The sequence below is a fragment of the Heterocephalus glaber genome, unplaced genomic scaffold, assembly GCF_053883595.1.
Source record: "Heterocephalus glaber isolate CG9 unplaced genomic scaffold, H.glaber_assembly_v1.0 deba00001472, whole genome shotgun sequence".
Classification (NCBI taxonomy): domain Eukaryota; kingdom Metazoa; phylum Chordata; class Mammalia; order Rodentia; family Bathyergidae; genus Heterocephalus; species Heterocephalus glaber.
This window is the reverse complement of record NW_028258315.1, coordinates 6,659,519-6,947,876: the sequence shown is the minus strand read 5'-3', so window position 1 is coordinate 6,947,876 and position 288,358 is coordinate 6,659,519. Positions and strand designations below refer to the sequence as shown.

The window sequence follows — 288,358 nt, the reverse complement described above, 5'->3', positions numbered from 1 at the left end:
TTGTCCCATCCCCCTGGTGCACAAAGGGTATTACAGCCTCAAGTACATTTATTTTGCTAATGAAGGCAAGAGTTCCTACAAGTGGGCAGAATTCACCCATATCCCAGGCGCTGTCTAGGAGCCTCCTCACCGTATTTCATTTAATCCTCCAGCAACCCCGAGTGTTAGGTGCCATGTTTTCTCAGTTGTAGGCTTTAATCCAAAGCTCCAAAGTCATCCAAGTCACACAAGTAGAAAGTGGAACGAACAGGAGTGATGTCATTTGCCAGTCTTGTGCTTTCTGTGCTACTTCAGGCTGTCTCAAGCCAAAGCACAGATTCCTCCTGGTCTGGATTGCTGACGGCCTTTTGCAAAGCTGTGAACAGAGGCTGGGGTGCAGAGAACACCTGCCGGAAGTGCACACTCTGCGTAGACAGATGTCTAACTCCCAGAGAGAAGTATAACCTAGATGTGTCTGTTTTCCAGTGAATTAAAAAATATTGTCATTTTAATAACTCCACTTTATTCATTGAATTAAATGAAATTAATTTCATTTAAATTTAATGGCTGGAAAGAAAGCAAAACAGGAAAATGTGCCAAAAACCATGAATAATATTCTATCATTAAAAAAATTAGTCCAGACTGTAATCCCAGCACACGGGAGGCTGAGACAGAAAGATTGTGAGTTTGAGGCCAGCCTGGCCTTCAGAGTAAGGCCCTGTCTCAATAAGACAAGACAAAACAAAACAAAACGAAACAAAACAGAATTGGGGCATGTATGATGGTTTAAAAAATCAATCTGTTTTAAACATTTAAACATTCTTCAGGCTGAAATTTATTTTAGTCTTATAATTGAATTTATCTTTATTATCAACTCCTTTTTCTTAAAGAAAATTCTATTTTTTATTCCTTTCTGTCTCTGAATTTTTCTCTAGTACCAGGTTACATCCATTTATTTAAAACTATTTCATGTTAATGTGAAATAGGAAGAGAAGGTCTAAAAGGGAAGGGGAAGTGGGAGGGGTAGGGGAAAGGAAAGAAGGGAATGGAATTCATATGAGAAAATGAAAAAATGGAAACAAAGTCTTTGTAAATAGGGAGGGATGGAGAGGTTGAAGGGAGGGCAGGGGAAAGGGGAAAAAATAAGAACCAAGATACATCATGTAACGGTACAAATTCCCAATGATGAATGTCATCATATTGTACACCTAAAATGTACCAAGAAACTTAATGAATTAAAAAAAATTTTTAAAAACTATTTCATGTGCTTTCTCACATGTGAAGATACATAGGACTTAAAAATAATTTGAGTAGTTAAAAAAAAAAACCTGAGGGTAAATTAGAATACTCAAAATAATTTTATTGTTCTAGTAATGATTAAAATATAAGCATGATGTTGGTTAATCCAAAATAGTTCTAAATGAATTATTTAGACATTTCACCATACTGACTGGAATGGACTTTACTCACTGAAGACTACTCAGGCAGTAAGCAAAACCCATGAGGGCTGGGTGAGGCGGTACACACCTGGAATCTTCCCCTCTCCTCTCTTCTCTATCTTAAAACTATATTTTTCTCCTAATGTTGGCACCCTGCACTCCTCTGGCTTTTCTTCTAAGTCATTAGTCATTTCTTTTCTTCTTCCCCCCTGAGCCTTGTGTCTAACTCTGTCTTGGGAGTCTTTCCTGTCTGTGGACTCTAGATTATTCTGTTCAGTTCCTCACTTTGAATGCCATTGCTTCAGTTTCAATGTGTCCCCCAAAGTGTTGGAAATGAATCCTTAGGGCACATGTTGAGAGGTGGAATCTTTAAGAGGTGATCAGCTCACGAGGGCTTTGCTCTGATGAGTGGATTAGGGTTGTTACCATGGGAGTGGATTTGGTGTCAAAGCAAATTTGGCCCACCCTTGCTGCCTTGCCTGTCTCTCCCTTCACCGTCTGCCTTGGTATGATGTAACAAGGAGTCCCTCATTGCCAGGGGTGGTCCCTTGCTCTTGGCCTTCCTGGCCTCCAGAACTGTAAGTAATAAATCTCTGTCTTGGGTATTCTGTTACAGCAGCACAGAACACACTAAGACAACTATCAGCATACAAATCACTCCTGAGATATTTCTGGCCTTGACTTTTCCCTGAGGTTGACTCCGGAACTACTTACTAGATCTCCTCATTGGGATAAGAATGGATGTTTCAAAGGTAAAACGGCCAAAATACAGCTCCCAGTTTTCCTCCCTAGCCATCCTCAGCTTGATAAGAGGAATCACAAAAAATTTAACTGTCCAGACCCCAAATCCTACTGTAACATGAAATTCTTTTTTCAGTATTGCCCCACCCCACTAACTCCAAATCTGGTTAGGTAGCATTTCGTGCCAATTCTACCTTCATGCTATGTCCTTGGCCACATTGACCTCTTTCATCGCTGTGACTGACTGGCACCCTGGCTCCTATCCTACCTCTCACACCTGAGCTCTGTGGGAACTGCTGATTGCTCTCTTCCTTCCCATGAGCATCCTGTCTCTCTAAATTCAATTTCTGCTACTCTCTCCCTTGCTCTGTGACCATGCCAAGCCACACCCATCTGGTGACTTTGTCATTGGTTAGGCTTGCTGTGAAGCCTCCCGCATGACCCAATCTAAAGGAGACCCTCTGGTCCCTGCACCCCCCAACCACTTGCTAACTTTCTTAGGAGCATCACTAAGCACACATTTTGTTCACTGACTTCTCTCCTTGTCTTTTGTCCTCATTCAGGATGCAAACTCCATGGAAACAAGGATTATCACATGTCCCCAGCATCCTGGCCTCTAGCACGGCCCTTGTTCCTGGTCAATACTCCAAATATTGTTTTATTTTTAGTTTTAAGACCATCACACATTTTCTTTTATTGTGGTGCTGGGAATCAAACCCAGGACCTCACAATGCTAGGCAAGGGCTCTTATCATTGAGCTACATCCTCAGTGCAAATTTTTTCCCATATATTTGTTCATATGAATAGTTTTGCATATTACCTTTCCCACTGAACATAAGAAGGTATTTTATGTGTTATTTAACCATATTCATAAACATCCTTTTAATGATTGCATAATACTACATTCCATGACTATTTACTTTGGTTCATTTCACAGTAATTTGACATTTAGGTCACTTCTAATTTTTCACAGTTATGAACAGTGTGTTTGTTCATTCTTGTGTGTGTGTGTGTGTGTGTATGTGTGCGTGTGTGTGTGTGTGCATGTTGCCCTGCGTTGTCTGTGTCACTGGAAGTGAGGCAAAGAGCCCCATGATCCCGCAGCATCCATTTGGAGAGCTGCACACCTGGTCTGGCTTGAGTGGGAGAATAAGCCAGAGCCTGCAGTGCAATTAGCATTTGAATTAGTGACATGAGGATAAACAGGTGATTATCGCATTTAACAGCTGGTGAATGGTGTTAAATGGACACTGTCTGACAGCTTGAGCTTCAGATGCAGGGTTTATTAACAAATGATTAAGGGAGAGAGAGAGAAGGAGAATACTGGTTTTTGAAAATATAAAGGAAAAGCAGATTTCTGAAATGAAGTCCTTTCAAAGTGCTTTAGACAGACCAAACTAGATTGATTCCAACTTCTAAATCTGGTTGCTTGTTTAGAAAGTGAATGGCACAGACAATCTCATTTCATACTTCCTGCCTTTGGTCTGAGCAGCTCCTCATGATTTATAGATGCTCACAGGGCTCCTTCAGTTCACAAGGGGCACTCACAGCACCAAGTCAGGGGCTGCATTGCTCCCACGGGGAAACTGAGTCATAGGACTAACTGCACAGACTTTCAAGGGGCCACATTCAGAAGCAGGAGGAGGGACAAATTAGAACTCATATCCCAAACTTTAGCATTAGCTTCTAAATAACCTCTCTCCTCTCTCTCTCTCTCTCTGGGTGAAAACCATATTGACCTGTTTAAGGTATCAGGTGAGAACATTTTTATTGTACCTGATGTTATCTTGACAGTTTTCCTTTAATGCTTTGGATTACAGCTGTGGGAACCCTTGCCTGCCATGTGAGCTGGCAGGGGCCTGACAGAATGTATTATTGCTGCCTTTTCTTTTGTTTTCACTGAGGTTTGGGCTTCTTACCCCCTCCCCGACCTCTGTGCTGGGGGATTGAACCCAGGGCCTCAGGTGCCCACTAAGCCACTGAGCTACACCCCAATCCCCTTCCTGATTTCTTCATCTGTCTTAAGTTTTGGGTTTGTGGATTCAGGGTCAAGATGGACATAAAGCTATCATAGTTTACTGCATTATAACCGGTGGCGTAGGTTCTCTAGCAGTTCTACAAAACACAGTAAAACTTTCACTGATCCAGCCTTCTTGGTGAAGAAGGAGCCAATCTTTCTTAGCACAAGACATTGCCAGGAAGAATGCTACTTTGATAAATGCAAATGTCATTTTCTCTTGGTCTATGAGTGTGTGTATTTGGATACCAGGCACACAAAGAACCAAGAGGGCATAGAGACGTAGACCGTCTGCTGGCCCCATTGGGCTTTCCCAAGCTAATGCTCAGAAACAAATGCTATTCACTTCTTACACACACACACACACACTTTTTCCTGACCCCCCCCCAAAAAAGAAAATCATTATCCTTTAGAAAGTGAATTTCAAGGCTAGGGATTTAGCTCAGTGGCACTGCACCTTCCTTGCAAGCACAAGGTCCTGAGTTTGATCCCTGGTACCAGAAAAAAAAAAGTGAATTTTGTTTGGATCTGAAGAAAGATTAGTGCACTCACCTGTATGTGGCTAGGCTGACTTGATTCTGCTTTATGATCACCTCCTTTCATTTTGTTCATGATCAGTAGGACGATGCAAAGGTTACACCATCCTGAATGAGCATTTGATGCTTTATTTTCTTGTAAGAGAGGAGCACATGTTGTACTTTTGCGGGGCCACAATGACCATGAGGAGGAAGGTTAGGACAGATTTGGAGTAAGTTAGATAGACTTAGTGTACATAAGTCCCAAATAGCGCATAGGACATATACTGATGTAAATTTATTCATTGTGTGAAATTGATAGGGTTGGTCTGACTCTGTTTCCACACCTGAGTGATAAAATTGGACCCAAAATGCCCTCCACATATGGTAAACTAAAACCTACCTTGATTTGCAACCAAGTTGTAACCTAATTTAAGAGTTTGCTAAATAACTGAGTCTCCCCCGATCATAGCAGCTGGACTTCCCGCCAACCAGAGGCTGAAAGCTGCCGAAACATGGTCATGAAGACAAATACTGAGTACAGCCAATCATTTTGTTTCTGGATGTCACTTCCTTTTCTCTGGCTAGAAATACAGCCTGCACATGTGGTGGGGTGAAGGAACATTTGGAAGCAACTTCCCTCCAGAGTGCTGCCTGTTTCTGGAAACTTTTCTTGTCCAAATAAATTTGTCAAATGGAACTCATCCAAGAGTCATATTTAACAATCGTTTCTCTGAAAATCAAATTCAATTGGGCATCTATAGTTTATATTTGTTAAGTCAGGGTAGCTAGGCTGTGTAGTCCTGGAAATTCTTTACTGATTGGGCATCCTAGGAGTTTTCTCAGCATGCTCAGCAGAAGGAGAGGGGTTCTGGTAGGTTTGGCTGGACCTTGAAATTAGTTTGCTGCGCCACTATCCCCATGAGAAAGATGGGGCCATAATGTTCATAAAGATCTCTCTGGTTCTCAATACCCCTATTAATGAAAGCAGTATCTTGCTTGGATGAACCCTAGTAGTCATCCTTGTTATTTTTATGAACAAATACCTCTAGGCCATTAAGACAGGCACAGGGGCAGAGGAGAGAGGAAAATACAGTTGGAAGACCATCTCTCTCCTATCAGCTGTTCTGGAATGGCCCTTTCAGAAAGGACAAACTGTGGCCTCCTGAGTGAAGTCTTAGGCCCCAAATGATGCTTACGCTCATAGGAAGCTTTACAGTGTGTTTCTTCCATTGGTAGCTGGGCTTTTAATTTCTGCTGTACTTTGTGTAAGAGCTAGTGTTAACTTCCCAGAAGGACTTCCTTGGCTTCTATAAACTGACCCCTGGTGGTTCCTATAGCAACTGCAAAGCCAGAATAATGAGCTGTGTAAACAAGCTGGATTCCCAATGCCGGGGCAAAGCAGGCCTGCAGAAAGGGAGGTTATGATGTGCCAGAGAAGGGGCTCCTGGAATGAGCTGGGGACGTCCCAGAGCACCCACTGCCCCCTGCCTTCCTCTCTCCCGTGCTCTGCACTCCTGTCCTCCCCTCCACCCCCTCCTCTCCTCTCTGCTCCTCTCTTCTCCTCTCACCTCTGGAATTCCCACAAGCCCAGAGGAGGAGACCAAGGGTGTAGAATGGCAGCATGCAGGAACCTGCCTTTGATGCACAGGAACTGAGCGCCAGACAACTGGAAATGAAATAGATGCATTTACCCCCAGCCCTAGCCTAGAAATGTGTCAATCTGACCCTGAAAAACAAACAACCCATGTCATTGCCACACCTGCTCCTGCAGATGCCATGGGTGCCGAAGGATGGATTGCGAGCCCTCGGCTGCTCCTTGGGCACAGCAGGAGGAAGGAGCTTGAGCATTTCTGAGACCTGTGCAGCTTGCGTTAGGACCACTTCCTTTTTTGGAAGGAAAGATGAATGGAGAAAGGTCATCCTAAAATACACAACCCCTAAGAGTTTTGTAAGTATGCAGACACACACACACACACACACACACACACACACACACACGCACACACAGACTTTTTTTCCTCTCCAGGAACTTGGCTGCAGGAGGCTTTCTCACATAATAACAAAGCTTGCAATATTATTTTCAGTGTTCTTTGATTAACTCTCTCCCACCCTCATTCAAACTGCTTTCAAGAAATGTCTTTGTACATGAAATAAACTGTGTGATGCACCATCATGCAGCTTCTCCATGAGCCTCCTGAAGAGAAAACCCAAGTAAGCCGGCGGGGGGTGGGGGGCACTGGTGGAAAGCCTGGATTCTGTCTGTCTTCAACCTTGCCGTTACAGGCTCTTTTTTCTTTCTATACAAACCAATATTTTCTCAGTTACTCTAATAGGAAATCTAGTATAATAAATAATGCTTACAGTTAGTCTTCTGCATCTGTGGGTTCTGCATTTGCCAGTTCAACTAACCATGAATCAAAAAAAAATTTTAATTCTATCTGTGCTAAAAATATGTTTTTCCTTGTCTTTATTTCCTAAACAATAGAGCATAGCAACTATTTACACAGCATTTACACTGTATTAGCTGTTTTATGTAAACTAGAGATGATCTATAACAGAGGATTATGTTATATGCATATACTATGTTCTTTTATATAGAGGACTTCAGCATCTGCAGATCTGGGTTATGTGGGGGGGTCCTGGATCAGTCCTCTAGGTAGCGATGACTGTATTTCCATAACAACCTTTTTAGTGACATTCTTAACTTTCGGAAGTTGTGCACCAATCTCTTACTTTATTAGAACTTTACAACAATTCCCAGAATCATAGAGGGAAAATTCCATCTTCTGATCAATTCTTCAGATGAGGAAACTAACGTAAGCGAGATGAGATGACTCTATTACAGTGAAATTATGGGTTTAAAACATTGGGTTAAAAAAAGGATTACCGGGCCGGGGATTTAGCTCAGTGGTTCCAGCACCTGCCTGGCAAGTGCAAGGTCCCGAGTTTGATCCCTGGTACCAAAAAAAAAAAAAAAAACAATAACCAAGATACACATTGCTCTTATTTCTGAGATGTTGTATGCCCTGTGTTTATATTATTCTAGAGAGCAACGAACACTTGTTTTACCCATAAAGTCTTCATGTCTTATATTTTACAGAGCATTTCCCTCCAAATACATTAAATGTCTTCTACTTAGTATTGTTCTTTACATCCTCTTTTCGTAATAGACAATCAGGGTCTATTTTTAACATTTTTTTCCCTCATCCTTACACCATCTCCATTATGCTCTCTTTTCAAGCCCTATCAATAGCTATTGCCTGTGGCTGGTATGCGCTAAGTTTGCTGTTCTTAATCAGGAAAGAGATGAGAAGCCCTACCACAGTTCTTGTTTTTTTCCAAAGAATTTCTCCTCTTCTTCCTTCTCCTGCTCTCCTCCCTGCTTTTCTTTTTAAATTAGAGGTCACTGTGGGGCCGGGGATGTGACTCAGTGGTAGAGTCCTGCCTGGATTGTGCAAGGGAAGGCCACAGTCTGAGTTCTAAGGCCACAAAAAATAAATAAAATAAAATGACATAAAATTAGATTAAATTGCAGGCCATGGAATTTGCAGGATTCCTGTAATTTCAAACCTCAGCTCTTCCCTGGTGAGCAGCTATGGTGTTTGAGGTCTTTACTAAGGTGACAGGAAGACAGTCTGGACCAAGGATGCTCTCTCCTCAGGGAAAACAGGGAAATTTATGAAAAGCAACAATTCTTTGGAGCCACCCCCCCCCCATACAACTGCTTAATGCAAAAAAAAAGATGACAACGTAGCATGCTTCTGTGACCAGATATGTGGGATTTCCCCACATTCATCAGTTCTCTGACACCGGGCCATCGTACAGTTCAATTCCGACACCACCTACCTGGAGATAGTGTCAGACCCTGCAGGTGAAGAGCTCAGCTTCACAAAACTGCCTCATACACCAGCTACTGCTGCATGTTTCCGGTTTACTCACGACTTCAGTTCAGCTGGGGTACAAATCCAAGGCCCCCACAGTCCCCTTCTTGTTTGATCACAGAGGTCACAGAAACTCTCCTTCCTTTACCCACTTCTTACTAATGGGTACAGCCCAGGAACAGCCACCTGGGAGGAGGCATAGGGCTGACAGAGGAGAAAGGGGTACAGCGATCCCGAGTCCTCTCCGGAGTGCCATCCTCCCTGCACCCATGTTTGTTCCTATTCACCAGTACGGAAGCTCCCTGAACCCCACAGTTCAGGGACTTTTCTAGAGGCTTCAGCGTGTTAGGGTGACCGGTGATGAACTCACCCCCCGGCTCTCTCCCTTACCAGAGGATGCCTTGTGGGGCTGAGAGTTCCAAGGTTCTCTCTTGGCGTAGTCTTTCCAGTGACCGGGCCCCATCCAAGACCTGCTCATTAGAACAAAAGAGGGTCTTATTGCCCAGGAAATCCTATGCAATTCTGGAGCTCTGTGTCAGCTGTCAGGTACTGGGTCAAAAACCAAATGTTAAGACCAAAGATACTGCCATATTGATCAGGGAATGCCAAGGGTTTGGGGAGCTCGGTGCCAGGAATCGGGCACCAAGACCAAAAGACCTGCTTCTCATTAGAAATCACAGTGATCGATCATAGCATCACACAGCCCGGGTGGTGTCTGCAGCGAGGTGGGCCTGCCTGCTTTCCGGCTAGGAGAGATGCAGGTCCTTCCTCACCAGTGGCAGTGATGGCCAGTGTCGGCCTGGACTTAGAAGCTCCTGAGCAGCAGACATAGCTCCGTAGCTAACGTAAGACACAGAACACGCCTTGTACAGTCTTCTGGTGGCTGAGCAAAGGAAGTGGAGTCCGTAAGAATTGGCAACATGGAAACAAAAGGATTGGACTTGAGGATGGCAAAGACCCAGGTAAGGTGGCATCCTTATTGTTTAAAAAAACAAGACTGGCTCCTTGGGTAGCTTAATTATTGACAAATTTCCTTCCCTTTCCTTCCATCCCTCCCTCCTTCCTGTGCACGTCCATGGCCTTTCTGTGGGGTCTGCTCTCTCTTTTGAAGCCTAACTGGAGCTGCTTCCCTCCCTTCTCCAGCCCTGGTGCCTGCAAGTCAGCCTGTGTGTGAGGTGGGCAGGAACCTGGTGGCTGTCCCCCCTAGCAAACTCCATCAGGGCAGCGCTGGGCCGCGGAGGGGAGCAGGCAGATTTCTGGAACAGTGCTTGCCTGGAATGCTCTGTGTCCTCCCAGACCCCTGTTGCTCTGCTGGCGATGCAGAGTCTGTGCTGCAGTCTAATCGCTGCTGAGAATCCTGGTACTTCCAGAAATTCCTCTCTGGCCCGTGTTGGGCTTCATCTTGTACACAGAGGGGAGCGGAGGGAAGGAAGATGGAGTGCTGCTCTGTGGCCTGCCTGGGAAGACCTCCGTTTTGTACGGCTTTCGCTCTCAGGGTGATAAGCTCTTCACCGAGCGCAGTGAATTTGCTCCTGCCAGGTGTGCGGAGCAGAGAGCATCAGGGGTCAGCAGGGGTCAGGCCCTCCCTCCTGCGCTCTGGTAAACAGTCAGGGTGTGGGGTACAGTGAGAAAGGGTGTCATTTCAGTTCCTATTACGGTTTTACAGCCTCTGGGCCAGCTTCATCCTCCGGAAAATCAAGGCAGCAAGTCCTCTGGAGGAGCCGCGGCCCTGTTTTCTAGGCGGGCAGACGACTCTGCAGACAAGGCGAGGACGCGCGGCTGCGACTCACCTCGGCCGCAGACGGGGCTCCGAGGAGCTGCAGGCCTCCGGGCCTTAGGCTGCCCTCACCCTCCGCTGAGGGATGAGGAGGGTGCGGGCTGCTACTGTCATCACTGGAAACCCCCACAGTCCGGTAAACTCAGGGACCAGGGATCTTCAGGTGCACCGTGGCCTGGGCCCGGCAGCGCAAAGTCCCCTCTCAGGCCCGCTCTGCACACACAGGGCCTCTGCGGCCCGCCAGGCCCCTCTCTTCCCCCGCAGGGCCCGGGGTCTGGGGCAGGGGCTGTCTTCCTTCTGCCCACCCCACCCCACCCAGCCTCACCCAGCTCCTTCTGCACGCTCAGTGCGGATAACAGTGCAGGGCACTGCTCTATGCCCCTCTGAGTCGCTCCTGTGAATAAACGCTTGGGGTGTGGAATCGGAGCCCTGTGGCAGCCTGGAACCAGGGACTCAGGTAGGTGGAGGCTCAGGGGCTGGTGCCTGAGGGGTTGAAGCTGCCACAGTGTGCAGTGGGGAGGCAGCTGGTGAGCAGGCCGGAGTCCCAGGTAACAGCTGGGCTCCACATGCAGCAGAAGGGGCTCCTTGGGGAAGCAGGGCCCAGCAGAGAACCTGCCTGGGCTACAGGTGGTTGCTTTTGGGTCCTAGGGAGCCGATGCTTGGCTGACTGATCGCATTTCTCTCTCCTTCCTCCCTCTGTCTCTCTCTCTCTCTCTCTCTCTCTCTCGATCTGAAGTAAGCATGGCAACATGCTAATGCTGATTTGTGCTTACCTAGGCCTTTATCCATTATTTCTGCACTTTTCTGCATATTTAAATTATCTTATAATTGAGAAAAAAATATTGCAAAGAAGGATCTGGATGACCTGTATTTTACCCAGCAGGTGCTGTCTGGGAAGTCTGTCTTACCCACATCTTACTATGACCTTGTTGGTTCTCCTTTCTCAATTGTGAAATTTCAGGCAGGGCCAGGAATTTGGATTCGTGGAGGTGGAGGAGCTGAGCCCCTCCCTCTTCCCCCTGCACCTGGTGGGCTGCAGAGCTTGGCGGGGGCAGCAGGGGATCCTGGGCAGGTCTCCCTGCATCCCTCCAGCTAGTTCTGAGACTGGCAGCAGAAGAGGGAGGCACTGGGCCTCCTCGAGTCTCCGCTGTAAACAGCAGCATGAATCATCTGGAAATCAACAGTCGTCTGTCCCGGTTCTGCAAAGACTGAGGAACTGCAGCAGCGTTGAGGGTGACTGGCCTGAAACTGCAGGGAAAGATAAATAACTTGGAGGAAAAACTCCAGCTGAGAGGCCCCAGCTGGGCATTCAAGGCCCGGCTCAGGGGGCTGGGGGTGGTTCCTTCCATTCTGAGGAGGGCGGGGGTGACACAGGAATCTCTGGGTAGGCCTGAGCCCTCCGTGGCTTCCTGGGGCAGTGTGACCTCCCTCTAGCCAGGACTGCAAGGTTGCACCCTAGCACCTCACTTGGTGACTCCCTGCAGTCCCCCCAGGGAAAGAGGCCCATAATGTGGACATTCAGAGGTGGCTGAGGCACAGGAACCGGAAAGACTGGTTTCCAGGGCTGGCAGCTGCCAGGAGATGCCAGGAGGCCAGGGGTAGGAAGGAGCAGCATTGGGGTGAGCAGCAGGCAGGCACTGGAAGCACTTCTGGAATCTCCAACTCTATTTCTGGCTGTCTTCCCTGGATGTTTTGCATCTAGGGTATGAGCTTGTAACTTGGCAACCCCTTTGCTGACTTGTTTGGGAATAAACTGTGCTGGGAGTGAGATCTAAATGCTGGGAGTTCACTCACACAGTTCTCATGGGTCCGGTTTTATTCTGAACACTTTCGATTACCCAGGAAAAGGTGAGGACCCAAAACATTTTCAAGCTAGTGAGTGTGGCTGGGATTGTTTTTTAAGTGTCATCTTTTACAGAGAAAGTGTACTTTTGTTTTTGAGTTATGTATCTTTTAAGTCAAGACTTGATGCATAGAGACATCATTATAGAGTCACGTGACACAGTCCCTGGAAACCAGCGTCATTCTTCTGAGAGTCATGGTGGTTAACAGCTCCGTGTTGCGTCAGGGTGTGTGAGGACTGATTCTATGCACTGCTCAAAAATAAAATTTACTTTTCAATTTTAAAAATATTTATTTGATTATTTAGATGGTCCTGGAGATTGAACTCAGGGTCTTCACACTGAGCCAATTGTAAGCCCTGTCAATTAATTTAATTTTTGAGACAGGGTCTTACAAAGTCACTAAGTTGTCCAAGCTGCGTTCAGACTGGCCATCCTTCTGTCTCAGCCTCCCAGAGTGCTGGGATCATAGCTGTGCACCACTACTACAACGGTCCTCTGATTTTTGAAGTGAGATAAGGACTAGTTGGTCTGCTCTACTTATCGGTGGTTTATGAAGATGGGGAAATGTTTATTTCATGAGCACATTTGTCCACCTTAATTTGCAAGGGATTCAAGAAAAAATAGCTGCCACGAAACACCGTTTGGTTCTTGTGAACCATGGTAATGTTTGGGACAATTTCTTCTACATCCAAACACCTTCAAAGTCATTGTCCTGTGGTCTGATCTGTGAATGTGTCTCCATCTATTGTTTTTCAGAGCCATCCGTGGGGGAGCCAATGCAGACGCTGGCTCTCCGGGGACACCACACTGTGCATTTCCTTCCTTTGGGAAGGACCTGGTGCCTGGTGGGGCATTGTTCTCTCCTTCCTTGACCAGAGGAAAGTTTTCCACTCTTTGGTAATCTATTATTCTGACCTTGAGAGCCAGAGAGAGGAGGCTTTGGCCGGGTGTGCTTCATGCAATGCCAGCGCTGCTCGTCTCTGTCCTGGGTGCCCCGCACCATGGCTGCCCCCTGCCCCCTGCATCCTCTTGTGGCTGGCACCTGCGTCCACACCTGCAGGACTCTGTGTGTGAGTGTATGAGTGTGTGTGTGAGAGTGTGAGTGTGCGTTGCAGAAAGGCAGAGAAGCAGAAACAGACAGAGACCAAGAGCATCAAGTTGTTTTTCTAGGATTCCACCTGGTACGTGGGATTCTCACCAGCATCACTAGCAAACCTGTACACTCAGCGCAAAAAAGTTCATTCTTAAATGAAGACATCAACACCGAGGGAGGGGCAGCGGGATGCAGGAGGAAGCTGCAGCCTGGCAGAGAGGAGGGGAGGCGTGGAAAGGCAACAGGGATGGGGGGAAGCCACTCTGGCTGCCGCCTTGGGAGCCAGGGCAGGCGCAGGGCCTCTGCCTTGCCCTTTGCTCCCTGCGGCTCTCTGCAGCCTCCTTCTGCCCCGCCTCTTTGTCTGACTTGGCGCAGGCAGATGCTGCTGCCAAAGCTGTCTTCATCAGATGAAGCCAAGGGGAAATCTGATTTGCCGCTAATTGGGCTCAGGCAGTTAGGGTTAAGCTGGCATGAGGGGACCATCGGACACCAGAATTTTCAGTGTTTTTCATCACAATCCCAGGAAGGGCTTCCAGAATTCAAGTGGTGGCAATCAGGATAGCCACTCACAGTATTGACATTTTAAATCTGTTTAGATCAGAATATTGGCCACCTGAAAATAGCCAGTGCATGCACTGTCATTTTCTCTCTATGCCATACACATTTACATACATGAACATTTATATACTAGATACATGTTGGGTATCAGATATACACCACATTCTAGATGCACACTTAAATATTATATGCCCTTGTTTACCTGGAGATGTTCTCTCTCTCTCAGACTGGGCTCCATATAATATATATATATATATATATATATATATATACATACACCATCTATATGCACTATATACTATACTATATCCATATAGTATATATATACACCATATATATATATGACCTATACTATGTACATACTGTACATAAAGTCTGCCCCCCAAACGTATACATACTTCAGCAGTTCACCATACTAGTAAATGTCTTAAAGCTCATGGCCACTACTTTGAGCACTTTTTGTGATTGTAGAGGCCAAAGGTAAATTGTATTAATCTTATGATATCTTACTAAATTTAGTATTAGAACATTTATGCAAGTTTTTCCTTTCCTGATGTATGTATTTTTCGTGTATAGATCATGCAGAGTATATGCATATATACGTATAACAAACATGCTGTATCTATACACACATACATGCCTGCAAGGTCATTTAGCAATAAGTGTGCGGAACGTTTCCCTTTTTATTTTCTACATCTCTTAGTCTTTAATAATGTCCATCTGCAATCAACCTTCCATGACCCGTCGGGAATTCCTATTTGCAAGCCGTCAGATGACGAGGCTGGAAGCAATTTCTCTTGGGCCTCTGGTTCCTTCTGAGCAAGCAAGGATTCTCTGTCTGCATTGGGCTCCTAGTGTCTGAGGCCTGTTCCTCTTGAGCACTTCCGTGGTGCTTCTGGGGGGCCACTTCCCGAATCTCAGACCAGACCCTAGATGCACAGGCGCCAGTTTCCTTATCGTCAGCCCCTCCTTCCGGCTTCCCTCCTCGTTCAGTACACACATGTTGATAGCTCGCTAGTGAGACAGCACTGTGGATGCTACAAAAGAGGGGGTGTGGAGTGTGCGTGGCTGCTCCTGGCTCTCTGTAGTGTTATCTGTGTGTTTGTGTGTGTGTGTGTGTGTGTGTGTGTGTGTGTGTGACACCCAGGAGCTACAGCTCCTGAGCTCTCACATCGATACTCCCAGGTGACACAGATACACCTCACACAGCATTTACCTTCTGTGCAGTTCTCAGGCCACATAAATAATCTCTCACCCCTGCGGCCCCAGGTCAGAGCCAGCCACCTGCTTGCATGACAGCAACTGCCCTTTATGTTTCCATTTCTGGAGCCCAGTGACCTCGGAGAGAGCTGCTGATCCAGATGCACCGTCCTTGTCAGTCTGCAGCCTCTACAGAGCCACCACGAGGGGCTGTCCTCGGGCAGTGGCACAAAACAAGGAGTGTGGTGATGGCCAGAAAGCTTCTCCAGACGCAACACTGCCCCACCTTTTCCTCTGACAAGTGCAGTTTCCTCTGCTGTCTGCTAGTGGCACTTTCTGATTTAGAGCAGAAGGCCATGTTCTCTGGCAAAGCATTTCCTGGGTCCAGTGCTGCAACCATGACTCTTGTGTCTGAGATCTGCTATTCTGCATGGTCAGGCCTGGGGCTTATTTGTGAGCTGGGTCCTTTCATCACTGCAGCTCCCAGCAGGCCGGCTGACTACTGTGATCTCGGGGTGTGCAGAGGCCCTGGAGCTGGGCCATGGGCCATCTGAGAGACACGGGGGCCATGGCAGGGTGGAGCATCCCCAGCCCTCTCCAGCTCTGACCACATGACTCAGAGCCACCAGGTGGTCTTGGGGAACCCTGTCCTGCCTTGGGCAGGACACAGCTTGGGCACACAGGGCCTGTCCTCAAGGGTCCTGCAGCCCACAGGAGGGGTGACTCTTGGCCCTACAATCTCCTTTCCTCCGGTCCCCAAGGAGTGGGCTGTCCAGGGTTCTGTCTGTGCTCGTGGAGCTGGGACTAGGGGCAGCAGGACAGGAGACAAGTGACTCTCGGAGGCTTTCTGGCTGTTGGCTTCTCTAGATCTGCTGTGGTTTGTACTGTTGTTGTCTGTGTGCGAAGACATCTCTCTTAGTTCATTTAGTGCTATTATCATAGGCTGGGTAATTTATGAAGAAAAGACATTCCTGACAGTTCTTCAGGCTGGGCAGTCCAAGGTCGAGGGACTCACATCTGGTGAGGGCTTTCTTGCTGCATCACTTCATGGCAGAAGGTGGAAAGCAACAGAAGGAGAGAGCCAAGAGCAGGAGGGGACAGGCTTTCATAACAAGCCCACTCCCATAGTAACAGCATCAGTTCCTTCCCCGGGGAGGCCTGAAGACCTCGAATTAGGCTCCGCCTTTCAACACTGTTGCATCAGGGGTGAAGTCCCCAACACACACACTTTGGGGACACATGCAACCCATAGCGACATCAATCCTACTCTTCCTCCCAGCCTTCAATTTGGGTCTTAGAGACTCACCCTCAGGAGTCTTTCTTGGTCTTTTGTTTTCTGCTTGCATTGTGGCTCTGCCACACCTTTCCCACTGATAAAATCTAAACCTTCTGCTGCCCACGTTCCCCCTGCAGTCATTCACATGCCAAGGCCTAGTTTATGGGTGTGGAGCAACATCACTATTCATTTTTGCCAGATTTTAAATGCAAAGGTGTCCCCAGGTATCCACAAAGGATGGGCTCCTGGTGGCTACTGAAGTCTGCAAGTGCTCCAAGGCTCTTCTGTAAAATGGTGTACTATTTGCTTAGAACCTGTGCACCTCTTCCTGTATAGTCTACATCTTCTCTAGATGACTTATAATACTCGACACAATATAAATAATTGTATCATTTAGCGAATAATGATAAGGAAAATGTCTGTACAAGTTCAGTTATACACACATTTATTCTTTTTTTTTACTTTGTTTTTTATTTTATTGGTACACTTTAGGTATACAATATAATGACATTCATCATTGGAAATTTGCACCTTTACGTAATCTCTCTTGGTTCTTATTTTTTCCCCCTTCCCCTGCCCTCCCTTCAACCTCTCCATCCCTCCCTATTTATAAAGACTTTGTTTCCATTTTTTAATTTTCTCATATGAATTCCATTCCCCTCTTTCCTTTCCCCTACCTCTCCCACTTTCCCTTCCCCTTTTCTTCCTATTTCACATTATCTATTATACCTTTTAGTCCTTATTTACACTTTCAGTTTCTCACACTAGAGAAACTATTCAATATTTACACATGTGTGTCCTATTTATTTCACTTAAGAGTATCGCCTCAATGTGCATCCATTTAGCTATAAATGTCTCTAATTTCTCACTTTTTATGGCTGAGTACTACTCCATTTTATATAAAAACCACATTTTCTTGATCCAGTCTCCAGTTGATGGGTATTTGGGCTGTTTCCAAGCTTTAGCTATTACAAACTGTGCTGCTATGAATATGGGTGCACATATATCACTGTGGTATGATTCTTTTAATTCTTTGGGGAAGATACCCAGAAGGGGAATAGCTGGGTCAAATGGGACTTCCAGTCCTAGTTCTTTGAGGTATCTCCATACTGATTTCCACACTGGTTGCACCAGTCTACACTCCCACCAGTAGCGGAGCAGAGTTCCTTTTTCCCTACAGCCCTGCCAGCATTTGTTATTTGTTGATTTCTTGATAGCAGCCATTCTTTCTGGGTAAGGTGGAATCTCAGCATTGTTTTCATTTGCATCTCTTGAATGACTAGTGATGTTGAACATTTTTTCATGTGTTTATTTGCCATTTCTACTTCTTTGTCTGAGAAATGTCTGTTCATTTCAGATGCCCATTTTTGGATTGGGTCTTTAAATTTGGGAGGTCTGATTTTTTAAAGTTCTTTGTAGAGTCTAGATAGTAGAACTTTGTTTGATGAACAGCAGGTGAAAATTTTTTCCCACATTGTGGGTTGTCTCTTCACACTGTTGGTGGTTTCTCTTGCTGTGCAGAAGCTTTTTAATAAGAAGAAATCCCACTTGTTGATAGTTTGTGCTAGTTCATGGGCAACTGAGGTTTTGTTCATAAAGTCTTTTCCTACACCAATGTCTTCAAGAGTTCTACCTAACCTCTGTTCCAGCCGATTCAGCATTTCTATTTTAATATTTAGATCTTTAATCCATTTAGATTTTAGTTTAGTGCATGATGAGATATATAGATCTAGTTTTAATCTTTAACAAGTTGAAACCCAAGTTTTCCAGCACCATTTATTAAAGAGGCTATCTTTCCTCCAGTGAGGGTGTTTGGCTCCTTTATCGAAGATGAGGTGGCTGAGTGTGTCTGGTGTTGTTTCTGCATCTTCTAATCTGTTCCAACTGGTCCTCAGGTCTGTTTCTTTGCCAGTATCATGCTGTTTTTTTTTGTTTTTTTGTTTTTTTTATCACAGTAGCTTTGTAGTATAGTTTCAAGTTGGGGATTGTGATATCCCCTGTCATGTCTCTCTTACCTAGAATTACTTTTGCTACTCTGGGTCTCTTCTTGTTCCAAATGAATTTTTGGATTGTTTTCTCAAGGTCTATGAAGTATGCTGCTGGGATTTCAATTGGGATTGCATTGAATCTATACAGTAGTTTTGGAAGTATGGCCATTTTCACTGTGTTGATCCTTCCTACCCAGGATCAGGGGATGTTTTTCCATTTTCTGATATCATCTTCAATCTCTCTTTTCAGAGTGCTATAGTTTTCGGAGAAGAGGTCTTTGATTTCTTTTGTTAGATTGATTCCTAAGTATTTCATTTTTTTGGATGCTATTGTGAAAGGAATTGTTTGCCCTATTTCTGTCTCAGTGAGTCTGTTGTTTGTGTAGAGGAAAGCTATTGATTTTTGTGTGGTGACCTTGTATCCAGCTACTCTACTGAATCTGGTTATTAAGTCTAGAAGACTTTAGGTGGCATTCTTGGGGTCTTCTATATAGAGTATCATGTCATCTGCAAATAATGACAATTTGACTTCTTCATTTCCTATCTTTATTCCTTTTATTTCTTTCTCTTGTCTAATTGCCATGGCTAATACTTCCAGAACTATATTGAACAGGAGTGGTGATACTGGACAACCTTGTCTTGTTCCTGATTTTAGTGTGAAGGATTTCAGTTTTTGACCATTTAGTATGATATTGGCTGTTGGTTTTTCATAGATAGCTTTTATCAGATTGAGATAGAGTCCAATCTATTCCAATTTTTTTGTAGGGTTTTAATCATAAATGCATGTTGGATTTTGTCAAATGCTTTTTCTGCATCTATGGAGATAGTCATATGGTTTTTGTCCTTGGCTTTATTGATATAGTGTATTACATTGATTGATTTGCATATGTGGAACCATCCCTGCATCCCTGGGATGAATACCACTTGGTCAGGATGTATGATTTTCTTAATGATCTTCTGCATATTATTTGCTAGTATCTTATTAAGGATTTTTGCATCTATGTTCATTAGTGAGATTGGCCTATAGTTCTCTTTTTCGGTTGGGTCTTTCTCTGCTTTCGGGATCAAGGTGATGCTTGCTTCCAGGAATGAATTCAGGAGTATTGCTTCCCTTTCAATTTCATTGAAGAGTTTAAACAGTAGTGGCAGTAGTTCCTCTTTAAAAGTTTTGTAGAATTCATCAGTGAAGCCATCAGTACCTGCGCTTTTCTTAGTTGGTAAGTTTTTAATTATGTTTTCAATTTCATTGATTGATATTGGGTTGTTTAGAATTTTTAGGTCTTCTTCGTTCAAGTTTGGTAATTCATATGTATCTAGGAATCTGTCCATTTCTTCTGTGTTGTCCATCTTATTGGCGTATAGGTTCTGGAAGTAGGTACTGATGATTCTCTGGATTTCTGCTGGGTCTGTTGTAATTTCACCCTTTTCATTCCTAATTGCATGGATTTGGGCCTTTTCTTTCCTTTTTCTGATAAGGTTGGCTAAGGGTTTGTCAATTTTGTTTATTTTTTCAAAGAATCAACTCTTGGCTTCATTAATTTTTTGTATCATTCTCTTGGTTTCCATTGCATTGATTTCTGCTCTGATCTTCATAACTTCCTCCCTTGTATGAGCTTTGGGTTTGTCCTGCTCTTCTTTTTCTAGAAGCTTGAGGTTCAGCATCAGGTTGTTTAATTGGGCTCACTCTGCTTTCTTAATATGAGTATTCACTGTTATGAATTTCCCTCGTAAAACTGCTTACATTGTGTCCCACAGATTCCGATATGTTGTATTGTCATTGTCATTTAATTGAAGGAACTGTCTGATTTCTTCTTTAATTTCCTCTGTGACCCATTGGTTATTCAGAAGTATGATGTTCAATTTCCATGTGTTTATGAAATTCTTGTGGTTTATTTTGCTATTGATCTGCAATTTCATCGTACTATGGTCTGATAATATACAAGGGATAAGTTCAATTCCTTTGCACTTACTTAGACATGTTCTATGAGCAAGCATGTGGTCTATTTTGAAGAATGACCCATGTGCAGCTGAGAAGAATGTGTATTCTGATTTTGTGGGGTGGAACACTCTGTAAACATCTGTTAAGTTCATTTGTTAAAGAGTTCGATTTCATTACTACGATTTCATTACTTATTTTTTGTCTAGTTGATCTATTTGTGACAGTGGGGTATTGAGGTCCCCCATTACTATTGTATTAGTGCATATATGACTTTTCATGTCCGTTAGTTTTTGTTTTATATAGTTGGGCTCACTAGTGTTTGGTGCACAGATATTTATGATTGTCATCTTTTCCTCTTGGATTGTTCCCTTTTCAAGGATGTAGTGTCCTTCTTTGTCTCTCTTAATCAGTATTGGTTTGAAATCCACTTGATCTGCAAAGAGGATAGCTACTTCTGCTATTTTTGGGTTCTCATTGCATGGAATATTGTTTTCCACCCTTTAACTTTCAGTCTATGAGTTTCATTTTGAATTAAGTGTGTTTCTTGTATACAGCATATTGTTGGATTTTGCTTCTCAACCCATTCTGCCAGTCTATTTCTTTTGATTGGTGAATTGAGACCATTAACATTGATGGTTATAACTGATACATATTGACTTATCATTGTCATGACTTTTTCTTTTTGTTCCATTCTCCCTCTTTAGATTTAATTTCTTGTCGCACCTGATGGATTCATTCTACTGTGCTTCCTGGGCTTGTGATCCTCATTGTCTTTTCCTAGGATATTGTCTAAAAATTTTTGCAGTGCTGGTTTGGTATTCATGAAGTTCCTAAGGTGCTCTTTGTCATGAAATTATCTTATTTCTCCATCAATTTTGAAAGATAGTTTTGTAGGGTACATCAATCTGGGCTGGAGGCTGTTTTCCTTTAGGGTTTGGAATATGTCACTCCAAGCTCTTCTTGCCTTGATGGTTTGCGTTGAGAAGTCTGCTGTGATTCTGATAGGCTTTCCTTTGTATGTGATTTGTTTCTTTTCTCTAACTGCTTGTAGAACTTTGTTCTTCTGTTGGGTTTCTGGAATCTTAACTATTATATGCCTATGTGTAGATTTTTTTTGATCAAGGCTATGTGGTGTCCTATATGCCTCACTTATCTGTATGTCAAGCTCTTTTCCCCTGCTTGGGAAGTTTTCTGCCATCACTTCTGTGAACAGATTTTTTTATGTCATCTGCACTCTCTCCTCTTTCTTGTTTGACTCTCATTTTGTCTTCTCATTTTGATGGGGCGGGGGGTGCTGTTGGCACCCCATGGCTCACCTCCTCTGTGCTGGGAGCAGTGGAACAGCAGCCTGGAAACCCCTTCCTCTGGTCTGGGAATGGTGGAATGGTGGCTGGGAGGCCTCTTCCTCTGAGTGGTGGAACCTACAAACAATTATTCTTTAAAATATTTGCAATGTGCATTTGGTTGAATCTATAGATGTGAACCCCATAGATATGGAGGGCTGTGTGTGTGTGTGTGTGTGTGTGTGTGTGTGTGTGTATTTTAACCCAGTATTAGCCAACCTAACTCGGAATGGAACACAGAGTTGATATTGTGTGAGGAAAGGGAGTCATGCTTTATAAACCTTCCTATCTATACCTGATACTCTGCTCAGCCATCTAGGTACTTACAATGTATTTCCCTAGATGGATGGATGTGATTTGAAAAAAAAGACCAGAATGGAGGGATAAAGGCATACAGGTCCAGTGTATCAGGGTTGCTAGTTGGCTGATTTCGATCTCCTAATAAGTTTTATTGTCTTATCTTAGAGATAGCCAAGCCAGTCACCACTGGTTAATTCCCTTCTTTTTGCTGTGCCCTGACCATCTCCATAATCTTCCAGGATTCCCAGTGTTAGAAGAGCATATCCCAAAAAGTGAGCCATTATTCAATCTATTCTAGCAATTCACTGTCAGTATCTATGCTTCCTTCAAATGTTTTCTCCAACTATCTATGCTCCATCACTCCATTTCCTTGATGCTAAGATACACAGTGTTTCTTCTTTTTACATTTCTGAACTTGGAATCCATGTGAAATCAGGGGGTGGATCACAATGTGATAGCCTGGTTTCTTCTAGTGGCCCACCAAACATGAGCTATCAGTAGTGTTTTATGTTTGTTCCACCACTGATTGTGGGAGCCCCGAGAACCCTAAAGCAGGAATAGCAGCTATAATCACTCCCTTGGTAACCAGGGTGGGGCAGAGGCTCCTTTTCTATCACTTGACAGATCTTCCAGGCTCTGAATTCTCTCTAACTGCCCTCGGCTCTGTCTCGGTGGCTGTGGCACAGTCCTTTTGCTTCCTTCCTGTGTTGTTTTCCTTATCTGGGCTTTTGTTGGACTCCAACAAGGCTGCCTGTTCCTGAGTCCTGGCTTTGCCTCCATCCTGTGCTACCTCTTGGCTTGGTGCTATGTGAACTCTGCCATGCATGTGCGCACAGATACCAGTGAGTCTCCTGGACTGTGTGACCCAGGGACTCAGCGGCCATGTGCCACAGAGAGGCTTTCTGAGCGGGGACACGAACTCCCCTTTTGATTTTTGTAACATCATCACTTTGCCCAGTCACTATGATGTAGTATGGGCTCTATAACTGTTTAGACAGTCAAATAATTCAATTTTTTAATTCACATGCAACATATAGGTGCAGAACATTAAGTCTTGCTTACTTTTTCTTTTCTTCATGACAAGGAGGAGTTATAAGACACCGCTATTATTTGCAGGGCCGAGTATCCAGGCTGCAGGGCTCTCTGAGGCATTCATTTTTCCCCCAGAAGTTTCTGTCTTGTTTTCTGCCCCTCTGCCTGGGAGGGGAAGTGTTGGCATTGTCGGGTATGTGTGGGGTGGGCTGCACCATACATGACTTATCTCTCTTTCTGCATAGCTTTGTACCTGGCCATGTACCTGGGACAGGGCCGGGTTTATGGCTGAGCTTTGAGTCAGAGCCAGGTTGGGCTCCACAAGCTTTGGCCTTGCAGCCCAATCTATACCCTTGGGTTCTGCTACCTTATCTGGGTTAAGTTCACTCCTGGCTTTGCTCCAACACTTTTGTATAGGTTGTGGCTCTTAATGTTCTTAACTTCCTGGGTGAGGGCAGCTCTCCACCCATTAGGATAATTGCACTTTCCTGTGAATGGAACACTTTCTTACTCCACTTTCTTACTCGCTGGAGGCAAAGGAGCCTAAGGGAGCAGAGTCCTGTTCCCCCACTTCCCATAGCAGGCAGGACAGGCGGTGGAGTTAATACCCTTCTCACATAATGACCTAATTTGTTCACAATGACTATGGATTATTTTTCATGAATGTTCACTCTTACCCAGATTTTGGTGTACTAGTTCAGATCTCTCCTAGAAAAAAAAAAGAAAAAGAAAAAGCCAGCCATTATTTATAGAGGGGGTGCTAGTCTTCATTTGCTATAGTTAGGGGCTGTGCTGGGAGCCAGATTATAACATCCTAAAATGGGGACAGTAAGGAAGTGCTTTTCAGTAGTGAGTTTAGCTGGCTTGTGGGGGTTTTTGTTTGTATTTTGCAGTGCTAGGGATTGAACCCAGGGCCTGGCACATGCTAGGCGAATGCTGAACCACTGAGCTATAGTCCAGTCCCTATGAATTGATTCTGAAATGTTTAGAAATTTTGCTAGCCACCTGGCCATGGTATTTACATAGGGAAACTGTTGAATACTATATCTGGGTCTCTCTTTCTCTGTCTCTGAGTCTCTGTCTCTGTCTCTGTCTCTCTCTCTGTCTCTCTTTCCCCCTACCTTCCTCTCTATCTCCAAGAGAAGCCTAGAATTAGATGCCGTTTGTGCGTGCGTCACCAGAATCAAGAACGAACATCACGTTCAGGTGTGAAGATTCCGGCCTGCTGCCAGGAATGATCGGCTAACACAGACTTACTTGTCCCTGGTGGAAGGAGGCCGCCTGGCCTAAAGAGGGGACTCCACCCTCTTCCCCTTCCTACCCCAGGGCACCGAAGCCACCCTCTGGGGTCAAAGTAAAATTCCTGTGTTTCAGTCCTCAGCTGTTGGTGTTTGCACCCTCAGCATTTTTCACATTGCACTAATTTAAGCCAAGCAGGCAAATACTTGAGAATAAAATAAGCCATCATAGTGAAACCAGGGCATTTTAGATTTTTTTCCCGTGTGATACAAGCCCTGTAAGTATGCATGGCAGATAAAGAGTGGAAGGAAAAAGGGGTCTTTACTACCTCGCGCCCATCACCCATGCCCCGTGGACAATGTCGCCACGGGAAGAAAGGGTGGTTCCTACTTTCTAGGTGGCCACCATCAGGGATTCTGTGCCCAGCTCAAATTCCCCGGGCAGCCTGTCTTGCACAGGAGTGAGGGGGTTGGGAATAAGGCTAAGGAGGGAACACCTAAGCAAAGACTGCATGGCTGGGGTCCTGCAAAAACTGGAAGGCAGAGAGGACAGGAGGTTCCGCAGGAGTAAAAGGAAATGGGGTGAGGAGCCAGGGCAGGGGAGGGGGCCTTGCGCCACCTGGGCAGCAGCAGCTCCACGGCCCTGGGATTTTCTTTAAGACTCTCACCTCAGCAAGACAATCGCCAATCTGTGACCTTCCTGGGGACCCTCCAGGCACCCCCACTCACAGATGCTTTTATTTTATAAGAGGTCTCATCCACAAATGAATGGATAAAGATGTGGTGGATATGCACAGTGGATATCGCTCAGCCCTAGCAAGGATGAAATCCTATCACCTGTGGCAGTGTGACTGGAACCAGAGGGCACCATACCAAGGGACACGAGCCAGGCATAGAAAGACACACACACTGCACGGCATGACTCGCAGATGTGACCTAACAAAGTTGACTTCAAAGAAGTAGAGAGTAGAGTGGTGTTAGCAGAGGTCAGGAAGGGAGGATAAAAAGTATAACAGGTACTGAAGCAGTGGATGAAGGAGTAAGTCCTAACGTCCTACAGCACAGCAGACTGGCTGTAGTTCACAACTTATGTGGTCTCCAAAGAACTAGAAGAAATGAATTCAAAGAATAAGTGTTTAATGCAAGAGAAGTGCTAATTACCTGCTTTGATCAATATACATTGTATACGGTCTCGAATCATTACACTGAATCCCATCAATATGGATAATTATCACACGTCAATTTAAGAAGAATAAATGCATAAATACACAGCCATTGCAAAGTGTTTTTAAAAAGTGATCTCCAGGTCATGGGCTTAGTAATGTCCCAGCTACATCCTTGTGGTTAAAGTCACCATGCGAAGTGTCTCTCAGAGCCACACCTCTCACACTGACTCTGAACCTGAATTCTCAGTGTCCCAAGTTCCCATCAGTTTCAGATGGCACCCGGGTGTCGGGTCCAGAGTTGCTCTTTGGTTCAGTCTGTGATTGCTATTGAAGTCAGCCTTTGACAGTTTTTTTGGTTTATTTTATCCCCTTGCAACCAAATTGTTTCTGGGATGCCTCCCATGAGCTCGGGACTGTTCTCAAGCTGGGGAGACATACACTGAGGACAGTCTTTCTAGGTCTGGAGTTGTGGATGGATGGTCCACATCAGTGAGCATGTTAATAAAGTCATGAAGGACTTGCAGGTGTGTGATCCAGTGGTCAAGACGGACCTCAGAGAGAGGCTGTCAGATAGAAAGGGGATCCTGGCGGCTGGAGGGAAGAGATCGCAGGTGAGCTCTTGAGAGGGGAGGCCAGAGGCCATTGGCTGAAGGGCCTTAGAGGAGGATTTAGTGGGTTTCGCTGCTGGTCTGGAGGTGACGGAGCCCTAAGAGGATTTCGAGTAGGGAATGACACAGTCACATCACACATTTAAGAAACATCCCAGCTGTGATAAGTGCAGAAGGGATAAGGGTTTGGTCATTGTCCATGCACAATGAATGACTTCAAAGCACAGTGGTTTAAATAACAGCATGTCTTTTGGGCAGGAGGAGTCTGGATTTCTAGAGCCACAGAGCTGGGAGGCTTCTGCTGAGGGTCTCTCGGGGCTCCTGGGAGGACGCTAGCTCACTCTTTCATGTCTGGGTGGGTCACTGTCTTAGCTGCCAAGTGGTGCTAAGTTGATGGATCACTAGTTCTCTACAGGAACCTTGCCATTGGCTGTGTTAGCCATGTGGTACGTAATTTTTGGGGCAGCTGCCTCTGCTTGTGGGGGAGAGGAGAAGCAGCTTCCAATGGATTGATTCATTGATTCATATCAGGATTTGAAGCCAGGGCCTTCACACTGAGCTACATTCACAGTTCTTTCTTATTTTTTATTTTGAGACAGGTCTTGCTAAATTGCCCAAGTGGGACTTGAACGTGTGTTTCTCCTGTCTTGGCCACCCAAAGTGCTGCATCTTTAAATGACCTTCAAAGTGTTTGTTTGCTTGAGAAGGCCCTCCAGAGAAATATGCAAGGAACCTGCTAAAACTCAGCCAGTCACTCTGGCACACTCTTTTATGTGAACTAAAGTCAACTTCACTCATTATCAAACCAAATTCTCCACCCAGAAGGATTCCTGCCCTGCACGTTTTTCAATGTTTTGAACCATTTTTCTCCATCAGTTTTTGGAGCACATGATGTAGGACCTTGAACTGAGCCTGCTTAGGCATGTGAATGTGCCCGCTCTGCATGTGACGACAGTCTTTCCTGGACGAGTCTGTGGGGATCCCCCATGGAAGCCCTGCTCTTCTCTGTCCAGGGAGACACTTCAGTGACAGTCACCCCCATGCTGCAAGTGAGACTCCTTTCTTCACTCCTATATCTTGGTTCTGTTGCTTGGCTTTGCCCTCATCTGTGGGGAAACTCACTGCGTTTGGTTACAGCTGCTCGAATGTCCTCACATATGGCAACTGGCTATCCCCAGGATGAACCATCCCTGAGAGAGGTGGCAATGTATTTCGTGACCTGACCTCAGAAATCCTGTACAGTCACCTCAGCCATGTTGTCTCGCTGCAGAAGAGCCCTTAAGTCTGGCTCCCATTCAAGGTAAAGGACTCAGACTTCATGTTTTGAAGGCAGGCAGGTCAAAGCATTAGTGGATGTCGTTTAGAGATCTCTTTGTATAAGTTTGAAAAGCAGAGGTCATCTTGTGATTTAGGTGAGGAAGAAAAGGGCCTGCAACCTAACTCAAAAACAGTGGGAACAGGCACAGAATTGGGAGCCATTAAAGTGCTGGAATCCATGGGGTTTGCAAACCATTTGCAATCAGTCTGAACTGAGGGAAACCTGGAGAGGTGGAGGGAGAGTACAGTCAGGACTCACTAAAGGCAAGACGTTTCCGGGCAGCGAAATGGGCATTTCACAGAGGCAGGTGTAGATGCGGTGTGTGTGTGGGTGGATGGGTGGGGTTGTAAGCAGGAAATCTATGAGTGCAAATGAGATGACCTTTCTAAAGGGAGTGGCGGAGAGTGGCCCCCAGATTCCACTTGCTAACGCTGCCGGGCAATGTGGAGGGTCTTTAGGGGTAGGTGGTCGTGCATTTGACTGTCTGCCTGGCTACATGGCTATGTGGCTACCTCCAACAGAGCTACCTACCTAGTTACAGGTTTGATGACAGGAGGCAGTGTGAAGACCTTCACTTCTATGCCTCAGTTTCGCTATCCAGACATGGGGCATATTAGGACCTACCACATGGATCGATGTAGGATTAAACGAGAGAGTGGGTACACATGCTTTATACAGCTCATGGGATTCAGTAAATGCTCAGTAAAAGGTCATTATCAGCAAATAACACTCTAGTGGGTGGGGCAGTGGTGAGAGAGGGTCATAAATACAAACTTGTAGAGAAGAGCTTATTTTAACAATTAATTAATTAATTAATTAATTAAAGGTGAAGCCTAGGGACGCTCCCTCACTGAGCTATGCCTCAGTTTATTTAATTTGTTTTATTTTTTGTTTTGAGATAGAGTCTCACTAAATTGCCCGGATAGGACTTCCACTGTCTTATCCTCCTGCCTCAGCCTCCTGGGTGCTGGGATTACAGGCATGCACCACTATACCCGGCTGGTAGAGCTTATTGAATTGGCTGTGAGGCCTTCTGAGGTGTTTTGAGATGGAAAGGCTTAGAGTCTGGGTCTTAGGTCCCTGCGGGAAGGCTGCTTGGAGGCCTGAGTGTGAGCAGATCTGACTGCCCGGCTGTCCCCATGACTACCGTGCAATGCTGCGTGAACTTTGTTTTGCCCCCTTTCTTTCTGGGCACTTCGAAGCCACTGCACAGTCTGGGGAGCAGATGGTGAAGGGTTACTGTCCCCTCCTGGGTCTGAGCAGAGCTTGGGGAGGCAGGGATGAGGGACAGCGAGAGCAAGGCTCTGGCCACTGCAGGTGCCACTGTGCCGAGCACCCTGTCTCTTACTGTCCCGTCGTCCCTGCCGGGTACTGGGGGGACAGCCGAGGAGGGACTCGGTTTTCTGAACTGGCTCCAGTGTGGCGTTCTTGCTCAGATGAAAAGAAAACCCCTCGTTGTGAAGCACGCCAGACTGGGACAGACACGCGATGGGCCCTTTTTGTCCTTGGCTGGAGTCAAGCAGGGACGGAAGTGTTCACACGCACTTTCCTTATGGGACCCAGAGCCGCCATGATGCTCCTGACTGTCGTGAGTGCTGTGCAGACTACTGGGATGTGTGGTGAGAAGTCCAGGGGTCCTGTCCTCGGCTCTAGTCGACCATCTTGCTCAGAGACTACAAGTCCCAGCATCCTTTGCAGACGAGCCCGGCAGCCTCAGCCTGCCTTGAAGGAGAGACCCTGAGGTGACCCCCCAGTCCTGGCCACAAGAAAATGCTCTCTATCAAAAGACAGTAGAGACCTTTTCACTCCCAGTGGCTTCCTCACACCGCAAGGAGACAGAAACTCAAGACCTCCTCCCTGCTCATTCATTGAGCCAAGGACCAGAACTTTGGCAAGCTCGCAGGCTTTGTCAGATGGGAGCCATGGCAGTGAATAAAAAAAGTGAAACCAGATGTGCTTCCCTCCACTTGCTCCATATCCAAGCAGGGACGGAGGGAGGAGGCCGTAAAAATGTCACAGCCCTTGATTTCCGAGGCCCAGATTACGCGCCGGGTAACCTCGCACCGTAAATCCACGCTTCCGAAGGGGCAGGCCCAGCTGCGTGTGGACGCGAGGAGGCGGCCCTGCCGAGCCAGTGAGCCTGAGCCGGAGGGGCCGGGCGGGAACGTGTGGGCAGGGAGTCTGGCGGGAGTGAAGATTGCTTTTCAAGAACTTTAAAGTGGGCAAGTGATTTTACAAGTTTGGCTCTGACATTGGGCTTCGTAGGAGATAAGCCAAACTCTTACATTTTAGCTGGAAAGAACTTGATTTCTGTTTGCAAAGCATTGTCAGATGCAAGAGCGCTCCTTGGGAATGGACCTACATATGCTGTTTTCTCTGCAGGCTCAAGCCGGAAGGAGGATGAGAAGACAGCTAGGACCAGACAGACTTCAGGAGCCCACAGAGGCCGGAACTTATCCTGGTGCCGCTGGGAGCCATCAGACTGCCGATTTCCAAAGCTTATTTTGAGTTGGGCATGTTGAGGCATTCATCTACAAGCCCAGCACTCTGGGAAGCGGAGGCAGGGGGATCAAAAGTTCAAGCCCAGCCTGTTTCAAAATAAAAAATAGCAAAGGGGTGGTACTTAATGAGACCCTGTTTCAAAGTAAAAAATACAAAGAGCCGGAATGAGGCTCAGTGAGAAGGCCCTGCGTTCAGTCCCCAGTACCACAGGCATACACACGCACACACACACACACACACACACACACCCCGAGTTATTTTGCTGGCCATGGAAAGAACAGATTATGCAGCTATGGGTGAGAATGTTAGAGAGGAGACAACTTCAGAGGCCATGACAGACTTCCAAGCTCAAGATGGTGGCTTAGACGAGATGGATGCCAGGAAGCAGAGAAGGGTGCACAAGCTCAGAGGTCGGGGCCAAAGGCAGTGGAAGAACACTGGGACTCCCGTGTGAGCAGCGAGGGCAGCTGAGACAAGGATCCAGTTTCCTGAAAAGAGAAAGAGTTTGTTTTGGACGATTTAAGTTAGAAACCCTATTGACATCCCGGTGGATGTTTCAGATAATTGGATATATGGGTTTAGAGATAGGTCAGGACTGGGGTCAGGGCTGGGGTGTACATTTGTGAATCAAGTCACAGAAGATGTTTAACAAGGAATTATGGCATGGATAAATCAATAGGAACAGAGTTGCTTGCCCTGGCTGCTCCTGCTGTTGACATTGCTGCTACAGCCACCTTCTGCCTCTGTGTGGCCACCCGACTAGAGCCAGAGGATCTGAGGTTGTGGCTGCATGTGCTCACGTGGCTGTTGCTTCTTGCTTTGCCAAGGATGCCAGCTGTCATTGGTGGGTCTGCGTAGCTGAGCCCAGAGGTGCCACTTCTGCTGTTAAACATGGCACCATGGCAACAGAGCTCCTCACCATCTTGACCCAGCCCAGCAGGACTCCTCTCCAGTTCTCCATTTCTTTCTTCATGCATCATCTGGCTCAGATTTTCCACTCTCCTAACATTCTCTCAGCTTGTTGACATTTTTACAGTGGGTATAACCTTATTATTTGGTTTTTAGTCACTTAATATCAGCAATTGGCTTTTTGTTTCATCCATGTTGCATGAAGTGTGGCACTGGTTTCTAGTCTGTCCTAATGGCTAAGTCCTGACAGCTGACTTTGCCCTGGGCTCCTAGGTGTCTGACCAGCTGATGGCCGGAGCATCACTGATCACTGTGGGATTGGTCAGGATCACACTCGTCTGCGATGCCTGTTGACAAGAACACAGGTCCTGGTCTCCCATTCTGTCCATGATTATTGTATTTCATGCAATTTCCATTTTACACAGCAACCATGTTTTGTATTTGTTCCAATTTAAATAGTAGCAAATGTTCAGTTCAGTGGGTTCTTCATATGAAATGGCTCAACAGCCTCCTCCCTCCTCCAAGTAAGTCTGAAAACAGATGTGAGCTCATATTGTAGAGCTAAACACTGCACTTGTGTGACTGAAGCCGGCTCAGATGCTCCGGGACAGCTGAGCATCGTGGTGGGAATTATTGTGCTCTAGTGTGCAGCCCTGGCCCTACTTATTTAATCCTGGGATGGACCCTGTTTCTCTACACCTGTGAGCCTCCATCCCCTGAGGAATCCTTGAAGCTCTTAGAAGTCTCTGAAAGAAACAAATGGAGCCCACAGTGTAGGGCAGGGTATTTGCTTGGCTTTTGGTGATATCTGAATCACTCCCTAGACTGGGTATGTGATGCTGTCCCACTTGGGAGCCTTGGTACTGAGAACTGGGGTGACAATGGATGTGTGCAGTGTATGAAAGGGGTGGACCCTTAGATCACCCAGAGCAAGGATGTGGAGTAAGACTGAGAACCAGGGAGAGGCCCCAGGGGCAGCACCCACAGGTCAAGGCGGCTAGCAGGAAGCCAACTCCTGAAGGGTGACAGGGGAAGATTGTTGGGTGGGAAGTAGGTGTGGGTGGGAAAGCAGGGAATGGCATCATGGAGGCTGGGGGAGAAGTTCAGTCCAGTTCTGGAAGGAAGAATGGTGAGTCAGCCCACTGCAGAGACACCAGATGAGAATGCAAGTCAGCAGCACCTGGTGGCTTTAACAACAGTTGGTCAGTGGAGAAATGTTGCATCAGGAAGTTAGAAAATGAGCCACAAAAACACTGGGTGAAGCTATGCAGAGAGAATCTGGCAAACAGATTCAGGGCAGGGGCCAGAAGACAGGCGCAGTGTTGAGGTTGGGATCTGATCTGCTTGGTTTTGTGCACTCAGCTTTGCTTGGAGGTTTGGGTGGGGGTTTAATGGGATTTATTTCAAAGAGAACACACATGTGGAAGAAGGCTATGAGTGCCAGAAAAAGGCAGAGAGAGTAACAGACTGAGAGAGCCATTCACTTTTCAAAATCAACTACTCAGTCCACACCTTCACAGCTCAAGCTCACCTCTCCCAGGCCCAATAAAAGTGTCACAGCCCTGTCCCTGAAGCTGTTTGGGGCAACTCTGCTATTGCTGGGAGACACCATAGTTCCTTCTTATTCAAGGTTTTGCTTCTTGGTGTTTAAGTTACCAGTGTTCAACTGTGGTCCAAAAATATTAAATGGAAAATTCCAGAAGTAAGCAATTCACCAGTTTTAAGCTGTATATCCTTCTGCACGGCATGATGAAATCTCATGCAGTTTCATGTCATCCCACCTGGGATACAAATGATCCCCTTGTCCAGCGTATCCACACTGTATATGCTACCCGCTTTGTAGTCACTTAGTAGATAGCCTGATTATCAAATTGATTGTTGAAATATTATAGTGCTTATGTTAAATAACCTTTATTTTGCTTTTAACAATAGCTCCAAAGTGCAAGAGTGGTGATACTAGCATCTTTATTATAATATATTGTTATAATAGTTCTATTTTATTATTAGTCGTTAATCTCTTCCTGCACCTAATTAATAAATGAAACCTTATCACAAGTGTGTGTGTATAGAAATATAGCGTATGTAGGATTTAATACTACAGTTTCTGGCTTCCACTGAGGGTCTTGGAACATACTTCTATCGAGAAGGGGATAACAGTGTTTTTGTTGTCTTTATCATAGTTGTGGTTTTCATGGAGAGAATCTTGGTGATGCAATGAAGGGGACACATGGAGAGGTGGATGAGAAAAGATGGAAGAGAGAAAGGAGGAGGGCAGAGAGGGGCAGCACAAAGCACAGGGGACAAGAGGCAAGGGCAAGGTGGACGTGAGTCAGGGAGCTCAGGCTCCCCCCGTCCAGCTCTGCTTTCCCTGCGTAGTCAGAGGCAAGGCCGCCTGCTGAGTGGGACCACGGAGGTGTGACGGGACTTGATGGAGGCCCCTGAGGCAGAGCTCCTGTGAGGACTGAGCAGGGGCTGGGAGAGGACTGCCGATCCCCGCACACCTGGCTGCCCCAGTGGTGCTCCTGATGCCCTGCTGTAGGTGGTCTGGTCATGATGGCGGAAGGAAGAGGGTGTGTGGGAATTAGGGGAGGACACAAAGGTCAAGACAGGTGAGACAATCAGTCAAAGGGAGCAAAGGGAGCAGCATGGGCCACAGCAATCCATTTTCTTCTTCTTCCACCCACTCCCAGGTGCCTTACGGAAGAACATACGTATTTGCTTCCTGTTTTTATCCTGAGAGAAGTGTCTGCGGTAAGTCACACACTGAGGAAGAGCCAGGAGAGAATGTGGGCAGTGGTGGCTGGCGCTGGGAAGGGGAGGAGCAGAGCTCTGGTGATAGACCGGACTGCCAGAGTGCTGTGTTCCCTAGTAGGTTTTATTTTTAGGACTCTTTCGGGGCCATAGCCAAATGGAACAGAAACCACAGTGTTCCTATGGACCCCAGTCTTCTCACCAAACCAAAGGGGTCTGTTTGCTACAACCAAGGAGCCTACACTGGCACTTCACTGTCTCCTGAAGTCCAGAGTTCACATTAGCATTCCCTCTCCGTGTTGCACATTGTATGGGTTGTGACCACGTATCCACCATTACAGTATCAATATCAAATGGAACAGGTTTCACTGCCCCACCTGTTCATTCCTCCTTCCCGTGAGCCCTGACAGCCACTGATCTTTTCCTGTCCCCAGGGCTTTACCTTCCCAGAATGTCGTGTCGGTGGAATCACACAGGATACAGACCTTACGCATTGTCTTCTTTGACTTAGCCACATGCATTTAAGGTCCCTGCATGAGCTTGACGCCCACATCTTTTTCACACCGAGTAATATTCCAACGATCTGGACGTACCACAGCTTATGTATCCATCCATCTACCAAAAGACAACTTCAGAGCTCAAAAGTTTGGCAATTATGGATAAAGCCTCTAATTTCTTTTTTTTTTTTTTGTACCAGGAATCAAACTTGGGACCTTGTGCTTGCAAGGCAGGTGTGAGTACCACTGAGCTAAATCCCTGGCCCTGGATAAAGCTTCTATAAATATGTGTGTACAAGGTTTTGTGTGGCCATAAATTTTTAACCCATTTGAGTAAATACCAAGGGGAATGACTGCTGGGTCATATGGTAAAAAACTGTTTACTTTGTAAGAATCTGCCACACTGTCTATAAAACGGTCCATATTATTATTATTTTTTTTTTTGTTACCGGGGATCGAACTTGGGCCCTTGCGCTTGCACAGCAGGTGGTGAAACCACTGAGCTAAATCCCCGGCCAGGATCCATATTATTTTGACTTCCCACCAACAATGAGTGGGAGTTCCCGTGGCCCCACGTCTTCCCCGCATTTGATGTTGTCAGGGTTTTGCATTTGAGTCCTTCTAGCAGATGGACAGTGGTATCTTCTTTTAATTTGCAATTCCCTAATGACAAATGATGCCCAGCATCTTCTCATATGCACGTATGTCATTGTATATCTTCTTGGGTGAGGTGTTTGTTCTGGTTTTTGCCCATTTTTAATTGGCTTTTTTGTTTTCTTATTCTTGAATTTAAAGATTTCTTTGTATCTTTTGGGTAACTGTCCTTTATCAGATGTGTCTTTTGCATATTTTCTCCCAATCTATAGCTTGTTTTCTCATTCTTGTTGCAGGATCTTTTGCAGAGAAAGTCTTAATTTTAATGATGTCACCTTATCAATTACTTCTTTCATTGATAGTGGCTTTGGTGTCATGTCTAAAAGTCATCACTATACCCAAGATCATCTAGATTAGTGATGGCAAAACTTTTAGAGACCTAGTGCCAAACTACAACCAAAACCCACTTATTTATCATAAAGTGCCAACACTGCAATTAAACCTGAGATTTTAGTTTAGAAAAACCAACTCTATATCAACATCTTTTGCCTTAAACGAAAAACACAATAACACGTTTGCCACCACTGATCTAGATGCGTTCCGAAGTTACCTTTTCAGTGTGCTATAGTTTATATTTCACACTGAAGTCTATGACCCATTTTGAGTTAGTTTTTGTGAAGGGTGTAAGTTCAATGTCTAGACTGGTTTCTTTGCATGTGGATGTCTAGTTGTTCCAGCACTGTTTGTTGAAAGACTACCCTTGCTGGGCATGGTGGCCAATGCCTATAATGCCAGCTACTTGGGAAGCTGAGCAGGAGGATCACAAGTTCAAGGCTAGCCTGGGCAACACAGTGATAACCTGTCTGAGAATAAAAGTAAGCCTCTTCTCTTTGTCAAGGACTAGCTGATTATAATGGTGTGGGTCTATTTCTTGGCTCTCCACTCAGTTTCACTGATCTACTGTTTTTATTTTGTTCTTTATTTTTTTCTCCAGTACTGGGACTGAACCCATGGGCTTGCACATGCTAGGCAAGTGCTCTACCACTGGGCTTCATCTCCAATTCTTTTTTTTTTTTTTTTTTAAGAGGTGGAGTCTTGCCATGCTGCCCAGCCTCCTGCTTCAGCCTCTCAAGTAGAGGCTCAATTTTTCTTCTGGTTTTCACTTTGTCACGAGATTTGCTCTACCACCTACTCTGGCAAGTCTAGTCATTTCCCTGCATCCTTCCACCTCGTGACTGTCCTGGTTATTCTCAGCCCTGCCACATAGTGGCCATCATCTTTCCCACCTTGTTGACTCCACTCTGGTTCCCAGATGCTATATCCTTCCTTTTCTTTCTTTTCCTGAAACCCATCAACTATTAGTTCCTAGGAAAAGGTGCATGGAAGATGCATTTTCATAGTCCTTGCATGTCTGAAAATTCTTTTATCTGCCTTCATTCTTGATCAATAGTTTGGTTGAGGGTAGAATTTAAGGTTATTTATTTATGTATCTATTTGGCAGTGCTAGGGCTTGAACCCAGGGCCCTGTGTGTGCTAGGCAAGTGGTTCACCACTGAGCTAGCTGCACCCCCGGCTCCTTAACTCAATTCTTTTAAAACTTAGAAGGCACTGATTATTTTCTTCTAGCATCCAATGTTGTTCTTGAAGTCAATTTCATGTTCATTCTTGTTCTTCTAGTTTCCATCCTCTTTGGAAGTTCTAGGTTTCCCAATTTGTCCCTTGTGACCCTTTATGATGATGTGCCTTTTTGTATCAGTCAAGGTATTTGCTAAAATAAAAAAAGTCAACTAAAATGGACCATACTGTAAGTACTTTCTTTTGGTACTGGGGTTTGAACTTGGGACCTTGCGCTTGCGAGGCAGACGACGGAACCACTGAGCTAAATCCCTGGCCCCTACTGTAAGTGCTTTTTAAAAAATGTTACACAGTAAGAGGTCCAGAGATGTGGACTGAATTTCACTTTCAGGGATGTAGGGCTTGACTACAGCTTCCTCCTAACTAACAGGGATGATATCTGTCTTGGAGGAGTTTTGCTTGCTATAGTGAATACACAGGCTAGGTGATTGATAAAGACTAGAGGTGGATGTAGCTCACCACTTTGGAGGCTGAGAAGTACAATATCAGAGTGCTAACATTTGCGAGACCCTTCCTGCTGCGTCATAGCATGGCTGCGGGCCTTGCCTGGTGGGGCAGAGCATGCTCGCTAGCTGGGGTCTGTCTTCCTCTAATGATAAAGGTATCAATGCTGCTGGGTCCCACCTTCATGACCTTCTCTAATCCTGACTATCTCCAAATACCTCCAAACACATAGACTTTTAGGGCACACATTCCAGCACAGCAGCCGGTTCACAGAACTCCCAGAGCTGTGCTTCTAGGAGCCTTCTGTCCATTCCCTGAACATCTGTCCAAAGGCTGCATTCCCCAAATATTAAGAGAGCTTTGACGAGAAGAAATGATAGCCTTCTGCTGAGTTAAAGCCTGGAGCTTCAAAATGTAGTAGGATCGTGGTTTGTTTTCAAGGCTTATTTTAGATCCAGCTGGCCCTGGGAAGGCAGGTGTAGTCAGCAAACCCTGGTGTATATATTTCCTAGGCCTATGGGTTTTCAGGAAGTGAAAACATCCTTCTGTGAGTGAACATTTTTAGAATCAAAATTTGTCTGGGTTGGGAAGCTCTTCCCTCTGTCTGAGTGAGGTCACTGTCACTTGGTCTGGTGACACGCACGCAACCCGAGAACTGAGCACTTCTGGGCACAGCAGTGGCCCAGGGCTTCTCAGTCTGACGGTCCCGCCCTAGGCCCTGATGCCATGGTGTCTTGTCCTGACTGGTTTTCATCTTGCCATCCTTGGTATACCTTTTCCTGCCATCCATTTAAAAAATTCTTACCACAATCCAGATCTACTTCCTCTAACATTTTTTTCCTTCCTCTCTTTTTAACTTATTAAAGTATTTGTTTTGTTTTTTCCTTCCTGTTGTCCCTGTTTTGCTCTTTTTTTTTTTTTTTTTTTGTCCCTCTTCCCTCTCTGTTCTAGTCCCCGCCCCCAAGGGTACTTCCTCCTCCTTCCCCAGAGGCTTCCACTTCCTCCTGGCCACTGACTGCCAAGGCCTAGACCAGGCAATAATTCTTCAGATGCAGTGGGCAGGGGGGTGAGGCAGCCTGGGGAGGAAGCTGACGGGAGGGGTCTGATTATCAGAGCTGGGCCCCCGGGAGGGAGGGTTCCCCGGTCATGTCTGTTCTGACACCTTCATCAACATGTCACCCACATGAGGTCATAAAGGTCACCCTTTACCCAATCTGTTGGTTACTCAATGTTGAGACACTAGCACACATTTAGTGTGCTAGAAATAAGATCTAAAACCATCTTGGAAGACAAGGAAAGGGGCTGAGTTTAATAAGGAAATATGTATGTTTAATAAGGAAATAAATACATTTAATAAGGAAAACTTTCTTCACTTGGGTGGAAAAAATGATTTGCACAAATCCAGGATGGGCCCCTGGAGCTAAGAGTGAGACTCAAAAGGGTTTTAGCTAAAAGGAGGGTAAGAAGGAGCCACTAGCTGCTCTGACACCCCCTGCCCCAGCTCGTTTGAGGCTGGGCTCACTAGAGAAACAGGTCCGGAATGAGCCGGGCTGATCAGGCACCACACCCAACAGGGAAACAGCCACCATCCACATTCGTCACTTGTCAAGAGCAACCAGGACAGGTGGAAAGATGGCCAGGGAGCTGCGAAAAAGGATGTGATGATTCTATTCAAATTTTGAGGAAGTCAGAACCCTGGCTCCAAGGAAGAGGACCGAGTTCCTGGAGCTGGACTTCATTTTCAGCACCAGGATGCACTTTGCTGCAGGAAAAGCTGGCCCAAGATGGACCGGGCTGCTTCATGGGAAATCACTGTCCCTCTTGTTGGAAGAGTTCGAATGCTTGGTAGTATTCCAGCGTTGGATATGTGGTTGAACCAGATGCCTGTCATAACCTCTTCAGGTCAATACTAATAGCAATCAATGGCAATAACTAACCCTAACCAGGCACTTACTAGCGGCTGGGGACAAGGTAGTCAATATCTTGTCTGCATTGTCCTTATTTAATGCCCACAATAACACCAGGAAGTAGGTACTCTGCTATTGCTATCATCTTAGAGGTGAGGAAATGGGCTCAGGGATGTGGAAAATGTGTCCAAAACAGCAGCAGTGAAGAATTAATCCTCTTGTGTGAATGGGACTAAAAACCTAACAGGTCAAGAGACTGCAGTGCGTGTTTAACATGGACAATGAGGGTTGGAGGGGAGTTGGGCAGCTTCTGCTCTGGCCCGGGGTGGGGCAGGGGATGTCTGGTCTCTGCAGTGGAAGCACACAATGAGGCAGGAAAGAGGAGGCCCAGAGGAGAACAGAGCCGTCTTCTCTCCAGGAGGAGGAATTAGTCTACCCCCAAATCGTACACATATTTAGACAGCATAATTTTTGTCCCACTTAATGGTTTTATTTACAATTTTAAGGAGAATTTTGTGTAAACTGTGTCAACTTGATTTTTGAATCACAGGCCAGTAAGTCAGTTTCCAATGGCAAGATGGTTGGGATGATTCAGTCCTTCACGAGTTCCTGTACCAGCGGCCAATATCACTTCTCAGTATTTAACAATTAAATGGAAAAATTTGGAATCCATTTATATTTGCTCCAGCTTTTCAACTGCTGTCCTTGGGAAGTTTGGTCTGCACAACTAGCCCAAGGCAGGTGGAAATTAGAGCCACCCCCAAAAGGCGATGTTCCCCATCTATGAGCCCCTCTGTCCTAGACTGGGAGTGCCATGTCTGTAATTAGCTTGACCCCAATTATAATACTTCATAATTCCTTTTCAGCTGAAACCACTGAATTGAAGGTGGAGGGAGGAAGACTCCCGTGGTCAGGAGGGAGGGCACAGAGTTGGGGCACTCGGGCCTGGAGTGCCCTGGGGAGGGGCGTTGCAGATGCAATATTTGTGACTGATGCTCAACAAACAACAACGACCTCCTAAAGAAAGGTCAGCTGTGGCCACAGCTGAAGGCCAGTGTTGTTCAGGGACTAAGGAAGTCCGAGCTTCCTCTGCCCTATCCTGGGGCCCAGGCGGGCCTCATCAAAAGAGCAGAGGGTATAAAACGAGCCTTGCGGGCAGGGAGAAAGACATGGAACCCCATCCAGCTCCAAACCTGAGCTTGGGAGTGTGCGGTGAGACCCCAGTGCTGGGGTTTGGTCACCTGTCGCCTTCAGCCTGACATTTTCATCTGCGGGGCCTCGCGGGGGTGGGGGTGGGGGCCAGAGCTTGTCATGCTAAGGTCTTCCAATCAGAAGGTGCGGTGCATCAGGGCTGTCGAGGAGCTCGAGAGAAGCGCACAGACCTGGGTGGCCCACCCACCCGAGGCGGGCCCATCCAGAGCCCCGGGCCGCGGTCCACGCCCCGAGCCCTCTCCTTTGGGTGGAAGCCCTGGTACATCACAGAGATGCCCGGCTCCTAGGACCGGCAGAGGCCAATCCCCGCTGCCCCAGGGGCCGGGAGAGAGCGTGGAGCTGCCCGGGCGGGGAAGGAAGCCTCTTTCTTACCTACACGAGCGTCCTGAGCCAAGCGCTGGTCTCAGAACTGGGTCACCTCAAAGGTGGGCGCCGCCGATCTGTCCCGATTGCTGGGATCGGGTTTCGTCCTTCCCTGTGAAGCCCGAGTGCCCCGGCCGCGGACAGCACCAGCGCGCGCCTTGTCCCCGCTTTCCTCGAGGCCCGCAGCTCGGTGGCCCGGGGCGTGGCGCGTGGGCTCCCAGCCCCGCGCACCCCCCGGGTCCTGGCCCAGGTGCGGGTTCCGGGGAGAGGAGGCGGGGGCTGCGAGCCTGGGCTTCCCGAGAGCAGCGTTTCCACCGGAGGGGTGCCTCGCCTCCACCTCCCTGGGTCTCTCCAACTTGTTTTTCTCCTGACGCGGGAGCCCCGAGCTTTGGCAGTTAGCGACAGCCTGTAATCGAGGGGCGGCCGGGGCCGGCGGGCCGTGAGAAGGGCGCGTGCTGCCCTCTAACGGCGCCTCCTCGCCGGTGCCACGCGCGCAGGGCGCAGACTCCAGGCCTTCCTGCAGGGAGGGTCTGCGGGGGCCAGGTTTCCTTCCCCTACGGCTGCTCACAGAAGCAGCCGCTTTTCTGGTAGAGAAAAGATGCCCAAAGCCAGGCAGTTCCGGTGAGGCTGCCTGGGAGCGCACACCCTCCCAAAGCTCCGACAGGAGTTTCTGGGCTCCTCGCAGCTTTGGAAGGCAGGGCCGTCCCTTCTTCTGCAGAGGCTGGGCTGTCAGCACTTGGACACAAAGGGCTTCCTTTTCCTGCCCGCCGGGGACAGAGGACTGTGGGGGTGGCGCGAACTCTGGGATCCACCCTCGGACTTCCCCTTGGAGCCCGGAGAACCAACTCGAAAGCCAAACACGAACCCCTTGCAAAAACATCTGCCGGGTGAATGTTTGAGGAACCTGCAGACAGCAGCTGGACACGGTCCAGTTCTGTTTAGAGGGGAACCTAGGACTTCATCAAGGAGCGAAGTCCAGAGGTGTGGGCCCAGGCCCGGGCCGGGACGCGCTTCTGTTTGGGCACTGGGAAGCTAGCGTCCAGAAGTGAGGGAAGACGCGGAAGAGGCAGCGGGTTCCTCCCACAAGCCCAGCTCTGCTCCAGGGCTGGGCAGAAAACAGCCCAGCAGTTAGCGAGGCTTCTGAGGAGAAGACTCAGAGCAGCAGCGCGCAGTGGAGCTTCAGCTTCTCCTAGGTGCAGGCTCCAGGGCCACAGAGGTCAGGGAGGCGATTCCCCAGGGAAGAGCACGCCTCCCCAGGGCCAGCCCACCGGAAGTGGGGAAGGTTGGATGGGAATTTGAACAAGCATCGTTTGCACTGCAGGGTTTTCCCCCCTTTTTTCGCTTGTAGAAATGGAAAAGAAGACCCCCCTATTTTTTAGTGTTATTTGGATGTTCAGTTGCAAAAGCATGTCATTGGGAAATGAGTCTTTCTTTTACCCCTTGCCCCACTCATCTTTGAAGGATGAAGTGATTTTTTTCTCTTCTCTTTTCTGATTATTCCAAACAAATTGTGAAAAGAAAATTTAACAAACGTATTTTCTTTTTTGACGGATTTGGCCTGAAATTGTCTTTGGTTATGTGAAGGTGGTTATTTGGCCTCAGAGTAGTATAAGGGGAGCAGCTTTCTAAAGTAAAAAGGAAAAAAAGATAAAGAAATAGGAGCCAGGGGTTGTGGTGCACACCTGCAGTCCCAGCTCTCAGGAGGCTGAGGCAGGATTGCAGTGAGTGCGAGATCAACTCGAACAACATTGAGGGACCCTGTGACAAACGGTAATAGGAGCTCTTGTGTATGGCAAGCCACGCTTAGTAGGTTCCTGGTCCTGCTCCTGAGCTGTATGACGGGCCCAGGGGAAAGCAGGCTCTCAGTCCTGGCTTTCTCAAGGGGACAGAGCTGGGTCTGAAATAATACATATGCTTTCTACCTTAATGTTTGGGTGTTTTATGACTGCCCCTCACCCGCTGTCTGAAAGATGGCCTGATGTCTTTTTAGGACATGTTCTTCCGGTTCATTCTGCCTGAAGCCCCTCTTCTCCACCCTGGCATTTCACACAAAGCAGTTCCAGCCCTGGAAACACAAATGTTCCCCAAAGCTGGGGCGTGCCGAGCTGCACACATCTGCTCCCTGGTTTTATTTAGGTAAATAAATAAAAGAGGGCCTTGGGCTTATATGTGATGTTTAAAATGAAAAGTTGTAACTAGAAGGAGTCTAGAGATTTCTTTATTTTTACTATTATTTTTTACATTGCTGGAGTTGAACCCAGAGCCTTGCACGTGCTAGGCCAGTGCTCCATCTCTGACCCACATTCCCAGCCCTAACCGTTCGTTATATCCCTCACATTTCATGATGACATGCTAAGGTTCTCCCAGCTGTGATTAGAGGAAGCCAGAAGACCAGATGCTATGACACCCTCTGGGGGAAAGTGTCACTCAGCAGGCAAACTTCACCCCACAGAATGTTCACAAGAATGTCCGAGAGGTAGCTCACTCCATGCAGGTGAGTCTTGCATCTTGACTCTGCCACTTGTATCGGCTCAAGGGCAAGTTACTACTTCTGTGAGCCTCAGTTTCTTCTCCAGTGAAATGAGGATGTAAGCACTAGATGGCATGGATTCAGGTCTCAGTAGAATATAAGAAGTCAATGGGGCTTTTAGAAAATATAATTGTGTGCGTGTGCTCGTGTGTGTGTGTGTGTGTGTGTGTGGGGGGATGGAACCTGGGGCCATGGTTTGGGGCTTGTTGGTCAGGTGAGGAGAGGAATTTGGGATCAAAGTAGAAAGAACATTTTTGGAAGAAAGATGAGGAAGCAGAGAGCAAGGAGCCCTGGGACCTCTGGTGGAGAAACCAGCTCAGCTCACAAGCTGGGTCACATGAAAAGCAGTTGGGGGAAATGGAAGAAAACCCCAAGACACCAGCCTGCATGGGGAATCCAACCAGGAATAGACTCTGACAGCACCAGGCTTAGGGAGCAAAAACCTGCAGAGAGAAGTGTTGGCTATCAGCAGAAAAGGGGAGACAGGTGTGGGCCCCAACCGGGAACCCTTCCAAAGCCACCAGTCTGTCAGGCTGAGAGGGGAACTGGAGCAACAGGCAGTCAGTACCCGATTAATGAATAAGCTGCTGGCTGGCTCAGGTAAGCGTGCACCTGTGATTTACCTGATCCCTACCAGGCTGCACCCTGGCACCTCCACGTACTCCACAAACTGCCACAGCAAGCCTGGGCTGGGCAAAGCAGCCCTGGGGGAAGGGACTTCCAGGAGAAAGGTTCAAAAAAAAATTTTTTTTTTGGTATTGGGGATCAAACTCGGGTCTTTGTGCTCAAAAAAATTTTTGACTTTTAGGGAAGTGGTTGTTCTTGCCCATGTGCAATAATGGCTGTGAAAACAAAAATTAAAGTGGATTTATCAACCTGGGAGCTCCAGAAACTATTAGAGGCAAAGGCGGACATAAGTTCGTTGTCTATTGTTGTAGACTTAAGATTATCTTTCAGCATTTTCAACCTTTTTTTGTATATTAGGTTTTGCATTTTGTTCACATAATTTTTCAAACTTTTAAAGTATAACCTGCATTCCAGAAAAATGCCCAATCCAAAATGTATAGTTTGATAAAGGTTTGCAAATTGAAAACACTCAGGCAAGCAGCATGTAAGTAAGAAACAAAACCCAGGAAGGAGCCCACCTCCTGGCCCGCCTCCAACATCGGTCCTCATCCCTCAGCGTAGTTCAGTTTGCCTATAGTTCCCTCCCTTTAAAAAAAGATATGTTTTTTTGCAGTGCTGAGAATCGCGCCCAGGGCCTGGCACATGTTAGGCAACTGCTCTACTACTGAGCTACACCTTTGATTGTGGTATCATATGCACAACATATAATTTACCATTTTACCTAATTTTAAGTGTGCAGTTTAGTGGCATAAGTACATTTGGATAATTGTGTGACCATTACCACCTCCCATCTCCAAGCACTTTTTAATCTTCCAAAACCCACCCTGTACTGGTTAAATGCTATCTCCCATTCCCCCAGCTCCCAGCCCTCGGCGATCACTCTACTTTCTGTCTCCGTAAGTTTGGCTGCTCTAAGGACTTCAGAGAAGCAGAATCATACTGTATTTATCCTTCTGTCACTGGCTTATACCATCTAGCATAATGGCCTCAAGTTTCTTCCCTTCCAGGGATGAAAATGGACCACAGTTTGTCCATCTATTCATGTACTGATAAACCTCAAGTAGCTTCTGTCTTTGGTTATTGTGAATAATGCTGCTGTGATGAACAAGGGTGTGTAAGTATCTGTTAGTAACCCTGATTCCTGTTGCATGTATATCTGGGAATGGAATGAATTGCTAGATCATGTGACAGTTTTGTTTTTAAGTTTTTGAAAAACTGCCATGCTGGTTTTTCAAAACTAGTTTTGCTTATTTTTAAGCTTTATATTCATGGAATCATTCAGTATGTATTATTGTGTCTGACTTTTTTGCTTTCAACTTCCCTTCAACTCAACTTTCTTTCAACTTGACTTTATGAAATTCAATTTTTGTATAAGTGCGCCCGTGTGTGTGTGTGTGTGTGTGTGTGTGTGTGTGTGTGTGTGAGATGTGTGTGGTGTGTGTGGTTCTGGAGACAGTTCCCGGGGCTTCACACATGCTAAGCAAGCTCTCTACCACTGAGCTACTCTCCCATCCCTTTAATGAAAATTTTAACATGCATCTAGAGTTGTAAGACATTACAATTCACTGGAATTTTCGTGTGTTTCATAATCTTTCTTACTGAGTTATATGTTTTAATAGGGTAGATCCTTAGATGAGCAGCATTTTGTAAGATTATTGAGTAGAGTAGTGCATTCTTCCTTACAGCTCAACAGAAACCTTTGCTGAGAAGCTTTGTTGACATTGGCCCAGGGTGGGGGCTGTCGACCACTATCCTGCTTCTGTGCTTAGTGAACTTCACACTGTCGTGACAGTGTCTGAGGTTCACACTGTCGTGACAGTGTCTGAGGTTCACACTGTAGTGACAGGTATCTAAGCAAAGATCACCGCACAGACTCAGAGTTGGGCCTGATCTATGGCATCTTTTCCAGTTTTAAGACTCCTATAATTTCACAAGAGCACTTTGATCAGCCATTCAGTTATATTGCTGATAAGAACTCTACCTGATGATAACCCTGAGTTTCCACACCTCCTCTAAACTGGCATTCCTAGTGAACCCCTACATCCACAATCACTCAAATGAAAAATCTCAAATGCGGTTAGAATCAGTCAGTCAGGGAACCCTTAAGCCCCTATGGATAATACTGAATACTTTTAAAAAACAAAACAAAATACCATGTCTGCAGGTTGCTGAGAAAGAAACACATTGTGTAAGTCAGATGACCTAGTTTAGGCATGAGTTAACCTCCAGTTCTCACAGGTCTTGCGGAAGTGTTCCAGGGAGTCACAGCTCTGCTCAGGGGAGTGGGAAGCGTCCCTAACTTGGGCTGTTGCAGGTGCTGACCAGTGGAAGGAGTGTCTAGGAACAGAAAGGAAGGCCTGGTTGCCTCACTGTCTCTCTGGATGCCACCAGCCTGTGAGGTTGCAGAGAAGGCAGATCCCTCTCCATGCTCTCTGGAGTCTTGGGACAGAGTATGGAATAGGGAGAGCAATGCATGATTTATTTAGGGGGAGACTGGAGTCCTGCACTGGAGTCTCTCCTCTGATTCTTACCAGAAATGTGATTCTGAGCACACTACACCACCGAGCCTGTTGGCCCATTGGTGGCAACACTATAATCTATAAAGATCTTCAATTATATTTTGTCTGCTGTCTTTTTTATGTATCCATGCCTGGGAGCTGCCCCTGTCACTGGGAGGTTTCTGGTGCAGGACTGGAAGCAGACTTCGCCCAAATCCAAACCTGCTCTTGTGGATTTTGTTTTAAAAGCTTAAAGTCACTTGGGAGACCGTGATGTATTCCTCCCAAGGATAGGGTGTGTGTTTGGGGGAGGCAGATGAGGCTGGTACTTTGGTTTGGTTTGGTTTCCGGTGAGGGCAGTGTGCTGCCCAGCAGAGGTTGAGATTCCTTTCCTGCGGTGAGGAGAGAGTGGGTAGTTGCTGAATCTAACAGCTGTCTGTTGTCATAATCTGAGGGGAAAGTTTCATCTGGGTCACGGATTTAGGAGTTCAGTTCATGGTTATTTGGCCCTATTGCCTTCGGGGCTGTAATGAGTGAGCACATCATGGCAGGGAGTTTGTGGTGGAGGAAGCTGCTGACCTTTCAGTGACTGGGAAGCAAAAGAGAGACAGGAAGGCGCCAGGGTCCCGATACCCCATTCAATGTGTGCCCACAGTGATCTAAATTCTTCCCACTGGGCCCTACCTCCTAAAGGTTCTGTGCCCCCTCCATGTGCCACAGGTTGGGGACCAAGCTGGGGATACTTATCCAAACGATAATAGTTGGGCATTCTAAAGGGAGCCCAGGAATCCCAGAAGGTGGCCAGACCTCAGAAGAGAATGTTTACTTGGTGGCTTCTGTGAGTGGCATTCGGACCTCCTTAAGGTAGCTGCATATCAGAGATGATCGGATCAGCAGGCCAGAAAACCAGAGGCCACCGTGAATGCGTGAATGTTCTCCTTTGCTTATGACTCTGGGACTTTGCAAACACTGCAGGGGCTGAGGTGAGACGTGATAATGGCAAAAAGGGCTGAGTTGCATTTCTGAGGGCGCCAGTGGCATTTGGGACAACTTACACCATGAGTTTCTGAGGCAAAACCCCTGGGGGCTGCATATAAAACAGAGATCTTTGTGTGCAGTTGTCAGGACTGTTGTGGACATGCAGGTCACGTTTGTAAAAAGCGCAGAGCAGTTGTGATGCACCCAGAGTGACTGGGGCCCAGCGCTCCTGGTTCCAGAGGTAGGGAGGAAACAGTGTGCCGAGGCTGGCTTCCCCAGGCTCCCTCGTGGGCTGCTGGGGCTGTGGTATCCATCAGCGCCAGAGCAGGATGTTGACGGTTGGGGCTGCTTCCTTTGTGGGATGGGCAGGGCGTTGCCTCTAAATGCTGACATACAGTTTTGCTTAGTTTATCAAAGGGGAGAAAGAGTCTCAAATGCTCTCCAAGGAGAGCTTTGAAAATATTCTGACAGGATTCTGGGTCCTCACTCTGTTATGCTTCAGCTGTCAGCATAGAGGGTTAGAAAAACAGTTTCTTTGCTCTTGCAGGGAATGTGAGTTATCTGACCAGGGAGGCCCTTACCCTGCCACCAGTTCCTTGCTGGCCAATGGAAACCTAAGGTCACCACAGTGGGTGCCACATGCATTATTTCAATTTTTTTAGTAGCCACATGATAAAAAGCAAAACAAAGAAAGAGGTGAAATGAATTCTTGTAATATTCCATTTTACCTAATATATTAAAATGAGTATCATTGCAACATGTAATTATATAAAGTGTAAGACATATAAAATATCCATGAGGTAGTTCACTTGCTTTTTGATTCTTTTTCTTTTAAATGTTTGACATGCAGGGCACATTGTGTACTTAGAGAACAGTTCAATGGGACAGCCACATGCTCAGTGGCCACCCACGGGTTCTGGATTGGACAGTGCAGTTCTGTACAGTCTCTCATGCCCAGGAGACATGTGGCTTGTCTGCTGGGACTTTTAATTGTCATAACTGGAGGAGGTCCACCTACAGTAGAGGCTGCAGATGTTACCCAGAGCCCTACAATGCACAGGACAGGTTCTACCACAAAGAATCATCAATCCCGAGACTGATGGGGACAAGTTTGAGAAACTCTGGCTTAGACCAAGCTCTGCCTGACGCCTTGGTTTGGGTAAGTGTTCTCAAAAGGGTCACGTGGAAAGGCCTGGCCCCCAGTGGCTGGTGCTACTGGGGGGTGGCAGAACCTTTAAAAGGCAAGACCTAGCTGTTGTGAGTGGGGTAGAACTCACTACGGGGACTGTAGGGCGCCAGTCCCCTCCTTTGCTTCCTGGCCACCTTGGGGTGAACAGCTTGGTCCACCACACGCTCTTGGCCATCATGTGACACTTCATTATAGGCCCAGAGCAGTGGAGTCAGCCAATCATAGCCCAAAGCATCCAAAACTGTGAGCCAAAATAACCCAGTATCTTGGGTGTTTGTTACAGTGACAGCTGACTATCCCGCCTGCCCTTCTCTTTTTCGCTCCTCCCCCCTTTCCTCCTTCCTTCCTTCTCATGCCTCGCCCCTCTTCCTGTCCTTCTCCCTCTCTACCTTTTACAGTAGTGGAAATGGGTCACCATGAGCCAGTTGGAGCAGGGCAGGTGTGGGCACCCAGGTCCCCGAGCGGAGCCCCAGGGCATCCTCACTGTTGTCCCCACCTCCTCTTGCCACGGGGAGGTGTTCCCATCCTTTGTCCAGCACAACTCAGTAGAGGAATATAAATGGAGGACACAGGCCACAAGCATGAAACCATGCCCCTCAATGAAGTTACATGGCACAAAATTTCCTTTTGTGTTTCATGAAAATTTAGGGAAAATTCATGCACTTGTCAGAACCTGAAGTCTGGTCCAAGAGACAAAGGAAATGCTGAACTCAGCAAGCCTGATGCAGCTGACACTCAGCCAGCTCTGGGCGAGGCCTTCAAAGCATGAATGTCAGAGGGGAGCATCTTGCAATGAGCTCAGGTTTCTTATTCAGCGAAAGAGGACCTGGGACAGTTTTCTCAAAGTCCTGTTGAACGATGATTCTCATCAGTCAATGAAAAGTGCTTTGCGGTAAGTAGAAGCCATGGCTTTAAAATACACAAACCAGCCGTTTGTCTTGGTCTCCATATCCCCAGTAGATGTGGAACTTGAAGTTTTTACAGAATTGACAGGGGTATGAGTGACTGAATGAATTGCACAGAACATTTTAAGTTCTAAACTAGCCTTTGTTCTTGGTTTCATTGTTTTGATGTACAACTGGGGATTAAGCCTGGCAATGACAAAGACATCCCTAGCCCTTTTTAAAGTTTTACTTTGACTCATGGTCTTGTTGAGTCGCTAAGTTGCCCAGGCTGGCCTTGAACTTTTGATCCTCTGGCCTGTGCCTCCTCAGTAGCTGGGATGACAGACATGCACCACCATGCATTTTATTGTTGAATCGCCCAGTCATTTCATAGTTGCCCTTTACTAGTCCTTGCCCTCCTTGGTTGGTGTCCGTACTTCTCTTCTTCGTGATTCACATTCTATATTTCTGCATTTATTCCTGGAACCACTTTGGGAATATTGTGCCATCTTAGTTCTTTGGAAGCCCAAGACTGGGGACTGCTTTGGAAAACCTTCCTTTCCCTGTGTCCCATGCTCCTGGGGAATTTTAGACCTCACTTCCTGGACTTGTGAACTCTGGGACCTCTTGGAGCCTGGTCCTGCTCCACAGGGAGAAGGAGCCCGTTTTGCGCGTTTCTGACCAAGAGCCCTTGGCCCACGCTGAGGCCAACCCTACACCCCTGGATGTCCTTGTTGGAAACCCTTGATTGATGTGGTTTGTGATTCATTTGGAGACTATAGCTTGTTTTTTTTATTTTTGGTACCAGGATCGAACTTGGGACCTTGCACTTTCGAGGCAGACAGAGGAGCCACTGAGCTAAATCCCCAGCCCTGTAGCTTGTTTTTGTCCACTTAATGAGTTTACAGGCTTGTTAACCCAGGGGATGAGTAAGCAGAGATAAACTGGCTCCGTTTGTTTGGTCACTGGCATGTGGTAAGGGCAGAGTTGGAAAGGAGGTGGAAGCAGTGGGGCAATGAGACTGAAGGAAAGGCCCGGTGGCTCTCCTGCCTGGCTCGGACCCCAGCCCTTTCTGGGTAATTATGGGCTGACAGCCAGAGCTCTGGCCCTTGAAGATGCACAGATGTCATGGGATGCGTTGCACTTGGGAATTCCCAGCACTTTGACTCCAAGGACCCGAGTTTTCTCACACTGTCAGCAGAGTTCTCTTACTTCCATGAACATCAGCTCCACTGAGCTCCCAACATCAGACTCGGCCTTTGGAAGTAGAAAATATGGTACCTTACAGCCAAGAACTAGCGAAAGGCCCTGGAGAAGAGGACGAGTGCCCTGTATCTTCCTGGGGTCTGGGTTGATCTCCCCAGTGTCCTCTAGCTTTGAGCACAAATCCTTGATCATGCTTGGGGCTTGAGGTGAGGCCACAGGACAGCAGAGCCCCTGGGTCCCCAGACAGCTGCCCAGGTGCTCCTGGAGTTGTGTGTCCTCAGAGAGGGCGGGGCCTAGCGTGAGACTGTTCTGTTCACTCAGCAACTGCGGACTCAGCCCTTTGTGGCTGCAAAGAGCTCCTCTCCCCGGGGAAGTAAGGGATGGCTTTTTACAACTTTCCTCTATTCTGCACACAATGTTCTTCTTAAGTCAGATGAAGCTCTGAAGATCTGTTCTAAGGCCCTGCAGATCTCTCCAGTTCATTCCTGGGAGCTCTGCTTAGTCCTCCAGTCTCCTGGCTCTGCTGGGACCCCGGCCCTCTGCACGGTGGGTGCAGCCAGTTAGGCCGGGCATAGCAGGGTTGAGACGTCGGGAGCAGATGAGGCCTCCCCGCTGCTGTGCAGCTGTTTGCTGACTGCCTCCTGTGCAGGCCACTCCCGAAGCTGGACCTGGGTGCCTGCTGCTGCGAAACTGGCCTATGCGGCAGACAGATGCCAGGACCATGCCACCCTGTGAGGCAAGCAGTGTGAGTGATAGTGGAGAGTCCCCTGTGCGTCCAGATCCCTATTTTGTAGTCATATTTGCTGAGCCAGCGCATGGCATTCGCTGACTCTTAATGAAACAGTTCTGGAACTGGAATGAGCACTGTGGATGCTTTCATGAAACAAGTTCAGAACACAGCTGACCTGGGTTCCCAGTGGGTGTAGGGTGGCCCTGTACTCCTGGAAGGGATGCCTGCGCCGTTAACTTCAACAGCGTATCACATCTCCCTCTTTCTGCTGCCTCTGCTGCTGTTGTTTTGAATCTAAGAGACAATGCCGTGTGTTGGTGGGGAGTGCATGCCTGGGAGTGTCATTTTTAGCGAGCATAAACAAAACCTGATGGTCTAGCCGCATTTATTTTTTCTGGACTTCTTTGTATTGTGGCTTTAAAGAGCTGGGAGTGCGGAAACCCTTGGGAATACAGGCCGGGTGTTTAACAGCACACAATGGATCTTAAAACCATCCCTTTCCCCGCTTGCCTGTGTTTTAGGACTGCGAAGCCAGCAGAGCTGTAAAACCGGTTCTGTGCAGTCTCTGCCCGCCGCCAGCTCCCCTCCCGAATCCTGGCGCTGGCTGCTGAGGTCCCTGCAGGACATCACGGCTCACTCTTGCATGCCTCACAGCATCTCCGGAAAAGAAAACACCCTGGGCCTCGGCAGCCACGCTGGCCCCTCTCTCCTTCTCTGGCAGTTTCCAACTTCAGCGTTGGATGGCTCCCTCCTCCTCCGCCTCCTCCTCCTCCTCCTCCTCCTCCTCCCTGCATCCCTCCTGGGCTGGCATGGGCAGCAGCGGGGACTGGGCGACGATAGGGAGGCTGAGTGGCTGGGTCTCCTTGGGCACAAATCTCTCTTCCACATCAGAATGAATTCCGGCCCTGCTGGGGGTGGCGCAGGGCAGGTGCTAATGAGCCTGGGGGGCCCAGGACAAGCGGGCTCCCCTTGTGGGCCTCCCTGCCAGCCCCGGGAAGGCCTCCTCCTTTTCCCTCACTCGGTCCAAGAACTCACCCAGAGGCCGGCCTCTCTCTCCTCTCTCTCTTTCCTCTCTCCTCTCTCTCCTTCTCTCTCTCCTTCTCTCTCTCTCTCTCTCCTTCTCTCTCTCCTTCTCTCTCTCTCTCTCTCCTTCTCTCTCTCTCTCTCCTTCTCTCTCTCTCTCTCTCTCTCTCTCTCTCGTCAGCTTCTGCCTACACTGAGAAGGGAGCCTGTTTGCCTTTCTCTTTCAACACTCGCACATCCATCACAAACCCAGGAGAGTTCAGAGGACCAGGCAACTGCCCCCGATGAGGACATGTAAGAAAGGGGCGATTATGACTCCAGGGTCCCCAGAGGGGTACAAGTTGAAAATATAATCAGATGCAATGAGCTCTAGATAGATTTGTACGTGACTACTTTCTAAAGATGTTCAGAGGGATCCAGGACTCAGGCTGTGTGCACAGGGACATTGGGATGAAGCCCTGAGGGTCCCATGCTCCGAGGTCACAGTCCCGGGGGAGGCAGCCATCTGCCCCTGTGCTGGAGGCCGAGACCTTCATCTGGGATGAAGAAGCCTTCGTGCTCACCCTGACTGCAGACCTTTTTTAGCAAGGTCTGAACACACAGGAGCATCAATCGGACTCTGGACTTCTTAAACTGCAGTAGACACAGACACGTTCACTGAACAAAGGCTCCAGAGCCATGAAGGGCGGAGCTTGGATGGGATAGGGATCAACAGGGTGGAGATTCCTGAGGGAAAAACATCCCCTACTCCTCCATTGCTCCATTTCCCTGCCTTCTGGCAACTGCTCAAATCTCTTCACTCCAGGTGGAGCTTTCCCACTTCCCACCCCAGTCAGCCTCAGGCCACATGGCTCTCCTCTCCAGCCCGTGGATGCTTTCTTCACCTTCCTTTTCCATAGCTCTATTTAGCCTCTCTTGGTTTCCTCACAAGTCCTTTCCCCATGGCCAGGGAGGGCTGCTATGGAGCCAAGGGACATCCTCCTGGCCATGTGTGAAGAGCAATGGCATTTTATGTCGGAATCCTCCCACCTGTAAGTATTCCAGGAACTGATTTACATCAAAGAACCATCTTTCCCCATGTGACTTAGAAAAGACCCTCTGTCACAGGTTGAATTATGTCCCCTGAAATGGTTAAGTTGAAGGCCTAATCCCAGTACCTCAGAACATGACTGGATTTGAAGTTAGGGCCTATACGGAAGTGATTGAGTTAAAATAAGGGCATTGGGGTGAACCTTAATCCAATATGACTGATGTCCTTAGAAAACAAGGAGCTCAGGACACAGATTCAGACAGAGGGAAGAAAGTGGCTGTCTATAGACCTCAAGAGAGAGCCCTCAGGAGAAAGGCCTCAGGCCTGCCCAGGCCTCGTTCTTACACCTCAGCCTCCAGAGCTGTAAGGAAAGACATGACTCATCTGTGGCATTTGTTAGCCAGAGCAGACTAATAGTAACATCCACTCTCAAATGCCATCCACGTCTTGTTGTGATTCCCATAGGATTCCGGGATGACCCTTGTTTGCTTGTGACAAGCAGGCACAGATATCCAAATCACTGTTACATGTTTCCTCAGTGATTAGCCAACTGTTTGGCCTCCAAAGCAGCTGGGCACGGAGATGGACGTTTTTTGCTTAGCTGGCTGACAGACCCCCCCGCCGCCCCCCGCCATTACAAACATCTCACAGGTAACCCCACCTGTGACTTGTGACCTCCCTACTCCCAGGGGGGAGTGCAGACCAGAGCACCTGCCAGAATGCTGTCTTCTGTGAATCTGGGTGCTCTGCCATAGCCTGAGGAAAAGCTGTTTCCTCACCTCCTCCTTTTTGTCATCGACAGTTTGGGGCTGTGACTTGCATGGGACGAGGAGCCCACCTGGACCTGTTTTTCCACCCAGGTACTGAGCCTACTTCAGCCACTGGTGCCCCTTTCTGCCTGGTGACCACAGATCCCACAGGAGACGGTCCATCATCTGATCCCTGTGCCTGACACTTGTCCATGGCAGCATAGTGAGGATGTGAATTGGACTCTGTTTGAGTGAGCATTTGGCTTTGTTTTGTGGCTGCTTCTGTTTAAACTTCTTAATCTACTTGTTAACCCGCTTCCAAGACCCCCTTAGACAATGTTTCCCCCTCTGACACGTTGGTTAATTGCCTCCAATGATAGCAGGGTTTCACTGAGGACAACTTAGGATTCCAGTGGCCCTAATGGGATACCTGGAGTCCATCCACAGGGTCCTTCATAGCTGGGAATCTAAGACCTCGCCAACGGCCAGCTGATTTGGCTTGGTACAAGGGGGATGAAAAATGGGAAAATGTTTCTGGTCTGTCTCAAAGCCTGCAGTCCTTTAAGAACTGCCTCTTGCTATCAGCCTCTCCTCTACTTCCTCTTTCACTTTCAACAAAACCTTAAAACCCTCTCCTCCCCCAGAAGCCTCCTTGGGCTGAACTCTGGTGCCTCGCCATCCTTTACTCCTCCATGGTCGGTAGAGTTCCCCTTTCTCCTTCACCCCTTCCTCTGCCTCTCACCTTCCCTGCCTCCCTTAGCCTTCCTGGCTCCCTCTCCCAGATCCTACTCTGTGTGTTGGTGGGACAAAAGGCCGTGACCTGCATGCCCACCTGAACAAGAACTCACCTAGATCTTCGTGCAATTGTTAAAGATTTTCCTCCGGACTGTAAGAATGGGGATCGATTCAGTCTGGTCCTCTGGGCATGTTCTCTTGGATTCTCTGATTTATATCAACTTTTTCAGCTCTCAGGGGCACCAGGCATACCATTTTATTATAGCATGGCAATTAAAGGTAGGAAAAGGGGACCACAGAGAGAGGGGAGTGAGGGGAAGACAAAAGAGAATAGAGAGAAGGTGGTAGGTATGGAAATGTCACAGCAAAACCCATTAATTTGTACAATTAATATGTTTTAATTATTTTTTAAATGGAAATTAAATTGCATTGAGGTTTGGAGGTATCATTCAAACCATAGAGGTGACTAATTTTGTTAATGACTCATGACTGGAAATTAGATATGATCTAAAAACATACTGTAAACAGGTAGAGTGCTCCTCTCTCTGGAGATGTACATTAGCACAACAACATGAATACAGCATTGCAGAAAAGGCCAAATCAACAAACACTGTGCAAATTGATGGCTTGTAAAACATAACTAAGTACAGGAAAGCAAACCAGGACAATTTGCTCCCTCCAGAGCTCCTTGTAATTAGAGACACTTGCAGATTTGTAAATAAAAAGAACTCTGAACTTACAATGCCTGGCCTTAAAACACAAATGAGAAGAGTCCAAAAGTCCATCTCTGTAATGACTGTCAGAGAGACCCTGCTCTTGTGTCCACACTAATGTGGAAGGGGAGAAAATCATCTCCATCCATGAGCATCCTACTCCCTTCCCCCCGGCCCAAGGCAGCACATCCTGCCATTATCACTTCTTACCTATGGCTATTGTCCCTAGTAGTGCACAAGCCATCCTGGTGGTGGGACTTGATTATTACTCACATGGCTCTCTTTACTGGAACCTGTTTTTGTCTCCCTAGGAGTCTTTGCTTCCCAGACTCTTTCTCCTTAGTTCCACTACCCAGTAATCCTTACGGAAAAACAGTGGTTTCCAATGGCCTATCTGTATTCTTTGTGTCCTTGGAGACCTGGCTCCCTGCCTTGTGTCTTTGCCCTTTTGTGGCTCTTTTTGGCCATCCAAATGTTCTTGCTCATGTCAAAAATCTTTGATCCCCCTTTAAGCACTCAAGTGTGATCTATGTTAACAATAATGCCTCTCTGAGCTGCTAACTCTGCTGACACAGGCCATATCTGGGAGGCTGAATCTCTCAAAAAAGAAATAGAACCTCTCATGCCCCTCCCAACATTACCAGATGTTATGGCTTAGATCTAGATGCCCCAAAGGCCTCCTGTGTTCATAGGCAGGAAGGTGATTGATTGAATATAGGCGACTTGCTGTTAGGAGGTCAGGTCTGGTGGGAAGAGGCAGTCACTGGAGTGTGACTCGGAAGGGTTTATCTGCCTCGGCTCCTCGCTTCTCTGCTTCTGGATCACATAACTTGACGTGAACAGCTGTACTCTGCTCTGCCTCTCTGCTATGCTGTTCTGCCTTGGACCTGGCTGACTGTGTACTAAACCATGTGCCCAAATAAACTCCGCCTTTAAGTTGTGGGTGTTGCTTGTTGTTTTTGTTTTTTTGTTACCGGGGATCGGGGATTGAACTCGGGACCTTGTGCTTGCGAGGCACGCGATGGAACCCCTGAGCTAAATCCCCGGCCCTAAGGGTGTTGGGTATTTTGTCTCAGCAGTGGGAAAAGTGACTAAGACCCCATCATATCCTCTAAAGCAAGAATCCTCCCAAACGTTCAAACTATAATTCCAGGTCTCCTTGACCAGGTACGCTTCACTCTCACATCTTGTTCCTGTGATGTTTCCATCCTCGGGGCAGAGAAGCCAAGTGGAGCCCAGCTAGTCCGAGGCTTGTGATCAATAAACAAAATAGTCAATCCTCCATTTCTTCCACCTCCTAAGGTCCCTGGTGCGGTTCTGGCCTCGCTCTACCCGACACTATGCAGCTTGCCGTCATCACATTGTGTTGTGCTTTTGTTTCTGAGTATCCTTTTCACCCTCTTCTCACAACAGCTTTTGCTTTCACATGGAAAGGCAACAATACACATGGTCCAACATAGCTCAGGGGTTTACTGAGGTCCCGTCTCATCTCTCTGGGTCCCAAAATGCAGACCTGGGACATTTTATCATCACCTGCAGCTCTGTCCTTATCCAGCATATGGCTGACACTTTTCTCTGCACACCTGAATAGGCAGCTTATTTATTACCATCCATTGCTCACTCCCTCCGTCACGCACAAGGGACGTAAGGTCTCTAAAAGCAAAATGTAATGATGCAGCCCTCAAGTGTGCTAGCTCCTCCAAAAGGAAGAGTTTTTCCCTAGAGAATTAACACCTTTAACTCATGAAAGAATTGACATCATTAGTTTTCCTCTTCCTGAGACCAAAAGAGACTTTAGTGTTTTAAGGATTAGTTGGCTATTGCCGAGATTGGATCCCGAGCCTCTTCCCTGTAGTTTCTCTCTTATACTCGTTGGCCAGGAGAACATCTCCAAATTTCCAAGTTGGGACTCCCATTCCATCTTTGAGTTTCAAAGTCTCACACCTTCTCTACCCTTTTCTCCTACCCTTGGAGTATCTATTCAGACTCATTATCCATTTTCTTCTTTATAAACAGAAGGGAAAAACATTTCAGGGGCTCTTGCCCCAAAATATAAGGGAAGCCAAAGGCCGTTTTGAAGTACCTTAGATCTAGCATCTCAAGCATTTCGCTCTTGCTCACACACTGCTGCCCAATCAGCCCACAGCCCTGCTAACTTGGCCGTGAGCCATTCACTCCAGTTCCACATATTCCATGCAGTTCGGAGCCTTCTACTCACTGACAGCATCTAACATTCATGCACGTTCATACTTGTCTCCTACAAAACTCTACTACTACTGCCCCTTGAATTGCTATCCTCTGCTCTCAAAACCTTAGTCCAGCTTCCTTCCTTCCTTCCTCCTCCTCTGACGGACCACCTCACAACTGCATCCTCACCATCACCACCATCATCATCATCATCATCATCACCATCATCATCACCATCATCACCATCATCATCATCATCACCATCATCATCATCACCACCATCATCATCATCATCACCATCATCATCATCATCATCCCCTAGCCCTTCCTCACCCTGACATTGCTGAAACTCCTCTTCAAGACCCTCATGTTGGATTCAGGAGATGATTTATTATTACTTTTTTTTTTTTACTTCAGCCTACAGATGGGAAATTTCAATGATCAGACTTTCTACATGCCATGGAGTTCAGATTTTAATTTGGCCCAAGTGGTTAAACATAACAATTCCCACCTGAGCTTTCATGCTGATGTAAGATAAGAGTGCTAATGTTAACACAGATAGCCAGTACACTCTTGGAGTTGTCAATAATGTTTGCGGGAATGGAAAGAGAGAGGGTTCAGCCATCAAAAGTGGAACCCTAATTGCTGATTTATGAAAGACTTTCCTACTATGCAAGAATTTAGCTATTCTCAAAATTGATATGACATCAGTAGTTGGACCCTTAAAGCTAAAGAAAGCTCCTTATCTGAAAATTATTCTAAGATAGCTACTTCCCAACTCTGCTTAAAAGGTGTAAGCACAATAACTTAACATCTAAGTCTGGAAAAACTACCTGGAAAGAAGCTGGACATTTCATGCACCCAGATAAGCTTTGGAGACCAGAAAACAGGCAGTCTGTCCAACATCCCTCACCTGAAATTCATCCAGACCTTCTGGAAGGCTACACATTGTGGCTAATGAAATCCTACAGGCCTTGGAGCACTTGATTTTGTTTGTCACCTTGACTGGATTCTTTGCACCCAGATATTTGGCTAAGCATCATGTCTGCATGCTTTTCTGGGGTCTGGCCACTGTGGTGGCTCAGATACCGGTAAGTGTTAACTCAATGGTTTGACTCTCAGGTTTCCGTATTGTTTGGCTATGAAGCCTTACTGTGAACTCTTTTTCCCCTGATGTGTTTTCTGGTGACAACCAAATAATCCAGTTTCCTGGAGATCAGCAACTCTTAACCAAGGATAATCTTACAATGCCCAGAGGCACTTGGAGATGCCACCAGCATGTAGACGTTGGAGGCCAGGGATGCTGCCACATGTCCTACAATGCACAGGATCCCCCCAGCTAAGAATGATCCTGCTCAGTGTCAGGAGTTCTAGTTTGAGAACCTCTGGTCTAGACAACAGTGTCATTTCCATGCCACTCTCCAATCTTATTTAAGAAACAAAAAAACCTCACCCAATCTGCTTAATTGATGAAGATTGATTCTTATAATCATGTCTGCCCTTGCATTTTATGAGCTTCTGTGTGGATATAGATACAGAATAATGTCTTATTTTTTTTCTGGACAAAAATAGGTCTTGACAACACCACAAAGGAAAACTCTGGGAAAATAGGTGTTTTTGAAAAAGAACAGTTCCAAGTGCTGCCAGCCTGGTGCTCCAAGTCCTGGCTCTCCTGCCAACTTGCTGGGTGCTTTGGGGGTGTCACTGTCCTCTAGGGGTGGAAGGATGGCATCTCCATAGCTCTGCAGGCTCTAACAGAGTTTATTCCAGGGCAAGTCCCTGCATGAGTCAGTTTGGAGAGTTACTAAAGCACGAGGTAGAAAGGAATAAGGAAGAAGCAACCACCAGGGCTCTGCCCTTCCACCTCAGTTGTGGGGCACATCTACCCCCAGCATGTGCTTCCATGTGACCCACTTCCCCTCTTTGCGTAAAGTGAAGAGCCAGCTTTGAGAAAGGAGGAGGTCTGGCAAGCAGGAGGCCAGCCAGGGGTGAGGCAGTGGTTATGTGAGACAGCTGGGCAGAGGGAGCGCTCAGCATCTGCTTTCAAAACAAGGCTGGGGGTGAGCTGTAGCTTGTGTGCCATTGGCCTCTATATCTGCAGGTTCTGCCTGCACAGATTCAACCAACTGCAGAGCGAACACATTCAGAAAAAGATTGCATCTCTACTGAGTATGTACAGTCTGTTCTTGTCATGCTTGTCTAAACAACACAGTATACAGCGATGTACAGAGTATTTCCAGTGTATTAAATGCCATCTAGAGAAGGTTTAATTTCTGCAGGAGGTGTGTGCAGTTTCTACACCAATACTGTGTCATTTTTATGGTGGAGATTGGAGCACCTGCAGATCTTGGTATCCTGGTGGGGATGGAGAGGGTCCTGAAACTAATTCCTCTTGAGGACGTGAGGGACTGAATTCTCAAGAAGGATCTAGCAACAGGTCTCAGATATTTTTATATCACTCTTTGAAAAGATTTATACTCTCTCCAGGATGAATTCTAACTCATTTATGATATATTTCATTAGCACAATTTCAGAACCTCAATTGTCATTAGCATGAAAGAGTTTTTTTTCTTAAATTCTCTTTTATTTTCAGAAATAGGTAGAGTAGGTGATTTTTTAAAATATATGTATGAAATCCTGGCATAGATCACATAGGTAATCTGTGCACATGGAAAGCAATTTAAATACTAAAAAAGGGCATACAGGGAAACAAATAAGTCTTCCTTCCAGCTCAGGGGTGGATCATCCTTATTTTCTTATCAAAAATGGTCTTGGGGGGATGGAAGATGTTGGAGAATGGATTAGGGGAACAAACATCAAACTGAGGAGGGGCAGCTCTGTGACAGCTTTGGAAAGAACCCAGAGTCACCAGTCAGAGGCTGGATGGGACAGCTTCCTGCAAGATAGTATTCTGTTCTAGAGAGGCATTTACAGGGCAGTATGTGAATGCACATGACTTAGGTCGTTCCCCTGCTGTTTTGATGATAAAAAAAGAGGAGGAAAAAAACCAAGGGGCAGGAAGAAGGCAAGAAGCAGAGACTTTTGGATGGACTGGTTGGAATTACACTGGGTTTCTTTTGGAGTAGTTCACCAAAGGCATGCAGGTCAATGACTTGCATCTCTCCTCCTAAGCCATCGTTTCCCTGTGTTGGCCAATATAGGGAAGGAGCCTGAGTTAGGAAAGAAAGGATGGGTTTCCATAATCTTTTGTGCATTCTCAGGACTGTACTGTCATTCTGTGTTTGAGCAAGTTCTGGCTAGAATGGGATGCATAGCCCCTTGGGTATCCAGTGCTCCCATTTATTCAGTCATGGATTTCCCATGCTCATGCTGTGTTGCTTTGAGTGTAACGGGGTTCCAAGTGCCACAGTTAAGACAAGACTGTTGCACTCCCAGAGCAGGTACACTCCCAACACAGTGACACCATTATCACTACACATAGAACCAATCAGAAAAGTGCTATTTTGGACCAATCAGAAGATGCCAATTTCAAGGGCGCACAGGTAATGGGGAAAAAAATAAGAACCAAGATCCATCATGTACAGGTACAGGCACCCAATGATAAATGCAAAAGTATTGTATACCTAAAATGTACCAATAAAAGAATTTAAGGGAAAAAAAAAGAGAAGACGCCATTTTCAATCCTTCATTTGCATGTGGGCACAACCAATCAGAGACACTGTCCCGATCCTTCATTTACATGTAAGAGGAAGCCAAACGTGGTTTTTGATAGGACAGTTTATACATGGGCTGATGCCAGGTAAGTGATAGAATAACTGTTCCAATGTCTTATTTACATAAAAGAGAGATGACCTGGGAGTTTTGGGTACAATAGACCCCCGTGCTTTAACCTTAGGGCCGCTGTGAGTCTTTTCACCAGCCTGCTCTCACCCTGCAGAGTGTTTCTTTTCTGTCTTCAGTAAATGTACACATTTGCTGTCTCTCCTGGCATCTTGTCCACGCGTTTGTTTGAGACACCAAGAACCTGGGAAGAGCCCTACAGGACTCTCCATCTCATAGCAATGGGCTGGGCCAGCAGCAAAGGGTGGACACACATAGTATGCAGATCTGCTGTGTTCACACAGTGCTCCTCTATCCGTAGGACTTCTCTTCTAAAGCATACATTCAAAAATAAAATTATTAAAATTTTCAAGACAAGGGCAGCAGAACCTTACACTAAGTACAGGGTCCTTCTGGGCCAAGGCCCTGTTCCCCTCCCAGGTTGATCCCCCGAGAGGCAGGGCCAGCTGGTCTGGATGTGAAACAGAACTACTGAAGGATCTTGAGACCAAGAGATAAGCAGGCTGAGGCTGAAGCCAGTGCCCGCAGGATGGGAGAACCATGCCCCAGAAGAACTTGGCTTCCTGATGACCGTGCTGGTCCTCAGGTTTAATCTCCTTGGAGCTTGCTGGAGTTCTTATCTTCAGAGATAAAAATACCCTTGTTTCTAAAGCAGGTTTGAGCTGAGTGTTTTGTTACCTGCAGATGAAAGCTTTCTAATATATACAGGAGGACAGTTTGTCTAAAATAAGTGAGTGCCATACTGGTATATTTCCTTTTTCCTTACCTGTCTGCACATCTTCCTGCCGTGCAGGGAAGGGGCTTAGTCTTGATAAGACTTTGAAATTTAAAACCTACAGAAGACTAAGACAATCAAGCTGGAAATCAGGCCCTGTAATCAGATTCCAGGTGGAATGCTATTTCAAAGGAATACCTACCCCAAGTCATTTTCCCTCCCTAACGATGCTAAGTTTGAGGTGGATGTTGTGGTGCATGCCTGTAACCCCAGAATTTTGAGAAGCTGAGGCAGGAGGATTCAAGTTTGAGCCTATCCTGGGCAACTTAACGACTTAACGAGACTTGTATCAAGACAAAAATGAACAGGAGACTGAGGATATAGCTCAGTGCAAAGACCCTGGGTTCAATTCTCAGTAAAACTAAAAAAAGAAAGAAAGAAAGAAAGAATGAAAGAATGAAAGAAAGAAGGAAAGAAAGAAAGAAAAGAAAGAAAGAAAAGAAAGAATGAAAAAGAGACACTGTGTTTGCATGCACTATCACTTTGGGTAAATGGATTGCCTTGTAAGAGTCACCTGTGACCTAAAAAGCGTTTATCCAATCACACCCAGGGTTAAGTTAACCCTTGCACTCCCACTGCTTCATGCATGGGTCATTTTGTTTAGAAGGTAAAAAATAATAGTAAAAATAATAACAACTGAGGATCTTTGAATGTGACCTCAGAAACCTTCAGCTAAGTAGCCAGCCAATCCTTGCAGACAGTTCTACCAACTTGCAAATATTTACTCATTTCTCCTGGGCTTGGAAAGTGTTCCCTGGGGCCAAGGTTGCTTTAATCACAGCACCAGGGCCTCTGGGAGACCTTGCTCAGATTGACCTTAGACTCAAGCCATCCCTGGGGAGCAGTCAGGGCAGTGCCCTGCTGATGGCCTCAGATGGTTCCTAAGCCATGGCTGAGGAATATTTAAGGGTAATGAATATAAGTAACTGGAAAATGGGAATACTGACAGTTTGACACCATTGTTACCAACAGTTTTAAGGGCCTGCGAATCTTAGAATCACAGAAGTTTATGGCTGGAAACGCTCCAGAGGTTTTCTAGTCCAGCTCTATCTTGGAGGTAACCAAGACACAGGTGTGACTCCTCAAGGTCATGTGGGCGATGCCAACCCAATATTAAGTGTCCTGATTCCTTACCCAGTGCCCTTTCTCCCTATTGTTCATGCTAATTTATTGCAGGCCCTATTGCTACAATCGCCTCTGATTGGTTTATGCTCACAAGACACTCTCTGGAGGATAAGATTACACTTTTTTTTCTTTCATATTATTTCCCACTCCTCCCCAAGGCCCCAGTGCTGTACCGACACAGCTGCTGAGACACTGGCTGGAGCCAAGCAGAGAGGACTTCCTACCAAGTGACTTTTGCCCAGGTCTCAGGATCTGGGGACAGAGGAGTCTTAGTTGTAATCACCCTTGGGCTAATTTGGTCAGGCTCAGAAATATGCCCCTTACTCCACATGCTGCCAGGATCACGCAATGCCAGGCCCAGAAGGAGAGACAGAGAGAGTCTGCTCCTGTGGTTTTCCAACTGCTCCCAGGAGCTCTCTGGAACTACTGGGTACCTTCTATTTGACCTCTGAGAAGGCTGAGCAGGCCCAGGCTTGGGCCCCTCCTCTGAGTCCTTTTATTGAACTGGGATGGGGGGTTGATGCTAGAAAATGATAGCATCAGATCTAGTCCAGCACTCATGTTTTCAAGAGGAGCAGACAGAGCTCAGGGGGAGGGGGAGGGAAGGGGGCTGTGAGGATTCTGTGTGTAGGTGCAGAGCTGGAGAGTGTGGGAAGCCCGGCTGGAAATCCTATCTGCAAATGCCCCCTTGCTGCCTTGCAGGATGGCCTGGCACCTCTAAGGTCACCTACTTGGGCTGGCCTGAGAGGTGAGCTTCAGAAATGAACTCTGTGTTGGCAGCTAGCTCAACTAGGGAGGGAAGGGCCAATAGCACCATGTATTGAGTGACTACTGTATAAAGGCCGTGGAAAACATCCCTAAGCAGATTCCCTGAGCTACCTTCTGTAACAGATCCGGGCCCTGCCTGTCTGCATTCTTTCACATAAGGCCCCAGGAGCCTGCAGGAGCTGTGATCCTACTGGGTAACAGAGCTCCTAGGTAGCAGAGCCACATCTGAACTGACACTCTTTGGACTCCGGATTGGCTTATACTGTGCCATATCACATCCTAAAATGCTCTCAATCTTTTGCTTTTTCTTTTTGTAAGGCTCAGGAAGTCAACGGCTGCCAGTTGCATTCGAGCCATGCAAAAGAGTTTAAACTCAATTAAAAACAAAACAAAACTCAAGCTTCCCTGTATCCTGTTTGGAAAGTGACAGGGGCCCTAGTGTGCCCATCCTCCTGGGTACAGACTCTGTTAAGTGAGTGCCCTTCAGTCCTAATCTTGCTGCTATTCAGGCTTTTATGATTCACCCAAATGCAACTTCAGCACTGTCTGCTGCTCACAGTGGAAAATACTGCTCATCTTGCCGCTCAGCTGCAGGGTGGGTCTTGGAGCAGCTGTCCCTCCGGGACATGGGTGAGGCTCAGTGCTGTGCTGTGGATGCCAGAGATGGAGAGATAACAACTGTGCCCTGTGGGGAGGAATCCTTCCCTTGCACGAGGGTGCCAGCCTGTGGTGGTGCGAGACATTTCAAACTGCCCACATCTTTCAAAAGATGCCTGGTCTCCATACAGTGTTAGCGACTTCTGAAGGCATTTCAGATCTTGTTTAGTCCCGGCTTCTGGTCATTTAAACTGTCTTCGTGAAGGCCAGGAGTCACATTGAATAAACTGGACTGGTGGAGGTGCTACGAGGGAAAAGGGTGATACGAGGCAGATGCAAAGGGAGTATGGGACTTGGCCATTCCTTGCCACGGCCTTGAGACAGGGTTGCTTCAGACCTGTTTTTGTTGTTGTTGTTGTTGTTGTTGTTTTTGATAACGGGGATGGAACTCAGGATCTTGCACTTGTGGGGCAGGTGTCGGAACCACTGAGCTAAATTCCTGGCCCTCAGACCTTTTTTCAATTGGTATATTTCCTACTAGGAAGTATGATGGTTGTTCTTTCAGATATTTGCTCTTTCAGTCTTGGTACCCAGAATCTTTCCCCCGTGCTCTTAGGGCTTATTGTTAGAAGTTAGTAGTTGTGATGGTGGCATGGGCCTGGCCATGTGGTCTGAATACTAAGACTAATTCTGGGTACTTTCTTGGCAGCTTTAGAGGTAAGCATATTGTTCTTCAATTTTAAAATTAAACCATAACTTGGTTTTTGTTTTTTTGTTTTTTCTCATACTGGGGATTGAACCCAGGGCTTTCAAACTGAGCTACATCCACAGGTCCTTTTATTTTGAGACAGAGTCTTTCTAAAGTCACTCATTAAATCGTCCAGGCTGGATTTGAATGTGCAATCCCCTTTCCTCAGCCTCCAGAGTGCTGGGATTATGGGTGCGTACCTCCGTGCTGGGCTAAACAACAGTCCTTTTTGAAAACACTTGAATTTAAATAGTAAGCCAAATAAACAATTCCAGTTTGCCAAAAAAAAAAAAAAAAAAAAAAGGATAAATTAAAAGCCCAGCACCATTTAGCAGCCTGTCATTAATTCAGAAGTTGTTAACTTAGGCTCATGCTCTTCCCCACTAGAGAGAGGTAATTTCTGTATTAGTTTAATGGAGAATGCAACAGCAAATATCTCTGGGCAGGAGGCCAATGCCAAACATGAGAATTGGGAAGGAACCCAGGGGCTGTGGACATCAGGTGGTGGTTGTTACTGCAGTGGTTTTGCCTACAGAAATGGCCTCTCTCTGCCCTGGCCAATCCCTTCTTGTGTGGGAGAATTGCTGTGTTTCCACCTCCTTGTCCCCCAGGTAAACTAGAGGACAGGGTGGGTACAACCCTGGGGCGGGGCCTGAAGTCTCTCTTGCCTGTGTGCAGCAATGGAGGGGTAGAGGAAGTGCTTCGAAGCAGCTGACTGCACTGATGGCCCACAGTGTAACCTGCAGAGAGCTGTGTGCATTTTCCACTGGCGGGCTGCAAGTGGAATCCCAGAGGACAGAGATGGTTGCCCACCCAAGGGGCAGACGTCAGTTGGCAGCGTTGATATGCATGGAAGATTCCTCCTGTTACTCTCTCGTGTTTTATAATTGTAGTGAAGTCAAGCATTGGGCCAAAGTGATTGTCCTGGGACACACTGTGCATTTGTGATGTGCTATACACGGGAAGGGTTTTCTTTGGTTGCTTTTAAAGAGATTACATCTCTATTCCCTGGCATTGTACATCTTGGCTCCCTCTGCCTTTGATTTCTTTCTCTCTGGGAAAACCATTTTAGTTCACAGGACAGGGACTGTTGAAAAAGACACCCAAGAGCTTGGTGAATGGGCTGGCCTGGAACTCTCGGGGCAATGCTCCTCACGAATTCTAAGAGTTTAGTTTTAGAACTGGGGGCAACTGGTAAAGTGTTCAATGTTTGGTAAACATCCAGCATCCGGAGCTGTGGGAAGAGCCTTATTTAGCTCTTTGTTTGAATTTTGGGTAATAGGTTCCCAAGAAGTTGGTGCAGGGGAGAGAAATTAACAATCACCACTCGTTCACAGCTGGGCAGCCAGAGGGACCAGTCTGAAAGGCAGCAGAGAAAGCGGCCAGGCAGTCCCAGACCAACCTTTAGAGGAGAAGTTTCTTTTTCCCAACTGCTCTGCATCTGCCTGGAGGTCAGCCAGAGATCTATGAACACCACGGTGTTGGTATGCTTTGGGTGAGGCTCGTGGCCATAGCAACGGGATGGGAGAGACCGGGTCCCTGGGAATGAGAACAGCGGCCAAGATACAATCAGGCAGGCGAGGGGCAGGGAGGGGAGGTCAAGGTTGGACTTGCCTGGAGAATGGAGCCCTTTTATTGAAGGAAGCAGAATAGCTACAGTCAGGGGCTGCTTGGCGTCCTTCTCAAGCTCCTTCCCCCTCTCCAGTTGTGCGGCTCCAGCCCAGACTCTGTCAGACTCAGGACCTATGATCAACCCATAGACTGGTTCCCATCAGACACAGCAAATTAGCCACTGAGGCACAGACCATGGACCTCTAACTTACTGTGGGCTGGCACTTGTTGAACTGTTTATGTGAAAGGCCGTGGTGTCCCCAGGAGTGGATGCCTCACCTCCCTTGACTCATCCTCAGTCAAGGAAAAAAGCGGAAACCAGCCCCATCGACAGAGATGTTCTCCAATGGGAAGCCTGCAGCTGGAGCCCTGGGCTCAGGATCCAGGCACGAGTTCTAACCCCAGCAGGCCACTACCCACCCCCTATTCCACCTCTTTGTGCTTCTGTTTCCTGATTTGTAAAGTCAGGGCGGTGGTTTAGTCATCTACAAGATTCCTCCAGTTCTGACCTCTGTGTCTGTGCACTGCATAAAGATGATGAGGCACTTTTATTGGCTGAGTCTTTTTCATGTTCTGTTTCCATTTCCTTGAAGTCAGCAGCTACAGTTGAGAACAAGAAGAATGACTGGGTTTCTTTTTTTTCTCTCTCTCTCTCTCCTTTGACTTTAAAAGAAAGGATTCCATATTTTTTAGAGCAATTTTAGATTCCCAGCCAAACTGAAGGGAAGCTGTGGAGACATCCCACGCACCGTCTCTCTGCACGTCAGCACGCTTCCCCACATCACCGACGGCCCGCCGAGGGGTACAGTGGTTACAGCTGGCGAACCTATACGGCTGCATCGTAACCCTGCAAAACCCACTGTCTGCACTGGGGTCCCCCTGGGTGTGGCACATTCTAGGAGTTCAGGGAAAAATTAAGATAGGAATCTGGCCTCGAAGTAGCACACAGAAAAATCCTCTGTGCCCCATGGATTCATCCTGCTTTCCTCCGCCAACTCCAGCCCCTGGCAGCCGCTCATCTTTCTCCTGGCCCTGGACTTTTGCCTTCTCCAGAACTTCGTGCAGTCAGACTCATGCAGTATGCAGCCGTTTCAGATTGGCTTCAGATATGATTCTTTTCCCTCCCTCCCTTCTTCCGTCTTTTCCTCCCTCGTCGGTCTCATCTGCTGTTTCCCAGAGTGGCCCCGAACTCCTGAAGGTCCAGACCCTCTGGCTCACTTTTCTGTCCACAGCTGGCCACGAATCAGAGGTCCGAGCTGCTGAACCCCACACCTTGACCCGGTGACCTTCACTACAGCCTCCGGTGCAGTGTTTCCAAGTTCTCGCCTGAGGCTGTCATTTTCAAAACTCCCTGGCCCCACTGTGCAACAGAGTCAGATTGGTGGAAAGAGAGTTAGTTTCATGCTTGGAGGTTCAGGTCTTGGATGACTTAGGGATTGGTACTCTTTTGGTTCCTAAGTGATGCTAATGTGGAGTCACTTTGGAAGCCACTGTTATGGGGGACCGGCCCTGTTACTGCACGTGTGACATTCCTACTATGTGACTGTCGAGGTGATTCCAGGCGGTCTGATCAACTGCCCTGAACATGGTCCCCAGTGATCCCAGATTCCTGGTATTTGGGGCCTTGTGTGATCCCCTTCCCTTAGACCTGGTCGAACCTAGTGCCTTGAACCAGTAGCATATGAGGTGCCACTTCCAAGATTTGGTACAGAGAATCTGGGACTTGCTGTCTCGCTCACTCTGCAAGTCTGTCTGGGCCCATGTCCCTGCTGCGGGGGAAAGGGATGAAGTGTGAGTAGCCTTCTGCCAAGGAACTGACAGCTCACATGGTAGCGAGCACCTGAGATGTGCTTACTCCTGGGTGAGTGAGCTAGAGCACGAACCATCCTTGAAATGAAGCCTGTGACAATTGCAGCCCCAGGTAACACTGACTGCAGTCTGTATCAGAGTTAGCCTGTCAGGGCTGCTCAGGTTTCTGACTCACAGCAATCTTAAGCTAATAAAAATTCCTTGCTTTAAGCCATTCAGTTTGGGAGTCATTTGTTACACAGCAAAGATAACAAATACATTTCCAGAGAGAAGAGATGGGGCCTTCTGACAGAAGCACATTACAGGGAGGGTCAGAGTCTATGCTCTCTGTGAGAAGGGGCAGGTCTAAGAGTTTGTTCCTGGGGTGTCTGTAAATGGACACAGCCAGGTTTTGGGAGAAGGCAGGTGACCAGAGAGCAGCTCCTTGCTGGCTGGACTGGTTCATCCCAGAGTAGATCAGCACATGGAGTGTGTGGGCATCCTTGTGGAGGTGCTGCTCCTGGTCAGTAGGTCTAGGTGTACAGGGCAGAGGCCCCAAAAGCTCTCAGTGGTGCTGACCTGCTGGGCACATTTGGGTTTGCCGTACCATTTGGGTTTGTGGTTCCCTTTATAGGCACTTCCTTTTTGTTGGGGGGGGGAGAGTTTAAAAAATTTTTTAATTTTAGTTTATTAGTACATGTGTATAGTACATGATGTTTACATTCCTTGTGTGGAGTTGGTGTGTGTACATAGCATCCTAATTCCTTTTTCTCATCCCTTATCCCTTCCTTACCTCCCCTTCCCTTTATCTCTTCATCCCCTCCCACCTTGACAAAGATCTATCTCCCACTTCCTATTGGCTTTTATTTTGCTCTTTATTTTTACTCTGGCTTTCTCATACAAAAGGAACCATGTAATATTTAAGCTTGTGTGTCTGATTTATTTCACTAAATATTGTGGTCTCAAGGTGCATCCATTTTCTTACAAATGACTCAAGTTTATTTTTCTTTATGATTAAGTAGGGCTCCATTGTGTGTAAATACCACATTTTTTATATCCATTCATCTGTTGATGAACATGTTAGCCGCTTCCAAGATTTAGTTATTATGAATTGTGCTGCTATAAACATGGGTATGCATGAATCACTGTAATACGTCTTTAACTCTTTTGGGAGATACCTAGAAGGGAAATTGCTGGGTCAAATGGAATTTCTTGTTTAAGTTTTTTGAGACATCTCTACACTGATTTCCAGAGTGGTTGTACTAGTTTACATTCCCACCAACACTGTGGAAGGGTACTTCCTGCAGAAACAGTCTTTTTGTTCCAACTCTGACTTAAGGTTGCTTTGGGAAGCTAGGAGGATGCCCTTTGCCCTTGAAGACTTTAGAAGGAGGAGCAGCGCCTCCTGGAGGCCACGTGGTGCAGGCGCTGGTGAGGATGAGTGATTTTGTCCAATCGCAGGAAATAGCTGTTTATTTAAATCAATATTGGCTCCAACTGCAAGGGATCAACATCTGGCTACCTAGCCTTTTTTTCCAGCAACTGTTTTTATTTGTGTTTTTTTTCTAAAGGAGGTGATTCCCCATCAGTTCTTTTCAAACTCTTCCTCTCAAATTTGCTCTCACCACAGAGGGGCAGGAATCCTGGGAAAGAGCCAGGAGAAAAGCCTTGGAAATCTCTTCTTAAAAATCGCCCCTATTCCGTGAGAACCGAAAGAATGCGTTTATTAAAATATAAATATAATTTCCTCCCCCAAAATATGTAAAAGTGCTGCCCCAGCAAGAGATACTTGGAAGCTGCCTCCACTCCAGCTCCCCCAGGTCCGCCTCCAAGCTTTCCTGTCCTCCCCGGGCTCCCCCACCTCGGCCTCCCTCCCGCTCCCTCCATCCGGCCGGGCTCCACCCTCCCAGGCCAGCAGGACTTGAGTCCTGCCAAGTGTAGGTCCCAGGTCAAGCATTTTGAGTGTGTTTGCCGTCACCGCCATGCCCCAGACCTCCCACCCTACCACTCTGGAGAGACCCCCATCCTCCTGGATCGACCTGGCCTCCTCGATAGATCCCCCTTCGTGGAGAGACCCTTGTCCTTCTGGGCAGACCCTCTCACACCTCTACAACCCCACCGCCAGGATTCTCCCCCAGAGCTTCCGGACAGCAGTGTCGCTGTGCAAAGGACACTGAATTACTCCCCTCAGTGTCACTTTTTCCAGCCTCTTGTGGGCTCTCCTTGCGGCCCAACAGTTCTTTCACTTGTGATTTCTCTAGACTCTGACTGATGACAAGTATCTTTTAGTTTACTCTGAGGCTGTCTGATCCCAGTCTTGAGGGAGGGGTCTGGGAATCTGCTCTTCTACACTCCCTGTGGCGGAAGCTTGGGACACCCCCTCGGGAGCCTGTGGGCCTTGGGGACCTCTCCAGCCCTGTCTCCCATCACACCCCAGCCAGATCCGTTGCCTCCTTTCTCACTTAGGAGATTAAAGCCATCTGCTCTGCACTCCCCGTTCCCTACCCCACTCTGAAAACCTCTCCCCATTTCCCCTCTGCCTTCTTTTAGAAAATAAACATCTTCCCACGCTGCCTTCTCCCCTGGGCTTCTTCCCCTCCCTGCCCTCTTCCCTGGTTCTTTGCCCTTCTCGACCCTCCCTCTTTGCACATTGTCTTTCTCTCACCAGTGGATATTTTTCTACATTAGACTTTAGTCTTCTCCTTCAAAAGCAGAGCATCTCAGTGACCCGGCTTCTCCCTCCAGAAGTCAGCTCATCTCATCTCCCTCTTGCTCACATCTCTCTGCCTTTGTGTCTCATCTTTCTCTTTTCCTCCAAGATCTTACTTGGTGCCATGCCATGGACTGCTCTGCAAGGCCTTTGCAGTGAGCTGAGGATGGAGGCAAAGTAGGGTCTATTATGAGGAAGAGGTCAAGGTTAGAAAGCTGAGGACTAGGGGCTGGGGTGTTGCAAGGTGGCAGAGTGCTTGCCTAGCACAAGTGAGACTCTGGGTCTCACCCTCAGCATTGAAAACAGAAAAAGCTGAGGACCAGACTCTGGGCTTGTGTTGGAATGCACAGCCACGTAGACTTTGTTGTTATTCTTCCTGACACTGCTTCTCTGACTCAAGGGTATTGTGCTTGGTGCCTCCCTATAAATATACAGGGCCTTTCTTTATGTGCACATTAGTCAGTTTGCTGTTACTGTAACAAAATACCACAGAACAGTAATTTAGAAGGAGGAAAGGTTTATTTTGGCTCATGGTTTCTGAGGTTGCAGTCCATGGTCACTTGACCCTGTTGCCCTTGACCTGTGATGGGAACACACCATGGAGCAAAGCCACTCATCTCATGGAGACTAGGAAGCAAAAAGAGAAAGGGGAGATAGACCGGGGTCTGACTGTCCCCTTCAAGGACATATCACCAGTGACCTAGAGATAGCCCACTAAGCCCCACCTCATCAAGTTTCCATTTGCCTCCCAATAACATCATGAGCTGGGGACCCAGCCCTTCACACAAGAGCCTCTGGAGGACACAGCAGGTCTAAATCATCGCAGTGTGAGTAACAAGAGAGCCCAAAGAGAAAGAGAAAAATGGCAGCTCTGTATGGGTATAGAGGACAGACTCTTCTGAGGCCTAAAGTGGATTTCTTTGCACAGACTTCAGGGTAGGTCCCCGGAAAAGTCCACCAAGAGCTATGGACATGGGGACAAATTCCTTCCAGACTGGGACCTGGAACCTGGGACCTGGAGCTGACTGTTTTTTCTCCCACCCACATCCACATCCACCAGCCTGCAGGCCCTTCCTTCCTTCCTTCCTTCCTTCCTTCCTTCCTTTCTCTTTCTTTCTTTCTTTCTTTCTTTCTTTCTTTCTTTCTTTCTTTCTTTCTTTCTTTCTTTCTCTCTCTCTCTCGCTTGCTTTCTCACTTGCTTTTTTTTTGATACATCCCCAGCCCTTTTATACTTTGAGACAGGCTCTCTCTCCGTCGTTAAGTTGCTAAGGCTGGGCTTGAACTTGTAATCCTCCTTCCTCATCTCTCAAAGTGCTGGGAATACAAGCCTGTGCTACCCTGTCCCTATGTCTTGACAGGCAATTCTTGAAGGAAAGATGAGCTCTCAACATTGCTCACCAGGCACAGAGCTCAGTTTTTCCCACATTTTGCCTGATGATGAGACTCTTTGGGGCTGTCATCTCAGGATGACAGATGGGCTGGTTAAACCCATGTTAGTGAAGACCCCTAGGTGTCCTTGGTCAGAACCAAAGACCAAAGCCGGAAAACCCAGTGCTGCTGTCTTTCCCCTCCATGTTGTCTTCTGAAGGCCCTAGGTTTGCAGCAGATCTTTCACTGTGATCTATGGAGTGTGCTTGGGAGAATCCTTTATGAAGAACTTTTTAGTGAACTCAGACTCTGAAACTAGCATAGGCACAACAGAATGCTGGCTGGCTGCTCCACTACTCCCTCCTGCTCATTGTGATGACTTCAGAGCAGGCTTGTGGGGAAGACAGATCCAGGCATCTCTTGCATCTTTCCATAGGCATCTTATAGAATCTTTGTTCCATGGAGAGCAGATCAAAGAGAAGTCTAATAAGGGAAAAAGAAACTGGAACTTGGAAGATGGCTGAAAAGTCTGATTAAACAAGGCCCTTAGGGAAGTTGTTGTCCTTGATTGGCCTTGTGAAGACTCCCAATATGATGATCAGCACAGAACCACTGGTCTATGCTGACTTTATCTACCCTTTCTGTGACCTTGCCCCTAGAACACCTTTTACACCACTGTAGACACTGCAAAAGGTCTAGACAGCGACTGGCATTTAGTGTATCTTGTGCATTGTTTTTTGTGTCTATGGTGTCCAGCACCATCCTTGCTCACATTAGAACACAGTAATTGTCATTGATAAATCCAGGGCAGATATTTCTTATTTATGTTTGCGGATCCTTTGTCTAACATCAACAATTTGATTTGAAACTTTATGGCAAAATTCATGGCCTGTGTGAGGCCCAGTGACTTATTGAGTGATTTAGAATTACGGGTAGACAAGATGACCTTATGCACATGTCTAACGTCTTTTCAGTGTGAAGATTTTTCACGGTCAGGCACACCTCTTTTTGCTTGGGTCTGGAACCATCTCTTCCTGTTCCTTATTGTCAATCATGCTGGGTAATCATATATCTCTGTCAATCACAGTGTCATGATTTGTGTTAAGTGACCTAGACAGATAGTCCTGCCTCTGCAGCTCCCTAATGCCATGAATTCCGTTGTGGCTGCCCTGCCAATCAGGAGGCTGCCTCATGCAGCATGTGTTGGTGTATGCTGCCTCCTTCGACTCTCTCAAAGGTGCTACTGTGCTTCCTTAGTAATTCTACAATAGGGGTAGAAGAGGAGGTGATCTGTTTCCTGGCCATCTGAAAGAGTCACAGCTGACACCCTTATAACAAACAGAAGTTAAGAAACAGCATAACAAATTCATCTGATCATAGTGTTACATGGTACCACAACATGGGAGCTTTCATATCGAAGGCTCAAAGACCCAGGGTGAGTCATCCATATTTTTGTTTTTTGGTGGTACTGAGGATTAAACCCAGGGACCCTGCACTAAGTTGCATCCCCAGTCGAGTCCTTATTATTTTTTATTATGTATGTCTTGTTAAGTCACTCAGTTGCCCCAGCTGGGCTCAAACTTGTTGTCCTTATGCCTCAGCCTTCCAGAGTTCTAGGATTAAACTATGTTTATGGTTAGGTTCAGTAAAGCATGAACAACTGTAGAGAAATATGATTGGACCCTAAAAGGTATGATCTGATAGTACGGACATATGGGAGTAAACCCAGCGAGCCTTCCTTCTTCCTGATTATGGGGCAGGATCCCTTCTCGAATGGAGGTCTTATGACCTATAATCTAACAAGGTGGGTCAGAAATTCCTTTATGGCCAGCTCTTATACAGAAATGGGGGGAAATAGATAATATTTTTAGGTTTTTATGGCTGGATTTGGTGAGAAGGGGTTCTGGTTTCTGTGACCTGCCTCGGGGAGAAATCCTAGTTTTGATGGCTTGCCTCAGGCAGCATGAAGGATGGGAGACTGGAGGGCAGGAGAAGGTCAGAAAGAAATTTTGTTTCCAAGTCTTTCCTGAGGCCTTTACTTTATGATACAGTTTTTGGAGTCCTAATAACACAAATGCAAGTTTTACCCAGAGCACGCAGGAAAATGTGGGGACAAATTCATCCACGGGTCCTGCAATGCCCTTTCTGAGTTTTGTGGAGGAAAAGTAGGAAAACACATCTTTCAACCATGCCTTCTCTTGGCTCTTTAGACTCCTGCATTCCCGGGGTGCTCTCTGTTCATATGGACTCCAGCAGAGAGCACAGGCCCAGGGGTGGGTGGGTGTTTCGGTCGGAGAGGTCACCTCAGCAAGGGATGTCCATCCCTCTCCACCCATCAGAATCAAGGGTGGACCTGGGCTGAAGGTTTTCATGGCAACTTGGAGTGACGGCTCCAGGCCCTCAGGGGACTGTCTGATGGGAGGCGCCAGATCTGCAGAGCGGGTAAGAGTGCCATCCATGTTTGGGGGTTCACAGGGTAAAGGACAGTTGTCTCTCCTCTATCCTTGGGTTCTGCAGACTGGGGTCGGAACCCAGAGGAGGACCACAGGCGCTGCTGAAGGCCAGGGTCGGGCTTTGATCATCACTAGCACAGAGCACTGAACACATCCTGTGTCTGATGGGAGTGAGTCACCCCAAGCTGGTATGCAGCACCCCAATATGACCACAAGTATGAGTGCAGCAATGATGGGGGACACAGGAGTCGGGGCTGCCAGCCATGGGTCTGAGTCATGCCTTCTGGTCCTGCCAGGGTTGGATTTTGCATGTACATTCTCCATCCTGGAATGAGTCTCGTTCCATCACCAACACCTCCAACCTCAGGGCTCCACCAGAACCCACCGCTCCAGCGGCAGGCAGATCTGTTTGCGTTTCTGTTAGGGTCAGGCTTCACTCATGGCTGGCACCCTTCTGTGTAACGGGTGTGTGGGCCGGAGCAGTATTCCTCAGTGTGGAATCGGGGTCAAAGGGGTACCCTAAGGACTGGCTTCCTGCTTTGTAGGAAGGCATGTGAGACTTTGGCAGGAATACTCAGAAATGTCCTTGCTGTTGGACCCTTGGGAACTTTATTAAAATGTGGGTCTCTTAATCTTCATAGGGTTTATTTCCCACCTTCACTAGTGCACCCATTTTTATCAAAGTCTCCAGGTAAATAGCCACCTATCATTTGTTCTGTCCCGTCACCAAGATGTCATGATGTTCTGTGGGAAGTTCTGGCAGTCTGCCTATCTTCAGGCTATTTTATGACAGAAAGCACTAGAGTTCACATCGCCCCAAGGTGAAGCTCTAACTGAACTTTGTTTTCCATCCCACATGAAAGCAAACAGCTTCCGGCTGACTTTCTTGGTCAGAATGGAAAAGACAGTATCTCCAAAGTCCATGGCTGCATCCCATGTGCCCAAGGCCTTAGAAAGCTGATTGGGCACAGATATCAAGCATGCCACCTGCAATCAAGGGATATAGTCATTCTAGTCACTCTCCTTATTAGTATCTAGTGTCTTCGGGGGCTGGACTAGTGGGCATGTGATCAGTGTTCCCGCCTTGTACCCGAGGTCTTTCATGGTGGTACAAATATCTGCCATCCTCCTCGCACTGAAATATTGCTATTTATTCTACTTTGATGGATGAGGAAGTGTTTTTGGAAGTTTCTATTTGGTATTTTCCACAGGCCAGGGACCCAGTGTTGAAGCTGATCAGCTACCAGGATGGCAATTCCTGCTGTGTGCTCAGGACCACTGGACCCATCAGGAACACGGTAGTTGGACATGAGCCAACACTACGCTTAGTGCCTGGCCCTGGGGATCCCTGCCCTAACAGGGAGCAACAATGTCACGAAGGGTATCCATGTGTCAGTGTCAGCTCAGACTCTGTCCAATAATCTTTGACCTGCCTGGGTCTTTCCTTTCTCTCAGCAATTAGTCATCAAACTTCCAAAGGTCTTTGGGTCAGGACTATTGTTGAAGGTTGAATTTCGTCACTCACAAGATGATCTGCTGAGGTCCCAACACCTTGTACCTGAGAATGGGGATTTATGTGGAAATAGAGCCTGCAGATTTAATCAAATTAAGATGAGCTCCTCCGGGTGGCTCTCACTCCAAGAGGATTGGACTCCTTATAAAGTGGTGAAATGTGGACCGACATTTCCTGTGCCTTCATGGGTGTGGGAGACCGCCCTGTTGGTTATACCCAAAGCAGGCTGTAAGCAGTGTAGGCTGTAAGGAGTTATCGAGGACCCCTGCTGGAGTTCCCCATATGTGGGTGCTCCAGTGAGGGTGGCATGTGTGCCACACCCTACTCCAGGCCAAAGCATAAAGTCACAGTAGCATTTTCTGCCCTGAAACATGCTCAGTCCAGTACAGAAAGTCGTTTCTGAAATGAGATCTTATGATCAAGCGGAACCCACGTACCAGCACCACCTTTGGTTTACAGAAAATTCTTTGTCGGGATTTTCAGGGCTTGCTAACTGGCAGCTATGTTTATTAAGTATATCCCATAACTTCCAGGTATTCTGTCAGGACACAATTATCCAAACAGTGCATAGCAAAACTTAGGCTCATTGAGAAGACATGCATTTCCTTGGGCACTTTGCCAGCTTTTGATTTAGGGAAGTAAAAGGGTGGGGTCTCTGGTAACCATGGTGAAGAGAAGAGGGAGTGGAGCATGTGTGTAGACAGAGGGAGTGCTAGGGGTGGGTGTGATGGAACTGTTGCTGTGTGGGGCAAAGGGAAAGGAGCGTGTGTCTCTGAGTCCTCACAGGGCCACGGGTGAGTCTCAGCCGAGTGAAGGTCAGCAAACACTCTCAGGGCTCTCAACCTCACACTTCGGATTTTAGGAGGAGAGTGAAGAGGAAGGGAAAGCAAAAGATTTCTGTCTGCTTCTTTCTCTTTTACTCTCCCCATTTATCAGATTTGTCTTGGTTGGCTCTGTGGAGAATGGACTTAGATTCTTCTCAGAGGATCTGCTGAGACATTTGTTTGCACAAACATGTAACAACACACAGGAACATCTATGCACACAGATACACACATATGCACACACCAGTGTTTTTGGTAGTGTTGGCAAGAGTCTGGATAGAGGTGTTTCCATGGGCGGTGGTAATCCACGGAAGGACCATTCAGAGGTGTTTGCCTGGCCACCCACCCGAGGAGCAGGAGTCCAGGAAGGAGGCGACACTGCCCCCGGGCCAGGAGGGCGGGGTCTGGGAGGGGCGGAGCCAGGGAGGGCGGCAGGAAGGTCAGGAGCAGGAAGTGATTGCCTGGGTGAGGACCAACTCCGAGACACAGAGCTGAAAGTGCCCTCCAGTGCCTGGGAGGAAATGAGGAAATGTCCAGTCTCACACTCACTGCCAGTGTGAGAGTGAGATCAGGAGAAAGATTGGACTGAAGATGTCTCTTACCGGTGAAGGTTAGGACGGTAAGAGGAGATAAGACCCTTATGAGGTCATGATTAAACGAAAAAATGAGGACATTGTCTTTTGTAGGCTGCATCTGTATATGGATCATATAAATATATGAACCTATACCTGTGTAGCATATGTGTCTATCATAGATCATTGTGGATTGAATGGTATCTCCTGAAGCCCTCACTTTCCCCTGCTTCACAGTATAACTGCATCTGCAGTTAGTCTTTAAAGAGATGGTTAAGGTCAACTGAGATCTTTAGGGTGGCCCCGAATGCAAGTCTGACTGGTGTCCCTAAAGGAAGAGAGGATCAGGACACAGACACCCACAGAGGGAACCCAGGGGAGGGTGTGGGGAGGAGGACCCCCGGGAGGTGTCCGAGAGGCAAGGCCTGCTGCTGCTGCCATCTTGGACTTCAGCCTCCAGATCTATGGGGACAGAACCCATTGTTTAAACCACCCTGGCTGTGCTGCTTCATTGTGGCAGTGCTAGGAAACTGATGCCTGTATCCCTGCCTGTACAGAGCTATATGTACAGTGGACCTTTGTCGTATGAACTCAGTTTGTTCCTGAGCGCTGGTTGTGACTCAAGTTGGTCAACTGAAGGCTCAGGCTCCTCTACACAGCCTTCAGAGTCTCTCTCCTGTACACAGGCAGATCTCAGGGTCCTTAGAGAGACATTGGCCCAGGATTTCTCAGTTAACCCTACACGGGAAAGGATGCTGTCATGTTCCTTCCAGAGCCCTTTAAGGGTTAAATCTGTATCTGAGACCATCTGGAAGCACAAGCAGCCATTAGTCAGGTTGTAACTCAAGACTTTGGTAGTAAGTTAAAATTCTAGTCATAACCCAAATTGTTCCTATGTCAGGTTGGTCATAGCTCGAGGGTCCATTGAACACATGTAGCCATTGTAGCCACATGTGTGTGCACGCTTTTACCTAAACAAAGTGAACAATCTCTAACGGTACAGTTAGAGGGGCGGCTAGTAAGGCGAGCCAGCACAGAGCCGTGCCCCTGGGTGCAGTGGTCCAGCAAACACAGGTCTTATTAGCAGTGGTGATTTTCTGGATAGAAGGTGATGGGGATGACTCATACAGTCTTCATGCTCAAGGGGTTTTCCAAGGTCTGATGTACATCCTGGGCAACAGCTCACTGGCCCGAGATGTGCCTTGGTGGGATCAGGTAAGCAGGGAAAGACGCGGATGGAGAGCATCTCCTGACGCTCGCAGGCGCCTGCATCTCATGAGTCCACGAAGAACCAGCGCTGTTGCAAAGATCAGCCACCCTCCTGTGTGGCCCTCAGCTCTGTGGGGTGAAGCTGACGCCTCACATCCTCCCTGCCCATCTCAGGGACTGGTGGGGGGAGGGGAAAGATGGGAGCAGCTCTGCCCCCAGGTTTGCCTACCTGGTACCCAGACATGTGCAGACACTGAGCTCACAGGTGACGACTCCTGTGTCCCTGAAGGTGCAGCCGGTCTGCCAGTGTTTGGTGAGTGGAAAAGTCTTATAATTATGAGTGGCACAGTGGGGATTTTCCTTCTAACCCTGCAGTGTTACAGTCTGTGCTTTGCGTGGTTCTGGGGGAGAGTAGCAAAAGCCAGGCTGTGAGAGACAATTCATAAAGCAACAGGGAGAACTATGTGACTTTCATGAAAGATAAAATAAAAATTAGGATGACTTTCAAAATTTTTTATCAAAACATTAACAACTGTGTTCTCTTTGGCAGCACATATACTCATTAAAAACTCTTACTGGTGATTATAAATGTATAAGGAATTAAAAAAATAGCAAAACTGATGTTTATTGGTTCACTGTAATTTAAAACATTAGAGACACTGAGAAATAGCCTTCCATTTAATTAACTTTTTTCAAGATTTAAAGGTCAACTTCTTTTGACCTTAATATATTAGAAAACCTAGCCTAATTGTGAGGACATAAGCAAGACCCCTAATATGCCTCTGGAATCCTGGCTCCTAGATGGTGTGCCTGAGAGAATGCTTGGAAATGTCACACGAAATGCCACCAAAGTGCTGCCTTCCTCACCTTCCTCATCTGGGGAGGCAGAGAGGATTGGTCTCCAGATCTAGAATGCAAAATGTGAACATAGAATCTAGGATGTATAATGTTGATCCATAACCTAGAACATATAGCTGGGTTCTGGCCATGTATCCTGGCCTCCAGATGTAGAATGCAAAATGTAAACATAGAATCTAGAATGTATAATGTTGATCTAGAATCTAGAACAAATACTGTCAACCCAGAATCTGGAATGTATGCTGTTGATCTCAAATCTAGAAGGTGCAGTGTTGACTTGGAATCTAGAATGTATAACTGGGGTCTGGCCACACATCGTCAAACATGAAACAGATCTGACAAGAACTCCTATCCTCATATAGGCAGACACAACGCAGAGAAAGAAATGAACTGAAACATCTATGCTTTGTTCTTTCCCCTGCTAAATTCTCCAAACAGGTAAGTCATCCTGTTAATGAAAATTTGTAATTCTATTTGAATAATTTTATTCCAGTTTTGATTGACATGTATTTGTTGTACTTATTAATGGGGCATGGCGTGATGTTTCCACACACGCATGAGGCATAGTTAGCATAATTAGCATTGCCTTCTTGTCATTTCTTCAGGTTTGGAGTCTTTGAGGTCCTCTTTTCTTGATCTTGTTACTTTATTGTTGAAGATTTTTTTTTTGGTACCAGGGATCAAACTCTGGACCTTGCGCTTTTGAGACAGGTGGCGGAACCACTGAGCTAAATTCCCAGCCCGATCTTGTTACTTTATAACTCTGATGGTGAACCTTTCAGAGACTGAGGGCCCAAACTGCAACCCAAACCCACTTATTTATCGCAAAGTGCCAACACTACAATTAAACCTGAATACTGAGGTTTTAGTTTAGAAAAAACAATCTTTTGTCCTAAAAGGAAAACATAATAACAGAGCTTTCAATGATACAAACAGCCCACGGTGGCATGTGTGCCGTAGGTTCACCACTATTCTCTATAAATTAGGTTATTGTGAACCTTTGTCAATCCACTATGCCTCAGAACACCAGAACTTATTCTGCTATGTAGCTACATTTCAGTATTGTTTTACTTCTTTGTAAAAAACAGATATTAAGAGGAAATAGAACAGTGCCTGTGTTCTCATAAAATGTACAGTCTGGACTAAGCCTCTTTTCTACAGTTTGGGGGATTGTCACATTTTTTCCTAAATCTAGGTCTCTTCTAACATTTTATCCTTTGCACTTTCGATGCCTTGAAATATCTCCAAGTTTCCTGTAACATAAAGTTTTTTCTTTCCTAGCATCTTTACCCTAAGTAGTCTGGCTATACACCTAGAATCTTTCAAAAGACAGAAGCATCGACAGTCCCACGGCCAACTACTTCTCCAACCTCATTTATATCTGATCCAACTTGCATTTCCAACATTGTCACTTTTTGTGTATTTTGCTACACTTTTATCTTTGTTGACAAAGCTCCTCTTTTGGGCAGCTATTTACATAAAATGTCTTGTGGCCTTATCACTGGGAGCCAGGCAGGTAGTACAACTATACCCTTGGCTGTCTGTGTCTTTACTTATACCAGAGGTGCTGTGGCCAGGCACTGATGAACTTTGAATGAAGTGATGTGGTTGGTCAACGGTCATGATGCACTTCTCTTATTTATACAATGATTTGTAGCATGAATATCAAGCAACAGAGTTTGCAATTTATGTAGTTGCTCACGATTAACCTACCTTAGTAACTGAAATTGGAACTATTTTGGGGAGGGGAGTGGGACTGTTATTTAACTTCAGTTACCACAGGGTAATGGAAATTCATGCATTTGGAAAATATGCAAGGTAAGGACCTCTGAATATTTCATATTGAGATGTGTGCCTGATAGACAGGGCATACATTATTAATTACTGAGGTTTTTCATTGTTTGTGACCTTGAATTATAGTTCTTGTTTATTTGAAGTTGTTCATGTGTGAATGGTTTTACTTCATTAAGAAATAGCATTCTCATCCTTCACTTTGAGTTCCTTATTCAGAAATACATGCATGCGGGAGATTTTCTGAGCTGACGCTTCCTATAGATGCTTTTCTGCAGCATCTGTGTTTCTAGATGGTGATTAGCTGTGAGGATCGAGCATTTGAGTTGAAGAAGTTGCTGGCCTCTTACGAGAACTGATGTGTTAATGTGCAGTATGAGTCTTCCTGAGGTAGATCATGTTCCCTGGATTCTGCATTACTCTCATTTTAAAAGTGTCTGTGTTAGTTAGTGTTTCATCACTATGTCAAAATAACTGAGGTAACCAGCCTATAAAGAGAAAAGGTTAATGATGGTTCACAGTTTTGGGAAGTTTCAACCTCTGGTCAGCTGGCTTCTTTGCTTTTGGGTCTGTGGCAAGGTAGTACATTGCAGTGGGAGCACATGGCAGAGAGAGCCACTCATCTCTTGATGTCCTAGAAGCAAAAGGAGAGAGAGGAAGTGACCAGGGTCCCACCATCCTGCCAAGGGCACAGACTCCACTGCCACCAGGCCCCGCCTCTTAAAAGCTCCACCGCCCTGATAGCACCATGGGCTGGGGACTAAGTCTCCCACACTTAGGCCTCTGGGGACACTTGTCCAGATCATGGCGATGTCACAAGGTTAATAATAATTTTGTTGGGAGTCCCTTAGCTGGCTAGGGCTGCCATCATGAACACTATGGAATGTGTAGTTTGAAATCACAGACATTATTGTCTCCCAGCTCTGGAGAGTAGAGGTCGAGGATCCAGGTGGGCAGGGCTGGTTTCTCCCAAAGCTTCTCTCCCAGCTTGCAGGTGGCACCTTTTGGGTGGGTTCCCACATGGGTTTCCTCTGTGTGTGGGCACCCTCCTCAGTGTCTCTCTTTGACTGAATTTCCTCTTCTTAGAAAATCTCTACTCAGCTTGAATTAGAGTCACCTGCATCACCTTGTTTAATTTAATTTAAACTCAGCCTCCAAATGCAGTCATGTTCGGATGTTCTGAGGATTACATCCCAAACACATAAATTTTGAGGGGGGGGACACAATCAGCCCATAACAGGCAGTAAGAAAACATGACACATTAATTTTAAGATGAATTCTGTTTTTAGAAATGTTGAAGAAAATCCAGGCATGGTGGTGCACACCTGTCATTCCAGCACTCTGGGAAGGCTGAAGAGGGAGGATCACAACTTTGAGCCTAGCCTGAGTAACTTATCAACTTTGTGAGACTCTATCTCCAGACAAAAAGAATCAAACAAAGAGCTGAGGATGTAGCTCAGAGCAAAGGCATTGAGTTCAATCTCCAGTACCGGGAAAAAAAAAAAAAAAAGAAAGAAAGAAAAAAGAAAAATTAAAGGAAAAGTAAGGCATTTGTTAAAAGAAAAAAAGAAAAATTAAAGGAAAAGTAAGGCACTGTATTTATTAAATTTACCTAACTCTGCCTCTTTTTTCATACATCATCTCACTGAAGTGGCTGGGATTATTCTACGGATCATATTTAATACAAAACATTGAAGTGGGTGGTAGAGAGTAGGGAATAGCTCCAACATTTTTGTAAAATATAGATAAATATATATTATGGATTGTGTCTAGATGTACCCCCCAAAACCTCATCCAGTCCTATGTGGGGCTTTTTCAGAGGTGGCTAAATCTAGAGGGAGGTGATGTACTTAGAGTGTGTGACTGATTCATGGTGCAATGCTAGGATTAAGGGTGGGTGATTACTAAATCAGTCCACTGACTGGTTTGGCATTGCCCTAAGCCCAGAAGCCTGGATACAATATAAGGGACAAGAAGAGGTGCATCTTGTCCCTTGCTTACTTTGCTACCTTCTGCCCACCACAAACTATCCACCATGCCACTTTGCCTTGGAGCTAGATGATTATGACTGAAACTCTACAAACTGTGAGCAAAATAAATCTTTCCTCCCTTACCTTATGGCTGCTGGGTATTTTCTCACAGTAATAAGAAAATCAACTAAGACAATATATATACAAAAATAAGATTTTGTTTGGGGTTTCTAAGGTGTCTAAATATGTTTACTGAGCTTGAACCACAACAGTCAGAAGTTGGAACTCTTGGTGCTCAAATGTATGTTTAACAAGGGCTCCTTTGTTACTTGCAAAACAGTCCTCCCAGTGTGGGGAATGGGTCTGTCTTTCCCTGCTGTCCTTATTCCACAGTGCTCCTTGGTGGCTCCATCTACAACCACCAGTTAGGATCTTTAGTACCCACATGACCTAGTGTGTTAATCATCCTTCTGTCACTATAACAAAGTACCTGAGACAAACAATTCATAAGAAAAAAAGGGTTTTTTTGGCTTACAATTTCAGAGGTTTCAGTCCATGGTCACTTGACCACATCACTTTTGGGCCCACAGTGAGGCAGAACATCCTGGTGGGAGGGTGTAGTGGGGAGGCTGCTCATCTGATTTTGTTGGAGGCAAGGAGAGAGACAGGAAGGGGCCTGCACTCTGGTATCTCCTTCAAACACACCCCAATGACTTCACTTCCTTCCAATGGGCTCCACCTCCCAAAGGTTCCACCACCTCCCAATAGCTCCAGCAGCTGGTGCCTGAGCCCTTTGGTTCCAAGCTGTATGCACACTCTAGCTCTTGTCCTGTTTCCTGGGACTTAGCTCATCTCAGCACTGGCCTCAGCTCACTTTGCTCTGAGAGTGCCTCACCTCAACTTGAGCTGCCCTTGGTTTCCTATCGCAATCCTCCTAAACCCAGGAAGGGAGTGGAAGACCCCACTTGACATTCCTATATCCTGGATGGAGATGCCAAGGTGTCAGGGGTTGGGGCAGCAGCCAAGGGAATAAAGGCTTCTGCTGCATCTGTCAGGCAGGTGATTCTCAGGTGTATCCCAGAGGTTGCTCTGGGATCCCCGGATGATCGTTCTGTAGACATGGCTTGGTGGCCAGTGTGATCACAGTCACACCCTGTTTTCCTTCTTCTCTCCGTCTCGCTCCATGTTCTGCCTTCCCAAATAAACCACCTGCTCTGCTGTTGGCAAGTGGGGTCTCCTAATGAGCCATGTCTGAGTCCTGGGTCTTTGGCTACAGTACCTGGAAAGGAGACAGATGGGATGGGGTATTGTGGGGAAAGTAGAGAAAGTAAAGGACAAGTCTCGAGGAAAAGGGGCACCACTGCCCCAGGAGAGGGGAAGAATCCCGTGTGGAGCAAGATATGGGCATGGGAGGTGGTGAGATAATTTTCCACTATTCTTTAAAAGGGCTTGGGTAACAGTGGACACCAGACTCCCAGGAATTTGGTTTATGAAAGGGTGAGGCAGGAAATTTACCCACCATTTCCCCTGCTGGTACTGACTCATCCCTCCCTGTTCCATTCATCAGCACATACAAAGCAGCCACCTTTCCCACGTTCTTCATTCTTGTCTCACACTTCTACAGGAGGTCGCCACGATCTATCCTGGAGATGGGAAACCAAGGCTAAGGGATGAGCTGATCTGCCGGTGCCCTAACAGAGTCTCAAAGAGTTCGGGAGCATACTTTGGGCTCCCTGCCCACTGTGACTGGGCCCCACCTTTTACGGGAACCACTTAGGGAAGGTGGTTCGCTAGGTTCCTGGAAGGCAGAGGTTTGCTTCTGCATGCCTGGTGCTGGGGTGTTCCTAGGAGTGCAGGGGAAGGTTGCAGCAGGCGGATCTAAGAAGTGGAGGGGAGAGGGGCCTTGCAGCAGAGGCTTAGATCATGTTGCATCACTGCCACCATCTTCCCGTGATGGGACTTGTCCCCTGCAGTAGAAGAGCCTTCGACTCCATCTTCAAGCACCACAGGGCAGGACTGCGGTCATTTCTCTAGAGACACGAGTCAGGCTCATGCCCTGCTCCTCAAAGGAACACTGTTTGTAGTCAAATGCAAACAAAACAAAACAAAACAAACCCCAATGTTGACCTGTTGTTTGTTGTGCAAAAATAGGATTCTCAAGAGAATCTGTACCCACCTAGGAGTTCCAGTGAAACACAGACAAGAGTACATCTCCACTTAGTGTTTTTGTTTTTCTCTTAGGTTGGTTCTGGCTGACTTAGAGGCTGCCCGGCTGTCTACTGAGTGTAGGGGAGGTGATGTACTTAGCATTTGTTAATGGCACCTGCATACCTGACTTAGACCTGTGACAACCCTGTGAGGCCTGTACCTCAGTCACCCACTTTACCCATGAGTGAGCTGGTGCCTCGTAGTGCAGGGTGACCTGAGCATTGCTGGGCCAGGTGAACATGAAAACCAAACCAAGTAATCTGGGTCCAGTGGCATCAAGGGTCAAAGCCTGTGCTGTCTCCAGGGCACTGAGCCTCCCAGGCTGCTGAATGGGACGTAGGCCGGCTTCCTGTACAGTGGAGTCACCCTGCCACATTCACAGCCCCCAGCCTCAGGGACCCCAAATCAGGGCTTGCCATCGTTTACATGTATTTTTCTTATTTTTTTTTATTATAGATGTCAGGTTCTCCCCCTTTTGCTACAAGTTTCCTTGGATAACCTTAATTACCTGGAGGTGGTGGAACATGGAAGAGCTGAATCTTTCATTGATTCTCCAAGGCACGCTTTCTCAGGTTCTTACCACTCTGAGATCTCCATGCCCTGAACTCTGTCAGCCAGGCAGGTGTGTGCTAGCTGTCACTGACTTTGTGGGAATGTCAGAGAGTGGGTGTCACAGATTTGGAGGACAATCCCGAAGACAACTGTGGATGGAATACTTTTAAAAGAAACATGCTCCCCCCACCAACTTTCCCCAAATCTCTTGAGGGCTTCTAGGACAACAGTGTCCGGAAAGACCCAGATATAAAGATCCAGAGCCTAAGAGCAGGTCCACGGAGTCAGATGCTGAATGTGAAGTTTAGGGACCCCTTAACCCATGTATCTGTCTCTATTTCCCTTTCTGTGCAGGCTGAAGAGAAACGATTAAGCCTTTCATGGGAGGTCCAAACAAGCTCTTTGAATATGTTTAAAAGAAAAATTCTAAGAGATGAGGAAGCCTCATGATGTGTATATGTCCACATTTCTGCTTTCTTGTTCTTTCACTAAATAACAGCTGGTCTCACACAGTTAGAGCTTGAGAGTCCATGCAGTACAGTACGGCAGCCTTCCTGTCTGATGTCTCCACAGCCATCAATATGTTTCTCATGTATTTGTGGAAAAATATGCGAACCATCTTGCCATTAAACTATTTTTGAAATCTTGTGGAAGCCTGCCAGTATTTTTCCAAGTCAGCTACAACACTCTTGCCTGTGAGAGAAGTTCCCCTACTGTAAGACTATGTATTTGGATATAGTTTTTGTTGAAAACTTTTTTGTTAATCCTGGCCATTGATCTAGAGCAAAACTCAGTAAATAAAAAATGCATAAAATTCCAATGCTTGCTATATAAAATATGTAATCTGGGGAACAGAAAGTTATTGGTGCCTAGCTGGTTTGGCTATTTTGTTGTTGTTGATGGTTTTTGTGGAACTGGGGATTGAGTCTGGGGGTATTAAGCTATTTCCTTGGCCCTTTTTATGATTATTATTTTTTAAAACTTTGAGACAGGGCTTTGGTAAGTTTCCCAGGGTGGTTTTAAATTTGCAATCCTCCTGCCTCAGCCTCCTGAGTATCTGGGATTACAAGAGTGAACCACTGTGACTGGCTGGTTTGGCATTAATAAACACATTTTGCTTGCTTCTGTAGTGACTGACTTATGATTAGAATCCTGTGCGTCCCTTAGTTCTCTTGGTTTGTCCCATGGCTTTAACAATGAATATGTAGTATTCGAATATACAATACGTCTTTAACTTTATCATCGGTGCTGCAGGTGTATTTATTTATTCTATCTTTGCTTTTAGAAAAACACTATTATACCATAAAAATCTTTCAGCCTTAAATTCTTTCCCACAGGCTTTCATCCTCTGGCAGCTCATATCTGGGAATAAAGAGAAATCAATATCTTCTGGCCCAAAGGGCTGTGGACTTTGGAGTTTGTCACTTTTGCAGATAACAAATGGCCCGCATAAAAGAAGTCATCAGCTGCGGGGTGTGGGTGGGGAGCAGGGCCCGGATGCAGGGAGTTGGATCTCAAGAAAGCAGAATGCAGAGGCCCCTAATTTAGGAGCAACTGTGTTAAACCAAGCTCCCACCCAAGAGCTCCCTGATCTGGGATTTGGTGCCCCGTTGAGCAGTCAACCCCTCTCCCACTGCCCGTGCCCCCATCCCCCAAGGCAGAAGCCACGAGCTCCAGGCCCCTCCATGCCATCGCCGGGGTGGCCCAGGTTTCCTTCCACTTCCGCGCCCCTCCCTGTGTCCCGCAGCCCCCTGTCGGGAGCCGTAACCCTGGCTACTGCTGTTGGCTGTCGGGTTCTTTGGGCGGAGAAAGACATCCGTCTTTTGGGTTAGGTGGCTCCTTTACTTTATTTTTATTTTTTATTTATTTTTGGTTTCTTTCTTCGAGATGGGATCTCACAGTGTAGCCCTGGCTGGGCCTGAGCTCCCGGTGAGTGTCCCGAGTGCTGGGATTACAGGTGTAACCTGTGAATGGCACCCCATTATCCACAGCACAAGGTCCAAACTCCTAAAGCGGCTTCTCCAACCCTTTATCATCAGACTGGGCGTCTGAGGATCCTGTCTCCTCTCTTCCCTGGTCCGTTCTCCTTGTCGCTTCCCAGGCCACTGGATGTGGCTCATTTTCCCCAGTTGATGCCGGCTCTGCCAGCTCTGCCAGCTCTGCGCAGGGACTAGTGTGGGTCGCAGAAGAGTCGGTCCACGCCAGGTCAGAGCAGGTACGCCGCCCGGGCCGCACCGCAGTGGGCGGCAGCTGCCTGTCCTGCGGGAAGAGCAGGAACGTGGAAGCTTCGGAACAGACGGCCGGGCTGTCCGAGCCCGCCCGGGGCTGTGAGGTCATCTGGAACAGGTCTGGGTGGATGTCCACGAACCCGACTTGGTTTCTGAAAATAACACAGGATCCCACGAGACTGCAGGGCATAGTAAGGTCATCGCGGGGCAGGACTGGTAAGGACACACCTGGTCCACTCGCGCAGACACGGGGCCGTGTGAGCTCACGCGAGCGCATTGTCAGGGTTAACAGGTGTGAAATCGGGATTATTCGCAAGGCTTCTCGTCGTGTGGCTTGGCCGAGTTCGCTCCCGCCTCCTTCGCTCGCAGGTGCCTCCTTCTCAGCAGGTCCAACACGGGCCCCACCTGTTTGGCTTCTTGGCTTCGGAGGCCCCGGAAGCCACCAGTTCCGAGCCGAGCAGATCGGAATCAGCAGGTGGCTTTCCGGGTCACTGTGGAAGCAGAGGCCTGGGCAGCCCTGGCCTGGGCGGCAGAGTCAGGGCCATCGGCCGGCGCTAGGCGCGGACGCACAGGGCCTCCGGGACATGTTGCCGAAGCCGAGACGGCTGCGCAGGGCTGGTGCGGGTGCTGGGTGGGACGAGGGATCCCAGGCCGGAGGATGCCCGGTCCCTCCTGGTGCGCGTGTGCGTGCGTGTGTGCGTGTACTGCGTGCGCGCGCGCTGCCTGAGGGAAGCCTCATGGTCGCTCAGCACGCGCGGTTGTTTGCTCCGCCTTCTGCGGGTTTCCGCTCACAGCTCCACCGTAAGCTCCGCTGCCCACGGCGCTCACCTGAGCCGGGCCCTCTGATACCATCTCATTGCACCGCAGTGCCCTGCGACGAGGCAGCTCAGGCGCTGTCTGCCCCATTCCTCTCCCCGGGGTCGGGGACATCAGTTGCTTCCCTGAGTAGCAGAGGAAGGAGACTGAGAGCAATTTAGAGACCTTTCCTTGGCACTGTGCAAGATACAGCCTCAGAAATTCTGGAAAGCTGGCTTCAGCCTGAGCAGTGCAGCCCTGCCTTGTTATTTCCTGCAGAATTCTTCTCCAGCTCAGCCCTCCCCGAGATGGAGTCCGTCTAGTAAGAGCTTGGCTAAGCGCGCACCCCTCCTTTATCCACCTGCCTGTTGCGGGGGGTGGGGTGGGGGTTCTGATACGGAGGCGGAGGGGCTGTGCCCAGCTGCTTTTCACTGCAGGGAGAGTATTTATTGAAGTCCTGGGGACAGCTGGGAGAATCTGACAAGAAGTAAGGCACAAACATTCTTTATCTGCAGGATAGATTAGCTTCTGTTTGGGCCTGCAGTTTTTTGAAAGAAGGAAATCATTTTCATAAGCGTCAGATTAGATCTAGGAAGTACGCAGGTCAATGTGTTTGTTGACAAAAAGCTCAGCATTAGGATTTTGTCATTGGTTGTTTCTGCCACCTGCTGGAGAAATTTGTGAATTACACTGCATGGGTAAACTATTAAATGTAACAAGTTTTCTGGGATGCAAGAGGGAAAAACCGATTTCTTATTTTAGAGTATTTATTGCTGTATTTCATATTAATCACGATAAGAGAAGAGGCAGAAGAATGAGCAACGAAACCACAGCGGGCTTTTCTCCTCTGGGGCACTCAGGAGAGGAATTTGTCAGGACAGTGCATTATACTCTGAGAGTTGGTTTTCTCCGAAGTAACCCTTGCGTGGAGTTTGAGTTTCCAAGACCCACTCTGCAAATTTATGCAAAACCTACCAATTCCTTTGAACAAATGTAGTGCAAAAGAAATTAAAAAGTGAAAATTGCAATATTAAATGATAGCGTCTAAGGCATATCTTCAATTTAGGCAGTGAAACTGTCAGGTTTGGGGTCCACGAAGCTTGTTAGCTTCACATCTAAGCCCTGGTCCTCTAGAAATGTGAGTTCTGTGTTAAGTAAGGGGTTTTTGCAGCCTACATCCATTCCACTCACCTTGGTAGACATAAAATAGGCTTTTTTAGTAATTTAATACTAAAAGTACTGAGGTCCGTAAGAGGATGATTTTGGCCCAGATAGAGGACACTGATAAAGATTCCCACAATGATTTCTCCTCTTCTTCCTTTTACAGAAACCCCAGATTCCAGGGGGCTCCAGAGCCATGGTCCGCCTGAGCCCCTGACGTTACCAAGGGCTTGAACATGCGGGGAGCTTATTACTAGAGAAAAGCTGCCTGGCCAGTGTGGGGACGAGACTGCAGGTACAGAAAGGAAGGGAGGAGAGAAGGAAAGGAAAGGAAGGAGGGGAGGAAGGAGCAGGCAGGCAGGCTGGAGGCTTTTTGGACTGCAGAGCAGTTCTAAGGGAAGCTTGGCCAGGCCGCCTGGGATCCCTGTGACAGGCAGATTCCAGGATGACCTGCAGTGACCTCTGCTTCCGCATAGCCATGCCTGTAAGTGGCAGGCTTCAAATGGGTGGCGTGTGGCGGAAGTGATGTGTGTCCCTTCCACTAGTCACCTTCTGGCTCTCTCTTGCCAACGTTGCCCATCAGAGAAGTTTTGTGAATCCCAGAGACAAGCTTGGCTCGGTGACCCTAGAGAGCTTGGTCATTAGCTGGGAGCAGCCCATGGAAAGTGTGGCCTCACTGCAGATGTGCAAATATATATATATATATATATATGGAGTCTTGCGCTGCCACCCGGCTGGAGCACAGTGGCTGTTCACAGGCGTGATCCTACCGCTGATCAGCACATGCAATCCAGTGGTCTCTACTCCTAGGAGGTCCCCATACTGATGACAACACTTAGTGCAGACACCACATCAGCATAGTGCATGATGGCCCCAAACTCCTGGGCTCAAGTCCTCCTCCTGCTTCAGCTCCATGGGAGCTGGGACTACAGGCATGTGCACCTGTGATGGATTTCAGAGCATCAGTGGGGCTCTTGGGTAATTATACCCTGCAGTCAGAGATCCAAGGGACAGAATCTCAGGACCTCCCCAGAGCCCAGAGCAGAGGTCACATTTTCCATGCCTCCTGGAGGCTTGATGCTCTCTTGTTGGAACTTGTTTCTATGGAGCAGGCGTCATGTTGGGAAGTTCCATGTGACAAGTGACCTCCAGGCAACAGCCAGGAAGACTTGAGGCCATCAGATGTCTGAGGTGGCTTTCTGCACAATGTGGTACATGTGTAAGCCATATGTACTGCTCCAGGAAGGGTTCCTAAAAGAAGGGGGTTATTGCTTTGTTTTAGTCAGTTTTCTGTTCCTGTGACAAAATATCTGAGGAATACAATCTATAGGTTTCTCATCACTGGGACTCCATAAACCACAACAGAGAGGAAGAGAGGTCTATTTCGGCTCACAGTTTTAGTCCATGGATGGCCAGCTCCAAGGCAGGAAGGCATGGTGGAAGGGCCTGGGTGGAGCAAAGCTCACATTATGGCGGTCAGGAAGCAGAGAGTGAAAGAGGAAGTGGGGGAGGGAGATAAAACCTTCCAGGCCACATCCCCAGTGACACCCCCCTTCCCACCAGGCCCTGCCTCCCAACAGCACATTTAGCTCTAATGCCCCCCTCAACCCATTCAGTCAGCTTTCAAAGGTCCTGCCTTTGAGAGTGTGAGCCTTCTGGGGAACACATAGTGATGAAATGTCACATTTTGGATCACAGCTTCAGAGGTTTCAGTCCATGGTCTGTGGCTCCATTGCATGTGGCCTGTGGTGAGGCAAAACACCATGGCAGGAGCACTTGGTGCAGCTGAGCTGCTCGACTCTTGGTGGCCGGGGGCAGAAGCAGAAAAGGACAGGGAGAGGCACTATGCCCTTCAAGGGCCTGGCCCAAGGACCTGCTTCCTCCAGTGAGGCCCCACCTCCCAAGTTTCCATCACCTTCCAATAGCTCATTAAATTTTGAATCTATCAGTGGATTAATCTGTGGATGAAGTTATCATCCTCATGATGGGATCATCTTTGAAAGGCTCCACATCTGGATATTGCCACCTTGGGGCTAAGCCTAAATGAATGCGCTTTTAGGGGACATTTCAGATCCAAACCATGACACATTTCCTTGCCTTTTCGCCTCTCTTATTGTTGGGGTTGTGAAGAGATAACTGAATCTGGAGCAGTCATTTTGGACCATGAAACAAATGTGTGGGAAACAATGGAAACCCCCAAATAAAAGAAACCAAAGCTCTGCTGATCATGATGCCACCATGAGCTGTCTAGGTTCATGGGAGAGAAATAAATGTTTAACTTGAAGAAATCAATAAAGCCTACCTGGAAAAAAATCAACATGTTACATGTAAAGTCTGAAGGTTAAAGGAGTAACTATTTCTCAGAGGGCAAATCATGACAGAGAAAAGTTTAATTACTTGGAACTGCCACAGGGAGACAATACCCTTGCACATGGGGAAGGTGACCGGGGATACCTTCCTGCTGCTAGGAGGATGTCCCTCTTAGTTAGCAAGGACAAGAGCAAGAGAACAGTGATGTTCGTCATGGAGAAGTCTTTGAAAACTACCTATGAGAAAGCAACTTGAATCCCACCATCAGGCTGAGATCACTGGTCCAGGAGGCAAAGAGAGTTTGTTGAATGAAGGAGCCCATGAGGAAACCAGTTGATTTTAACTGTCTGTCAAATCCGTTGAAAACTCATCTTCTCTAAATGGATCTGTTTTGAAGTGTTGAAAGCTTGAGAACGTAATAAACATTACCCTTGCTGGGCTTGTCATTCATTCAACCTGGACTGTCCTTTGGTTATGACACAGGGAGTATTTTCTGGAAGTACATGGTTATCCTCTGTGATAACTTTCAAAACATAAATTTGCCCTTCCAAACTTTTTGGCAAGGCTGGGTTGTAGGTAGTGGTGGAGGGCTTGCCTAGCATAGGTGAAACTCCGGGTTCTATCCCCACCACCACCAAACAAAAACAACAGCAATCCAGAAGCAACAACCAAACCTCATCAACCACAACAACAAAACAAAATTTGGCTATCTTATCCATCACATTTTTAGCCAGTGGTATCTATTTTCAGCGTGTCAACTTAGAGTTAGCAAATTCTGTAAGTTTACTAATTGTTCTTTGGGTTAGGAGGCCAGGTGGGGTGTGGCCAATGCCTGAGCTTGGAGGCTACCTCTAGTTTTGCCTCTGCCACTCAACTGCTCCTGTTACCATGGGCAGGAACTTAATCAGGGAGACTGTTTTCTCTTTTACAAGGTGGGGTTAATAACAGTCCCTAGTTTATGGGATTTCTAGGAAGATTAAGTTTGATGATGCATGCCAAGTCTTAGGGACTTAGCAGACAGCTGGGAGTGCTGTCAGTACACAAGAAGCACTAGCTAATATCATCGTCATCATCATCATCATCATCATCATCACCACCACCATCAACTAGTCTCTGGTCATTTGTTATCCAATATGGTATCCAGTGGCCACTAAACACTAGAAATGAGGCTAGTCCCAATTGAGATGGGCTATAAATATAAAATACAGACTGAATTTTGAAGTCTTATCTCACTAATAATTTAAAACATACTGATTACATATAGAAATGATTATACTTGGCATAATTGAACTCAATAAAATATCTTTGTAGTACATATTTAAGCATTTTATGTGATGTAATTGTACATATTGTGGGGTTCAGTGTGATATTTCAGTACAGGTATACAAGGTGTGATGATCAGATGGGGTCACTGGCACATTCATGACTTCAGGCATTTATCAGTGCTTTGTGTTAGAAACATTCAAAATCCTTCCTGCTAGCTACTTCGAAATACACATTTAATTGTTGTCAACCATAATTACCCTACTGTGCTATACCATTTTATTATTAAAATTAATTTCAGCTCTTTATTTTCTTAGTGTGGCTACTAGAATAGTTATGTGAGTCTGAAGAGAGGCTGAAAGCCTGGTGATTCAGACGGTGGTGTTTAGAGAGGTGCAAGGGGCACTTACCCAGATGCAAGGTAGTCCTAAGATCCAGAGTGGGACACACTGCTGGCACGGAGTTATCAAGGACCTGGACAAAGTGGCAGAGATATAGTGTAGGAACCCACTTCCATGAGGCATTGTTGCTACTCAAGTTCAACTCCACAGATGTTGGTAGAAGACTCTGAGGGAAGACAAACTTCATTCTCAAAGGGAGGAGCTGTGCTCCCAAGAGGGTGGGCTGATTCTTTGTTCACTTGTAAAAATTCTTTGTTCCATTGCTTGACACAAGATATGGGCTCAGATGCAGCAAATACATGGCAGAATGAGATAAATACAGCCCCAGCTTTCTGGCTGGAGACTGAAAAGGGAAGGTCCATGGAGTCAGAAAGTACTAGGGAGAAGGAAAGAGGAGGAACTCAGGGAAACAACCTCACAAAGCTGTTTTTGAACTCCCAGGCTCACCCCTCTGTTGCCCAGGCATAGATCTGACCCCAAGCAGAACATTTGAGAACTGAACTATGGGAAAGACCACAGCACAGTGCCCAGTCTCACCATGGGACACACATGGGACCTACCTGAATAGCACTGAAAAGGCTGTGGAAGTGGCACTGACACTGAAATCACACCAACTAATAAGCTAGAACTTGCAGGCTAAAACAATGGAGTCTGCTAAACAAAGCAATTTGTCCACCTAAGTGGAAATATCAACATTTCCCTTAAGGTTTAGATAAGACCTAGAGTCTTATAACATCCACAATATAAAAAAAACCATCCAAAATTAACACACAAAGAAGCAGGAAAAGTTCAACTTGCATAGGGAAATGCTAAAGCAACAAATACTAAAATAAGAATGTTCCAGATGGTAGAATTATCTGACAAAGATTTTAGAGTAGTGATTACAAAAATGTTCCAAGCAGTAAGGGTAAACACTCTTGAAATGAATGGAAAGATATAAAGTCTCAGTGATGAAATACAAGATACTGTACTAACTAGAAAAAAAGAATCAAATGAAATTTTAGAAGTGAAAAATACATTAAGCAAAAATTTAGAAACTAACTGAATGGGGTCCTTGGAAATGACAGCATAAGTGAGGTTGGAGTTAGATAAATTGAAGTGTTCCAATATGAATAACAGAGACTATATCCAGGTTTTGACATTGAAAATTGGTTGGAAAAAAAAAGAAAATTGGTTGGACAACCTGAAAATAGGAATTAGGAAAACATTTAAAAAATATTTTAGCTCCTATTTATCATCTCAAGAACCAAACCTGGGGGAAGAGCTGGTGGTCAGCTCTTAGGACTCATACCTAAGTGTAGGGAAGAGGAGGCCTGTATTTGCTATGCAGCTTGCTGCTGTGGGTAGAACAAAGAGAGGAAACACATCCCTTCTCATCCTGGGAGATAATGAGAGAAAAATTAGGGAGAAAGAGGCAGGAGAGGTAGCTGGTTTTCTGTCTTTTATGCTGGCGAAGATCGATAATGTCAGATAGTAGTGTATGGGAGCTGTGGCAGCTCTTGAGAGCTGATTATTGAAACTTCCAAAATTTTGCAAATGGATTGTTAAGTAGAAACATCTTGAATTGGACACAGTGGGAATATTTACACTATGGTAATTGGCAGACATATCAAATCCCTACACAACCTGCTGTTAAACTGCCAGGATAGCGCTGGGGAACACAGGACTGAGTAGAGGATGACACATGCTTTCTCTGCTCACCATTTGGAACGCTAGAGAAAGTGCTCATCAGGGACTTAGCCAGTGTGGAGCATTGCAACGTGGTGGTGCACTGTGGTCGGACAGAGTCTTCAAAACATGCTCGACCTTACCTTGTTTCTCACATGGCATAAATACCAAGTGGTAAGGTAGTGCTCCTTCCATGGGGCTCATTGTGGTAAGGTGAGGGTTTCCACCATGGGGCCAGAGTCTCAGACTCAGTGGTCTACTCACCACTGAGAGCTAAGAGAAGGTTGAGTTGATGGGATGGAATGGCCATTCACTGGCAGACTGACAGATCCAACAGACAAGATCAAGTCCACTCTACCTTGGTGCCGTATTGGCCAAGACAAGCAAAGGGCTGGGGATTGTTAGTCCTTGGGTTCCTACATTTTTTCATTTTAACACCATGAAGTTATGAGAGGCCCCCTTCCCCTATACACGAAATATCATCTTGGAAGATGGGCCTGGAAAAGAGGGAACTGATATAGAAAATACCAAAAACGAGTGCTGAAGGGAGTGATGAAGTTAATACATCTAAGACTGGAAATCAGTCATGCCCTAGTTATCCTTTCTCTGCCACCTGATGGGGAAGCTCAGGAGGAAGACCAGACCAGTTACAGATAGACCCAAACTAAAGGGACTACATTTTCTCTTCCTGTCTGCCTGGAAGTGTAAATTTGCATTCCAGTGACACTTGTAAAATAAATGAGTAGCATAACTTTTATTTACTCAAATGTATAATTCATGAAGTTTTTTTTAACACTCAATCATTCTTTGCAAACTGAAGTTTGACCTCATTTTTATTTTGCAGATCCAAAAGGATGGAGCCTTGCATTTGAGGAACTTGAAGAGAGAAGGACTAACTCTCAGGTGCCTCCCCAAGAGGTGGGGCTTTGCTTTCAGGCTGAAACATTCAGAAGTTAAAATTTTATCATTTTCCCAGACTCAGAGGAAGTAGACTAGCTAAATCAAACTCAGGAGAGGAAAGTTGATAAAAGGTGAATTCTGAGTTCATTTAGTCACTGTGAAAAATGTAACTGCTGATGGAGTGGAGTGCTCCAAGTTATTTATGGAATATTCGAGGAGAAGTTTGATCGAAGTTAGTCCAAGAATCTGAGACCCAGGGAAATAGAAACACACGCTCGAAGACAGGCCCCTTGTCCAGGGCAGAGTGGGAATACAAGCCTTGGCCCCTCCCCATTTCATACAAGAATGATGGGGTTCAGCCCTATCGCACCCCCTCACAGGAGAGTCTCTCACGAACCACGTCACAGCTGGAGCCATGTGTGACAACCATGGATTAGAACAAGACTTTCATCCCATTTGCTGAGCAGGAAGGAATTCTTCTGTGGAGTCTTTTTTTTTGTACCAGGGATTGAACTCGGGACCTTGCACTTGCAAGGCAGGCAGTGGAACCACTGAGCTAAATCCCTGGCCCTGGACTCATTTTTTAGAGACACAAATTTTGACTCCTCTTCTTTTTCTAAATTCCATGAAGAAAGGCCACTGAGTCTGTAGTAGGCTCAGAAAAATGTTGATTTAAGGTATGTTATTTCTGAGTTAACGCCCAATTGCATGGTTGGGGTATGGCTTGAGGGTTTTAGGACCTGTAAGAGGTGGAGCCCAGTAGATTCCTGGTTAGTTCTTTTCTTTTGCTTTTTTTTTTTTTTTGGTACCAGGCATTGAACTCAGGACCTCATGCTTGCCAGGCAGACGCTGTGCCTCTGAGCTACAACCTCAGACCCCTGGTTAGATCTTGAGACAAGGCGTTTTCAGAGCCATCACTTCCTGGCTTCTGTCTCCCCATGTGATCCATCTCACTCTCATCATTGTGAGACTATTGGCCATGCGGGTCTTCCTAGAGCTGGGAAAAAATGTGTTTTTGAACATTCAGAACAGTGAGCTAAATAAACCTTTTTTCTTTATAAGCACCCAGCCTCACATATTGTGCTATAGCAACAGAAAGTGAAAACATCAGTATATATTCTTGATTAGATTTAAATATGCCCAAGTCAATGATTAATAACAGCATGATTATTATCATGATAATTGCCCCTGTTGTTGAGCTTTTGGTATACATGTTGTGTCAAGTGTGTTGAGCTATTACAGGCTCTGTGGTTTTATTCTCAGACTTATAAACTGGCTTTTGGGGTGTAGCAGTTTTTGGTCTCAGAAACTGGTCTTTCACCTTTAGCCTCAGACCCTCTATGTATCTGTGCAACTGTCTGGCCACCACTGGGGACCCCACGTGCCTGTGCCTTTGGAGGCCTCGGAGGGCCTGGGGCACTCTGGGGGTGGTACCCAGCTCTGTCAAGGTGCTCCTGCTTCCTTGCAGGGATGTGAATCCCTCTGTTGGCTTGTGAGCAAACCTGGTAAGTTGCTTTAGTGAGACTCTAGTCCTTGTTTTCAACAAGGAGCAGGACAGGATAGAGGCACTGACTGAAAATTGGAAATGTTTCAGGGAAATTTAATCTTCTGGGGTTGCATGTGTAACACAGAGAACTGCAGATAAGTCATCTGGATTTATGGGGTGAACTTTGGGATTGGGGTTCTGTGGGTCCCTGCATAAGAGCAAATGGCAGGCACGTCACCTTGCATACCCAGGTGCAGTGAGGGGGTGGATTGATGGTGTGGAAAACTACAGCAAAAGATGAAGGGGGGCCGCTGAGCTCTCATAGAGCTACCGGGAAGCTGACTGCAGGTGGAGATCTACAAGGGGAAAGTGCCCCCAGCATAGAGGAAGAACACTTGCTTGGATGTCAAGGCAGAGGAAGGCTCGCGGAGGACAGGCTGACCTTTTTCTGTGACCTCCATCTCATCTGGCCATTTTGATCAATGTAGATTTTAGGAATAGAAGAGAGACACAAACCAAGACTTCACTAAAAGAATCTTTACCTCATCAAAGTGTCTCTTTTAGGTATTTCTGTTTTATTACTTAATCCATGATTGAATAAGAAAAAATGCACAAGGAAGTTTTAAATTGTGGTGAAATAGGCACACCCTAAAACTTGCCATCTAAACTATGTTGAAGCGTCTCTTCAGTGGCATTGAACATGACCACGTCATTGTGCGACCAGCAGCAGCATCCATCTCTGTAACTCTTTGATCTCGCAAATCTGAAACTCTATATCCATTGAATAACTCCCCCTTTCCCTCTTTCCCAGCCCCTGTTATCCATCATTCTGCATCTTATTTCTGTGAATTCGACTGCTGTAGGTACCTTATAAGAGAAATCTGCAGTATCTATCCTTTGGTGACTGGTCTATTTTACTGAGCATGATGTCTTCATGGTTCATCTATGTTGTAGCATGTGTCAGAATTTCCTTTCTTTTAAAGGCTGAATGATAGTCCATTGGATAGATCCCATTTTATCTATTTATTCATCTTTGGTGGATAATTTGGATGGTTCCACCTTCTGGCTGTTGTGAACATGTTTGCAGAAATGTCTGTTCATGTCCCTAGTTTTACTTTTTCTTGTATATACCTGGAAGGGGGATTTCTAGATTCTATGTTAATTCTATGTTTAATTTTCTGAGAAATTGCCATTCCATGCCCAAAGATTTTTATGCTTACTTTGCAAGCCGACACAAATCCATTACTTCTCTATACTGAAGATGCAGAATTCAAGATTATTAAGGATTTGCTGTTACTTGGTAGCGCTGGGCTTGAATAGTTTAACAAGGGACTTGTTTAATTTTTTAAAAGCTGGGAAGGGCTTCAGTTGAGTCTAGCCCTTCCCAGCCTTGTGTCAGCTAATCTAGATTGGCAAGGAGAACAGAATACAGTGGTGCCTCAGTTCACAAACTTGATGTGTTCCACAAATCTGGGGGAAGTGGCCATGTTCATGTTTGTGCAAAAAACAAAAAACATGGCCATGGTCATGTTTATTACCTGATTCAGAGTTCATAGACAGAAAAAAAAATTTCCCAAACACTTCTGTTTGTGAACCAAATTGCAAACAAAAGTGTTCATGAACCAAGGCACCACTGTAATGACCCCAAAAGATATGTACACATGTAGCCCTGGAAACAGTCACCTTACCCAACAGAGTCTTTGCAGATATGACCAAGTTAAAGATCTTCAGATGTGAAGAGGAGCCTACATTGTCTGAGCGGGACCAATGTCATCACTTAGAGGTGGATAAGGAAGGCACAAGAGACTCAGAGAAAGATGTGACTATGGAAGAAAGGCAAGGAGAGATGCAACATTTAGAGATGGAGAAAGGGACCATGAGCAAAGGAAAGTGGTGGCCTCTTGAAGCTGGAAAAGGCAAGGAAACACTTTCTCTCCCAAAGCCCCCAGAAGCAGCATAGTCCCCCTTACACCTTGATTTCATCCAATAAGCCCCATTCCAGACCCATCTAATAAGACCCATTCCTTCTGACCTCCAGAACTGAAGAAGAGACATTTGTATTGTGTAAGCCAGTGAGTCTGTGGTACTTTATGGCAGCAATGGTGGATAACTAATACATCTGGGCACCATAATGCTATGGTTTAAATATGACTTGTTCTAGCCCGAACTCAGATTGAGACTTGGCCTCCAAGGTAATGGTGTTGAGAGGTGGTGGGGCTTTTAAGATGCATTTGAGGTTATAAGGTTCCACCCTCATGAGTAGATTAATGCCTTTCTCATGAGAGTGGGTTCTCCATCATGGGGCTTTAGCCTTTTACTTTCTTTGCATGTGCCCACTGCCCTTCAACCATGAGTCCCCTATAAGAAGCTGAGCAGATGCTGGCACCATGTTCTTTGGCTTCTAGAAATATGAGCTGAAGAAATATCTTTTCTCTGTATATTTCCCAGTCTCAAATGTTCTGTTATTGCAACAGAAAATAGACTAAGACATGCAGTGTCCTTGTTTATATTTTGTTCTTTGTTATTTCCTGTCAAATTAGGAGGTCCCCAAGAGCAGACATGGCTCAAGTTGTATCATTGGCCTTGATCACACTGTACCCCTGGACTCCCTCCCAGGGCTTCTTGCACAAAGCTAATGGACACTCAGCAAGAAATCCCTAGTGAATGGGTTCCTTCCTGAAGCACAGAAGGAACAATGGGTGGACCAGCCTAGGCATGGGTACTGTGCTTTCCTCCAAATACACATACACCTCGGGCACTGGAACAGCAGCTGTAGAATGGGGAGAGGGATGAATGCTTCACATACACACACCTGGTCCCATGCTTTGTCAAAAACATGGTGCTATTAGGAGCACATCTACTTCAAGGACTCTGACTAGATACTGATTTCAATAGTGGTAAATGGGCAATTTAACTTTTTTCAACCTCATTTAAAAATAAAAGCTTTTAAATGGAGACGGTATTTCTTTACAGGGTAGTAAAGACTTTTAAATTACCTAGTTTATGAGAAAATACCTATCACAGTGCCTTAAAAGAAGGCTTGTAATAAACATTTAAGGATGGAATAAATGGAATAAGCCACTTCAGGTGAACTCAGGGTCAATGTATACAAGGCTGTGGATTCTCACAGAGTGTTTTATTATCCCATTTCCAGTCCTTCTGGGGTATTTGTTTGAACCAATTTATTTCCTAGCACTCAGTAAGAGTCTATCTGAGTCAGCTTTCCTGTTGTTGGGCACAGTATTCAACACTCACAGCTTAAAGGAGGAGAGAGTTAACTTCGCTCACAATTCAAGGGTATTCAGTCTTGGTGGACTGGCTTCAAGGCCAAAACATCATGGCGGAAGGGTGTGGTGGAACAAAGCTGCTTAGTTCTTGATGGCCAGGAAGGAGAGTAGGGGAGCAGTGTCAAAAGAGGGGAGGGGAGGAGACCCCAAGGCCATGCCTTCGTGACACACTCAGTGTCCTCCACCAATCCCCTGAGCAGATCCCTAAGCAAAGCAGGTAGACACTCTACCCGGACAGCCTCAGGCTCCCTCTTCCTTCCTGAGAGCAGGAGTAGCAACATTGTCATATTTTACTCTTCTGAACCAAAGGATCCAGGACCTTCCCTCTGTATTTCTCCTATAAGAGATAGTTTTCTGTTTCATCGAGAGGGTTGTGTCTCTTCCTATGGGGTAAAAGGTACTGTTACCCTTACAAAGACAAGACACTTTGAGAAAATCTAAAGAATGCCTTTGAACAAGTTTGTATTATAGTGTCATTGTCTGCCAACATTTTAGGATCAAAGAAATTGGAGTAGACCTATACAATAGTGAATGCTTTGTTTAAACAAACCGTAGCAAGTATGAAACATTCATGAATCCATTTTCTTTTTTTTGCCCACTAAGAATAAACTCATTCCTATTTTTTTCAATTCAATTCAATTTAAATATATTAATTTTAAGTATTTTACGTGTTTATATAGACCATATATACAGACCATACATTTTTTCCTCTTAACTGTTTTAAAGTTCTCTCTTGGACTATTAACACATTTACAGTGTTGAATAACCATCATCACTATGTCCAGAACTTTTCATCTTTTTAAACTTAGCTTTCTAGCTTTTAGGACATGAGTTGTATCAGTAAATTTGGAGCCCACATTTTCTTCTTGCCTATATTAAAAATTGTTCTAGAGCGAGTCCCAGCACCCGGAAGGAAGCTCCCCCACCGCCATCCCAGGCTCCTAGGGCAGAGAAGCTGAGCCAGTCCCAGCACCCGGGAGGAAGCTCCCAGCCTCCATCCCAGGCTCCTAGGGCAGAAAAGCTCAGCTGGTCCCATCACCTGCAAGGAAGCTCCCCGCCTCCATCCCAGGCTCCTAGGGCAGAAAAGCTCAGCTGGTCCCATCACCTGCAAGGAAGCTCCCCGCCTCCATCCCAGGCTCCTAGGGCAGAGAAGGTGAGCCAGTCCCAGCACCCGGAAGGAAGCTCCCCCACCGCCATCGCAAGCTCCTAGGGCAGAGAAGCTGAGCCGGTCCCAGAACCCAGAAGGAAGCTCCCCCGCTGCCATCCCAAGCTCCTAGGGCAGAGAAGGTGAGCCACGTGGGCGCCAGAAGCACCTCCCCTCTGGTGGAAATGAGAAAACACATAAACAAGCCTCAAAAACAGAGTTCCAGATCACCTACAGCAACCCCAAAGGGAAACGAGGTGGAACAATCTGATACTCAACCACCTGGACTCTCTGAACTGGCAACAAAAGAGGATCTGGGAAAAATGAAATCAGAAATAATTACTCAGATAACAGCAAAGATTTTGCTCATGGTGAAAGACATGATTAATCTAGAGAGGACACAGATAAAAAAATAGAAGATCTGAGGAACATGATGGAATCCCAACATAGGAATCAAATGGAATCCATAAAACAGATACAAACAGATTTCCAAGAGATTAAAAACTCCATTGAAAGTCTGTGCAGCAGAATGAACCAGTGTGAGGATAGAATTTCACATATAGAAGATAAGATTGCAATTAGTGAGGAGAAAAATTGGGTTGAGGTTAATTTTTTATATCCAGATATCAGGTGTTCTAGTGCCATTTGCTGAAAACACTATCTCTTCCTCAGCTCTTGAATTGAGTTTATAGTCTATAAAATGCTAATGTTAAATAATCTTTCAAAACTCAGTGGACCATATATGTGTGGTTCTATTTCTAGATTCTCTGTTTTATTCCAATGATCTATATGTCTTTCCTTACACCAACACTGCCTTGATTACTGTAGCTTTAGAAGAAGTCTTAAAATTAGGTACTAAACATCTTCCAACACTGTTTTTGTTTTTGTTTTTGTTTTTAACTTTTCTAGGTCCTTTGTACTCCTGCATAACTTTTAAATTTCACTATCCAATTCTTCATTTATAGCAAGTATACACAGACCTGAATTTTTATGTATACCTTGTGTTTTCTAATCCTACTAAATTCAAGTACAAGTTCTAGGGGCTCCTAGAGATGTCTTAGTATTTTCTCTGTAGATGATCATTTCATCTACATATAAAGATTTTGCTTCTGCCATGCCAATCCTATGCTAGCTGTGTCATTTTATTGCCAGACTATTTTGGTGGGGACTAGGTTTCAAAGTTTAATGGACAGATAAAGAGTAAGCATATCTGTCCTTGTTCCTTACCTTAAGGAGAAAGCATTGTATCTTCTCCATTTATATAAGGCGTTCTCACTGGAAGTATGGAGTACATGTCTTTAATCTGTTGAGAAGTTTCTGCTCTACTTCTAGTCTCCTGATAGCTTTTACCATGAACAGCTGTAGAATTTAGTCCAATACTTTTTCTCCAACTAGTGACAGGATCATATGGCTTTTTCCTTTCCTCTGTTAAAATGATGACTTTTGGGGGTGGATCTTCCAGTGCTGAACCAACACTGCCATCCCTATAACAAAACCACTTTCTACATCCTGCCAGATCTGACTTCTGATAGTTTGTCAAATTTCTATCGATGTTCATACTTTTTCTTCTATTATCTTTATCCAGTTTTAGGATTAGCACAATGTTGAGTTCCTAAAATGAGGGGAGAAGTGTTCCTTCTTTTTTCTGCTTTAATTGTTTGATATAATTTATCAGTTAAAATGTTTATGAGCCTGCTGTTGTCATATAGGTAGGTTTTCAAGCTAGGAATATACTTTCTTTAATAGGTGCTATTCAAATTTTATATTTCCTCCAGAGTTTTATTAATTTGTCTTCCAAGGTACTTCTTAGAAGTTGTCAAATTTATTTCAAAAAAGATTTTTGTAATATGCTTTCTATATCCTTTTAATCTCTGCAAAATCTGTGGTAATGTCTCCTAGATCTTAATATTGTAATTAAAAAATGTATAACTGATATTGTGTAACAGGAAGAAAAGGTCTAAAAGAGCAGGGGAATTGGGAGGGTTAGGGCAAGGTAAAAAAGGGAAAGGAAAAAATATGAGAAGAGGAAAAAAAATGGAACCAAGGTCTTTGCAAATAGGGAAGGGTGGAGGGGGTGAAGGGAAGGCAAGGGAAAGGGAAAAAAAATAAGAACCAAGATGCTCATGTAATGGTACAAGATCCCAATGGTGAATGTAACTGTATTTTATACCGAAAATGTACCAGTAAACTCAATGGGGGAAAAAGAATTGTTCCAATGTTTTATATGAATATCATGTGCTGGTTTTAAGGTATGTGATTAAAATAACTCCAAGGTTAAAAGGAAAGGAAGGGAAAATACTATTTATTCTTTCTGCTAAGTCCTTTGTGGTACACATTTCATATAGCACTCTGTGAGGCAGACATTGTTGGCCTGTTTTACAGATCAGCAAGCTGAGGCAGAGAATTAAGTAGCCAGCATGTGGTGGAGCTGAGACTCAACCTCTGCTTGTTGCTCAATGGTAACCATGTTCCAAATTTTAAAAAAGTATTTATTTCAGTTTTAATTTTTTGTGAGTACATATGTGCATCACACGATGGTCATGTTCCCTGCGTGGACGGCCCGTGCACCTAGCACACCCAAATTCTTTTTCATCCCTTTTCCCTCCTTCCCTCCACTCCTTCTCCATCTCTTGGTCCTCTTCTCATTTGGAAAAGGTCCAGCTCTCTACTTCCTATTTCCTACCTTTTATGTTGCTCTTTATTTATGTTTTGGGTTTCTCATATGAGAGCAACCACATGATATTTAAGACTATGTCTTCCACTTCACATTATGGTCTCAAGGTGTATCCATTTTCCTACAAATGGCTCATGTTTAACCTTCCTTTTAGCAGAGGAATACTCCATTGCATGTAAATACCACATTTTAATTATCCATTCATCTGTTGATAAGCATATAGGCTGCTTCCAAGGTTTAGCTATTATGAGTTGTACTGCTATAAACATAGTTATGTACGTATCACTGTAATATGATATCTTGAACTCTTTTGGGAAGATACCTAGAGGGGGAATAGCTGGGTCAAATGGAATTTCTAGTTTTAGTTTTTTGAGGTCTCGCCATACTGATTTCCATAGTGGTTGCACTAGCTTTCTTGGCAACCATGTTCCCAAGTTGTGATGACCAGAAGCAAAAAGAAAGAAAGTGGGAAAGGAAGGAGAGATGGAAAGGAAGAGAGAAAGGAATTGAGAACAAAAGAAACACATGGGTTAGATGTGAACTTTAGGACTGTAAGGCTGCAAGTTACCGAAAGATGTTTCCAAAGACAGCGGAGGGTTTAGTCTCTTGGGGATTTCGTGAACTCAATTCTCAGTTACTCCCCTGCTTAGGATGTTCCTGACCTGAAAGGCTTTCCATAGCATTTCTGTGATTTGTGGTCACATTAACCTAGCCTCATTGTCACCTGCCTTTGTGAAACAGTGACAGCGGGACAGTGTGAGGAAGGGACAGAGTAGTGAGCTGTCAGTGTAGTGCTCCAGCAGAGGGCCAGAGACCTGGCTGGGCAGCTGCTCCTGGGCGCTCTGCTCAGAATGTCCCTCCTGAGCAACAGGGCCTGGAGTGCAAGGCCGGAAGGCGGCAGATGGCTTCTTCCAAGCCACAAGGACAGTGGCTTTGTAGGGCTCACGCTCCACAGACAGCAAGCACAGACTCATGCCTCATTTCCACCAAATTCTGGGGCTTGTTCTCGGCTGCTCCTTGGGAAGACCTAATGGAGTGATAGCGTGATGACACCAGCTGACTGGCAATCTGTGTGCTATGCATTATGCAGTAATTATTTTACTTGGAGCCCATCCCAAATGACAAGCAGGCCCAGGTTTTGTTGCTACCTCTTCTGATAGCCAAGGAAGCAGAGGTAATGTACCCCTCGGTCGTCTGTACCCAAGTCCATGCTTGTCCCCACCATGGTGCGGTGGTTGTCTAGTGATGGAGGCCCATACCCGTGAGCATCAAACACAGTTTCTTCATCACCACCTGTAATAGCTCATAGTTGTGGTCTCTTAATGTTACAACAAGTGGGAATGAAACTACCTGCTTCATGGGTTAATATGTAGGTTTGGTAAAATTACCTGCCTGAAAATGTTGGGCAGATCGCAGGTACATATTATGGGTGGCATTGTGTTCTCCTGCTGGCTCCCAGGTTCCTTCTGTCCTAGTAGAGGAGACAGATAAGTCAGCAGGTTAGTACAGTAGAAAGTGATGCATGTTATGCTGTGGTCAAAGCAAGGGCAGGAGCTTTGCGAGTTCCAAGAAGGGCTTTTAACCCAGACTGGACATCAGAGAAGGGCAGCTTCCTGGAAGAAGTAATACTCCCAAAATCATAGAATAGTATGTTTTTTGTGGGAAAGCAAAGATGTTATGGACCAGGGGAATTTAAGACATTTTAAAAATAATGGAACAAGTCTATTCCAAGTAAATATGAAAACTGACAGGGGAACCTGCAAGATTAGAAGGGAAGCTGATGTGTTTCACTCAACAGTTTTGCCTCCAGAATAACTTTTAGCTGGAAAGTTTTCTTAGTAAATTTGGGGGTGGTTGGGGTAAGTTGGGGCTGGGACAGGGTGGGGTGATAATGAGATCAAGGGACATCAATCTACAGGAAGACATATCTTCTTAGGGTAGAAATTACGTTTACTTAGCTCTCTTTCTTCAACATGTGCCATGTGGCAGGAGATTTTGAAGCTTGGCCTGGGCTGCTGGGTGAGCTTTTACAGGGCGGGACTGCTTTGGAACCCTCGGCCCGGGGGAGAGTGGGAATGAACTCCAGCACGTGCCGTTTGCCCCAGCTGTGTGTTGTGATATATCTCTTTTCTTTGCTCAAGATGCCATCTGCTTGCCAAATTATAGGCCACCAGCTCCTGTTATAATACACACAAAGATGCCATCTATGTCGGTGGGGATTCTGAGCACGGTCTTTGAGTCTGGCTGAGTGAAAAGCATTGTTTCATGGAAATAAAGGCTGTGATACAGGTTGGAAGGCTGCCCAGGGCTTCCTGTTATACAGTGAGAGCCTGCTGTAGAGCACCTCTAATGCCTCTCCCATCCCATTTGCTAAATCACTACCTCCTAGCTTACTTGCTTACTTAAACCTTATATGGCTTTTGGCTCATGTACCTAAGGTCAAGGCCATATTTGTTTTTGTTTTTGTTTATGGAAACTAGAAAGTCAGGGACACAATAAAGCTCTGAGTGATTGACTAATCAGTGTTAGTTGTAAATATATCTGTGTTGCTAGGATAATGTTCTCTAATTTCATTCTTGTCATATCCTTGAATGTCTAATGCTTTGTACATTACCCAGGCTTTGGAGTCTTGTCTTCTCTAGATTTCCCTACAAATTTGCTTTGGTGGTGAGGTAGATGAACCGGCCATATGGGGCAGGGGTTGAGTTTCAGCCCCAAATGTGCTCAGACCATAGTCCCAGGGCTCATAGTCAGGAGGAGAGGGAAGAACAATTCTATTTGTAATGAGAACAATGCTTCCTGTCTGTGAGCAGAAGGAAAATAACACTTTAGGGACATTGCGGGTACCACAGGGAGGTCTAGGTGGATGTCCAGATGGTGATGGTGGTGGGGTACAGAAGGAGCTGGGGTGGAGTGCTCGAGAAGAAAATGGGATCCTCATTCGGGCATGGCTCCAAGAGAGGGAGAGAAGTCTTGTTTGGCAGGGAAAATTGGATTTCTGATGTGCTAGTAGTGGGTTCATGTGAAGACTCTTGAGCAATAACAACATAAACACCTGGACTTATAACCTCATGGGCATGTAACTGAATCCCTTCAGCTCTCTTTACTTCCTACCTTGGTTATTTCTGGAAGCCTTGTGCCAGCTGGAGTCCCCAAGATTTTGAAGGCAGAACCTCACTGGCACTGTGTGTGTTGGAGCAGCATGGTGCCCATGCCTAGGCCCATCTTACCTTCCCTTCCCTTTGTGCTGTGTTCCCCCTAGTTTCATGGAATAAGCTTTCTCTGTCCTACCTCTGGGCCTTGTGTCACCTTGCCACTGGGGCCCGTCCCAGTGCTGCAGGTGCCCTAGTGTCTCTCCAGATCCCTTGTGAAATCAGCTCTGGCTTTAGCTTGTCTCTCCTCGTGGTTGTGTCACAAATCCCAGGGGATGGGAACTGGGACCCCAGGCTGCCCATTCTGCCTCTGCTCAGAAGCTTACCCACAGTAGGATGCTCACATCATCACTTCCATGCTGAAAATATTTAGAGAGGACAGTACAGTGCCTTTTGCTAAAGTTTATGAGATGGGAGATTAGGGCATGGCAAAATGGCTGGGGAAGTGAGCCTGACCTGTCAAACACAGAGTTTCAGGAATGCATTTGCAGAACAGTTCCCAGAGTCCTGCATCTGGAACCAATCACAGAGTGCTATCTTCAGCTCTTCTTGAGAACCTGAGAAAAGTTTTGATTGGACACCCTAGACCTGACGTCAGCCTTAGGCGTGAGGGATATATAAAAGACAGTGGCCATTTTCCTCACAGCCACTGTACTTTGTCACTCAAAGTGGTCTGTTCTCATCCTGCAGAGTATACTTCTGGCCCACACTTGCTCTGCAGAGCATGTTTTTTTCCCTACCTTTAATAAATGTAGAACCTCATTGTCTTTTGTATTTGTTTGTTTATTTCTTTGTTCAGGATAAGAACCTAGACACAGAGCCCAGCAACAGACTCAATTTTTTTCAAAAGTTGTCCTTAATTTAATAACATTTTTTTTTTTTTAAAGATTCTTCCCTAGGCTTGAAGGGTTATCTGGGAACCCTTCTGGCCTCTCTGAGACCAAGAAAGCTGTGGCTGAACTCTCATGGTGGCTTGCTCCTAATTCCAAGATTCTGGAAGCCAGAACACAGCTGTGGAATACTGACATCCAAATACACACAGCATTAAATACTAAATCCAGGGCCAGAAAAAAACAAAAACTGAACAACTTCAGACAGACACCCCTGAAAAATTATAGCCAGGGGAGAAGGCAAGAGTGGTAACTGCCTTTCTCTTAGAAATGACTCTGCCATGATATTTGGCACCCAGGGTGGAGAGTCCTTACTCAGAGCTGCAGAGGTTGCCCGGGTTGAACTTGATGCTGAATAGCCAAGTAGGGAGTTTTGGAATTAACCTGCCTCTGGATTCCTTACATTTAATCCCCAAAAGTGAAGTGGGAAGAGGAAGAAATAGGAGAGAGGAAGTCAAGTTACAAAGACCATTGTTCTGGCTCCTATAAAAGTTGTGGCTCATGGAGATTATATTTTACTTGGTACCACAGCAGCCTCTGAAAGGTGAATGTGAGACAAAAGCACAAGAGTACAGAGGGTTAGATGGCCACACCCTGGCTTTCCTGGCCCCACATGGAAGCCTCTGTGCGCGCCATGTCTACCATCCATTTCTCAGCCTGTCTGCTTATCACCTTCAAAATGGCTGGTTCTGGCTCTTGTGTCCCTAATGCTCCGGTCTCTGCTCCCTCCATACAGCTTTTGTTCTGGGTTTTGATGCTGCCTCCATGTTCTGACACCCTTCCTAAGAAAATCTCAAGATGTCTCCTCCCTTCATCCATCCCATCCTCAGGGAATCCTCCATGGAACCCTCACCCACTGGATCAGCCCCGCACTGTCCACACTCTTCTGTGGATTCAGACTTCATGAGTCAAACAGGAGGAGCTGTGGGCTAAGTCTGTGAGAGGAGTGCCTTGGACCAGGGAGGGGCACGATAGCAGTGGCTCAGGCAGGTAAAAACCGGGCCCTTGGCAGGGGCCGAGCCTTAGAGTGACTGTAGGAGACATTGGGCCCTTGCAGGTCTCAATAAATGCTTGTGGCTTCATTTAGTATCACGAGTCACAGCTAAGTGTGAATAGAAAGTCTACACTTGGGGGAATCTCCCTTTATTATACACTCTGGCCCAAATTAAGTTTCCCTGCCTGGTGGTGGCAGAAATGCAGCATGCTCCTGTTCTTGGTAATGAAATACCAACTCTGATGGCCCGGGAGCCACGGCTGGGACTGGGGCCTCCGATGTCCCATTGTTCAATGTCCAGCTCCCTCTCCCCCATGACCCAAACCGCACACGGTTCCTGCTTCGAAGCCAAGCTGCTTAGTTCTCCTCTTTTGTGCCTTACCATGCCCCTCCATCATAAGAGATTTTTCTTCCCTTCTTTGCCTAAAAGATAAGCTGAATTTGAACAGCAATTATGTTATATATTAGCATTTTAGTATTCTGTGTATTATACTTACTATAGTGCTCAGCAAGAAGTAGGTACTGAATAAATAGTTTTGGATGGGACAATGGAAAAAGCTAGATTTTCTGGACCATCTATCCAAGTGGGGTTAAAAGTGAGCAAGTAAGCACAGGTTTTTGTTGAACAGCATAGCGGAGTTCCTCCAAGAAACCTAGTAATTCAGTACCATTCCTTAAACGTCATAATCTTTTTCTTCCTTTTCAACTCTCATCAATAAATTAATACAAGCTTTTGTTAACCTACTTTTGTTCTTAGCTGGTTTGCTGCTTAACTTAACAAATTCTGCAACCTCACAACTAAAGTCACAATGTATTCTTTTATGACAGCATCACTAACCAAACAGCTGGGACAATGTCAGATAGAAAGAGTGGATTTGGAGTCAGACAGATTTCAGTGGCCTGAGTATTTTCTGTCTTTCTATCCCTTGGTTGGGTTTCAGAGGAATCCAGACAAATACCAGCTGGAAGAATAAATTATTGTTTTCAGCTAAAGGAATATTGATGTTGGATCCTCCCTCAGAGATACTGGACGAAAGAATATGTTTTCACACACATCTGTTATGTCATTCAACTTTCAATTGTTTTAATAAAATACCTGAGATAATCAGCTTAAAAGTAGAAAGGGTGTAGTTTGGCTCACGATTCTGGAGGGTCTGGTCCAGGATGGATGGATTCCAAGATGGGGAAGCACATTATGGTGGGAGCAGGTCTGGGGGAGCAAAACCATTTCTCTCCTCATTCTGGAAACAAAAGAGAAAGAAGAAGGGGCCTGGGCCCCACAATCAATGTGGAGGACACAGCCCTCAGGGAACAAGTTCCCATTGAGACTATTAAGCCCCACCTCGTATAGTTTCTGTTGCATCCCATTCGTAGCACCTGGGTGACCAAACCTTTAACTCAGGCCTCTTTGGGGAACAGTTATCACAACCATAGTATATGTTAAAGAAAAGCTGGGTCAGAGGGGAAGAAAAAAGTTAAGCCTGTATCTGAAAGGAACTGAGGGCTTCAGTTTGAAACTGCGCAGTGAGGCAAAATACAAAGTAGAGGTGAAACAACTCTCTCAACTCCTCTAGCTAGGATCCATGTTTCCCTGATAAAGTGATTGGGATATTAGGCCTAGGTGCTCATTTTACTGACTGAGAAAAATCCAACCAATTCAATCTAAAATCCATCTGCTGAGACAATCAGCTCTTCCTCCCTAACAAGTCCGGGTTGGAATCAGGATGTGGCCTTTCCATTTTCTCACTAGCTATTTTTTTTTTTCCTGAAGGCAGAGGTAATCATTAAATTTGTAGACGTTACTTTTAGTTCTTCACATCTTGTAAGCTTGTCTGTATTTGCAAGAAACAGATTTAATTTAAAAAATACGCACATTTTTCTTTCAAGGGACCTTTTGTTCTGATTATAACATTTCTGTTTGAGGGAAAAATGTTTACCTTCAATATTTTTCAGAGTTTATGGTCAAGGAACTATAACTATAACTCAAGGAACATGCCTCCATCCTAAGGCTAATAAAATCAGCTATACTATACTTAGAAGAAATCAAAGAGCCAAGGAACCATGTCAAACCTCCCCAAAATGTGGATTTGTGGGTGAGGGGTGGAATCTAGAACTGCTGGGCACGATGATGCACAATGAGTAAAGATCTGGCCCTAGTCAGGCACAGTGGGAGACGGTGCATCCTTTGGGAGGTGGGGCCTCATGGGGGGAAGTTAGGTTATGGGTAACCTTGAAGGGGATTGTGGGACTCTGGTCTTTGTGTGTCCCTCATTTTTGCTTCCCAGCCCCCATGAGGTGAACAGCCTCCTCCACCATGTTTTGTCAAAAGCCAAAGCAAAGAGACCAATGACCCTAGGATGGAACCTCTGAACCAAATGAAATAAAATAAACCTATTCCTTTGTTAAATTGATTGTCTCAGGTATATTGTTACAGTGACAGAAAGCTAACACAACAGGTGAGCTTTCATTAATTCTCAGAGCATCGGTACAAGACAGGTATTATTATAGTTAAACTTAAAAGTGAGAAAATTGAGGCTTAGGTAATATACATTAATTGCTCAGGGAGCAGTGAGCGCCTGAGGGAAAATCATAACTTAAAGGCCAGGCTGAATTTAGCATCTTTTTCCTTCTTCCCTGCTCATCCTTTTCTAACTCTCCCAGTTTCCACTTAGGGATGTGTGTGGGTCCACTGGGGCTAACTCTGATCCATTTGCAGGGGTAGGACATGTGACTTGGGTTAAGTCAATTGGGGCAGGGCCAAAGTGATTGGTCAACAGTAGTCATGTGACCCAAGCCATTCCAGTCAAAATGAATGGCAAGACTTTGAGATAAAAGCGTCTCAAGTTTGATCCCTGGTACCAAAAAAAAAGTGTGCCTTTTAAGTAGCTGGTATACTCATCAGAAGATGACTGGGTAAAGAAAATGTGGTATCTACACATAATGAAATACTATTCAGCTATAAAGAGAGATAAATTTGAGACATTTGTAGGAAAGTGATGCATCTGGAAAATGTTGAATGAACCCAGTCACACAAGTTTAAATACCATATGGTATCTCTCATTTGAGTGAGACAAGGTTCAAAAAAGAGAATAATAAAGGATGGCTAGAAGAAGACAAGGGATAGATCTCCTGAAAATGAGAAGGGGTCCAGGAGACTGAGGAGGAAGGGAGAGGGTGAGGGGAAGGGGAAACAAGCAGAATTAAACGCCATGCACAGGAATTAATAACCTCAATTAATGGAAATACTGTATATCAGAAACATGAGCTAAGAATAATAACAGCAACAAGAATGAAAATGGAGGAAGATCGAGGGGTGGAGGGAGGGGTTAGTGGGAAAGGGACTAAACAGGGAAACAGGCTGTGTTATGGACATGCACCCACTCCCCAAGATGAAGGTGGACACCATGGACTGCAAACCTGGACTAAGGAAAGAACTTGGAGAAAGTGTATATTTTCCTCTGTGTCTTGGACAGTGTGAGTGTGAGGGCTCCCACTGCCGAGGTGATTCACTGTTCTGGGAAAGGCTGTTGAGGGTGAAGCACATATTCAGGGAGGCCCAGGCTGGAAGAACTGCAGAGAAACGAGGGGAACCCTAGCTGATACCTGAGCTGCCTTGTGGCTCAGCAGTCACGTGGCCACCCACATCCCAGTACATCCAGGCTGGCCTGAGGTGACGTCTCTGTCACTGTAAGGGGTGCGGCCGCTCTATCCCAGAGGGCTCTTCGTCATTCTGCTCCGACCCTTGCCAACCAGTTTCCCGTGGGTGCCAGAACATCCTTCAGAAACACAGGGGAAAGGATCTACACAGGGAGGCTGGCATTCCCTCAAAACGCAGAGAAACCCTGGCAGGCAACGAGCTGATTGGAACCGGGTGATCACTCTTCAGAGTGTTCTTAGGTTCTGGGGCACAGAATCATCCTCAACCGCACTGGCTTTTCTGGTTTTCCTTCCTGAAAGTCTGCTGTGTACAGGTTTTCGCAGTGTCTAATGGTGATTTTTGAAACAGTAGCGAACTCTGTTTATAAGAAGACAAATAAATCTGGGTTCTTTGATGGACTGGCGGGGCCCTCTCCATTCCTGTACCTCTACTCACCCCAGACGAGGCTTAGGATGTCTGCTCCCCTTTATGCCCCGACTCGGCACTGCCAAATCCATGCCAGGCCTGACTGTGTCCGTCAGGGTGTTAAACGCTGATAATGACTGGCCTTTTCTGCTGCCAGGGCTGATCGTGTTTTAACAGAAGACTCCTACACGCTGAAAAACGTTCTCAGCTTGCAGGAGTGAGACACATGGCGAAGATAAAAGCCCCAGACAGGACGTTAAGAAAAAATATCTTTGGGAACAGAGAAAGTATTTTTCTTTTTCTCTTACATCGCGTCCTTAGTGAAACTCTTTTGTATGCGTGTATTCTTTTGGCCATGCCAAGGGCCAGAATCAGATATGGAAATTCTGTGTTTTTTTGGGAAATTCTGATTTCACCTGAACTTTTAGTATCGGCATCTCCCCCTCCCCACACACTCAAGTTCAGGTTTAAGAGAAGGGCAGGGGGAAGGGAACAGTTGAGTTCCAAGCGCTGGGAAGGCCGGAGCAGCTGTGGTGAGGGGCTGGGGTGTGTGACCCTGTGACACACACAGTCTCCTCAAGGCCTCTCCTAGGTGCAGGAGAAGGAGCGGGCAAGTCTTGAGCTGGAGGGCATGGCGAAGGGTTGGATACTTGCTCTTCATGCACCTAATGGTGCCATCCCCGATGTGCTCCCGGATCTGGCAGGGCCATAGGTACCTTTGCTCCCAAGGGCTGTGGGCCTCGGTGGGGACATGGCTATCATTTTGTTTTTCTATGACCCAGAAAACCTCCGATGCTGGTTCTGAGGTGGCAGGCCTTTGTGCCCAGCTATTCCAGGGGTTTAACGGTACCCAGGCAGGAATCGTCAGCAGCTAATGTTTCTGAACTGTCTTTCCTCCTGTGGTCTTTCATGTAGCAGCACTTTTCTGGATATAACAATGGCAGAGCCTGAAGTTGACCCACTCACTGCTCTGCAGGCCCTCTACACGTGCAGGAGGGCCAGGGACACTGGAAAGACAGGGGCAGGGCCGAGGCTGGGGAGGGACGCAGAGCCCTCCGTGCCATCTCCAGTGGGTGGAGAGGCAGAGAGGACTCCTGAGGTGAGGGCCCGGGCCACAGGATGGCACTTGGTCCCTTACAGAGGCACTGAAGAAGGTGTTTCTGCATGGGAGTGAATGTGTGCACTGCGGACTGTGGCTGCTTAGTATCTCAAGGCCTTGCAGCTCCATGGAGGCAGGGGCGGTGTCTGCTGCATCCTAAGAGGACAGTTCCGGGCCTGTTCAGTGTTCCTTCACAGTTCCTCAACTGAACACAGGAACGTGGGCTGTCAGGTGCTAAAGTCAGGCTCGGGGGATGCTACGGTTTGGACACTGGATGTCCCCTGAGTGCCATGTGCTAAGGGCTGGCACTTTTGGGAAGTGATGAGACCTTTAAGAAGTGGGGCCCGGGGGAGGTCTTCAGGGGCTGGGGGACCCGGGCCGCTGCTCTCCAAGCTCCTCACTCCTGGCTTTGCTCACCACACCCAGCCGTGCTGAGCTGCCTCACCCCCAGCTAAAGCAATGGGACTGACTGACCAAGCATGGAGTCTCCAAAACCGAGAGCCCAGATGAATCTTTTCTCTTTATAAATCCATCATTTCGGGTGTGTGTGTGTGTGTGTGTGTGTGTGTGTTACAGTGACGTAAAAGTGCATAGCTTGGAAGATGAGGTGGGTGAGGGTTTGCACAGCGAGATGATGAGGGCATGTTGGCCTGCTGCTCCAAGGGCACAGTGTGTGGAGCTTCGCAGCACTGAGTCCAGACCGCGTCACCCTCCTGGCTTTCCTAGACCTGCTTATGCCGCTCCAGAGGCCAGAGCTCACGTCTGGAGCACTGTTTGTTTGTTTGTTTCAGTACTGAGGATTGAACTCAGGACCTTGCTTGCAAGGCAGGAGAGGCACCACCCAGCTAAACCCCTGGCCCTCTGGAGCACTGTTGGTGGGAGTGCAGACTGGTGCCATCACTGAGGAAATCAGTGTGGAGATTTCTCAAAAAACTAAAACTAGAGGTTCCATTTGACCCAGCTATTCCCCTTCTTGGTATCTTCCCAAATGAAAGAATAAAAGAATCATACCACAGCGATATATGTGCACCCATGTTTACAGCAGCACAGTTTGTGATAGCTAAAGCTTGGGAACAGCCCAAGTGCCCATCAACTGATGAGCAGATAAAGAAGATGTGGTTTTTTATACAATGGAGTACTACTCTGCCATAAGAAGGGCAAGCTGCAGATATTTATAGCCAAACAGATGGACCTGGAGACCATACTCATAAGTGAAATAAATCGGTCATACATGTTTCAATACCACATTGTTTCTCTAGTGTGAGAAACTGAAAGTGGAAATAAGGACTGAAATATATAGTGGATGTTGGAAAATGGGAAGAAAATGTTCAAATGGGAAGGAGAACAGGGAGGAGGGAGGGAGAAAGGAAGGAGGGGACAAGAAAAAAGTGAAAATAGAAGAAAAAATGGAAACAAAGCTTTTGTACATAGGAAGGGGAGGGGACTTGAGGGGAGAATGGGATAGAATAAAATAAAATTTATTAGAAAAAGGAGATGACTTTTAATTACAATGTTATATTGAGATTCTTTGAGAAAGCCATGAAGCCAGTGTGGGCTGCATTCTTTATTTTGGGGGCCTGAGGGGAAACACTCCTAAGGACCTGAAGAAGAGAAAGCCGAGGAGGGGCGGCTCCTTAGGGAAGGAGGGCGACTCTTCAGTGAAGCAGGGACACCTGAGGCTGCTCAGGGATGACTGAGGGGCTCCTGAGAGGCAGATGACTTTGGGGGCTTCGAGCCGTCCACAGCGTCTGGCACCTCTGACCTGGAGTTGAAATTCGCAGCTGGACTTGTTGGGAGGCCTCTTCGCAGAGCTCCTCGCTGTCACCAGCTGGCTCTTCTTCCAAAGTAGGCTGCACCTGTGGACTCTGGCATGCCCATGAGTCTGAGCTTGCTGCACTTCTGCTGCAGCCCAAGGTCAGGAGCAAATGACAGTGGCATTGGCACAAGCCACAGTGGCACGTTTTTCATTATACAGTTCCAGCAAAATCTGGTATTCTCCCTGCAAAAGACACAGGTGGAGTGTTGGCATGAGACCCACAGTGCAGTCAAGCATTGGACAAATACAGCCAGCCTGGCATACCTGAGGGCTTAACATCCACAGAGGCAGCCAACCTCAGATCAAAAATCTCCCCAAAGTGCACCTGTCCTAAACATGTATAGACTCTTTCTTGTTGTCATTGCCTAACCAATGTGGTATCACAAGGATTGACATAGCACCTACTCATATTAGGTATTAGATGTCATCTAAAGAAGATTTAAAGTATACAGGAGGTACTGGCCATTAGAGAAATGCAAATTAAAACAACACTGAAATTCCATCTTACCCCAGAAAGAATGGCCATCATCAAAAAATCAAATAATAACAAATGCTGGAGAAGCTGTAGGGGAAAAGGAACCTTCTATGTCATCATTGGGAATACAAACTAATACCACCACTATGGAAATTAGTATGGAGAATCCTCCAAAAACTAAATTAGAAATTCCATTTGACCCAGCTATTCCTCCTCTAGGTATCTTCCCTAAAGAGTTAAAGACATCATATTACAGTGATATGTGCATAACCATGTTTATAGCTGCATAACTCATAATAACCAAATATTGAAAGCAGCCTATATGCCCATCAACAGATGAATGGGTAAAGGAAATGTGTTATTTACACACAGTGGAGTACTACTGTACTGTAAAGAAAGATAAAGTTGAGTCCTTTGTGGGACAATGGATGCACCTTGAGACCATAAAGTTAAGTGAAATAAACCAGACACACATGCTTAAATATCACATGGTTTCTCTTATATAAGAAACTCAAAGTATAAATTAGAGCAAAATCAAAGGTAGATGATAGGAAATAGGGAGATGGATGTTTTCAAATGGGAAGAGGACTAAGAAATGGAGGGAGAAGGGAGAGAAAGGAGATGAAAAAAGAATTGAAATGTGTTATGTACACGTATCAACTCCCCATAAGAAATGTAAACATTATGTACCACAAATGTACTAATGAAAAACAACGTGTACAAAAGGATGTGTACAGATTCCATACTGCACCATTTTATATAAGGGACATGGGCATCAGTGGAATTTAGTGTTTGAAAGGCCCTGGAACAAATTCCCTGTGTATACTGAGGTCTGCTGTGTTTATTGAGCATCACTGGGGATGAAGTAGAGCATCCAACGCCTAGCCTGCGAGGCTTGGAGAGATGCAAAATCCACGAGATAAACTATGTGGTTGAGGTGTGCACGGGACCATTGCTGGTTGCAGTTTTAAGTAAGGTTGTCAAGGAGACCTGCTCGGAAGATGACATTTAGACAAACAGCTGAAGGAGGTGCAGGTGGGCACCACACTGCCATGGGCCTGATGTCAATCTGGAGGCTACCAGGGCTGCAGGGAAAGGAGGAGGGAGGGGAAGGCAGTCTGGATGTCCACAGGAGGCTGACTTCTAGGGTTTCCTATGACTTTTGAGGCCGAAGATTCCAGCCTGAAAGGGACTGGAGAGGCATTTCCCCAGAGGAGGGTCTGATCTTTTTTTTTTTTTTTTTTGGTACCGGGGATTGAACTCGGGTCCTTGCACTTGCGCAGCAGGTGGCGAAACCACTGAGCTAAATCCCCGGCCCAGTCTTTAATAGGATCTCGCTGGCTGCCATGCTGGAAAGAGGTCATGGGCAGAGAGGATACAGCTGCAAGCCCAGGGAGGAGGTGATCGATCAGTCATCCAGGTGAGAGTTGGACGACTTGGTGGAGACAGGAGAAAGGCTTGGGTTCTGGATAGACTTTGAAAGAAGAGCCTCTGGGATTTGGTGAGGGTCCCCACATGGATGATAGAAGGGAAGAGATGGAGTAAAGGCAGCTCAAGTACCCGGCTTGTGCAACTGGAAGGATGAAGTGTCATTTGCTGGGATGGAGAAGACCCCTGGAGGAACGAAACCCAACAGCATAGAGCCAAAATGCTCTATCGGAAAAAGTAGCGCCACCTTTCAGGCTCCTATCTGGCAACAGCACCCCGGAGAGGGCCCCCTTACATCTGCACTTGGCATATAGTCACTGAGAGGACACCACGCCAGCCACGCCTGGTGAGGAATTGGAAAATTCTGCCTTGCTCTCTGCCGAAGCAAGCTTCCCCAACCCTGCCATGCACAGGCGGTTGTGTCTGTGGACTCGTTGGTCTCAAGAAGAAAAGGCTCAGGGTGGTGCAGGGTGGTGCTCAGGGGCAGTGGAAAACAGAGCAGAGGGACTGAGATAGAAGTATGCACAAGAAATGCCTGGCACATCTTTGAACTGCCTGTCACCCGGAGGAGGAAGGGAATTTAATCTGTACAAAGCCAGAGGGAAGGAATAAATCAGGCCACTGGATAGGAGTTGTAGCAGAAGCTGTTCTCACTAGCAGAGAACAACTTTCTAACAATTGACAAAGGCTCAGAAGGGAGCTGATGCCCCAGCACTGGAAACTGCATCCCACAGAGGCAGGCTGGGCTCTGGACAGTGCCGTGGGTGTGAGGATTGACTAGAGCAGTGATGGCGAACCTTTTAGAGATTGAGAACCCAAACTGCGACCCCAAACCCACTTATTTATCAAAAATGCCAACACTGCAATTAAGCCTGAATACTGAGAACTTAGAAAAAACAAATCCAGTGCTCAGCTGCTGGGGCGACTTGGCTCGTATGCTGACAGAGAGGGCTCCGCCTAACCGCCGTGGCACATGTGGCAGAGGTTCACCACCACTTGATTAGGGCAAACATAGGCATCATTCACCTTGAGGATTCTGCACTTCTGTAGGTCAACTATCAGCCAACTATAGTGTTAAAATTCACGTTGGGAATTCTACCAAGGCAGTGTAAAGGTTAGAGAACTAATAATGAGTAATGGTCAGCTCAGATTTACCCTGATTGCATTTCATCGCCATCATCAGCACCACCATCATCATCACTAATCATCACCATCATCATCACTGTCAGAACCATCATCACCATCACCATTATCACCATCACCATCACCATCATCATCATCATCATCCTCATCCTCATCCTCCTCCTCCTCATCATCATCATCATATCACCATCACCATTATCACCATCACCATCATCATCATCATCATCATCATCATCATCATCTCATCATCATTTTTCTTTCTTTTTTTAAAAAAATTTTTTGAACTCTTCCTTGTAATCAGAGCCCTAATCAGAATTATCACTGGCATTGTCACTACATTGGCTTTGGCTCATGTCACTGTAGCATCTCCTTCACTGTATTAGCTTTTTTTAAATTAAATTTATTTATTGGTGCATTTTAGGTATATAATACAGTTACATTCATCACTGGAATCTTGTACCTTTACATGATGCATCTTGGTTCTTATTTTTTTCCCCATTCCCCTGCCCTCTCTTCACCCCCTCCACCCTTCCCTATTTACAAATAATTTGTTTCCATTTTTTCCTTTTCTCATATTTTTTCTTTCCCCTTCTTTCCTTTCCCCCATCCTTCCCATGTCCCCTATTCCTTTAGACCTTTTCTTCCTATTTCACAATATCAATTATACATTTTGATCCTTATTTACACTTTTAGTTTTTCACACCAGAGAAACTATTTGGTATTTACACATGTGTGCCCTATTTATTTCACTTAAGAGTATGGCCTCAGTATGCGTCCATTTAGCTATAAATGTCTCTAGTTTCTCATTCTTTGTGGCTGAGTAGTACTCTATTTTGTAAAAAAACCCCCACATCTTCTTTATCCAGTTGATAGGCACTTGGGCTGTTTCCAAGTTTTAGCTATTAAAAACTGTGCCACTATAAACATGGGTGAGCATATATCACTGTGGTATGATTCTTTTAATTCTTTGGGGAGGATACCCAGCAGAGGAATTGCTGGGTCAAAATGGGACTTCCAATACTAGTTGTTTGAGGTATCTCCATACGGATTTCCACAGTGGTTGCCCCAGTCTACACTCCCACCAGCAGTGGAGCAGGGTTCCTCTTTCCCTACAGCCCTGCCAGCATTTGTTATTGGTTGATTTCTTGATAGCAGCCATTCTTTCTGGAGTGAGGTGGAATCTCAGCATTGTTTTCATCTGCATCTCTTGAATGACCAGTGATACTGAACATTTTTTCATGTATTTATTTGCTATTTCTACTTCTTTGCCTGAGAAATGTCTGTTCATTTCAGATGGCCATTTTTGAATTGGGTCTTTATATTTGGGGGGTCTGATTTTTTTAGTTCTTTATATATTCTATATAGTAGATCTTTGTCTGAGGAACAGCTGTTAAATTTTTTTCCCCACATTATAGGTTGTCTTTTAGCTCTGTTGGTGGTTTCTCTTGCAGTGCAGAAGCTTTTTAATAAATGATATCCCAGTTGTTGATTCTTTGTGCTAGTTCCCACGCTACTGAGGATTTGTACATAAAGTCTTTTCCTATGCCAATGTTTTTGAGAGTTCTACCTAACTTATCTTCCAGCAAGTTTAGTGTTTCTATTGTAATATTTAGATCTTTAATCCACTTCAATTTTAGTTTAATGCATGGTGACAGATAGGGGTCTAGTTTTAATCTTTGGCAAGTTGAAATCCAGTTTTTCCAACACCATTTATTAAAGAGGCTATTTTTCCTCCAGTGAGGATGGTTGGTTGGCTCCTTTGTCAAAGATGAGGTAGCTGAGTACGTCTGGAGTTGTTTCTGGATCTTCTAATCTATTTCACTGATCCTTGGATCTGTTTCTTTGCCAGTACCATGCTGTTTTTATCACAGTAGCTTTGTAGTACAGTTGCAAGTTGGGAATTGTGATACCCACTGCCATGACTCTATTGCCTAGAATTTCTTTTGCTACTCTAGGTCTCCTCTGGTTCCAGATGAATTTTTGGATTGTTTTCTCTAATTCTGTGAAATATGCTGTTGGGATTTCAATCGGGATTGCATTGAATCTGTGTAGCAGTTTTGGAAGTATGGCCATTTTCACATCATTTTTCTTTTAACTCTATGTGCATGTATGAAATTGTTGAAAATGAAATGAACTTTTCATTATTGTTTTGTGAGCCTAAGAGGAGATGTAGACTAGAAGAAAAGGGTTCTGCACAATGGATTATGAGATAGATATACATGTTCTGGTGTAAGAGCTAAGAGTATTTAGGCAACTCTGTTGATCTTGATCCTCCTACCTCTCCTTTTATTTCTGTCCTCCTTCTTCAAGAATTGTACTGTATAATACATTAATTCAGGAACAAGATAAAACAAAAAACCAAAACTTTACCTTAAAAATTTCAAATCCAGGATTATTGACTGGGCCAGCATAGTAAACCTGCTCTGAAAAAACATAGAAAATGTGGATATCATTATTCAGTCATCTGAAACAAAATGCTTTGCTCATATTATCTGTGGTTGCACAGATGGGAACAACACGGGGTGGGGGTAAAATAAGAGCAGCCACTGATATAAGTGTTTCAGTTTCCAGCTCTCCACCTGCTCTTCATTCATTCATTCCTTCATTCATTCATGCAGCAGACATTTATTGAACATCTACCATGTGACAAGCATTGAGGATCTTGTGATGGAAAAAAGTCTTTTTTCCCACATGTTGCTTATAGTCTAACGAGGAGGCTGACAATACAGAAAGAACTATACAATATGTAGATTGTAAAAAGGGCAAAAAGAAAACCTGTAACGTGAGAGAGGCAGGTAATGTGGGGTGGAGACATCAGGCAGGAGCTGGGATGCACAGGGTTAAATTCGGAGACCACCCCTTAACTGTTTGACCTTGAAAGTCACTCTCTCCTGTACTCAGTTTCCTTGTTTTTAAGATGAGTATGATAAAATGAACAACAGTGCCCACCTCATGGGGTCCTGAGGAATTAAAACAGTTAATGTAAAACACGAATAATGACACCTGGGAAGTCCTGGATAAATGTTTGCTCCAACTAGGAACTGGGAGATGCCATTTTTGATAGGCTGATGGGTCAGTGTTCAGGAAAGACGTTTCTATGGAGATGTTTATGCTGAGTCTTGACTTGGGGTGCAGGTCAGTGGTACAGCATTTGTCTAACATGTGTGCGGCCCTGGTTTCTTTCCTAGAATGAACAAGGGAAGGAAGGAAAGAAGGAAGGAAGGAAGGAAAGAAGGAAAGTGCTCATCAAGAGTTAAACCTGGAAGGAGGAGAATAAGTCAACCACCTGGGACTGGGAAAAGAGAATTTTAGGGCAACAGAGTATGGACAGAGGCCCTGGTATGAAAAACAGTATCGGAAATCAGAAGGGCATAGGGCAGGTGGGTTTGCTGAAGTGCAGAGAACAAGAAAGACCATGTTGAAAAAAACATGGAAAGACTGAAGGGAGACAGACATTTCAGGAACTTGAGGATGTGGTAGAAAGTTCAGTGGGAAAGGCATTGAAAAGTCAAGGGAAAATACCTAGTTTGTGTTTTGCAGGAACATTGGGTAGTAGGCAGAATGGTGAGGAGAGGTGGAAGGAGAAGCTCTTCAGTGGGCATGGCGAGTGATGGATTGGTGAAGGTGGTGGTGGAGATAGAGGTGGAGAAACGCTACTGGGATCATGGGGGTGCTATATTCATCAGCAGACGAGTTCAGTACTTCATGTGCTGTTAGGAAGTGCAGCCTTATAGTCAGCTGACCGTGGACTGAGTCTACTTAAAACACGATCCTCCTGTAAGTTGTGGATGTCAGGTACTGTGTCCAGTAATGGGAAATTGACTAATACAGTGGTATTGTCAATCAGTAAGATGGACTCACTGATGATTTGGATATGGAAGGTGAGGGTCAAGGAGAGCTTTAACTTGAGCATCTGGGTAGATGGGAGTGACATTTATTGAGATGAGGGAAGCTGGGGAGGAAGAAGTATGTGTGTGTGTGGTGACCAAAGAGCTCTATTTCTGAGAGATGTTTAATAGATGTTTAATAATGGGCCTTTAAAATCTGATGGATATAGAAATCTGCAGGTGTAGGGAAGAGGTAGGGATGGAGCTATGCCTTTTGTAGTCATTAGCATGTAAATTATGATAAAGGCATGGGACAAGATGAAGCCCCCATAGGGAAACAGAATCAATGGACAGTTGTTATGATTTAGATCTAAAACGTCTCCCCAAAGTCTGAAGTGTTTGGTAGGTGATTGAATCAGGGGGTGACTGGGTCAAGGGTCAGAAGCACCCACGAAGCTCTCCAGCACGCAGAGGTTTAGTGGAGAAATCATCCATGCAGACTAGGAGACAGCTGGTGAGGCGGAGGTCATTGGGGGAGTGTAGGTTTCTGCGTCTTTTTCAAACAGGAGGGGATGATCAAGAGCATTGAATGCCACCACTGCAAGTTTGCTACCACATGTGCAGAGGCACGCAGTGGTTTTGGCAGCATGGAAACCATTTCCTGATCTTGGCAAGAAAAATTGGTGAGGTGAGAATAAATGCCCAAAGGAAGTGGGTTAAAGAATGATATGGAGGTAAGAAAGAGTTTCGTTGCAGAGGGGAGCAGCAAAAAACGAATGCTAACTGGAGAGGGTGTGGAGTAAAGAGTGGTTTGTTATTTTATTCAGCATGGAAGCCAGAGCTCAACACTTAGGTGAAGGGAATGATCTTCAGGAAGGAAAAATACAGAAATGCTAGAGAGTGAGTAAGTAAAGTGAAAAGTTTAAGAGGGCAGGAAACAGAGCAAACTCTTCTCCATTCAAAGGGGCTTTAGGTCTGGGGGACCACTGAAGGATATTAGGGACACAGGGATAATTCCTCCTTGAAAATGCCTCTGTAATACAATCTGAGGTCTGAAGTTTTAATAGGAGACCTGTTCTTAGTATAGATTTTGGCTTTTGTTAAAAGCCCATGTCCTTAACATACTTATCTTTCTGTCCCTTGGTCAACTTCTAGTACCTTGCAAGTATGACTTGCATACTTGGTGGGTGCCACGCATTTAACCTCATTGCACTAAAAGTCTGAATTCATTTTTCAAAGGAAGTCTCCATGACTGTGTATCTCTTAATGATAGAGTCAGTTCTGAGAAGTGTATCTTTTTGTAGTTTCATTGCTGTGGAAACATCCCAGGCTGTCCTGAGATGGCTATGATGTCACCAGGCAATCAGATCTTATGGGACCACATCATATATATGGTCTGTCATCGACTGAAATGTCATTATTTGGCACATGAAGATATTTTAGGTTCAGGATAAGCAAGAGTTGTATTGGAAAGTGCTGCTTTGCATCATGTGGTGTTGGAAACCGAAACATCAAAGCTCCAAATCCTGTCATTACAGATCTTCCAGTGCAGCTGGGGAAGATGCAGTACAGTGTTAATTGTAGCAAGAATCTGCTGAGCATGGGGTGGAGCTAAGTGCAGAGAGTTCAGAGGGGCTTCCTGCTGGGATTTGTCTGCAATTCTGGTGTTCGCGTGATCTGAGGGCACACCATTCAGAGTGCCCCAAATTATCTTTTCCCCAGTGGGCACTCTCTGGCTGAAGCTGGGCGGTCAGAACAGAGAGACAAAGAGACCCCTGACCAATCTGTTCTGACAAAAGATCATTTCATTTCATTTCACCAGTCTCTGGGCCTGTCTCCTTCCCGGTAGGCAGTCCAGCTTTCTTACCAACTCTGTGACCCCCTAGATATACTTTCAAGAAGTTCCCATTGCTTTGTTAGATTGGGTGGATTTCTGTGGCCTGCATCCCAGGATGTGACGGCTCTGGGTATGAACTAATCAGGGTCACTCCTGCAGCCACCAGGGCTTGGGACACGGCAGGGCTTCAGAGCAGAGTCCAGAATGAGAACTGGGTGTGCCCATCCCTGTCTGTTTGGGTGGATTCCCTTGGGCCCACTTGATGCCCACTTTATGCTTCTACGTATTGCTCTTTGCTGGCACAGTGTGAACAACTTGACCTGGGAACCAGACAGATGAGTTCAAGACTCAGCTTCCCTACTCACTAGCTGAGTGATAGTGCTTAACCATCCTGCAACGCAGACCTTGCATCTGTAGAGTTCTACACACAGTAGCCAAGATCTAGGTGCCTTCAGCTGATGAATGGATAAAGGAAATACGGGATATATATGGAGTATTTTCAGCCATAAATAAGAATGAAATTCTGTCATTTGCAGGAAAATAGATGGAACTGGAGAACATCATGTTAAATGAAGTAAGGCAAATGCAGAAAGGCAAGTATCAAGTGTTTATTCTCATCTGTGGAAATAAACAATTGGAAGTAGAAGAGGGAGTTTTAAGGGAGGGGAAGGGAACTAGCAGGAAGTGGGGAGAGGAGAGAGCAGGAGAGGGTAGGATGGAGGGACGTGATCAAAGTACATAAGCTGTGTGTATGGAAGTGTCACAGTGAGACTCATTAATTTGTGCAATTAATCTGCATTAATGATTATGATAGAATATAAATAGAAATGGTTCTCAGTGGTGCGTGAAGAGACTACAGACTTTGCATGTCACCAGCAGAATGGGGACCCCAGGAAGGGTGGAAACGCTTGTATAGTTGGATGGTTGTTCACCGGAAAGTCACTTGGCAGCTCCTGAAACCCAGGATGAGACTGGGTTTGGGGCCCTGGGTTTTGGACTGGGCTTTGGAACTGCTAAGTTCTTGACCTCTGGTTTGAAAAACGGACGAGTATGCTCTCAACAGAACACCGAGAAGTGAAGTGATACCCATCGTCCTGCCGTGCTCATTCCAAGCCCCAAGATTGCCCATTTGTGCGCTTCCTCATTAACAGGTCCTTTCCCAAAGCCAGAGATTTTCATCACGTGAGGGCCCTGCTCTTTGCAGCTTCAACACGTGTGTTTCGGGGCCCAAAGAGCTCCTGAGAATAACTACACGTCAGTGAAGGGACTCATTATTTTTTTAAGTTGATGAAGCAACACCTAAAATTAAACCTTTGCTCCTTCTTTTCTCAGATCCTCTCCAATTATGAGGTTCCTTAATTAACATTCTCACACTCCAGTGCTATAAAAAGATCCTCAGTATATTTGCATCCTTTTCTTCCTCGTCTTCATTTGAATAGTTTTTGTTTGTTTCTGATGTGCAATGCATTAAAGAAATTCACCTCCCTGGTTCTGAACACATGAGTGCATTTCTGAAAACAGGTTTTATTTTTTTAAAGAGAGAAAATGATTTTTATTTTATTGTATAGTTTTGTAGTGCTGGGAATTGGCCTTGTACATGCTGGGCATGCTCTCTACCACTGAGCTACACCTCCAGCCCTGGAAATTGATTTTTAAATTGTGGAAGTAAAAGGCCCCAAAGGGTTTTGGATGAGACTGAGTGGAGGTGAAGGTGCTAGTGTTGCTCCCTGTTTCTGTTCTGTGTAAACAGCACAGATGCTGGCGTGGAGGGGCTGGCTGATGGCATGAGCACCTCCAGACAGGTTCCCTCCACTTTCTGCCCTTGCTAGAGAATTTCTTCCCATCTTCCGAGTTTGTTACAAAGCTAGCATCAACATTTAAGCATCCTTAGGGTCCTTGACAATGTAAAAATACTCAGAGTACTTGATGCCAGGTCCATTAGTGTATCCAGAACAAAATTTTATTTAAAAAGATAATTTCTTTTTTCTTTGGTGCTAGGGATGGAACCCAGGGCCTTGCGCATGCTAAGCACAGGCTCTATTGCTGAGCTACAGCCCCAGCCCTCATTTCTTTCTTGACTTAGTATTCTGAGCTCCTTTCCTACTTGCTGGGCCCAGTAGGGTAGGGCACTTATTTAACTAACAATGAGCTTGCCTGGGGGACTTAGAGAGGTGTGTGAGGCTGCAGACTGATCCCCGGGAGTACTAAAGGCTGCAGCAGGGATTCCTTGGCTGGTGGGCAGTGTGGGAGGAAGCTCCAGGCTCAGCTCAAGTCCAACTGTAATTTTTAAATCACTTTATTTAGTGTCCTGGTTTGGCAGCCTCTGCAGCTCCCAGGCCTTTTGTTTGGTTTTCAAGGCCAGGAATCAAACCCAGGCTCCTGCACATTCTGGATAATTTTATTGCAAACCTGAGGAGGCTCTGAGTGTTTTTTGGAGTCTGAGCAATGCGCACCTGGCTGCATTATCTCAGAAGGATGCTGCAGGGCCTCCCTGTAAGGCTGCACAGAAGGTCCCTGACTGAGGGGAGCAGAAATCCAGCCTTGCCATCTGGAACCAGGCTGAGTCCTATTGGATGTTTTTGGTGTTGTGTGTCACTGTCCTTCAGCCTACAGAGACCCTCCAGCCATGATGGAAGTCAGGGGAGGGGCCCTGAAGTCACCCTGGGTCAAGGGCCTGCCACTATGGCATAGGATTCTGCTCCATTGCTGATATGAGGAACAACCGGGAAGTGTTGGGTGTTAACTTCTGGAGGAAGTGCTGGGCCACGGAGCCCCCTGACCTTGAGTAGAGCAGGTAGGAGTTACCAGATGTGCTGGGATGGAGCCCTGTCTCCCTATTCTGGGGATCTACTCCTGGGTACAGCACTTGCTGGTTTTCCACTCTGTACCGAGTCCTCTCCTTCCTCTCACTGCTGCTTCTGGGCCCGGTGTCCCCACACCCCACCCACCTCCAAGTCATTCTTTCCTTTGGAGAGGATCCCAAATGAAGAACATTTCCTGGCAGAAAGTACCTCCTGTAGTTGAACATGGTCTGGCCCCACCAAAACTCATCTTGGGGCGTGGTCCCCAGCGTCATGGTGCTGAGGGGTGGTAGCAGGACAGTGAAGAGCTATCTGGGTCATGAGAGATCTGCCCTCATGAAGGGATTAAAGCCATCTCATGGGAATGAGTTCTTGCTCTCAGGTCTGGTCGCTTATCACAAGAGCAGGTTGCTGTGAAGCAGGGTGGGAGCCTTTGTCTCCTCCTCTTTGTTCTTGCGCCTCTGTGCCTTTCCTCTTTCTGCCGTATATGCAGCAACATGAGTCACTCAGCAGATGCAGGTGTGCAGTCTTGGACTTAGCTTTCAGAACTGTGAGCCAACCTAAATCTCTTTCCTTTATAAATTAAGCAGTCTCAAGTATTCTATCATAGCAATAAAAAACAGACCAAGGCAGGGCCCCTTTTCTTAATGTGTACCAAGGCTGTGTATGAGCTAGTGGTGGTCCAAGAAAACTGGTTGCCAACCCATTTGGATCTGCTTCTGTGGCTGAGATCACCTGGGGTAGAAACTCTATTGGAATGCCTGGTGCCTGCCCCTGGCTTTTGTACCAAGGATGCGGTAGAAGAGTGTCCATGCTCTGGGTTGTCTCTGTGAATTATCTGAACCTCACACTTTGGGAGAAGACTGGCGCTGAATCAGAGGAACAAGGAGGTGAAGACCACAGCTGTGCATGGGAGGAATGAACAGGGGCAGGTGAAGAAGAAGGTTAAGGAAAGAGGGATTATTGGAAGGGAGAGGGGCACAATCAGTTTTTCTGTGTATTTTCTTTATTGTTTTGGATAGAATTTTACTGCCATTGAATTGTGGACCAGCATGTATAGCCCACAATAACTAAACTGAACTGTAACTGGATTTGAAAATTGGGGTTCCTTGGCAGCAAGGGAGAGAGAATTTGAGTTGTTCTCTTCTCCTCCTACCAACCTATTTCTGCAGACAATCGTTGAATATAACACTAAAATATAGCTTTTAAATTGGTGTGCTGATTGGATCCACAGACATGGAAATGGGGAAGATGATAATGGGAGGAAAGAAAAGAAGAAATTGACTTGATCTGCAGAATCCTGGGGCAGCGCTAAGAAAGAACAACGTGGTTGGGAATGCTAAGTAGGCATTGCAGAGGGCTGCATTTCTCAGGCTGGGGGCCAGGGTCTCTGCATGGCAGACCTCTTGGCATGTTTCGTTTGCTAAAATGCAAATACCAGTGAACCTGGGGTCAGCTTGGGGTGATGTCGGGCAGCTGTGAGTTGTCCTCCTTCATTAAGTTCCTAAATGATTATTAGATGAAAGTGTGTGAGTCACTGAGTTTGATTTATGAAATTTCACAACAGGCTAAGGACTTGTAAAGAAGCTTGTGTTATCTTAGAAAATTAAAATTGCTTCTGGTCCTCGGTTATCATTAGTCCTAATATGCTAGGCTCAACTAGCAGAATGAATCAACTGATGTCAAAGGCCTGTTTCAATATGTTATTGGTTCATTTATAAATGCACTTGAATTTGAGTATGGAGAAAAAGCACTTAGAGCTATAGGACGCCTTAGCAGCCAATGTATTCCTTTTCATTTTGTTTAGTAAGAAGGAGTTCTTTTGTGCTTGATCTTTGCTGGTATCCTCTCTAGCGTGGCCATTATTTCTAGGTCTGTATTTTGCAGTTCAAGAGGAATTGTCTGCTAATTCAATAAGTAAACCATTGATTTTGATGATTCTCCATGAATTTGCAACAGCCATGGCTGCCCAGGTATCACAAGCAGGAAATCCACAGTTGCTTGAAGTCTGCAGACAAGGAATAAAACATGAAGACAAGAAAGGGATGAATGAAGGAGATGGTGACTTCAAATTTCCAATTCCATGAGAAATGCAAATGAGTATCTCTCTCTAGAAGTGCAAGAAGGCCAGGGAGACTCTTCATTCTGACCACCAGGGAATATGCAGGCTTGGACCAAAGTCATTCCTGCTACCTTGGAGGAAAAACTTCTAAGCTTCAAAGCCTCCACTGCCTCTCCAGGCACCTTGTTAAGATGCAGACTTCCACTCGGAGATTGATGATCACTTAAAGGGCTCAGGACTCTTGCTTGAGAAATTTGCCATTGGCTGCAAAAGTAGCCACATTGATTGCTAATTGAAGCTTACCCTGCTGAATTCCATTCTTAGGGCTTTACCTATATTTCCTCATTTTATCCTTATGATAATCCCATGAGATTGCCCTCATTGTATATATGAGGAAACTGAAGCTCAGAGAGCTTAAGTAACTTGCCCAAGACCACATAAGTGTTAAGTGGTAGCAAAGATCCAGCTCTCTGTAGTTTTGGCTTCAAAACTTGTGCTTATCTATTAAGTTAGTGGTTCTCAAAGTGTGGTCTGTGGAGCAGCATCATCAATGTCACCAAGAGAATTAGAAGACATGAAAATTCTCAGGGTTGTCTCCAGATGTACTAAACTAGAAACTCTGAAGTGGGTCCAGCATTCTTCAGGTGAACACATCCTCCTGGTGATGGTGATGTATGCTTCATTTTGAGAGCCCCTGTGTTGGGCTAGGCACCCCACTCTGTATTGGCAGCACTGCAGTGTGACGGCAGGGAGCAGGAAAGTCTTCCAGAGTAACATGGCTCTGGTAGCACACTGCCCACAGCTACCAAATGACAGTGGGAATGAAGATGGCAGGAGAAACTGTACAATGTTCCAGGTGGCATCACTTCCTCCATCGGTCTGTAGGTTCATCCACGGGAAGAAGTAGGAAGAGAATTTGTCATCTGGGCTTTTCACAGTGGTTGATGAAGGACAGGACAAGAAACTGGGAGTGGGAGAGGTTAACAAAGAAGCGCAGGAACCACTGGGGCAGAAGGACTGAGGGAAGGGAGCTTTCAGAAGCAGGTAGTCTGAAATGGCCCCAGAGCCCAAAGATGAGCAAACAGGTAGAACAGGATGACATGGTTCTCTTTTGGGAGAAATCAGTGGCCAAATAGCTGGAGCTTGCATTTGTTAGCCTGTGTAGTGAAAATTCAACAGCCGAGTGATGAGGCCTATGGTCGTGCGCCCTATCTCTGGTCGTGTGTTATAGATGAAGTTGTGGTTGTGGTCCCATGTCTCTGGACATGCTTTAATCTCAGCCGAGATTAATGCCCTCATGGCAGCACCTGCCTGGAAGGTGATTTGTGCCCTGTATTCCACTGTCATAGTGCATGGCATAAGGTATTTTGTAGAAAGCATTTATGAGCCACCCCCTGCCAAATCTAGGTGACAAACAGATTGCATTCTCATTGCTCATCTCAAGTTCCCTCCGTTTCTTAAACCTGGGGAAAGGGGCACAGGGAAACAGAAATAGGAAGGGTGCCAGAAATCAGCTAACCATCAGAATTGCTAATCGAGATAAAACAGTTAAGATTGGAATTTGAATAGATGTAGACAGTGCTCTGCACTTCTTCAGATCTTCAGAGTTTCCTTAGGTGCCTGTGTTCAGTAAGCACCAAGTCCAGAAGGAACAAAACTGTCACTAACAGAAGGGAAAGGAGGACAGGTAACCCACATTGAGTGCTCACTGTGGTTAAACCTCTGACTTGTGTTTGTAAGATCACTGTTATAGTCAAATCCCTTAGCTGCTGTTAGGGATAGTATCTGCTTTTTGGAAAATATCATGTCAGAATTTAAATATAACTCTCAGGGGTTCCACTCTGCTGTTCCATCTAGTTATAATGTATCCCTTATGTTGCACAAACATTTAAAGTGAGAGAGTTCAGATTTACACAAAAGATAAACCAGGGAACAATTATTTTCTAGATGAAAGAATTCTTCAGCTTGCAAGAGGTGTCACTACATTTTTAAATTATAGGCTTTTAAAATTAATGCATTTAAAATCAAGCCTAAATCTAATCTTCTTCCTGTGCCTCACACAGCATATGAAGTGAGGTACGTCTGTATCTTCTGTGTTTCATAATAGATTATGCTCCCACGCGTTTGTCTTAAAAGTGGCTTTACAGGGACGGATGCACCATGAATCAGCAGTTCTTGTGGGCATTGCTGTCTTCTGGCCTCCCTGGCATCTTTAATTCCTTGTTTCGTTGAGTGTCACCAAGTCAATTACAGATGTGGAGGTCTCAAAGAAATCATTGGCCCACAGATCCCTTAGATCCCTTAGATATACACATAGTTTATTTTATGTACTCCTTCAAGGCTTTGAGATAATTGATTTAGGAAGAGAAACATGTTTATTTTGATTGATGGTTTTGGAGGGTCCAGTCCATGGTCCACTGGCCCTACTGTTTTGGGCCTGTGGTGGAGCAGTGCATCATGGCAAGGGTGTAGAAGCACAACTTCTCAGCTTATGGCCAGGAGAGACAGAGAGATAGAGAGAGAGAGAGAGAGAGAGAGAGAGAGAGAGAGAGAGAGAGAGAGAGAGAGAGAGAGAGAGGGAGGGAGGGAGAGAGAGAGGGAGAGGGATTGAGAAATATCCTGTGATCCCCTTCAGGTCCCACTCTTAATGACCTAAGGTCTCCCCACTAAGCCCCACCTCTAAAGCTTCTGCTCCTCCAAATGATGCAGCCCTGAGAATTAAACTTTTAAATATCTGGGTCTTTGGGGGATGTTATAGATCCAAACTATGGCAGTCGGGTACAACTGATATCCACAAGTCAATCCATGAAATAATAAATTATTTTTGGAAGCCAATAACTCATATGGTGTTGGTCTGCATTGGTCTCTCCTGCCAAAAGTTGTAGAGATTTGGCCAGAACTAAGTTTGCTAGTTGATGTGTCTCTTTATCAAGAGTGAAAATCATATGTCCATTCTGTTTACTTTAGGGTCTTAATCTGGATTTTTTTCAAATCTCTACATTTATTTCCAGTTGAAAATCTCATTTCTATGTGGACCTGGATGATATATTAACTACAATTCTTCCTTTGAGCAATTTCTCCCCATTTTTTATTTGCGTGTCAGAGGGGCTTGTTATTACTTTCCAGTGGACAATTTAATTGCATGGTCAACAGTAAGTCCTGCAATTAATTTTTGACAATTAATTAATTTATTATTTCAGTCTCATTTTTTTTTTTTTTTGAAGTGAATGAGATGTTCTGGGAAGCTTCTTGAACAAAATGAACTTTCTGAGAACAGGCTTCAAAATATGCTGAACTCTTGATAAATCAGAATTTATCAAAGGACTGGGATACACATGACTCAGTTCCAAGCTAGATAAAATGAGGGCAAATCCAGACTATGGGGAAGGTCCCTATGCCAGGCAATAGTGAGAAGTCTTGGGGCCACAGGGATGGAGTAGATGGATCGGGTGAATTGGGTGTCAGGTTGCTTGGAAAGGAGTGAACATTCCCACAGTCATGCATTCTGGGAGGAGGTGAAGTCACCAGTAGAAAATGAGAACGTTAGAGGTTGATCTTAGATGAAATGATGCAATCAGGAAAGACTCCTCAGTCAGCGGCCAGAAAACACTGAAGTGCTGAGCAAAGAATGTGATGCGAGATAGCATGGCTGCCTCCCTGACTTCCCCATGAGCCAGAATTCTTACTTCCTGCTGGTTTTTATGGGCAAACCATTCTGAGTTTATAAAGCAGCCCTGCAGCTTATGCAAACTATTCTATCCCCGAGCTCAGGGTCCCTCAGATAGAGGAGGAAGCCTAGGATTTCTAAAGCACCCAGCACTTCATATCTTTTCTTAGTCTTCATTTACCCAACAATGAATCAAGGCTGCTCCTATTTAATAGAAGTCAGCAAGAAGCAGACAGAAGGCTTCTGTCCCCAGTTTGTCAAAGGCAGCTGTGGACAAAAAGGCAACAACCATTCCTGCTCCCAGGCCTTTTTAGAAAGTGCTTCTTTTCCCTGCTGGTGGCCGCACTCACCATTCTTCTTGTGAAGTCCCCAAGTCTAATTTGTTAGCACTAAGAAAGCATAGTTAAAGCAAAGCTGTCGCCTTTTCTTTATAGTCTTGGTCACTTCCCTCTTTGCTAGAACATGATATCCTGACACCCACAATTTAGAGGAGGAGAGGTTTATTTTGGCTCATGTTTCAGTTCGTAGTCACCTGGCCAAGGCAGGAAGGCAGAGTAGAAGGGACCGGTGCAGGAGAGCTGCTCACAGCTTGGAGTCCTGGAAGCCTAGAGACCAAGGGAGAAGCCAGGGAGGGAACAAACTCTTCCAGGTCAGGCCCCAGTGACCTGACTCTTCCAGCCAGACCCCACTTCCTAATAGTAACTGAGCTGTCAGCCCCCATAATCTGCTCACCTTCCCCAAAAGCCCGCCTATGAGCACATGAGCCTCTCAGGGGACATCTAGATAAAAACCTTAGCACTTAGCAACCTTGATGTGACCTTTGGTGACCTTTAGTCACCCTGGTGAGCTCCAGGGGGTACCTTTGCTCGGAAATTCTGACCACGAGCTCTGAGTCATGACTTCTCTTACAGCAGTGGGTCTCAAACTTTATCCTGCAACAGAGTCACCTAGAGGGGGTTGGCAAGCTACAGCTGTGGTCCAAATCCTGTTCCATGCCAGTTTTTGAGTAGTGGCAAGTGAAGAATGATTTTTATCTTTGTGCTTTTAAAGGGTAGAAAAAAAATCAAAAGAAAAATAACATTTCACTGCATGTAAAAATGATATGAAATTTAAACTTCAGTGCCTATAGTTAAAGTCATATTAAAGGACAGTTGTGCCCATCTATCTTCCTCTTGCCTATAACAACTTTCACCTGCAAGGCCACAGCGTGGAACATATGGAATGCAGTGGCTAAGATAAATGCTCTTTTGTTCTTTACCATAAGTCTGCTGACCCATGACCTCAGGGGTTTGTAAAACACAGATCATTAAGGTTCAATCTGAGAGTGTTTGATTCAGTAAGTATGGATGGGGACCAAAATTTATATTTCTCATCATTTCTTAGATGGTGCTGGTGTTAATTGTCTGAGGACCACGCTTGGAGAACAACTACTTAATAATGGCAGGTTATCTCCAAAGCAAGCATTTGATCCTTATAATTTGATTATGGTCTTGCCGGGGATTTAGCTCAGTGGTTCTGCAGCCTGCCTCAAAAGTGCAAGGATCCGAGTTTGATCCCCAGCACCAAAAAAAAAAAAAAAAAAAAGGGAAAATAGGAAAAAATAGGAACAAAAAATAGAAAGAACAAGAAAAAAATAGGGAAAAGGGAAAATGAAAATAGGAAAAGAAAATGAAAATTGGATTATGATCTTTAAATCCCTTTTCCAGTCTTAGTAAAGGGATGAAATGAGTTTCCCTCTTCTCCAACAGAATTTTATTTATTTTTACAGAGGATACCTGGGCTGAAAAGGTGTAGAACTGGATAGAAAATCTGCCCCATAGCCTGCTGGCTTTGCAACTTTGGGTAATCTACTCAATTTCCTCTGTGTATGGGGAAAACCAAACAATTTTCTCCCATATATTCTCAGGAAAGAATACTTCTGATCACCAAAATAGTGAGATTTTTTCCCCCCTCACATCAACCAATTGTTCAACATCAGCTGGATACCTTACAATTTAGTTCAATTCAGAGACTAACTGGAGTTAACATGGACCCCACAGGTTAAAGGCTCAGTCCCGCAGCATTGTCCTTCCCTTTCATGTCCACACCACAAGTATTAGGTTCCTAGGTTCCCAGGTTCCCCATTTCTGTCTGACTTGGCTACAACTCAGAGGATCCCACTATCCCCTTCTTGGGCTGGAGAATTTGCTTCAAGCATTCATAGAGCTCAGGCATCACTAACATTTATCAGTTGTTATACGAGATATTACAAAGAATATAGATGAACAGCCTTACAAGTGGCACATAGGGCCAGGTGTGTGGGAAGGGGTGCAGAGTTTCTGGTTGCACTACCATCCAGGCATTTCCAACTGTGCAACAACCTGGATGCACACTTTAGAGCTGATTACGGAGATGTTGTCACAAAGCCAGGACTGACCATTATCTCAGCCTCTAGGCCCTCTTCCCTTCCTGGAGGATGAGGGCAGGTGAGGCTGAGAGTTCCAAGCTTCTCATCATGGCTTTGTATTTCTGGTGAGCATTCCCCATCTAAGAGCCCACCAGAGTGACCTGATTAGAATGAGAAATGCGCCTATCCCCAAGGATTTCAAGGAATTTAGTAGCTCAGAGCCAGGAACCTGGTCAATGATGCAGTAATAGAACACAAGATTCTTCCAGCCCTCCTCCCATTGCTCAGGAAATCAATCACAAAGATTTGAGGAGCTGCCAGGAACCAGAGGTAGACATAAAATATATATTTCCTGTTATAAATCACAACATCACAGAAGCTAATAACGAGAGTTTTTATACCTCACAAGATTGAAGCAAACAGGAAATTAGTTAACACAGTGGTACCTTGGAAATATGCCTGACATACATCAAGTATTGTGATAATGACAGCTGTTATTATGAAATGTCTACCAGGGTAAGGTAGTATTTTTCAAACTTGGCTAAACATTGGACTTACCCTACTTAGTTTTGACTCAGATTGATTATCATTCAATTGGTTTGAGGTGTGGACTGTGTGTTGTGGGGTCTTCAAAAATTTTAAGGGAAATTAAAATGCAGCACTGTCACTAGAAATAGAATGAATAGAACATTGTATATATCATATTTTGTTTCTAATGGTCACATTTAAAGGGTACAAGTAATTTTACTAATAGGGCCATCATGTGTGTTGTTGTTGATAAGTAATACATTGATATCTGTTATTTGACTCAGTGTCATGGTTTGAATCTTCTGTTTCCCCAAAGATCTGTGTCAGCTGATGGTGCTGTGGGGAAGAGGTGGAACCTGTAAGACGTGGGGCCTCATGGGAATAAATCAGGTCACGGGGAGGTGTGTCCTTGAAGGGGTGTCGGGATCCCAGCCTCTTCCTGTCTCTTTTTGTCCCCTGGCTGCCACGAGGCAAACAGCATTGCTCTGCCATGTACCATGCACTTGCCAAGATGTTCTGCCTTGCCACAGCACCTAAACCACTAGAGCCAAGCCAGCGTGGACCTCTGAAACTGAGCCCAAAGAAGCCTTTCCTCCATTTTAAAAATTTCATGTACTTTTTTATTAGAACAATTTTGCAGTGTATAACGTTTGCCTCCTTGTGTGGAGTCGGTGCGCGGACAGAACACATCTTCATTCCTGTTTTCATCCTCTTCCTCTCGCCTCCCCCATCTCTTGACCCCGTGCCCTCTGAGAAAGCTCTATCTCCTTGTAATAGGGAGCTGTCTTAACTCTTTCAGGAAGATGTTTGGAAGGGGAATAGCTAAGTTCACTATCTCAGGTATTTTGTCACAGGGACAGCCAGCTAACTAACACACTCAATGTATTTCCTTCAAATATTATTTCGCATTCGTGTGGATCCTGTTTTTACTCAAAAATGTATAAGTGGAAAAGGAGACAATATTTTAAGCTGATAGTCTCAGTAAGGCTGACCCCTTGTAGTCTTGTCTGGCTTGGAGAATAACTAGTTGGGTGCGGTTTTCAGAGGAATGTGCTGTAAGGGGACGAATGTGACACCACACAACTCAGTGACAGCTGACACCAGAATGTGCTGCCCACCGTGAACACCAAGTCTGCTCACCACCTGCAGACCACTGTGGGGCTCTGTTTCATGCTTGATATGTCAACAGCAGCTTGGGCTTGGGTTTTATTGACTTCAATTCTCCATGGTGTCATTCCCCCCACCCTTCTGGACTCAGTATTAATCACTTCTTTGGATTACAATCAATTCCTGTAGTAGGTTTGAGGGTGGGTTAAAAAATTTAATAACTCAAGAAGCCTCTGAATTTAAGATGTTAGTGCCTCTGGCTTATATGATTTACATAATTATTTGTTCATGCAGAATTTGTATATCATTTCTCTGATTGTTTTATACTACATGAAACTTCCTGGCAGTTCCCCAAATGCTGGTGTCTCAGCCTGCCTATGCAGTCCCATCTCAGTAGCAATAAAGCAAATAAATGGCTGAAGGGCTGCCCAGCACTCAAATAAGGTAAACCCCAGCCTTCCGAGCTGTTCACCGAATTGGACACCCCAAGCTGTTTGAGGAAAAAGATCGCTCTTGTTTTATTAATCCTATTAAAACTACGCACAGAACAACACATCGTGAGGTTTTCGTCAGCTTGGAGGATCAAGATAATTTATTCTTTGCTGAGCTTTTTGTGTTTGCTGTGCATAAGAGTCATTTGATAATCACTTTTAAAGTGGACTTGTGTACTTTTATCCAGTCCACATGCAAATTCAATAAAACGTATTTACTTTGTCTTCACTCTGTGCCAGTTCTTTTTGCTATGCATACAGAAACAGAGATGAGAAAGAATTACTGCCTTCAAATAGTTCAAAGTTTAATGGGACACACACACACAGTAGAAATGTGAAGAGGGTTAGAGCAGAAGTAGAATTTGATGCTTCTGGACCACTCAGAGGGAGCAATTCATTTGGCTGAGGTTGGAAGAACACTTTTTAAATTAGGTCTCGATGGAAGACAAATGGGAGCAGGCACTGCAGGCTAAGGGGACCAAGTGAACCATGGTATGTGTGTGAACACGGGCTGTGGTCAGAAAGTGGCAGTGTTTTGTTGAAAGTGTTGCTAAAGGTGCAGGTGGGAAGGAAGGGGGGCAAGATGTGGCTGAAGAAAGAACAGTCAAATTTATGATGCCCGTTGGTTGTTGACGGAACTTAGATGCTGGGATTATCCCAGGCATCTAGGTATAAAGACATGAATGAATAAAGAAAATGTGGTCTATGTGCACAACGGAATATTATTCAGTCATGGAAAAGAAGGAAATTCTGTCATTTTCAGGAACGTGGGTAGGACTGGAGGGTGTGTTAAGAGAAGCAGCACACAGAAACACAAAAGCCACATGTTCTCACCTGTACATGGAAGCTAAAAAGTCGATCTCAAAGACACAGGGAGTAGAATAATGGTTTCCAGAACAGGGAGGAGAGTGGTGGAGGGGAAATGGGGAGAGGCTGGTTAATGAGTACAAGATTGCCGTAGGAGGGGAGAGATAACTTTTAATGTTCTGCAGCACAGTAGGGTACCTATGGGTGGCAACATTAACTGAATATTTCAATTGGGAAGATCAGCGCAAAGCTTGGGGTAGGCCTGGGGATGCTGGCTGTAGGTGACAGGCCGTGAAACAGCCTTTCCTGGGTGTTTAGTAGTTTATTATCAGCTCCAGGTGCTGCTAATGGGTTTTTATAAAACATCATATAAAACCAGGGAGGCTTGCAGACCAACCGGAGGTATTATACATGCAGGTAAACACACACATACACACATACACACACACACACGCACACGCGTGCGCATGCATGCACGGCTGAAAAACATGTAAAAGGCTTCAAATAACCTAAAAGTAAGCAGGAAAGTAATTCCTTTTTCAATTTCTTGCATTGGTCACATTGCAACAGGTGGAACCCACCTCTCAGGCTGACGTGGAATTGTGCTTGTTTTCCTTTCAAGCACACACCATGCACAACAACTTGGAACATCTGTTTTGTGAATCTCTCATCATTCTGCTGATAAGTGAGGTTAAGCTTGTCCATCCAAAGGTAAAGGATAGAGCCCGGACTCCTGGCCTTGGACACAAGCCCTCCGAAAGGCAGGTGGCTTACCTCCTTTCTTCTTTCCACAGAAAGAAAACTTGGGTAGGTCTGCCTCACAGATGGGGTAGGAGTAATGCAGTACAGAAGTGCCTTTACTGATGAGAGATATGTCAAGATACAGTTCTCTGATGTCCTCCCCTAAGAGGATAAAGAAGCACAACGTTATTATTGTGTCTCACCATGTAGCAAAGGCTTTTGGGTCTCCTAGCGGCCTGAGGAAAAGGGCCTTTTCTTTTTCTCTCTACTCTGGGCAGGGAAGTGTTCTTTTCTTGGTGAAACAGCCTTTAGCCCATGCTACAGGGCATTAGGATAACAGCTGCTAGGCCAAGTTTTAAGAACTTACATTAGCGATTTAGGAACAAAAGAATTCAAATGCCAAATCATGCTGCTAGTGGTTGGTAGTAAATTTGATTGTGGTCGAGACAACTAAACAAAGGTTCTCTCCTATGTAGATATTAATACTTAGTCTCAAAATACTTTCATTGCTTTTTGCTGAATGTACTTGTTTCAGGTGCTTTTATCATCCGGGGTCTAGGGTCCTTTCACTACAAAACCATTGCACCAAGTGTGAGTTCTACTCTACTAGGTATTACTCAGAGAGAGAATGGAAAATGAAGACGGGAGTAGAATTAATTCCAGAGGGTGGAGGTGCGGTCATAGTAGTTTAGCCGCCCAGCTGATTTACGTTAACATGTGTCAACTGAATGTGTGGTGTAGGAAGAGCTTGTGCCATGTTTTATTTCATGGTAATGATTTCTACTTACTCAGAATGATGCCCAATCTAATCCTGAGATTTGGTTTCAATTGTTTGGAACACTGGTCAACAGAAAAGCCAAAATCCTGTAATGGATCTGCCAAGAGGAAAACATCAGATTAGCTGTGAGTGCCCTACATACTCTGAAAATTCATATTTGAAATTTGTAATTATATAAATTGATTTTATACTAGTCATTAAAATTTAATAAAAAACATATCCCACAATACTTTTTCCTTTTTCCTTGGGGGTACTGGGGATTGAGCCCAAGGCTTTCACACTGAGCTACATCTCCAGCCCTTTTTTTAACCTTTTACTTTTGAGACAAGGTCTCACTAGGTCTCTAAGTCCTAACCCCTTAGGAGGCTTGAATTTGTGATCTTTCTGCCTCAGCCTTACAGAGTGCTGGAATTACAGGTGTCCACAAGCAGGTTCTGCTTTTAAAAAATTTTTAAGTCAGTGATGTTTTTACCAGTTCCTCCCAGTCTCTCCAAAATCAATGTTATGTTCATTTTTACAGCTTGTCACTGTCAGTTGGTCAACATCATGTTCATTTTGACAACAGTGTCTCAATCCATACAATGAGCACCATGTCTTGATTGTTGTAATACTTTTGTCATTCGATTGAATTCTTTCAACTCTTGAACTTTTGGCTTTAAAATTGCTCATTAATTGCATAGACGTTTCATAAAGTATTTATTATTATAATTTAAGCAGAGGGAGATATATGAAGATTTTCAAGGTTGGGACCTGCTAGTGTAATTTTGTTTCATCCTGTCCCACCCCATCCCATTCAGTATAATAAATTCTTTCAAATATTCCACTATTTGCAGGGTATCGTGTTAGCTCTGCTAGGGACTATAAAGATAACACACCTTACATATAATTTCCACTCGTTCAAATGCTCCTGTGGCTCATCTGTGCCTCCTAGGAAAGTTTAGAAATGTTCTCCTGTCTCCCTTCCACACCCCACATCACAAATCCACCCTCCACTCCACCAGATCCCAGAAAATTCCCACCATGCTTGATTTGCCTGTGTTCTTTCTCCCATTTCAAGTAGTCTGAGTCCTTGTGGCTGTCATTAAATGCTCAGGTCTTGCTCATTTCCATCTTTTGTGAAGGTCTCTCTGATAGTCTTGGAAGTACTCTTTTGCTTCTCTGAATTCTTAAAAGTTATGTCTGAAATACTTTTTTAAGTGCACAAATATATATTGCTTTGTACTTTGCTGCATGACTTATCCCACAGCATTTAGGCTAAACATGCAACTCCTTAAAGGCAGTAGCCAATTTTCTGCTTTTTCTTTTGGTTTATTTTGCTTTCCATTTCCATTTTCTTTATGTTTGCTACTGGGCCTAAAAGAAAAGAGTTCATGTTTTTTCCACTCTGTTTTTTTTTTCAGTTGATGCATAGTTGTACATATTCATGGGATATAGTATGATATTTCAACACACATGTGTCCAATGTGCCATGATCAACTTAGGGTAATTGGCATATCTATCACCTCAAACATTTATCACTTTTAAAAAACTGAACATATTCAAAAATCCTCTCTTCTAGCTACTTTGAAATTTGCCGTCATTATTGTTAACTATAATCACCCTACTGTGGTACTGAGCACTAGAACTTAATCTTTTTCACTGTAGTTTTCTGTTAATGGACACTTTTCTTTCCTAATCCCTTCTCCTTTCCAGCCTCTGGCAACCACTGTTACACTCTCTACTTTTATGAGGTCAGCTTTCTTAGTGTTTGTGTACGAGTGAGAACACGCAGTATTTGTCTTTCTGTGCTTGGTTTATTTCACTCACATAATGTCCTCCCGGTATATTCATGTTGCCGAAAATAACAAAATTTCACTATTGTTTTGGTAACAACCAGAGCACAAGTTGCCCATAGTGATTTCGTTTGTTTTGGATATATATACCCAATAGGAGATGCCTGATTACGTCGTGAGCCTCCTTTTAGTTTTTCCAGGAAGCTCCATACTGTTATCCATAATGCTGATACTAATTTTCATTCCCAGCAACAGTCTGTAAGAGTTCTCCTTTGAAGAGAGTTGAGTGAAGGTCTTTCTTGTACTGGTACTGACATGCACTTTATAAGATTATTTTTTTAGTCCTCCAGACTCCTCAACACCCAGCACAGTTGGACACGCAGTAAGCACTCCATAAGTGTACATAATGAATGAACGCATGAACCATCTATTGAATTGTCAATTTCCAAGCTCCAAATCCAGCCATCTGTACTCTGCTTTGTGTACCTGGGCTCTTTGCAATCATGCTTCTTCTTTGCCATCTGCTAGACAGGGTGCCAGAGAGAGATGGAGGCTGCAGGCAGAGCAGACTTGCTTTTTGTGTACTTGGTGAGAATGTTGTGGATGATGGCCATCACTCTGGTGATGGCAATTGCTCCCAATGTCTAGATCTTTTTTGGTACTTTCCCAGAATCAGTTGGGCTCAGCTTTGTGGATCACTGAAGTGTTACCCCTTCCTCTGCAGTCTGTCTCAGCTCCACAAGGTACTTTTTTTCAAAGATTCAGCTGCTATATCCAGTCTCCAGTTGATGGGCATTTGGGCTGTTTCCAAGTTTTAGCTATTACAAACTGTGCTGCTATAAACATGGGTGAGCATATATCACTGTGGTATGATTCTTTTAATTCTTTTGGGAAGATACCCAGCAGAGGGATAGCTGGGTCAAATGGGACCTCTAATCCTAGTTCTTTAAGGTATCTCCATACTGATTTCCACAGTGGTTGCACCAGTCTGCACTCCCACCAACAATGGAGAAGGGTTCCTTTCTCTCCACACCCCTGCCAGCATTTGTTATTGGTTGATTTCTTGATAGCAGCCATTCTTTCTGGAGTGAGGTGGAATCTCAGTGTTGTTTTCATCTGGATCTTTCGAATGACCAGAGATATTGAACATTTTTTTCATATATTTATTATACTCTTTAGTGAAATAAATAGGACACACGTGTAAATACCGAATAGTTTCCCTAGTGTGAAATAGTAAAAGTGTAAATAAGGGTCACATGATATAATTGATAATGTGAAATAGGAAGAAAAGGTCTAAAGGAGTTGGGGAAGTGGGACGGGTAGGGGAAAGGAAAGAAGGGAAAAGAAAAAATATGAGAAAAGGAAAAAATGGAAACAAAGTCTCTGTAAATAGGAGAGGGTGGAGGGGGTGAAGGGAGGGCAGGGGAATGGGGAAAAAATAAGAACCAAGAGAGATTATGTAAAGGTACAAGATCCCAATGATGAATGTAACTGTATTTTATACCCAAAATGTACCAATGAACTTAATGAAAAAAAAAGATTCAGCTTCTAATAATCCAATCTCTGCTCTCTTTGCTTTCCAAGTCCTTGGGGTGGGAGCTGCTTCCTTGGTTTCTTTTTCTCCCTTCTATTTTGATTATCCAACAACTGTTTAATGAATTTCCTATATTAAATTCTTTCTGTTAAAATAACTGAGATGATCTTTGTTTTCTAGGCAGGATCCAGACTGGTAGAATAAAGAACACTCTTCAAAGATAGGCCTGATTTTTCTTATTTTACTGATGGGAAAAAGTAGACCTAGAAAGGTTGTGTTAACTTCTCCAGATCCCAGTTTTATAAAGTGTGGGAGTCAATATCCAAATCCAGAGTTAAAAGCAAGCAAGCAAACAGTTACATTGCTGCTTAGTATTGTACAGGGATACTCAAAAGGTAGAGTCTCAAGTACGCATGTTAAGTACTGGATTTGTAAGATTTCTCAGAATAATCTCTGTGCAGGATTATGGCATCAGGTAGCTCCATTTCACAACTGATTTCAGTTTCAGCTTGGTCATGAGGTCTCCTTTGCCAACAGTAGTTTTGCAGACAGTTTTATCAATTTTATCCAATATTAACCACAAGACACACCATCGTCTGTGATATTTGCCATGGAAATGACCACTGGGTAATTCCAGCCTTGCAAATATAACAAGGCGTGCACCTTTGTTTGATAAAAACCCTTTTGGTTGGGTCATTAATTTTTCTGGGGGAAAATTTCTCTTTTCGTGTGTTCATTTGACTCTTTCCAAAGCATCTTTTTGCAGTCCCAGAGCTTCTTCCAGCCTGGAAAACAGGAGCTAGGAGACAAGTGCTCCTAGTGCATAATTGGCCCTCAGATTGGAAAAAAGTCCGTAAACCTACAGACTTCTTGGAAAGAATGGCATCCGTTCCTCCCAGCCCCGAATCTCAGCCTCACCAACACATACCCTTCCGTGTATCTATTTATGTCTCCTCTCAGCTACTTCCTGTGCTCTGTATTACATCATATTTGTTTGCATACCCTTGTCATTCATCTTCTAAAGGCTGCAAAGCAAGCTTCCCAGCCACAGAGACACCACATTTTAAGATTGTATCGAGTTCCAAAGCATTACAGTATTTGCCCAATGAATAACAAGTTATTTAAAGTAAATTTATTGAGATCCTTAAAACAAGGTTTCTCAGTCTTGCCATTGTTGACATTTAGTTTCAGATAGTCTTTTGCTCTGGGGCTGAGCTGTGAACCCCATACAACAATTGACCAGCACCCTTGGTCTCCACTCTCTAGATACCGGTTGCACCCTCCTTCCCCTCCAATTGTGACAACCCAAAGTATTTCCTCACATTGCCAAAGTTCCTGAGGGGGACGAAATCACCCCTGGTGAGGAACCATAGCTAAAAAGAATTATTTTCTCAGTTACCAGGCTTTACCTCTGCTGCAGATTCTCCAGGACCACATACCAAAATAAGAGATAAGGGTTACATTGTTTAAATGATTCTCCTTGCACAATATAAGAACCAGTCGGAGTGGGAGAGTTTCCCCTGGACCCCTGCCCCAAGCACCTCTAATACACATACATCAGATCATTTGACTTTGGAGCTTCTAAAACAATAATATTGAAAGCTAAAGGAAAGTTGGCACTCCCAGGCAATGAAGGCAGAGATACTATCTTCTTTAAATAAATGAACTGTAGTTCATTGTTGAGCAGCACACGGGCTGAGGGAGGAAGTAAAAGTTTCACTGTGAAATAGAAGATCTGTTCATTTTGCACAGTTCTTCCTTGGCCTCTGGATCACACCCCCTTTCTGCCTGTTCTGTCAACATCTCTGGCTCCAGACGGAGGGAGGAGTGAACTCAGCACGCCCCAAACTGACCAGCAGCCCCCATCCCCAGGAAGGCTATGGACTCCTTCAATACAGCAGAGCCTCAGTCCTGCTGAAAATGAGGAGTGGGCCTTGGAAAAGCAGCCAGCAGCATGTGCAAGCAGAAGGGCTTCAACAATCAAATTTTTCCTAGATGAGTTTTCTTGCACATTGTTGGAAATACAAGCCGGGCTTAGAAAGGCTCTTAACAAATCCTGTCTCCAGAGCTGTTTTTATGACATATGTCCTGTAATAGTCAGCTTTCCCCTTGCTAAGACCCAGTATCTGACCCTCACAATTAAAAAGAGGAAAGTTTAATTTAGCTCACAGTTTCAGCACACTCAGTCCATGGTTGGAAGGAACAATATGGCTGAAGGGCATGGTGGAGCAAAGCTGCTTAGTGCATGGCAGTCAGGAAGCTGAGCAGGCGAACAGTACTGGGGAGGAAGGGGCCAGGGATCAGATATAGTACACAAGGTCATGCCTCCATGATCCACCTAGATACACCCAAGAGAAAGCTTTACAAGTCTACCAGGCATTACTTAATCCCATTCCCTATTGATGGTCTGACTTTTCTTGGGCTCCCTAGACTTAGGTCGTGGTCCCGGGGATGATACTCTTGCCTTGGTACTTTTGAGCCAGTGGTGGACTTTCGACTAGAATCACAGCCTCTGGAAATGCAATTCCTCAGCAGAGCCTGGTGGGGCACAGGAGCACCCTGTGGCTTCTGCTTGGTGTGGTCTCAGGCAGCTTGAAAGCTGTGTGTCACTAAGTCCTGGAGTCTGGATATAGCTCCATATTCTGCAGTGATAACAGAAGACATCAGGAAGATGGGTGGGTGACTTTGGTGGGTGTCAGCAATTGCTTGGAACCCTAGGTAGTAATGCAGGTGATATGTGTCTGATTTGCCTACTTGGAGGGTGCTCGTGCATTAATTTGTCTTGAAAATAATATAAATATTTACTTTGGTACCTGGGAGCGACTTTCTGAATGTGTTTGAACAGCTAGTTGTCTGAGGTCACATACTAGCAGATATTCTTCTGTATCTTTGAGAATTTATTTCTAAGTAAAATAAAATAACAAACAGACCTTGCTTCCAACATATTCCTTTAGGCAGGCTGATTATCACTTTAGCAAGCCTCTCTGCTGTTCATGATTCAGATCTATTTGTGCATCAGTCTAATAGTTTGCCTTCTTATATGGGTGTGTTGTGGCTGAAGTGTTTTAAATTTGTTATGTGAACTCGTAGGATAATGCTCAAGGGTCATCATAGATCCCTAAAAGAGGACGATGCATAAGGCGTCGGTGAAATGTCATTGCTGGAAATTTGTTATCACCACAACAAAAAATTAACTTTCATGTAGTTCTGTTCTTGAATTCTCTGTGTTCTTCCTACCTCCTTCCCTCTCCCTCCCTCCCTGGCACTGTAGAAAAGAAAATAACATACTATGTGGTGAATGCATTCTAGCTCTGTTTTTCTATTATTTCCTGACCTCCCCTCTTTTCCCACCTGTCAAATCTTATTACTATAGGTAACACAACAAAGCTCCAATGGGTCATTATTTAAAATAATAGTTGTTCTCTGGCCATTCAAGTCTCTTCTGTCAGCATTGCATTGGCACTTGATTCATATTCAAATCTGTATATATGAACCAGTTTCTTGTTTTTCCTCTGAGATGTGTAGAAGCTTAAACCCAATTCTTGTTATCAAATGCAATAAAAATAGAATAACACCACCACAATGAAACAGCTACTGTTTGTGGAATGAGAGATTAAGAACTTCGGTGCCCTGCAGGCTGCCTGGTAACCACAGTGAATGTGTTTTTGAGTGTGAAGGTATGTTTGGGTTGCTAAACTGAAAATGCTGGATTTCTCACTTGTTTCCAACTGCAAAAGAAATGGAATTCATTAAAACAGCTTTTTAAAGAACAGAAAAGCATAGGAACTTGCAGGTCCCATTGCCTCTGAATCCAATCTTGTAGAATAACCTGTTTGGCTGCCATTGGCATAAGAGGAGACAGGTTTTTTTTTTTTTTTAATCATAAGACAGTAGTCCCTTCTTACCTGCAGTTTTAATTACCTGTAGTCAGCTGCAGCCCAAAAATAATGAATAGAAAAATCCGAATATAAACAATATGTAAGTTTCAAGTCCTATGCCATTCTGAGTCCTGTGATGAAATTGGGAGCCCTCCTTCTTGGGATGAATCATCTTTTGCCCAATGTGACCCCACTGTATGCATTATTCACACGTTAGTCACTTAGTAGCTGTCTTTGTTATCTGATCAACTGTCCCAGGGCTTGTGTTCAAGTAGCCTTTATTTGACTTAATAATGACCCTAAAACATAAAAGTCATGATGCTATCAATCTGGATATATCAAAGAGAAGCTGTAAAGTGCTTCCATTAAGTGAAAAGATCCAAGTTCTCAACTTAATAAGAAAAAAAAATAGGCTGGGGTTGCTAAGATCTATGGTATGAATGATATACAAATACAGTATATATATTGGGTTCAGCGCTCTCCACGGTTCTAGGCATCTACTGGCAGTTTTGAACATATCCCTGAAGATAAGAGGAGGCTACTGTAAAGAAGATTGTGTCCTGTGGTTAGGGATGATCTTTGCCAGCAGTTCTCTAACACAGGGCATGTGGAGTATTAGCAAATTACCAATACCATGTCCCAAACCAGACTCTCTGATTTAGTGTATCTGGGTGCTGCTTCAACATCAAGATTTTTAGACACTCCCCAGATGATTCCATCTCCTCACTTCACTTGAAAACCACTGTTATAAGCCATAGTGGGCTTTGCTAATTCCTGGGTATATGGTTTTATAGGTGGGGTCCTAGCTCTGCCATATATCCCTCCAGGATCAAAGCTGAACACTCTTTTAATTTTCCTAATAAATCTCTTTATAAACCATTTACCGAGTTTTATAGAATGTATGATGACTTAGGGAGCCTCCAGGGTGCACTCAAGCCCCTCAACCACATGATTGTCCTGGTTCTCCTCCTCTCTTTCCACTTTCTGTCTCCAGAGAAGCAGCATGTTTTCTCGTCTTGTGCTGGGGAGATAGAATGAGACCCAAACCTATGAGGCCTCAGCACTGTCCAAGTGACTCCTCAAGAAGTCTTTAAAGAAAAGTAAGGCTCTGCTCAGACAAAATTCTTGAAACAGCCCTAAGAGAACTTCTTTCTATTTCATTGTTTGGACTCTCTACCAAATACCATGCTAGGCACCAGAAGATTTGAGATGGGAGAGGTCTGGTGATGAAGAAGATAAAGCTATGTGAGAGTTAGTGGAAGATGGAGGAGGCTAAAACAGGACACACCTGTAAAAAAAATGCAAAAGCAAAAAACCTACCCAATGTGGAGAAGAATGTAGAAGAGCAGCATAATATTGGCAGATGTGTGTGGAAGGCGTGGGGCTGGAAGAACTAAGACCATTGAGGCTGGGGCATCTTCCAGAGTCCTGGGTTACCTGTAAGGCTCATGAGGAGCTGTCGCTCGGGTGCGGGGCACTGATCTGTGGCTGACGTTTGTTTGGACATGCATAGAATTTAAAGGTCCTCAGATCATCTTTAGAGCATCCTAGGAAGGCCAGGATATTTGGCAAGCCTTTGTCTAGTGCCAGTGAGGCTGTTGTGGCCATTCATGTATGGGTTTGGTATGGCCATAGTTTTTATTTCTGTGGGATAAATGCCCAAGAATGTGATTGTTGGGTCATACAGTGAGGGTATATTTAATTCTATAATAAAGTGCCCAGCTGTTTTCCACAGTGGCCGTGCATTTGATGTTCTCTACCAGCAATGTAGAAGGGACCCAGGAAGCAGGTCCTCTTCACACATTTTTGCAGGAGAGGCTGGTTTCCTAGGGAGAAATCAGGGGATCTGGTAGTTCAAGATGTGGCCAACCACCCTACAGTGACTCCACCCTCAGGGTCCTGCAAGACTCCTATGAAATAATCAGTACCATGAGGAGCAAAACAGCCATAGCTAATTCTTAATGCAGTAGAGGGGAGGGGGCAGCTTGAATGCCTATGACAGCTGCTGTCTTTGCTTAGCTACCTTCTTTATTTCCCAATGCTTCATTCAAGACCCTGGAGGTAATTTTGCCTACACTCTGAGGCCTAAAGAACAAGTGTTAATTCTTGAGAATTGTTTCTCACATGCTTTCTAGTATGAGATCAACTTAATGTATTTTTTGGGTTGTGGTTGCTCTGCTCTCTCTACTGTGGTAATGAATTGTTCACTTCCACCTTCAATCCCCTAGCTGACCCCCAGGAGGAAAAAAATCAATTTACACTATTCCTAGCAAGCGATCCTGTTGACACATGACTCATACGGGCCTCCTTTCCTGTGGTAGCAGAGAAGATGCTGCTGCTGAATGTGGCTCCCTTGGAGTTCAGTGCCTAGGAGAAGATGGTTCAGGGAAGGTCACAGACTTGGTCTTCCATAAGAAGTGAGAAACCTGATTGCTCCTAGGTGTGGAATTCCAGAACAGGCAAAGTGGATGCCCAGTGGGATATCGTGGAGTGAAATCAAGAAAATTGAATCCTTCATTCCCAAAGCCAATTCACTATTTCTTGCAGCTCTTTCACCAGTAACAATGAGTTTGCCGGCTGCTCTCCCTGCCAGGAAGGAGAGAGGGTTTCCATGGGAAACTCCTCACTTCTTGTGTGCATGTTACCATTGGTGTAACACAGAACAACCGGGAATAGAATTCCATGGACATGAATAATGTAGGCTTACAAGCCCTTGCAAGAAAATGCTAAAGGAGAAAAGAAGCAAGTGCCTTAGGCTTGGCTTTTTTGACAGTCAAATAAATTCCTAACCAAGGAAAGGACTTGTTTCCCTGTCTCCCGAATACACACTAGAGGACTAAAAACTGGTTTTGCTAAAAATATAATAAGAATTATATTGAAAGATAGAAAGCTGTCATGAAAAATAAGATGGGAAACAAGACTCCACATGAATACATGAGAGCCGTGCACCTACTGAATAATTGCAGGCTTCTGCCTCCACCGGCCACTGCCAGGGCACAAGCTGACCACAACACAGGAGTTCATTTGCCGCACAGCAAACTTGCAAGGAGTCTGACTCATCACTGTGCCCTTCTTAGCACTGCTCCTATAGCCATCTGGATATCGTTCAGCCTTTTCTTGCCATCTGTTCGTGTGTTTTCAGAACATAACATTTAAAAACTGTTAGTGTATGTGGCAAGATTACTAGAAAAATCTGATGATGGTAGAGAAATTATTCTAAATACCTTTGCCTAGGCTTGAGCTTCAGAGAAGTGGAGAAAGAAAAGTCTGGGGTGGGAGTGGTTTCTGACATAGGAGCCATAAATAACAGATGTTCACGACCGTGCATGATGACAACAGTTTAGAGGCAACCTAAATATTCATCAAGAGAAAACGGGATACAATTGTAGTCTATACATATGATGTTATACTCAGCCGTGAGAGCAACTTAACTGAAGGGGCACATTCTAACTATCTGCTGGATTAATATAATAAACTAGTCCCCAAATAAATTGTTAGTTAAGCTCTCATTAATCCCAGATATTTGTTTGTTAGGTTTTCTATGTGGGCAGTCATACTGAATACACATAATAACATTTTTGTTTTCCCCTTTTAAAATCCTTAACTGTTTTAAATTCTTGTGGGTGCCTTCCGTACAATGTTGAATAAAAGTGGTGAGCCTGAACCTCATTCTTGATTTTAAACAAAAAAATTCTAATGTTTTACCATTAAATGTAATGTTCAAGATAGATCTATATTTTAGGTATATTTCTTTAGAGAGGAGATAGCTGATTGTAAAAATGTAATCTGGTCCTCTTTTTTAAAAATCAGGTTATTGTGGTTTTTATTTATTGTGACCTCTAATATCTTTGTAATTAGTTCTCATCTTACTTTCCTCCCTCCTTTCTAGCATTCTTTTGGATTGATTGGAATGTTTTAATTTTAAAAAATTTTACTAGGTTGGGAGTTATACATTTCTAGTCTTGTAGTAGTTACTGTCATAATTTTAGCATGCAAATTTCACTTCTTTTAAGTTTTACATTTATTTTTAAAACCATTTTCCCCTTGGTATATATGTATATGTTAGTTTATTTATATTGTATAAAAACACCTCACACTAAATTTACCACTAAATACTATTAAGTGTGGAGTTTGGTAGCATGAAGTACATTCACATTGCTGTGCAGCAAATCTCTAGAACTTTTTGATCCTGCATAACTAAATATGATCTTCACTCTTCCCTGAAAGATGCAAAGACAAGGTCCTGTAGCTTTGTGCTTTACCGTTCTCTTTTGTCAGGCAGCCTCCAATGTGGCCCTTGTAATTCCTCTTCCTTTAGTACCAACCCCTCCCCTGAGTGGCTTAGCTTCCCAGAAGTAAGACAAAGACTCCAGAACGACTCTAACGTCTGTCTTTCTTGTCCACTCTTACTCTTTCTCAGAGCCCTCGCTCTGGGTCAAGCCGGTCACCTTGGGAGTAGCTTGGCTCTGGAAGGACTCACAGGGCTACGACGTGAGATCTCAGGCCAACAATCATGGTGCACCTGCGTTCTGCTATTGGCTGCATGGGGAGCGTGGGAAGGCGTTTGAGACCCTCCCCCAGCTAAACCCCGCCCACATTTTCCCTGCCCCAGGGGGAAAATCCTTAGATCCGAGGAGGGAGCTTGTTTGTCCCTCCCCTAAGTGAGGACACAGCTAGAAAGCACCATCTGTGAAGCAGGCAGCAGCCCTCAGCAGACATGGAATCTGCTGACCCCTTGATCTTGGACAACACAGCACTAGTACTGTGAACACTAAAATTCTGTTGTTTATTAATTACTCTGTCTAAGGTCTTTTGTTATAGCAGCCTGAATGGACCGAGGCCCGAGGCATTCATTTTCAAAGAAGATTTCTTTCTGCAAACACTTCTGGCTCTGCTTGACCGTTTTCTGTGGACTTGCGAATAAGCTCCTCTCAGTTAAGGCTGAAATGCAGAGTCAGTGCCTCTAGGGAGAGCGCTTCACAAATAACAGATGGCTGCTGAGGGACTCTGAGGTATCATCTCTAAGTCATGTCCCAAAAGAACCGAGCCTTGGGGTCCCCCGAAAGACTGAGCCTCAGTTGCTCACCATGGTTACCTGGATGGGCTCCTCTTTCTTCTTTTTTTTCTGGTGCTTCCCAGGATTCCTTCTCAAATTTTCACTCAATTCTCTGTGCCAGTGCCAATTTCTAAGGAAAACCTAAGCTTAAACATTATTCAACCAATTCCTAGAATTTATATCGATAATAGACTCTATGCTATGTTAAGTCAGATGTGGTTTCATCTCCAGAGTAATTTATGCTAGGTTTCTTGCTTTTTGTTCTTTTAGAAATACACATTTTAGCGATGTTTGCAGGTATTAAAAGGCATTTAAACTTATTTGGGTTAAAATTGGCACCAAATATCACTAGCAATTCCAGGTACCCAGATGGTGTTAACTAGGCATGACTGTTGGGCTAGTGAGAATGTTACAAATTGAACAATTGGATGCATAAGGACGATATTTAGAATTCAAGGAGGCTTGTGCATTAAGACCTCTTTGATATTAAGGATGGTGATGGCAGATGGATCTGTAAGATGTTTTTTGGAGATGCCCTGAGTCAAGGCGGGAACGTGGTGAGGTAGGAGTGGTGTGAAAGGGCACACATGCCCCTCCCGGATGCTCCTCTATCTGTAGCACAGGCTGCATGCACATTAGTGGCTCCAGAGTTGTTTGTAGCTGTCAAATAGATTTTGTTGTACAATGTTTAAAAACACTTGGACTAGTTGCCATACTTATCAATTAGGAGGCACCACCTCTAGCTTAGGAAATGTAGTTTTCATTTGAAAAATTAGGAGATCAAGCATCTCAGGTCTCGCAACCCCAAGGGGCAGCCAGATGGAGCTGGACAACAGATTCCCCCAGAGGTGAGGTGAGTGTCGCAGTCATCTCCATTCACTCTAAATGCTGCTCGGTTTGTGATCAGGCTGAGGCCTGATAAACCCAACCTGAACTGAAAATATCTGAAGGTGAAATGCGTTTGACACCTCTAACCCAAGAAAAAAACAGTTTAGTAACAGCAACGTGATGCACATACAGTGCTGCTTGTTTCCCTTCATGATCACTTAGTGAAGCCCAGGGAAAGATTGAAATTCCAAAATGCAAAGGATGTTTCCCCTTCCTTCCTTCCTTCCTTCCTTTTCCTTCCTTTTCCTTCCTTCCTTCCTTCCTTCCTTCCTTCTTTCCTTCCTTCCTTTCTTTCTTCCTCTTTGCACTGAGCTGCAGCCTCAGCCTTTTTAAAATTTTTGAGACAGGGTCTTGCTAAATCTCTAAGTTGCCCAGACTGGGCTGGAACTTGTGATCCTCTTGCCTTAGCCTCCCAGAGTGCTGGGTTCTTACCATCATGAAATTGATGGCCTTTGTCTTTTTCAACTTTGCTGTCCTTCCTCTAGCATGGGTAAAATGTAGAGGAAGTGGTTTGCAGGACAGTAGTTAATGGCCTTCTCTCGTTCATTCATTCCCCTGCTGCTATTTTCCAGAATGGTGAAGACCCACTGCACCAGGAGGGAGCCCCACTGAGATCAGGGGAGTGCACGGAGCCTCCTGCTCAGGGTTGTGATTATGGCTCTACAACCTCAGACATATTTTTCTTAGGACCCTGGATACTTTCCAGCAGGCCTGTGCCCTGTTCAACCGCTGTTTGAAATAAACCAAGAGTGACCAGCAGTTGTCTCCTCAGGTATTTCTGAGAATGCAAACAATTACATACACCCGAATTGGCTAATTTAGTCAGCATTAAAGCCAAGTGTGAGGTGGAAAAGCTGCTGTCCCCTCTGGAGCAATGATCTTCCTGCCTGTTCTCCACTCTACTAGAGCTCCAGACAGCTCAGGGTCAGATGGCCCAGCCTTGAGTCTGTGGTGCCCCAAGGCTCCTGTCCTTCCCTTCCAGAATATCCTCCATCTGATGATCCTGAACCCAGGCAGGTGAGCCCAGTGAGGGTTGTGGGACAATGTTGGTATTTATCTGACCGGATTTGGCTGTCTGTGAGCAAGCTTTTCTACATTTGGAGAAAAGCCCCAAAGACCAGGCTGTTGGCAGCAAGCTTTTGAGCTTTAGGGACCCATGGCTATTCCAGTCCTTACTGAAGCTCATCTTGCAGAAGAGTTTGCTTTCAATGCCCTAGGAAAACAGAGTAGTACCCCCTTATCTGTGGTTTCACTTTCTAAGGCTTCAGTTACCACCATGGCCTGAAAACATTAAATGAAAAATTCCAGAAAGAAACAAGCGTAAGTTTTAAACTGCATGTGGTTCTGAGTTTCATGATGGGAAACTCATGCCATCCCATTCTGCTCCAACTGAAATGTGAATCAGCCCTTTGTCCAGTGAATCCATGTTGTATACACCACCTTCCCATTAGTCACCTTATAATCACCTCAGTTAGCAGACAGAGCATTGTAGTACCTCAGTGCTGTTTGTCAAGAAGGCTTTATTCTACTTTGTAATGGCCCCAAGATGCAAGAGTAGTGATATTAGTTATTGTTGTTAAACTCTTCCTGTGCCTACGTGTAAATTAAATTTTATCATAGAATATAAGTATAGGAAAAACATAGTATATATAGGGTTCTATTTATGGCTTTAGGCATCTACTGGGGGTCTTGGGACATAACCCTAGCAGACAAAGGGGAATATTGTATGTCATTTCCATGGAAGGTCTGCAACAATAGTAGGTGTATGAAATTGTTGATCTTTTTAATCTGAGTGTCATGGATCTTCTGTTGGTGTAAAAGCTCTTACTTTATAGGGTCTTGGGCAACAAGAGAAGTGGGCAAATCACCCCCAGAGAAGGGCTGCTTAGAGAGCAGTCTCTCAGCATATTGGAGATGTGGTATGAACGGGACAGTCTGGTCTTGGTTTATGTGGTGTTTTTGACCTAAAATTTCTCATAATGGTTTTCATGCTTGAAGAGGAAGCAGACTTTGCTGGGAGGATACTACTGGGTTCTGCCACGGGCTGGTTTTGTGACGACAATTAGGACACATTGCTTTTCTGGCTTGGAGGTTTCTCTTCTCATCGAGAGGGTGCTTGGATTGAAACCTGGAAGCTCTGCCCAGCCTGGAGACTTCCCAGTTCTGTGAGAGACCTCCTAGTCTGCTGTGGGTAGGGCCTGGCAGAATGCTGACTTCTCCCCAAGAACACCAAGGTCATCATGTGACAACTTCCTTTCATCTGTACCTGCATGGCGCACTGTCAAAGCCTGTGGTGCTGCCCTATGGGACATCAAGCTGACCCTCAATAGCTCTCGTGGGCACCTCAGCCCAGGCTGGGGCACACTGCCCTCCCCTTCACAGCCCTGAGACCTGGGAATCAGCAGACCAGAGTCTTCTACGTCCTCCCTAGCCTTGGAATTGCAAACAGGAGGTCCTGCGTGACCTGCTGTATTCCTCAGTTGCAGAGAAGGGCTAGCTGGGGAGGAGGCACTCCAGCGCCTCCCCTTTGTTGATTGTGGTGAACAGTATTAACAATCCCAGGCAGATTCCGGGAACAGGAAGAAAGACAGCATCTGCTGTTTTGAGCTCTTGAGACCTCTACTTTTGTGTCTACTCTTGTGTCTCTTAGAATTGCTTAGTGGACATGTCTGGGTGATAACAAAGATAAGAAGAAAATTGGGTTACATCCTAAGCACTAGATGTACATGAAACCATATTCTTCGTTATTTGGAAATTCAGAATGTTTCTATCCATATGGCTAGACCAGAGAGAATTTTATGGCTTACTCTATCTTTGTAAGCAAGTAGGAGTAAGGACAAAGTGTTGTGAATGAGCCAAACAGTCTTGGGAAAAAGAGAACAGAAGGGCTAATCAGCTTAATTGGTCCTATATAAAAATTCAAGTAGAAAGATGGACCCAGTCAGATCAGTATTAGCAATTGCCTAAAATATACCAGTAAAAAGAGCAATGCTATGTTCCAAGATGGTGAGTTAGCTAAATATTGTAAAGCTGAGTCTTAACTACGCAGGCCAAATCCATCATCTCTGAAGGGCCCTTTTGATTATGTGTTGATTATATGTAAGTGTCAAAGGTTGCCTGGACAGGAGGCCAAGGAGCAATAATGGTAGGACATTATTGAGTGACAAGACGTTAACTCAGCAAAACTTAGGCACCACATTGCTTGAGGAGAAAGGGCAAAAGTGGAGGGGCCTCGTGGAAAGAAGAGCTTAAAAGGTCTTGCAGATGGCAGCATTTAAGTGAAGAAAATTCAGTGTGCTGATCACCCAGCCCAGAATCCATTGGTTTGTAATTTAACATCTGTATCCTCAGCCGATCTGAGGTGATAATCTTTACCTTTGGTCTGGAGTGTACTAGACTCATAGGAAAAGGCTGAAATACATACCACCTTATCCTCAGGAAAGTGTGAGAGTTATAGGTAAGACTATATGCAATGATGGTACAGAAATACATTGAAACCCATAGTATAAATATTTTGAAATGAGTTTAAGAAAAATAACAAGTGAAGTGATTGTGTGATGATTTATCTGTACTTTGTCTACCATTCAAGGTTTGAAGCAATTAAGAGAAATCTGCTATATTTGATTAAATATTTAAGATAATTCTGTTAATAAATTTGGGGCTAAGGGGTGCATGTCTGCAAAAATGATTTGTTAAATAAACAAAGGTTTGATATAGTAGTTGAGGAAGTAGTGTTTGATTGTTTAACAGAGCAGAAGAGGAGTAGGCTGAGTACTTAGACATACAGAGAAACCCAGTGAGTAGAAAGGTCTCAGCTATGGGAAAGGATTCTGAGGGTTAACAGGCAAAGGGAATCCTGATACTCTACTCTGGCTTTCTCACGGCGTCTGGTGCAGTTTCCATCTGGTCAGAAGAGGAGACAGATGTCAGGTTTCAAATAAGGAAACCCTTTGAGGCTACTCTTGCTAAACAAGCAGCCCGTGTGAACCTTAAGATACAGACTGTGGTGGGGAAAGCCCAGGGATTTCTGGGCTGGAGGTCCATTTCTTTGTCCTGCTAGCAGTTGGTGTGTTCTAAAGTACAGAGGCACTTCATAGCAAACTGGCTCAGAGTTTCAAGAAAGCACACACAGTGATGTCTCCTTGGGTTCCACCCCAGGGGTTGACATTGTCCACTGTGTGTGAATTACGCATCAGCCTCACACAGACATGCAAATAATTGTTTGCTGTTGGACCTCAACATACAACTTCTGCTGTGCTTCTCGAGTACTCCAGAATAATGTTCTGGATCAGAGATCTGGGATAGTGCCTCACAGGGCAGCCCAGGAAATGAACAGCATCATGTTAGATGGCATGCACCTCCTCAGTGGGTCACCCTTTCTTTCAATGCAATTCCCCACGTTTTGCTAGGTGTCAGAAGGAGCATCCTTAGATCTGTGTCTTCCAACAGCATTTGTCACTATGGATGTCCTCTGTTCCTGTGAGCTCCCTCATCCCTAGCAGCCTGCTTCCTGCTGGGCTCTGCCAGGTCTTTCAGCTGCATAAGCTGGAGCTCAGAATGGATTCTTTCACCTTTGCTCTCCACATCTTCTGTTTGTCCTCCCACACCTTCCCCTTCCACAGGCCTGGGTCTGAGGCTGTGCCCAGGACCCACACAGGCGGCTGCTTTTGGAATGTGCTGTGTGTGCTATAGCTTTTACAAAAAAACAAAACTAAAAACCAAACAAACAGCTGGTGGGTTGGAGGACAGCCCTCCTCCATCTCTAACTCTCAAAAGATTCTCCTCCTGAGACATGCACAGAGCTGGTTGCCCATGGGGATTTAGTCTGAGTAGTGGAAAGGGCAATGAATAGCATTTTGGAAGCCACTTCCTGGCTACAGAAGAGGCTTCTTTAGATCCACAGGGTCTTAGCTTTCTTCCTTCTCTAGGTCCTTCTTCACTAAGTTGCTTAGCATCTCGTTCAGGAAGTGGTTAGGAGAATTAGCACTGCCTTGGAGGTTCAGGTGCACAATAGTTACCACCAAATGGAAACTGGGAAGATCCCAGGGGTTGGGTCCCCCAAACACACACCTATAGGATTTGCTTCCCTTCCAGAGCCAGTTCATGTTCCACTAGTGCTTAAAAATCTGCATCTCAGTGCTGACACACTTGTATTTCTTCATCAACTTCCTGTCTTTAAATATGAGCCAAAAAGCCCGCCCTGCTCCAGTCTGCTGTTCAATCCTGCGTGCTCAAAGCTATAGCTTTGGAATCACATCTCTGCCTCTCTGGGTGTGTGTCCATTTTTCCTTAATTGTAGTTTTATAACCCTGTTCATCTGTGAAAATAAATAAAGAGAGAAATTGCTTTCTGGGTGAGATATTTAAAAGTATTGCTTAATGATTATTTGGCCTGTGATTTTTTATGTTGTTTCTTTTGTGTTTGTTTTATGCTCCATTTACTTCAGAATTATGAAGTTCTGAGGAAAATAGTTGCTTTTTTCTCCTATCCTTTTCCTCCCAGGGCAAGCCCTAAAACGTTTTTCTACAAATATTTTCTCAATCTGCCTTGTTAGTGCTGCTCTGTGGCCGGGCCATTCATAGCTTACCCTCTATTTTGGAGCAGTTGCCCACATTGTCTGATTAATTGTCCTGTTTGACTACTTTGATGGATTATTCAAGTGCATGTGACTTGATTTAGACTTTATAATTAAAGGGTTTTTTGGAGGTCAGATAAATTGCCCGCCCAGTAGCAAACTTTGGCAACACATGAAACTTATTTAAGTAAATGTGGACAAGGCTGACTGCATTCAAGGACAGGAGAGCAGGTGCTGGTTCTGAGTCTGAAGCATGGTGACCAAGTGTCATGGTAACCTGACCCTGGAAACTCCCAGAGGTTAACCGGGGCCCATGAGATCACCCAAGGTAGGTCTCCCTTCCCTTCCCCACTCAGCAACTACTTGGCAGAGGAAATTTTGTCATATATGGGAAATGGGCTTTTGGGTTAGTCACCTTTTCAATGATGTGACAAAATACATGGGAAAATTAAGGGAGGAAAGGTTTATTTTGGCTCATGGTTCCAGAGGTTTCAGTCCATGATCAGCTGGTTCCATTGTTGTGGGCAGAACATCATGCCAAAAGGGCACAGTGGAGCAAAACTACTCCATCTCATGGGAGCTGGGAAGCAGAGAGAAGGAGAGAGGCAGAGAGAAAGGGCTGGGCACCACATATAGTCCCCAAGGTCATTCCCCCCTGGTCCACCCTCTTTTACTTATCCTACCTCCTCTTTCTGTCACTTCCCAACAAGGCCATCATATTATGCTCTCATTGCTGGATTAATTCAGTGATGAATTTAGAGCCCTCAGGATCCATTCACTTCCCACAAGCTCATCAGCAACCAAGCTTTCACCATAATGAGTCCTTTGGGGGAACATTTCAGGCCCAAACCTTGACAGCTTCTTTATGAAATAAGCATGCCAACTCCACGGGAGAACTTTGACTGTTAAAAACACTGTTGTACTGGTAAGAGAATGGTCCTTCATTTACTTCTTTATTTGGGGATATGTCTTTTCCAGGCACCATCTTGCAACAAAAGGTAACTTGGTGCACATGGTTGAAGAATGTAGATGCAGTCGTCCTTCTCTCTGGCTGCTGCAGGGCCTAATGGATGCTTGGGAAAGAATGGCCAGACTGGATCATGTCTGAAGGCGTGTAGAGACCAGACAGGGAGGGGGTGGTAGGGAAGGGAAAACACCCTTCAATTAGAAGACACAGCTTGTGCCTCCTTCCCTCCCCTTTCTCCTCTTCCCATTCCTCTTTAATCCGCATCTCTTTATCTTCCTCCTTTTTCTCCTCTTCCCTCCCTCCTCCCCCTGATAGCTTCTTCTTCCTTCTCTTCCTTTGTTGCTAGTCCACGGACTTCTTGGGGATTTTAACCTTGTCTAAGCACTTACTCTTGAACTTTGTCTTTCTCTGTTCCCATTCTTTGTTTACATGCTTAATATGCACACCCCTTAGTTTCTACATCTAGAAAATGGAGATATCCTACCTACCCCACTGGCCTATTTGTAAGAGTTAAATGAGGCCTTCTAAATGGAAGGGATTTATAAATTTCTAAATGACATGTAGATGGAAGAGATTATTATGAAACAGTCATTTTATTAAAGGACTCATGCACATTCCTTGTAATCATGGTGGTTTGGAGGTTAAATTTACTCATCCATGGAGCCTTTCTGTGGGTTGAATTATCCTGAAGCCCCAGAAACTGAGGCTATGATCAGATGAACATCTTGAGAGATTCTTTCCTACCATTGACCAACTATTTTTATAAAGGCCCAGATGGTTGATATTTAGGCTCTGTGGGGTACATAGTCAAGGTCATACTACTCAGCTTTGCCATTATAGCACAAGAACTGCCATAGATAATACATAACAGAATAAACATAGCTATGTTCCAATAAAATTTTATTTGTGGGTGCACAAATACGAATTTCATATAATTTCCATGTGTAACAGTGTTATAGCTTGGATCATAAATGTTCCCCAAAGGCCCATGTGGTAAAAGCTTGGTCCCCAGCTTACTGCTCTTGGGAGAAGGTGATAAAACTTTAAGAGCTGAGGCTTAGGGGGAGGAAGTTAGGTCATTGGGGCTTTGCCTTCAGAGGGATTGTGAGACCTTGCTCTCTTGTTTTTTCACTTTTCCATTTCCTGGCCACACTGTCCTGCTGTAACATGTAGCCTTGCCACAGGCTCAAAAGGCAATGAGATCAACTAATCATGGACAGTAACCTCTAACACTATAAACCAAATAAAACTTTTCTTTTCATAAGTCAATCACCTCAGGTATTTGTTCTAGTGATGGAAATCTGACTAAGAAATGCAGAATTCTTTAATCATTAAAAAATGTGGAAACCATTCTTAGTTCACAGCCCTTGCAAAAAGCAGGCATCAAGTGGGATTGGGCCTACAGTTTGCAGGCACCTGTCTTAGACCTTTACCATGAACCACTTACATGGTAGGTTGTCATCAGTATCAGAGAAAGCAAAAGGATACACAGAGTCATTTAGGATGTGTCACAGGTCTGTTACTATTTGACTCTTTTCTCTGCCTGGTTGATGTCAAAGCATGTGAAATGGTAAGATTAAGGTCTACACTTGAGGCTCTTGCTGGAAAATACAACCAAGATTTCTGCCATTCAACTCTTATCAAAACATCATAAATGGAAAGCACAATAGTAGCAATAACAATTGTTATAGAGAATTTCTCAAAGAGCATAAGGCCCACGCATTCCCATAGATAATCTAACTTTCTCCCTTGAATGCATCAGAATTCTGAATGCTGGATTCATGAAGGTTCTATGGTCACCCTTTGTGGAATCTGTCCAGACTCCGAGCCCTTGTAAACACCAAGTAGCTCCACGAGACACTGTGGATGTGAGTCACTTGCAGTTTTTTAGAGATGGTGTCTGGGATTTATCCTCTCTGGGGATAAATTTCTTTTGTCATTTGTCTCAGTGTTAGGAAAAGCTGAAAATGTCCTGTAACTGGTTTTATCTTGAAAACAATGTCATTTCCCCTTTTATTTGATTTGGTGTCAAGATCATAGGCAACTATAAAATACCTTATCAATTCATTAGCAGCAAATATTTATTGAACACATAGTATGTGCTAAGCACTTTTCATACAGTGCTTTTCATTTAATCTTCACACAGCCATGTGAGGTAGATAAAATATTGTCCCTGCTGTAGTAAGCTCATAACAGTCCCCAAAGAGACCTGTGTCCTGGTCCCGGGAATCTGTGAATGTTTCCTTACATGGCCAGAGGGACTTTCCATACCTTACTATGGGTCTTGAGTTGGGGAGATCACCTTAATCACAAGTATCCTTGTAGGAGGAGAGATTGGACACAGAACAAGAAGGCAATGTGATACCTGAAGCACAATGCTAAGCAGCTAGCTTTGAGGACAAAGGAAGAGGCCAGGCACCTGGGAATGCAAGTATACACGGCAGAAAAGAGAAATAAATGGATTCTCCCTTAGAACTATTGAGGAAGCGAGGCTCGACTAACAACTTAACCACTGAAACAAACTGATCTCAAGCTTCTGACCCCTAGGGCTCTGAGAGGATAAATGTACATTAAGGCTCCAAGTGGAAACTTGTTATAGCAACAAGAGGAAGCTAATACACTCACCTTATAAACAAGCCTAACACATCTAGCGAGTATTGATTGCCCAAGAGTTTGCGTGAGGCTGGCTGACTTCAAACCCTGAGCTCTTATCCGTCATGTTGCCTCATTTGTTACATGGTCCTGACCTCCCTGCTTTTCATTCTCCTGACTCAGTTCAAGACACAGTAACAATTGTCATAGATAGACTCAGTGGCTTAAACAACAAACATGCATTTCTAATAGTTCTGGAGGCCGGAAGGCTGAGATCGGGGTGCCATGGGGTTGTGTTCTTGATGTGAACTCTCTGGGGCCCCTTTCATAAGGGCGCTAATCCCATCCCTGCAGGCCCCACCCATGTGACCTACTCATCTCCATCACACTGAAGGTGAGGCTAGAATGTGAATTTGAGGTGGACACAAACACAGTCTATTACACCTTCCCTTACTCTGTCTCTGTTTCTGTAATCTACTTTATATCTTTGTGTCTCAAAATAGCTTATTAACAAATATATTGGTGAGCCTCAGTGGCATGTTCCTGGGCTTTTTGTATTATCTTAAGATTTAATAAACTGAAGGTGCCTGAATACTTTTTCCACCTTGTACTTTGATAAAGACTATGGCTCCCTTCTGCAGCACTGACAGTTAGATGAGGCAGGACTTCTGCTTTTTCAAAAACTTTGCTCACTTCCTGGTCAGTTTGGAGAGCCCAGAAACTGCTAATGAAGTTCCTCCTTTCTCCTCCAGGACTGTTGTATTATTCAGAACAGTTTCTACCCTAAGGTCTCCTTCTCCACCACACTGGAATTACAAAATAAGAGCAGCCACAGAAGAAGCCCACACCCCAGGAAGCAGTAGGTCCTTTATTTTGTGAGATGGCCCTGCCTGGTCTGGGTGCATAGCAGGACCCTAGAAGCCCTGATGATGAAGGGTGTTGGAACACCAGGCTGGACAGTGTCACAGCAGGCATCCTCTGCACTATGGAATCAGCGTCCCCCTGAGAGCCCAGTGGCCACAGGGGGCACATCTCATCCCCATGCAGCCATTTGGTCCCCGATGGCTGGATGGCTTTCAGGAGATAGGGCAGGGTCCACCCTGCCGAAGTTTTTAGGACCCTCCCTGCCTTTCTGGAGCCTCCCACATATACCAAAGATTCTCCCAGATTTTAAGGCTGTTGAAATGCTGCTAGCACGGGCTCTCATGGTTTCTTTCCTGAAGTGACATTTTTCCTGGCTACAAACTCTATTTCCAGCCATGAACAGCTTCTATTCCAACATCCACGACCCAATTGGTTATGGGAAGGGGCTTTCTGAAATGCAGCGCTTCCAGTGCCAGAGAGAGTCAAATCCCTGCCCACAGTTCCCACTTCATTTCTCAGCCCTTGGCACAAGCAGCCCTTCCCGAGTGCCCTGAGCTCTAAGCCTGGTCGTGTCTCTGGCCCCTACCCTTCAGACATGCTGTTTCCTCTGCCAAAGCTCTGCTCGCCTCACCCTTCCTTCCTCTGCCCTGTGTGGCCTTGTGACAGAGCTCTAGAGAGCAGGGACATCAGAGCATGGGTTCTGGAGTCAGGCAGGCCTGGCATCAGTTTAATTCCACAAATATATGCTCAATGCCTCCCTTCTCCAAACCGCTTGGGATGTGGTTCCACCACTGTTAGCTGTGTGGTCTGGAGAAAGTTACCAAACATCTCTAACCCTCAGTTTACACATCTGTAAAGTAAGAGCAGTGCATGCTGAGCATGTAGCGCGGTGCCTGGCACACACAAGCAAATGCTCCATGAGCATGGGATGTTGTCATTCCCATTTTTATCGTTCTTTAAGCTTCAATTTAATGATTTCTTCCCTGAGAGATTTAGACACCAATCTCACAGTTGTCCAACCACTGTGTCCCCCGGTACATGTGCCTCCCTCCGTAACAGTCTTTATCTGTTTCATGGCTGACATTCCCACCACCCTTGGGAGAGAACTATGTCTCTTCCATTTCTTATTTCTGCTGCCTGGAGCATGGTTGGCCTCTGAGGTTTAGTATCTGTATAGAGTGGCTCCACCTCCAGAGGGAGGCACCAGCCCCAGTGGATGGGGGATCTGTCCTTGGTCTCTCCCAGTGTCCTGTCTTCAGGCTCTGCTGCCAGTGAGTCAGAAGGACATGCCAGGCTCTGCTGGGGTCTGAGGTTGAGTCTGGGTGACACACTAGAGGCAACTACTTTTTATACAAGGATGAATTGGAAAGACAACTACTGACCAGTTGGGCATCTCAGGTCTTGTTATTGTCTCATGCCTAACTTGAATGGGATGCCAGCACCCTGTGTCCTGTCCCTGTGGCACAGCCAAGAGTGACAGAATTAGCACTTCCGCCACCCAGCCTCTCATTCTTCCGCTTGCTGTTTATGTTTTATGCACTTCAAGGTTCCTTCTTTCTAATGGAGGGGAACAAGTCCTGCAAGTGGCCCTGGCAGCCAGACTGACCCCTGGACCCCCGGGCCAGTGTCTGCCTGGCAATCACTGAAGCCAGCTGTGAGCTCCGGCGTCCGCTCTCCATTACTCCCCAGCTTAGAGTGGGCAGCCTGGGTGCTCAATGGCATTTTCTCTCCACCCTGTCAGGCCCCCAGCATTTTGCCCTCCAAATTGTCACATTTCAGGGTGCCAAGCCTTTTCATGAGCCAGCTTTGGATTCCTGTGTAACGACACTAATTTACTTCTGAGGCCAGAGCCCTCTTATTCTGGTCACCCCACAGGGTTTCCTACCTTCCAACAGGTCTGTCCCATTGGGCTTACACCTCCAACACATGCTTTTTGGGGGACACATTTAAATCACAACCCTCACATCTGTCATCTTTGGTGCTAGAGAAAACCCCTGCACTGACACCTTCTCCGGGGTGCTTGCAAATGAACGGGAGATGCTGACACCACAGGAGCTCGGACAGTGGCATAGAAGGATGGGAATCTTTGCACAAAAGTGATTTTTTCACCCAACTTGCAAACTAAATAGCCTGGAAAGCTAGCCCAGGTGTATGGTTTTGGGCAAAAGGTCTGTAGGAGGCATCTTTTCCTAATTGTCATCATTTAGAAGACGCCTTGATCAGTTTGGTTTTTCCGGGCATGGCGACATTATCTGTGAATGGCTATATTTAGACTCCTGATGTTGCTTTCTTTCCCTCTTTGTTGCTCTCTCATGAGGCTGTCCTAGGCCTCCAGTTTTTCCTCCCAGGGGCCCCAGTGTTCCTCTCAGAGTAACTGCAGGTGGACCAAGTGCTTGTCACTTGTCCCCTTTCCCCTCTCTCCTTCTATACTAATGACTCAGGCAGCCCTGTCTGCTGGCCTTCGTTTCCCCACAAGCACAGGGGCCCCTGGGCAGCCCTTACCGCAGCTCTGGTAGAGCACTTCCAAGCCCTCGTTCCTGCAGGCTGTGTGTGTGGGCCACGCTGTGCCTCTGCCCCGGCCACCGCTGCCAGGAGCCATCAGGGTCCAGACAAGGAGGGCAGTCAAGAACCTGGTCATAGTGAGGGTCTGCATGTGACCAACTGAGAAACAGCAGGCACAGTAATAAGGCTCACAAGCCCTTCCTCTCCCCGCATGAAGGCAGTGATGTGTCCAGTTTCACTTCTCAAATCACAGGCTCCTGGGCACCCACCGTGAGAAGCCAAAGGCAGTGACCGGCTGTATTTGAATACAGTTCCGAGGACTCCCGGCATTTGGAGTCAGGGTGAGGCTGGTCTGGGTCTGGGGCAGGCTGGCTTTTGACTTTCTGCTTTCGTGGGGACAGGGTCACTGAAGGACATATGAACTTAGGCCCCAGGCTCCTCACAACAGCCTCCAAGAGCCGCTGCTCCTACGAACGATAAACCAAGGCCACCGTGTCTTTTGTGTCTGCAGCCTCACATCCCCGACAGCTCCTGCTGTGTGCTGTGAGCCAAGGACTCTGCTGGGGCCAACAACAGCATTTGGCACTTCGCGGGGTGCAGAAGGACATCTGGGACCTGGAATGAGGCTTCTGCCCTGCTAGCATTTGACTGTGCCCAGGCTTTGGGTCCGCTGTTGGCTTTGGGATTTCAGCAGTGAATTGTGGGCTGGCTGCAGGACAAGGTCTTGCTTTGGAAACAGCAGCTGCAGTCTCTGGAGGCGGGGTGGGGGGAGAAGCCCTGAGAAGGAAGCCCTGAGCTATTTCTGGGTTTGGCTTGGCGGAAGGAGGTGACAGGGTCAGAAGGCAAGGCCTCCCCATTAGAGCTAGTCATTGGTGAGATCATTAATGTCACGTCCCACTGTCTTTTGGAAGCCAAGATGGTTTTCTCTTTCTCCCCTGGACCTCTGCTGTCCTGGTTGGGGACAACACAGTCTCTCACTTCTGATACCCCACCTCACCCCAGCTCCTGTTTTGTTTAAGAGAACCAGAGACCTGCCCAGGCCAGCAGAGTCTAGCAGCAGCAGAGAGCACCACTTCTCTGGCGGAACCCCATCTCTCCTAGCTCACTAGGTCAATTGACTATTTCTGGTAATGGTAAATAGAAATTAAAGTCACCTTAAAGACTTTTTTTGTCAGTAGATGGAATTTAGTTACCAACGAAGATAAATGAATACATTTAATTAATTGCCAGATAATTTGGATTTCTTGGGCAATATTAGGGAGTGGTAGTTTGGGGGAAGGGACAAGTCCACACTGATTTCTCTTATGTGCACCAGTCTGTAAGTAAGTTCAGCCACGCTGGCTCCAGCAGGGGTTCTCCCATTGCGATCTGGGGAGATGACTTCCTAGTTGTGACCGGGGGCTTGTGAACACAGAATGCATGATGGCTTTCCCTGTCCTAGTGTTTCTGATCCAGTAGGTCTGGGCCGACTTGGGAACTCTATTTCTGAAGTTGAGGGAGGTCACAGTTTGAGGATCTCTGCTTTGGGTCACAGAATATATATTATACGGGGTGCAGTGTGACATTTCAATTCATGTACATGATGTATTATGATCAGTTAAGGGTTATTGGTATATCCATCACCTCCAACATCACTTTGTGGTGGAAAATTCAAAATCCTCTTCTACTAGCTATTTTTGAAATTTACAATTAAATGACATCACCCCTAGTTACTGTCCTGTCGTATAGAATACTATGGGCTGTTCCTTGTATGTGACTGCACCTCTGTATCTATTATCCTTGCTCTCTCTTCCTCCTCTCCTATTTCCAAGGTAACCACTGTTCTACTCTCTACTTCTATAAGACCAACATTTTAGCTTCAGCACACAGGTGAGAACATGTAATATTTGTTTTTCTGTGCCTGACTTATTTTATTTTATTTTATTTTTTGGTACTGGGGATCGAACTAGGGACCTTGCACTTGGAAGGCAAGCAGAGGCACCACTGAGCTAAATCCCTGGTGTGTGCCTGACTTATTTTGCTTAACATGATGTTGTCCAGTTCCATCCATGTTGCTGCAAAAGAGAATTTCATTCTTTTTTATAGCTGAATAATATTCCATTGACACTATGATTTTTAAAAAGTTTTTTTAACAAAATGTTACTTTTTATATGACAGATGGCATTTTATATGACACATAGAATGCCCATGTAGGACAAAAGAATAAGCAGTTTTTGCTAAAGATTTTTCCTTATTTGTTCTGTGTCATGAAAACCAGGATTTGACTAAAATCACTAGTTATGACCCATTTGATTCAGAAATCAATCCATAATGATGTCTTCAGATCCTTTATGATTTGGATCTTAAGTACAAATGTCTAGGCCCCAGCAGGGCCATGAGTCTCCAGCCTTTAGTGCTAGTAGGAGGCAGGGCCTTGTGGGAGGAGGTTAGGTCATTAGCAGTGTGCAGTGGAAGGAGGTGTTTGGACCCCTGGTCCCTTCTCTCTCTTTTTTTGCTTCCTGGCTGCCACAAGGTGAGCAGATTTCCTCTACCATGTCCTGTGCCATGATGTGCTGTCTTAACACAGGCTCCAAAGCTATGGGGCTAAGTGACTATGGACTGAAACTTCTGCAACTATGAGCCAAGAAGAATTTTTCCTTCTTAAGTTGTTTATCTCAATTTGTCACAGTGACAGAAAGTTGACTAACGTAAAATTTTAAACAGAAGCTCTATAATGACAACAAAAACATCCTTTGAGAATTTCCTGTTCTCTATAGAATAAAATTATAATCAGTTTATGATTGTTATTTTAAATATGAGTATGTATATGTAAATGGCAATCAGATATATTGTCAGGTTCTGATGTTGACCTCCAGTCCTTTAGCAAGTTGTGGCTAAAAACTTGTGTCTTTGGTCTTCTCTGTATTCCTCTGATGCCTTTTTGACTGTCTGCTTCCTCTGTGTCTCATGTTTCTCTCTTTTCGTAGAGGTTAGATTGGGGATGGTGCCTCTCTGTTCTTGTAGGGTGTGAGCATTAATCCTGACATATGAGTTTATTGGATTGAGAGACATCTAGCACCTTAGTAGAGCATGCTCCAGGGTATGTCTGGTTGGGTACTATATGTGATCTCCCTCCTGCACATCTCTGGTGCTGCTGTCCTGCTCTGCTCCCTGATGGTCATGAATTAAGCAGCTTTGCTCCACCATACCCTTCCACCATGATGTTCTTGCCTTGGAGCAAGGTGACTATGGACTGAATCTCCCCAAGCTGTGAGCTAAATTTAACCTTTCCTCCTTTAAGTTATGAGTGTCAGGCACTGTGCCCAGCAACAGGAAAGCTAATACACAAGGTAAAAATGTTACTAAGATGGCCGTCACTGAGAAAATTCTTAAGGAGAAAACTCTAGTGCTTAAGAAAACATGTAAGGTTTTGTGAGGAATCTCCACACTGATTTCCACAGTGGTTGCACCAGTCTCCACTCCCACCAGCAGTGGAGAAGGGTTCCTTTTGCCCCACAGCCCAGCAAGTATTTGTTACTGGTTGATTTCTTGACAACAGCCATTCTTTCTGGGGTGAGATGGAATCTCAGCATTATTTTAATTTGTACCTCTGGAATGACCAGTGATGTTGAATATTTTTCCATGTATTTATTTGCCACTTCTACTTCTTCATCCGGGAAGTGTCTATTCATTTCAATGCCCATTTTTGGATTGGGTCTTTGAATTTGGAAGGTTTGATTTTCTTTAGTTCTTTATATATTCTAGATGCTAGTCTTTTGTCTGAGGAAAAACTGGCTCCAATTTTTTTCCCACTTAGTGGGTTGTCTCTTTACTCTGTTGGTGATTTCTTTTGTGTTGCAAAAGCTTTTTAATAAGATAAGAAACTAGTTGTTGATTCTTTGTATTATTTCCTGTGTGATTGGAGTTTTGTTCATAAAGTCTTTGCCTACATCTGTGTCTTTAAGAGTTGTAACTATTCTCTCTTCCAGCAGAGTTAGTGTTTCTGTTTTAACGTTTAGATCTTTGATCCATTTTGATTTCAGTTTAGTGCATGGTGACAGACATGGGTCTCACTTTAGTGTTTGGCATGTGTAAAGCCAGTTTTCCAGCCCCACTTATTCTTCGTGTTTTTTTTTTTTTTTTTTTTTTGGTACCAGGGATCAAACTTGGGTCCTTGCACTTGTGGGGCAGGCAGCAGAACCACTGAGCTAAATCCCCGCCCCGCCATCCACACTTATTAAAGAGGCTATCTTTCTTCCAGTGAAAGCGTTTGGCTCCTTTGTGGAAGATAAGGTAGCTGAGCATGTTTGGAGATGGTCCTGCATCTTCTAATCTGTTCCATTGATCCTCGGGTCTGTTTTTTTTTGCCATCACCATGCTGTTTTTATCACAGTAGCTTTGTAGTATAATTTCAAGTCAAAGCTTGTGATGCCCCCTGACTTTTGATCTTCTTGGTATCATCTGAAAAGAATAAAAGCATCAAACCAGAGTGATTTATGCACACTCATGTTTATAGCAGGACAGTTTGTAATAACTAAATCTTGGAAACAGCCCAAATGCCCACCAACCAATGAATGTATGAAGAAGATGAGGCATGCCTTACTGAGGTCGTGAGTCACTCAGAACACACTGAATCAGCCTGCTGCAGACAGGCAGCCACCTGGTTCCACACTACAAAGACGCAGAGGACAAGGGACCACCAGACCATGGTACTGAGTCCCACTGCTCCTGGCCCAGAGGTAGGGGATTCTGAGCCACCATCCCACTGCTCCTGGTCCAGAGGAAGGGGCTTCTCGGCCACCATACCTCCCGCTGCTCCCAGCCCAGAGGAAAGGGCTTTTGGGCCACCTTCTGTCCCACTGCTCCTGGCCCAGAGGAAGGGGCTTCTGGGCCACCATCCCTCCCGCTGCTCCCAGGCCAGAGGTAGGTGTTTCTGAGCCACAGTCCCACTGCTCCTGGTCCAGAGGAAGGGGCTTCCCAGCCACCATCCCTCCCACTGCTCCCAGCCCAGAGGAAAGGGCTTTTCGGCCACCATCCCTACCACTGCTCCTGGTCCCTGTCCCACCTCTCCCAGCTCAGAGGAGGTAATCTGTGCAGGAGCTAACAGCCCCCCACCCCAGTCAAAATGAGAAAACACATAAATAAGTCTCAAAACCAGACTTACAGATCACCTACAGCAACCCCAAAGGGAAATGAGATGTAACACTCTGATACTCAACCACCTGGACCCACTGAACTGGCAACAAAAGGGAATCTGGAAAAAATGAAATCAGAAATAATTTCTCAGATAACAGGAGAAATTAGAGAGGAGCTGAGGAACATGATGGAATCCCAACATAGGAAACAAATGGAATCCATAAAACAGATGCAAATAGATTTCCAGGAGATGAAAAACTTCATTGAAAGTCTACACAGCAGAATGAGCCAAAGTGAGGACAGAATTTCAGATATAGACGATTTGATTGCAATTAATGACCAGGAAAAGAAAAATTGCTTCAAAATTATAAGGGAACATGAGAAATCAATCTAGCAGCTGCTAGATGATGCAAAGAAGAATAACATAAGAATGATTGGCATCAATGAAGAAATAGGAGAGAGTGGAGATGACATAAAAAAACCGTTCACAGAAGTGATGGCAGAAAACTTCCCAAGCAGGGGAAAAGAGCTGGACATACAGATAATTGAGGCATATAGGACTCCAAATAGCCTTGATCAAAAAACATCTACACATAGGCATATAATTGTTAAGATTCCAGAAACACAACAGAAGAACAAAGTTCTACAAGCAGTTAGAGAAAAGAAACAAATCACATACAAAGGAAAGCCCATCAGAATCACAGCAGACTTCTCAACACAAACCATCAAGACAAGAAGAACTTGGAGTGACATATTCCAAGCCCTAAAAGAAAACAACCTCCAACCCAAATTGATGTACCCTGCAAAACTATCTTTCAAAATTGATGGAGAAATAAGATACTTTCATGACAAAGAGCACCTTAGGAACTTCATGAATACCAAACCAGCACTCCAAAGAATTTTACACAATATCCTAGGAACAGATATTGAGGATCACAACCCCAGGAAGCAAAGCAGAATGAACCCATCTGGCATGACAAGAAATTAAATGTAAAGGGGGAGAACCCAACAAAAGGAAAAAGTCATGGCAATGACAAGTCAATACGTTTCAGTTATAACCATCAATGTTAATGGTCTCAATTCACCAATCAAAAGAAATAGACTAGCAGAATGGGTCAAGAAACAAAATCCAACAATATGCTGCATACAAGAAACACACTTAATTCAAAAGGAAACTCATAGACTGAAAGTTGAAGGGTGGAGAACAATACTCCATGGGATGGGAACCCGAAAAAAAGCAGAAGTAGCTATCCTCTTTGCAGATCAAGTAGATTTCAAAGCAACACTGATTAAGAGAGATGAAGAAGGACACTACATCCTTGTAAAGGGAACAATCCAAGAGGAAGAGATGACAATCATAAATATCTATGCACCAAACACTAGTGTGCCCAGCTATATAAAACAAATACTACCAGACATGAAAAGTCATATATGCACTAATACAATTGTAGTGGGGGACCTCAACACCCCACTGTCACAAATAGATAGATCAACTAGACAAAAAATAAGTAATGAAATACTAGAACTCAATCGAACTCTTGAACAAATGAACTTAACAGATGTTTACAGTGTTCCACCCCACAAAATCAGAATACACATTCTTCTCAGCTGCACATGGGTCATTCTCCAAAATAGATCACATACTCACACATAGAACATCTTTAAGTAAGTGCAAAGGAATTGAAGTTATTCCTTATATATTATCAGACCATAGTGTGATGAAATTGGAGATCCATAGCAAAAGAAACTCAAAAAATTTCATAAACACGTGGAAATTGACAACACACTTCTGAATAACCAATGGGTCACAGAGGAAATTAAAGAAGAAATCAGACAGTTCCTTCAATTAAATGACAATGACAATACAACATATTGGAATCTATGGGACACAATGAAAGCAGTCTTATGAGGGAAATTCATAGCAGTGAATATGCATATTAGGAAAACAGAATGAGCCCAATTAAACAACCTGATGGTGCACCTCAAGCTTCTAGAAAAAGAAAAGCAGGACAACCCCAGAGCTCATACAAGGGAGGAAATTATAAAGATCAGAGCAGAAATCAATGCAATGGAGACTAAGAGAATGATTCAAAAAAATCAATGAAGCCAAGAGTTGGTTCTTCGAAAGAATAAACAAAATTGACAAACCCTTAGCCAACCTTATCAGAAAAAGGAAAGAAAAGGTCCACATCCATCCAATTAGGTATGAAAAGGGTGAAATTACAACAGACCCAGCAGAAATCCAGAGGATCATCAATACCTACTTCCAGAACCTATATGCCAATAAGATGGACAACACAGAAGAAATGGACAGATTCCTAGATACATATGAATTACCAAGGTTGAATGAAGAAGACCTAAAAATTCTAAACAACCCAATATTAACCAATGAAATTGAAAACATAATTAAAAACTTATCAACTAAGAAAAGCCCAGGCCCTGATGGCTTCACTGCTGAATTCTACAAGACATTTAGAGAGGAACTGCTGCCACTACTGTTTAAACTCTTCAGTGAAATTGAAAGGGAAGCAATACTTCCAAATACATTCCTGGAAGCAAGCATCACCTTGATCTCCAAAGCAGAGAAAGATCCAACCGAAAAGGAAAACTATAGGCCAATCTCACTAATGAACATAGATGCAAAAATCCTTAATAAGACACTGCCAAACAGAATGCAGAAGATCATCGAGAAGATCATACACCCTGATCAAGTGGGATTCATCCCAGGGATGCAGGGATGGTTCAATATACGCAAATCAATCAATGTAATACACTATATCAATAGAGCCAAGGACAAAAACCATATGATTATCTCCATAGATGCAGAAAAAGCATCTGACAAAATCCAACATGCATTTATGATAAAAACCCTACACAAAATTGTAATAGATGGTCTCTACCTCAAACTGATAGAAGCCATCTATGAAAAACCAACAGCCAATATCATACTCAATGGTCAAAAACTGAAATCCTTCACACTAAAATCAGGAACAAGACAAGGATGTCCACTATCACCACTCTTCTTCAATATAGTTCTGGAAACATTAGCCACAGCAATTAGACAAGAGAAAGAAATAAAAGGAATAAAGATAGGTAATGAAGAAGTCCAATTGTCATTATTTGCAGATGACATGATACTCTATATAGAAGACCCCAAGAACTCCACCAAAAGTCTTCTAGACTTAATAACCAAATTCAGTCGAGTAGATGGTTACGAGGTCAACACACAAAAATCAATAGCTTTCCTCTACACGAGTGACAGACTCACTGAGAGAGAAATAGGGCAAACAATTCCTTTCACAATAGCATCCAAAAACCTGAAATACCTAGGAATCAACCTAACGAAAGAAATCAAAGCCCTCTTCTCTGAAAACTATGGCACTCTGAAAAGAGAGATTGAAGATGGTATCAGAAAATGGACAGACATCCCCTGCTCCTGGGTAGGAAGGATTAATATAGTGAAAATGGCCATACTTCCAAAACTACTATATAGATTTAATGCAATTCCAATTGAGATCATCCCAGCAGCATACTTCATGGACCTTGAGAAAACAATCCAAAAATTCACTTGGAACAAGAAGAGACCCAGAATAGCGAAAGCAATTCTAGGTAACAGAAACATGGCAGGGGGTATCACAACCCCCAACCTGCAACTATACTACAAAGCTACTGTGATAAAAAAACCAGCATAAACAATCAACAAGTGGGATCTCTTCTTATTAAAAAGCTTCTGCACAGCAAAAGAAACCACCAGCAGTGTGAAGAGACAAGCCACAATGTGGGAAAATATCTTCACCTGCTTTTCCTCAGACAAAGGTCTACTATCTCAAATCTATAAAGAACTTAAAAAGATCAGACCTCCCAAATTTAAAGACCCAATCCAAAAATGGGCATCTAAAATGAGCAGACATTTCTCAGACAAAGAAGTAGAAATAGCAAATAAATACATGAAAAAATGTTCAACATCTCTGGTCATTCGAGAGATGCAAATGAAAACAATGCTGAGATTCCACCTCCAGAAAGAATGGCTGCTATCATGAAATCAACCAATAACAAATGCAGGCGGGGCTGTGGGGAAAGGAACACTGCTCCACTGCTGGTGGGTGTGTAGACTGGTGCAAGCACTGTGGAAATCAGTATGGAGATACCTCAAAGAACTAGGACTGGAAGTCCCATTTGACACCACCATTCCACTGCTGGGGATCTTCCCCAAAGAATTAAAAGAATCATACCACAGTGATATATGTGCGCCCATGTTCATAGCGGCACAGTTTATGATAGCTAAAACTTGGAAGCAGCCCAAATGCCCATCAACTGGAGACTGGATAAAGAAAATGTGGTTTTTTTAATAAAATGGAGTACTACTCAGCCATAAAAAATGAGAAATTAGAGACATTTATAGCTAAGTGGATGCACACTGAGGCGATACTCTTAAGTGAAATAAATAGGACACATGTGTATAAATACCGAATAGTTTCTCTGGTGTGAGAAACTGAAAGTGTAAGTAAGGACTAAAATGTGTAATAGGTTATGTGAAATAGGAAGAAAAGGGGCAAAGGGGAAGGAAGTGGGAGGGCTAGGGGAAAGAATAGAGGGGAATGGGATTAATATGAGAAAATGGAAAAATAGGAACAAAAGCTTTGTAAATAGGGAGGAATGGAGGGGTTGAAGGGAGGGCTGGGCAAGGGTGAAAAATAAGAACCAAGAGAGACTATGTAAAGGTGCAAATTTCCAATGATGAATGTCATTATATTGTATACCTAAAATTTACCATTGATTAGAATGAATAATAGATAATGCAAAATAGGAAGAAAAGGTCCAAAGGGGTAGGGGTAGTGGGAGAGGCAGGGGAAAGGAAAGAAGGGAAAGGAAAAATGCTGAGAAATGGAAAAAATGGAATTAAAGTCTTTGTAAATAGGGAAGGGTGGAGGGGGTGAAGGGAGGGCTAGGAATGGGGAATAAATAAGAACCAAGATGCATTATGTAAAGGTACAATTCCCAATGAGAAATGTAATTGTGTTGTATACCTACAATGTACCAATAAAAGAATTTAACAAACAAACAAAAAAAGAAGATTTTTTTTTAAATACAATAGAGTACTACTCAGCCATAAAGAAGAATAAACTTTAGGCATTTCTAGGTAAATGGGTGCACTTTGAGAACATACTCTTAAGTGAAATAAATTGGACACACGTGTAAATATCACATTGTTTGTCTGGTGTGAGAGACTGAAAGTGTAAATAAGGACCAAAATGTATTCTAGATATTGTGAAATAGGAAGAAAATGTTCTAATGGAAAGGGGTACTAGGGAAGAGAAATGGGGAAAAGAAGGAAGGGAAAAGGAAAAAAAAAGAGAGAAGAAGGAAAAAATGGAAATAATACTTTCGTAAATAAGGAGGAGGGGAGGGGTTGAAGAGAGGAGAGGGGAATGGGCGAAAAAGAAGCCAGATCTTCCTGGACTGGTACAAATTCCCTGTGGTGAGTGTGATCATCACATATAGCCTAATGTACCAGAAAAATTAATAATTAAAACATTAACCACAAAAAAGCTAAAGAAAAAACCTTACAAAGAATGAAGGATGAGACTCTGAGCGGAGGAGGTTAACTAGGAAAGTAAGTTAGGGTGAAGCTGCTCCACGTGGGGAAATGAGATAGGAGTGGAGGAGAGAAGGAAGGTGAAGCGAGCCAGGGAAAGGCTGCTGCTGAATGGGGTGAGGCATCCAACCCGGGTGGGGTGAGCCACAGCGGCCTTAAGGACAGATTCTGAAATGCTGACCGTGAAGCACACAGTGGGCCAGCCCTCTCCACTCTGTGACTTCAACTGTTCTGTGCTGAGTGTGTATATGTGCACATGTGTGTGAAAAGGGAAGCTGTGCGTGTTTACACCAGTGGCACGTGCAGCAGAAGTGACGGCCGTGGGAACATAGCTCCTTGGGAAAGCCATTTGGTCTTTGGTGGGTATCGTATTTTCCCAGAAGGACGAAAGTGGTTTAGGCCAATTTTCTCTTCCATTTCACCTGCCAGCAGAGGGCAGATGACCACAACTATTCTTTGACACTAAGTGCTGATGACATAACATTCTTTTTCTCCAACAGCAAATGTAACTTCATCATTATTTGTATTCAGCTGTGGGTGCTCTCCTGTAATTACTCTCAGACATTTATTACACTCAGGAGCCACATGACAATGCTTTGGCCAAGCATGGACCTCACATACGATGGTGCCTGACAGCAGCCTCACACACCTTGGGTCTATTGCCTATCTTGCTTGCTTGCTTTTATTTCTTTTGTGCTTACTTTCAGCTCACATTGTTGTTTAGCTCATCCTGGTCCCTAAGCATGTAAAATCCATTGCTAATGTGCTAGTAAGAAGCCACATCAAGTTATTGACTCTGAAACCAAATTAAAAGTGATTGAAGACTGCGAAGGTGGACGCTTTGGTTATTGCTCTCCAGTCTGGCACATCCTGTTCCATCACAGGTGCCGTCTTGAAGGAAAGCAAAGTGCCAGTTGCTGCTGAAGGGTCTGTTATTACGGAAGGCCAACTGGAATAACACAGATTCGAGAAGGATATGTGTCAGATATGGGGAAACTTCCAAAGACCTGAATTGAAGTCGAGACTGAGAGGTGTATCCCTCTCAGCACCATGACAGTCACGGCCAAGCAAAAAAAGGCTGTTTTCATTGTTGAAATCAAAGGCTAGACTCAACTGCAGCTCTGAATTTATTGCTAGCTTTGGTGGTTTAAATGATTGAAGAATTTTACTCAGGGAATTGTGAGTCTGTGAGCATTGATGTGAAAGCAGCTGAACTTTTGAAAACAAGATCAGCTGATATTGGGGAAAGTTTAGTTGCTAGAGAAAATCTTCAGTACTGTAGCATCTAAGGTTGTGTAAGTGTACCCTGTGATGTTCAACACAACAACTAAACTGCCCAGCAACAGATTTCTCCCAACATATCCCCCAAATTAAGCAATGTGTGGCTGTGTATTAGACAAAAATCTACCTTTGTCTAGCACAGCTGATTTGCTCCTTCCCCCTGGTCCTATTTCTGGGTCTCTGACACATTAAAGTAGAAGGGGACAGGTTTCATCTCATCTTGCTTTTGTTTTCCAGGTTCAGTGCAACCTGAAAACTGCTCCCCTCATCGTGTGGAACTCAGAAAGTCACAACCACTTCCTGTGTAACACCATTTACCAGCCCCCATGGCTGAGTTTTTACAGTTGTATTCACACCCTCTATAGTGAGAGGTACACAAATATCTCATAGGATTTGTAACATCCTACTAAGGTTTTTAGGAGAGTCTTTTTCAGTCTCTCAGACTTGTGGAGGACTTACCGAAGGGAAGTGCAAGACGCCCAGATAGTCTCTTGAGACTTGGATATGACATGTCACATGTATGGGTCTGATGGAAATGTACAGAGACCAGCCACCTGCTTTCTATATTTGTCAAGTTGCCTCAGATTGAGTCAATAATTTATTCAACAAATATTTATTAAGCATCTCCACCATGACAGCTATGTTCCAAGCACCAAGGATGCAGCACAACAAAGGCCTTATTTTTATAGTGCTTACATTCTAGTGGGAAGCCATAGACAATAAACAAATTTGTTCAGTTAAATTGTTTACTAAAAGAAAATAGGCTTTGCTTGTGAAAAAGTGCTTGGGTTCTATATGGAAAATTGGGCTGAATTTTCTGAAATGTACTCAACTGGATGTTGCATATATATTATAAACTTTAAAAAATTCCCCAGACTAGTAGTTCATGAGGATTTTCCAATGACTGTTTGCTCCATTGGATAAGCTTTATAATGCTTATCTGAAAAACCACTCTCCCCCATTTTTTAGTGTTTCTCTATTTGTTATCATTATTAATGTTTAATTACTATAGAAACATAATATGCAAAGTATTTGGTTTCTAAATGGATCTATAAGTTCTATGACAAATTATAAACAAAAATGTTTTTTGTTAGTGGAACACATTTGCTGGGCCAGGGAAGAGGTGAAGCTATAAATCAGTCTGATCAATTTTCCAATGATTTGCAGGGCAATAAATTGCAGCAGTCTCTGATTAAAGTAGAAGAAATTGCTCTGAGATCCAGGGAGAGGCGGTCTTGCCTGAAAGGACTGATGCTCATTCTATAAAAATTCTCTAGACCATGGGACAAATTAAGCAACTTGTAGCTAAAACGCTGCTGTGCCAATTGAAAACATTTTTAAGATTTCATCCTGACAAGATGGAATTGATTTCAATAAACTTAAGAAAAACATCAGGGAGAAAACCAGAAATGTACTGAAGAATGGGAGGATGATTTCATGTGGTACGAAGAAGCAGTCCTAGTTAGCTTTTGTAGGTAGAACCACAGGCTATGGCTGTGGGGTGTACATTCACCTCTGGGTGGTTAGAGAATCTCTAGCTGCACCATGGGGTTTGCATTTGCCACATTTGAGCCAAATTATTGGAGTGTATGTTTTGCTGGATGGGCAAGTGGTAGCTGGAATAAACAACTGATGAAATATTTGAGTCAGATCCCTGGGGATTCTCGGTTGACTGACTATCTCCCCCCTTTTCCCCTGTCTCTCTCCCTCCTCCCTGTTTTTCTACCTCTCTCTCTCTTTCCTTCCTCTTTCTTTCTTCTTTTTTCCTGCTAAGGATTTGAACCCAAGGCATTGAATATTCTAAGCATGCTCTCTACCCCAGAGATAGGCTCTCCAGCCTCTCTGGGACTTTTTCCCCCAACTTCTTTCTTCTGGTGGTGACTACTGGACCCACCCAGAACTCTTTTAAAGTGATCTAATGGAGAGTTTTCTAGTGCCTGGAGTACTAAACTTGCCCTGCAGTAATTTTGACATATAAATAATAATCTTTGAAGTTGCTTCAAAAGTTTTCTCTTTTGGAATAAAAAAATAATCAGACTGTATTGTCCCCAATTTTGTGCCATTCATTTAAACATGTACACACACACACACACACAGACACACACTCACACATGTTCACATGCTCTCACACATCCATATTTTCTCTCTCATTTAAATCTCACAAGAGCCTTACAAGGTAGATGTAGCTCTATAAGCCACAGTCCCCTCCCCATGGAACCTGCCTGCAGATCTGAAATTCCAAAGCCCTGCAAGTGTGTGTGTGTTTTTCCTTTAAAAGTAATTCTTCTGGTGGAAAAAAAGGTCTTCTAAACCAATGACATTATAGTTTTATTTTATCTCCCAGATAAATCTTAATTTTTTTCAATACAAAAATATTCATGTGACTGATCAGTGGATATTGCATACTGTCCCAGACCCTATGGGGTGTGATGAAATTCAAGCTCTCTTACCTCTCTAAAATCAAGACATTCTGATTTCTAAAACACATCTGTGCCAGGATTTCAGTAAAGAGATTCTAGACCTGCTGTGTGATGATCCTCCATCTCCAGTTGAGAAAACTGAGGCATAGTTAATAATGTGTCTAAGATCACACATGTGGTAGGGTTGCTGAAGGGCAGATGGACTTCAGAGCCCAAGTTCTTGACCTCTGAGAAAACTTCCCCTTTACAACTGTGCATATTGGCTCACTTAGCTTCCTGGGATGTCAAAGTGAACCACCTACCCCCTTCTTGGAAAGGAATAGAGACTTGGCCCATGTGGCTGCAAAGAGCAGGCTTGGCCTGGGTTTTCTGTGCCATATGGAGGGGCCAGACTGGAACATGGCAAAGGAATTAGACTTTGCAGTCAGAGAGGTGTGGGCTGAATCTTGGTTCCACTCCGTGGCATTGGCAAGTCATGATCTCCTTGAGTGCATGCTTATTTACCTGTGAAAAGGTTGATAATAACCAAGAAATGGTAATGGTTTGTATTAATGTTTTTATTTTCAGAAGAAACCAGATAGTAGGAGCTGCCTGGAGACTCAAAGCTTTTCTGTCATCTGGAGTGTAGACTCTGGTCATTGGCCAAAACCAGGTCACAGTCACCATGGTGAATTACTTAATGCATGGACATACATGACTTGTTAGAATGTCAGTGGCGATGGAAGACAGGACTCTGAAGTGCAGAAGAGACAGGCTGCAGGAGTAGCTGGTGGCAGAACAGGCCATTAAGGAAGACTCATGAATGTCACCTTTCTTGTCTTCCAGGACACTGATGAAGCTAAAAGTCAGATATTTCATGCAAGCTGCTTAATATTCAGAAATTGAGCTTTTTCTTTGAAGCCTGCCTTCGGTGAGCTCCAACTATAAGGTTACCCTTTAATAAAGTGGGGGAAAAGTGCTTTGCATTTTTCTGCCAAAATGGTGCTTTCTGTGGCCGTGACCTTTGCTCACCTGGGATTTAATTAAGTCCTTGGCCCTGAGTTGTCACTTCTTGCCCAAAAAGCTGGTCTGTTCTTTGTCTTGGGTTTCAAGTGCAGGATTCAAGAACCCTCATCAGAACATGAAAGATGACGTCATTGAACAAAGATCTGTCCCTCACAGAGCCCCTTGTGTTGAGGGAGCCTCTCTTACTCCACTCACGTGTCCATCTCCATTGCCACCACTCCGCACAGGTCTTGAGGGTCCGTGCTCCAGTCTGCACACAGCGTTACCTGCTTGGAATGGGAACGGTTAAGGGAGCCTCACCAGAGCCCCTTGGTGGTTTCCCCCAAATGGGCCCCCAAGGCCTTGCTGGACCTGATGTTTCCCTCCTGGGAAGTCCCAGCTCTGAGCACCTCAGCCTGGCTGGCGCACTCCCCAGGCCTCTGTATCTTGGGCACACATCCTGCGTTGCCTGCACCCCTTTCCTCGCCTTAATGCAGATGCTTCTTTGATGGTGCAGCTCAGTGCCTGCTTCTGGGGATGAGCTGCTCTACCAGGGCTGGGCAACCGCTTCTACAATGGAAGCACAGCCCTGTGGACCCTGCCTTCCCACAGCATGGCTCATAGTCACTTGATTAAGCTCCGTGTTACTCTTTGAATATTTGTTCCCAGAATTCATACCTTGGAAACTTAATCCCCAAAGAAATGTGTGAATTGTATTTGGAGGTGGGGCCATTGAAAGGTGATTGAGTACTGATGTCTCTTGAGAATGGGTTAGTGTATTTATGGGTTAATGGTTTTGTCAAGGAATGGCTTTGGTATAAAAGCAGCCCTGCTCTGTCTCACCACGTGATGACATATTTTGATGCAAGAAAGTCCCTCAGCAGATACCTGCCACTCAGTCTCTGGAACTTTAAGAAATAAACCTCCTTCCTTTATAAATTACCCAGTCTTGAGTATTCTGTTATAGCAATAGAAAACTGACTAAGATAGATTCCTACGTAGTATACCAGTTATCTTTCTTACCTTCTTCCCCTTTCTCATCCTTCTGTCTTTGTTTTTCTTCCTCAGTTTTGTATTCCCAATGCTCAGCACATATCTGTATCAATAAAACATTTTAGACTGAGTGGTTGAAAGGCAGAAGATTGTTTGGTCCAGCAAGCTTGTCTTTTTATTTGGGCTGTTGGACCTCTGTACTCAGTGGGCTGTCACAAGTGAGGGCCAGCCAGGACTTTCCCTCCCCAGTCCTTCTCCACCCAAGAAATTAGCCAAGTGCAGTCAGAGCACAGCTTCTCCTTCTGCTTTCCACTTCTCATTCTTAAGTAATATATTTTCATCAGATACAACCTTTGGGACACGCAGGTCAGCTCTGCTCTGTGGGGCAGGGAAACTGGAGAAAGAAGAGAATGGTCACATATAATCACAATGCCTGGTGGCCACCACTTTTTACACTTTGTGAATGTCATTTCAGTACACTCACAATCTTACCATACACCCTGTGCATACTGTAATGCCCTGTATACTGCCAACAACCCTAGGAGTCTTCCATCAAATAACTTCTAATGACTGATCATATACTGCTATTTTACTGTAATGATTGTGATTTATTTAATCAGTTTATACCTTAATCAGTTGTCAATAGCAAAATAACAGAAGATAAAACCATAGTGAATTTTCTTACTGTCACTTTTTTGCCATGATTTACTTCCTTGGAGTAAATTCCTGAAAGTGAAATGCTTCTTGAAAAGAATCACCAGATATTTAAGGCTTTTTGTATATGTAATCATCTGTTTTTTCAGGTGTATCAAAGAATTTAACAATCATGTCAGCTGCTGGGCATTATTACTTGAATTTTTTGGTCCATTTATTAGACAGACACTGGTTTCTGCTTATATTTATTTGTATTTTGGTACTAGTACAACTGAACATTTTTTTGCATTTTTATTACTGGTCATTTGTATTTCTTCCTTTGTAAATTCTTGTTTATGGTTATTGCCTGATTTTCTATTATGACATCAAATTTGAATGAAAGAACTAGAAGGTAAGAGACTGATGAATTTAGGCCATAAAAGTTCTATTCAACAAACATTATTGTCACCTCCTTTTTTCACAGGGCTCTTTATTCTTGGATAAGCTTATAATCTGGTGCAGGTAGAGAAAATCCTGCTGTGAGATTTGTTTGAGGCTTAAATTTTCTGAGGAAGATGCAGACTATTAATATAACATATTGTGCTTATAATTTATAAATAAAAACACAAGGAATTCTTGACATAAGATATTGTATTTGCCTGGGTAATTTCTCTGCATTTGTAGGCAATTAACTGAGAAGTCATGTGGAAAACATGAGTTCTCCTGGTATGTCGCTCTTGTCAGCTAACACTCAATTATGGACTGTGGTTGCTGCTGTTACCACTGTAACTCGGAGCACACAGTCTCCTTGGGGACCTGTGGGTGTTTGGTAAGAACAATAGGAGATGTGTGGCTGATTTCTTATACTTTGGACAAATAGGAAATAATGTGGCTCCACAGTTGCTTCCTCTGAGTGTCCACCAGGAGGGGAGAGGAGTTTGCAAGGGAGAGGTTGCAAAAGAGGTTGGAGTGAAGCAGATCAGTCTGTGTTCTGGCCCCACACTGCCCACCACGTGACCGTGGCAGGTCGCAGACTCTTGTCTGTGACATGAAGCTTCATTCAACAGCTTTCAGCTTTAGAACTAGGGCCAGACTGATCACAGATGGAAAGCATGTGTTTCATATTAGGTGCTAAAACCTTGGTACCCTCATTAGAGAACAGTGCTCACTCTAAATTTGGGGCCGGGTTCTATATGTGAACAAATGTGATATTTTTGAAAAAATGATTCTAGTGAAGAAAAATAACAAAAAGAGAGTAGTTCCTAATAGTATTTAACAAGCTTCAGAAGATTTAAGCTTGGTGGACAAGTAAAAAGTTGCTCTTCTAAGTTACATGAGAATAATTTACTCCCTACTCATTGGTGGAATAAAATCTACTAAATTTTGGACAGACTGGCTGGGTCAGAACTATATTTATGTTTTTTTTTTTTCAGGCTGCTTACTTGCTGTGTTTTGCCAAGGAAAAGAGATTATACATTATAATGTGAACACTTACTTAACAATACTGATTTTTTTTTACCCTAGTATGTCTCCCTGCCTTTTTCTTTTCTTTTTTTTTAAACTTCAGCCTCATAATAGCCATTTAGGGAGGCAGTCAGATATTAGGTGTCTGGCTTCTCTGTTGACGAAAATGACTTTATCATTTACCCTTTCATCTTTGCTGCCTTGAATGGTGTCTGGACCATCATTCATGGTCCTTAGAACTAGTTAATGAAACAACAATAATAAACAACTAACAATTTTTACACAGATTTGAGGTAGGTATTATATAACACCTCTGACACAGATATAAAAACTGAAGTTTAAGAGAATTGAGTAAATTATCCAAGGTCTCATAATGCCAGAGCCAAGACTCAAATCTAAGACTACATCTAGATCCATTTATGTTTCATGTTCTGTTTCTAGTGGGCGGTGCTGCTCTAGGAGACAGCGTGTACCCGTCAAAGTGCTTAATTCTTTATTCTATGGCACATGTTAACTCCTTAACTTTTACAATTTATAAAAGTGAACAATACATTGTTGTTACTGTTATGGTTGTTGTTGTTTCGCTTAGCCAGTTGTTCATAACTGAAGCTTTAGAGACTGTATCTTCCTTGCAGGCTAACGAGTTAGTTGGTTTCATAGATGCTGGCAAAAGATGTGAGACTCCTGGGTGAGAGATAAGGAACTTTGTTACTCATGGTACAATGTGCAGCATGATAGCAGCATATTTGCATTGATTCCTCTTGCTCCTAGATCCCATATAGGCTTGGGTGGGTCACGAATATGCAGAGACTTTGTGATACAGCTAAGGATCCTGAGACTGAGGTGTAGTACTTTCTGAGCAGGCTAAAAGCATTGAAGAAAGAAAAAGGTACCAGATAAGCCAATCTTCCTGTTGTTGTAAGAGAGAAGTCACGCTGTCATTGCCTTGCTAGTTACTATTGGAATTAGCCACAGAGCCACTCCTGACCAGAAGGCAGATCAGCTTTGTAATCTGGCACATGCCATAAAAATGTATACAGGGGCCAGGGATTTAGCTCGGTGGTTCCGGCGCCTGCCTCACAAGCGCAAGGTCCCCAGTTTGATTCCCAGTACCAAAAAAAAAAAAAAAAAAGAAGAAGAAAAGAAAAATGTACACAGATTTCACGGTGCATAGTGGACTACTTTTCCTAATCGTTAGTTGTCAATAAAATTTAAAATTAGGGAAAATGTTCTTTTGTATTTATCCACATATTTATTATTTTCAGTGCTCTTTTTTCTTATTAGGGACATATTTCCCACCTATTATGACTTCATTTTAAATTGAAGAACTTCCTTTAATACTTCTTGAAGTGCAGATCTTGTGGTAGTAAATTCCCTTAGCTTTTGTTTAGCTGAAAATACCTTTATTTCATTTTTAGTTATTTTTTCATTCTTTTGAAATAGTTTTTTGGAAGTGTTTTAACTGTATGTAGAATTCTAGGTAACAACTGCTTGTCCAGTACCTTAGAGATCTTGTCTCATTATATTTTGGTCTACACTGAATCTGAAGAGCAGTTAAGGATTATTTTTATTATTGTTGCCTGGCAGTTTCTTTTTTCTTTGTCTACTTCTAATATTTCCTCTTTATCTTTGGTTTTCATAAGTTTGATTTTGATATGTCTTGTTGTGGTTCTGAGATAATTGGAGCCATGAATTGAGTTATTTAATACTTCGAAAAATTTAAGTTATTACTTCTTTAATTGTTTTTCTGGCTGGGCATAGTGGTGCATACCAGTAATCGCAGCACTCAGAAGGCTGAAGCAGGAAGATCGCTGTGAGTTTAAGGCCAGTCTGGGCTACATAGTGAGTTCAAACCCAGCCTGAACTGCATAGCGAGATCCTGTCTCAAAAACAAAAACAAACAAAAAAATTCTGCTCTGATATTTATTTCTTCTCTCCCTAGGACTCAGATTACTTGTATGTTAGTCTGATATTATCACACAGATCATTAAGCCTCTGTTCATTTTTTTTTCTATCTTATTTATCTCAGTGTTTCAGTTTGGAAATTTTCTGTCTGGTGGTCAAAATATAATATTTCTATTGTAAATAATATATTTCAGTTACCTAATTTCTATGTAGCTACATTTTATAATTTCTATTTTTCTGCTGAGATTGCCCATCTGTTCACTCATCACACTCATATTTTCCTTAATACCAGTTTTAAAGCCCTTGTCAACTAAATAGATAAGTCACCTCTAGATGTTTCCATTAATGATATATTATAGGTAATTTTTTTGCCCTTTAAAAGTGTCTAGTAAGGGCCAGGGATTTAGCTTAGTGGTTCTGCCGCCTGCCTCACAAGTGCAAGGTCCCGAGTTCAATCCCTGGTACCAAAAGAATAAACAAACAAAAAAACAACAAAAAACTGAAAAAAAACCACCCCAAAAAGTGTCTAGTAATTTTTTCATTCTATTGTAGGCATTGTGAATGTTACATTGTTCAAAGTGGTGACATAGAGGCAAGTGCAATGAAAGACAGCATAGTCTAATTCTTTACAATATCTCTGGAAGATGCACTTTATGTTGTATGCTGAAAATTTCTAGTGTAATTTTCACAGCTTTCTGAGGTTCTGTGATATGTTATGAAGAAAGGGATACTATAGAGTATCATTCTATAACGTTTAAGTTTTTACAATGATCATATAGCACTTCAGCAATTTGAAAAGAAAATTCAAAAATAGTATCCAATAAACAGACTTTCATTTTTAATATCATTTCCTGAAACCTTAAAGAACATCTTCAAGATCTTCAAAGTCAGTTTCCTGTTGCAACAGCACCTTTTTTGTTTTCTTTAATTTTCACACTTTCTATGGCAGAAGGAAAATGTTAACTGATAAGCTTTCTAATTTTTTAAAAAAGAGGGTTGTTTTTCCACTGCAGTGAGTTGTCATTGGTAGATTATAACATAAGATGCTAAAGCTGGTCTGTCAGGAAATATGTGAACAAATTGACATGTCTTTGTTAAAATATAAAATGTGGAAATTTATCCATATTTCCTCCTTTAAGGAACAAAAGGAGTTCTCCCCTGAGGACTTGAGTTTTTGAGTTTTCTCCAAAGACAGAGGTCCAGACAGTTGGAGAAAGCAGAAGACGCACACATGAAGGAATTGCCCTTATCAGCTTAACATCAGGTGAGCATGGCACTGTGTGTGTGATCTGGGGAATTCTTTGTGGAAGTTCTGGAGATAGGGTAAGCCTATTCATGTTGAGTATTTCAGTCTAGAAAGTCAGTTGCAACACACAGGAAAAGCTGAAACAGACTGCTTCCTGCAATCTTTTTTGCAATAGCCTTCATATCTAAGAACCGAAAACTCCACCTAATTCAAACAGCGAACAGATTTTAAAATGTCAGGGACAGCTGGAGAATGATTCTCTCAAAGTCCTGGGGCTCAAAAATACTTGTCAGCTTGGGACGACAAGGAGAAAGAAGCTGCACTCCAGCTGTTCAAACAGAAATTGTTATCTCCAAAAGCTTTCCTTTTAAAATGGGCCATTCCTCTTCTCCCTGTGATATTGTAAAATATATATTTAGTCCTTGTCCCTGTTCCCTTATACACAGCTCTGAAATGCCTTGGAGTCCGCAGGGTGATGAGTGTCTTTTCTGTGCCAGTGAGGTAACTAGAGGCTGGCAGGCCCTGGGTAGTTTTACAAAAGCGGCTCGTTTTTTCCCTCCTGCTTCTCCAGCCAGCTCTCTGGTGGACCTAGCTCTGTTTCCACTCAACCTCAGCTTCCATGCTGTAAACTGAGCAGCTGTTCTTGCCTCTATCTCTGCAGGATAGTTGAGGATCATTTCACCAGAAAGACCAAGGATCAGCAAGATCAGAGGGTTGGAACTTCCAGTCTCACCCCTTCTCCTGCAAAGAAGAGGAAGAGCTGAAGGCTAGGTTAGTCATTCATGGCCATAACCGATTTGTCATGTCTGTATAAGAAAGCTTCCATAAGAACCCCCATGACAGTGCTGGGGCATTTCTGGGAGGCTGAACACACAGAAGGCAGGGATGCTCCATGCCCCCTCTCCCACACTTGGCCCCGGCATCTCTCCCACCTGATCATTCATACGTATCCTTTCTCATAGCCTTCATAACAAAGGGGAAATACGTTTTCCTGAGTCCTGTGAGCTGAATCCACAGAGAAGGTTGTGGGAATCCTGATTTATAGTTGGTGAATCTGAAGCAAAGGCTACAAGGAGGGATTGCAAATGGGATCTGAAGTGGAGGTGGTCTTGCGGATTGAGCTCTCAATTTGTGAGATCTGAGGCCATGGCCAGGTAGGCAGTGCCAGGTCACATTAAGTCAGACGACATCCATCTGGTGTCTTCTGGAGAACTGCTTGATTGGGTTGCATGGGCACTGAGTGACTGAGTGTTCTGAGAGGGAAGCAGTTTGGCTTTTCCCTGGTACGTCCCCAGCCAGGGAACCTGGTCTATTCCCATGCAACCTTGACGTCTGCGACATAAACCTGTAGCTCTTTCCAATTCTCTCTCTCTCTCTCTCTCTCTCTCTCTCTCTCTCTCTCTCTCTCTCTCTTCCCTCATGCAGTGGTGTGTGGAAAATGCACATGCCTGAGATGAACGTGCTCGTGGGCGTCCTGGCCTGATCCTGGTGCCCGACGCATCTTCCCTTCATAAATTCCCCCACCCCATTTCCCCAGGTTGTTTGAAACTTGTGTGAAGTAGTCTGTAGGAAAGCACCTGCTGCACACTAGGGATTCAACAGATGTTACACACACACATACATGCACACAAGCATGTGTACACACATGCACAAACACACATGCCCGGAGCCTTCCTTTGGCCTTGTTTCTTGGCTCCATCCCTCCTTTGCATTCTCTCTGCCACCTGCACAGCCTGATTCCTGTCTCCTTGCCCCTGGCTAGCAGGACAGCTCCCAGCTTTCCAGTCTGTTCCCTCTGAGCACCCTCTCCCCAAGCACTTGTCCCCCTTTTACACCCAAGTTGCAGCAAAGTCTTGGTGTGGCGCTCTTGGCTGTCACAAGTGGGGCTGACTTCAGGCTATGGGGTTTGCATTCAGCTCCCTTTTCTAAGCAGGCCATGTGGGGCTCTGCCCATGTCCTCATCACTCCTCCTTGGCGCTCTCTCCTTCTCTCTGATGCAGATGCAAATTTCATGAAGTTTTCCCAACTATACTCACCCAGTGTGTTGTCTCTGATGGTGAGGCACCAGCCCTGTGCTTCAGGACTTAAGCAAGGTTGTGTTCTATTTTTTTTCTTTTGGTGGCCTCTGCACTGACATGTATCCCAAGCTCCTCTATTAATGTTTGTTTTGAGACAGGGTCTCACTGAGTGGCTAAGTTGCCCAGGCTGGGCTTGAACTGCAGATCCTCCTGCCTCAGCTTCCCAGATTGGTGAGATTACAGTTGTGCACTACCAGGCCTGGTGATCTATTTTCTACAGGTTCTGTGCCTTCACCTGGATTAGTGTTCTTTGAGAGACTGCCATATACAACTTTAGACCTTCAGAATCTAGCAGGGTACTTCACAGGATCAATAAATCTAGATTATTAAGGAGAAACTTCTGCCTAACTCGCCCTCGGTATCTCTCCTGCTGTTTGTAGCTCTGTCTCCAAGAATTGCTCATTATTTGAATATGAACTTTCCTGTTCATTTACTGTGTGTTAGGCACTGTGGTGCAGTAATGAACAGAGCATTTCTTAAGTCTATTTTGCTTATAGAAACTTTATCTCAATTTGTTTCACAATTACTAGGAAAAAGATAAGGGTGTACTAGGTTTTGAGGAGCTTTGAGTGTTTATAATTTACAGGATGTCTTCAGTAATGATTTATTTATTTAGGTTTTTGACTCAACCTCTGGAGTGCTGGGATTGCAGATGTACATCACAATGTCTGGCTTATGAATATGTAAACCAAATATATGAAATGATGAAAAACATATCATTAACTTGAAAATAATTATATTTGGAACGTTAAAAAATATAAGTACCATTGCAAAATACATATAAATATATTCTAATTAGTTAGCCTCCTGGATTTTTTTCTTTAAAAGCTTGTTCTCTTAGATTTTATTTTTTTTGGCTTCCCTTTCTTTAGATGGAAGTTTTGTAATATTTCCCTATGTACAAGGTAGAAAGATAATTCAGTCTTTCCTTTAACATTATTGATCAACTTTATTATTATTACTGGTAGTTTGCTAAGCATACATTTTTAGATTTCCAGTAATTGGTAAACATTTGGTATTTGGCCATCTAGGAACAAATCTCTACAGATTTTCTTTCATTCAAAAACCGTGAGGACTTGTCCACATTTTTCATGTGCTGATTCTTCTCCAAAACACTCTTTGAGATGGTAACTCTGGTAAAGTGTCTTGTCACCAAGACTCTTATTGAGTGGTTTTTTTTGGAGTTTTAGGTTATTGCTGCTGGTATTAGTGGCTCAATTCCCTGAGAGTTTGGTCTTCCCATTTTGTTTCTAGGACTCTCTCTTCATTAATGAGAAAATCAAACAACCCAAAGAGCCTATTTAGTCTCCGCTTCTGCCCAAAATGAATCATTTCCTCTTAATTAGTTACTACTCTTGGTATAACATAAAGTACAAACTGAATTTTTAGGTTAAAATTTACTTCTCAAATCAGAATGACTCCTACTTGTTGAACTGCTCATCTTTATGGCTTCTGCTTTATATTCCATAACGTTTCAGTTGGATTTTTTTCTCAGCTTTTTAAGAAACAAATTTAATGATGGCCACAATAGATGCCCTGTTTTATAGCCAAGTTGAGACTTAGTAATTTTTCACTTGTTTGATTGATGTGGTCCAAATCCTCTTTTCAAAATGCAAGTAAAAGGTCATCTTCAAGCTTTTTTATTTTCCATTAAGTTTACTAGTACATTTTAGGTATAAAATACAGTTACATTCGTCATTGAGATCTTGTACTTTTACATGATGTGTCTTGGTTCTTATTTTTTTCCCTATTTTCCTGCTCTCCCTTCAAGCCCTCCACCCTTCCCTATTAACAAAGACTTTGTTTTCATTTTTTTCCTTTTCTCATATTTTTTCTTTTCCCTTTTCTTTCCCCTACCTCTCCCACTTCCCCTACTTCTTTAGACCTTTTCTTCCTATTACACAATATCAATTATACATTTTCAAATTATAATATCAAGATTTAGAGGACATTACCACAGATTTTATAGAATTTAAAAGGATATAGAAAGCATATTACAAAAATCTTTTTTGAAATAAATTTGACAACTTCTATGAAGTACCTTGAAGACAAATTAATGAAACTGACTCTGGAAGAAATATAAAATTTGAATAGCACCCATTAAAAAAAGTATATTCCTAGCTTGAAAACCTACCTATATGACAACAGCAGGCTCATATACATTTTTACTGATGAATTATATCAAACATTTAAAGCAAGAAAAAGAAGGAACACTTCTCCGCTCAGTTTAGGAAATCAACATTGTGCTAATACTAAAACTGGATAAAGATAATAGAAAAAAGCATGAACATAGATAAAAATTTGTTTAACAAAACAATTAGAAGTCAGATCTAGCAGTATGTAGAAAGTGGTTTTCTAAATTAATTTTATTGGTACATTTTAGGTATACAATATAATGACATTCATCATTGGAAATTTGCACCTTTACATAATCTCTCTTGGTTCTTATTTTTTCCCTCTTCCCCTGCCCTCTCTTCAACCCCTCCATCCCTCCCTATTTGCAGACTTTGTTTCCATTTTTTATATTAATTCCATTCTCTTCTTTCCTTTTCCCTTCCCCTCCCACTTCCCCTTCCCCTTTGCCCCTTTTCTTTCTATTTTACATTATCTATTATACCTTTTAGTCCTTATTTACACTTTCCATTTCTCACACTAGAGAAACTATTTGGTTTTTACACGCGTGTGTCCTATTTATTTCACTTAAGAGTATCAATGTTAAGTATCATCCATTTAGCTATAAATGCCCCTAATTTTTCATATTTTAAGGCTGAGTAGTACTCCATTTAATTAAAAAAAACACATTTTCTTTATCCAGTCTCCAGTTGATGGCCATTTGGGCTGCTTCCAAGTTTTAGCTATTACAAACTGTGCTGCTATGAACATGAGTGCACATATATCACTGTGGTATGATTCTTTTAATTCTTTGGGGAAGATCCCCAGCAGGGGAATAGCTGGGTCAAATGGGACTTCCAGTCCTAGTTTTTTGAGGTATCTCCATACTGATTTCTACAGTGGTTGCGCCAGTCTACACTCCCACCAACAGTGGAGCAGTGTTTCTCTTTCTCCACAGCCCTGCCAGGATTTACTATTGGTTGATTTCATGATAGCAGCCATTCTTTTTGGGGTGAGGTAGAATCTCAGTGTTGTTTTCATTTGCATCACTTGAAAGACCAGTGATGCTGAACATTTTTTTATATGTTTATTTGCTATTTCTACTTCTTTGTCTGAGAAATATCTGTTCATTTCAGGTGTCCATTTTTGGATTGCGTCTTTAAATTTGGGAAGGCTGATGTTTTTAAGTTCTTTATAGATTCTAGATAGTAGATCTTTGTCTGAGGAAAAGCAGGTGAAAATTTTTTCCCACATTGTGGGTTGTCTCTTCACATTGTTGGTGGTTTCTCTTGCTGTGCAGAAACTTTTTAATAAGAAGAGATCCCACTTGTTGATTGTGCTAGTTCATGGGCAACTGAGGTTTTGTTCATAAAATCTTTTCCTACACCGATGTCTTCAAGAGTTTTACCTAACCACTGTTCCAGCCGGTTCAACATTTCTGTTTTAATATTTAGATCTTTAATCCATTTTGATTTTAGTTTAGTGCAAGGTGAGAGATATAGGTCTAGTTTTAATCTTTGGCAAGTTGAAGCCCAACTTTTCCAGCACCATTTATTAAAGAGGCTATCTTTGCTCCAGTGAGGGTGTTTGGCTCCTTTGCTGAAGATGGTGTGGCTGAGTGTGTCTGGAGTTGTTTCTGCATCTTCTAATCTGTTCCACTGGTCCTCGGGTCTGTTTCTTTGCCAGTACCATGCTGTTGTTATCACAGTAGTTTTGTAGTATAGTTTTAAGTTGGGGGTTGTGATACCTCCTGCCATGTCTCTGTTACCTAGAATTGCTTTTGCTATTCTGGGTCTCTTCTCGTTCCAAATGAATTTTTGGATTGTTTTCTCAAAGTCCATGAAGTATGGTGCTGGGATTTCAATTGGGATTGCATTGAATCTATATAGCAGTTTTGGAAGTATGGCCATTTTTACTATGTTGATTCTTCCTACTCAAAAGCAGGGGGTGTCTTTCCATTTTCTGATATTATCTTCAATTTCTCTTTTCAGAGTGCTATAGTTTTCAGAGAAGAGGTCTTTGATTTCTTTCATTAGGTTGATTCCTAGGTATTTCAGTTTTTTGGATGTTATTGTGAAAGGAATTGTTTGGCCTGTTTCTCTCTCAGTGAGTCTGTGTTCGTGTACAGAAAAGCTATTGATTTTTCTGTGTTGACTTTGTATCCAACTACTTTACTGAATTTGTTATGAAGTTTTGAAGACTTTTGGTGGAGTTTTTGGGGTCTTCTGTATAGAGTATCATGTCGTGTGCAAATAATGACAATTTGACTTCTTCATTTCCTGTCTTTATTCCTTTTATTTCTTTCTCTTGTCTAATTGCTACGGCTAATGTTTCCAAAACTATATTGAATAGGAGTGGTGATAGTGGACATCCTTGTCTTGTTCCTGATTTTAGTGTGAAGGATTTCAGTTTTCAGTTTTTGACCATTTAGTATGATATTGGCTGTTTGTTTTTCATAGATAGCTTTTATCAGATTGAGGTAGAGATTGTCTATTCCAATTTTTTGTAGGATTTTTAATCATAAATGTGTTGGATTTTGTCAAATGCTTTTTCTGCATCTATTGAGATGATCATATGGTTTTTGTCTTTGGCTCTATTGATATAGTGTATTACATTTATTGATTTGCATATGTTGAACCATCCCTGCATCTCTGGGATGAATCCCACTTGATCAGGGTGTAGATGATGTTCTGCATTCTATTTGCAGTATCTTAGTAAGGATTTTTGCATCTATTTTCATTAGTGAGATTGGCCTACAGTTCTCTTTTTTGGTTGGGTCTTTCTCTGTTTTGGGGATCAAGGTGATGCTTGCTTCCAGGAATGAATTTGGGAGTATTGCTTCCCTTTCAATTTCATTAAAGAGTTTAAATAGTAGTGGCAGTAGTTCCTCTTTAAATGTTTTGTAGAATTCACAGTGAAGCCATCAGGACCTGGGCTTTTCTTACGTGGTAAGTTTTAAATTACATTTTCAATTTCATTGATTGATATTGGGTTGTTTAGAATTTTTAGGTCTTCTTTGTTCAATTTTGGTAATTCATACTTATCTAGGAATCTGTCCATTTCTTCTGTGTTTTCCACCTTATTGGCATATAGGTTCTTGAAGTAGGTATTAATGATCCTCGGGATTTTGGCTAGGTCCATTGTAATTTCACCCTTTTCATTCCTAATTGCATGGATTTGGGCCTTTCCTTTCTTTTCTTTCTTTCTTTTTTTTTGATAAGGTTGGCTAAGGGTTTGTCAATTTTGTTTATTCTTTTGAAGAACCAACTCTTGGCTTCATTGATTTTTTGTATTGTTCTCTTAGTCTCCTTTGCATTGATTTCTGCTCTGATCTTTATAATTTCCTCCCTTGTATGAGCTTTGGGTTTGTCCTGCTCTTCTTTTTCTAGAAGCTTGAGGTTTAGCATCAGGTTTTGTAATTGTGCTTGCTCTGTTTTCCTAATATGAGTACCCACTGCTATTAATTTCCCTCATAAGACTGCTTTTATTGTGTCCCACAGATTCTGATATATTGTATTGTCATTGTCATTTAATTGAAGGAACTGTCTGATTTCTTCTTTAATTTCCACTGTGACCCATTGGTTATTCAGAAGTGTGTTGTTCAATTTCCATGTGTTTATGAATTTCTTGCAGTTTCTTTTGCTATTGATCTCCAATTTCATTGCACTATGGTCTGATAATATATAGGGGATAACTTCAATTCCTTTTCATTTACTTAAATATGCTTTATAACTGAGTATGTGGTCTATTTTGGAGAACAATCCCTGTGCAGCTGAAAAGAATGTGTATTTTGATTTTTGTGGGATGGAACATTCTGTAAACATCTGTTAAGTTCATTTGTTCATGCATTTGGTTGAGTTCTAGTATTTCATTGCTCATTTTTTGTCTAGTTCATCTATCTATTTGTGACAGTGAGGTATTGAGGCCCCCACTACTATTGTATTAGTGCTTATTTGATTTTTCATGTCTGTTAGTTTTTTTTAATATAGTTGTGTGCACTAGTGTTTGGTGCATAGATATTTATGATTGTTATCTCTTCCTCTTGGATTGTTCCCTTTACAAGGATGTAGTGTCCTTCTTGCTCTCTCTTAATCAGTGTTGGTTTGAAATCCACTTGATCTGCAAAGTGGATAGCTAATCCTGCTTTTTGAGGGGTTCCCTTCACATGGAATATTGTTTCCCACCCTTTAACCTTCAGTCCATGAGTTTCTTTTTGAATTAAGTGTGTTTCTTATATGCAGTATATTGTTGGATTTTGCTTCTTGACCCATTCTGCCAGTCTATTTCTTTTGATTGGTGAATTGAGACCATTAATATTGATGGTTATAACTGATATGTATTGATTTATTATTTTCACGACTTTTTCTTTTTGTTGGATTCTCCCCCTTTACATTTACTTTCTTGTCAAACCTGATGGATTCATTCTTCTGGGCATCCTTGAGTTGCGATCCTCATTTCCTTTTCCTAGGATATTGCCTAAATATTTTTGGAGTGCTGGTTTGGTATTCATGAAGTTCCTAAGGTGCTCTTTGTCATGAAAGTATTTTATTTCTTCACCAATTTTGAAAGATAGTTTTGCAGGGTACATCAATCTGGGTCAGAGGCTGTTTTCCATTAGGGCTTGGAATACATCACTCCAAGCTCTTTTTGCCTTGAGGATTTGCATTGAGAAGTCTGCTGTGATTCTGATGGGCTTTCCTTTGTATGTGATTTGTTTCTTTTCTCTAACTGCTTGTAGAACTTTGTTCTTCTGTTGGGTTTCTTGAATCTTAACAATTATATGCCTATGTGTAGATTTTTTTTTTTAATCAAGGCTAGTTGGAGTCCTATATGCCTCACTTCTCTGTATGTCAAGCTCTTTTCCCCTGCTTGGGAAGTTTTCTGCCATCACTTCTGTGAACAATTTTTTTATGTCATCTGCACGCTTTCTTGTTTCTTCTTTGACTCCAATCAGTCTTATGTTATTCTTCTTTGCATCATCTAGCAACTGCTGGATTGATTTCTCCTGTTCCCTTACAATTTTAAAGCAATTTTTCTTTATCTGGTCACTAATTGCAATCTTATCTTCTATACCTGAAATTCTGTCCTCACATTGGCTCATTCTGCTGTGTAGACTTTCAGTGGAGTTTTTAATCTCCTGGAAATCTGTTTGCATCTGTTTTATGGATTCCATTTGCTTCCTATGTTGAGATTCCGTCATGTTCCTGAGCTCCTCTCTGGATTTATTAATCAATTCTTGCACTCTGAGTACAATCTCTGCTGTTATCTGAGAAATTATTTCTGATTTCATTTTTTCCAGATCCTCTTTTGCTGCCAATTCAGGGAGTCCAGTGAGTATCAGAGAGTTCCATCTCATTTCCCTTTGGGGTTGCTGTAGGTGATCTGGAAGTCTGGTTTTGAGGCTTATTTATGTGTCTCCTCATCTTGACGGGGTGGTGGTGGTGGTGGTGATGTTACTGGTGCCCGCGCAGCTTACCTCCTCTGTGCTGGGAGTGGTGCTACAGTGGCCTGGAAGCCTCCTCCTCTGCTCTGGGAGTGGTGGCATGTTGACCTGGAAGCCTCCTCTTCTGTGCTGGGAGCACAAAGTGGTTATATTCTAGGGATGGCAGTGTTGGCTCAGCATTGGGAGATCCACCCCCATAAGTCATCATTTTAACAGAAGAAAGGAAAAAGCAATATGATCATATCAGTAGTTGCAGAAAAAGTATTGGACTAAATTCTACAGATCTTCATGGTAAAAGCTATCAGGAGACTAGAAGTAGAACAGAACCTTCTCAAGAGATAAGAGATATGCACTCCATACTTCCAGCAAAAAATGCCTTAAATGAATGGAAAAGATACAATGCTTTCTCCCTAAGGTGGGGAACAAGGGCAGATATGCCTACTCTTCATCTGTCCATTAAACTTTGAAACATAGGCCCAAATCAAAATAGTCTGGCAATAAAAAGAAATAAATAGCATAGGATTGGGAAGGTAGAAGTAAAATCTTTATATGTAGATGAAATGATCATCTACAGAGAAAATACTAAGAAATCTCTAGAAGCCCCTAGAACTTGTATTTGAATTTAGCAGGATTAGAAGCCACAAGGTATATATAAAAATTCAGGTCTATGTATACTTGCTATAAATGAAGGATTGGATATTGAAAAGGTTTTTTAGGAGTACAAATGACCTAGAAAAGTAAAAGGAAAAAAAAATAACAGAGTTGGAAGGCATTTATTACCTAATTTTAAGACTTCCTCTAAAGCTACAGTAATCAAAGCAATGTTGGCGTAAGGAAAGACATACAGATCAGTGGAATAAAACAGAGAACCTAGAAATAGAACCACACATATATGGTCCACTGATTTTTGAAGGATTACTTAGCATTAACATTTTGTAGAACATAAACTCAATTCAAAAGCAGAGGAAAAGCTAGTGTTTTCAGCAAATGATACTAGAACACCTGGTATCTGTATGTAAAAAATTAACCTCAACCCTTTATTTCCATACATAAAAATAACTTGAAAGGATCTATGAACCTAAATATGAAAGACTAAAACTATAAAACTTTAAGAAGAAATTACAAGGGAAAATGTTCATGAATTTAGGGTAGGCAAGAATTTCCTAGGGTACAAAAAACATGATGTATAAAAGAAAAAAAATTGACAAATGAGAGTCCATCAAAATTTAGAACTTTAAAAGACATTGTTAAGAAAATGAAAAGTAGTCCTTAAACAGACCATATTTACAATGCATATAACCTATGATGAGAATATATAAAGAACTCTTACAGCTCATTAATAGACAACCCAATTAAAAAGTAGGCACAAGAAGGTGATAAATGGCCAGTACAGCACAAGGAAAGGTGTGCAACACTAGAATCAGAAAAATACTAATCAGTACAATAAATCCTCTTTCCAAAATGGAAGTAAAAGGTTAACTTCGAGCTTTGTCACAAATGCCATTCTCTTTGCAAAAATGAGGAGAAGGAAGAGGAGGGAGGAGGTGGAAAAAGAAGAGGAGCAGGAGGAAGGAGAGGAGGAGGCACGGGGGCAGGAGGAGTTGCATCATTGTATTAGCTGAGTCATCAAGTATATTTCGAATAGAACTTTCATTTTGATGAAGTCCCTTTAAGATCAATGATAAACAATGATAAATGTCTGATGATTGGAAACATTTTCCACATTTCATTTCAAACCTTATTTCTCCCCATGTATCACTCACTTCTGAGGTTTGGTGCCATGGAGAATCTGTAAGGCAACCACCTCTGGGCCTGAACCTTTTAGTCAGTGACAGTGGGTCCACAGCTTGGGTGGTAGCAGCGTTTCTGGAAGCAATTCCTATACCAGAGCCACCAGTAGTTACTCAATACACTGAAACACTCAACCACTTATGCAACAGGACAGATGCTGAGGTCAGTCATCCTGTAGCACCATCTCCAAAATGCCCTTGCTCCACCACCAGACAGGTCAGAGAAGGGACCCCGGAAGTGAGGCCCTGGATTGACCTCACTGGGCTCACAGTCTGCCTGAGGGGAAAGGCACATGTTAGCCCTATTCTGACCAAGAAGAACGGGAGAACTTAGCCTAGTGCTTCTCAGAGTGAGATCTGTGAATGAGCAACATCAGAATCACCTGAAATCTGTAAGGATGCAGAGTCTTGGGCCCTGTCCCAGACCTGCTAAATCAGAACTGAGAAGATCTTATGATGGTTTTGATGCATACTGAAGTCTGGAAAACGATTGTTTTAGAATTATGCAATCCAATATGGTAGCCACTTGGTATATGTGGCTATCAAAGATAATTAAAAGGAAATAGAATGAAAAATTTCTGGTGCTCAGTAGCCACATGCAGAAAGTAGCTATCAGAGTGGACAATGTCCACCTATTGGACAATGCTGCTTTAGTAGGACATAAGTCCTCCAGGTTGATCCCTATCTGTGACTCTCTCCCAGTTAGGGCCCAGTTACATATGTTAACTATGGGGTTTATCATATGTGTCAACATTATTTGCTTACATGTGTACTTCTCCATCTATAAACTGATGAGTTCCAGGCTCTGGTGCTATTCATCTTTATAACCACAGAGCAGGGCCACGAGTCTAGTGCATATTGGTTGTCAAGTAAATATGAATACAATAAACAAATGAGTTATGAAAAGAAAGTACTTTTATCAAAGGATGGAGACATTTTGACAAGTTTCTCCTGTCATGTCTAATATGTGTGTTTATCTTAAATCATGTAAGAATGAACTAAATTTATTACAGATGCCTTAATTTTGGGGAGACCAATGCACATTGATTTGATGAAGGTCCTGGCCTCACTTTTAGTCCAAAGGGTAAATGGGAAGTCTTCTATTTATTGTCTACAACTATTTTGGAAATCTTTCTGTCTTTTGGTGAGAGGTTACTCTGGAAATAAATAACACAGGCGGGGAAAAGCATTGATGATAATGCCATTCACTCAATAACACTAAGAGCCAAATTATTCCACCTACTTAAATCATTTTTATCTAGCTCATGAAAAGAAGATAATTTAATTTCAGGAGATTGGAAGCATTGATTGAGCTGCGAGCCCCTAGGGCATTTATTAGACAAATGAGACCAATGAAAAAGAAATGTATTTTTCATCTTTAATTTCCATAAAAGATTTATAGCCAAACCTGGGAGAGTTGGTCTTTAGAAATGCAACATTTCCCCCCAAATTTGACACCCACAGGACATTGCACTTGGAGACGCAGCACAGAAGCTGCCCAAAGGGGGCCTTGGGTGTCATCACCTCTCAGCGTGGCTGCAGAATTTGTTCCTAAGCTAGAGACTGAAAAGCCAGGGAATGGCCAGAGCTCAGGCCTATTGATTCCGAATTGCAGAGACCTTCACATTTTAATAATAGGCATTATTAGAGGGTATATCAGCTACACATGATTTTCCCCTCCAGGATGAAAGATATTTAAAAAAATTAAATTCAGTTTTAATAAATGTCTCAATTTGGGCTCAGTGGAGATGAGATCAGAGGAGAATTTTTCTCTGGGAGTTCTGGCCTTTACCCAGTTTGCATGGCCAGGAATAGACAGACTCCTCCCACACTGATCCGGCCATGTCTTCCTGGCAGTCTCCTCCATCCAGCATGCAAGGACATTTATTTACTTGCATTTGCTTGCACCAAAATTGCCCCGAGTGGGGCAGGGGGGTGCTGTCTTGGGGGTAGGGAGGAGAATCTCCTGCTTCTGCTGACTTCAAAGAGGGAGGCTGCGATGGGCAGGCTGAGGGAGGCTCTCGGTCAATACTGCTCATGTGGCCTCTTCACTCCCGGCCTCTTCCAGTATGTTTAGGCTCTTCTTGCACCTGGAGTCCTTGGCCAACACCTTCCCTCATTTTTGCCTGGCTATTTCACTATTGCCCTACTCTGAAAAAGGGGGAGAGAGGCCTGGAAGTAAGAACCAAGGCTGATTTAGCTCCATTTCCAGAAAGTATGCCCATCCCTGATCTCAGAAACAGGAGACTGGGCCATTCATAGGGGCAGAAGGGAGGTAGTTGACCAAGTAGGGATGTCTAGGAACTGACAGAGCCCAGCTCTGCCTCTTGGAAGCGGTAACTGGTCTCCATGAGCCTCCGTTTCTCTGTCTGTAAATAGTAACACAGTATAAATATAACGGGATGCCTTTCTTCCTTCCTCAAGTAAAATATCCCCATGGTTTCCCGCAAGTCTGTCAGGAAGCCGTAAGCCACACTGAGCTTTCTGGCCATTGAGCCATGTCTAATTCCTCCCTCTGCCCAGTTATATATCTTCAGTGTGGACACAGAGCCCCATGCACAGTGAATCTTCATAGCCACCGCAGGCCCTCAGTGCAGCCTCTGACTGACCCTGCCCAGCCCTTTGTGGGCTTCCGAGGAGGGTACTGAACCCTGGCAGAGTCCCCATCCACAAGCACAAACCACACACACACACACACACACACACACACACACACACACACACACACACCCTGATATTTTGGACCTCATCCAAATTAAAACTTTTGCTCTGTGGAAGTCCATGTGAAGATGATAAGATAAGCTCCCACTCTTGGAGAAAATATTGGCAAGCCACGTGTCCGAAGGAGTTAATATCTGAAATATATGAAGAACTCTCAAAGCTCAATAGTCAAAATGCAATCCCATTAAAAACCAGGTATAAGACATGAAGACAAATTGCACCTAGGAAAATCCATGGTTGGGAAGTAAGCACATGAAAATGTTCAACCTTGACAGCCACTGGTGCTAAAAATACTACACAAATGCACATAGCACTTTTGTTTAAGAGTGAAATCCCAAGTTGGCCAGAGGTACTTCAACAGGGGAATGGCTCACCAGACAGGGATGCACGAAAACTGTGGATTGGTACTCAGCTGCCCAAAGAAGGGAACTATCAACACAACTGTAACCTCTCCAGAGAAATATGCCAAGGTAAAAAATAGCAGCACACTACAACATTCTATGCATTCTATGTGAATAAGATTTTTTTTTTTTACGTACCAGGGATCGAACTCAGGTCCTTGCGCTTGCGAGGCAGGTGGCAGAACCACTGAGCTAAATCCCCAGCCCTAATAAGATTTTTTTGAAGAATAACATTTTAGAAATTTTAGAGAGAACTGAGTTGGGGTGTGAAAGGAGGTAGGTGAATTTACAAAAGAGCAGGAGAGAGATCTCTGGTGTTTGAAATGTTCAGCACCTTGATTGGTGATGGATGCATGAATTTAAAGGGATAAAATTGCACAGAACTACACACACACACACACACACACACACACACACACCACACATGAGTACAGGTGAGACTGGAGAAGTCTAAATAGGATGAATGATCATATATTGGTTATGATATGCTATAGTTTTGAAAAATGTTACATGGGGGTAACTAGGTAATGTATCCCTGGAATCTCAGGGTAACCAATTAGTAGTCAATAAAGACATATTTATTGTAACATAGTCTCTACAGACTACTGCTTATAATTGCATGGGAACATATGATTATCTCAATAAAAATTTTAATTCTAGAAAAAGTACCCAGCCCCCTGGACTATTGTTTGGATGGCCCTATCAAGACACTGGCTACTTCAAGGGCAGAGGCCCCTGCACCCATCGTTTGTAACAACAAAAGAGGCCGGGCTGGTGGCTTTCTTGGGAAGGTTTGCAGGTAAGGGCTTTGCAGCTGCCCAGCCCCAGGCCTTTTGGATACTGCTGCCCAATATTAAACTCCTTTTCTTTCCCAAAGAAAATGAAACAACAAGTTTCTCCCTACTTGGTGTCTGCTACATTATTTTTTGTTTTCTAGGTCCTTGTGGAAGGAGAAAATACCAAGTTTGATAAGTTTCATGGACTATACCAGAAAACTCCAATGACTGAGCCCTCTGGCTCTGACAGCTGTTAGTGGAGAGCCCCCTAGCGGTCATCTGTCTGGTCTGCAGCTTCCCACAAGGCTCCTGGAGCATGAGCACCCTGTTAGGGACTCAGGTAAGAAATAACTTAGAAACCTTTCCAGGGCGGGTCCCGCATAAGCCCACCTGTCGATGGAGTAGAGTGGGCCACTGGGATCCACCACCGGTAGGGCCTCACTGGATGAGTTTGTTCACAGCACCTGGGTTTTGAGTGAGCAGATCCTACAGTTGTCTGGTTGGGCACACACAGAGGCTGGGGCATTCAACTAATTTCCTATAGTTGGGGAACAGAATGGAAATTCAAGTCCACAGAGTGTGCGGCTGCAGAGATGGGAGGTATTTATTCACCAAGTTGGGCATGAGCTGTCTCATCTTGGAAATCAACATCTGACGGGATGAATGGAAATTCTCGAGTACTGCATTGGTTGGACTAGAGCAGAGTTTACCATCACTGGAAATATACACTGCAAAAGACCTGCCAGGGACAGGTAGGGTGGAGTGGAGGAACCTACTTTAGTCAAAAGGGCAAATAAAGGATTCTGGTCCAGAAAAGAACTGCTGTTCCAGAAAATCATCTAAGTACTGCTGAAGAGGCTTCACCATCCTCAGTCTATTTTGGTGCATTTGGGGACTGTCACCATCATCCCAAGATGCTATTTTGGCCACAGGAAGCCAGATGGGCCTGGTGAAGGACAGAGAGATGGTAGTGTTAGAAGGGAGCTTGTGAGTCACTTGAAATTTCCTTAGGAAGAGTTTAGAGGGCTCCAGTAAAGGAAGCCCCCGGAGGTGGTGTTTTCCAACAGCTTTGGGAGTGGCTGGCTGCATCTGGTGCTGTATGTGTGGGCCAGAGTTTGGTCTTATTATGCTGGATGAATCATAATTAGTATGGTCTAGTTTGGAAGCTGAGACCCAATCGCTTATGAACTTTAGTGCCCAAGTGTTCTGGAATGACGTTTTTAAAGGGAAGCACTCAGTGAGTACCATGCCCTACTAAGTGCAAGGATTCTGTGGAAATCTGAAACAGAAATGTCAGCTGTGCTTTCTGCCGCCAGAATCTTACAAGGGAGTTGAGAATATGCATCCTGTGCAAAAGCAAAGCTGACTAGAGGCACAGGCAGGTAGAAACAGCTGATGAACACAGCAGAGCTGGATGAGGGATCACACATACAGAATGGCCAGGGAGGGAGGGATGGTCAGTAATAGGATAGAGAGGAATTACTAAGATGAGAAGGAATAGAACTGCCAAGATAGAAAATTGCTTCAGCAAAGGTTCAGAGGCAGTAGACCAGTTAGGAACTACATTGGCTAACAGGGACAGAAGCCCTGCCTGGTGGATTCATCTGTTATTTTTCTCTTAAAACCTGGCACCTTGAAGTAGGTAACCCAGGATGTGTCAGTGGCTTCATGATGCCATAATGCCACTTCTCTCCTACCGTCTTTCTGCTCATTCTTCCTGGGTACATGGCTTTGATCCTAAAGGATTTTAGCCTTGTCTTTTATTCACAAGATGGTTAGTCATTCTATCTTGGCATAGGGGTTGGAGGACAAAGGACAAAGGCAGGCACCTCTGGAGCCTGCTTTTTTGTAGAAAGCCTCCCTCCAAACATCATCCAGAGATTTCTGCACACTCCCAGAATTTGTTACTTGGCTGCTCCCCTTCCCACTAACTAGAAGGACTAGCCGTGCACTTTGCCACCCAGAACAAAACAGAGGCTCTGTTGGCAAAGACATGTCACAGCCTGGATGGTGTTCAGGACAGGTTGGAACATGCAAGGGAGACTGGGAGACTAAAATCTGAGTTGAGGGCAGTCTGCGCAGGTTTCTGTGTGGGGCAGTAAATCATTTGTTGACTCTGTAAATGTCTTTATGCCCCCAAAGTGGTACAGAACATACGGGGTATGTCTAGTTGACCAGAAGCTTTGGATGGTCCCCACTGTATCCTCTCCCCTTCAGCTGGGAGGTGTCCTCAAGGGTCTGCAGGGTGCACCTGCCTTGGGCAAGCACCTCACAGTCTCTTGGGATTTGGGTATCCTGAGTCTGACATGGTCTAGGTTTACTGATGCCCAGACCATAGCTTCCTGCAGTATTTCTCGTCTTTATATGTACAACTCGTGGCTGGTGAGAGACTTTTTAGATACACTCATGAATAAATGTATTTCCATGATCTCTGTGCTACCATGACCACGAAGCCTGCTGCCCTCATGCTGTGGTGTTAAGAGGCTGGCCATCGTCACCCATCCTACTTCTTCTGCTCCCATTTTTTATTCATGATATAATTTTAGTCTGTGCATTTATGAAAATCATCTTGTTAATCTAACATCATAAAGTCATAAGCAGAAGTATTTAAACCTTGATCCTGAGAAGAGCAATGGGTTTATGCTGAGTAGCCCATCCTACTGTACTAGGCTGCTGAGTTGGTTTGCTGTAACGTGATTGTTAGGTGGATATTTTAGTCTGTTTAGGCAGCTATAACAAACTACCACAGACCAGGTGCCTTGGACAACAGAAATTTATTTCTCACAGTTCTGGAGTCTAGCAGACTGAAACCAGAATGCTAGCTAGTATGCCTGACTTCTAGTGAGGGCTCTCTTCTCATTTGCGGACTTCTTGGCAGAAGACAGCAAGAGCTCTATGGGATCTCTTTTATTAGAACATGGATTCCATTCATACAGGCTCCTCTGCAATCATGCTGACTGCGCCCATTCTGACAACAGCTACAGTGTTCTGTCTGGTGTGGCCAGCAGGTGAGCATGAGCTCTTGGGGCCGTGGGATAAAACTGGGTGGAAGGGGCTTCAGTGCTTGATGGCTGCTATGGGCGTGGTGGCAGCTTCCTGCAGATTTGGACTCCTATTCCCCTTTTTGCAATTCCAGTTTGTATAACAACTTGGTCATGCCATTCTAAATCATACCAATACCTAAAATGGTTTCTGCTTTCATCGGTGGAAATTGACGGATATAGGCACAGTTAGGCCTGCTGCTCTGAAACCTTATAATCAGGAAGCAAGAAATCAAGCACAGAAGAGGCTACGTTGGTGTCTGGGCCAGTATAAAATAAGGCAACCTTAAGATAGTCTACAAGGTGGTGACCTGGTGGTTTTAAACCCTGCTAAGGAGGATTCCTCTTGGCATGGGCTGCTGAAGTTCCTGAACTGCTAATGAAGGAGAGGCTGAGGAGCTGGGGCCAATCTACCAGCTCCTCATTTGGTTTAATGTTCTTTTGTCAACCCACTGGGATACTTAAAGATTAAAAAAATGACCCCCAGATTATCATTTTGCACTAACCTCCTCAAATCATGTTGTTGATTTTAGCTCTTGGGCTGATCTTGTAGTCCTTCCTCTCTTTAAAATTATCTTTCTGTCTTTCTGGGATGCTTCTCTAAATTTTTATTCTAATTCTTTTCTTTGAATCTTTTATTGTTGCTATAATGTTTTAAAGCTCCCAGGCCTTTCCCATGCCCTGAAGAATACTTTTCTTATGGCATATTTTTTATGTATGCAATATTTTCATTGATGCGTTTGAGAATGTTAACGATAGTTTCTTGAAGTTTTCTCTTGGTTTTGCATTTTCTCTTTTGAGTTTTTCCCTCTGTTTTGTGAGGACTTATATTAGTTACTTTCTGACTGCTGAAATAATAACTGACACTCATAACTGAAAGAAAGGTCTATTTTGGCTCATAGATTTCAGTGGGTTCAGTCCATGGTTGACTGTATCCAAAGCAGAAACAGTACAGTGAAAGTGCATGGCAAAGAAAGCTGCTCACTCCACAGTGACTAGCAAGCAAGGAGAATGAGAGCAGCTGGAATGAGAACACACCCATTGAAGTTATGCCCTCAGTCACTCACCCCTTTCAATCAGGCCCCACTTATAAATGTGAAAGTTTTGGGAAACATTTTTGGTCTAAATCATAGAATTTTACCCTGGCCACCAAAAGGCTCATCTGCATATCTTTATGGAAACTGCATTTAATCCATCCCTAAGAGTTGCCAAAGTCTTAACATTCCCAGCATTGCTGAAAAGTTCAAGCCCAAAGTCTCCTCTGAGACTCAAGACAAACTCTTAGCTGTGAGCATCTGTAAAAATAAAAAAGAAAGTTAAACACTTCTGACATACCCTGGCACAGAACAAACATTCCCAGTCCAAAAGGGAAGACTAGGGGAATAGACAGAAATCAGACCAAAGCAAGACAACCCCAGCAGAGTAATCATTAAATCCTGTATAGGGCAGGTTGTGGTGAAATGTGAGTTGCAAAAGGCCTGGGCAGCCCTCCTTTCTTGGAGAGGCTCTACTCACAACCTGCAGCTTTTGTCAGCACGTGCTCCACGTTCTTGGCTTCTCCAGCTTCCTGGGGTCCCCACCCCACTTTTGGCTTCACTCTCACAGATTCATGCACTGTCCTTTCATGGGCTCTGATAGGGACTGTGAGCCTGTCACATATTTTTGCCTACTCTCACAGGCCTTGTTTTGAAATTTGGGCAGAAATCTCTGTGACCCCATAACTCTTGCATTGCGGATGCCTGAAAAACAAACACCATATAGATGATGTCAAGATCTGCTGCCAGTTTGAGCAGTAGCAGTTTGAGCCCTCTTGGATCATGACTACAGTGACCTCTGAATACATAGATGGCTGAATTCAGGGATACACTTCCCTGGTAGCCCTGAATAAGCTGGTGTCCCAGGGATTCTCTTCTCAAATGAAAGATTTACTGTTTTGCATCCTTGAGACAGCAATGGGTGAGGTCTTGCTGATTTCTGAAATGCTGTCAAGGAATGTTTATTCATGTCCCTGTACAAAACACTTGACTTCCTTTTAATGCTAATCTTTTCAGCAACCATGTTCTCCTTTGCCACAATTGTGCAAGTGCTTCCTTTCTTGGGAACCTCAAATTTTACAAATCATTCAGGCGCCATTTGGTCTTGATTTTGACTATAGATTTTGCTAAGAGCAGCCAGTAGTACCCATGCCACAGCCTAAACATTGGGCTGGCTTGAAATTTCATTTGCCAGATTAATTAGTCCATAGCTCTTAAATTCAGACTCGCACAAAGCCTCAGGGCATAGGCAAAACGTTGACAAATTTTCTGTCAGACTATAACACAGACAGCCTGTAGTCCAACTGTCAGTAGAGTCAGTCCTTGTAACTGAAACCTGAACATTCATGTCAGCATTCTGTTCTTCTGAGCTCTGACCAGTATCACACATCAAGCACTGCTCACAACATTCTAGGTCTTCTCTAGCCCATATCTCTAGACCTTTCCAATCTCCTTCTGCAAACTATTTCCAAAGGCATCTGAACCAGAAAGTAGGTACAATCACAGCAATGACCCCACTCCCCACACCAATTTTCTGTATTAGGTACTCTCTTGTTGCTAAGACAAAATATATGAGACCTCCAACCTGAAGGAGGAAAGGTTTATTTTGGCTCACAGTTTCAGTGGGTTCAGTCCATGGTCAGCTGGCCCCAAGGCAGCAACAGCATGGTAAAGGACAGGTGCTCACCTCATGGTGGCTGGAAGCAGACAGCATGAGGAGCCAAAGATGAGGATACATCTTTCTAAGTCACGCCCCCGGTGATCTCCTTCTGATCAGGCCTTACCTCCACATGTGAGAGTTTTACAGAACATTTTAGCTCTAAACCACAAGAGGACTCAATATTTTATGTTAACAGTAAAAACAGATGCATTTCGTTTGGAAAAGACAAAGGATCCCCCTCCCCCAAGTAAGAGAGAATAAAGAGAAGAGAAAAAATAGAAATGTTGTAAGAGAAAAACAAGCAACACTGAAGAAGCTCAAGTGAGATGAACCTCATCTCTGAAAAGTAAGAGAATTTGTTCCTCAGATTTCAAGGTATTGTAAGGGCAAGAGCTAAGGATGAGAAAGAAACATTTGGAATATCTGCAATGCAGGAATCAACAAAGGCTGAAAGCACTGCCTACCTGAAGTCCAAGAGCCTAAGGAAATGGCTGGCCCCATCAGGTTCGTCTGATGGCCTTGTCTAGTTAGTCTTGGCTGGGTGAGGTGCAGTCAAAGAGGTACCTGCTGCAGGATAAGGGTCTGGGGTAAAGAAAGGGGCACAGAGAGAGAGGGAAGGAGGGAGCACTCAGGGGTCAAAAGGTGCATAGGGCCAGGCCAGGAGACCAGTTACAGGTCTGCACAGGAAGCAAAAGACAGAAGTCTAGGGGGATGAAGGAGCCGCTGTTGAGAACCAGTGACCCTAAAGTTTATGAGATGGTCTGTTCTTCAGTCCTGAAGGCACAAAACAGGTCACAGGAATGCAGAAGAGCAAAGAAATGCAAAAGCAATTTGGCACTTAGAGTCAGGAGATCTGGATGCAAGTCCTGGCGTGGCGAGGCCCTCTTCCTGGCTAGGAGACAAAGATCTTGAATTTTGATTTGCAACACCCTTTTGACTTCACAATCATCAATTCTAGAATAGATTTCAAAGAGGGAAAGTTCTTTTACAACGTAGAGCACTGGTCCAACGAAGAGACCCCTTGCCTGGTAGCTCACCTAGAAAAACCCCTGAGATATAAAACACCCGGTAAGGCCTCGCCTGCCGCAAAACCTGCTCTCCAAGGAAAAAATGTCCACCATTACATCATGCCGTTGGTCTCTCCCACTCGCGCGCTCTTGCGGGCTATCACCACCAGATGGCACTGTGGGGCTAGGATCGAGCACATTCCCCAGTCTGGAGATCCTGGGAAAGCCTGACCTGAATCTCAAAACTTCACTAATCACCACTTTTGATTCAAAAGTAAAACAGCAGAAAAATAAGGCGCATCCCAACGAGGCCAGAGAATAGCATCTCACCGAACTGCGTGGCCCGCGGGCAAGTCATCGGTGGTTTTCTAAAGTTTGATTTCAAGAAAACGACTCCCAAAGGCGAAGAAGTGGGGCGCGCGCCGGCCCGGCGTCCCCCCCGCAGCCCCAACGCGGGCTTCTCGCTGCAGCAGCGAGGGGCTGGATGCGGCGCGCGGAGGTGGCGGCTCCGGGGCCCACGCAGCGTCTGTCTGCGCAGTGCCCAGATGGCTGGGGCTGCAGGGGCCTCCAGAAACCTGCGACTTGCCCGCATTTCCCCAACTCTGGCCCCGCCACCCCAGCTCCCGGGCTGCAGCACCTGCTGCAGGCTGCAGCCACCCGCTCCGCCCGAGGGGCGGTGCGCTTGGATTTCAAGGTGGCCCGAAGACGTCCTAGGTTGGGAGGCCCAGTCGCTGGCGCCCGCCTGTTTACGGACTCCAGGGCCCCGAGAGGCCGGGATGTGTGCCCCATGGTCATGCTGGGGGACAGTGGGGCTCACAGCCAGCACAAGCCCCGCGAGTCTGGGCGGTGCGTGCGCCCCTGGGCAGTTGGGCTCCAGGCCTCGGAGGCGCCGCAGAGAAGGAGCCCGCTGGCTCCGGGGGCGCACACCAAAGGCCTGAGCCCTGGGCCTTCGCACCCCAGGCCCCTGGGGGCTCTTTCTGGGCCCAGCGGCCCTGTCCTCCGCGCCCAGACCCGGGGGCCAGGTCTGCCTCCAGCGCCTGCTCCCTGAGTCCGCCAAGGTCGCCCGCTCCCGCGCAGCTGGGTCGCTCAGGAAGAGGCTGATGAGTGTTTCATTGAGATCCCCCGGCGGTCAATCTGAAGGCAGTTTCCGAGGCAGGAGGCTTTAAGGCTCCGAAGGTGTGGGGCGGCCCTTCCCCGACCGTGCTAATTACCGACCCCGGAGGGGAGTTGGGCTTCTCTCTCCAGGGCGATATCTGGGTCTCCTTAGGCCTCGTTTTGATCTCCAGGCCTGGGGCGAGGAGAGAAAGGGCGGGAGGGGAAAGGCGCGCATCCGATTGAATCGCCTTCGCGGAGAGCCTGCCCGGCTCAGCCTGGAGAAGTAGAGGTGTCACATCCGTCATCCCTGCCCCGTAGGGAATCCGGGGGGCTCTGGACCTGGGACTCAAACCCGGGGAGAGCTGCTGAATCCAAGCAAGGACCCGGCCGGCTGGTGGAAACTGAGGGCCTGTGCAGGGTCTGGGGCAGGAGGTGAGAAGGTCAGAACTAGGGAGAGGGGAAAAAACGCCTGGCCCCAGGAGAGGCTCAAAGAGGGCTGGGAAGTCTGAACTCGGGAGGGGCAAACCCCTCAGACCACCCGTCACACAGGTGGGCCACTGTGTGTCAGAGGCTGGTATTTTCTGAAATGCCCCCTGCTATAAAAATGGGAAAATCACCCTCTAGAGAAGGATACTGTTTTTTCTCTTGGGGGGGGGGGTTTTCTATCCAGGTCTTTTGCTATATAGATCTTTTTACATAGCTGTATGTTTACACTAATACAGGCATCTGGTATTATGTTAAATATTGTACATTGAGATATTTTAAAAATATGATTTTTTGTTATAAATGGTAGTATACGTCTTTGCAAAATTTTGGAAAATAAAGAAATATTCTAAATACGCTGGAATACTTTTGGTGTGTTTCCTTAAACTATTTCTTTTTCTGTGCATGTTTAATTTCCTTGAGACCATGCGCAATGTATTAATATTTAAATATAGTTGTCGAACGGATAGCTAGAAGACTGTGTGGGAAAGCTTACTTCTTCTCAAGGTGGAAACATCTCCAGGTTTCTTCACCTCACTCTTCAACTGCCACTGCAACACTTGATAGGAACAAAGCCAGTGAAAGGTAAGGACTCAGCATTCGGCAGCTGCATCCCCAAAGTCCTCCTCCGGTATTGTCCCTGCCCCCAGCTTCCCACATCCTCCTTTCCCTGTTATGACAGGGGCCCAAGGGAGTGGAGCCTCTTGTTTGTCACCTGCTCAGAACCTCTCTGCAGAGTCCCTTGGTGGTGGATCTCATTCTTTTTAGCATCTCACTCAGAGCACTCATTAAATTAATTTTACATCTGCTACAAAGAGTAAATATCAGGCCCACATTAGTTTTCCTCTGAGACATTAAGTGCAGAAAGAACATGGCTCCACATCTCCAGAATTTTTAAGAGAAGGTGTTTGTGAACCAAGAATTTTTGTCCTATGTCAATTTTTCTTCCACTTTTAAAGGCAACAGAAAGATATTTTCATTAAATAAGAAAATGTGCCACCTGCTATATTTCTTGGGGAAAAAGAAGGGGGAGGATTTCCATTTCTGGCTGTGAAGGAGTAGTTTGTATCAGAATAACCCTTGTGCTAGAGAACTGTGAAAGCTGAATAAAGTAAAATATGAAACAATAGCCTGAGAGCATCAAAGAGAAATCAAGGTTGCTGGACCTGAAGGGTCAAGATGCTAGGAAGGAGAGAAATGCACTGAGGTGAGTCCTTTACAGCTCTTCTTGTCCCCTGGGATAGCTTGCTGACTCATGTACTGTCATGGGGTGTGGAATCCAAAGAGAAAGTGACAGCTCATTGCTTGCCACAGTCAAAAAAATTGGAGTTCAGGATACAAGGTTGCCAGGACTTGATGGACCATGAATGCAGAGAAAAGGGAACCCAAGAAAATTGAGTCTACGTGCAATTTCTCTGCAAACCATTTCCTGATTTCTTAGCTGTGCATGTAGAGAGTGAGATGCCAAGAAACCAAACAAAAGCAGCTGCTAAAAGGCTTAAAAGCTAAGCCAAGAGGCTGGCACGCTCATAATTCTGGGTAGATGTAACTTGCAGTCCAGGCTGCCAAGGGAGGAGCAGTAAACATCTCATTGTCAGTTGAGGCCCTGAAGACCAAGCCACAGTAATAAGGGGAAATATAGGAGAGCCAGCCTCATACCAAAGACGACATTGGCTCCAGGCGAGTGGATACATGGCATTATAGGTCTGCCTTGATTCGTGCTGGGGTGCACACAGGCTGCCATTCAGTAGTCTGTATTCTGCTACAAGCGATACAGTCATTTCTGGAGGAAGCCAACATGTTCCAGTGCTACACAGAGTTTTGGATGCCACCCACAGTTACTGAGCCAGTGATCTGGAGGGTAGGAGGTGCCCGCTGGCAAGATGGAGTGAAGGGGAGTTGCTGTTCTGTCTAGGAAGAAGCTGTCCCAGGAGAGTGGTATGGTGCTTCCTCAGGGCCAGATGTGGTCCATATGGGAAGAAGAGATGGCATGAGCCATCTGAGACCCTGCCCCAGAGTCCGAGAGCCTTCAAGGGGCCTTCCTGAGAGTCAGAGCTGGTCAGTTGGATGGAAGTTCTTACCACATGGTCCAGCAGTCAAATTCTTTGGTAGGTACCTGAAGGTAAAATATTGCATGCACACGCGTGCATGCATGCGCGCGCACACACGCACACATACACAGGGATGTGGATGTTAATATGTTAATAGCAGCTTTATTCCTAATTGCCAAAACTTAGAAGCAACTGAGATGTCCTTCAGGAAGTGAAGGTAGAAATAAACTATGATACATCCAGACAACAGAATATTATCCAGGGCTAAGAAATAAACTTTCAAGCCACAAAACGACATGGAGGAAATTCAAATGCACACTACTGAGTAAAAGAAGCCAATCTGGAAAGGGTTCATACACACTGCCTGATTCCAAACTAGATGACTCTCTGGAAAAGGCAAAACTGTGGGGACCGTAAAGAGATCAGAAGTTGCCAGAAGATAAAGGAGAAAGAAGCATAAATTGGCAAAACACAGAGCATTTTTAGGCCAGTTCGATGATTCTGTTTGATACTACAGTAATAGATACATGTCATTATAAATTTGTCACAACCTGCAGAATGTACAACACCAAGGGTGAAGTCTAATGTAAACTATGGACTCTGGGTGACCATTACTCATGGGCCTCCCAATGTAGTTTGAAGCAAATGTGCCACTGTGGTGGGGTGGTTGGTATGGAGGGGTGGGCTGTGCATGTGATGCCCACTTCTTGGATGCCTGAGCTAAAAGTTATGTCTGTACTGTTCTTTCAATTTTGCTGTGAAACTAAAACTACTCTTTTTAAGTCATCCTTATGTGAAAGAAGAAGAGCAGCACTCCTGTCTCATGAGTTGTGGTTGAAAAATCCAACAGAAGGACCTTGAAAGCATCCATGAAAGTGTCCACGAGAGAAAGCAGGGGCCAACTGTATGAACGTCTGGTACAGAGTCTGCCCTGCTGCTGTGTGATTCTATTCCTAATTCCCTCTCCCGTGGTCTGGACCCTGGAGGGGACAAAGACCACAAGTGCCAAGCTGTGCTGGGAAGAAAATGCTGTGAGGAAGAGGGAAACAGAGAAGGAAGCAATATCTGCATTTCCCTTTGCAGCTGGCTGGAGGAGAAATTTGATATTAAATCAGAAAGCTTTGATTATTGCCAGGAACTGGATATTTTAGTTTTTGAGTTGTGATTGTGTTTTTGACCTAAAGTGACAGTAGGACCTGGTAGTGAGCTGAGATGTCCTTACAAGTGTTTGTTGAAGGGCCTCCAGGCGCCTTGCAGAAATAAACATACACCACTCCAGAGGGAGACTGTGGTGTAGGCCCCTCTGCATCCCATACTTTAAAATTCAACTGCATATAAAGTCTAAATAAAAAGTGCAAGCACTCGAAACAGCAGGCCAAAGCCAGTGAGGATCAGCAGAAGTAAATAGATTTAGACCTTCCTTGACTTTAGATATTAGATTTCTTAGTCACAGGATACAAAATATGAAATTTTAAAAGAAATAAAGAAACATAATGAGTGAGAACCAAGAAACTTACTGACAATGACCAGAGGGGATTGAAAATAAGCAAATAGAACTTCTGGAAATAAAATCCATATGTCTATCTGACAGTGGAAATTAAAGCTTAAGGAACATTTTTAACAGCATGTTATGTACAAATTGAAAGAGAATTCACAAAGTAGAGGGAAGTCTCTGAAGATATTACCCACATTGAGCAAAGAGAAAAACACCGAAAGGAAGTATAGACATAGGAGATAAAATGAAAAGGTCTAACATGTGTCTAATCCTAATTGAATGGGAGGATGCAGAAGATGGGTCAGGGGAGGAATATTTGAAGAAATAGCATCTAAAATTTTCCATAGATATGAAAGCTATTTTTCACAGGTAAAATAAAAACAGACAGAATAAATAAAGTATATGCGATGAAGTATTTCATTGATCACTATAATGTAGTAGACAAAGTGATGATCTCAATAGAATTCAGAAAGAAGAAAAAATGATGAGTGTCAGAAGTTTTGCTAACAACAGTGGAAGCTAGGAGAGAGAGAAACATAAAGTAAGAATTTTAGAAATGGTACAAGTAAATAGTTATCTGAGATGCTAGCCATGAGAAAACTATATCTGAAATAAGCAAAATAATGTCATTTTCAGATAAACAAATTTACCTCCAAGAGACATGTGCTAAAGGAAATTCTGAAGGATTTACCTTAGAAAGAAGGAAACAGATCCCAGAAGAATGCCAATAATTAAGTCTAAAGCATTAATATTAGCAGTTGTTTTACTCATGCAGTTTTAAAAAATAGATGAACCCAAGATAATGGACAATGGAAACATATGGGCTGGAAGGCAGGTGATTGAAGTCAAAGGGTTTTGTATTTGTCAGGAGGAGGGTAGAGATTTTATTAATATTTGACATTAAATTTGCATGGTAAAATTTCAAAAGCAAATCCTAAAGGAATAATAAATGCTCATTGGGCCAGGGATTTAGCTCAGTGGTTCTCCTGCCTGCTTCACAAGCACAAGGTTCTGAGTTCAATCTCTGGTACCAAAAAAAAGTGCTCATAATATTCAAATTACAGAGGGAGAAATTTGACTAAAAAATAAAAAAGCACAAAGCTCAATCCTAAAGCATGCAAGAAGGAAAAAGAAGTACGGTTAATGGGCAGCATTAGAAAATATAAGGAAGTACAAGGTAACATTTCTGAAATGGTTGGAATAAATACAAATATTTCAGATCAAATATTTCAAATATTTCAAATCACAATGAATACAAAAGGACTAAACTTGTTAACTGAAAAGTAGAGCTTAATCAGACTGGATTAAAAAAGTTCAGTTCCCAGGCACTCCCACCAGCCACCAGTGTAGCTTCCCCCCCAACTCTGGCCTCTTGGCTGTGCCGCTACCTGGTTCCACACTACAGAGGCACAGGGAGCATAAAGACCATTGTCCTGAGCTGCAGAAGTGAACAACAGAGAGAGGGCCTCTCTCAGGGTCCCTGATGAAAACTGAAGCCCACTGGAAAAGTGGAGAGAATCTCTGCAATAAAGGCACACCAGACCACCATGCTTGGTAAGTTGGAGGGATCATCACTTCCCATTGGAACCTGGACTATCTTCAGGGGAAGGGCAGATGGAACCTGCAGTAGAACCTTGCAGAATTCAACCCTGCAGGAGGACAGGGAGCTCAACTTGGGACTTGCAGCCAGAAATCTGCCTGAATCTCATGGGTCTGTGACTGGCTTACTGAGACTCATTGACTTATAACTGCACTCTGCTGTCCATGTTGTCTACTGTGACAGCAGAGACATGCCCTGAAGGAGGCCCTTCACTTTTTATCTTTTATTTGTTATTTTCAAAATTACCACTATTTTTTTGCCCTTATTTTAAATTTTTTTCTTCTTCTACTCTTTTAAAATTTTTATTTTTCTCTTTTTTCTTTTCTCTCTCTCTCTCTCTCTCTCTCTCTCTCTCTCTCTCTCTCTCTCTCTCTCTCTCTCCTTCACTCCCTTTCTGTTCCACATTGTTCTTCATCTCCCTTTGTGTTTCTGTTCTGTCCCTAATTCGTATTTCTTCTTTACTTTTCTTTTCTTCTCTTTCCTTCTCTCACCTGTGTCCTCAGGCCTCACTGCTAACCTTCCTCTATCCTTCTACCTACCTATCCCTCCTTCCCCAACTCCTTCTAGCTCCCCATTCTGAAGGGTAAAGGTGCTATATTGAAGAGTTTATTTACTATAAACATATGTTGGGTTGGTCCTTGATTTTAATCTAATTCACACTGTTAAAGGTGATAGATTAATAACTACCACAAATTGGCATTTTCTAAGAGGTACTTGATGCTATTGTGTTGTTGATTGTATCACTTGGGCTAAGGTGTTGTGATTGATCTAATCAGTTGTCCTTCCTGGTGTAATGAAAATGAGATAGCCTCAGGGCTATTAGAGACTGAAAACCTAAAGACCAGCTATATCTGGAAGACACATCTGAGAAACAATCATTCCATAAGGGTTCTAAATACATCAACAAAGATACTTACAATAAGCAACTTCGAGGTATCAACCCAGGAACTAAACCAAGGATACTACCAAAAAAAAAAATAAGAAGACATTTAAGTAAGGCACAACTCAGACTTCCACTCCACAAAAGGCAAATTCTGGGGGAAATGAGGTGGAAAAGTCTGATAATCATCCACCTGGACACCCTAAACTGATAGCACAGGAAGTAACAAAACAGATGAATGAGGCTGTAGAAAAATTCAAAACAGAAATAATCTCCCAGATAACTACAGAGATGGTGAGCAGAGTGAAAGACGTGATTAGAGGCTCTAGAACAGAAATAGATAAAAAAATAGATGAGATCAGAAACACACTGGAAGCCATGAATGCCCAGCATAAGAAAGAAATGGAAACCATGATCACCCAACATAAGAAAGAGATGAAATCCATGAAACAGATTCAAACAGATATTCAGGAGATTAAAAACTCCACTGAGAGCATGCAGAGCAGATTAAGGGACTCTGAAGATAGAATATCAGATACAGAAGACAGGATTGCAGTTAAGGACCATGAAAACAGAGATCTATTCAAAATAGTAAGGGACCATGAGAAATCAATCCAGCAGCTGCTGGATGATGCAAAGAAGAATAACATAAGACTGATAGAAGTCCACAAAAAAACAGGAGAAAGTACAATTGACATAAAAAACTGTTTAGAGAAGTAATAGTAGAAAACTTCCCAGACAGAGGTGAAGAATTACACATATAGATAAGTGAGGCATATAGAACTCCAGCTAGCCACAATAAAAAAACTCTACACCTAGACATATAATAATCAAGATCCCAGAATCCCAACAGAAGAACAAAATCCTACAGGCAGTTAGAGAAAAGAAACAAATCACCTACAAAGGAAAGCCCATCAGAATCACAGCAGACTTCTCAACACAAACCCTCAAATCAAGGAGAGCCTGGAGTGAAGTATTTCAAGCCCTAAAAGAAAATACCTTCCAACCTAGACTGTTGTATTTTGCAAAATTCTTTCAAAATCGATGGGGAAATTAGATACTTCCATGACAAAGAACACCTGAGAAATTTCATGAATACCAAACCAGCACTCCAAACAATTCTAAGCAATATCTTACAAAAGACAATGAAGGTCACAACTCCATGAGGCCCAAGAGAGGAAAGGCACCAGGCAAGGTAAGACACTAAAACGAAAGGGGGAAAAATAAGAAATAAAAGAGCCAACAACAGTAAAACATCAAGACAAGGATGAGTCAATGTCTATCAATTATAACTATCAATATTAATGGCCTCAATTCACCAATCAAAAGAAATAGATGGAAAGAATGGATTAAGAAGCAAAATCCAGCAATATGCTATATACAAGAAACACACCTAACTCAAAAGGAAATTCATAGACTGAAAATAAAAGGATGGAAAACAGTTCTGCACATGACAGGAACCCAGAAAAAAGTAGGCATAGCAATCTTATTTGGAGACAAAGTAGATTTCAAACCAAAACTAATTAAGAGAGACAAAGATAGTTACTACATCCTTGTGAAGGGAGCAGTCCAAGAGGAAGAGATGACAATCCTAAATATATATGCACCAAATCCGAATGCCCCCAACTATACAAAAATAAATCAATGGACATGAAAAACCAAATAAGCACTAATACAATTGTATTAGGGGACCCCAATACCTCACTATCACAAATAGACAGATCATCTAGACAAAAAATTAACAACGAAATTCTAGAACTGAACCAAGCTACTGAGCAAAAGGACTTAACAGATGTTTACAGAGTGTTCCACCCCACAAAATCAGAATACACATTCTTTTTGGCTGCACATGGGTCATTCTCCAAAATAGACCACATGCTAGCTCATAGGACATGCCTAAGTAAATGTAAAAGAAATGAAGTTACTCCCTGTATATTATCAAACCATAGTGCAATACAATTGGAGATCAATAGTGTAAGAAACCACAAAACTCCCACAAACACATGGAAATTGAATAAGACCCTTCTGAACAACCAATGGGTCACAGAGGAAATTAAAGAAGAAATTAGACAGTTTCTACAAGTAAGTGATAATCCCAGTACAACATACAGGAATCTATGGGTTACAATGAAAGCAGTTCTATGCAGGAAATTCATAGCAGTGAATGTCCATATTAGGAAAACAGAGAGAACTCAGATAAATAACCTGATGGAGAATCTCAAGCTCCTAGAAAAAGAAAATCATAACAAACCCAAAGCTCATAGAAGAGAGGAAATTATAAAGGTCAGAGCAGAAATCAATGTAATGGAGACTAAGGGAACAATACAAAAAAAATCAATGAATCAAGAATTGGTTTTATGAAAGAATAAATAAAATCAATAAACCTTTAGCCAACTTTGTCAAAAAAAGGAAAGAAAAGGCTCCATGCAATTAAGAATGAAAAAAGTGGAGTCACAACAGACCCAGCAGAAATCCAGAGTATCATCAATACCTACTTTGAGAACCTGTACTGTAATAAAATGGAAAACACAGAAGAAATGGACAGATTCCTAGATACATACGATTTGGCAAAGTTAAATGAAGAAGATACAGAAATTCTAAGCACCCCAATTACAATGAGTAAAACTGAAAATATAATGCAAAATTTACCAACAAAGAAAAGCCCAGGTGTTTATGGCTTCACTGCTGAATTCTATAGGATATTTAAAGAAGAACTATCACTGTTACTCTTTAAACTCATCAGTGAAATTGGAAGGGAAACAATACTTCCAAATTCATTCCTGGAAGCAAGTGTTACTTTAATTCCAAAACTAGGAAAAGACCCAACCCAAAAAGAGAACTATAGGCCAATCTCCCTAATGATCATAGATGCAAAAATCCTCAACAAGATACTGGCAAAGAGAATACAGAGGGTCATTAAGAAGATCATACACCCTGACCAAGTCAGATTTGTTCCAGGGATGGAAGGAAGTTTCAACATTCATTAATCAATAAATGTAATACACTATATTAACAGAGTCAAGGACAAAAACCATATGATTATATCAATAGATGCAAAAAAAGCATTTGACAAAATCCAACACCCATTTATGATAAAAAGCCTTCAGAAAATTGGAATAGAAGGTCTTTATCTCAACTTGATTAAAGCTATCTATGAAAAACCAACAGCCAAGATCATACTAAATGGTCAAAAACTGAAAACTTTCATGCTAAAATCAGGAACAAGACAAGGATGCCCACTATCACCATTCCTGTTCAATATAGTTCTGGAAACATTAGCCACAGAAATTAGAAAAGAGAAAGAAATAAAAGGAATAAAGATAGGAAAGGAAGAAGTTAAACTGTCATTATTTGCTGAGGGTGTGATACTTTACATAGAAGACCCAAAAAACTCTGCTGAAAGACTTCTAGACTTAATTGACAGATTCAGTAGAGTAGCTGGATATAAGGTCAACACTCAAAAAACCATAGTCTTCTTATACACAAATAACAGATTCACTGAGAAAGAAATTAGGGAAATAATTCCTTTTACAATAGCATCCAAAAAAAAGAAATATCTAGAAATCAATCTAACAAAGGAAGCAGAAGACTTCTATGCTAAAAACTGCAGCACTCTGAAAAAGGTGATTGAGGAGGATATAAGAAAGTGGAAAGACATCCCTTGTTCCTGGGTAGGAAAAACCAATATAGTGAAAATGGCTATACTTCCAAAACTACTATATAGATTTAATGCAATGTCAATTGATGTTCCAACAATATACTTCACAGAACTAGAGAAGACAATACAAAAATTCATATGGAACCAAAAGATACCTGGAATAGCAAAGGCAATTCTAGGCAACAGAGACATGGCAGGGGGTATCACAATCCCCAACTTGAAACTATACTACAAAGCTACTGTGATAAAAACAGCATGGCACTGGCAAAGAAACAGACCTGAGGATCAGTGGAATAGATTAGAAGATGCAGAAACAATGCCAGACACACTCAGCCACCTCATCTTTGACAAAGGAGGCAACTACCTTCATTGGAGGAAAGATAACCTATTTAATAAATGGTTTTGGAAAAACTGGATTTCAACCTGCCAAAGATTAAAACTAGACCCATACCTATCATCATGCACTAAACTAAGATCGAAGTGGGTTAAAGATCTAAATATTAAGCCAGAACCACTAAACTTGCTGGAAGATAAGTTAGGTAGAACTCTTGAAGACATTGGCATAGGAAAAGACTTTATGAACAAAACCTCAGTAGCACGGGAACTAGCAGAAAGAATCAACAACTGGGATCTCATCTTATTAAAAAGCTTCTGCACTGCAGGAGAAACCACCAACAGAGCTAAGAGACAATGTGCAACAAGGGAAAAAAATTTTAGCAGCTGTACCTTAGGCAAAGGACTACTATCTAGAATATATAATGAACTGAAAAAAATCAGAACCCCCAAATTCCAAGACCCAATTCAAAAACGGGCATCTGAAATGAACAGACATTTCTCAGACAAAGAAGTAAATGCAGCAAATAAATATATGAAAAAATGTTCAACATCACTGGTCATTCAAGAGATGCAGATGAAAACAACATGGAGATTCCACCTTACCCCATAAAGAATGGCTGCTATCAAGAAATCAACCAATAACAAATGCTGGCAGGGGTGTGGGGAGAAAGGAACCCTTCTCCATTATTCGTTGGAGTGCAGACTGGTGCAACCACTGTGGAAATCAGTAGGGAGGTACCTCAAAGAACTAGGACTGGATGTTCCATTTGACCCAGCTATTCCCCTGCTGGGTATCTTCCCAAAAGAATTAAAAGAATCATATCACAGTGATATATGTGCACCCATGTTTATAGCAGCACAGTTTGTAATAGTTAAAGCTTGGAAACAGCCCAAGTGCCCATCAACTGGAAACTGGATAAAGAAGATTTTTTTTTTTTGTAAGATGGAGTACTATTCAGCCATAAAGAATGAGAAACTAGAGACATTTATAGCTAAATGGAAGCATATTGAGGCCATCCTCTTAAGTGAAATAAATAGGACACACATGAGTAAACACTAAATAGTTTCTCTAATGTGAGAAACTGAAAGTGTAAATAACGATTAAAATAAATAAATTGATAATTTGAAATATTAAAAGGTCCAAAAGTGTAGAGGTGGTGTTAGGGGAAGGGGAAAGGAAAAAAAGGAAAGGAAAAATTATGAGAAATGAAAGAAATGGAAATGAAGTCTATGAAAATAGGGAAGGGTGGAGGAGGTGAAGGGTGCACAGGTAATGGGGAAAAAAATAGGAACCAAGATACATCATGTATAGGTACAGGCACCCAATGATAAATGTAAATGTATTGTATAACTAAAATGTGCCAATAAAAGAATTTAAGGAAACAAAAGTTCAGTTATTTGAAACAACTTATGAATGAAGACATAGGAAGGTTAAAAATAAAAGGATAAATCAGGAAAACAATACAAATAAAAGTCCCCAAACAAATCCTATATTTGTATCAAATAAAGGATGAAATAATTTGGTAAAGATATAGAGGGTAACTGTGCTCTTTTGAAAGACTTATTTACCATATAATTGTTAGTGCATAATAATTTATAAATTTATATGTACTTAATAAATTGGATACAAAATACAGAAAACAAAAATCCACAAAAGATTAAGGAGAAATAGATAAATCCTACAATTAAACTATCCATCTAGTGTTAGATTTACTGAAGAAGACATAAAAAGAATGGAGAACATTTAAAAACACAGGTAGTAACTTGACATAATGAATATATATTGAGCCCTGTACTCCAACACTATACTAACTAGAGAGCACATCCTATTCTCCAGAGTACACATAGCATTGGAATTGTACTGAGTGGTCCTTTATTACAGGAAGTCTAGAAGAGCTTCAAAGAATGACTACCAGAGACATACTGTGGAATTACAATGAAAATATTAAGTACCAAAACCTGAGAATGAAGCTAAGGAAATTAACTTGAGCAAAATCTAAATGATTATGTCTGGAAAGAAGAAAGGTTGAGAATTAGTGAACAAAAGAGCCAACTTAAATTCAGGGGGGAAAACAACAGAATAAGCCCAAAGAAGTGGCAAGAATGGTAACAAAATAAAAATAAAGAAAAGAGAAGGAATGAATGAAATAAAAATATACAAAGTGTCAAAACTTGCTTCTTTGGAAAACATTAAAATATAGACACATCTCCTGTAAACTTACTCTACTACGGTGAGAAATGTCACAAGTAAACAATTAGGAATTAATATAAGAATATAGTCATAGATACTGAAGACAGAATTGAAAAAAATTCTATGCCAGTAGCTAGAAAATTTAGAGTTCTAGGAATATCTAATTAATAAATAGTATATTAAGAAAAAAAGTCCTATAATTATCATCAAAAGATAAAATTAGCAGTTTATAGTATTTCCACAAAGAAAGCTAAAACTGGATGATTTTATAGATGGGATGTATCAATCTTCCAAGGAAGAGATAATTATGGTATTAAATAAAGTCTTCCTAAAAGAAGAAAAAGGGAATGTATTTTATGAGATTATAATAGTCTTGATTCCAGAACTGGACAAAGATAGAAGGAGCTCACTTGTGAACTTTGGTGCAGTTCCCTGATTCAAACATTGATAAATTAAATCCAGTCCAGTAATGTATGAAGAATGTGATTACCTTGGGTTGTTTGGGGATACAAAAATTGGCTTAATGATAAAAATTAGGTTTTTGTAATTTATCATTTATCAGATTTGATGTGAAAAGCATTAAGATTGTCTCAACAGATGCAGACAAAACATTTGATAATGTTAAATACTTATTCATAGTTAACATTACTAGGAAACTACAAATCATTAGACTGACAAAGTGTACCTACTAAAAACCTTCAGCAATTAACATATGTAGTGGTGAAACATTAGAAGTCTTTCCTTTGAAATCATATTGAAGCCAGTGTTGCATGCTATAATTGCTTCTAACAGTGTTCTGGACATTTAATATTTCCTAGCTCACTTGGGAAAAAGAGAGGAGATGGAGAGAGGGAAGAAAAGAGAGGGAGAGGGGGCGGAGAACAGAATGAATGAAAATGAGAAAAACTGAAACGAAATAAAATTACTATTTGTAGATAGTATAAGTTTGTACAAAAAATTCAAATGAAAGTATGGATTATAGGATATTTGTAAATATTTAATAAATGGAGTAGATATAGATTTAATATGAAAAAGTCAACCATAAATATTTCAAAAATACATTAAAACAATGCTATTTGCAACAGAAATAAAAACACAAGTCAGTTAGTAATAAGTCAAACAAAAATTATGCATGTAATTCTAAAAAAGCAGAGACCCAACAATACCCAAGACATTGCAATACAAAGAAAGGAGAAGGTGAAGAGTCTGCTTATTGGATATCAAGGTTTAGTATGGAAATTATAATAACTATAATGCAGCATTTGTCAACATGTACAAAAAGATAGACCAGTGGAATATAATTGAAAAATGGAAGTAGATCTCATTTGTGGACATATGATTTTCCTAGAGGAAAAGAATGGATATTCCATTAGTGTTGGGAAGATAATTGGCTATTTTATCTGGAAAAAAATGAAATTGGATCCCTTCATTACACTATACACTGAAATCAATTTCAGATGTATTATGGACATTTAAAAAAATTCAGGGAATAGCCTGATGGTCTTGCAAAAGGAAGAATTTAAAAAAGAAGACACAGAATAAAAAGCAAAAAGTAGGAGGATGGTGTACATAATTATAGAGATAGGACCAGGTCTGGCAGAGCCCCACCAGCTCAAGATAGGGACTTGGTGACCATGCCTGAGTGTCTTAGACAATGGAGGTGGTTAGGTAAGAGTGTTACACAATTTATATTAAAAAATCATTTTGGTTGCTTTGTAGATAGTAAACTTTATGGGGGAAGAGAGGAGGTGAGCTAGGAAGAAAACTATTATAGGATTCTGGCTGTAAAATCATGGAGCTTGGACAAAGGTGGTCATAGTACAGAAAGAAGGGAAGGGTTCTAAATGTATTCTGAAAGCGGAGCTGATTGAATGAGCATAGGTCACAACTGAATGAGACCAAGGTAACTCAGGGCATTTTTGGCCCCAGCATCTGGGCAACTATGATGCTATTTACTGAAATGGAGAACTCAAAGAAGAAATTATTTAAGGAGGGGCTAATAAGAATTGAAGGATTCTGTTTTACCTACTAGTCAACTGATGGACTTGGTGAAGAAGGCGTTTAGATGCACAAGGATGGAACTGAGGTCGGGGTAGAGGTACATAAATTCAGAGTCATCAATAGCGAGATGGTCTTTATGGTCATGAGTTAGGGAGCTATGATACAAAGGATTTATGTGTTAGACAAGGCATTTGGTCAGTCTGGAAGATTTGTGTACTCAAAAATATCTGATAACAAAAAGTTCCTGGGGCTAGTTGTTTGTTAAGTAGTGGTTGTTACTTTCTTATAATGTAGTAAATGAGTGAACAAAATGAATACTTATTCTTGTGGTTGTTACTTGTTATAACATTTGCATTGAATAACAGAAAAGACATCATGCAGCCAGGAGAGTGGGTTTCCATGCCAGCTCTGCCACTACTAATGTCCTACACCTCGGAGTAAGTCATTTCATCTCTCTGCCTCATAGCAATTTCTCACCTGTTAAAATAAAGGTGCTGGACCAAATGATTTCTAAGGTTCCATTTTCCAGTGGAATTGGCATGAACAAAACTTTCCGACAGCAGCATTAGCACACTTGTTACCAGCTTTTGAAAGAAAGTAACATAACAAGCCACATAGTGTTAGCAGAAAATAAGAGAGCTGAATGCTGTACTGGAAATAAGATTTAAAGATAAAGAGGAGAGAAAGAGGAGAAGCAGAGGGAAGTTAGCAAAATGATGAGGGTCAGAAGTTTTATTTATGTTGGTGAAACCACTGAATAGCCCATGGCAGGCTTGGAACCCAATTATACAGAAATGAAAGAAAACACCATGTCCATATCTGGATTTATTTGGTGCAGAGCTGTATCAGCATGTAGGGGACCACTGTATGATCTGTACTGATAACTGACTGAAAATCGGAGCTTGCAGTAGAAGTGACCATGATAATGGTAGGCTCCTTTAGGACACTGCATGCATTTTTGGTTTTCATACGGCACCACACTTTCACAAATCTTAGTGCTGGTGTTCACATCAAAGGAATGAAAAGATCAGAATGACTCCCAGTTCCCTCAGCTCTCTGTAAATCAAGCTTGTGCCTTTTGGAGCAAGTCCAAGTATCCTACCAGCTCTTCACATTATGCTCGTGAAAGCTGTCAGAATCAAAATGGCATTACTTTTTTTTTTTGCACTTTATTAAATTCTTTTATTGGTACATTGTAGGTATACAGCACAGTTACATTTCTCATTGGGAATTGTACCTTTACGTAATGCATCTTGGTTCTTATTTTTTCCCCATTCCTAGCCCTCCCTTCACCCCCTCCACCCTTCCCTATTTACAAAGACTTTATTTCCATTTTTTCCATTTCTCATCATTTTTCCTTTCCCTTCTTTCCTTTCCCCTGCCCCTCCCACTACCCCTACCCCTTTGCACCTTTTCTTCCTATTTTACATTATCGATTATTCATTCTAATCATTGGTACATTTTAGGTATACAATATAATGACATTCATCATTGGAAATTTGCACCTTTACATATTCTCTCTTGGTTCTTATTTTTCACCCTTGCCCAGCCCTCCCTTCAACCTCTCCATTCCTCCCTATTTACAAAGATTTTGTTCCTATTTTTTCATTTTCTCATATTAATCCCATTCCCTTCTATCCTTTCCCCTAGTCCTCCCACTTCCTTCCCCTTTGCCCCTTTTCTTCCTGTTTCACATTACAAAATGGCATTACTTGTGTCAAATCCTAACAAGAAAAGCCTGGCAGTTACGAAGGAGGGCCCTGTACACACGTCTCTGATGACATCTATCACCAACACTGTCTGAAGGGCTCTTAGGCACATATGCCTATAACTTTTGCCAAGAGCTTGCAAACATTCACTTACTGCATGAGGCTCAAGGAGAGCCAGCTGATGTACAAGACCACTGGCCTAATACAAACGCTGCCTGCCATAATGAACAAAATTTACCTCCTGGGATTGGCCCCTGTAACCAATATTCTCTTTGTCTCAAAACAACTCATCACAACATATTCCTCATTTTATTTTGAAAAACCTTTTTCTCTCTTTGGCACCCAAATACATCCATGGCTCACTGTCCTGCATTTCCAAAATGCTTCTGCTTATTCCCAAATAAACTCAATTTTTTAAAAGACAATCTTTATTGGTACATTTTAGATATACATAACCATCACATTCATCATAGGGAATTTGTACCTGTACATGATATATCTGGCTTCTTTTTTTCCATTTCCTTCCCTTCTCTTCAACTCCTCCTCCCCTCCTTATTTACAAAATCTTTGTTTCCATTTTTCCCTTCTATTCTCTGTTTTTTATCTTGTTCCTTCCTTCCCCCTACCCTTGCTTCCCTTCTCATTTGAACATTTTCTTCCCATTTCCCCATATCTGTTATACATTTTGGTCCTTATTTACACTTTTGGTTTCTCACATCAGAGAAACAATGTGGTACTTAGACATGTGTGTCCGGATATGTCTCACTTAAGAGTATGGTCTCAAGTGCATCCATTTAGCTGGAAATGTCTCAAGCTTACCCTTCTTTACAGCAGAGTAGTACTCTATTGTATAAAAAAAGCACAACTTCTTTATTGGTTGATGGGCATTTGGGCTGTTTTCAAGATTTAGCTATTACAAACTGTGCAGCTATAAACATGAGTGTGCATGATGGTATGCACTGTGGTATGATGCTTTTAATTCTTTTGAGAAGATACCCAGAGGAGGAATAGCTGAGTCAAATGGAATCTTTAGTTTTAGTTTTCTGAGTAATCTCCATACTGATTTCCACAGTGGTTGCACCAGTCTACACTCCCACCAACAGTGGAGAAGCATTCCTTTTCACCCCACAGTCCTGCCAGCATTTGTATTGGTTGATTTCTTGATAGCAGCCATTCTTTCTGGAATGGGAAGGAATCTCAGCATTGTTTGAATTTGCATTTCTTGAATGACCAGTGATGCTGAACATTTTTCCATGTATTTATTTACCATTTCTACTTCTTCATCTGAGAAGTGTCTATTCATTTCAGATGCCCATTTTTGGATTGGGTTTTTGAATTTGGAAGTCTGATTTTTTGAGTTCTTTATGTAGTCTAGATATTAGTCCTTTGAGGAATAGCTGGCAAAAGTTTTTTCCCCACTCTGTGAGTTGTCTCTTCACTCTGTTGATGGTTTCTTTTGGTGTGCAAAAGCTCTTTAATAAATGAGATGCCAGTTGTTGGTTCTTTGTGATAATTCCTGTGCAATCGGGGTTTTGTTCACAAAGTCTTCGCCTACACCAGTGTCTTCGAGAGTTCTACCTATTCTATATTCCAGCAGATTTAGTGTTCCTATTTTAATATTTAGATCTTTGAGCCTTTTTGATTTTAGCTTAGTGCATGGTGAAAGATATGGGTCTAATCTTCGGCATGTGGAAAGCCAGTTTTTCCAGCACCATTTATTATAGAGGCTATCTTTCTTTCAGTTGAAAGTGTTTGGGTCCTTTGTCAAAAATAAGGTGGCTGAGTATGTTTGAAGTGGTTTTTGCATCTTCTAATTTGTTCCATTAATCCTTGGGTCTGTTTTTTGCCAGTACCATTCTACCATGCTGTTTTTATCACAGTAGTTTTGTGGTGTAATTTCAAGTCAGGTATTATGATGCCCCCTGCCTTGCATTTTTTGTCCAGAATTGCTTTTGCTTTCTTCATTCTGGTTCCAAATGAATTTTAGGAATGTTTTCTCTAGTTTCATGAGATAAACTATTAGTATTTTTTTTTGGTACTGGAGATCGAACTCAGGTCCTTGTACTTGTGCAGCAGGTTGCAAAACCACTGAGCTAAATCTCTGGCCCAGCTATTAGTATTTTGATCAGGATTGCATTAAATCTGTATAACAATTTTGGAAGTATGGCATTTTCACTCTGTTTGTTCTTCCTACTCAAGAATAATAGATATCTTTCATTTTCTGACATCCTCTTTGATCTCCTTTTTCAGAGCACTGTAGCATCCAATGTAAAGATCTTTTACTTCCTTTTTTAGATTGATTCCTAAGTACTTTGCTTTTTAAGCTATTGTGAAAGGTGTTGCTTCCCTAATTTCTCTCTCAGTGAGCTTTTTACTTGTGTGCAGGAATGCTATTGATTTTTGAGTGCTGACTTTGTATCCACCTATGCTACTGAATTTGGTTGTTAAATTTAGAAGTTTTTTGGTGGAGTTTTTGGGGTCTTCTCTGTAGATTGTCATGTCATCTGCAAGTAATAATAATGTAACTTCTTCCTTTCCTACCCTTATTCCTTTTATTTCTTTCTCTTGTCTAATTGCTCTGGTTAATTCTTCCAGAAGTATATTGAGTAAGAATAGTGGTAATGGAATCTTTATCTTGTTCTTGACTTTAGAGTGAAAACTTTCAGTTTCTGTCCAATTAATATGATGTTGGCTGTTGTTTTGTCAGGCTTTTATCAGATTTAGATAAAAACCATCTATTCCAATTTTCTGTAAGATTTTTTTATCAAGAATGGATGTTGGACTTCGTCAAAAGCTTTTTCTGCATCTATTGAGGTGATCATATAGTTTTTGTGGTTTGTTCTGTTAATGTGGTGTATTACATTTATTGATTTGCATATGCTGAACCATCTCTGCATCTCTTGGATGAATCCTACTTGGTCAAGGTATATAATCTTCTTCATGATTCACTAAACTCTGTTTGCCAGTATCCTATAGAGGAGTTTTGCCTCTGTGTTCATTAGGGAGATTGGCCTGTAGTTCTCTTTTTTGGTTGGAACCTTCTCTGGTTTTGGTATCGGGTAATGCTTGCTTCTAGGAATGAATTTGAGCATATTGCTTCCCTTTCAATTTCATAAAAGAGTTTGAGAAGTAGCAACATTAGGTTTTCTCTAAATTTCTTGTAGAATTCAGCAGTGAATTGTCTAGACCTGACATTCTCTTTGTTGGTAGGTTTTTAATTACATCTTCAATTTCACTGACTGATATTGATTTAGAATTTTTATATTTTCTTGATCCATCTTTGGTAACTCATATGTATCTAGGATTCTATTTCTTCTGCATTTTCCATCTCATTAGAATATAGGTTCTCGAAGTAGGTATTGATGATCTTCTGGATTTTTGCAGGCTATGTTATGATTTCACCCTTTTCCTTCCTAATAATATGAATTTGAGTCTTTTCTTCATTTTTTTGATGAGGATGGGTAAGGGTTTGTCAATTTTATTTAATCTTTCAAAGAACCAACTCTTCAATTCATTGATTCTTTGTATTGTTTTGTTAGTCTCAATTACATTAACTCCTGTTCTGATTTTTATAATTTCCTCTCTCGTACGAGCTTTGGGCTTGACTTGCTCTTCTTCTAGACATTTGAGGTTCAACATTAGGTTGTTTATCTGAAATTGCTCTTTTTTTCTGATATGGGAATTCACCACTATAAGTTTCCCTTGTAGGACTGCTTTCATTGTGTTCCATAAATTTTGGTATGTCATATTGGCATTATCATTTAATTGTAGAAACTATCTAATTTCTTCTTTAATTTCATCTGTGACCCATTGTTTATTCGGGAGAGTGTTATTTAATTTTTGAGTATTTATGAATTTTTTGTGGTTTCTTATGCCAATGACTTCCAATTTCTTTGCACTGTAGTCTGATAATATACATGGGATAATTTCAATTTCTTTGAATTTACTTGAGCACATTCTTTGAGCTAGGTATGTGGTCTAGTTTGGAGAAAACTCCATGTGCTGCTGAGAAAAATGTGTATTCTGATGTTGTGAAATGGAACACTCTGTAGACATCTACTAAGTCCATTTGTTCAAAAGTTTGGATTAGTTCTGACATTTACTTTTTGAAATTTTGTTCAGTTGATCGTCTATTTGTGACAGTGGGGTACTGAGGTCCCCCATTACAATTATATTAGTGCTTATTTGATTTTTCGTGTCCATTAATGTTTGTTTTATATTGTTGAGTGCACTGGTATTTGGTGCATATATATTTATGATTGATATCTCTTCCTCTTGGATTGTTCCCTTTACAAGGATATAGTTGCCTGCTTTGTCTCTTTTAATCAGTCTTGGTTTGAAAGTTACTTTGTCTGCAAATAGAATAGCTACCCCTGCTTTTTTCCAGGTTCCTGTCACATGGAGTATTGTTTTCCATCCTTTGACTTTCAGTCCATGAATTTTTTGAGTTTAATGTGTTTTTTTGTATGCAGAATATTGTTGGATCTTGCATCTTGATCCATTTTGTCAGTCTGTTTCTTTTGATTGGTGAATTGAGACCATTTGCATTGATGGCTATAACTGATATGTATTGACTTATCCTTGTCATATTATTTTCCTATTGTTGGTTTCCTTTCTTACCCCTTCATTTAATTACTTGCCTTGCCTGGTGAATTCACTCTGTTGGGGTTCATGGAGTTGTAGTCCTTCTTATCTCTTTCTAGAATGTCCTTCAGAACATTTTGGAGTGCTGGTTTGGTGGTCATGCATTTCTTCAGGTATTCTTTGTCCTAGAAGTATTTCTCCATCAATTTTGAAAGGTAATTTTGCAGGGTACATCAATCATGGCTGGAGGTTGTTTTCTTTTCGGGCTTGAAATACTTCACTCCAAGCTCTCCTTGACTTGAGGGTTTGTATTGAGAAGTCTGCTGTGATTCTGATGGGCTTTCCTTTATAGGTGATTTGTTTCTTTTCTATAACAGCTTTTAATATTCTGATCTGTTGAATTTCTGGATCTTGACTATATTATATGCCTTGGTGTAGATTTTTTTGATCATGGCTAATTGGAGTTCTATATACCTCATTTATCTGTATGTGAAATTCTTTTATCATGCTTGGGAAGTCTTCTGCCATTGCTTCTGTGAACAGGTTTTTCCTGTCTTTTGCACTATCTTCTATGTTTTCATTGATGCTGGTCAATCTTGTTATTCTTCTTTGCATCATGCAGCAGCTGTTGTATTGATTTTTTGTGGTCTCTTGCTAATTTTAAGAAGTCCTTTTATTCATGATTGTTAGCTGCAATCCTATCTTCTATATCTGATGTTCTGTCCTCACATTGGTTCGTCCTGCTGCATATACTTTCTTTTTTTGGTACCAGGGATCGAACTTGGGTCCTTGCACTTGCACAGCAGGTGGTGAAACCACTGAGCTAAATCTCCGGCCCATACTGCATATACTTTCTTTTTCTTTTTTTAAATTCTTTTATTGGTACATTGTAGGTATACAATACAATTACATTTCTCATTGGGAATTGTACCTTTACATAATGCATCTTGCTTCTTATTTTTTCCCCATTCCTAGCCCTCCCTTCACCCCCTCCACCTTTCCCTATTTACAAAGACTTTATTTCCATTTTTTCCATTTCTCATCATTTTTCCTTTCCCTTCTTTCCTTTCCCCTGACCCTCCCACTACCCCTATGCCTTTGAACCTTTTCTTCCTATTTTGCATTATCGATTATTCATTCTAATCAATGGTACATTTTAGGTATACAATATAATGACATTCATCATTGGAAATTTGCACCTTTACATAGTCTCTCTTGGTTCTTATTTTTCACCCTTGCCCAGCCCTCCCTTCAACCCCTCCATTCCTCCCTATTTACAAAGCTTTTGTTCCTATTTTTCCATTTTCTCATATTAATCCCATTCCCTTCTATCTTTTCCCCTAGCCTCCCATTTCCTTCCCCTTTGCCCCTTTTCTTCCTATTTCACATTACCTATTATACATTTAGTCCTTATTTACACTTTCAGTTTCTCACACCAGAGAAACTATTCGGTATTTATTCATGTGTGTCCTATTTATTTCACGTAAGAGTATCGCCTCAATGTGCATCCACTTAGCTATAAATGTCTCTAATTTCTCATTTTTATGGCTGAGTAGTACTCCATTTTATAAAACCCCCCCACATTTTCTTTATCCAGTCTCCAGTTGATGGGCATTTGGGCTGTTTCTAAGTTTTAGCTATTACAAACTGTGCTACTATGAACATGTGCGCACACATATCACTGTGGTATGATTCTTTTAATTCTTTGGGGAAGATCCCCAGCAGTGGAATAGTGGGGTCAAATTGGACTTCCAGTCCTCGTTCTTTGAGGTTTCTCCATACTGATTTCCACAGTGGTTGCACCAGTCTACACTCCCACCAGCAGTGGAGCAGGGTTCCTCTTTCCCCACAGCCCCGCCAGCATTTGTTATTGGTTGATTTCATGGTAGTAGCCATTCTTTCTGGGGTGAGGTGGAATCTAAGAGTTGTTTTCATTTGCATCTCTCGAATGACCAGTGATGTTGAACATCTTTTCATGTATTTATTTGCTATTTCTATTTCTTTGTCTGAGAAATGTCTGTTCATTTCAGATGCTCATTTTTGGATTGGGTCTTTAAATTTGGGAGGTCTGATCTTTTTAAATTCTTTATAGATTCGAGATAGTAGACCTTTGTCTGAGGAAGAGCAGGTGAAGATATTTTCTCACATTGTGGCTTGTCTCTTCACACTGCTGGAGGTTTCTCTTGCTGTGCAGGAGCCTTTTAATAAGAAGAGATCTCACTTGTTGATTGTTTGTGCTAGTTCATGGGCAACTGAGGTTTTGTTCATAAAATCTTTTCCTACACCAATGTCTTCAAGGGTTCTACCTAACCTCTGTTCCAACTGGTTCAGAGTTTCTATTTTAATATTTAGATCTTTAATCCATTTTGATTTTAATTTAGTGCATGGTGAGAGATATAGGTCTAGTTTTAATCTTTGGCAAGTTGAAGCCCAATTTTTCCAGCACCACTTATTAAAGAGGCTATCTTTCCTCCAGTGAGGGTGTTTGGCTCCTTTAATTGAAGATGAGATGGCTGAGTGTGTTTGGCATTGTTTCTGCATCTTCTAATCTGTTCCACTGGTCTTCAAGTCTGTTTCTTTGCCAGTATCATTCTGTTTTTATCACAATAGCTCTGTAGTATAGTTGCAGGTTGGGGATTGTGATACCCCCTGCCATGTCTCTGTTACCTAGAATTGCTTTTGCTATTCTGGGTCTCTTCTTGTTCCAAGTGAATTTTTGGATTGTTTTCTCAAGGTCTATGAAGTATGCTGCTGGGATCTCAGTTGGAATTGCATTAAATCTATATAGCAGTTTTGGAAGTATGGCCATTTTCACTCTATTAATCCTTCCTACCCAGGAGCAGGGGATGTCTGTCCATTTTCTGATATCATCTTCAATCTCTCTTTTCAGAGTGCCATAGTTTTCAGAGAAGAGGTCTTTGATTTCTTTTGTTAGGTTGATTCCTAGGTATTTCAGGTTTTTGGATGCTATTGTGAAAAGAATCGTTTGCCCTATTTCTCTCTCAGTGAGTCTGTCATTCATGTAGAGGAAAGCTATTGATTTTTGTGTGTTGACCTTGTAACCAGCTACTTGACTGAATTTGGTTATTAAGTCTAGAAGACTTTTGATGGAGTTCTTGGGGTCTTCTATATAGAGTATCATGTCATCTGCAAATAATGACAATTGGACTTCTTCATTTCCTATCTTTATTCCTTTTATTTCTTTCTCTTGTCTAATTGCCGTGGCTAATGTTTCCAGAACTATATTGAAGAAGAGTGGTGATAGTGGACATCCTTGTCTTGTTCCTGATTTTAGTGTGAAGGATTTCAGTTTTTGACCATTTGGTATGATATTGGCTGTTGGTTTTTCATAGATGGCTTGTATCAGTTTGAGATATAGACCATCTATTCCAATTTTTTGTAGGATTTTTTATCGTAAATGCATGTTGGATTTTGTTAAATGCTTTTTCTGCATCTATGGAGATAATCATATGGTTTTTGTCCTTGGCTCTATTGATATAGTGTATTCCATTGATTGATTTGTGTATATTGAACCATCCCTGCATCCCTGGGATGAATCCCACTTGATCAGGGTGTATGATCTTCTTGGTGATCTTCTGCATTCTGTTTGGCAGTGTCTTATTAAGGATTTTTGCATCTATCTTCATTAGTGAGATTGGCCTATAGTTCTCCTTTACAGGTGGATCTTTCTCTGCTTTGGGGATCAAGGTGATGCTCGCTTCCAGGAATGAATTTGGGAGTATTGTTTCCCTTTCAGTTTCATTGAAGAGTTTAAACAGTAGTGGCAGCAGTTCTTCTCTAAATGTCTTGTAGAATTCAGCAGTGAAGCCATCAGGGCCCGGGCTTTTCTCAGTTGATAAGTTTTTATTTATGTTTTCAATTTTATTGGTTGATATTGGGTTGTTCAGAATTTTTAGGTCTTCTTCATTCAACTTTGGTAATTCATATGTATCTAGGAATCTGTCCATTTCTTCTGTGTTGTCCATCTTATTGGCGTATAGGTTCTGGAAGTAGGTATTGATGATCCTCTGGATTTCTGCTGGGTCTGTTGTAATTTCACCCTTTTTATTCCTAATTGCATGGATTTGGGCCTTTTCTTTCCTTTTTCTGACAAGGTTGGCTAAAGGTTTGTCAATTTTGTTGATTCTTTCAAAGAACCAACTCTTGGCTTCATTGATTTTTTGTATTGTTCTCTTAGTCTCCATTGCATTGATTTCTGCTCTGATCTTTATAATTTCCTCCCTTGTATGAGCTTTGGGGTTGTCCTGCCCTTCTTTTTCTAGAATGCTGCATATGCTTTGAATGGAATTTTTAACCTCCTGGATATCTCTGAATCTGTTTCATGGATTCCATTTCTTACCTATGTTGGGGTTCATGGTTTATATCACTTTCCTAAGCTCCTTTATTTGTTTTTATCTGTATCTGATCTATAGTCATTAATCATGTCTTTCAATATGGTCACCATCTCTGTAGTTTTCTGAGAAATTATTTTTGATTTGACTTTTTCTAGAATTTCATTTATCTACTTTATTACTTTCACTGTTACCACTTTAGAGAGTCCAGTTGGGTAGGTTTTGAATTGTTCCACTCATTGTCCACTGGGTTTACCTTTCATGAGCTGGAAGTCAGGTTGCATCTTACTTCCATGTCTTCTCATTTTCTTTTTTTTTTAGTTTAATTCATGGATTGATACTTGTAAATTGCTTGTGGCAGGTAGCTTTATTGCTGGTATTGAAAACCCTTAGGAAATTACTGCTTCTTAGAGACGTCTTCCAGGTATAGCTGGCTTTTGGGTTTTGAGTCTGTTGGAAGGTCCTACCTCTTCAATTTATTGGGAATGAGAAGTTGCTGCCCATTTGGTCTAGCCCCTGGTTTTTGGCAATTTGTTTATGAACTTTAGGCAATCTCAATATTGTCATACCAGGAAGAATGGCTGATTAGAACAATTATGTCACCTTGGGTAAAGTAGTACAATCAGCAATAACAGTAGCACCAAACTGCCACCTTTAACAGTATGAACTATATTTGTGGTTATATAACAAAATGCAAAACAAACCAGAAAACTGTATACAATCAATATGCCCTCAATATGGTGATTTTACCCTCAGGGGAGAAAATTTAAAAGGGGTTGGGGGGAAGTAGAGAAATAGAAGAAGAGGAAGAGATTAGAAGCAAGGCTGGAGGACAAAGGAAGATTATGTAGACTTTGGGAAACTGGTGAAGAAGGCAGGAAGGAAAGAGAGGTACAAAATAAAGACAAGAACAGAACAAAGCTACAATGACAAAACTAGAAACATTGTTCACATGCATATAAAAACAAGAACAAACAATCAAGAAAAAAACAAAAAACAGAAAAAGAAAAGAACAAAAAAATGTCCACTTCAGGACCTGTCTCTGCTGTCACTGGTAAACAGAGTGGGCAGACAGAGCCCAGATCTATGCTAATTAATCCTACCAAGCCAGCTGTAGATTTATGATGGGGTAGTAGATAATTTTAGCAAGCCTGTACCTTTAGTTTCTCTAAAGCTCAGGCTGGTTTCTGGCTGTACAGCTGGAACCCAATTTGTTAAGCCTGCAACACTCCATGTGCCTCCTGTTGGCTTGAACTCAGCTTCTTGACCTCTTGCCAACTTGGACTCAGCTCTGCCTCAGCCTGACACTGGGAGCCACTAGATGAAGTCAGTCTGCAGCTACTCTGAGTTCCGAGTTCTCCAAGATGGTAATTTGCCAATCGCCCTCTCCTGGGTGGTGTCTGAACCCAAATAATTCATCAGCCATTGCCATCCACTGCATCCACGGCTCCATTCCACTGGTTCATTTCTCCTTGGTGGCCTCTGGGGTTGCAGTAGTCACTGTGTGTCTATAGATTTGAGCCTGTAGTCAGTCAGAGCTCAGGGAGAAAGTGCTGCTTGCTTTACCTCCTTCTTTTGCTTTGAGTTCTCTCTCTTTGTTCTCCTTGTGCACTTCAATTCTCATTTCAGATTCTTGCTGGGTTCTGAGGACCCACTTCTCTCCTTCTTCTCTTCCTCACATTGGTACATTCCAGCATCTGGAACCAAATCTTGAAAAAGCTGTTTCTCTGTTGTTCATCACTCTTTTGTCTTTCCAGAAGTTCTAAACTCTGTCTTAGGATACTCCCTCTGTTATTATTTAGGTTGACATATCTATGTTGCTATGCCAAACTTTGCATTATTTGAGGTCATTCCACCTATGTGTTTTATCTCCTTTTGATTTGTTTTTATATAAAGAGATTCTAAAAAGCCTCTTCATCTGGTAATTTATAGTTTTGTCTAGCTTTTAATGGGAATTTGTGGAGAAAAATAGCATAAGTTTAAAACATTTGCTTGTATTCAATGATTCAAAAATTAAAACATATCTTCTAAGAGAGAAAAAAATCAACAGTGGTACTTTGAAGTTTTGTTATTCAAGGGATTTTTGTTTGTTTATCTCTATAGGATGATGAGCAATCATCCAAAATGAAGAAGGAAAGAGACAAAAGCTTTGACTTCATTTGGATAATAACTTGAGATTAACCTACATTGTTTTGAAATTTCACCTTAGTAATTACATTACCATCCAATTTTTCCCCATTATTCTAAAATGAAAAGATAAAAGCAAATAAACCCATAATTGACTTTAAATTTTTTCATTTGGCTGCAAATAGTTTTTTTGTGAGGGATGTACAAATAAAAATAAGCTCACCCATAACATATAACCATTGATTGTTTAGGACAACAACAGTTGAAAGCAAAGAGTAAAAATTGGTCAGAGACTTATGCCAGCTCTTATCTACTCTCAGGGGTGCTTCTGATGTCTGGAAGAACTCATCTCAAGGGGCTGGGAGAGCACTGGAAACTTGGAGAGCAGGAGAGATGTACAAAGACTGAGGAAGGGCCAGTGAGGGTCTTAGATTTCTTACCAATGGTGTTAAGGTAGATTATGCTAATATCAGTGACTTCCTCATATTCTTCTTTCATTTAATTTTAATGTGATTTTCTATATTTCATCATACCATAGTATTTTAACCAACCTAAATGGGGGTGGGTTCTGGGGCTGGAATGCTCATAGTGAAGCTTCAGCTCTACCATATATTCCCTGTGATCTTGAACAAGGTGCCTTCTCTACACTTGAGCTTTCTTATTTGTACACATGGATGATACTATCCCCCCCCCCCACATAGCTGTTGAGGTGGTTATGGGTATATGGGTATGCTGTGGAAAATATTTAGCAGTAATTGGCACACTGTAAGCACTACACAATTATTAATGAAGAAATACAGAGATTTCTGTTGGGTACTTAGATGTCCCCATTTTTATCTTGTGATAAGCAACCACTTATTATAGGCTTTGAAAACATTTCTGGTTTTCTTAAGATAAACCTTGATATTAAAAAATTTGGTGAAAAGATATAATTTCAAGGCTTTTGGTTATTTGCAAACTGAATACCATACAAGCTTTTCCCACCTCTGCTAGCAGTGAAACACCAGACATTTCTATTGGGGGTGGTATTTGAGTGTAGATCCCAATTTGCTGAGGTGTAAGATTGCAGAAATAGTATTCCACTATTGTTTTAATTTGCATTTATTTGATTAGGGCTCTTTACTTGATTAATATTCCAGACCATGTTTCTATAATCCCAGTCCCACTTGCCAGATACTCCTGCTATTTCAGGCAGCTACGTTATTTCCTTCATGGGTGGGTTATAGATCACTAGTTTTATCTACCATTTATCATATGAAAGAGTTATCTAAGTAGGTTGTTCTGTTCTCAGTATGTTCCAGTTTGTCATTTTCCCTTTTAAAATATGGCACTAGAATGGAACATAATACTCCACATGTGGTCAGACCAGCTGTCACATGTGCCAAGGAATAAGATGGTTCAATTATAATGTGTTTTTCTTTTGAGAATCCATTAGCATGCAATTCCTCTTGAGTTTCTATTGAATCTTGCAGTGATTTAGAGTGGATTTAAACCAGAGTAGTTTTGACTACAGAATCATTTTTTAACTGTGTTTTAAATGGCTTTTTCTCATCTACCTGTTTAATGCTGCTCTAAGACCACATAGTGGAACTATTATCACTTGGGCTTTGGATTCCACAGCACCATTAGTGTGGCACTGGATTGTAGTAACTATGTTAGCAGCCATCTTCTACTTTGCATCTTATAGAGTTCATGGTTATTGAATTCTTTCTGTGTAGAATGACTGAAGCACATCTAAGAGGAATGGAGGTAGTGAGACCTAATTCTGGGAGATTTTGTGCAGCCATTGAAAAACCTTTGAAAGGGAGAGAGAAGATCTTTGAGTGTTTCTCTGATTGACTTTCTTGTTTATCAAAGAGATATTAGTACTGTTGTTTTAAAGTCTTGCAAAATACATACACTTCCTGTGATCATTTTACTATTTGCAAAAGCTAAGGAAGAAGGATTTGTGAAATCTTTAGAGAAAAGATTAAAATTGCATATTTATGTGTGAAGCTGACTTACACATTCTGCAGTCCATATATTTTACCATAATTCCAAGGTATTGGGGCCACTGTGACCTTTGGAGGGTCTTATGGCATGAGTGATTCTGTCAGAACCAAGAACTGACTGTTGAAGTTGAGTGTTACTGTTGGAACTGGGCAATGGGAGGTAAGAAATTTTAGATGTAGAGGGGACTGTTGAAATTGGAGGGATCATGAGAAGAGTCTAAAGGTTAATTCTTCTGTGTAGATTTTCAATGGAGTTTTTAATCTCCTGGAAATCTGTTTGTATCTGTTTTATGGATTCCATTTGTTTTCTATGTTGGGATTTATCCATTCCTCAGCTCTTCTATTTTTTTATCTGTGTCCTCTCTAGATTTATTAATCATGTCTTGCACTATGGGCACAATCTCTGCTGTTATCTGAGAAATTATTTCTGATTTCATTTTTTCCAGATCCTCTTTTGTTGCCAGTTCAGGAAATCCAGGTGGTTGAATATCAGATTGTTCCGTCTCGTTTCCCTTTGGGGTTGCTGTAGGTGATCTGAAAGTCTGTTTTTGAGGCTTGTTTACGTGTCTTCTCATTTCCATGGTGGGGGTGGGGTGGAGTGGGGTGGGATGGGTGCTGCTGGTGCCTGTGCAGCTCACCTCCTCTGCCCTGGGAGTGGTGGAATGGTGGCCTGGGAGCCTCCTCCGGGGTGCTGAGATTGGCTCACCTTCTCTAAGAGTCTAAAGGTTAAACTGGGCATCTAATTGAATTCTGAGGACTGGGAATTTAAGAAGCAGCTGAGCTGTTGAGGTAGAGATGGAGCAACAATGGAAAGGACAGTGCCCCAAGTTCAGTGAGATCTGGTATTAAGGGAGGAGATGAAGTGAAGGCATTGGAAAAAATTCACCTGGACAGGACAGGTTTTCCACTGGCTGTCAACCAATGTCTGTTCCTATGATCATGCCCTCTCCTGTCTTACTGCTAGCCATTGAGTCACTTGGTGGTTTTGTGATTTTTATAAAATGATGCCTAACATGTTTGATTCTGGAGTGAACTATGTCAAAACATCTCTAGAATGCAGGGAAAGAAGAGTGTCGAGAGCTGTGATGGAGGACTGTGATCTTCTTTAGCCATAAGATCAAATTCACCAAAGAAAGTCAGAGTACTAATACAATGACACAATTTGAAAGCCCCGATAAAATTACGATTTTAGCTTTAGGACAAAACATTGATTTTCCTTGGCTAGGATTTTTGTGATACTGGTGAACTTCTGCATTGCATGTAGATATTTTTCTCCTTGCTTCACTGCATATTTTTCTAACTGACACTGATACTTTAAACTCTTAAATGTGTTATGTATAGAACTCAATTGTATTGTTTTATTAAGCAATTCCTTCTGTGGAATTTGAACTTTAACACAACGACTTTCCCTCATTGGCTACAAAGTCCATGAAAGTATAATGGTTCCTACAACTTTTAAGTGGCTTGTTTCGATTTTGCAAATTCATAGGTCCAAAATATGCTACTGTATGAAAGAACTGAAGAAGAGATGACAGAGGAAGCACAAGAGAAGTCTAACGTAACTGTTGTCACCTGTGAGCCCCACATTCTCTAGGGAGAGCATCTGTGACACACTGTACCTTTCCCAGGAAGATCTGCTTGGAGATGCATGTCCTGGTGTTGGGCTTCCAGAACATCCTTTTAAAAGAATCTAGCTTCACTGCTGAACAGGGTCGTTAATTTTTCATGGACTTGCACTGTGATGAAGAGCATGAAAAGAATGAGAGAGCTTTAGGAAAATCAAGTTGAAACAAAATAAAAGAAGCCTTTCCCTGGTTCTAGACAGAAAATGGAGGCTGTTGAAATTTTGCTCGTTAGCAGAAGTTAAGTACAGAACAATGTAATTTGATTAACTCTTTGGTGTGATTTTCCCAAGAAAGGGAGAAAGATTGTGCCAAGTCTAGCCCATTTAGAATCAGATCAGAGCCATCTGGAACTGGGCCTTGGGAATGTCACATTCCATCTGGCCTGTGACCCTGCTGACAGAATTGCTTGACCAAGGCAGCACTGGCTATGAGCCCAGGAAGTCACCAGCCATTGGAACCTGTTACTCTCCACCTATCAAGTGGGGGAATCTTAAAACTTTCCCCTTATTATAGAATTACTCGAATCAACATCAGAAGGTTTTAGTACCTAAAATAGTATTTTTCATATTAAATTTGGGTTTAAGTTGTTGCTTTCAGTAGAACATATACTAATATTCACATTTTTCTTTCTGTCTCTTGATCTCTGAATTTAAACAATAAAAATGTAATTTTTTTCTGTTTCTTGATAGTTTCAGGTATAAAGTCAATATTTTGATCCCCAAAACTACTTTATCTGTCAAATATTATGTAGGGTCATTTAGCTACAACCTAACCTGCGAACAAATAAAATTAAAGCTATGTTGGTTGTTTATGCCATCTGTGTTTAAATTTATGGTTTGCACCTCAGGTACATAAAATTGAATTGATTATATTCCTCTACTCATGGTGAGGGATCTTGCTAGGTACGATACTAGGGCTGAAGTAGGAAATATCTATGATGGTCCCAGTTGTCCTCAACTGGGGGCTGAGCTAAATCATGACTTGCTTTTAGTAAATTAAATGTTGCAAATGTGAGACCATGCTTCCCATCTTGTACACCTTCTCTCCCACTCTGTCCTTACTCTGAGGGAATCAAGGCACCATGCTGACAACTGCTTTTAAGAGAGACCAGATGACAAGAGGAAGGTTTCTGGCCAACAGCTAGCAGAGAACTGAGGTCCTTTGTCAATAGTCCACAGGATCTGAATCCTGTCAATAACCATGGGAATGTGCTAAAAGTGGATCCTCCCTGTACCTTCAAGTGAGATCACTCCCCAACCTTAAATCACCTGAGAGAATTGGAGTGAGAAGCATCCAGTTAAACCATGCCTGGATTTCCAGCCCATGCAACTTTGATATGATGTTTATTGTTTTAATGCTAACTATATTTTTAGATAATTTGATATGCGGCAATAACTATTATAAGTACTCATAGTCATAATTACTTATTTTTGCTCTTTATTCTCCACCCTACTCATATTTTTTTCTTCTAATTAAAGGGCACAATGTAATGTTTTTAATATTTTTCTTGAATATATGAGGATTGTTAGAAAATTTGTAATGTTGTAGTATGTGTTTGCATTCTTTAATTACATAAATGGTACTGTGCTATATAATGCATTCATTTTTTTCCTTTTATTGCTTCCTTCCATTGAAATCCATTGGAATGTCTTATGTAAATACAGTTTACCACTTCCAGTTATTACCTAATATCTCATTGCAGGCACTTTGTTTATCCATGTTCCAAGTGATCGACACTTAGATGTTCTCCAAGTACTGCTGCTACAAAATAATATTGTTACAGCACTATCATACCTATCCTCTTATATATGTGCCTGTTCATATCTAGGAATTGAAATTAGTGGGCCAATTCCTAGAAAATTAGGAATGCTTTTAGCATTCTAGATAAAGTGACTTAAATAGTAAGAACCTGAAAGTTGTCTTTCACAAGAGTTCTAGAGGGCACATTAGCAACCTGGCGATGGGATCAAGGATCCAGATGTTTTCCGTCTGTCTGTTCTACCATTTTGTGTAAGTCAGTGTTATTTTCCTCAATGGTCACAAGAGGGTTGTAGTAGCTCTGGGTATCACTTCAGACCTAATCACAGCCAATGAAAAGGAGAGTTAGCATTTCCTATGTATCTCTTTTATTGTAAAGCAAAGCTTTTACCAGGAGTCCTTCTGTGGATTTCCCCTTACGGTCCCACTGACTAGCATCTGTATATGTTGCAAGAAAGACTGTGAGTGCAGATGTCTGAAAGTTTTGGCTCCCAGAATGGGAGATCTTCTCTGCCAACAAGGAAAAGGCATAGGAGGCTCTGTGGTACTTTCTACCACATAATGTATATACTATTGTATACATATAAGTACTGATTGAATGCTATATCAGCGTGTCTGTTAGCTGTTGCCCAATTAATGCTGGGAAACAAAACATACTGAACAAAATGACCTAAGACACAGTAATTTATTATCAATCATAAACCCATGGGTCATCTAGAACTTCAGCTAGGTTTGGCTCTAGTTCAGGTTCAGATTGGGTCAGGTCTGCTCTGTGTCTCTCATCCTCCTTGGACTCAAGTTGGACTTAGTTTGGGCATATTATTCACATGGCAAAGGCAGAAGCACAAGGTATAATGGCCAACCAAGTGATCACATTTTAAGACTCTGTTTAAATCACCTCTACGGATGTCGTACTATTGGCTAAAACAAGTCACATGGGGAGATTCACAATTCCAGAAATAGAGAAGGATGCAGAGAAGTCTACCATGAGACCACACAGCTGAGTCCCATGCTCAGGGCCAATGGGACAGGAAGTGTATTCTTCTTATGGAGGTGGTAGAGACATAGTGAATATATTTGAATAATTCATATACCATAAGCAGTATTCTCTCATCCTAGCAGTGCAAGAGATTTTGTATGCTAACAGTATCATTAACACTTGGTATTTACCAACATTCACATTTTTGTCAACCGAGTGGAAATAAATTTGTTTTAAATTCCATAACTCTGAATGGAGTCATGGATGGACTTGAATATTTTTTCACTTACTTATTTGCTGTCTTGTTTCCCTTTTTCTCTAACTTGCCTACCCATGTTCACTAGTCATTTTAAAAATGAGTTCCCTATATTTTTCCTGTAAATTTGTGAAAGCTTGTGTATAATATGAATATTAACTCCTAATTTATCTTAGATGTTGCACATCTTTTCTCCCATTTCATCACTGATATGTTAATATTTTTGGGAGTAATCTGTATTGAAGAGAAGTCTTCAGTTTTATTGTAATCAACCTTTTATTCATCTTGTGATTTTGGAGTGTTAAGAACTCTTTCCATACATCCTAATGTCATAATATTTAAAAATATGTATTTATTTCATGGTTTAAAATTTCATATCTGGGTTCATAATCAATTTAGACTGGTATTTTTATGTGTCATGATATAGACATTTTCTTCATGTTGTGAATTTTTCTAACATCAGCTACTAAAAAGTTCCCAGGCTTTCCTCACTGATTTATAATGGTGTCTCTGTCATATAACACATTCTCACATTGACTTGGGTCTGCTTCTGGGCTGCGTATTCTGTTCCATTGATCTCTTTGTCTTTTCCAATGCCAAGATCACCTTCTCTTCCTTTTAATTACTCCATCTTTGAGGTATTTTAGTGTTGGTTAAGGAAATTTCCTTGCTTTGTTCTTCCAGATAGGTTTTTGAATGAATTTGTCAAGTTCATTCAAAATTCTGTTGGGATTTTCATTGCAGTTGCATTTAATTTAGACATTGATTTTGGGAGAATTGTTTTGTTAAAAGTGCTTGAAAATGAGTAGTTTTTGAAGTTGACCTACTGGAATAACCTTCTGCGATGATTCCTTCCTAATTGTCCAGAATAAGCCTGGGGAGTCTCAACCTTTTTGATAGGTATTATTACCATAATAGCAAAACACATAACAAGAAAGATATGGAGCTATATTTCAGAATTCATTGAATTCTAGATAGCAGTCATTTCTTCACCATAACACCCACATTCTTTTCTTTATGGTCTCTCAGTAGTTTGTTCAGTTCTTTAAGAGAGTAATGCCTCTTCTAGCTTTGCATATAATGGTGCATGGAGCCGTTTATGTCTCTTCCCATTTCCCCCATGTTGCATTTTTTCTGGTTTGGTTACCTAATTAATGAGACCAAGCTCATTAGAATCATCCCTTTTGGAGTCTCTTACCTTCCTCCTCCCCCTGACTGGCCCTCTTGCAAATGTATGCTTTTGACAAGGGAAGCCTAGAGGTGTGGTTGTAAAAGTTCAAACCCTTCACCACTCTCTGAAAATATCTCAAGAGGCATGTGCTTACTAATGGCCTGATTTTCATACATAAAGGACAGGACTTGACTGCTATCTGTAGCTCATTTAGGGTAGTTAATGAGGAGTAACTTAATGAAGAGTCTGGAAGATTCAGCACAAGGGTGGTCCTGAATTAGTTTAATCATCTTTGTCTAGAGAAGGTCTATTCATCTTTTTTTTTTTTTAACCTACTCAAAGGAAGACCAAAGGGGTAACTCATGTGAATATTTAGCAACATTATATCCAGTTCAGATTCTGTACTATAGGTTTAAAACAAGCCACTATTTAATGAGTCCATTTCTAACTTATAATTCACTGAGAGGATAAACATCCCTATTCAATTTGCTATTTAAGAAAAAATGTCTTAAATGAGCTCTGAATTGTTAAACAGCTCTCTAAATGTTCAGCATTTTCTGTTTTCCCTTGCTTTGTCTGAATGTCTTCCTTTTCTTTCCAACCTTGGTTGATTCTTTTTTAAAGTTCCTGTCTCCTAAAGCATGTAATTTTAAGTAACAAGACAGCATGGTGACATATTGCAATATTGGAATTGTTGAGTCAGGCTTTCTTCATGATTTCACAACTGTTAAAATCCTCACATTGGAAAATATGACTAATTCCCTCTAATTCTCCAAAGCCTTCTCCAGAGAAAAATCACATTTTGTGCTACTCCAATGCTATAAAAATGATTCCCTCATGGGTCCTAGCTTAGCTCAGTGTGTGGCTAACCTACTAGTAGGTTGGTGCTCATAGCAATTGTGGGTTGCATTAAAAGCTCTCCTTATAATTGTGCCTGAGAGATAAATAGGGCAGACACCACCATGCAAACCTAAGGTTGAATTTTATCTAAAGAAATCTTTTGGTGCTTTCCAAAGCACTTTTCAAATTCCTCACAGACGTTGACTGAGCCTTTTTTGCCTTACAGAAATCTTTAAATTACAGGCAATCCAGCATGCATTCTCCCCAGTTCCTGAGAGATGATGGAGACCTCTGAGATTTTCAGATATGTGTGATCACTACATTTTGTCTGCCAAAATATCCAGAGCCATTATTATGTGTGGTTGTAAATATTTATCATAGCTGGGCTGGGGATTTAGCTCAGTAGTTCCATTGCCTGCCTCGAAAGCGCAAGGTCCCGAGTTCTATCCCTGGTACAAAAAAAAAAAAAATTTATCCTAGCTGACATCCCTTGCTGCTTAAGATATGTTTTTCCTGTCTAATGTGGTCCTTACAACCACCCAAGGAAGTGATATCATGTGTCACTTAACAATAGAGACACCTGAAAAATAGGTGGTTAGGTGATTCTGTCGCTGTGTAAATATCTTAGAGCGCACTTACACAAACCTAGCTGGTGTTTGTCAGTCACTTGATATGGCCTCTTGATACAGTCAAGAGACTCATAAACTCAGCATGGATGAGGCTGATGTCCCATGGCAGGCTGTTTTTTATGAGTAGAGTGTATAATCTAAAGTACCGATAAGCAGCTGGGTAAATACATAAACCAGTTATATAGTCGTTTACTAGCATTATCAAGTATGACATGTTGTGCACCACTGCATATGCTGTGCTATAACAGGACAGGCAGTGCAGCAGGATTATTGACACCAGCATTACCCCAAACACATGAGGAATGCATTGCACTGTGATGTCACAATGGCTATGAGGTCACTAGGCCATAGGAATTTTTTCTGGTCCATTATAATTTTGTGGAATCACATTGTATGTGAGATCCATCATTGATCAAAATGTTGGTTTGTGGCACATAACTTTTACAAATCTGATTTGCAGATAAGGAATTTGGGGCATAGGGCAGTGCTATAAGCTCTCATTTTCTAAATATGAAAACCGCGGCTACTTTCAGTTTTTGTTCCATGCAGCAGGTGATGTGTAGATTGCCCCTCCTTTTCTTCTTGCCATCTTTGTGTGCCTGTTGGCTTTGGGGTGTCTTCCTTTTCCACAGGTTCAGGGTGTTGGTGCCTTCCTGGTATGCACAGTCTGAGAACAAGAAGTGCCAGGAGGAATTCCATGCCCTTGGGACAGTCTTGTACAGTGGCTGATGGCTTCGAGCATCTTAAAAGTTGTGGAACGTGTTCTCCCTCTGCAAGGCTCTGCCTGATCTGGCTTCTTGCTTGGCCGCTTTCCTCCCTGATCCTGTCCTCTCCCTCTCGCTGCCTTTCTCTAGGGAAACATTTCCAAATTTGCTCTGCCTAAGAATCCTCATCTCAGGATCTGTTTCTGGGGAGCCCAACCTAAGATGATCCTCTTGGCTATGGTTTCGTGGTGAAAAAAAAATTGTCTTGGAGCATGATGGTGATTTTTCAGTTAATACATTCAAATCTATCTGCAGAAAGTGTGAGCTTTGAAAGTTTTAAAAAAGAAGAAACTGGAAGAAGGAAAACTAGACATGGGTCGACCTTGAATTAGTCAGTGAACAGAAGTAGATACTTTTATTCTGATGTCATGTTTTTCCTCTAATCTAGTCAGCTCATTCTTTATATCCTGTCCCTCAAACTATACTCCATCCTTTCACTTCTTCACATACTTTGCTCTGATGGGCAGTGTCTATCCACTCTTTCAAGAATGATGAAACCAAGTCAAATGTGGTGGTGCATGCCTGTAACCCCACCACTTGAAGTCTGAGGCAGATGGATCCTAAGTATGAGCCCAGCCTGGAGACCTTGTCTCAAAAAAGCAAAAGCATCCCCAGTACCAAAAAAAAAGAGGAAGAAACTTATTAAATAGGGAACTTTCCCTATAAGAAATATGTTTTACCTAGGCTCAAGAAATCATAGGACTAGATATCAGGAGGAACAGGTTTGGCTTTTGAAGATCTGGGAACAAGGAGGTTGGGGCACAGGCAGACAGGTCTTAGGGGAAGTGTACATGTTGCGTGTCTGTATTAGGGACATGTTAGTAAAAACCTCTGTTGGACAATGTAAAGAGGCTACATTCGGTGCTCTGAAGTCCCCGTTTGCTATCCCCTCAGAGAAGCTGGTGTCTCTTTTCCTAGACCAACTTAAATCTATGCCTGATCAAGGCAGTATATGCTGGGCTCTTCCAGTCTCAGGTAGCTTTCATCTGACCTACCTAGAGATGAGATGGAAAGAAGAAAAATATTGAAGCCAAAAAATGGCTGTTTCACACTCACCCTGGTCCCTACAGGTGGGAGGACTTTGAACTCTTCTCACATTAACTCATTGAAGCTGCTTTTCCTTTCTAAGAAAGGAGATGGTAATGCCTCTTTCCTTTATTTTCAGCATTAAATATGTTAGCATACTGGAAGCATTTTGTAAAATATAATGTGCTTCTTATAGACATATGGGGTATTGTCATGCTTTATTTTCCATAGCCCCCACCCTCATATCTAAATTTTAGGATGCAGCACATTAAGAACTGTTGTTGTAAGAGTGCCTTGGGGTGCTTCAGGATGAGAATTCATAGCAGACCAGGAGAGGGGAGAATTCTTCATGAATGCAGACTGATGAGCCTCTTGAGGACAGAAGTCTTCGAAGACGACATGTTTTTATTGTTGGTGCTGGTGCAATGAGAAAACTTGGCCAGTGAGCTGAGGGAACAGCTGAAAGGAAGGGATGTGGATACAGATGTGGGTGCATGAGTGTGTATGTTCATGTATGTGTGGTTTTGTGTGAGTGTGTGTCTATATATCCATGTGTGTGTTTGAATATATGCATTTCAGGGTCTGCATGTTCAGGTGTGTGTGGTGTCTATACGTGTGTGTGTGGCATGCATGTGTGTGCATGTCAGTGAATGCATGCAGTGGAGGAGGAGCTCTGCTCAGCTGAGTATTTCAGTTTATTCTTTTCCTCCTACCAACCCTATGAGAGGCTATTACTACTAGTATCCTTCCACTTTTTTTCCCACTTCTAAAAAGTGTGGCAGAGATGAAATTTACCACCTTAATTATTTTAAAGTGTGCAAGTTCAAAGTGTTACCCATATTCATATCAGTGTACCTCAGGTCTCCAGGGCTTTTCTGTCTTGCAAAACAGTTTAGTGGGCTGTACCACCACACCTCTGTCATCTGTCAGGCACACTGGCAACCTCATGGCATCAGTCAAGCTTCCTCCCAGTGTGTATTCCTCCAAGTGTGTATTCCAGTGAGGGAGAGGCCCAAGGGTAGCAGAATGCAGGTGAGTTGTGTGCAAGGGGAAGGCTGAGCAGGAAGGAAACCAGATTGCACTAAAGACAGCCTGTGCATGTGCTCCAGCGTCCACAGTATGTTGCTGATTGAATCATGGTGGTTGTAAAGGATGGTGTGGCACGATTCTATCTCAGAACCACAAGAAAGAAAACACACACATGTGCAGTATATGTGAGTGCAGGTGGGTTTGTGAGGGGGAGTCATTCCAGGAGCCTAACATGATTACCGTGTGTTCAGTACAGAGCTGCTTTCTGAAACAGGTGGCGAATGTGAAAATCTACCACATCAGAAGAAACCGCCAAAGGTCTATATTTAAGAGGACTTCTTGGCCCATTTCACGAAATCTCATTAATGAAATAAACTCAGAATCTTTACTGTGACATACGAGATGCTACATAATATATCTGTTAACAATCTCTTCAAGGTCGCTTGATCCACTCACTTCCTCTCATGAGGGCTTAGCCACATCAATCTTTCAGTTCCTCAAATGGACCAAGGCCTTCCTACTCCGGCCCTTGACATGTGCTATTTACTCAGCCCAGAAAGCCTTGTCCCACCCTGTCTGGGTGGGTGCTTTGCACTATGTGGGCCTCAGCTTTCACGTCACCTTTTCAGAGGCCTTCCCTGACCAACACCTCTAGTGCCCGTGTTCATCCTCCCTGATAACTTTCCAGTGCAGCCCTTGTGTTTCTTACAATGCATTTTGTCTCCTTTCCTGGTGAGAAGGTGAGACAGGAGCTACAGCCATATTGCAAGTGTGCATCCCAACAGAAAAATAACTCCCAATCCCTGCTATCAAGCCCATTCCACAAGTACTGTATTTGTTAAATTTTTAAAAAGGAGATTTGGGGACAATGTAGAAGAAATAGAGGCAAAGAAGGAATTAGACAGATCTGCTTCTGGTGAGAATTCCACCGAGAAGTTGCAATTTGTGCCATGTTTGGGGAGCTGTTGCAGCATCCAGGAGCTATTCTGGGACCCAGTGCTGGGCAGAGTGAGGGTGACGTGGCCCTTGGTATGAGGTAGAAAACTATGCACCCCAAGGAGATCACTTTTGGAAGCCGAGAGTTGGAGTCTTGGCAAATGAGACAGGGTATGTTGTCTGAAAGTTCTGGCGCTTGCCAGGAGGGCCACCCTGCAGCCTTCCTCATTCGGATGTGGCAGGGAGAGGTGATTCATTGGGTCCAAGTAGATCTGGCTACAGTCTGAGGAAACCAGTGGATGATGTTTTGCATTTCCCCTAAGTCTCTTGTGTTCAGAGATGAGGCTTTTGGAAAGTGATTCAATCACAGGGACACTCATTCATCTGTGGATTCATCCATTGATAAGTTCATGACTGGATGAGCTGTTAGCAGGCAGGGTCTGGGTTGGAAGTGTGTCACAGGGGCCATGACCTGGAAGGATGAATTCTTGTCCTCGGCTTCTCCCTTGTCTCCTTCCCAGCCGCCATGTGGTGAGCAGCTTTTCTTAGCCAGGCCCTTCCACCATGCCATTTCTGCCTGGGAGCCAACTGACTATGGACTGAATCCCCCAAAACAGTGAGCCAAATTAAACCTCTCCTCCTTTAAATTGTGAATGTTGGGTATTTTGTCCCAGCAATAGGAAAGTTTACTACTACAAGAAGCCTATCAGGGACCGGGGCAGCAGGAAGGGCCACAGATTCCAAGACACAAAACCCAGACTTGGACACGGGTGACAGTGTCCAGGGGCTCTCTGGAAGGTGCCCCTACCTGGAGTCCTAACCTTCTGGCATCTGACACTCAGAGGTTGAAACTATGTTTTGTTCCCTGAGTGAGAGAGCTCCCATGGGGCTGAAAGATTTGAGGCTGCAGCCACCAACCCAAATCTAAAATGTGCTAAACTGAGAAGGGGACTTAAACTCTGCCATCTCTTGTTGACAATCTGCTCATGGTTCTGGGGGAAAAAGTTGCAAAAGACTTTGTTTGTGTCCAACAAGGTATAAAAAGCAAAATCACAGTGAGGGAGATGGGCGGCTGCTCCCGAGACCTGTTCCATTGTGTGGCTCCTCTCGGTTTCTCACAGCCCTCCACTGGCCCCATCTTTTGGCCTTTGCCGTGACACGGTGAGCTCTTCTGGTCATCCAAGCCCTCTTTGTGAAATGTGTAAAATCAAATTCCAGTTGACAGATGAAGAAACAAACCCAGAATCGGTAAGAGCTAAGACTAGCTCTTTCCACTTGCTGCCCGAATTTCTCCAATTTTAGGAGGAGAGCACTGTGAGTTAGAAAACTGGAGAAATCCATTTAGGTGAGTGCCTGCCTGTTGGCTCTCAGCACGGTGGGTTTTGATGTGCAGTGTTGCTGCTGGAGGTAAAAGAGGAAAATTGTGTCCTAAGCTGGACACCTGTGATGCTGAGGATTTCCTGTCCCCTGGGAGTGGTCTGCCTTTGGAGAAGATGTGAAATCGAGGGAGGAACCCTTTTCTGCCTAATACTGATGGAGGATTCTCAGCTTCTGACCTGGGTGAAGTTTGCCTAACTAATGCAGGAATCCAGTGTCTCTCCAGGGACAGCTCATGGCCTGTCCAGAGGTCAAATAGAAGGTGACTCATGTTCTGAGAGATGGGCACTCTGGGAAAATGGAGATCACCTTGTATAAATCAAGGGTGGCATCATCTTAGCAATTTTGAAGTTTCTCAGCCATTTTTGATCCAAAGTTCTGCTAAAGATACCAATCTTCGATGCAGCTTGTATGTGATTTGATCTTACCAGTAAATAATATCATGGTGAAAACAAATGACAATTTTAGAAAATGCTTTTCTGTTTCCCAATCAGCAAGCCCTCACTCCTATTCTTACAGGCTTTTCTTCCTTGTTCAACTGATGAAAATCACTTGGCATTTCTTACAGGGGTGGGAGAAGGCCTTAAAGTAGCAATTTCTGAAAAAGAAGTTTTAAAAAGGGGTGTCTCAGAAATACTTCGCGAGATTCTTAAGTCATATAACTAGGCTGTGCTTGCTGAGGGTTCTAGTTGAATCGGTCTGGTTGAAATGAGGAATCTGTAATTAAAGGAGTGCTCCACGGTGATTCAGCCACATTTGGGAGCCAATCGCCTCTGTAAGGTGGAGAATGGGGTGGAAGCATTAACTTCATATTCAAGGCCCTTAGCAACTTCCTCCCTCTGTCTCCTCCAAGAGCAACTGTCTAGAGAGGGCTGCAGAAAATTCCCCCTGAAGTCAGCAATCTCCCTTCACCAAGTTAAGTCCCCATTAGTGAAACAAAATGCAGCACTTAAAAAAAAGTTAATTTGCAAAAGCCCAACTGTGGACCATTCAGTTAATGTGGCTGTGTGTTCACATAACTCATCACCTGTTCCAGTTGACTTTCAGAGCTGTCATCAGAGGCTGAAGAGCTTCTGTCAGCCAGGCAGAAACTGAGTCATGAAGTGTGTCATGAGGTTTTCTCCCAGGGCATCTCTGAGCTCAGACGTCCAGGGTGGGAGAAATATCCCAGACCCATCCATTGCCTATTGGGATTGGGCGGAGCTTCTTAAGCTGTTGAGATACCATGTACTGCCGGGTTAGGAGGTCTGTGCCTCACCTGCTCACTGGGGTTAGGCACTAAGATGGCTAGATCAATAAACTCGCTGTTCAAAATGGGCTCCCATAGCCAAAATGGCACCCTCAGGCCACTTTTCTCTTGCCATTTTAGGGTTAGGAAGCTCACATTCTCACTTGAGCCGGATGTAGATGGAATCTTTGGCTCTCACCTCTTTCAAAATCCCCTTATCTGAATTTCTCCTTGCCTGCCAGAGATCTTTCAAATTAGAACACATTCTCTACTTCAAACAGCTCTTCCCTCTGAATTTCCGAATTCTATCATCCTCCCTTCTTGGCTCCTTTTCTTTCTAGCTCCTTTTCAATCACCCCCACATTGAATCACTGGTTGCCAAGAGTACTGTCAATTATCCTACAGTACTAAGTTAAATCTGACAGTTTAGGGGACAGTTTGATAAACTGTTTCCAGAACTGCACACAAACCTACAGATGTACACAGGTAATGTATGCATCAACGAATACTACCATGGCGTGGTCCAGATCTGTGCTTTCCTTGGGTTGCTGTTTGAAACCTTCAGGTTGAGATGAGGAGATGCAGCGATGACTTCAGTGAGTTGGCACACCCAACGAGAACATGCGAGTGAGACAGATAACAGGGTGAAGGCAGGGGGTGGTGGAGTGAACATTTCTTGATTTAATCTTGGTCTTGTTGCCTTAACAACTTGATGTAGATTGCAAAGAGGTGGTTCTTTTTCTTAATAATTTTTTTGGAAGCCAGAGTTGTCTTCACAATAGCACTGAAAATAGCCAACACTTTGTCACATGGTTTTTGTTGTTGATTTCACCTCTCAAAAATGGCCTGTAGAACTTTAAGATCAAGACCCAATGAAGGAAAAGAGAACAGATAATTCACACTAAATACAAAAGGTTTACCCCACTATCCATGATGGCTTATTCTAAGCCTCAAATACTAAGGCTGATTAGCATTGCTCCCACTTCCTCTGTCACATTTATTAATGTACTAATTTACATTTCATGAGGAAAAATCTTAGATGTGACCATATACATATGGTGTTTGTGGCTTTTTTTTTGTATTGCATGTTCCACTTAAACAAAAGCTTAATTTTTAAAAAATTCAAAGTCAGTTTTTTGCCTTATGTTTCTCAGCCAGCAGATATGGACATGTGTGACTAATTTTTACTTTCCTAGTTGCTTGTGTGTCATCCTTCCCAGCTAGAGTATTGCCTTTTGGGTTCTCTCTTCTCTGCTCCCTTGGTCATCAGTGAGGAATTTATAATATTACCAGAGTATAAGAACTATGATTTGTTCTGTGTTTTTCTCCTCTGGATTTTCAGTGTTCCAAGATCCAACTGTTTATCTTGCTTCTGTCCTGAATGTTATATGCTCCATGAAGACAGAGTAAATATTTACTAATCAAGATGTCCAAAGGGTGTATTCAACAGCATGGAATGCCTGAGCTGATGTATTTTCTGGGACAGGAAAGACTCTTGTTTAGGAAGTCATCCATGGAAACAATGATGGAATATTTTCTGTGTCCTTGGTGTGGGTCAGGTGTTGACATAGATCGTGTTTCAGTCCTAAGTCAAATGTCGGGTATGTGAAGAACTTTTTGTGCAGTGTGGCCACCTTCATGTAGTTCAGGTTCTTCCATGAGAAGTGGAAGGGGTTGGACTAGAAAGAGTGGACAGTGTTTTATTGGCCATTGGGCAGTGTCTCTTGGGAATAAAAGGATGTCAGTTCCTACTAGCTGCCTCTATAAAAGCATAAGCAGTACTCTTGACTCCTATGTCCCTAAACCTATTGGTTCGGACATTTACTTGGGTTACTAGTGTGGGGAGGGAAACTCATGCATGAAGAAGCCCTCATGAATCATCGCTGTTTCCAAGGTTCCTGTTGGGAGCCATTGTTGATCATTTCATCTTTCTTACGTGACTTTTAAGATTCTTGTGGAAGCAAAAAAGAAATGGTTTTTTTGGGGGGAGGGGGCTTACTTCCCACTGGGATACCTTACAAAGAAATAGTGGGACTGAAAAATGTGTAGTAGAACATAAATTCTGAAACATCCCAGACATATCAGAGTTCTGAGTCAGTACTAGATAAAATGGATCTAAATCATACTCTTCCAAAGGAGTAAGGCACCTTTCCTATACAAATTTTCTTCATGCATTCAAATTTGTGGTTCTTAATGATTTTGTTGAATTCTGCTACATGATGTATAGACAACCAATCTTTCTGGTTTCCAGATGACAAGTAGGAAATGGTATGCTAATAAATTATATTATGCTAGTAATATAATATATAATAATAAAATATTAAACTAATGAATTATATTCAAAATTAAAAAGAAAAACTAACATGCTTTGCAGTCAGGTGTCTTTTTTGTTTGTTTGAAACCCAGTTATTGTTTTACTCTGTTTCAAAATGTGACATTTCTCATTATTTCATACTTTTGGTTTTCCAAGGGCAGCACCCAGGAGGTTGTTGATTTCTTTCTTTCTACCTACTTTGCCTGCAAATAGGATATTTGGCAACAAGTGGGTCATGGTGCCTTACAGCCCAGGTATAAATATTACCAAAGAGAAAAAGCACAATGTTTTCAACTAGATTTTGCCTTTAAACTGCTTTTTCTCCTCATCTCCAAGTAGCTTATTACAAAAATTGCCAATATAAAGACCTTCTCTAGTACTATGTGTCGTCATCTTACAAAATGGTGATTTTTTTTCAGAGTAACACAGTAAACAACACAATATTCCCTAGTTGAAATTCTTTCTCAATGTTTTAGTCTGGTTTGCTCCTACTTTCCTGAGGAGTAAACTCTTAGAGAACAGAAGCGAGAGACAAGGGGAAGAGGCAGCAAAAAAAGGAGGGTTGATAGAAGATGCATTAAATAAGCTGGTTCTAGCTACATTTGGCTGGTTGCTTTGTCACCTATGGTTATCCTTTAGGAAGCTATATAACTATGTTGCAGGACAGACAACCCAGGAGGAGAAAGGGGAAGAATTACCTATGTACTGTTTGTCCTACTTGTCCAAGTTGAGTCCAATGGGGGTTAATTTTCTTGCATTTCTGGATTGCATATGCTTTGGCCAATGTGCTCCTTGAACTTGGTTATGTTTTAGTGACTTTCAGGCTATTGCTAATGGCCTGGGCGTCTGGCCTGATACATGGAAAATGATGGACTATCTAATTAGAAACATTCCTTTTTGGGGTTATTGAAACCAATCATAACTGCTGGTCAAGTTGCCTAAGTCACTCATGCAGATATCCTCTTGATGCACATATTTTAGTTAGGTGTCTGCCCCCAGAAAAGGATTAGTTCTCACTTGCTTCACAGGTAATGGCAAGGATGAAGAGGACAAAAGTTATTTAGGCTTCTGTGATTATTTGGAATCCACTCCCCCCATTCATGGGGATGATGATACTTTGCTCTTTTTTCTTCCAGCAACTCCAAGCTAAACTCATTGGTGCACCCTTAGGTTAGGGTGGCTTCTCAGCCAGAAGCAGCCTAGAGGATTCAAATTTATTTTTGGTTCAGTTATCTGGATAATCTTCTGAAGCTGTCATGACTTGGACATAAGGATACTTTGATGTTCACCTCTTACTGAGACCCTCTATAGTGGCTCACATAGATAACACAATGGGTCTCTGGAAGCTTTATGAAAATACTCTTGTACTTCCTTCACCTGACCCTTGTAGGTGAAAGACCTGGGAGCGAGTAGAAAATGGTGTACAAGAGGTGAAGTGCTAGATATTGATCAGAAAATGTCAAGTAATGGTGGTGGAAGAACAATAAATTTGTTACCCAAAGAAGGAAGACTTGAGATTCCAGGATGTACAGAGAAACAAGAACATTTTTGTCATTTAGAATCACCTTTAGATTTTTGTCCACTACTATGGCTCTTCTAAATGGTTTTAATTCCCCTAAATTCTATTGATTTTGGCTGAATCTGCCATTCTTTGCTACAGAGCTATACTATTGAATCTTCATTTCCCTTAATTTTAGCATGATTTTTTAAAAAAATTATTATTAACAGTTTTTTATTAGTGTATGTTTGCAGTACATGATGATTATATTTATAATGGGGAGTTTGTACATGTACATGACACATCTTGCCGTATTTTGGAAACAGCAGGGTATGAGAGTCCTAATTCCTGGGCTTTTCACACAAAAAACTTACAAACCCCAACTCATGAAACTCAGCTATCCCATGGAGTGGGCGAATGTCACTTGGTTGGTGATGTGAGCAAATAGGATAGGTTACACTAGGTCCCTTCAGGCAGCCCATCCAAAAGCAAGGAGTAGTTGAGTAGAGGTCCCACCCAGACCCTGGAAGGCATGCATGGCACTCTCAACTTACTGAGCAAGGTTTTTTATAGAATTCTCCAGGTTTCTTTTTTGCAGGCCAAAGCAGCCTGAGGAATCGCGAACATATCCTTCTGGATTAATGCCTTGGACAAAAGGGAAAGATTAATACAGAAACATAATGATGAAACCGCCTGGTTTTATAAGACCCTATGGTTTATAGGATTGGTTCAGCTGGTTGGTTCTTGGACACATGGCATGGTTTAGATTAATACTGCAGGTTGCGTCTTCCTGCTGCTTAGAGTCCTATGGAGAATAGCCTCAATTAAATGTTCCATGAGACAAATTACAGTGGTTTAGAAAACCTTTGGGGGTAAGAGTAATCAAAATGATTGACAAAGGGGAGTATTATGGGGAAATTTTCCAGAAGCTTAGACATTGTAGAAATAAAGGGAGATGTTACTGGCAAACAATTCTCCACAGTTCTCTTATGCATCTTTATGCTTGGTAAGAAAGACAGTTGGTAGTAAGAAGTATTATTCTGAATTATCTTTTCAATGATGTTTGTATTTCAGACTCCTCTTTATGTTTGTTTGCATAGCAAACATCCTTGGAAGATAGAGACAGTGTGTTTTTCTGGAACAAAGAATACTCTCATTGTCCCTTAAAAAAGTTTCATATTTTGGAAACACATCTTTTGCATGTGCAGGTAGCATCTGGTGCTCTTTGCATGGTAGGGGTATAAACGTGGGGATTGAATCTCTGGGAACTGACAAAAATGCTAATATTTGACTACTGCTATTATTGTGAGTAATAAGCTGTTCTTTGACCTACCATCCTAATGTGTTATCTTCAAGCAGGGTGGAAGATTGACGCTTTCATAATTTTTGACAGTATAATACTACTTGAAAGTATTTTATAATAAAAATGTACAAATTATACATTATACCCTTAAATTTTTCATTGAAGGAACCAAGAAAGGAGATAAAAAGAAAATTAGAAAGGAAGAGGGGCACAGATATAAAAAAAGAGAAGAAATAATAATAATTAAATGCAACCCTACCAGTGATTACATTAAATGTAAATGATATAAATTCTACAATTAAATTGAATAAAAAAGCATGGGCCAACTATATGCTGCCTACAACAAACACATTTTGAATACAAAAGTACAAATAGATGAAAAGTAAAAGGATAGAAAAAAGATTCATCATGTTAATAAGAAGAAAGCTGCAGTGGTGATATTAATATCAGACAAAGTAAACTTCAATAAGAAGGTAGCAAAGGATATTATTAAAGAAAAATAAAAATATTTCATAATGACAAAGAAGGCAATTAAGCAAGGGGACATAACAACCCCAAACTTTTAAGTACATAAAAATGGGGCTTCAAAATACATAGTAGACATGAAGGGAAAAGTAGATAAATCCATTATTTTGTCAGATCTCTCTCTCTCTCTCTCTCTCTAATGGTTAGAAAAAGTAGACAGAAAAATCAACAAAGAGTAGACTTTATTAACACTATCAACAAACTTGACTTGATTATCTTTTATAAAACATTTCATCTAACAACAGTAGATCGCACATTCTTTTTCAAGTGCACATAGGAAGTTTACAAGGATAAAGAGACAGTAATGTTTTAGGAAATACACAAGCAGAATGCTGATCGAAATGTGGAGCTTAAAGGCCATACAGGAAATGTTTCAGAAGGAAATGAAAACCATTTGCTGCTGGAGGGAAGGCAATGCCTGTTTTAAAGAGGCAAAAAAACCCCGGGTTGAACTATATGCTAGTGTTAATGGGGGGAAGAACTTGTGAGTAATGAAACTGAAATTTAATTGGGCGTATTTCTAAGCAAAGTTTGAAGAAGTGGCTTGTTTCCTTTTGACTATAATAAAACAAGAAGACACAAGTGAGGTGAAGGAGGAATTGTGAAGCAAAAGGAAGCAAAACCAGAGAGTTTGCAAAATTCTCAGCCTATCCATCTTGAAAAATAAAAAAAAGACAGCTTGTTCTCAAGAGAAAACCAAGGTTGTGGCACACAAGTGTTTGATGAGATTAGTTTCGATGTAACCAAAGACTTAGTTACCTGAGCAGAGGTAGTGAGAGCTCGAACTGAAGGGGCAGAACTGTACTGAACTGAAGAAAGCTGTGGATTGGATCACAGAGATACTTGGTGCTATTCTTCAAGATGAGGAAAGAAGACCCCTGAAGACAGTTCAGCGATCAGTGTGTCTAGTAGTATTTTACTTGTTAGGCTTGGGACTTGCATAGGACTCCTGGTCCCTTTCTTCTTTGTGCTTTCTCCTTTTTAGAGTGGGAAGGTCCAATTTATGCTTGCCCCACTATCGCATTTTGGAAACATATAACTTATACGGTTTGGCAGGTTTGAAACTGGAGGGCAATTCTCCTCCAGATGAATCCTAACTTGAGCCTCATCGATAGCTGATTTAAATGATATTTAGATGTCACTCTGAACTTGGATTTTAGACTCAATGGTAGACTAAGTTAATACTTTGGGGGCTGCTGGATGGAATGAATTTATTTTGCATGTTATAAGGATGTGAATTTTGGGTGCTCAAGGGCAAGGTGTAATAGACTGAATATAGTGACACCTTGATTGTCACTCACTTCATTCCAAACCCGTGTTTGAACACTGAAAAGTTTGAGAAGTGAGCGTATTTTTCCTATAATAATGGAAAACCAAATAGTTGCTTCTAAGGCCCCCAGATTACACTTATAAATTCATTTTTCCAGGACTCTAACAAATTTCACAATGATTTCTTTCTTTAACTCTGTTGCAGTTCTTAACAGTTTTCCTCTTAGCTTTGCTGATGATATCACTAACTTTCCTTGGAGTCACGGTTATGATGTTTTGCACAAATAAAGCTAAAAAAAAGCACACGATGAATGTTTTAATGCACTAACACAAGCACTGTACGTTGTCTGGATGAGAGCAGTGCTTGGACTGAAGCATCACCCTTTTGTGTCCTCAGGGAGACAGGATGAGCGACTCACGAGTCTTTGGAGCAGAGCCCTCAAGATTGGATTAATACACTTCTCACGAGTTCTCACTCTCACAGGGCTAGTTTAGTTACCATGAAACAGGTTGCTGTAAAGTAGGTCCACCTCTCCTGTTCTGTCTCCCAGTGTCTCCTTGCCTGTCTGCACTCTTCTCTGAGAGTAAGAGGTATGTGTCCCTCACCAGATGCAGCACCTTACCTCTGATTTCCTAGCCTGCAAAACTGTGAGCTAAGCCTCTTTCCTCTGTAAATTATACAATATCAGCTATTCTGTTTTAGTAACACAAAATAGATTAAGATAAAGCCCAAATTCCCAATGTGAAGGTATTTGGATATGGGGCCTTTGAAGGGTAATTAAGTTTAGATAAGGTCATGAGGCTGGGGCTGCTCACGATAGGATTAGTGTCCTTATAAGAAAAAGAAGAGACCAGAACTCTCCCTTCTCTCTCTTCATCATTGAAGGACACAACAAGAAGGTAGCCATCTGCAAGCCTGGAAGCAAACCCTCCGCTAGGATCTAGATCTGCTGCAGGCCCCTTGATCTTGGACTTGCCAGCTTTTAGAACTGTTAGAGACTCATTTTAATTGTTTCAGCCACCAGTCCACAGCAGCCTGAAAAGACTAAGGATGACCAGAGTGGCCTGGACATTTTTCCTCTTTGCTGAGGTCACTGTCCTCAGAGTACTTGACACAGTGCCCTGAGTACTTGTGATCTTTCTCCCCTGGCTGGTGGGAATACAAACAAATGTCCTTGGGGGTGACTCCACCTGCTGCTCTTCAGTGTTTTCTGATGGTACTCTTCATATGTATGAATGGAACAGGACTTAGGCAAGCACTTACAAAAAATCCTCTGAAGATTTCCTGAGTTGACTCTTGGTTCAGTTTTCTCTTCTCTGGTACGCTATCTACCTTGGGAAGGTTGGCAACTTTAGCCTCACTAAATATTAAACTTGGTTTCAGTGATAGTTTGAACCCTGGATAACCCCCAAAAGGTATCCAAAGGCAAGCCTCCGTGTGGGACTCTTGGGTTGTGGTGGCATTTGTAGGTCTATGGGAGGTCTTGGGGTCATTGTGAGGATGCTGTTGAAGGGGAGTTTTGGGACCTTGGCTTCCTCTTCACTCTTTTTTGCTCTCAGGCTATGAGTTGTGTGGTTTCACCCTGCCCTGTGTCCCTGCTGTCATGTGCTGCCTCGTTTAGAGCCAGGAGCAATGGGGCCAATCAGTCATGAACTGAAACCCCCAAGACTGAACCCAAACAAGCCTTTCTCCTTAAGTTGACCATCTCGGGTATTTGCTGTGATGACGGAAAGCTGGCTAACACAGTCTCTCAAGTTCAGGAGACACACAGGCTCTACTTGAGCTCCTTGGTTCTGCACTGTGGTCAGGAATCTCACTCCAACTACAAAGCTGAATGATAATTGCATTGGTCTTTCTGGTGTCAGAGACATAGTCCTGGAATGCTTGATATCCTATGATTGAAAACAACTGTGTTGTATATTTTGTTCCATTCGTTGGTTGTTTAAGGTGGAAGAGTATGTTTGAATCTATTGTGGCTAGAATTATAAGTTGGCACCCTATCTTGAACGAAGTGCTGGAAGAAGCTTCTGACTTCTATGTATTGCAGGAGTCAGGCACCAGAGAAGCGGGGAGCACTGTAAACCTTCCATACTGCAAGAGATGGGCATTTGAGAAGCCACCCATGTTACCAGGGGTGGGTGCTGTACAAGCTACGCACTGGGGAGCCTAGCAAAGGAGCAAGCCAGAACCAAGAAGCTAAATCCTTTCTTCTCATAATGTCTCCCTAGCGTCCTCTACTGACAAAAAGTAACATAACTCCAGCTTGCAAAGGCAAACTATGTGAAGAACCCATTTCTATTTTCACTGAGCAGGCAATGAAGGGTGAAATAGGGGAGAGGGATAAACTGACAATCGACACACATATTGTGGAGGATTGTTGCCTTATCAGCACAGATGCTCCTTGACTTACAACGGGTTTGCATCCCGATAAACTCATACATTTAAAACAATCATAAGTAAAATAGCTGAAGCTTGGAAACAGCCCAAGTGCCCATCAACTGGAGACTGGATAAAGATGTGGTTTTTTTAATAAAATGGAGTACTACTCAGCCATAAAGAACGAGAAACTAGAGACATTTATAGCTAAGTGGATGCACATTGAGGCCATACTTTTAAGTGAAATAAATAGAACACACATATGTAAATACCGAATAGTTTCTCTGGTGTGAAAAACTGAAATGTAAATAAGGATTAAAATGATTAAAATGAATAATTGATAATTTGAAATAGGAAGAAAAGTTCCAAAGGGGAAGTGGGAGGGGCAGGGGGAGGGAAAGGAAAGAAGGGAAAGGAAAAATTATGAGAGAAGGAAAAAATGGAAACAAAGTCTGTGTAAATAGGGAAGGGTTGGGGGGAGGTGAAGGGTTCACAGGTAATGGGGAAAAAATAAGAATCAAGGTACATCATGTAGAAGTACAAGCACCCAATGATAAATGTAAATGTATTGTGTACCTAAAATGGACCAACAAAAGAATTTAAGGAAAAAAATAAAGTAAATATGCTTTGCTTCCCAGCATTGACAGAGAGGACTAAACTTCAAATTACCAGCCCAGGATAAAGTTTAAATACAAATCGTAGTTTCTACTGAGTGATGTCACTTTCATAGCATGGTAAGATAGAAGAATCATGAAGTTGAATTACCCCAAGCTGGGGTGTGTTTGTATTTCAGAATTGGGTGGACATCTGGAAAGTTTAGAATTATAAGTCAAATATAACATCTTAAATGAAAAATTTTGAGTTTGAATTTTATGTAAATAAGATTTTTTAGCTCCAAGAAAAGAACCGTGGCTTCTCGTACTCCTACCAAAGGATAAAATAAAACTGAAGTTAAAGTAGCAAGTTGTGTTTGACTTAATTTTCACTATTATTTGACAGAGGAGAAAAGGAGAAGAAGGAGGCCACTAATGTTACTGCATTACTTTCACCTATCAGGTGCCTTGCTTTTACAACCATTTGATGCTGTGGAGAAAGTGGTCATGTGCAATATTACAGATGAGTAAATGGACTGGAGCAATTTTCAGGAATAAGAATCTTTGGGGAAAGTTGCTAATAATGATGATGACTTGACCGGCCACACGGTTTTACGTTTGGTACCCAAGAGATGAGGTCCCAGATGTACATCTTAAACAAATGCCTAGGAGATTCTGGTTCATGTGGTCCATGGGCCCCATAGTCAGAAACACTGTTTCAGTAACTTGTGCAAGTCTCTGGGGTTCAAGGCAAGCTTCAGGTTGGATGGATACTATTCATTTCCAGCCATGTCTCTTTTTCCTGTTGCTCTGTTGTTCTCTGAATTAGTAGTGAGCATAGGAGAACAATTGTTGGACTTCAACTAGATCATTTCAGGCCCACCATAGCTCTGTGGATAAGGGAGATAATCAGCTAGTGAACAAGTAGTTGTTTAGCGATGAGTCCAGAGCCAACCTTTTATGGGAACAGCATTAGGTAGTTCATTCTGGTAACAATATAGGGGCGCCTTCCTTTTCTCTCAACTCATTGATGGATTCACAGTGTGACCCTCGGAAAATCAGTGAAGAATTAGTGGGTGTTTTTCTTTATTTAGGAAGTTGACGGCAATCAATTACAAATTACACACTTAAATTGTCAGACAATGTGATCATTACACAATGAGAGGAATCAGTAATGAAATTTCAGGACCATCCATTGTCTAAGAAATTTGACATCTTTCAAAGTTAAACGCCAGATGCTAATAAAAATGCTTATTTTTTAAGTGGCTCCAAATGAGATAACTTTATGTTTTTTTCTTTTTTGTGGAATGAAGAATCATGAAGTATCAGGGTGACAGAATAGAAAAAGCTGTGTTTTGGGTTGGATAAATGTACCTAATTTCAGAGCATTTGGAGATGAGCTCATTATTAAATAACATTTATTCCACATCTGAATGATTCACTTAGTTTTGATTCTGGCCTTCAAGTGTAAATGAGACATACAGAGAATCCTGAAATTATTGAATATCTTTCCCTACAAAAGTGGAAACAGAATCTAAGCCAAAGCTAGGTCTTATGTCAATCACATACATAGTCCTGTTGATTCTGCATAGACTTAGGATTATGTTAGGATTATGGCATCCCTACCATACAAACATCACTTATTTGCTTCCCTTCATCCAATAAAGAACTCTACTGGAGAAGACTGTGGTCATTTGATGGGTAGAGCAGCTCAGCTTCATAAAGTTCCCCTCAAGTTAGGCCTTAAGCACAATTCAGACAATCTTTTAACCAGATAAATTGATTTTAAACATGTGAAAACATATAAAAGAATGGGCAAGAATATTTAAAAGGCATAAAAAAGAGTGAGGGAGGTCTGTACCCGAGGTCAAACATATTATGAAGCTACCAAAATTAAAGCAATGTAGTATTGCTGCATGGCAAAAATACCCTAGAAAATAAAGCAGAATAAAAAGCCCAGGAACGTACCCAAATATACACAGAAACTTGGCAGATAATATAAATGAAAGTTTTATATGAAGGAAGAGAATAGAGACCAATGAGTTCATGGTTTTGAGTCATCTTTTTAATTATATGGGAAAATTTGGATTTTCACCTTACATACTATGTACACAGAGTTAAAACTTCAATGTTAAAAATGGAAATTAAAGCTTCTACAAAAGTATATGGTTCAGATAATTTAAATAGAAACATCCTAAGAATAAAGAAAACCATCAAACAGATTAATATGTTTTTTGACAAAACAATTGGGTCGCAAATAATTTTTTAAAAAGACTAAAGAAAAGGGACTGATATTATGTACGTGGATCTTATTAATCAGTAAGACCAATAATTCAAGAGGAAAAAGAGAGAAAGATGTAAAAGGATAATTCATTCTAAAGGAAATATAAGTGATGGCTTTCAAATGAGCAAAATAATGTTCAAATTTATTTATAATAAGATTAATAATAATTAAAGTTATCGTGAGGATATATCACTTAGGTTTTTTTTTTTTTGTACCGGCGATCAAACTCGGGTCCTTGCGCTTGGGCAGCAGGCAGCGAAACCACTGAGCTAAATCCCCAGCCCCTAATTTTTACCTATTCAGTGTGTTGTTGAGAAACAGTTTCTTTCATACATTGTTGGTGGGAATATAATCTGGCCTGGCCTTTGTGGAGAGCAATTTATCAGTGCCTTTCAATGTGTGAAATGCTTTTGCTCTTTGCCCACGTATGCATTTAGATTTATATCATCATGACTGTAGTGGTTGTATGGTCTTTGGTCACTAAATGACACTTAATTGACTCGTTTGCTTCCAAGTGTTTGCTACCATAAACAATGTTTTAATGCAGTCTGTTTAGACAACTAGATGAACTGGCCCTATTATTGGTTTCTGTAAGTGCAATTATTTGATCACTTTTAGTTTCTCAGACTGACCTTTGAAAAAGAAACAGAGGGCCCACGAGAGACATCATTAATATAAGTAATCTTTTGCCCTTTCCAGCTACTTGCATTTCTGTACCTGCCCTCAAAAGTTAACATTTTTATTGTGGATTTTCTTTCCTTGCTTCCAACTCTGCACTGCCACTTACATTATTTCCCTTCATATAGCATTTATCTTCAGGGGGAAAAACATGGCAGCTATTTTGGACTTTAGCATAGTTTTTCTTTTTTCATGGATTCCCATTTGTTGTGTCTGATTTATCTTCGTGGAGACAGCAGAGGTCTGCTCAGAGCAGCTTAACGAAACCATCTGTGTGTACGGAAAAGCAGAGACAATTAAAACCTGTTGACAACTTTGGGCAAAGCTGTGGGCCTCGTGTTCCGTAATTTATGTGAAAAGCTGAAGAACAATCAGTTCAAGCTGGTTCTTCAAAGAGGCACAGCCTGTAACATGCTTTTGGCAGTTCAGCATCTTAGTGCTCCAGTAATCAGAGTCCAAAGAATTCTGAGATGTGCAGGGGGAGCTCACGAACAGCCCCATGAAAACAAACACACCCGGTGCCACGGAGAGAAGATGGAAGCTGCTGCTGCTTTTCCCAGTTTTTCATCCAACTCCATTTCTCTGGTTAACAGACAAGCATACCGCACAGTATCCCCCTCCTATTGCTCAGTGTGTTTTTGTGTCACAAATTAGAAGAGCTCGTTCCTACATTTGCTATGCAACTTAGCATCAGATACACACCAGGGGGTGCGGTGCTGGGGAGGCACTGCTGTGCGGGAGGACCTTGTATCTCTGCCACTCAGACTTGTGTCTCAGTCTTAGCAGTTTCACCTCCTCATGGGCTACCTCGGGCCCCTCACCATTTCCTTCTTTTTAAAGTGAACCAAGCAATACCTGGCTTACAAGATCAACCTGATGGCTGGAGATGGACAATGTGACATTTCTTTCTTTCTTTTCTCATCTCTTGGTACCATCTATATCTTGTTACGTAGTTCCCATGCCCATGCATCTGCCAAAATTGCTACAGCCAGATCCTATGCTTGGACAAGAAAGAGTTCTATCAGTCAAGATAAGCTGGGTTTGGTATAAAAACCAAGTACCATCTCAGTTACTGAATCACTCTGTGTTATTTGAGTTCTCAGGAGCATTAGTTGACCAGTTCCACACTCTTAAATCATTTTCTTCCCTTATTTTCCAAGAACCACTCTTTTTTTTTTTTTTTTTTTTTGGTACCAGGGATTGAACTCAGGTCCTCATGCTTGCGCAGCAGGCGGCGAAACCACTCAGCTAAATCCCCAGCCCTTCACGATTTATTTATTTTTTTTTTGGCCACTCTTTAATTTCTTCCTTCTATCTCTGTGGGCTCCTCTTGGTGTTCTGTGTCTTCTCCTTTCTTTCTGCACCATTTCTCTCATGGATTCTTTTCTTCCTCTCTGCACCTGGCTGCATAGTCCCACTCCTATGCATGGTGTCAATTATCACTTATATATAGGAGTGTCCACTACACGATGTAAGTCCAGATGACACATTGCAGCCAGCCTCCCAATGGAGATGCTTTGGCATCCTCTGTTGGTGTAAGAAATCTAGAGATCATACCCACCCCTGTTCCATAATTCCTTAGACTGACCTCAGCTCCCCTCTCCTTTAGGGGTCTTGGGGTCTCTGAGACCAGGAGGCTTTCTAGTGGGAGGAGTTTAGTCCAGCCTGCCCCTACCTTGATTTCTGCTAGCTTGGTGAATGCTGTCTGCAGAGCGGAGGCTACGTTTGGTGAGTTGTATGTGAATGTGTAGACAGGGAGCCAAATTCTCATGTCCGCAGTGACCCCTAGTAATTGGGTGGAGTCTGGTAAAGAAAGTGCTTACTCTCTGAATAACTCAGTTACTTCCCTGGGTCCCTCTTAAGGAAGGGAGGTCCTATCCAAATTAGGCAAAGCTTACAGGATTAGGAATCATTTCATTTTCTCCTTCAGGGACTTCTTCAGGAATCTAGGGTCAAGGAAATAGGAAAAGAGCTGGTGTTAGTCACCCAATGTCACAAGATTTCAGCTGCATACTGAAGCATCTGGACACAGCTCATGGATACATGGAGGAGATGAGGCTATTGGTGAACGTGGTGGCAACTGAGACTTCAAGGAATGTGGAGCTGCATGAGAGGAAGTTTTACCTGTGCTGGGGCAGCTTGACTGGTCCAGAGCACTGTGCCTGCAGTTGCACCACGGGTGCTGATGGGAGCCCTTTTCCAGCACATCTAGGAGTGAAGGTGACCATGTGATAAATCTCAGAAAGACAGTCATCTTTGTCTCATGAGCCTTAAGAGTTAAGGCCTTAAGGTTATAACCACGCTGCAGGCTGGTCCCAGGAAAGCTGTGTTGAGATAGGATCCTAGTTAACAGTCCGCTACGTGATATTGATGGATGCCATTGACCAAGAAATTCCATCCCTCAATTTCGCAGGCACATGATACTGTTGCGCTAACTGGCCTCTCTCTGTTTGGGTGGGACTGTGTGACCTTTGGGTCTATGATATGTGAGCAGATGTCACCTGGGTCACTTTTCTTGTTTGTTTTTTGTTTTTTGAGACAAGGTCTGGCTTACAGTTCAGGCTGACCTTGAACTCCCTATGTATCCCAGGGTGGCCTTGAACTTGCTGCAATCTTGCTATGTCAGCCTCCCGAGTGCTGGGATTACAGGAGTGTGCACCACACCCTGCACGTGAGTCACATCTAAGCAAGGGTCTGTCATTGTTAGTCCTCGATCCCCCAGAGTTCTCTTCCCTCTGGTAGGTATTACCCAGGTCAGAAGTACATTTGCTCTGTCATTATGGGCGTGTGAGCGATTGCGATGTTCAGAGCCCACTGGTGACCCAAAGTGGGAATGTAGCAAGAGTGCAGGGACCTCTTGTTCCAGACCTGCAGTGCTGCCATCGTCCTTGGGCTTCTCTTTGCTGAGCCTCTGAATCAGAGGCTACTCCTGGATTCTACATCAACTTCTTATGGATTTACTGGCATATGTACTCAGAACACCGCCTCAGACTGAATGCAGGATGTATAAACTGGTTTTTGGGGAGTCCACGCCACTGTTCCGGCTCCAGAAGAGCTGGGTGCTCGGAGTCCCGCAGAGGCAGAGCATAGCCCGCGATGGCTCTACGGCTGCCTGGTGAGGCTGAGCCCCAGGACAAGATGTGCTACCCGGCCGAGAGGCTCCAGAGCAGCCCCTAGCCCCTGGCTCCCTACTACTCCCCGTTCGCAGCCTATGGCCACTACAGGAGCGCCTTGCCTGCCGCGGAGGAGGACTTGCAGCCCCTTGGACAGCTGGAGGCCGCGCCGTCCGCGTCTCAGGCGATGACCCCTTTCCCCTTCCGGATGGCCAGGGTCTGGCTCTACAAAGGGAGCCACTCTTTGACCTACCCTGGTACACCAAGTTACCTCTGTGGTACCCAGTTTCCCACCTCCCCAGAGAGGTGCCACTCTTTCTGAACAGCCAGGAGTACACGGGCGCGAGTGGCGACAATTTGGTTCCCGTGAGTGGCCACAGAGACAGCGGCCAGTGCTGGGGCCCTGAGACTTTAATTCCGCTGCCCCCTGTGAATACCTCCCCATTGCCTGAGGGGCTGAAGACTTCCCAATTAGTACCTTCCCCCAGCAAGCGCCCTGATGAAAGCCCCAAACCCCCGAACCAAGAGGGGAAGTCGTCTCCGGGTCGTCGTTTCCGCTTCTCTGAGGAGGAGCTGCACTTCGTTCTATTCGGGGTCGTGCTCAGCCTGGAGCGCTCAGCCAGCCTGCATCATGTGATTTCCGCCTCCTGGTCCCCGCCGACAGTCCTGGGTCCGAGCCTCTTCCTCAAAGTCTGGATAAAGACTCTCTTCAGCTTCCAGAAGGTCTCCGCCTGGTGCGGATGGTGTTGGGTGCAGTGCCACATTTCAGTGTGTTCTGCAGTAGTTTCCTTGCCAAAGGAATCAGGTTTGGGCCCTTTCAAGGTGAAGTGATCAGCGCCAATGAACTGAAGACCCACAGTGACAGTTCCCTGATGTGGGAGATCTTTGAAGATGGCCACTTGAGTCACTTTATAGATGGAAGAGAGACAGGGAACTGGATGTCTTACCTCAACTGGGCCCACTTCCCCAAGGAGCAAAACTTGGTTGCTGTTCAGTGTCAAGGACAGATATTTTATGAGAGCTACAAGGAGATTTACCAGAACAAGAGCTGCTTGTGTGGTATGGAGACTGCTATGAGAAGTTTCTGGACATCCCCATGAATCTCCAGGTCACTGAGCAGGGCACACCACCAGCAGGGCCCACAGGAGAGTCTACAGAAAGTTACAGATGTGAGAGATGTGGAAAAGTGTTTACTTACAAATACTACAGAGATAAGCACCTCAAGTACACGCCCTGTGTGGACCAAGGTGACCAGAAGTTCCCCTGCTCGCTGTGCAAGAGATCCTTCGAGAAGCGGGACCACCTGTGAATCCACGTTCTGCACGTTCACGAAAAGCACCGGCCACACAAGTGTTCTACATGTGGGAAGTGTTTCTCTCAGTCTTCCAGCCTGAACAAGCACATGCGCGTCCACTCTGGAGACAGACCCTACCAGTGTGTGTACTGTACCAAGAAATTCACTGCCTCCAGCGTACTGCGCACACCACATCCGTCAGCATTCCGGGGAGAAGCCCTTCAAGTGCAAGTACTGTGGCAAATCCTTTCCCTCCCACGCCGCCCACAACCGCCACGTCCGGCGCTCGCACAAGGAAGACGAGGGAGGCTCCTGCAGCGTCTGTGGGAAAGTCTTCCCTGATCAAGAAGCCCTCGACTCCCACATGAAGGTTCATGAAGACTGCGCGCCGTCGGAGTGCGGAGCCATTGAAAACTGCGGGTTTGAACTCTCCCTGGTTCTTGTTATGGGTGCGTTGTAGGATCACATGGTCGTAACATTAAATGAGATGTGGGGAGAAAGAACCTGCCAGCCTGCTGAATGTAGCAGGCTGATTGGGCTCTTGTGGAAATGCCTTCCACAGTTGTTAACAAGCACAGAACGTGGCGGGGGGCGGGGGGGGGGCTTAGCAGAAGCAGTGAGAGCTCAGAGGAGATAGGGCCTGAGGACTGAAAACTCCGCACCCATCCTAAGAGTGCCCTATTTATCCCTGCAGTTCAGGGCCATGCAGAGTCCTAGACCAATGAATGAGAAGCAGGTCTTCTCTTATATTGGACTTGGGCCCCCACATGCACTGTCTGCCCATCCAGTCCTCGGTTTCTTCATAGAACAGATTTTTTCATTGATTCAAGCTACCACTTGATTATTAGTATTCAATGAAGTCTTCAGATATGAATTAACCTTTTATCTTTATTTGGAGTCATTTTAAACCCTTCACTTCTCCACACACGCGTGCGCCGCACGCGCGCGCGCACACACACACACACACACACACACAGCACATGCCAGATAACAAAGCTACTTACAGGGACAGGAGCAGGTTATTCACTCTGCCAGTTATGACGTATGTCAACTGAAAAAAAAAATATAACCAGAGGGGAACAAAGGCTAAAAACAAACCTATTTATGTCGCTCTGGTTTTAAACGTGATTTCATTTCTGATAAATAAAGCAGACTTTTTTTAAAAAAAAAAATAAACTGGTTTTTGTATGTCTGAAAATATTTGTATTTTACTTTCACACTGTAATGGTAGTTTGGGCACAGAATGTTAGGTTCAAAATATTTTTACCATAGGACTTTGAGCACATTGATTATTTTCTGACTAGAGTGATGCATGCAATAGAAAGTTGGATGGTTCCCTCTATTTTGTCTTGGAAACTTTTTTGATTTTTAAAAAATCTTTGTCACTGTGAAATTTCAAGAGGATGTGCCCTCAAAGTGTGTAGTTACTTTCATCCATTCTGCTATATATTCAAACCCATAAAGTGTGAAAAAATATTCCCTTATTTCTATTTTTAAATTACCACATCCATTTTCTCTGTCTCCTTTTCCTGCTGTTCCTCTTAGACAGTTAGTAGGCTTCTATGACTTTCGTATTAATGCTCTGTGAAGCTTATCTTATCCCTTAAATTTGCCATCTCTTTGCCATTTGTTTTAAGTTCTGAGAGAAAAACTTTCAGCCCTTTTATTGAATTTCATATTTTTAATTTTTAAGAAATTTTTGGTATTCTCAGGTAGTTCCCCTTTCAACCAAACTATTCTTGTTTTATGAATGTAACTTCTTCTCAAATCTTTTAAAACATATTCATTAATTACTTAAAAATTTCTTCCACTTGTTGAATTATTTCTGTTCCCTTGAGACTTTATATGATTTGGTCTTTTTTATTTCCTTCTGTTAGCTGTCTTCAGACGTCTGGTGGCCTGGTTCATCATCACATCAGTAAATGGAGGATTAATTTCATAGTAACAGTTATCTGCTTTAGGGTTTTTTAAAAAAAAATTTGGATTAATGGTATTTTTTTTGCAAGGACGTTCTCATGAATGGGAAGGCAAACAAGGAAAGTCATGGAAATGCTCAGGGCTAAGTAAGTGGCAGATTCTCCTTTAGAATGTATACGTGAGGAGCCAGGCTTAGAGTAAACATCCTGCTTATCTCCCCCAGTGAACAACAGAACATGGGCGCTTCACTCTTAAACCAACACCTGCGTTAAACCTCAAATCCGTCTTGAGGGAGTTCATCCAATTGTTTTAAAGAGGATCTTTAGTTTTTCTTGTTCCATGTGATAAAGCCTTGGTGCCTTCTGCTCCATGTGGGAGGAGAACACAAATCCTGCACCTAAGGATTTGCTGGCATTTTGCAAAACCAGTGGCACCCACTTCCTGAGGGTCCCCTCCTACTTAGGCTTTGGCTTCCTCTACTCTGTTCTATCCAATAACATGTCTCCAACTGAATCCCTATTCAGAAAATGCGTCAAGTGTCTCATCCACCAAAGGCCTTCTCGCCCAATTTCTTCCTGGCTACAGATTTATTTCTTTTTGCACTCCAACGCTGTCATTTTAGTGGAACCACGGGCAAGGGAGGTGCCACATTCGTATGCTCACTCTGCTATCTTGCACCAGACACTTGCCCACTCTGAGGGCGATGCTTTTAAAAATGGATCTTTTATTGTTGTTGAAAGTCTACTCATCTCTTATCTATATTCTCCCTGTTTAAAATGATACATCTAGAGATAAGAATAGGTTCTTGTTAAAAAAGATACAGTTTGAGAGAAGAAATAAGTTCTGGTGTTCTATTGCACAGTAGGGAAACTATAAAAAATGGTAATGCACTGTATATTACAAAAAAGCTAGAAGAGAGGACTTTGAATGTTTCCATTTCCCAAAAAGATAAATATTTGAGGCAAAAGATATGCTTATCCTGATTTGAACATTACAAAATGTATAAGGTATGGAAACATCACATGGCACAATATGCACAATTTTATATTGCCATTAAAAGAAAGAAAAAAGGAAAGGAAAACAGACAATTGGAAGTAAGCAAATTAAAGCAATTCAGACAACAGCAAGTATTACAAACCCTCTCTCGAAATGTGTGATAAGCAGTTAAAAGCAGCCTACATTACTAATCCTATCCAAAGATGTGTTCTCTCTGGCCACTGTGCCATGGGCCATGCATACTGTCCCAAAGAAACCTGGTTTTTCCTCTGTGTGCAGAGTGTTTTTGCTGGCATGCAAGAACCTCCTTCCCCACAGTCTGGAGAAGGTAGACACAGTAGTCCCACTTGGGCTGTGAAGTATATCAAAGATTTGCTTGGAGAAAAGCCGAATAACAATAAGCCTCAGTTTTAGTTCTTATTGTTTGTTTTCAATTTACCTTCTGCTTCTTTTGTTTCCTTTCCATGATCCCAGTTCTGACTCTGTCATAGTTTAGATTGAAAGTGTTCCCCAAAAGTCTCATGCGTGTGGTAGGTGATTGGATCATGGGGCACTATACTCATTAGTGGATTTGTTCATTGACGGGTTCAGTGGCTGAATGTGTTATTAAGACATGGGGCATGGTTGGAAGTTTGTCACTGGGGGTGTGAACTAGAAGGATGCCTTTGTGTCCCCTGCCTCTCCATGGTTTCTGTCTTTCCTGGCTGCCATGACGTGAGCAGTTTTCCTCCCTTAGTCCAGTGATGGCGAACCTTTTAGAGACTGAGTTCCCAAATTGCTACTGAAAACCCACTTATTTATGGTAAAGTGCTAACACTGCAAGCAAACCTGAATACTGTAGTTTTAGTTTAGAGAAACCAACTCTAACGTCTTTTGTCTTAAAATAAAAATACAATAACACACGTGCCATAGGTTCGCCATCACTGCCCTAGGCTCTTCCACCATGCCCTTTCTGCCTTGGGGCCAGCCAACCATTGACCGAATCCTTAAAGAACAAGGAACCAAAATTAACTTCTCCTTTAAGTTGTAGGTGATGGATATTTTGCCCCAGTGAAGGTAACTTTCCCTAGGGTCCAGGACAGACCCTAAAAGGCTATTTCTATTAAGATAGAAGAAAATTTAATCTCAGTAGGGTAGGGAGAGAAATATAATTTCTTCTCAGCTCTTAGGTTTGCAGCTAGGACAGACTTCAGTAACAAAAGTCAGATGAATAAGAGGAAAGCCAGGAAGTTTATTTACATGTGCAGTGTGCATGACATGGGAGAAAAATACAGTGAAAGGTAACTCAGGAATGGCTTAGGTCTCTGGCCTATGTAATATCTTCTATAAAGAACAATAAATCTTAGAGACGACAAAGAAAAGCAGTTTCAGGTCTCCAGAGGTGGGAGACTGTGGGAAGGCAAATATAAGGGAGAGAACAATGGAGTAAGGTTTGCTTGTGAATTTCTCTGGTGCTGTCTCCGAGTTGAGAAGAGTTTCTCCAGTAAAGGAGAACTGATGTTCTGTCTTTAGGTGGAAGAGAGAATGAGGATAGAGTGAACTCTTCCTTCATTTGCTGCTTCTTAATTGCCTCTAGCTCAAAAATATTTATGTTAAAGAGGCAAATGTTGGGGTGACACTTTGTGGTTTCCCTCACTTGCTAGTAAAGTCTTCTTCCTTTTGAGAACTCCAACAGAATCAAGGAGCCTGAAATGTGGAGACAAAGCAGCTCATCCACAGTAGGAATGCTGACCTCTTCATTGTCTTTCAAGTCTAAGAGGACTTTGCTGTGGTCATTTCCAGAGTGGGAATTCAGGGCTTTGGGTAACTCCCCCTTTGAGGTCCAGTCCCTCTTTGAGGCCTTGGAGTAGTAAGAGGTTCTCCCTTTCTTGTGAGAACTGTAAACCTCTTATCTCTCTCTACAGTATTCTACTGAGATATTTTGGAGAAATCTTCTTAATTGGTTGAGACTCTAGGAAATACTAAAGCTAAACCAAAAAGCTATTTCTATTTTCATCTGTCCTTGAATGCAGAAGACATTATCTGCTTGAATAGGATGGGATCAGTGAATGGGATTGGGAGACAAAGGAATGGAAAAAAAAGAAGGAAAATATCCAGAAGGGAAAAAATCAGTTAATGTCTCAGTCATGCCACAGTGGACCTCATTCAACCATAAAGATATCTTCTGTGGGGTACGTGCAGGATACAAAATGGCCTCCAGCCCAGAAAGAGTTTGAGAATAAGGGAAGGTTAGGGAAAAATTTCCTGGAGACAGCTGTGACAGAATTTATAAAAGAATCTTTTGAAATTTTGATACGAGATGAAAACTGATTCCAGTTGTGGGGCATAGGCTATCTGCCATGCCCCCTTTCATAGTGTGTTATTAAAGGTATGAAGGACACCATACCTGATATTTCTGGAGACTGTGTGGTGTTGTGCAGTAGCCACCTTATGTGGAAAATCCTTGACTATTATAGAGGCAGGATAAACATCCCCTGAGAAGTTAATGTTTACAAAAATAATCAGTGCTCATGGCATTCACACCAATATCACAGAACAACCTCAGAACACTGCCAGCTGATGTCTCACAGTATTTCATGGAGTTATGAATTATAGGTGGAGACGAGTGTGATTCCCTGTGGATCCATCGATGATAGCTATTCACTTAGAAGTGTACAGGTTTATTTTGCTCAAGAAAAAAAGTATTGAAGAGTACTATAAATATTTAACCAAGCAGATAACCCAAACAAATGGACACGTTGGGCAACCGAGATGGCGCTGGTATGGATAAGCATTTCTGTACAGCGATCAGCCCGTCAGCAGCCAAGGTTGGGACATGTGATTATTCAGCTCTCTCTTTATGTAATAATGAGAAAAAAGCATTGCTTGCTTATAGCCCACCATGGCCACCAGCCTCAAGACTACATGACTTTGATTTGGCTGTTGATAGAAACCCAATATCTCAATGTGCCAGACTTGATTTCCCGAGAGAAGCAGGTTGAACAATGGTATGACTGGTGTCCATTACTGCCTATAGAGCTGCCTCCTGGGATAGGAGTTTATTGACAGAAACACAGTGATCTCTTCATGTCCCTTACTCAAAGCCATAGTTGTGAACAGGTTATTTTGTAAGACCATGAAGGTGGCAAGGCAATGACTAACCTGTTTAGTACTCCATTCATAGCTAGTCCTTGGTGTTGTTAATGTAGACATTAAAAGCAACTGTACTTTAGCTCAGTGCATTTTGCATTTGAGTTAGAAATTTTTAATATGTTCTATTTCTGATTACACATGTAGTACCATATGAAGTATAATAAAAATACAGAGAATGTTCAAATTTTAAAAAATTATTACAATAAAGGAAACATTGGCATTAATCACCCCCAAAATGCCTCCATGCTTCAAACACACTTATTTCATCATTCTTACTACTTTCTGAAGCAGTTTGTGAGTGTTTTTGTTATGCTATGGTCGCTGCTTCAATGTCCTGCATCAATTTAAAATGTTTACCATTCATGGTCATTTTGACTTTGAGGAAGAGTCAGAAGTCACACAGTAGCAGATCTGGTGAATAAGATTGTTAAGGACTCACTGGAATGTGTTTGTTTGACTGAAATTGCCATAAATGTTTTGAATAGATTCAGGACATCCAGGCAGTCACAGAAAGACACAAAACAGGACTTCCAGAGCTGCTTCAGAAAGTGGCAAGAACAATGGGGTAACTTTGTTCAAAGAAAGTGGGGTGTATTTTCAGGAGGATTAATAGAAATGTGTCTTTTACTATAATAATTTTTAAAAATTTTTATTTAAATGTTCACTATATTTTGGGATCACACCTCATATTTACATAATGGTGTTGCCAGTTAACTGAAGGTTCTTTTGCTCTGTTTAGATAGAAATCACACAAATCGTAGATGTTATTATTATTAAGAGCCCTGAGCTTTGAATACCAGTAGCTGCCAGCTATTGTCTCCATCCTCCTCCTGGCAGCTGGAGACACCAGCAACTGCCAGCCCTTGGGAACTCTTCTGGCCAGCAGAGATAGCAGCACACAGCAATTCTGCATTGCTTCCTATGTTCTCCCAACTGCTAGATGCCCTCCAAGTTACCAGCCCTAGCTTCTGGCCTCTTCAGGCATCAGAGGTCTTTTATGTACCAGCTCAGCTTGCTCTATGTGAGATAGAAATAAGAAGTAGGCTAAAATATGCCATTGCAAAGAGGCTTTGTTAGGACTTGTCCTACAGCATGGCGGGGAGCAATACAAAGGGATCCATTGTAAGTACGGGGCAAGTTGCTTATGTAAAAGAAAAAGGTGGGCCCACAAACCCACAATATCAAACTTCCTGTTTAGTCATGGGTAGGGGAGGGCTGGTCCTGATTGACCACAGCTGCAGAGGGGTGGAGTCATCTGAGATGGACCCACAATTGAAAATTGCTGCAGCTAAAGCATATGCATCCCAGAGTGGCCACAGGGCATTGGATTTAGTTGTGGCCAGCTGTGAAGCATTTGGGGCAGCCACAGAAGAAAGAAAGAAAAGTAAATAAAACATAACTCTTGGGAAGCATTGACCTTTTCTCTCCTGTCTCAATGGGATGAATAGAATATTATTTTTCAGAATTATTTTGGGAAGTAGTATATGGTTTTCAAAAACTAGAGACTCCCATGAGATCATTGATCCTAGTATTCATTACATCAACTGGACAATCACATACATGCTAGTCCAAAAATATATTAATGGGCATTATTATTCATGAATCCATTTAATTTCTACTTTAACTTCTTCTCCCAAAGGTAACACATCAATTTTATCAACTACTTGAACAACGCATTCCAGGGCCACAGGGATCACCAAAATGCTCTGGTTTTCTGTAACAAATACCTGAGATAATCAGTGTGCAGAGAGAAAGTTTTTTTTGGCTCATAGTTTTTGAGGTTTCAGTCCATGCTTGGTTGGCCCCATTGCTGTGAGAAAAACTACTTATCTCATTACAAGCCAGGGAGCAAAACAGAGAGAGGAAAGAACCAGCCTCCCTCAATGCTCTTCACAGCTCCCTCAAAAGACCTAAAGCCCTCCCACTACTCCTGCCTCTTAAAGGCTCCACAACTTTCCCACAGCACGATGCTAGGGCCTTTAACACATGGGGCTTTGGGAGACATTCAAGATCCAAACTATAACACCCCTGTATGCTAAGACACGCCAACAACCATGAACTGCCATTTTCTCTGTGCTATTTTAACTGTTATCACTTTTGCATTTCAGCACAAGAACTGTTCTAAGCCAGAAAATGCCAGATGGCACTGAGGAATCAGATTCCAGAGCAATGTCATCTGTAGAAGTGAGCCAGTAGCTAATTGACAAAGATACCCTTGCTGTTTTTATAGAAGTCAAGATGTCCTACTTCTCTCACTGGGACTGTCCTTTTAGAATTGGCTTGGGTCTCACATTCTTTTTGGAACTTGATTCTAGGTCTGATCTTGCTTCTTAAATCCTATCTTCAGATGTAGCTCTGCAGTGCCTTCTCTTTCGAATGGTTTCTCCTTGTTTCTTTAGTGTTTAGAAATCTATCCTCCTCCCCCTCAGAATTACTTTTGCATTTCTCATCTGCACCAACCCTTTGATAGCTATCATTTGTTATTAGAATATCTTTAAAAATATATCTACTTCTTACCTTCTTAGCCGTCTGTTAGCAGCTTTCTAGACTACAACATGATAGTTTATTTCTATCTGGTTTGGGATCTCTGTGGTGGTTTTCTTTTAGTGTCTACTTAAATATTTGTTTATTGAGATATTGCTCTTCTAAGGTTTGAGATATCCAAATTAGAGAGTTCAGGAGAGCAGTGTCCTACAGAGCACGTAAAATTAGGAATTAAATAGTGAATTTTAGCCCACACTAAGATATCGCAATTTATCTAGGGGACAGGTTTCCCCAGAAAATTGTTTCCGTTGCTCAATAATTCTGATAAGTCACAGAAGACACAGCCTGGAGATTATTTTTACATTTCAATTCTAAGTTAGCTTGTGAGTGTGGCTCAAGTTCATTGATCTCCTATTGTCTGGAGATGGATTTGTTGTATAAAATGTTTCCACTTGCAAAATGCTTGAATCCTGTGTTCAGCTTTCTGAGTCAGAACATCACAGTAGTGTGTGGAAGGTTAGCAAACCCCAGAGGTGGTTCTGGTAATAGTTGGAACCAGTTCTCAAAGTGGGGTCCTCAGTCCAGCTACCTTAGCATCTCCCGGAAGCTTGTAAAAAGGCATCCTGAGTCCCTAAAATGCTTAACTCCAGTGGTGGCCCAGCAAGTTTTATGCTCCAGATGATTCTATATCATACTAACATGTGACAGTCACTGTTCTAAGGACTTTGTATAATTCTAATAATTAATATTTCTAGAGAATCTCTTTAAATGAAGTTAGTCTAATGGCTTAAAGATATGTTGCAGTGTTGCAATCTGCCATTGGCCCATTTAACACATTTTTAGTGTGTCCCATATGCTCAAATTATACAAAGATACTGGAGATAAATATATAAATAAGACACAATTCTGTCTCAAAGAGGTCTTAAGCTCAAAAGAAGATTCCCACAGGAACACATAATTGCAAGTCTGTGTTTTGAATGCATGTGAAAGACGTAGTCCATCCTGTAGGGTGTGGTCCAGGGAAGACTTCTGTTTTGAACCAGTTGTGAACACGGGATTGCATACAGAATGCAGATAGGTATTGAAGTATCTTCTTACAACTTCATGCTAAGCAAGGGTTTAAGGAATGAAACGTGGACACTCCAGCCTCTGCGGTCCTCCTCACCAGGGGAAGATTTGGGGGAGAACTGAGTTTGTAAGCTGAATATGCACCTGGCCAGAAGTGTGGCCATGATGGGCTCCTCCCACGTCAACACCAATCAAGTGAAACCCCAGAAGATACAAGACACCCGAGAGAGCTCGAGCTTTAGCATGCGCCATCCACTGGAGGAAGCCACTCACTAGTGCTGTGTTCTTGTCTTACCCCTCTCAGCACTAAGCAAGGGGAGAAGAGTACTCAGCACTGTGCCCACGTTATGCCCCCGTGGGAAAGAAGTGTAAGTTTTTTCTCCCTAGTAGAAATCTGTAAAGACTAAGTAGCCTCTGTCAGAACCCAGGGATTTATAAGCAGATGAACAGAGGAGAGCACATTCCAGATGAAGGGCATGGCATGGTATGTGTGGCTGTTTAATTTTTTTGTTTTTCTTTTCAGAAAAGGTGAGGAGATAATTTATTTTAAATGTTAGAAAAGAGATCTTCGTTGGTTTTATAACAGTGAACAATTTGAAAAGATGGACAAAACTGGTAATAGACTGATAAATTACAGTGGAGTTATATAATGAAAATGTAATCGTATAATATATTAAAATTTATATGCTTTATATTGTTTATTTGTAATCATAAGTTCTATTTATATATAATATCTTAAATTATTTAATTGATATAAGAATTGAAAAAAATATCGAAAGGCATTCTCCACAATGTATCTCTGGAACATATCTTCTTAGTTTTTGGCAGTGAACATGAATTGCTTTTCTAAGTAGGAAAAGTTAACAGTAGATCACATTTACTACAAACAACTGCAGATTTATCCAGTGAATGGGGGAGGTGGTGGGTCACTGTGCCCTGCCTGATTGTCAGTTGGGCAGTTGACATGAACTCAAGTGACCTTGCCCATCGCTAACATTAATGCATGGGGTACAGCAGTTATGATTTGAGGTGCTTCATTTGCTGAATGTACAATCTTAGTTTTTGTTACCACTTTATCTGTTTTCTGTAAATTCAAGTTTTCTTTTTAATCAGGGAAATAGATTCTACTTAAAATCTAAGTTCCAAACAGAGTAGTAACAACTATTTTTAAGCCTTTCTAAAACTCTTATTGACTATTTTGGTGCTGTCAAAAGCAATATATTTGCTTCTAAAAGACTCTTTGGCAAGAGAGCAGTTTGGGTTATTTTTTTAACTTCCTTTTATGGGTCTATTGACTTCTATACAGTTCATGAAAGCTGTATGAATGTTTCATTCCTTTTTGTTTTGCTGAAATGTATCTTAAAAGTGAAGATTCCAGCAGCAAATCTTGAGTAAGAATTTCTCCCTTTCTTCCATGTTTTTGTTTATTTTCTGAACACTTTTCTTCTTTCTTTTCTAGAAATTTGGAGGCTCCATGAAATGTCTCTCTTGAGATGTCATGGCTACTCTGCACTCACTCTGGATCAGCATTAGTTAACCACATTCTGTCCCGAGGGGCTGTGTCCACAGAGGCAAGGCTTAGAAGAGCTCATGAAGAAGCAAGACTTATTAGTACCTGTTTCCAGGGATTTTCCTTCATGGCCAATGTCACGCAAGGTTTCAGTCAGGATGGAAACACCCAGCAGCTGGGTGTCCAGCTGCCAATTCATCATTGAAGGCTGAGTCTGTTTCCGGGGGTGCTGCTGCCTGCAAGGCGTGAGGGGCTGGCTCTGTGCCCACATTGACTTCCTCCGTGACTTCTTTTCCAAGCTCTCCCAACACTGGAGATCAAAGAACTGTCCTTGCTATCACTGGTCCCAGCCAGCAGAGCAAACTGGAAACCACATGACAGGTGAGTTCTTCTCTGAGACAATGGTAGGCACAGAACCCCAGGTCAGGAGACAAGAGACCCAGCCCCTCATAGGAGCTTGCTCTCAGGAGTTTGGTGAAGAACATGGACATCATTTTACTTGTCTCTGCCACAGTGACCTCCTCTGGAAAGAGCACATTTGTCCCTCTTGTCACATGGAGGTGACAAGGCTGAAGTGAATCCTATGGCAAAGTGCTCAGACACATGGTCAGGACACACAGAAGGGACCCACACATAGAAACAGGCCAGACAGCCCAACTGAAGCTAGGGTGGTAGCCAAGCAGAGCTGGAACACTTGTATGACACTGAATGAGGGTACAAGGAAAGAGACGCAAGAAACAAGCTGCATTAGCTCACTTCAGTTTCATTGTGACCTTGTGAGGTGTATCTGTGGTCTCCTTTCAAAGGTGAATTAATTAGGACTCACAGAGAATGAATAATCCAAATGAATATAGAGCAATCATGCCAAGAGAGAGTGGGGGGGGATTGGTTAATTGTAGACATGATTGACAACAGTAACTGTACTGTTGGAGGTTTAAGTGAAGCAAAGCTTGATGGAAGCATTTTTCATAGAAGGGGGGACAGTGAGTGTTAAGGGGGGAACAAGGGACAGCCCTACCCTCAAGGACTCTCAACAGCAGAGAGCAGTTTCAGTTCCACTTCGGAAGGAGCCATGGAGCTCTGTCTATACAGACACCAAGAAAGGGCCACAGTTGGACCTCGGCAGGGAGGAAGGAAGCAGGGAGAGGAGCTATCTAGTCTGACCTGGACCTGACCTCCCTGTTCTCCTGCCTCCTGTCAGTAGTTCCCCTTCCTCACAGGAAACCAGGGCTCAGGGCCTGGCTGATAGAAGCCATAGAGCCCAAAGCACTGTAGCTGAGAAGAAAGGCAGAGAATGGTGAAGCTGGGCAGGTGGAGAAAAATACACAATAACTACTCGCAAATATGGCTAATGTGGCTTCCAGGCAAAATTGTGGAGTGATGGAAAAATAGTATAATTTGAAAGTGGATATGGGGATCCACAGCTTCACCGATGGGGAAAGAAGAGACAGGCAATGCAACATCTCTAGGACCTCATAGGACACTGGAGCATAGAGGATTCGAAATGTTCCTGGGCTAAGTGCTGTGGACTAGAGGAAGAATCCAGTAACAGCAACTATGGTTTTCTATGGGTCCTGTAGGAGATGTGCTTTCCCTGTTTCTGCACCTAACCTGGGCTTCCTCCTTCACCATGAGCAGGAGTGGCTGAAGGGTCTCCTGGGATTCTACCCTGGATGGGGGGATGTTGAAGGCCTGAGACTGAGCCAAAATGATTGCTAAGATTAGGCAAAGTGCAGTCCTAATGGTCTTGCTCCAGATTGATGAGAGTAATGTAAGCTTCCCTGCAGGGATGAGTACCAGCCCCCTGCTGGGTACCATGACTCAGTGACTTCCGGGTAAGCAGTTTGGAAATAGGGTGCTGGCTTTCATTAGCAGGTCCAGCCATCTCACTCTGATGGTTCCATTCCCTGAACTCCATGTTCCTTCCACATGAAGACGGTTGCAAAGTTAAAAACAGGAAGCACGGCATCAGAGTAGCACAGCAGAAGCGTGCTGGGCCCATAAAACAGGAACCATGAAGTTCTAGGTCTTCACAGAGATGAGACCACCACACAAGTATATTTGTATCTCTATGGTTTTATGGTGCAGCAGATTGACCTAGATGATCTGCTGGCCAATTGTATTTATTCAGCTCCAACTGTGTAAACCATGTGAAGTATTTTGATATGTGTGTTAGTTTCCTACAGCTCTGAAACAAAAGACCACAAGCTGGTGGCTCAGAGCAATGCAAATTTATTCTATAGTAATTCTGGGAACCAGAATTCTGAGATCAAGGTGATAGCAGGGCCATGTCTCTCTGATGGGTCTGGAGAAAGCTTCCTTCCTTGAATCTTCCAGTACCTTATACTTTCTGCAAAATTTCCTTTTCTGAGACAGCAAAACCTTAATATTTGCCTCCATCTTTACACAATCTCCTTGATGTCCATAACTCCCTCTCTTTCTTTGATGAGGCCACCCCAAATTCAGGAAGATTTCATCTTGAGACCTTTAATTAGCTACATATGCAGAGACTTTATTCCAGATAAATGTGCATTCTAAGACGACAAGTGGATATGAATTTGGGGGTTACCACTTAATCCACTATTACATGATTGAAACCCGACCCTGCTACTATGAACATTTGTATGCATTATTTCCCTAATATTCCCACTTGCTCTCACTTTTCTTAGGAAGTTATTGCAAAGTGTGTGTGTGTGTGTGTGTGTGTGTGTGTTCATTTGCTTTGGAATAAGCTGCATGCTCTTTCCACCTCTTCTGCCTTCCCTAAATTGTCTTATTTCATCATGGAATTTTCATCTTCTTGCCTGCACTTTCCTGGGTACAGTAAATCTAAATGGACCTTTTTCTCTTAATGAAAAAGGAGATCTTTCTTGCTCCTAACTTTCAGCTTCCCTGCTTATGCACCCACTGGGGACCTTCTCAGTGACCCATTTTTGGCAAAGGTCTGTAGACAGGTCACTGCATCATTAAATCGGAAAAGGAGAACCTTTGCTTGAGTTCATAATTGTTTCCATTTTGTGGCCTATTGATTTCTTGTGTATTTCAGCAGTCTGGCTGGGACAGGAGCTGAGGTAGGGATGGGAGATTTCCCACAAATGTGGAAACCAACTGCCTTTTCTCACATTCCTAGCCTCCTCCAAAACAGACATCAGACTTAGCACTGCACCCAGTCTGCAATACATACAGCAGTCCCTCCCTTATCCTCAAAGGGCATAGTCCAGGACTTCGTGGAATGCCTGAAACCTGGGATAGCACCAACCATCCATATTTACATGGTTTCTTTTAATACACATATGTGTTATAGTTCTGACCCCCCCCCCCGGCCCCACAGTACTGCTATTGAACATGGGAATGTGACCTAGAAGGGTATATCCCCCTCCCTAGCTCCTCCCTCACCCTCTGCTTCCCAACCACCATGATGTGAGAGCAGCTTTCCTCTGCCAGACCCTTCCGCCATGCCTTGGTACCTGCTTTGGAGCTGGCCAACCATGAACTGAATCCTCTAAAAACCATGAGCCAAAACAAACCTGTTCTCCTTTAAGTTGTCTGTGTTGGATGTTGTGTCTATCAACAGGGAAGTGACTAAGAAAAGTCTGATGGGAGAAAGTTAAGTCACTGGAGGAGCACCTCTGAGGGGAATGTGACATTCCCAGACCTTCCTCTTCTTCTCTCTCTGTTACATGTTGCCATGAGGAGGGCAGCTTGGTCTGTCACACACTCTCATCATGATGTCCTGCCTGTGACAACAGGTTAAAAAGCCAGGAGGTTAACCCACCTGGACTGAAACCCACAAAACCATGAGCCGAAATAAACCTTTCCTCTTTTAAATTGATTATCTCAGGTATTTTGTTACAGTAATGGAAAACTCATTGACATATTATTGTAAAGTTTGATTTGTAAATTAGCCACGGTAAGAGATTAGCAACAATAAATAGTAGTACAGCAGAAAATTATAATAATATGTTGTTATAAAATTATTTAAAATGTATTAATTATTTATTTTAGAATTTTCCATTTAATAGTTTCAGACTGCTGTTGACTGTGGGTAACAGAAAGTGAAACTGTGGATAAAGAGAGACCCCATAGAACATCCAAGGCTCTACTCAAAGCCACAAGGTAAAAATATTCAAGGAATAACAACTTATACAAGCATAGAGTCTTAAATTCAGAGTATTTCCGTTCATTGTCTCATGCCATTCAGACAGGACAGATTCTGGGGCTCTTCTCTGATGGATAGCAAGTCTGATCTTGCTTTCTGTGGTTTTGTTAGAAAAAGGGAGAAAGACATCCATCACAGTGGCTAAGATTTGCTGAGTGCTTTTGATACATGAAAACACAGATAAAAGTAGATTTTCTTAATCACTTCTTATAACAATCCTATGCTGTAGCTACGGACTCAGATGGGGAACCGAGGCATAGGGAGGCTAGGTTCCTTCACATCTTAATGACTTGTAATAATACTTGTTTCTGTATTTTCTCTCATGTCTGTCAGGAGCCCCATGAAAAATAACAGCTCACTCAAATTTGGGTCATTTGAAGAGAACTTATTATTACAAGGACAGTTCACTAAAGTGTGAGAGATGGTGAAGATATTTGGGATCAGTAGCTTCAGGGCTATCACCACCCCTAGTCTCCTCTCCCCACAAAGAGTAACATGATTGCTAGAAACCGGAAGGGGAGATCTGGGGGGCAAAGATCTCCTGGAC

The 288,358-nt window shown here is 43.4% G+C and overlaps 1 protein-coding gene, 4 long non-coding RNA genes and 1 pseudogene across 8 annotated transcripts in view; 4 read left to right on the top strand and 2 right to left on the bottom strand.

Moving 5' to 3' along the window:
* Positions 1–4,374: 4,374 nt before the first annotated feature.
* Positions 4,375–42,052, top strand: LOC110349782 (uncharacterized). 3 transcript variants are annotated; one of them, XR_015439300.1, is made up of 6 exons: positions 4,375–10,114; positions 10,242–10,809; positions 26,537–26,986; positions 27,075–27,237; positions 29,638–33,417; positions 34,115–42,052. It is a non-coding gene; the product is annotated as an uncharacterized LOC110349782 (long non-coding RNA). The 3 variants fall into 3 exon arrangements; XR_015439298.1 differs by having other exon boundaries at positions 4,376–10,114; positions 26,537–27,237; XR_015439299.1 differs by having other exon boundaries at positions 4,386–10,114; positions 26,537–27,237; positions 33,357–33,417.
* A 35,624-nt stretch (positions 42,053–77,676) lies between these two features.
* On the top strand, positions 77,677–213,008 carry LOC110349783 (uncharacterized). Of its 2 annotated transcripts, XR_015439301.1 has the most exons (10): positions 77,677–77,848; positions 80,231–80,306; positions 86,294–89,734; positions 90,740–90,868; positions 97,060–97,133; positions 188,957–189,081; positions 189,725–189,834; positions 204,269–204,407; positions 204,546–204,724; positions 207,321–213,008. It is a non-coding gene; the product is annotated as an uncharacterized LOC110349783 (long non-coding RNA). The 2 variants fall into 2 exon arrangements; XR_002396029.2 differs by having other exon boundaries at positions 204,546–213,008.
* Positions 117,449–167,641, bottom strand: Ly86 (lymphocyte antigen 86). Its single transcript, XM_004847741.3, has 5 exons — positions 167,427–167,641; positions 141,809–141,895; positions 141,054–141,182; positions 123,137–123,189; positions 117,449–117,903 (listed from the first exon to the last, which is right to left on the bottom strand). The coding sequence occupies exons 1-5, from the start codon at positions 167,575–167,577 to the stop codon at positions 117,820–117,822; spliced, it is 504 nt and encodes a 167-aa protein (XP_004847798.1). The 5' UTR covers positions 167,578–167,641; the 3' UTR covers positions 117,449–117,819.
* Positions 117,897–140,990, top strand: LOC110349784 (uncharacterized). Its single transcript, XR_002396030.2, has 2 exons — positions 117,897–139,964; positions 140,850–140,990. It is a non-coding gene; the product is annotated as an uncharacterized LOC110349784 (long non-coding RNA).
* A 58,226-nt stretch (positions 213,009–271,234) lies between the features above and the next one.
* Positions 271,235–273,098, top strand: LOC101718671 (PR domain zinc finger protein 14 pseudogene; annotated as a pseudogene).
* A 14,089-nt stretch (positions 273,099–287,187) lies between these two features.
* Positions 287,188–288,358, bottom strand: part of LOC147826171 (uncharacterized) — a 16,449-nt gene continuing 15,278 nt past the window's right edge. Inside the window, exon 3 of the long non-coding RNA XR_015439297.1 lies at positions 287,188–287,389. This is a non-coding gene — a long non-coding RNA (uncharacterized LOC147826171). The remainder of the gene's footprint in view (positions 287,390–288,358) is intronic.

Excerpts from the sequence above, each read along its gene's own strand:
- Ly86 (XM_004847741.3), bottom strand. The coding sequence starts at position 167,577 with ATGCAGACCCTCACTATGACCAGGTTCTTGACTGCCCTCCTTGTCTGG. Across the intron at positions 141,896-167,426 it reads AGTGCTCTACCAGAGCTGCG|ATCCATTACAGGATTTTGGC; the intron begins GTAAGGGCTGCC and ends TCCTCTTGGCAG. Across the intron at positions 123,190-141,053 it reads CTGTGGAAAGAAGAAAGGAG|AGCAGGTTTACTATGCTGGC; the intron begins GTAAGCCACCTG and ends ATGTTTTTTCAG.